At 41.4% G+C, this 221,035-nt stretch overlaps 6 protein-coding genes and 2 long non-coding RNA genes across 11 annotated transcripts; 4 read left to right on the top strand and 4 right to left on the bottom strand.

The window, feature by feature from the left end:
* Positions 1 to 10,965: 10,965 nt before the first annotated feature.
* DENND6A (DENN domain containing 6A) lies at positions 10,966 to 34,503 on the top strand. Of its 2 annotated transcripts, none has more exons than XM_080996805.1 (20): positions 10,966 to 11,338; positions 15,271 to 15,309; positions 15,386 to 15,428; positions 19,275 to 19,387; positions 20,502 to 20,582; positions 21,711 to 21,816; positions 22,143 to 22,222; positions 23,034 to 23,096; positions 24,589 to 24,644; positions 25,462 to 25,584; positions 27,412 to 27,507; positions 28,462 to 28,556; positions 29,095 to 29,160; positions 29,256 to 29,320; positions 29,454 to 29,543; positions 29,776 to 29,829; positions 29,911 to 30,020; positions 31,105 to 31,207; positions 31,838 to 31,912; positions 33,553 to 34,503. In XM_080996805.1, the coding sequence occupies exons 1-20, from the start codon at positions 11,144 to 11,146 to the stop codon at positions 33,676 to 33,678; spliced, it is 1,779 nt and encodes a 592-aa protein (XP_080852931.1). In that variant the 5' UTR covers positions 10,966 to 11,143; the 3' UTR covers positions 33,679 to 34,503. The 2 variants fall into 2 exon arrangements, with proteins under 2 accessions (XP_080852931.1, XP_080852932.1); XM_080996806.1 differs by lacking the exon at positions 10,966 to 11,338 and adding an exon at positions 14,570 to 14,691.
* A 3,051-nt stretch (positions 34,504 to 37,554) lies between these two features.
* Positions 37,555 to 40,851, bottom strand: LOC308472197. The gene is made up of 3 exons (XR_013983327.1): positions 40,745 to 40,851; positions 39,642 to 39,744; positions 37,555 to 39,361 (listed from the first exon to the last, which is right to left on the bottom strand). It is a non-coding gene; the product is annotated as an uncharacterized lncRNA (long non-coding RNA).
* Positions 40,852 to 41,026: 175 nt separating this feature from the next.
* On the top strand, positions 41,027 to 53,437 carry ARF4 (ARF GTPase 4). Its single transcript, XM_080996818.1, has 6 exons — positions 41,027 to 41,530; positions 47,721 to 47,801; positions 49,013 to 49,122; positions 50,531 to 50,602; positions 51,019 to 51,144; positions 52,181 to 53,437. The coding sequence occupies exons 1-6, from the start codon at positions 41,464 to 41,466 to the stop codon at positions 52,265 to 52,267; spliced, it is 543 nt and encodes a 180-aa protein (XP_080852944.1). The 5' UTR covers positions 41,027 to 41,463; the 3' UTR covers positions 52,268 to 53,437.
* Positions 53,438 to 58,083: 4,646 nt separating this feature from the next.
* On the bottom strand, positions 58,084 to 63,663 carry PDE12 (phosphodiesterase 12). Its single transcript, XM_080987529.1, has 3 exons — positions 62,196 to 63,663; positions 60,419 to 60,497; positions 58,084 to 59,249 (listed from the first exon to the last, which is right to left on the bottom strand). Exons 1-3 carry the CDS (start codon positions 63,486 to 63,488, stop codon positions 58,807 to 58,809), a joined length of 1,815 nt encoding a protein of 604 aa, XP_080843655.1. The 5' UTR covers positions 63,489 to 63,663; the 3' UTR covers positions 58,084 to 58,806.
* A 2,917-nt stretch (positions 63,664 to 66,580) lies between these two features.
* Positions 66,581 to 168,589, top strand: DNAH12 (dynein axonemal heavy chain 12). Of its 2 annotated transcripts, XM_080996629.1 has the most exons (74): positions 66,581 to 67,010; positions 72,131 to 72,306; positions 74,985 to 75,075; positions 77,141 to 77,167; positions 77,598 to 77,787; positions 79,955 to 80,030; positions 81,887 to 82,045; positions 82,969 to 83,164; positions 84,100 to 84,288; positions 85,990 to 86,146; positions 86,244 to 86,335; positions 88,069 to 88,247; positions 89,544 to 89,679; positions 90,687 to 90,812; positions 91,037 to 91,171; positions 92,426 to 92,619; positions 92,871 to 93,114; positions 93,534 to 93,719; positions 94,277 to 94,477; positions 95,263 to 95,457; positions 96,211 to 96,332; positions 96,453 to 96,735; positions 97,923 to 98,042; positions 98,954 to 99,110; positions 99,814 to 99,986; positions 100,766 to 100,918; positions 102,617 to 102,856; positions 103,748 to 103,993; positions 105,754 to 105,873; positions 107,606 to 107,715; positions 109,441 to 109,624; positions 110,042 to 110,182; positions 111,673 to 111,756; positions 111,847 to 112,035; positions 113,004 to 113,123; positions 114,173 to 114,361; positions 116,202 to 116,353; positions 117,541 to 117,679; positions 118,232 to 118,398; positions 118,763 to 119,018; positions 120,082 to 120,381; positions 122,363 to 122,541; positions 123,564 to 123,756; positions 124,470 to 124,631; positions 125,107 to 125,301; positions 126,154 to 126,287; positions 127,302 to 127,464; positions 129,359 to 129,439; positions 129,912 to 130,088; positions 137,128 to 137,259; positions 137,522 to 137,611; positions 138,300 to 138,440; positions 143,224 to 143,465; positions 143,768 to 143,915; positions 145,758 to 145,903; positions 147,709 to 147,923; positions 149,446 to 149,638; positions 149,765 to 149,957; positions 151,560 to 151,732; positions 151,977 to 152,117; positions 153,204 to 153,362; positions 154,113 to 154,257; positions 154,557 to 154,707; positions 154,973 to 155,226; positions 156,187 to 156,327; positions 158,083 to 158,220; positions 159,221 to 159,454; positions 160,063 to 160,251; positions 161,794 to 161,897; positions 162,131 to 162,335; positions 162,539 to 162,676; positions 164,165 to 164,256; positions 165,390 to 165,457; positions 167,050 to 168,589. In XM_080996629.1, exons 1-74 carry the CDS (start codon positions 66,597 to 66,599, stop codon positions 167,238 to 167,240), a joined length of 12,315 nt encoding a protein of 4,104 aa, XP_080852755.1. In that variant the 5' UTR covers positions 66,581 to 66,596; the 3' UTR covers positions 167,241 to 168,589. The 2 variants fall into 2 exon arrangements, with proteins under 2 accessions (XP_080852755.1, XP_080852756.1); XM_080996630.1 differs by lacking the exon at positions 125,107 to 125,301.
* Positions 168,441 to 189,540, top strand: ASB14 (ankyrin repeat and SOCS box containing 14). 2 transcript variants are annotated; one of them, XM_080996807.1, is made up of 11 exons: positions 168,441 to 168,514; positions 169,592 to 169,821; positions 171,838 to 171,893; positions 172,524 to 172,655; positions 172,747 to 172,905; positions 173,821 to 174,066; positions 175,116 to 175,287; positions 177,493 to 178,036; positions 178,468 to 178,621; positions 180,410 to 180,593; positions 182,574 to 189,540. In XM_080996807.1, the coding sequence occupies exons 2-10, from the start codon at positions 169,700 to 169,702 to the stop codon at positions 180,586 to 180,588; spliced, it is 1,764 nt and encodes a 587-aa protein (XP_080852933.1). In that variant the 5' UTR covers positions 168,441 to 168,514; positions 169,592 to 169,699; the 3' UTR covers positions 180,589 to 180,593; positions 182,574 to 189,540. The 2 variants fall into 2 exon arrangements, with proteins under 2 accessions (XP_080852933.1, XP_080852934.1); XM_080996808.1 differs by lacking the exons at positions 168,441 to 168,514; positions 169,592 to 169,821 and adding an exon at positions 170,316 to 170,366.
* Positions 189,541 to 189,601: 61 nt separating this feature from the next.
* APPL1 (adaptor protein, phosphotyrosine interacting with PH domain and leucine zipper 1) lies at positions 189,602 to 218,840 on the bottom strand. Its single transcript, XM_080996778.1, has 22 exons — positions 218,700 to 218,840; positions 212,085 to 212,183; positions 211,140 to 211,199; positions 210,397 to 210,468; positions 208,511 to 208,598; positions 208,037 to 208,078; positions 207,402 to 207,460; positions 205,430 to 205,576; positions 204,750 to 204,832; positions 204,489 to 204,647; positions 203,140 to 203,328; positions 202,243 to 202,285; positions 201,562 to 201,618; positions 199,916 to 200,007; positions 198,476 to 198,658; positions 195,625 to 195,674; positions 194,626 to 194,800; positions 194,488 to 194,524; positions 193,999 to 194,145; positions 193,806 to 193,856; positions 191,778 to 191,867; positions 189,602 to 190,420 (listed from the first exon to the last, which is right to left on the bottom strand). The coding sequence occupies exons 1-22, from the start codon at positions 218,751 to 218,753 to the stop codon at positions 190,271 to 190,273; spliced, it is 2,127 nt and encodes a 708-aa protein (XP_080852904.1). The 5' UTR covers positions 218,754 to 218,840; the 3' UTR covers positions 189,602 to 190,270.
* LOC308472218 lies at positions 192,632 to 193,799 on the bottom strand. The gene is made up of 2 exons (XR_013983361.1): positions 193,472 to 193,799; positions 192,632 to 193,185 (listed from the first exon to the last, which is right to left on the bottom strand). It is a non-coding gene; the product is annotated as an uncharacterized lncRNA (long non-coding RNA).
* Positions 218,841 to 221,035: the final 2,195 nt, after the last annotated feature.

Genomic DNA, 221,035 nt, shown 5'->3' with positions numbered 1-221,035 from the left:
GCCCCTTAGAGACCGAAGAAGAAAGTGCTGCAATTTAAATTTTGCAGATTTTACTTTTTGTGGGGGTGGGGGAGGGAATGCAGATAAGAGATCGCATTCAATATGATCGTGGTCGGGTAGGGTCGAAACAGGGTTGTTGTTTTTCCCCGGGGGTGGGAGGTCGAAATGAACGCGTTAGTGCCCGAAGGAGCAAGGGAAACTGACAGGCGACCTCCATAGGACTTAAGGAGATATCCTTGCTTCATATCATCGCGGCTCCACAAGTTATGTAGAGCAGGTGCTACGATTCCGGTAAATCTAGTGCAGCAGGAGCCGAAGGCTGCAATCTGGCACTCACCTGGGAGCAAATCCCATCAGTGGTGCAGCTAGCTAATTTTAGACTCGGGACTTAATGGACTCTCTTCTCCTCCTCCTCCCCCCCCCCACCTGTTTTAGATGGTAATGTTATTTACTACAAACTTACTACAAATTCTGGAAACCAGCCCTGCCACATTTGGGGTCCCTCCTGCTGAATGGGGAACTTAACGTCTGGGACAGAGGCCTGGATTGGCAGCACTACTGAGGCCTATTGAACTCAATGTTATTCTTGTTTTCTCAGTGGACATGTACAGGATTTACTCAGAAACCGCATTTGCATGGACTCCAATCTAAGCGTGCACAGGCTTGTTGTTTGTACACTTGTACACATCAACAATCAAATTAGAAAGGACAGAGGCAAACTGTTACACTGAAGAAACCCAAACCCAAAGATGGAAGCTATTGACAGTGGCACTTTCAAAAATTATACTGTGAGGTTTATTTGGAACTAAGTGCAACTGAAATGCATACATAAACCCACTGGTGGCAAATACCTGCTCCCAGGTTACCTGTGAGGGAATGTGGCTGAAAAGAGTTCCTTCCCCACGCCACCTTGAGGAAGTTGGACACTTGAGGGTGCTTGAGGAAGTTTATGAAAGCTTACAGTATTTCCCTGTAGCTATATAGAGTTTCCAAATCTTGTAAGATTTGCTAGAGTCAATCAGAAGCTGCATTGGAACATAAACAGGGAGCTGCTATCCCAGGCTATCTTCCAGGAGAGAATGAGAGCACAAGGTTGCTTGGACAGGAAACACTCAGGGTTGTAGTTTTAAGGGACAGAAGTGACAAATCCCTCTTTGTGTAACACATTCTGTCGAAAACCACAAGTCCCGGAGAGCCTTAGTTCTTGCTTACATTTCCAGTGCACAGACAGGAGAAGCCATCAGAGTGTAATAGCAGCAGGAGGAAACAAGCACCATAATAATCAGGGACATGAGATCCCAAGGACAGTGGGAGGCAGTACTGCTGATAGGATTTAAGATGTATTTTCGGCCCTTTGCTATAAGCTCCCAGGACAGGTTACAACAATGTAACATACAATTATAAAAACAAATGAAACAGTTATAATTATAAAACAAGTAAAACCATTCCAACTAGAACAGGCCAGTATAAATTCCACAAAAGAGGTGGGTCCCACAAAACAAAATATCTTAACTGTCAAAGGCCAGGGGTAAGATGTGAGTAACAGTGCAGTCCTGTACATGTTACATAACAGTGCAATCTTGTACATGTCTAGTCAGAATTGTGCCCAGTGGAGAAACTACTTCTGGGTAGGTGGGGTAAGATTGCAGTCTGAATGAATTAGGCCTCTGATCTTCAGCATGCACAGAAGAACTGACAATAGAATCATAGAATTGTAGAATTGGAAGGGACCCTAGTTGTCATCTAGTCCAACCCCCTCCAATGCAGGAACAATGCCTAAATCAATGCAATAATGTATAATTAAGGAACAAAACAGCCTAACATAGATAGTTCTGTGGAACATTTTACTTCCCCAATTCCAATATATAATATGGAATAGTAAATCTCCCTAACAAAGAAAAAGGGCACTTACTTCTGCTTCCTTGGATTCATTTTTGTTTGAAAAACCTCATAGGGCATATTATAGCACAACACTTTTTTATTGTCTAGGATAGGAGTAAGAACTGGACCTGGCTAGGGGCAGGGTGTGTGTAGCAAATTTGACAGGTAGGTGGGACTGGCCACCTGTCAGCTACCTGACAACACGATGGTGATGTGGGGTGACCCGTTGTCAGTGTTCTGAAATCAAAGGGCAATGTCACAGCACTTTGCAAGCACCCACAAGCAGCTGATTGGTGGCACTTCAGAGCACCACTTTCAGCAGCCGCATCTGACGCCATATTTGACATTATTCATTTGGGATATTTTGTGTTCCAGGTCCCTTGCTCAGAGGTAAGCACAATTATGCTCATGGGCTTTATAACCTGGAAGTATATTGAACACCATAATTTTATCCATGCCTACTCAGTAAACACCACAGATATCAGTGGGACTTACTCCCAAGTAAATGCCATACTTCCATTAACTGACCTCAGTTTGGCAATTAGGCTTAGGAAAAAGCTCCAAGTCTTGTAAATGGGAGGGTTTTTTTTTTGTAAAATTAATCATTATGCTGCTGCCAGGCAGATCCTCCCCACAGGCCACTAGTTCCTCACCCATGCCATAGACAGTACACCATCAAATACTTCATTTAGGATCACTCCCCTTTTCCTATTCCAGTATCCTGTCCATGCTCTAGATTTCAAGGTTGATGCAAATACCCATGGCTCTAATGTGACAAATTCCATGCAAACTACCATTAAGGGAAGTGCTTTCTATTCCATTTACTATTGTATGTACATTGTTTCTATTTTCAAGTACTCATATAATTGCTAACGTTTGTTATTAATCTCAGGCACTTGCTTGAGATGTCATGATGGCACATTTTGTACTGTGTGTTTTTGTATTCTGAATTCCTTTCTGTCTTGGTTAAAGATGCTATCGTGTGTAAACATGGGTGTGTTTCTATGTGTGGGGAACAGAGAGGCCAGTTCTGCAAATTCTTACATGCTAATTGCCTGACTCTTACTGCATGTACAGTTCTCCTAATTTAATGGATCATATAATGAAGTTAAGCTACTCAAAATCTTTCTGCAGGTGTGTAGCTGTAGCAGTATGGCTTAATTATTTAAGCTGCAGCCTTTTTAGTAATATTTTTAAGCAACATTAAATATTAAGAATAAAATAATTACATATTGTAAACAATTAACTCAGTAAGGGAGTTCAGAATAATTTGGATGTGATCCAGTGAAGTAAACTAGAAAAGGGCTTAAATGAACTTATTCAGTTTGCGGAAACTGCCATTTAGAAATGGTTGGTTTTTGACAGATGTTGCCTCTTTTGCATCCTTACTGGTTGTTTGCCATGGTACACACCAGCTCAGGTAGAGTTGCCACCATAGACAAAGGAAAGGCTGCCACACATCTCTGTAATTCTATGATAGTCATCATAAGTAAGAGCCTAATTTCTCTTGTTTTGTTATATTTACCATATATAGATGTACAATTTCATCTGCGCTATACATTTAAAGCAGGGGTCGGCAAGGTTTACCAACCATGGGTCGGATCACTCCCACAGAGATCGTCCGTGGGCCGGACTGGCACAGCACGATGCCAGAAATGGCTTCTGCGCATGTCTGCAGCGCCGGAAACTGATTCTCTGCATGCCCAGACGCCAAAAATCGCGCCTGCACAGAAGCGATTTTTGGCATCTGGAAATGTGCAGACATGATTTCCAGTATCTGCGCGTACGCAGACGTGATTTCTGGTGCCACTTGGTGAGTCTCTGTGCTGCACTGATTTAGTGTAGCACACAGGGGACTTGCCGAGTGGGAGGCTCAGTTCAGGGGTGGCTCATGGGCTGGTAAAACTGTCTTCGTGGGCCGCATCCGGCCCATGGGCCGCACGTTGCCGACCCCTGATTTAAAGCAATATAACAGAATGGCATTCTGCAAAGAATCCTGGGAAATGTACTTTGTTAAGAGCGACAAGTATCAGAGTTTCCTGGGAAGAGGGGGTTGATTATTAAACCACTTTGGGAATTGTAGCTCTGTAAAGGGCATAACAACTAGCAACTCTCAGCACCTTTGACAAACTACAACTCCCATTGTCCTTTAGGAAAAGCTGATAGTTTAAAGAAATATGATACTGCCAGATGGGGCCTAGGAAATCTTGAAGATGGAAAGGTTGAAGAAGCTTCAGGAAAAGGAAATGTGATATTCAGGTTGGGTTTTGTTTTCTTCTTCCTGGAAGGAATCTGGGGGGAAAACACATTTGTAGGAGCCATAAGACAGAAACAGCCTGAAGGCTTCTAGCAAAGGAAGAAATGAACGAGAGGATGAGGACGAAGGGAAAAGATAGGTCAAGGTTAATGGAGCAGGCTGCAGGACTGCAGATGGAGTGGAGAGAATCTACTTCAGGAGCAGGAAGGAGGTATGTGTAAGAGACTGGGTATGCAATGTGAGGAAAGCAAAGAACAGACTGGAAGGGTTAATAGAAATTCAATGCAGTTCTTGATTCCTTTTTAAAAAACATTACAAAATATTTGGCTGAGGCAAAAGTAAGGGCTAAGGAGTGAGGATCCTAAATGATGAAAGGTTCACAAATAAAATTAATATTACGTATTTAACCCCACTAGTGATCCATTTTTTATCAATCATATCGTTTTTTATTACTGTATTTTGTGTGTGCAATTTTGTAACAGAAAAATAAAAAATAGATCTTTGAAAAAAAGGAATATAACTATCATCTGGTATATCTAAGCATGCTTGGAATTATCTAGCTAAAAATAATATTAATTGCAAGGAAATATGTTTATGGTCAAGGGGTCATGTGTGTTTTAAAAAAAGGAATAATAATCTGTTATTTTCAGTGTTCAGATTCTAAAGTTAAGGCAATATTTCAAAAGACTATACACAAAAAATTGGTAGCTGACATATCATGATACTTGACCTGCAAAATGACTTGAGGCAAATCAAGGGTCCAGAAAGTAATGTAGAATTTAGATAATAATTTATGGAAAGTTACGCAATACAGACAACCAGTTCTGACTACACTAATCTACTTAGACTTTGCTGCTGCCTGGCAGGTTGCCAATGATTATCAGCATTTTTTTGCCAGGAAAGCTTCCCATCATCCTTTCATAAAAACAAACTAGCTCAAATGCATCAGTTAAAATGCTTTAGGGAGAAGACAAAGCTGTTTGGTTTACAAAATGTCAGCAAATGTCCTCTTGTGCTGGCATATAGAAGGAAAGGGCAGTTCAAAATGTTTTGGTAAAGTACACGTCCAAAGTTTGCAATAAAAATGCAAGACACTAAGTAGATCGTGGTTCTACTTCAGAATAAAAAAAATTAAGACATTTTGTAGGCTGCGGTTCTATAATTAAATTTAGTTGTCAGCTCTGTGTGAGAGTAGAACTGTGAAAGCTTGAAGGGGGTTGTCGTTATTTTACTGAAGCTTGAAATGGAGATTGGGGGATTTAAAAGCATGTTTGCTTTTTCAGAATGAGTGAACATTTCAAAACAGTGTTTTAAAATTAATAGCTTCCATAGGGATGTGAAACCTGAGGCCTAAGACCCAAATGACGCCCTCCAGGCTTATCTCTATTTGCTTCCCTGTGACTCTCCCCAGGCCCACACCTCTCCCTGTACCTGATCTGCACCTTCCTCAAAGGCTTGTAAGATGTCATTGAACTGTGATAATACCTCCTGCTTGGCTGAATGGACATGTGCATGTGTAGAAACCCCCAAATTTTGTGTGGCTGAAATGCAGCCTCACAATCAAAAGTCAGCATCACAGCCATTGCTTCACCCAGTTTTTGCCTCTGGTCCCATGCATTACCAGGATGAACCCAGGCCTTCTTGTGCCCACAGCCAAACAAAATAGTCTGTGCATGGACAGCAGGGAGCCCTCTGCAGCAATTAAGCTTTCCTAGAAAGAAAGGAGAGAGATTTTTGAAAGACAGGATTTTAACTAAGGGCCAAATGACACACTGCATACAAATGTGTGATCGCAACACCCAATATCTACCTTGTTTGAGGAAAAGGAGATTTAGAAGAGGGAGACCCAGGGTCAAACCATATTTGGCCCCTTAAGTAATAGTAATAGTAGTGATTTGTGATTTTGATGACTACATCTAGCTACAACCCGATCCCTCCCACCTGCAAGTATAATCACTCAAGAGAATATTGTAGTTTGGGAGCAGTCATAGGTCAGTGGTAAAAATGCATGTTTGTATGCGTACATTCCCAGGTTGAGTCTCTAGCACAGGCTTCCTCAAACTCGGCCCTGCAGATGTTTTTTGAGACTACAATTCCCATCATCCCTGACCACTGGTCCTGCTAGTTAGGGATCATGGGAGTTGTAGGCCAAAAACATCTGGAGAGCAGAGTTTGAGGAAGCCTGCTCTAGCATATCCATATTGTAGGATCCCATGTAGCAGGGCTGAGAAAATTCCCACCATTAGCCATGCTACATCTGAAGAACCACAGGTTCCTCCCCACCACCATTTTACAATCACTGAGTGAGGCTTTCTAGATAGATTATATCTGGAACAAAGGAAACAGGTCCTTTTTGTTGGTTACCCTGCACCTATGGAATTCCCTCTCCCAGGAAATACACATAGGCCCCAATAGGTAAAAAGGTAGCATGACTAAACCGCTTTGGCGCAACGGAACACTCTGACGGAAACCAGAGCGCACAAAGCTCACCCCATTGCGGTGATTCGAACCATCAACCTTCTGATCGGCAAGCCCAAGAGGCTCAGTGGATTAGATCACAGCACCACCTGCTGTAACCCCGTTATTTGGACATGAACATGGAAGTTATTTTGGTCTGCTTTTTATTAATTGCTATGATAAATTAACTGCTGCTTCTCAATTTTCAGCAGGTATATTGCGGTTTTAAATGGGTGGGTAATATTTTATTTAGCCAGATGCAGCTTGTCACGCTGGCCACGTGACCCGGAAGTGTCTTCGGACAGCGCTGGCCCCTGGCCTCTTAAGCGAGATGGGCCCGCAACCCCAGAGTCGGACACGACTGGCCCGTACGGGCAGGGGTACCTTTACCTTTACTTTTTAATATTTTATTTACATGCTGCCCATTATCTGAAGAGCTGAGGGCGGTTCACAATATATTTTATGATGTTGATGATATGGTGGCAGTGCTCTTATGATATGATATATTGAATATGATATGAGAGTGCAATTGTCCTATGATGGAGTGGAATATACACAAAAAATGGATTCAGGGCAGCTAAATTAATTTATGGCAACTATGACAGTTGCAGCTCAAACCCGTGTATGCTTATTCAGAATCCAGTGCACAAAGGATTGGAGGCTTTTGTTTGTGATGGTATATTTTTATAAACATAACTGAATTGCCTTCAGCTGCATTATAAATATATAAACTGAAAACAACCATTGTAGGGGTGCTTGTTTCTTGAGCTCTTTAGCGTGACGTGTTTGTTTCTTCTGTTTCTGAATGATAACCCTGAAGTCTACAAAGTGGCAGGGATCCAAATAGATATGTTAGGCTGGGGAACTCAAGGGTTTGGACGTGCCCAATCATTTGTTTTGTTTTGAACAGCAGACCCCAATGCCATATCACAAACTGCTTTAAAATTCAAAAGAGATTTGCCATAAGCAAGAGGGATCTTGTTTGAGAAACACAATTACAAAGCCTTTATGAGCATGCAGAATAAATTAAATGATTACTTCCATACAGGGTTACCTTTTCTAGACCCAAATAATAAAACTTTCCTTTCTGTAAGCAAATAAATAAAATAGTGAAGCTATTAAAATAAAATTTTCAGCTATTTTCCTAGTTGGAAAAGCCAAATATATATACATTGCAATTTACCCAGAAGCAAGTCCTACTGAATTCAGTAACACTTATTCTCAGGTATCTTAGGGTTCAGTTCAAACTATAACACTGACTATATTTGTAATTCTTGTTTGAATAAAATTAACACAGGAATGAATACAGAGCCCTGCTGGACCAGACTAAAGGCCTATCTAATTCAGCATCCAGATGCCTATGGGAAGCTCACAGGTACAGTGGTACCTCAGGTTAAGAACTTAATTCGTTCCGGAGGTCCATTCTTAAGCTGAAGCTGTTCTTAACCTGAGGTACCACTTTAGCTAATGGGGCCTCCTGCTGCTGCTGTGCCGCCACCGCACAATTTCTGTTCTCCTCCTGAAGCAAAGTTCTTAACCCGAGGTACTATTTCTGGGTTAGCAGAGTCTGTAACCTGAAGCGTCTGTAACCCGAGGTACCACTGTATGGCATAAGAGCAATAGCTTCCTGCTGTTGTTCCCCAGTGACAGGATATTCTGATACACCCTGCCTCTGATTCTGAAGGTAATTTATAGCTATCAGAATTAGTCACTGCTACTTATCCCCCATGAATTTGTCTTTTCAAGGCATTCAGTTAGTGGCCATCACAACAACAAGTGAATAATATGTACCTTTTGCAACTGCCAATTTTTGTAATCAGGTTTATACACCCAAATAAAAAACACTGTATGAGAAGCCTGGCTCCGGCTGCAACACTAAATGCTCTTACTTCGAGCAAGCTTCATTGGAGTTGTGAGTAAACATGCTTTGGATCACAGTCTCTGACACAACCTTAGCACATTCTGTAGGAGTTAAAGGTTCTCATAGTCGAGAGTAGCCCCCTATAGGCAGCTTTAATTTCACACTGTTCCATCGCTTATAGAATGTACATTTGATTAAAATGCATTTTCTATTTGCAGTAGAAACATCTACAAGGGACACATTCCAGATAAAATATGTTATTAGCATCATTTGTGAAAGCTTCCCTAGAATATAAGTCTAGATTGAAGAGAGAGAAAACATAGATGTGTGCTTCAAGGCACTAATCTAACTAGTTTTAATCTAGCTAATAATTAGAATGCAATTAATGGTTACTTAATGCTAAAGGTTGACAGTACCTTTATCCCTTTATCTAATAATCAATAAATTATTAGAGCTCTTCCTCAGAGCTAACTATCAGAGCAACTATTCAATGTTTAATTCAATCATCTGCTTGTTGAAAAATTGATACAGCTAATCTTTGAAGCTCCAGATGAAAGTTCTGTAATGTGATTGTAAAACTTACATTAGTTAGTGTAGAATTAAAAAAATCACTTTACAGAATATGCATGGGGGGGGGGCACCCTCTTTTTGGTGTCTTGTGAAACTGCCCTAACACCTTTACATTGGTGATAAGCAAAATGCCACCCCCCTCATCTGGCTCTCAGAGCAGGTCTATATAATCATGTATGTGCTTGGCTAGCCAATCATTTATATTAGTTAATGACCCAATTTTGCACTGAGGAAAGCCGGAAAGCCAGAAGTATTGGCTCTGTCTTAGGGAAACTGTGCAGCTATGTGGTACGACATCGGGTTTGCATGCAGAAGCTCCCAGGTTCAATCCCTAGTATTATTTTTTATTATTACTATTATTTATTAAGTTTTTATTTCACCCCTCACCCAAAGATCTCAGGGTGGTTTACAATATAAAAATACATACCATAATAACAAATAAAAACAATACCCCTCTATAGTTTAAAAGGCCATAGATTATTTAATTAGCCAAAGGCATGGGATAAGAGGAATGTTTCTGCCTGGTCCCTAAAGATGTGTAATGATGGTGCTAGGCGAGCCTCCCTGGGGAGAGCATTCCAAAGTGGGGAGCCACCACAGAAAAGGCTCGTTCTCATGTTGCCTCCCTCTGGACCTCTCATGGAAGAGGCACACAAAGAAGGTCCTCATATGATGATTGCAGTTTCCAGGTCAGTTCATACAGGGAGAGGCGATCTGAGGCATCTCCAAGTTGGTTTGGGAGAGACCTCAGTCTGAAACCCTGGACAGCTCTACATCACAAAATTCAGAGAAGTGCAGATTTTGAAGGATGGCTATGTTTTGGTTCTCATATTCCTTTGAGAAGTGCAAATTAGGTAGTATCTCGCTAAAATGCAAACAAAGTTAAATTTCTTCCCCCATCCCAAATCCTGGTGCCTGCTATTTGTGTCAGGAGAAAAGCTCCCATTGGTGCCAGATCAGATACAATTTCAGTGATACCCTAGGCTTGGGTGCAGATCTGTGACAGGGATCTTATGGAGTGTAGAAAAAAAAAGTTCATAGCAGTTGCATAGATGCATCCCAAATCAAAGAGAAGTATAGCAGCGGGAAGGATGGAATTTACCCATCCCCACATGAGTATTAAAAATTGCACCTTCAAATTGGGGAGGGAAATATATAGGTGTCAATATATATTCAGGATCAATTCCTGCAGATAAAGATGTAACGTATTTTATAAACCACCCAGAAAGCTTAAAGGGTAATAAAAAGCTTTGTTTGCTGTTATTTTGAAAGTTCCTTTGTAAGTTGCTTTGGAAAACCCTTTGAGAACAGAAGAGCAAGGTAGCAAATACTGTACCCTAAATAAACAAATGTGGGTTGCACATGAATTATGCAGTTAGAATTCTGCTTAATGTTCCTGGTTGCAAATATAGAAGAGAACTGTAGTTATTCTGGCTTCATTAAGGCAAAAATCAAAATCGTTTGTGTGTGTGTGTGTTTGTCTATAATACCAGAATGGGGAAGAGAAGCCTGCCTCAGTGCATGGGACTGGATCAGATGTCATGACCTTAAAGTGCTTCCCAGCCTTACGCCAACAAAGTTGCCGTTTTAAAGGGCCTTGAGCTAAATATAACCGGAGAAGCGCCTGGAACGCTCTATGGCTGGGTATTCAGGGTGGGGAAAAGGCAGATTTGAAAGTATGCGTAGGAAAACTCCTTCCCCTGAGGGTCTGTACCACCAACCCAGTGAACATAGCATATTCTTTGGGAGGGTTGTTTTTTTTAAAAAAAAAATCCTTGAAGAAGCTTCCTACACCCCCTCCAAAGACGGACTAAATACTCTCCCTCCTCCGTGCGGCCGCCAAAGGGCTATTCTCCTCCCCTCTACTTGTCTCCACCCCTATGATGCTCGTTTGGACTCTTCCACCTCCCTCTTCTCGGTCTGCTGTGGACGTTCCCATAGCGGAGCGGGAGGGGGGGAGGTTAGGGGCGGCCGCGGCCCCAGAGACCCGCGTCACGTGGCCCTCCCTCGGGGTTTCTGGCAGAACCGGCTGCACGGCGGCTTAGGGCGAAAGTGAGGGGTAATCCGGCTGCTGCTCGGGTGCCGGCGGCCGTTTCGGTGCGGCGCCGCCAATCGCCATGTCCCTGCGGAAGCCGGGCGATGGCGGCGGCGGAAGCGCGAGGCGGGCGGGCTCCCCGGAGGAGGCTCGGGAGCTCCCGGAATGCGCGCCGGGCGGGCGCCTGATGCGGCTGCTGCCTTGGGACCGCTTCTCGGCCTGGCTGCACTGCGTGTGCGTGGTGGGCTTCGACCTGGAGCTCGGGCAGGCGGTGGAGGTGAGCGGGGAAGGGACGGGGAAGCCCGCCCGTCCTCCCACCAGGAGAGATGCGGCGGGTTCTGCTGCAGGTGGGGAGGAGGGCAGGCAAAGGCGGGGCTGGCTCGTTTCCTTTGCCCGGGGGCTGACACGGGTCGTGGGAACGCCGCTCCCCAAGGATGGAGTGGAGACCCTCCCGGCATCTCCCCGGGGCGCTGCGGGTCGGTCGCCAGCTCTTGTGTTTTGCGCCAGGCTGTCTTTGTTGATACAGCGGCTCTTAATCGCTTTTTTGGAGCATTATTCAGGATAATAGTACTGCTGCTTCCCGAGAAGAGGGTGTCTCTATTTTTTCCCCCGTTTGCTGGTCTTGCTCCGCGTAATAACAGCAAAAGCAGACGCGTGTAACGTGTTTTGAAATGTGCGGAGTTTGGGCGGCTCTCCTTTTATCAGCTGCTGTTACTCTCAAGAGCCTCTATTTTCCTTATGCAAGAGGCTCCGTTGTTTGGAAAGTGGGAAAGGAGGCTGCTTCATTAACGAAAGTGATAGCAAAAGAAATAAAATAAAAAACAGCGCTCTTGTTACAAGTTCCTTCAAGATTGGCTTGTTTGAGAAAAGTAGCTACTGTATTCCGCCCAGATTCCTTTCCCAAGTACCTTTTTAGTCCAAGATTTGTTTTTCATGTATCAAATGTAATATGTGACTGGAGGCAAAATACAAGGTTAATTGTGATAGTTGGGTCTTATAATTTTCCTCATCAGTTCTCCAGAAAACTCAGTCGTAAAAATTAGATAACTCTAAACCACCCTAACAGCTCTGTGAGGCAAGTTAAGCTTGGGAGACATGGGGTGGACTTCAGCATGTGCAAGCATTGCATCTTTCTGGATGGAATGATCCCGGTGCCTTTTTTCTCATGACCCAGTCAATTTTGGGGCACACAGGAGGAAGAGAAAAGGGAGGCTGTGTTGTGCAAGTGAAAGTCCTTGGGCTTCCACTGATGGGGTGCATTAGGAGAAGGCAGCCGAGAGTGATAAGCCCAAGGCTATACTTCACTGCTGAGGATCATTACACTGTGAGCTTCATTGTAAAGGGCCACTACAGTACAGTTGTCACAGCATCATGTTATATTAGTGTTCGTTCAGTGAGCCTGGAAAGTGTAAAAGCCATATCTTAACTCAAGTGAGGGACAAGTCTGTTCTGCAATAGTTTTGTTGGAGTTCGGTTCATATCCAGTGCACATAAGACACTGTCATCTATCTACATGCACCCTGATCTTCAGTTTTCATTGGCCTTCACCAGTTTGGATTAACTAAGGGGGTGATTATTTAACTGTTTATAATCCACACTTTCATAAAATATATCAAGGTAGCTTACAATAAAAAAAATAGAATCATAGAATTGTAGAGTTGGAAGGGACCCTGAGGATCATCTAGTCCAACTCCCTGCAATGCAGGAATATGCAGCTGCCCCATACAGGAAGGAAGCCTGCAACCTTGGTGGTATCAGCGCAGTGCTGTAGCCAGCTGTGCTATCCAGCTACAATAAAGGCAGTCTACAAATATCCATAAAACATAATGAAACGTATCAATAAAACATCAGTAGATACTGGCTGATTAAAAATAAAAAAAATCATATTCTGAAGGCTTGTCTAAAGAGTACAGTTGATAGAAGACTTCTGAAAGAAGGTAGGGACGGATCCTGCCACATCTTTAGAGGTAAGGAGTGTCACAGGGCACATAAAAGACTTAGTTCCTATGTGTGATTTGTGTTTTCTGAACTCCAATCATGTTAAGATATACATAATAGATTACAGCTGGTCCCAAACTTTTTACTCTGGGGGGGGAGTATCCTGTAAAATAATGGATTCTATAACTCTGATGTATTTGGAATAGATTAAGTATGATAATCCAGTTTAACAAAATTGTGCGTGTCTTATGATCATAGACCACAGTCCCGAGTTCCAAATCTATTCATGTAGCAGCCCCGCCCCCCCGCCCGCCCGCTGCAAAAGAACCAATTAACTTAGGGTATTTTCATTTGTTTATTTTTTACCTCTTGCTAGCAGCGGCTGAAAGAGAAAGAACCTCCAGTTGTTTGTCTCCTCTTGAGAAAATTAGCGTGCAATGGTCATTAGAGTGTTAAATTTGAATCTAGAAAACCCAAGATGTGTATTCCTGCCCAGCTATGGAGCTCAATATTTAACCTTGAAACAAGTCTATAATAACAGCAAGAAACGACAAAAAGAGTAGCTTTGTAGGTGGTGGACTAGATTGGGTCCCTTCCAACTCTACAATTCTATAATTCTAGTAGTATTGTATTTTTAAGAAATCATAAATAACTAAAACGTGATAACTGCATATATGTCTCTCTGGCTCCTTGAAGGAATAGGTGATTCAAATGAACTAAATTAATGCGTTTCACACGTCAGAAATGTAAACCTGTGGCTGTATTCAAAAGTAAGTTTTAGATTCTTCAACCATTTTAAAAATGCACTGTGGCACTTTCCATTTAAATACTGATATCCTTTTAGATCCCTCTGTAGAATTGAAAGCTGACAAATTCCAAAGCAAACACACTTTTAGCCTTAGCTAGCCTATATACATCCGGCACATTATCTTGAACTCCTTAAAATGATAATGTATGGTAAGCAGAGTTGAGGAAGTGGATGACCTCCCCCAACCACTGTGGGCAATTTTGACAGGTGGGTGCAGCCACTAACCTGTCCGTTACCTGACATCAGGTGAAGCTTTTTTCTTTGCCTGTGCTGTTTGAAATCAAACCATGTGGGCAAAAGGAACAAATTTTGCACATATTCCTGATCAGCTGATGGTCAGTTCCTGCAAACTCTGCTTCCTTTGCCATTGCACTTTAAAACCACATTTCATGGGCAAAGGCACAATGGTTTGTAGGCACAGAGAGTCAGCTGATCAGGAATGGCTGCAAACCCTGCAATCATTAGGTCTAGGGCAGGTGAGTGTCTAGCTAGGCTCATGGACTGGAAGTTCCCTAGAACTAATGTTAACTAATGAACATCCAAAAGACAAAATGCTTGCAAGCCATTATTCTGATCGGTAAACTGAAATCTTGTAATGCAATATGGTCTTTTTGGTTCCGTTTAGAGTGACTGTCTTTGAAACTATGGAGGTTTGGAATGTACACAATCTCTTTGATGTTAATCCCTTCCTCCATTTCTAGGTTGGTCTAACTGTGATAGCTGAATCAGGCAAAAGGTTAATGGTAACCTCCAAAAAATTATTTATAACTATTATTTTAAATCGGTTTACAAGGCATTTGTAGGATAGCACTAACCATCGTTGCCTTCTTTCGAGATCATGGAGAGCTATGGCTTGAGCAACTTGCAAATTAAGGAGGGAAATGGTAAGCGAGAGGGGAGTCTTTGGCACATTCCTGATCCCTAATCTGCAGTTGAGCTATAGCATGTATTATCAGTTGAAAGTATGCTATAATATAAGAAAGATATAAATGGATATAAGTGTAACAGGTTCAGCTCATCTGCACAGAGCTATAAATAGCTGGAAGGAGTTCTTTGTGTTCCAGGTAATACCATGTACCTTGGAAGGTAAGGCATTGTGATTTATTAACAGGCCAAAAATGTTTGCAGGGAAATGCATGGAGTTTGTTCCTGATGTTCCCTGGATATCGTTGCTGCCTTTATGTAATGGATTGGATTTTGAACTTTCCAAATGCTGTTTGCAGTGTAAAGTGAAGGGACTGGTCAAGAAAAAAAAATCTATTGGATGTATGCAAACCCTTGCAAAGCTGCTGTGAATAAACCTTGAAATCTCTAGATGGGGGCTACTGTCTATAAGTGCATACCCCACCATTTATGAGAATATGTGGTCACAGGTATGCTAGTGCATATAACTTTGCACAATTCGTAATGCTGGTAGATTGCACCATCTTTTTGTCGACCAATGCAAGTTTTATCATTTGCAGGTAATACATCCTCAACATGCAAAACTTACAGATAAAGAGGTGAGTAGATTTTTAAAATACATTTACGATGGCGCTTTTCTCCTGCCAAAATGTAACTTCTATTTTTCTCCCCTAGAAAACCAATATTTGCTATTTGTCTTTCCCAGATTCCAATTCAGGTAATTATTTATTAGATATTCATGCTGTACGCATATGAAAAATGAAATGCTTCTGTTAACTGTACTGTTAATACCATTGTCATTCTAATTAATGTTCAATTTTATTAAGTGCATGTGATAGGAAAAAACTAAACACTTATTGTTTGTCCTACATGGAGAATTCAAATCAAGGCTGGCATAGCTGAGGGGTCTGCGTATCTGGCCCTTCAGGGTATCTGCAGGGCTTTGGGTCCTTTGGATTCAAAGTTGCTGTGGCACTACCCCATTTCAGGACTTTCCACTAGCTGCCACCAGCAGCTGAAGAGCCAGCGGTAGCTCTCTCAATGACAGGGTAAAGCAGCCATCAACATCCTGGGGTGGGGTGGAAGGTTACGATTGCACTGTAGAACTCCGTACTGCTGTTGGCGGGGGGGGGGGCGGGACTCCAAAATTAAGCACTTTGAAGTCCCATTGATTTTAAACACTTGCTTAAATGTCTGAATGAAATCAATGGGACTTCCAAGTGCTTAACTTTGACTGGATTACGTCCAGTATGTAGAAGGATTTGCAAGTGTTAAAGTGCTTTTGAGATATGAATTAATTAACGCAGTCTCATGTATAGGTATCAAATACATGTTCAGCTCTGATCTTTCTTTTTGTTTAAAAAAAGTAACAAAGTAAATTCAAGCAAAATAAAACATTTCAAACTGGACGCCCCATGGATAGGATTTGAAAAAATAGCACTCAGTAGTGAACAGCATTTTTTCCCTTTATCACTTTGCAATAGTCTGTGATATTTTCAGTGTGGTTGGTTTTGGGCAATTCCAGACTCCCATTGCATAACTAGGTGCTTATATACAAGTACATTACAGAAAGCCAGCAACTTACGCACATTTCACTTGTGCACATTCAGCTTTATGGCAATTTAAAAAATGAGAAAAACTGGAAAGGGGGCAAGATTCTGGGAATAATGACTTTGACAATCCCACCTGCCATTGCACTCAGTGTGTTTTGACTATACATGATTTTGGCTTTAGGCGCAATCTCCAGAACATAAGCCCTGCGTAAGTTGGGGACTACTGTACATGCTTTTCATGTTGGAACATCAAAAAGAAATAAATTCTTTTAAATTATGAGGTGGTTAAGTTTGGCTGTTTTATTTATTTGTTTTAAAATGTTCAGCACCTATATTATACTTGCTTTTTCTTTATGAAAACAGGTATCACCAACCTTAGTCATAATCTCATTGTTGTTCAGAATCAGCACTGTTGATTCAGTTCTCACATTTCTTTTTATGTTTTTGGTTACATAATATACGTATGTCTGGAGGTTCCCTGGGTGTGGTGGTAGGACATGGCAGAGCACGTTGATGGCAAAAGAGTATGGATCTGGAATTCCTAGGTATGAGCAGAAATGGGCCGTGAATCTGGCAGAAACATAGTCCGGCCTGTGCATCAGCCTGCCTCCCCATGCTGTGCTGCCTAATGGACAACCATTCCAACCAATGTGTGCTTTCTATTTTAGAGAGCAATCTGGTATACTACTAGCTACATTTATGCTATTATTTCTTTCTAAGCAAATGGGCTAGAGGCCTATTTTGTCGTCATTTTTTTCTAAGCTGGTTTTTTCTTTTCTTTTTATAAAGGAAAGGGTTGAGAGACACTGGCCTGCATAGGTCCTTCCATGATTTTGGCCCTGGCCAAACCAATAATTAACTTTTATAATTTTGTATTTTATTTCACCTTGTGTAATCCTGCACTCCATCACATGGAAAGTTTTCCTCTTTATAGTCTCTATGCACTGAAGTTGCTTTTTGCCTTAGAATTGGATAATCAGTTCCCTGTGATGTAGTAGCCAATTTGTATGATACTGCATTAACAATGTTCTGGGGAATCTTGATCAAATTACATGTAACTCTCCTATTCAATTTATTGTTGAATAGTTCTTTCAAGACATATTATTAGCTACAGCTTTTTATACCAGTATTGCAACAAAAATCAGTTAGTTACAACTTGTGTTTCCCTTTAAAGCTGATTTCCCACCCCAAGAATCAAGGTCTCTATGATTGCTCTTTAGCAAAACAATAACCTGTTTTGGATCAGCATTTTACTGAAGGAAGAGCCTGGTTTGCTGCTGCTATAATTTCTTAATATTGAGCTAATGTTACAGTTAAATATTAACTGGAGAACCTTAGAGATGGAAATTTGAGTATGAATATGGAATTTTGGGAATCAATTTGTAGTGTAAATAATTGTAACCTTAAATGATGAGCTTTTACCCTTATGTGTACATTTTTGTTGTCCTGTAGCTTTTTTCTGAATATATAAAAAAAAAATCAAATGTATTTTTTAAAAAATGCCTATACACATGCCCCAAAGATTGCCCAGCCCATTGGATAAATAGTTCAAAGTCCAGCTCTTGTACTAAGATAGTGTATATATATCCTTGCAGTTCTTAATCAATATCTTGTTTAGCTTAGCATTATCACTATATAAACCAGCAAGAACTTAATACTCTTTGTACTGCTTCTGAAGTGTAGAGCATGGAAAACAGAACGGTCATTATACTGAGCCACTGGCAATAAGAGATGGGAGAAACAATCATGTTTTTTTGTAGAAGTTTAAACAGTTTATCTACTTCTGTTTTATTTGTAATTACTCCATTATGGCATATCTGGTATAGCTCCAGCTCTGGCATATGAGATACAAATTTGTTAGTATTTCCTAAACCTTGTTCGGGTAAAATTTTCCCGTGCCACTGGATCCACAGTTTTAAATTGCATGGATTTAAATATGGTGCTTCCTAGTTGCTGCAGAGAGTGCAAGTTTAGTTGCTTTAACACAGGGGTCAGCAAACTTTTTTGCGAGGGGGCCGGTTCATTGTCCCCCAGTCCTTTTGGTGGGGCGGGCTGAGTGCGCAGGGTGGAGGGGGCTTCTCTCTCTCCCCCTCTCTCCCCCAGCCCTCCCCTCCCCCTGCCTACCTTCTCCGCCGTTCTGCCTGCCGTTGGGAGCCAGCGCCAGCGCCTCTCCTTTCTGTGCCAGCTTTCCCCAGGTGGGCGGCGAGGCTTCCTATTAAAGCCCAGCCCCCTTCCTCCACAGGGCAGGGAGAAGCCAGCAAGAGGGAGGGAGGAGGCGCCGGTGCTGTGTGCGTGAGGGAAGGAGGGGGGAAATCATGAAAAAAATGGCAATCACGCCGATCCAAGTGGCAACTCCAGAACCGTCCGCAGTCCGGATCCAGAGGGCAATTGGGCCTGATCCGGTCCGCGGACCTTAGTTTGCCCACCCCTGCTTTAACAGGTAATAATACCGTGGCAGCTCTCGACGATCTCCCTTTAAGCACAGAATGTAAGCCGGGCAATGGGACAGGAAGCCACACCACATTAATACTGCCTGTGGAAACTTTGCAGAACTAAGACAGGAGCTTTATCATGACTCGTTTTCAACTATTCAAACCATTACCCCGTTTTCCTGTGGTTTGGACAGCAATGGTAGGAACTCCAGTACTGTTCAACCTCTAATGCATATTAGTGTAGACAGGCAGGAATAGACCCACTCTTGGTGTATACTAAGCATGTGTATTGTGTGTGCACTCTCTCTTTCTGCCAAGAGAGGCAAGTTAGAATTTGCAAAAACCATAGTATGCTGCTATATTAGTCTAATGGAGAAGCACAGCATCCTGCTTCGGCTGTCCCAGTATGGGTGCTCTCTCTGTCTTTCAAAAGAAAACAGCACAGCTACACCAGACCTTTGTCTTTCTCCTACTGATGCACTCTAGCTGCTGTTAGACACAAAATGACGGGACATTTCAGTAAATGTATTTATTGATTGTATTTACTTTGTGTGCCCCCCCCATTTCCTTTTGGCTTAGGTTGCCTTGGAGACACACAATTTTGTTTTAGATTTCGACAGTCTTCTAGCAGAAAGCTTTCATGGCATTGTCTACTGGACCAGTTTGACAGAGACCTGCCCATTTACTTGAAGGTGGGGAAAGTAGCTTATCTTCACTTGGCCAAACATTATACTGTAGTGCTTTTCTGTAACTGGCAAGCAAGTATTGCATTGATACTTCATAATGAAATTGTGAGGTCCATTCTGAAACTTGTTCTTCAAGAGGCACCGCTCAGCAAATAGCTGGTGGTGTACTGAGTCATGTAACTTCTAATGATCAACATATTATTTCTGGTGGCATGGAAATATTAACTATTATAGCATATTTAATCTTCCGCAAATACTTCCATCCTTTGGAAATTTGTTTTCAGTGTTCCTATGTACAGTGTTTTCAAATGTTCTGTTTTGGGGAAACCCTTACTTTGTCAGTTTGTCTGCCAAATAATTCCTGATTATTGCAGAGGAGTATCTATGGTGAACATTCAGTTGTGTATCAGTTGACCATAAAGCAGCAATGGGGAACCTGTGATCCTCCAGACATTGCTGGACTCCAACTCCCGTTATCTCTGAGTATTGATTATGCTGGCTGGGACTGAAGGGCCACAGGTTTCCTATACATGCCCTAGAATACATTCAGCACACCCCTATGGTTGCAAAATGCAGAGAGTTCCAGGAACACCAAGTTGTAAACCATTACTGTTTACTATTGGTATCCTATTCAAGCCTTTAAGAGAATTTAAATCTCATTAGTTTGAATGATTAGTATATTTATTTGAAAGTTTATTTTATTTTAAATATAGTTAGAATCACAGCCCAAGTTAGATGGAGGCATTTTTTATTTCATAGCAGGCTTGCTTTTATTTGCCTCCTTTCTGTGTTCAGATTCCTAGTTATAAAAATATAGCTAAACTATGCAAAGATTTTTTCAACAATCTTGGAAAACATTTGCTTCTAAGTTATAACAATGGATTTTCTTACCTTTCATATTCAGATGAGTTGAAGACTTAAGTATTTTTACAGTGCCATATATAGCATTAAGCAAAATGAAATATGAAAACTGATTCTCTTATGAGAAGGAGGCTTATTCTCATTTTATTTTTGTACATAATTGACTCATCCCTAAAGTTGAAATATTGCTCAGAAAGTATAAAGTATTATGGAATGTATTTGTTTTTTAAAAACAGTAAAGGTTTTGGTTTCTTTACAGAAGGATCCTGCATATTATTATGGTTATGTATATTTCAGACAAGTACAAGACAAAACGTTAAAAAGAGGCTACTTCCAGAAGGTAATCTAGTTTTGGAAAGAAATAAGTTCTGTTGAAATCATATAATGTGTTTAAGAATGAGAGGTGAATGCCCTTAGTCTTGGCTGTTAATTTTCAGACTAAAACCAGCATGCATAAATGCAAAGTAATATATCCAATGTACAGTCTTGGAGATAAGTAAGTAAAGGAATCATTGGATTACAAATTGTGTAGTTGATTCGCTGGATTTACTGTTGACAATCTGGTTTATTTCCATATTTGCTTTTTGGCCCGTCCACCCCCAATGCAGTGAACAACATATTTAATCTCTCCCTTTTTTAGATCTAGTTATGCACAAGTTTCCAAATGCATGTTAGTAGAAAAACCTTGAACCCCCAGGGGGAAACACGGGGCATGGGGATATTGCAACTTGACATGGGGGACAGTGGCATTGCAAGGGGGGGCCGTGCGCCCTGGGTGCCATGTCTAGGGGGGTGACAAGAAGACACCCCGCGGGCAGAGGATCCTGCCACTGTCCGTGTGGTTTTCGAGTGGCACCAGCGGCAAACCGCTACATACAACGCATGTGCGGTGTTGCACGCATGTGCTGTATGTAGCGACGCCGCACATGCGTTGTACGTAGTGGTTTGCCGCTGGCGCCACCCCGAGCACCGTATGGACAGTGGTGGGATCCCTCCGCCACTGCTGCAGCTGCAAGCATAGGATCCCGCTACCATCCATACGGCGCTGGCAGCAAACTGCTACATACGTCGTACGTAGCCACACCATGCATGCGTCGTACATAGTGGCACAACGCATGTGCAGCCAGCGGTTTGCCCCACCCCGGGTGTTGGTTAGCCTTTGTTTGCCCCTGATGGGGGATTGGTAAACAGGGAGAGATTAGCACCCATCCCTGCTGATGCTTTGCTCAAAATCACAGTCTTCCCAGTTTGCCCCATGGACTTTCTCCGCATTTAAGACATTGTCACATAATAGGTGCATCATGTAGGTTAGGAACAATGTTACTGCTTGTAGCAGAATAAAAAATAACAGCTAATTATAGGCATTATAAGTATTTAGTGAGGAACTGATGCTTAATTTATAACTCTAAATACCAGTACTGGCTTGAGGAAAGATTAATTTCAGATTATTTTCTTTCTCCTGTACTAGTCCTTGGTTCTGATCAGCAAGCTGCCTTATAGCCACATTTTTCACACTGTGCTTGGAAAAATTGCACCTGAATATTTTGAAAAAAACGAACCTTTCTTGGAAGCAGGTTGGTAATATTGTTGCAAATTACAGTTAACTGCACATTTGTGCCGTTCTGGGGACCTTTTAAAGTTGCAGTGCACTATGAATATATGACATTCAGATGGGGGGGGGGATGCAGCCGAGAAGATCAGTAGGTTGGAAGGTGTTTATTCATGTGTGGGTTGCCACTTTGCCCGCTGAGAAGCCATATGGCATAACAGAAGCTGTAGCCTTGGTCAGGGTGGGTTGTTGGTAGGTCTCATAAACCACAAATCTTAAGAGATATTTGTTAAGGGAGGGTTTGTTGTTGTTTTTACATGCAAATCCTATTGCTTTATTATTATTTTTCAGCTTGTAGCGATATTGATCGATGGCCACCACCAGTCCCAGGAAAAACCTTACATTTGCCTATTATGGGCATTGTAATGAAGGTAATGCTGAGCCTCTTCCCTTCTTGTTTGCTGTATGAATTCATGCTGTGGCTTTGTAACAATGCAATGAACATATTTCAAAACCGTAGTCCCTGTATGTTTGATTTTATGCTTGTGAGGTTCACATAATGGGTAGGAGCAGAGGGTGTATTTGAATAGAAGGGATATGTATGAAAATTCTGGTATTCTAGAACTTGAATTTCCCCCATCATATTTAGACTTGTCAGCATGTGTTTCTTTATTCTCCTGAAGCTGGATTATTTCAGTTGGAGTAATTTAAACATGTAATTTACACTGACCTATTGAAATCCATATTACTGAAGAGTATTTATTTAGATCAGGCCTGTAGCTGCACTCATGAAATGGACATTGTGTTAGTATTTACTTAATTTACTTCTGTGTTTTTTAAAATTAACATCTCTGTTATTGCTCTTAAGTAATTAATAGTGGCTTCAGTATGTCTCCCTGTTTGCATAATTCTTTGCATAATTTCTTTGAAGACTTCAGATGTTCACAGGGCTAGTACCCATAGGTTGGGATGTTGAGATTGACACAATGGTTTTTAGGGAAGAATATTTTAGTTTGTTTGTTACAATGCTACACATTTTTGTGTTTTTATATTGTAAACCACCCTGTGATCCTTGGATGAAGGGTCATATCAAAATTGAATAAAAAACATTAATAATAAATATTTGTACCAATATAATTCTAGCTAAGTATTGCTTTCAGAAGTGGCTGATGCCTCTTAGCATATTAGGTTATTTGTATTATTCTTAATAATAAATGAAGCATATAATATCTGTTTCCTAAGGTGCGGATTCCTACCTGCCACGACAATCCTGGAACAACCCAAGTATTACAGTCCACACAGCAGGTAGTGAATGGTTCACCTGCCACTTAAATACTCCATCAAAACAAGGGGCTGACTTTCAAATGTTATTTCCAGACCTTAAGTATAAGGAAATGTGTGTTCTGTAAATGAGGACTAGCTGTAGAGTTGGAAGTACAAAACTGTAGCGTAGGAATTGGAAAGTGGAAATCTGCACAAACATTTTTTGCAAACATAAATTAGATTCCATAAGATTTTCTGTCTGTTAAAACTGAAGCATAGTACAGCTTGCCTCCAAGCCCTGTGTCTTAATTTAATCCTTAATACTTTAAGAAGTTATTTGAAGCCCCTTTAAAACATAAAACTCATATATTAACATATCATCCCTCCAGCACAGGCTTGGTCTGTAGACCTTGGTCTGTGGCCAGTGGCTAATTGAGGCCCTCTAAGCCTCCCTATCTGGCTCTTATGACTCTTCCCATACTCCTCCCTGGCCCTGTTGATTCCCCCCCCCCCCCTTGCTCAAAAGTTTCATTGACCTCTGAGAAGGCCTTTGGCATGCCTGGATGGGAGATACGAGAGATGTGTGCAGGAAGTAGCCTACTTTAGGAAAGTAAGGTGTGCTTTTCTACCATAGCTGTAATGATGTAGAATGAGGGGTGAGTAGTTGAGGTAACCATGTTTGCTGACAATACCAAATTGTTCAGGGTAGTTAAACCAAAAAGGGATTGTGGAGAGTTCTAGAAGGATCTCTCCAAACTGTGTGGGTAGGCCATAAAATGGCAAATAAAATACAGTGTAAGCAAGTATAAAGTAATGTACACTGGATTTTAAAAATGTTAATTGCACCTATATATGTTAATGGAACATATGGAACACCAGTTCATGAAACTGGTGGCGAATGACCAATAACGAAACCTTGGGGTTATAAGTAGATAGCCCATTGAAAATGTTGGCCCAGTGAGCAGCAGTTGTGAAACCCCGTTCAGGGTATCAATTGAAATATTCACTGAGAAAAAAGTAACTCTGAGAATGTTAGTCACTGTAGGCAACAGGCAGAGAAGTCCAACCCCCCTTTACTTCAGATTGGGAGGATGGAATGAGCGGAGGTATCTTTCTGCCCAGCTCTCCTGGCTAAGCCTCCTGCTAGCCACTGAACATTTAGGTGGGAAGTACCAGTGGGAGCCAGCCAAAGCCCCCAAATGGAGTGGGTCTGGGCCAAGCTACCTGCTATCGTGCTCCAGGCTGGCACAATGTTCTTACTGCCTGCCCCATGCCTTCCTCCCAAGCTGCCATGAATGGTAGACTGTGGATGTAGCAGGGTCCCTGATGCTCCATAAAGCCCTGCTGGCTGGGAGCGGGTGGGTAGGTGAGGAAAGCTTAAGACAGCAGCCATACGAGAGCAGGGCCAATCAAGACTTTTGCGATATACTTAGTAAGAGAGTTCATCATCATTTTAAAAGTAGCACAGTACACCCGGCCTTTTATTGCATGATCTGCTGCTAATTTGACCAAAAGCTTTTTGTTTTGCTTTTAGACAGACACACAGGTCTCCATTGCGTTGCCTACTGTCCATGAAGTTGATCTCTTCAGGTAAAAACTGAAAGGCATACTGGCTTAATCTTTCTGAAGTCCTGAAGCTGTTGTACCCCATCAAAGAGAGTTTCAAACACTGTGGGTTTTAATCACTGCCTAGCAAATGGATATTGAGCATAAGCAAGGCATTGTTGGTAATCTAGAGCATACAAAAGGAGGGATTGTTTATAAACGTTGTGGCAATTAATTTAACTATTATTAATATGCCTACAAATATGTATACACTTACCTGGGAATAAGTCTCATTTAATCCGGTGGGGCTTATTTCTGAGGAGACATGTTATGTTGGTGTTCTCAGTCTCTCTGTTGAGTGCATTGAGAACACAGATTTTCATTACTCCTTTAATATAAGCTCTGCCATTTCTCAGGGATACAGTTTGCAAGAGTGTAAAGGGAGAAAGTACTCATATTCTTCTTGCCGCTGGGCCACGCTCCTGCAGCCCTGTCCAAATATCTTAGCACCTTTATGCTCTCTTTATAGCAGGTGCAACACAGTGTAATAATTATGTATTTGGCCACCACATAACCTGGCCAAAGCTGGACAGCTGTAGTTGTATGGCCTCTGGCTGTAGATCTATCCACACTTCATATTTGCGGCTTTCCTGTCTCTCACTTTTTACACCCTTCAATAAGCCTCAACGGCCAGGCATATCTAAGACTCTCAAGATGGTTGTGAGCCAAGGTCACATTTTCAGTTGCATGTTTCTCCCCGCCTCTCTTTTTTGCTTTTCTTTTTCTTTGCTCCCGCTCTCTCTGCTATAACTAGAGAGAAAATGAAGAAGAAGAAAAGACTATTCTTGTAAATCTGTTTCAGATGTTTCTTGCCAGTGTTCTTTCACATCCAGATGCTATGGGAGCTCGTGTTGTTAGGGGAACCGCTTGTTGTCATGGCACCATCACCATCGGAGTCTTCAGAAACCGTTTTGGCACTTGTAAGGTAAACATATGGAGGAGTCGAAAAAGCTGCATGACTGTGATCTCACCATGAGTCACAGAATGTGAAGGCTCTAGCAGAATCCTAGGAATGGCTTGGTTTTCATTAAAAATGACAACACCCCTGCGAAACTGAAGAAAAGTTTTGAAAAGCATGCAAAACCGTAATACTTTGGGGGGGGGTTATTGCTGATAGTCTGAGAAGAGTCTTCGCAGAGCTTCCAGCCTCACCCTCTGCCTTTTTAGTGACCCAGAATGGTTCTTGTTTTCCAAGGCACTTAAAAGAAAACCACAAATTGTGCAAACCCCAAACCTTCAGGAAACACCTGCTACCCTACTTGCACAAGCTGATGTAATTTGCATTATCTTTTAAGCATGGAATGTGGATTAAATAATAATTACAGTGATTTTTTCTGAGAAGTTAATATTATCAAATGCTACAAAATAATGAGTGATATCCAACATTGTGTGATTGGAAGTGCTGGACTTTCCTCCATGTGTGCCCCCAAAGTGGTGTAGTGGTTAAGAGCGGTAGTCTCATAATCTGGGGAACAGGGTTCACGTCTCCGCTCCTCCACATGCAGCTGCTGGGTGACCTTGGGCTAGTCACACTTCTCTGAAGTCTCTCAGCCCCACTCACCTCACAGAGTGTTTGTTGTGGGGGAGGAAGGGAAAGGAGAATGTTAGCCGCTTTGAGACTCCTGAAGGGGAGTGAAAGGCGGGATATCAAATCCAAACTCTTCTTCTTGAGCATTCCCCAACCCTCCAGACCAGATTTATGGGGCATTGGAGGTGTCTACATGAGGAAGGAAGTACTGTTGTGCAAGCAGAAATGTGTTCTCCCTGTGGATAGACACAATTGGATGTCAGAAGGACATGGGTTGTGTTTCACCACCAGTATTGGATGGAACTGACCCCATGTACCGGGGCTTAAGCCTCTCTGAAACCAATAGGACAGATTACCATAACTTCAAGTGGTGGAGACTTGGAGTTAATCCCCTAAAAATTTTGTTGATGTCTTTTTAATTTTAAACAAATACCTTTATTTTAAAGTACAGTGGTACCTCTGGTTACGAACTTAATTCGTTCGGGAGGTCCGTTCTTAACCCGAAACCGTTCTTAACCTGAGGTGTGCTTTCGCTAATGGGGTCTCCCTCTGGTGCACGATTTCTGCTCACATCCTGGGGCAAAGTTTGCAACCAGGAGCAGCTACTTCCGGGTTAGCGGAGTTCATAACCTGAAGCGTGTGTAACCAGAAGCATGAGTAACCAGAGGTACCACTGTACTTCACTTTAAAATAAGTGAAGTGTATAAAATAAGCGAAGTGTTCGAAGCAGCTTACAAACACTTCGGAAATAGAATCAAATTAATAGCAAGTGGGACTCAGGACAAAATGTTTTAGTGTGGAGAGTTCCTGTTCAGGGTTTCAGCGAACCAGCTGTGCTTTTTTCTTTGACACTCCATTCATCCCTTCCCCCAGCACTCATTTAGTCTGCTGATACTTCTAACTAGTATGCTATTTTGGCCACATAAGGATCTACATTTGGAAAATATGTTCTCTATTAGGATAAGGGTAACAGTTCAGTAGCATGTATTTTGAAAGACAGTAGTAAAATAGCAACAATGTAGCAAAATTTATCTGTAAGAACCCAAGAGAGTTTCTTTTTTTTCATCTAATGGACAATGTCAACACCAAGCTGACATCCCTGGGTAGGGGATGTTCCAAAATCATGGAAAAGACCCTGTCTCCAGCTGATAATTTATAGAGTAAATTTATAATAATCTTTCTCTTTCCACTCACACACTTTTCTTCTGTGTGTCTGTTTCACAGCTGTATCTCACCTCTGAAGTACTATAGTGATTTTAGGCCTTATTTTACAATACATGACAGTGAATTCAAAGAATATACCACTCGTACTCAGACCCCGTAAGTAAAATGGATTATACAGTTTTGATATTTAGACTCATCATTTAATCATAACTATTGACTTTAAAGGATCCGTGTAGACTAGGGACCTTAGCCTAGGAAGCTTTAACAAAAGCCCTGCCCTTCGGTTTTCTAACAGTGCAGGCCACAGTCAACTGTTTTAATGGAGTCTCGTGTTGAGAGATGGAAAATAGAAAGCAGCTGATGTTTTGATATATTCCAGTATATATAGTTTCAACTTGTACTAATACAAATTCTGATTACAGGACTGTCAAGACATCCTCCTAGTCAGAATAAACATTTCTTAAATCTAGTAAGATCCTATATGGTAATAATAGGAAAAATAACACCTAAGAGTGAGAATTGCAAAGGACTCTAGAAATAAATTCTGGGAAAACAGGTTGCCCCTTAACACAATATTGTCAAGAAAGTAATGCCATCCCATAAAAAAAGATTCAAGTATGTTTTGTCTTTCTTTTTTAAAAGAAGCATTGTAATTTTACATTATGTCATATTTTCTTGTAGAACATTGTGGACCTGAAGGGTTTTTTTCCCCTTTAGCAGCTTTGTTGATTACTGTTAATAATTGTCAAATGATTGTATGTATTTTAAATAAATAAATTTGCAGTTAGGGACCTGCTTTGAAAAGAATATCCTATATGGTATATCAGAATTCCTATGTATGGGTGACATTCAACTAGGTTTACGCAGAGTAGACCTATTGAAATTAATGAAAATTAATTAATTAGTCCTTCCTCTTCCCCCTTGCACCAATGAAAGGAGCTTTTCTCTTCATGGAAAGGCTACTGTAGATCCAAGCCTTAGTTTTCAGTTCATCACGAGGCTAATATTGGTGTTTTCTACAACAGACTATCCAGACTGCTTCTCTGGAATGTGGTTACTTTAAATCTATGCAGAGGTTATTGATCTTATTGATAATCTTCCATATTTCAGGCCTTCTGTCATATTAGGAGTGACGAATCCATTTTTTGCTAAAACTCTGCAACACTGGCCACACATCATCCGAATAGGAGATATTAAACTGTCAGGTAATTTTTTTAATTGACTGAAGATTTCTTCTGCAGTATACAGAGTATTACAAGTTACTGTCTTTCCTCCTTTAGCTTAGTTAAATGTGAACAAAATATGAAATAATAGGGGCATTATTGTTAAGAAGTAGAGAGGTGGTTTCGATTTAATGAAAATCTACAGGCTGGTTTTGCCTCTTCAGTTGACTCAAGTCACTTTATAGATTAGACTTTGCAAAAACTGAACTGGAATAGGTATAAGTAGTGATAGGAAAAAAATATGCAAAGTACTATCTTTCATAACGTATTTCCAACTTTTTTGAAATGTGATGAAGTGTACATTTAAACCAACAAAACTCTGCATGAAGCTGAATAAATATGTTTTCATCTATGAAAATATTTTGTAAGCTTGGCTGTTTACAAAATTGTATTAAACTTATGTTTTACATGGTTACACCAAAAGATGTGCAACAACCTCTTGGATGAACATGCCCAGGGCTCTTCAGATCTTAGTATCTGAGTGATTATACTCACAGTGTCTCTTCCTTCATTTTGGCAGGTGAAGTACCAAAGCAGGTGAAAGTGAAAAAGCTAAAGAACTTAAAGACTTTGGATTCTAAGCCTGGTAATGTTTCATCACTATAACCTACTATTTGCAGAATATTGTTATGGGCCAAAACCAGAGGACAATCCCATGGTGGTTGTTTTTCCCCCCCATAGGTGTTTATACATCTTATAAGTCATACTTGAACAGAGATGAAGAAATCATCAAGCAGTTACAAAAGGTAATTTTAGACTTGTAGTTGAAGTATATGAATGCACTCATAGTATCAAGTCTGTTAAATATTAGATACCCTTATCAACAGTGTATTGCTATAGCTTGAGGTTCTCCTCGTTTACTGTGATTGCCTTTTTTAGGGAGTACAGCAGAAGCGTCCCGGAGAAGCTCAAAGCATAATCCTTCGTCGTTATTTTTTGGAACTGACCCAGAGCTTCATTATTCCTCTAGTAAGCTGCTATGTCTATGACACTTCTATACTGAACAATGAACATAACCAAGGCTTTGTAATCTAAACCTTTAAGAAGCTAAAATAAAGTTAATAATCTGAAGAGTAGTCACAGTGGGTTCTGAGGCCAGCTTTTGAACAGCCATCAGAAAATGCTTAAGAAATGTAATAATATGGATTTGCCAAACGCAGAGATTCAACATCATTATTTTTGCATCTATTTGTTGTTCTAGGAACGATACGTAGCAAGCCTGATGCCTCTGCAAAAGAGCATATCACCTTGGAAGGTGAAAATTCATTGATAACCTAAATATTCATTTTGTGAATAGCTGCCGGCTTCTGTGCTTATAGCTGTGTTTCTCTCACAGAGCCCGCCACAGTTGAAGCCATTCAACCAAGAGGAATTTATGAAAACTCTTGAGAAAGCAGGGCCTCAGCTCACCTCTAGATTAAAAGGAGACTGGATAGGACTCTACAGGTAATTCTGTTTTATACCTTGACTATTGCTAAGATTACAGCCTGAGAGACATCCAAATTTCGTGTTAAAAATATTTTGGAAGCAGCAAAACAACAACAACAAACAACCCTTGCCTCTAATGCTAATTGAACTACTTTGTAAAATAATGTTATGGTTGTTGCCCCTTTTCTCTTACAGGAATTTATAAATATGTTTAACTTGTTGTTCACATTAGTAGAGTCTTATATATCAGTGGATTTTCATGACTAATTGATCAACGGTTGGCTACCAGGCTAAGTTCAAAGTGTTAGTACTGATGTACAAAGCCTTATGTATTGTTTGTTTTTAAATTGCTTGTTTTGTGGGAAGCAGTTTATAAATGAAATAATAAAGAAACCTTTTTGAGCTGAAGCAAGAAGAATAGTATACAGTATTCCAAGTGTGGTCGCATTATAGATTTGTATAATGGCATTATGATAGTGATAGATGCATGGATTATGATAGTGATAGATAGCATGGATTTAATCTTTTTTTCCCAACTGCTGGGTCAACCCCAAGGTGTTGTTGCTGGTAAATCACCACCATTTCAGAACCCCTGAGCATATACAGTATGTGAAAAAATTTGTTGTAGTGCTGTGCATAATTTTACACTTGTTTACATTGTGTTACATTTGTTATTTTACCACCCAATTCACTCAGTTTGGAGAGGTCCTTTTGGGGACTCCACTTTCTACATTATTATTATTTATTGAGTTTATATACCACCCTATACCCGGAGGTCTCAGGGCGGTTCACAGAAAACATAACAACATATAAATCAGAATAAAAACAACAACCCAATAACACTCCCCCATTCAGAGAACTGTCCATTTAAACCTACTCTCTGCTGCCCACTTCTCCAAACCTGATCCATAAGTGAACCGCTCCTCTTATTCCATAACTGTTAACCTCACTCAGGAGTCTTTAGCGAGATACCTTGTCGAAAGCTTTTGAAAGTACGTTATGTCAACCTCTAGCCATATGCTTGGCAGAGCAATCTTGTAACTTTGATTTCGGAGTGTCACCTTGTTCCACTAGTAGAACTAATTTCCCCTTTGTCTTAAAGGCATTTTTTGAAATCGTACAACTTTGACGGCTGGTTCAGGACTCGGCGGAAAGAAATGACACAGAAGCTGGAGGCATTGCACTTAGAAGCGCTATGTAATGAGGTCAGGAAAAACTGCTTTGCTTTAAGCTTTTTCTTCCTTGTCTTCTCTGTAGAAATAAAAAGCATAATTTGTCCTTGAAAACCCAATTTAAATGGTATGGCCAGTGAGGGCATTTCCACACTTTTCATTTGCCCTGTGCCTAGAAAGCATGGGCCCCAAGCAGTTTTCCCCTTGCCCTACTCCTTTCCCAGGAAAAACCTACTATTTAGCTCTAAATTATGAGCAAACAGCAAGCTGGAGAAAACCCAAATACCTGTTTGCTCCGATGGAGCACTAAGGAGCAGCTTCCCCTGGGGGAAAGTAGTGGAACAAGAGGAAGTGTGGATAAGCCCTGATTAGAGTAGCATTTGTTAATGGCTGGGATCCAAAGGGCTATGCATATTCTCCCTTATGTACATTGGGTCTTTTCAGCTGCTGTCTTCTAACTTGAGTTCTTTGTGCCCTCTGAAATTCTTTCCAAAGTCAAGGGACCCTTGGGAGATCAGCACTGCCTTAGGTACAGGGGCTACCACTCAATAAAGTGGGCATTTAAGACATTTCCTAAAGCTCCAATGATAAAAGCCCCCCCCCCCATGCTTTCATTGTAAAGAAATTAACTGAATCTGATTTTTGAACATATTCTTCTGATAGGATTTGCTTTTCTGGAGTCAGAAGCATACTGAAGTGGAAACAGTGGATTTAGTTTTGAAATTAAAGGATAAAGTGGTAGGTAGACAAATTGGTGGGTAAATGTATTCAACGTACTATTCGTCCATTATCAGTACTTTGTGTTATGTTTCATTCTTACTAGTCTAGTCAAGTATCATCTACTCCATCAGAGCTTGAATTCACTAATGAGAGGTTTCCATCTCCCCCAAAGTCTCATTGCTTAGCTTTTACTTGTCGTACTGGACCTGTCCCTAAGACCTGCTGGAATGCTCAATCGCCTCATTTTTTGAGTACTATTATTAGGGGGAAGAGTAGTGATTTTAAATAAGCTCCATTATTTGGTTTCTCTAGGAGAAAGGACAAAGCTACGGAGCATGATTATCAAGCCTCTCTAAAGGCCCAACATAATTCTTCATCTTTAATCACAAGGATACTCAGGAGACCTCTAGAGCAGATTCTCAGTCCTATGGGAAGAGCTAGTCTTACTTGACTTCTGTCTTAACTGGGCAATGGAAATAGCTTATAATTAAGATACTACAACCCCCTCTGTCAGAAAACATTTAACGTGAATGTTCTTCCTCTTCTTCTCAGAAGAAAACCTGCACAGCAGCCAAAGTGATTCTAGGGAAATCCAGCACACAGCTATCGTTTACTGTGCATGCTTTCCACTCCTGACCAGAAAAGGGTGGGAGGTAGCAGGTTGAGCACCGATAAGCTTTCTCTGCTGAGTTTCTTGGCTAGACTGGAAGGATGTGGGTTGCAATAGTCCATATCCTAGGTTCATTCTCTCTCTTATTTAACACTGTTACTCCCTTTTTATTGCTGGCTTTGTCATGTGTCTACTTAAGGCTCCCCCCCCCCCTTTTAAGGCGGCTTCCTTGCATGTTCTCCATGGGCACACTTGTTGCTTTCCAGCAGATCTAGGTAGCCATTCCTTTGGTAGCTTGCATTATAAAGGTACATCATTACTATACTTCCAACATTTCCCTACCTGCAGCTTTACTTGAGATTGAAGAAAGTTGCTTGCAGAATATGCTTTCTTGATAGTAAATCCCTCTGGTGGTCGCATGTAGTTACTGAAGAGAACTGCATTTACAAACATTCTTAGAGAATACTTGGTAGCTGTGTTTTCCATTAAATTTTATTTAAATCCGCCATCACTTCTGTTCAGTGTGAGAGACCACTTCAACCAAAGGTTGATTTTAAATAAGAACATAGGAAATTTCCTTATGTCAAGTCGGACCATTGGTCTGTCTAGCTCATTGGTCTGTCTAGCGCACTGACCAGCTGTGGTTCTGCAGCATTTCAGAGGAATCCTTCCCTAGCCCTACCTGGACATGCCAGGGATTGAACCTGTGACCTTCTATATGCAAATTCTCCTTTAAAAACTGGAAGAATAATGAAAGCTTATCTGTAAACAAAAAGCCAAATCAACAGATGGCAGCCAAGGGTATGCCCCAAGAGAAGGTTCCAGCTACAGTGAGCTCAGTTTGTATGAATCCTGAATGTACTGAGGCCCTTTTAGTCTCAATTACACATGAGCCACTTCATGTCTCTTTTTGGATGCTTGCACTAATATTTTGCCAATGTGTGTATTTTCCTGATTCTTCTGTCATGCTTGTTTTCATAAATGCTGACTTCTTATGGATTCTTTTAAGATGACCATGGGTTTTTAATTGCAATTTCTGTGGTTATAGGCTGATGGAGAAAACTTACCTGTGAAACCAGGCACTGTGGAAAAGTTACAGATGCACATTGATTCCATTATTCTTGCACTGCCAGAAGATTTACAGGGTATACTCATCAAAACGGGCTCAACGTGACGAACTGGACTTTTATGCAGCCATATGTACCACATCGCACATTTGAAAGGTGTAAAGGCACTTGCAAAGAACAGTGGACATGCAAAGTATATGGTACTGGAAACAGACCGTGTTAATACTTAAAACATTTTAAGCAGCCCCTTAGGTTCAACTTGAATATGGAAGGAACTGATTTTTTATTTTTATTTTTTGCATACGTTTAAAATTAAGTGCTCTTACTGAACATCTGCATGCATCTTAAACTTCCACAATGCAGTGCAGACACTACAGAGCTTCTTAAAAGGCTGGTGATCTGCCCAATTGTATTAAACTCAGGGGAAGCAATATTCCTGTTGGTTTCAATGACTATCACACTTAACGGAATAACTAGTAGCTGTCCAGTGAGAACTTGGGACAGCTTGATATTTTACTTCCTCTTAAGATCTCAAATGCTAGTCTACTAAATATTATAATTCAGTTCAGTTATTACAGAGCTGATGGCCAAACCTGAATTCATTTATTCAATTTATATCCTGCCTTTCCTACAATGAGCTGTATATGATTCCCCACCCTTTTACCCTCACAGCAACCTTTTGAAGTAGACTGGGCTGAAAGATAGTGACTGCTTGAGGGTCAGTAAGAGTCATTGCTGAGTGAACATTTGACCCCAGGTTTTTCCAGTCCTAGTCCATTACTAACCACTAGTACACCACCCTGGCTCTCACACTGGTTTAACAATTGGGATCATCCCTGTAGTCTTGGACTCTCCTCCATTTTCCTTCTGTTAGGTCCCTGTATATTCTCCCCACATTCCTAATTCAGTGGCGTAGCGTGGGGGGTGCAGGGGGGGCCGGCCGCACCGGGCGCAACATCTGGGGGGGGCGCGCTCGCACTCGCAGCTCTCTGCCCCTACCTGGCTCGCTCACTCTCTCTCACTGCAGTGCTGGCTGTGCGAATCCGATCCAAGCCGCTGGGTCGCTGCCCACTGTGGAGGGGGTGGGTGCCAGGCGTGCGGTGCGGAGAGAGAGGGACTATCTGGGGGAGGGACAGTGCAGCGGCCGCCCAGCGCAGCGCTGAGCGCGGGAGAGAACCATACCAGACCAGACCAGGCAGCAGCAAGAAGAAGCTGGCAGCGGCGGCAGGTTAGGGGTTAGGGGGCACAAATTACTTGCCTTGCCCCGGGTTAGGGGGCGCAAATTACTTGCCTTGCCCTGGGTGCTGACAACCCACGCTACACCGCTGTCCTAATTACAATAATTGGAGCCTGCTCTAGTATTTCAACTGGGAAAACTCGGGTTACTGCTTATCATAGTTTGCAGGGTGTATTGATTTTAAATCAAGGCAGTACAAATCCCAGTTTAAATCAGCAAGAAAAAAAGGCTGGTTTAAATCATTCTCATGGATAAATCTTATTATTTCCTAAATAATGGTGCAAATCTCACCACTGGGGCCCTACTAATTAATAACTAAATTAGTATTTATACTGTTTCATTCTTGTAACCAGGCCTTTTGCCTCACTACATATATTTTGTGTGCTTTCCTTCTTCAACCTTTTAAAATATTTGCATGTAGATTCTTTCTTGCACTTGGCACCCATGACAGTTTGTGAGGTTAAGTTTGGGAGTATAGGAAACTGAACACTGGACAATTGTCTTCTCTTCTCTCCAGCGTTGCTCCTTTCTGCTTCGCTATGCTTTTGCCAAGCCCTAGCCTCACAGAATCAAACAAAAGTAGCAATCAAAACTGAAATGCCCATGACTGATACAACAGAAGTAACTTGGCAAAGTGTAGGTGGAATGTAAATATTAATATCTGATAAATTATCCAATTAGTTCTTCATACATAGAAAAGCCTCCTTTAATTCAATGGATCTGGTACTGTATATGAATATATTCAGTTTACAGTGTAACTTTTAGAGCCAACATGCTTATATTGAGGTTATTTAATATTAACCTAGTTGGTATTTTAGACTTCATATTTACATTTTTAAAACTGAATTTCACATTTGAAAAAACAGGTGGGGAATTGAGCTTTTTAAACAACAAAACTGAAACTAAACATTGCTTTTTTAATCCACTTCGATTGTGTCCCCACCCAGGACTGAAACCCGATTCATTCTTAGTTTTGAGGCAGTGTGATTAGAGGTAACCATAGTCTATGCAGTTCAGATATTACAGCAGCTCAAGCTTATTTTAAACTATGGAAAGGAACATGGAAGCCCAGGGAAGAGGAGCACACAGACTTGTGATTTTCCTCCCTCTCACATCAGCTCTGAGACATCTGAATCAAATGACTTGAGATTACAGTGTGTAATAGTGAATTTACTACCTATCAGGTCACAGATCTGTTTCTAGAATATAAAACTAGTGGTGCCCCCCTTAAAAAAAGAAAACATAATTAAAATTAAGTGGGTGCTTCTTGTCTAAAGTCTTAAGCTTCCTAACATAAGTCTAAATTTTAAATTGTGGCACAAAGATTAAAATGGCAAAGGTTGATTAACAGAAACTTTGCATAATGGCCATTCCAGAAAATACACATTGAATGTGTTGCGGAGTTTGTTGCACATAGACCAGGCTGCTGAACTAAATGCCTCTTATTTCCTCATGCCCACGCACGAATGGGGAGATGAGAGTGCCTTGAGGACAGCCGCAGCCTTCTTTGTATGGTGGTGGTTAGAGAGAGCTACCTCACCTCCCCGGCCCCACGTTAGGGCTTTATCTTTTCCAGCACCATTATGCACACATGGGGCTGATCATGTGCAAAAACCGCTTTGTGTCTGTGTATTGCCCTTGGTGGGTTGGGGTGATGATCGTTTACACCAAAGTATGTCAGTTAAATAGCAACAGGAATACTAACTTGCATCAAATCAATGTCCGTCCCAATTTTGTTAAGTGCATTAGGTGCTTTGCTATCATGTCATAATACTTAATTTTAACTGCCTTCAAAGAATGTGGTTATGTAAGAAGAGGCTGATTTTAATCTCCTGTTTCTCTAGGGAAGCCTTTTGTGATTCCCTGCTATAACAATAACCTTCAAGTATTCTGTCCACAGGTAAAAGCAACAGACAAGTGTGGACAAGTATGCTAAGTTCAACCTCCATGAGCTGGAGAACAAACTTCTGAAGCTGGGAGCCCTTCTGGGTTTGTGGATGCTTCCTGTGTGATTTTAAATTAGGGGTTCAAAAATCTTGAGACCTTTCACAAGTACAGGAGGCTCCCAGCTTCTGGGACATTTCTCTCCACTCCACTTACTTTTACAGAGAAATAGAATATCTGAAGAGGGTTAATGTATATACTATAAATATACGCATAATGAGCCATTTCTCATTGTAATAAATTATTCTTGCTAGATGCATAACTTTTTTTTGAACACAGGAACATAGGAGTTTGATAACTCTTATGAAATAGGACTTGGAGGAACCTTCCAAGAATGTTATACCAATTCTAACATGTACCAGTATATTGTGGTATGTTACCATTAGGAGCAGAAATGCAACAGCTGGGTCAAGATTTAATGATGATCAATACTCCACCACATTTTATTCATTTATTTCAGGCCCGTTGTAGGAAAAAGACTGCCTTTCTATGACATTTTGTACCATTGTTTAGAGTCTTTAATTTTAGCTATACACTACCCTCTGTATTTTTAAGGAGATGTATTTTTAATATTCACTTACATGAATTCCAAATCAGAAGTTGAGAATAACATGTATAAAAGAGGACTTCGACAATTATGCCACTATTGCATTAATATTTAACTCACTGTTTTGCACAACTAAGTAGCATTTTTAAAATATGGCCATTAAATCTTCATTAACTGAAGCATTGCATAGTATATTGGAACTAGCTACATTAGCTTATTTTCTAAATGTATTTTTTTAAGGCAAATAAATTTCACTTTTACAGAAACTTTGTCCGTGTTTATTCAGTAAACCACATGAAATAAAAACATGTATCCAGTGGAATTCTTACTATGAAGAACTTCATTCTTGCTTATAATTCTGCGGCTGAAATCCTATGCATAACTGTGTGGGACTTTTGACACTAGACTTGGGGAAGCAAGCATTGGGTCAAAGTGCATGCTACTTATCAGCAGCAACTGCCTCGAGTCTTGTGCTGCTTCCCCAACTTTGCCTGTCCCTTCTTGCTTCTTTGTGGACCATACCAGAGACAGACGGTATCCACTTGGTGGTGCTCCATTGGCAGATGGAGGCTGCAATACTTCTGAATACCAGTTGCTGGAAATCACTGGGCAAGGGATGCGGGAGCGCTCCTGTGCGCAAGTACTGTTTGCAGGTTTCCTACAAGCATATTGTTGGCTGCTGTGAAGACAGGACTACCTGGGACATTGGACTGATCCAGAAGGCTACTGTTATGTTCTCCCTTCCGTTTCCACTTGTGACAGTGTCAGGAGCTGGCTAAGTCAGCAATAAAATAATAAAGCACCTGATGGCGGTGAAGTTAACTCTTTATTCAAAGAAACAAAGCAACTCAGTCCTAGTGGTCACAGCAACCCTTCCCTGTAGGTCTAGACCCAATGAAGCAGTTGCAAGGACTGAAGATCCCCACCTTCCCAAAGCTTTCTAAGGCTCCTTCCCAGGTTCGTTCCCCAGCAGCCGACAGTTCCATCACCTTGTCTCTCATGGCTCTGCCCTCTTCATTCACTGCAAGTTCTAGGAGAGCAGGGGAGAGCTGAGCTGGTCACAGCAGGAAGGGGAGACTCCCTGGATTCTTCAGCAGCCTGCCTCACTTGTGTCCTGGCCCCACTCCTTGGCTCTCTGCCACAGCCTCTTCCTGCTCACTAAACCCTATTACCTCTTCAGCTTCTGGCACCTCTCTTAGTCTGCTCCCTCTTCTCTGACCATTCACCGTCATCCCACCACCAATCCACTGGCTCCGGGTCTTCTTCCCTGAGGGTTTCCTTGAGGGCTCTCCAGTTGGTGCCTCCCGCCACTCCTCTGCATCTAGCCAGTCCATGGCAGAAAGATGCCTTCCATCAGTAGAACAACACCAATTGAATCGTTACAGTGAAACATGAGCCCTTAGGCCAAGAGATAATAGTGCCAAATTATGAGACAGCAGGGCTAAATTTATCAGCAAGGGCAAGAAGGCCATTACTGCTAATTTAAGGGTGCATCTAGACCAACACATATTGCATTTTATTTGAGCTTTAACCTTTGAAGTCCAGGTACTAATAGTTGACACATTTTACTATCTTTAGGATAGATCCAATGCCGTCCTAATGGGCACAATGGAATTCCTCTTTCTCCTCTGCCTTGTGCCCTTCGATGCACCCAGTGAGTCCCCTAACCCTCTGGAGCAGATTTTGGGGCCATACAGAGGGGAGCCCTGTTTTCACAAAAGCAAGATGCCACGATAACAATCCATTATGATTATTTTAATTAAGTGCCTATTACTAAAAAGGAAAAAAATTCTTGAAATGACCTACAGGGATCCCTGGAACCAATAAATGTGCTGTGCAGTGAAAAAAAAAAGAGGAAAATCTTCATAATGCACATATTTTTTGACTGTGAACTAGCTTTAGCTAAAGAACCTTTAGTAAATGAGCACATGAGTGAAAACGAAAATATAGCAAAAGAACAAAAGAAGCTCTTTTAATTGAGAACAATGGCCATGGTGAGACAGTTGGAATTCTGTTCAGCTCATTTTCAAGAAGGCCTGTACCTCATTAAGAAGGTTCCAACCTTTTGTACAAAAAAAGAAAGGGAAAAGATGTAGACAGTGTGGAAAACGCTTGGTCTGGGTGCCCTGAAAAAGCATGTGACTTGATCAGCAGAGTTCTCGGCACATCAGTGACAAATAGCTCTAGTACAAGGTTGGTAAAGGGTGACATAAACAATACTTATTTTACAATAATAAACAGTTGGTCCTTTCTAAAGTCTTTATGAAACTTAAACTGTATCAAAATTAAGTTATTAAGAAAAGCGTTATAAAAAGTTGAAGGGAGCTTTTATGTGGACATACCAGACACTGAAGAGCAATACCTGGAGAGGAATGATAAGTGTGTTTCTGTGCTGTGGTAGCAGCATTCTTGCCTTGAACTCTGCCTCCACCTGTCAACTGCCAGCTGCAAGAATAATAATCAAACAGAACTACCATGAATCTATTTTTGCTGAGGCATCCCAGCTGACCTTTTCCCTTGCTGTAATATCATACCCTATACCAAAACAGTGATCCAAAGCGAACAATTTAAGGACACCTCAGTCTTGCAACACAAGTGACAAGACCTCATCATGTACAGTACTTCATTCTAGTGATTCTGTTACAAACCAGATTAGGATTGAGCAGAAGCTATTTCTCTTTTTGTAGATGGAGTTGAGAATTTATTAATATACTCGTATCAGATATTAAATTCCAAATAACCTGTAATCCAGCACAACTACTGATGGGCAATATTTCATAGCAAACATTTATTAACATTTGAGAAGTCTTGTTGCCCTTCCCACTTTGCTTTCATTACAAGCATCATTTATAGACAAATAAATCTGGGGACCATCTACCTGGAGTTGTTTTCATTATGTAGGAATATGTCTCCTTTAAAATTCCAAGGAAATAATTAAACAGGATCCTGAGTTGAAAGGTGAACAGGCACCACTCTCTCAAATGCAGGCAATCTAAAATCATTATGGTCTTCTTCTTCGTGAGAAATAACATGATTAACTACAGAAATATATAAGGAGAAAAAAAGGATGTGTCTGTGTCATTAATCCTTCCAGATGAGCAAGAATTACTTTTGAGGGAAGCAGAGATTTGGGGATCCAGGATTTGATTCAATGTGACATTACCAGTTCCTTCTAGTATAATCTGGACAAGTCTCACAAGCGGCTGGTGCAGTGGTAAATCTGCTGTACCACTTCCAGCGACAAGTACAGTCTCATAAGACTCCTCCCTGCACCTAGAAATAGAGCATGTCAGGGAGAAGCAGAAGCGCCTAACATTTAGCTTTTAATATACACGATTTCCACCCCCAAACTCTGAAGTGATATAGTCCAGGACTAGGTTTGCCACCACTGCATTTGCTGCTTTGTGGGAATGAGGTCTATGGCTGCCGGTGGCTCCACAACTGCCTTTGCTCTCTAACCATCCACACGAAGGGGCTAGGCCTCAAGCTCAGCACGAGGTGACAATGACTCCCAGCACTCCCTGCTGCAGAAACAGCAGACGGGAAGCCGATAGAAGAAGAAAAAGGAGGGGGGAGACTACTACACTTCCCAGCACTCCCTGCGCCTTTCTCTCTCTCTCTCACACACACAAACTCTCTTTCCAGAGGGGCAAGCAGCCGAGCCTCTTGAGGACTACGTTTCCCATCGTGCCTCGCGAGCCGAAAACCAGACCCGCCAAGGCTGCGGCGGCGAGAAGCGGCCTGGGAGCCGTAGTCTTCCTGCGTGTCGTGAGGCCTGCTCGAGGTTCGTGTGGGTGGTGCCGCGGTGAGGATGTGGCGGGCGTGACGCGATTTTGTCCGCGTTGGAGCCGGGGCGGCCGTGACGTGGCAAAGAGAGAGAGAAAAGAGAGAGCTAAGAGAGAGCCAGGCTCCCCCGACACAGATCAGCCCCGGTGCGCGGACGCCGCGGTCGCCCTTCGCCCGCTCCTGAGGCTCAGCTGGTTTCGTCGTCTCTGCGGGAGCGAGAGAGGAAGGAGGAGGAGGAGGAGGAGGAAGAGAAGCAGCGAGAAAGAGGGACCGGGGCCTCTTGCTTTCGCCTTCCCCGCCGCCGCCGCCGCCTTTGCACTCGGCCCGCTCCGCTCTTGCGCCGCCGCCGCCGCTACCTCCGCCCAGCCGGGAGCCGCCATGGGCCTCACCATCTCCTCCCTCTTCTCGCGCCTCTTCGGCAAGAAGCAGATGCGCATCCTCATGGGTGAGACGGGCGGGCAAAGAGAGAGAGGCGCTTCAACAACCCCCCCCCTCAATTCCACACCCGCTCCGCCCGGGGTAGCGAGCCGGGCCTGAGGCGACCCCACCCCGGGCAGAGGAGCCGGCGGCCGGTTGCTTCCCTCGCTCCCCGTTCGCCTAGCGAGGGGGGGGGAGTGTTGGAGTCTTCGCGGGGGCTGGGATGGGAAGGCACAGCAGTGGGGCGGGCGGGCGCCAGGCAGGCAGCATTGTTCGGGCCAGGCCTTGTGCTGTCGGGAGACAAGGAGAGAGGGAGGGGGGAGAAAGAAGGAGAGAGAGGAAGGGAGGGTCTCCATGGCCTCCCCCCCCCCCCGCCCTCCTTGCAGGACGTTCTTAAGGAATCCACCTTGGGAGACATTTTTAGAACGAGCGGAATTTATCTTCGCCCGGGGCCTTCTGCTCTTTTCAGGATGTGGGTTCGTTTTCCGTCCCGATGGGCTTCCTGTGTTTCAAAATAAGTCCGGTGCCGTCAGTCTGATCCCTCGCTAACCCTCGGCGCACACAGAGAGCCTTCGCGTTTGTTGTTGTGATCGTAGGAATTGTTCTTTTAATACATACATACCGTACATACATACATACATAATACACGCACCATTTTTCTTCCAATGCAGGAATGTAAAGCGAAATGCGGTAATAATTATACTGCAAATAAAAATGGAAGAGTCAGTTACACTGACGGCTGTCTCCTAGTTTTTTGGGTTTTTTTGTTACAGACAATTGCATTAGCATAACTTTTTTTTCCCCTTCCTCTCATCCTATCCCACAACACTTTTGGGATGGTGAAGAATCAGTGTGCAGATATCCACATTGCTTCATGCCATTAGTATTTTGGATAGGGAGGGTTCTTAGTATTTGTTAGTTTTTATTAAAATGAGATGCACATTTTGTATTTGCTTTTTTATGTATGGAGTTAAGGGGCATGCCCTGCCTTGTTGGTTCATTCAGTTTAAGATTACACAAATCAATACTGTACTGAGCTGGGTGGTTCACAGAAAGATGCTTATAACTCTTTGCCTGTATCCTGTTGATAGCCTGGTATGTTAACTTAGGATTTTGCCCTAATTATATACAGTGGCTGTTGTGAAAGGTCATTGGTTTTGAATTTGGAATTGCTCTGTTGTCTCAAGGATGCATAGCTGCAATTTTAAAATGGTAAATGTCACCCATATGTGCTTTGTCTTGTCTTGTCATCCTTGGGCAGAGCAGCCCAAGCCTAAGATCCACCATGCTGGAGGGCTTTTGGATGGTGTGGAGATAGCCCTCTGTCCAACCCTGTGCAAGGGAGCTCTCCTATATGCTTGCCCAAAGCTGGTGTTTTTTCCCTTGCCTTGGCCAGCATGAGCATCACACTGTGAATGCATTACTGGCTGTACAACTCCATAAAGCTCCATTGCTGCCAGCCAGGGTTAATATTGCACCCTAACCATTCCCCATCAAATTAATGAGTGCTAGTGTTGTTTTATCCTGGATCCCTGAGTGTCCAGGGTCTAGACACAGCTTTTTAAATACCAGCTCTTAATTGTCTCAAATGGTTGCTGTTAAGCACAACACAAGGGGTCTTTCCTGGCAGATCACTTTGCAGCCAATTGAACTATGTTAGTGAGAGAACTGAGACTTAAAATGGATTATTGTTATAATGCATGTGGGAATATCCTATGATTATGATGCTAAACATGCTGACATACCTCCCCTTAAAAATTTCATTTCAAATTCCAGAATGATAGTATGTAGTCACAAACTGTTTTGAGTGTTGAAGTTCTGTTTGGACTTCTGTTACTGTAATCTGAATTTTAAAAGGCCAGTGTCTGTTCTAGAATTATCTCTTGTGTTTGTGTCTGAGATGATAATTCAGACATTGGGCGTAACACTAAACAATGGCTTAATGCTACTCAAACAGGCCTACTTGGACTTGAGCACTCCCTCCTCCTGTTTCTTTGGACACATGCCAGAGAAAGAGATTGAAAGAATCCATTTCCAGATTTAAAATAAATTTTGTTTGTCATTACATCTGACAATCACAAACCATGGGTAGCATAAACTATAGTTTATTGGAACAAGTCAAAACCAGCTGTGGTCTTGTTGCAATAAACCATCATTTAAACTAACTACACTTCACGGTTTGGATTACTTCAAAGAAGGAAATGGAAGCTTCCAATCTCCTCCTGGCATGTGTTGGAGGGGGAGGGGTGAAGTAGGCTTGTATGTGTGTCACTGTAGGTGAAGCACTCTTCTTAGCAATTGCTGATGAGACAGTACCATGTGTGTTTAAGTTTTCATTTTGGCTGGACTACACATAGATGTGGACTCAAAACCAGGTCATTTATCTCTTCTGCCAGTATTAAAAATACTAAGTTGTATTCTGTGTCTCTAGTAGTGCTAAGACTTTTGGAGCCTTATCAACTACTTCAAAACACTTAGCATTCTCATGTTGCTTCCCACAAAGCAGCTGATGTTTGGTTTCTCCCTAGCAATTACTGATATTGTTAGAGATGGTACATTAGATATTTATATTGCTAATCGGAATGGTGATGCTTTGATTATAGTAGACATTCAGCTTTATAGAAAAGTAAAATGGATCTTTCGTGTGTTTTTCAAAAATATGCCCAACCCATGCAAATACCTTACACACCAAAGATTTTCCTGTTACAGCTTCACCTGGACTGTCCTCAATTTTCCCTTCAGTCAAAACCAGTTGCCTTCAGCACTTCTCAATGTACACTAAGCAACTTCATTTTTAGCCATCTTTCTTTGCTCAGGCATTAATCAACACAAAGCAATGCCTTCTAGTCTCCCTTATCTGTGCACTTTGAAGGTCAAAAAAAGATGGAATCCTAGCCCTGAAGACCTCCCAGAGCTCTGAGTATAGGGTGGTATGTAAATTCAATAAATAATAATAATTATAGTCCCCCCCCCCTCCTTTCTCACAGGGAACGTTTTAGGAGATAGGTACCACATGAAGTGGTAATGAACCTTGCTTACATCTAATACTAACTTATCTGATGGTAACTTTGTTACATAGCTTTAGATTACTGTAGCTTGTATATTATATATCCAGCTTTACCACTGTTGGTGTTAAGAGCAGTTTGAGCATCTAGATCTTAGGCTCCCATTAAGGCATCCTAAATTGTTGTTGCCTTCAAACTCAGATGATGTACAGCTGGAGAAGGGGGGAGGCATTTTTTGTTGATTCTTCCCTGCACCATTTCCCACATCATTCCAAAATTTCATCCATTGCAGAGCAAAAGGTCCCCACCTCCCCAGCAGGAGACTCCTAGAGTGAAGTACCTCTCACGGGAGTTCTGAATCCCAGCCACAGGATTTACAGGTCACATGAAGATTAGATGGCATGTATTCATGCACTTGACTTTTTCTTTATAAAAACCTCTTCTGTAAATATTTCTTGGCTTAACTAACAAAACAATTTTATAACTTAAAAAACCCAATTTATTCACATAAGACTGGTCATTAACCAGTGCGTTAGAAGCTGCAGATCTTAGATTTGTACATTTTATATACTGTCAATATGTAAGAACATGCTGAATTTATTTTTCACTCAGCAGAGCTTGAAAAAATAGACAGCACATTAAACTTTCCAGCCTGTACGGAAAGTTCTTTAGATAACATCAAAAGAAAGCATTCTCATTTACCAAATGCCAGAAGACAATATAATAAGCACTATTCCAAGATCCTAAATATACTGTAGGAAGGAAGACACTGCACAGGCTTCTCACATGCAAGTGAAGCACCTGTATGTAAAAGGATCTCAGTTGGACATAACAAAGCCCCCTTTTCATTCTTACGGCTTCCTCAAGTTCTCATTCCTTGACCAAGTAGAGGGGGCTAGAAGGAAGCCTCCCATTCCCTGTAATAGCCTGAGGTGGTGATGGGGAATCATTTCAACTATGTTCTGCAGTGGCATAGTTCATGCAGGTGCAAAGAAGCGCTATGCCCATCATGTATTCTCTTTAAATTGAAAAATTATCAGCCTGATTTGTTAGCTTGGATCCTGAGAACTGTGACTGGAAGTGTGGTTCCTTGTCCCTTCTTATTCCTTGTAACCCCACTAATCTCTAATAGCTTCTCTAGTTGGTTGTGCATGTTTGAGCAACAATCCCTGTGCCCCATAAAATGCTGTTCAGGAGGTTCTCCCCACTTTCAGATAAGCTGTTTTGTGGCTGCAGAGGGCTGTTGTGGTATGTGACAAAGGAGCAGTTTTCCTCCACTCAGTTCTCAGGGTAGCAACCTCATTGTATACTGTCATTGCTCAACACTGCTTGGTGTGAAATAATGGATAATAGGGGAGATGCAAAAATAGAAAAGCCAGTTTTTAATATGCAGTATAGGATAATTCTGATAGCTTAGTCAAGAAACGGAAGATACCTTGGACAGTGCCATAGTCCTTGGGCTCTACCCTAGCAACTATTTGCTGAAGGTTTTTTAAAAAAATTAAAGATGCAGTAATTTGTTTTTATTTAGTGTTTTAGCATTCAGTCCCAGATTGCACTGTGCTAAGAATGCAGTGAAAATAATTTATAGCACAACTTAATTTTTCTTCTAGCTCAGACCCCGCATTTTAATATTTCCTTAATTAACAATTAAATAGTCCCTAATGATTTACTATTCTGCCCACAAAATACATTCGGTGTACTCAAGTCAAGTACAAGTCAGTGCTGCAGGCAATCTCAGACTACATCTTGTCTTGCACTAGTAAAAGACCTATTCCACTACTATTTGAAGACTTATAAACTTGTTTTATTGAAAAAAATGTACTAAAGCGTTTGTACTTGATCAGCTAACAGTAAAGTGGGGAAAAGAAACTAAAACATTTTAGTTACTCCATGTAGAGCTGGGTCCATAACCATATAGGGTAGAAACCATAGGATTTTGAGCTTATATAATTTACAGTTGCAATTTATAGTAAACCAAGGTTTCTTGCACTATGTTATACAAGGATAATTTTCCTTGTTTTCTTAAGTTTTAAGCAGTAAAAAATGAGCTTTGGAAACCGTTTTGGATGCGTGATCTAGCTACCAGGTGCACTTTCATTATTGTTTACTCATGTTCGAAATATTCTGAAGGTTCATGGAGAAGAAGGGAATTGCTCTAATGGGTGGGACCTGCCACAAAATACTGCAGTGTATCCTCCACTCCTAGCAATAGTGATTCTGTTCATGCCATTACTTTTACAAATTCTGGGGTTCCCCTGACCTCTTGTTTCTCAGTTTCCCTATTTTGACTACAGCACTGTCGCTACTCCTTCCCTCAATTCACTGTCAGATGGAGTAATATAGAGGTCTCAGGATTCCCCCACCCTACATCCCACTCAATTATTAAAGAATAAATTCTTTTATGCTCTGATTGCTTTGTGTTAACCTCTGCCATTTACAGTGGTACCTCGGAAGTCAAACAGAATCCTTTCCAGAAGTCTGTTTGACTTCCAAAATGTTCGGGAACCAAAATGTGGCTTCCGATTGGCTGCAGGAAGCTCCTGCAGCCAATCGGAAGCCGTGTCAGACGTTCGGGTTCCAAAGAACATTCGCAAACCGGAACACTCACTTCCGGGTTTGCGGCGTTCGGGAGCCAAAACATTCGCCTTTCAAGGCGTTTGGGATCCAAGGTACGACTGTACTATGGTTTGTTAAAAGCCAACACTGAGTTTGTTAGCCGTACTCCGAGGAAGCTACTGGGAACTTCATGTTATGTTCATACATAATACCAAGGATGTTGGTCTCATTTTTAAAAGCAGTAAAATAGTCACAGAAAGCCAAAAACTGCAATTTTCAGTTGATGTTACAGGCTGTCTGTCTCTGAATCTATTTCAGAGAGCCGCACTTCTCAAAATTTTGGTTATCAGCTGTTATGAGTGAGGTCTAGTTTGGATGTAAGGCAAATAAGTGGCTTACTTGACAAACTAGGGAGGGAATTGCAGAGTACAATGAAAGAATGGAACATGTGTTATATCTAGTTTGGTTTACATGGTGTAAAATTATGTCTGAACTAACCCAGAATGGAAATTCTATTTTAAAAAACATCTTTAAAAGTAATAACTAACTATTTGATTTTAAAACGTACCACAGTCTTTGTTTTTCATTGTCAAAACAGATTTTATGAAATGGGGTGCTCATTTTATTAAACTAATAAACATTTGTTTTCTCTAGTTGGTTTGGATGCTGCTGGAAAAACGACCATTCTGTATAAGCTGAAGTTAGGAGAGATTGTCACTACAATTCCCACAATTGGTAAGCAAGATCAGATACATATTGTCAGTATTAACAACCGTTTTTGTTTAAAACTTTGAAACAAAAAAAAATATATTCTATGTTTTCAGGAATTGATATAGAGCAACTTGCCAGAGGTAGATAGAGGTAGAACTCCTGAAGTTTGTTCCCACACTATGTTTATGGTACATATTACTGGATTTCACAATTCCTGAAAGATTGTGAATTTTCCTTGAAATGGGGGATTCTTTCTTTGGGTAGCAAAGCCAACGAAGAGAGCATCCTAGAACCAATGTAACACTTGGGGATGAAGATGTTTGTGATTGCTACATAGATTTTAGCAACATCTTCCATTTGCTTCCATTGTTAGAAACTCAGATAATAGGCACCAAATGGCTCCTTAAACCAGGGTTACTTACAGTTGCCAAAACAGAATGCCTACTTGCCATTTTTGGGCCAGGTAGCTTGAAAGTCGTATTTTTCAATATGACTTTTCCTGAAATTCATTCTGATTGTGCAGAGAAAAAAATAACAGAATTCTACAGGATGTGCTGCTGGTGTGTGAAAACAGTCAAGATCTAGGGATCTCCAGGCATGCACCTCCAGATGGTGGAGACTTCAGGTGTCATCCTGACGTCTTCACTTGGTCGCAAGCGGCTGATAGCCATGTGCAAAAATGCTCCTGGTGAATTTGGAACACTGCTTGCTTCTAAGCCCAGCTTTTCTTCTGCCAGGTCTTAATATATTTCTTTGTAATACAGTGGTACCTCCGGTTGCAGATGGGATCCGTTCCGGAGCTCCGGTCAGATCCTGAAGTTTCCACAACCAGAGGGACCGCTTCTGCGCATGCACGCGCAATGAAAAACTTCCGGGTTTGCCACTTTTGCAACCCGAAGTTTATGTTACCCGAGGGTAACGTAAGCCGAGGTGCTACTGTATAGACAAATTAAAGAAACCAGAATTGTTCTGAAAACTAACATGTAATAGTCTTCTGAAAATGTTTGGCAAATACCTGCTCTACCTAGAGCTTGAAGCATGAATATGTAAAATTGTAATTGCAGATCTTGGTGACTTTACATTTATTAAATTTATTTCATAGTCCTTTAGGAAGTTAAGACACCCCATGTTCTCCTGGTCATCGGGCTCACATCTGCCTAGCTTGAGTAGTGCTAGAAAATTGGTTGCTTGCTGGTCCTTATTGTCATAATTGTGTGTGTTTTTTTTCCATTTAGGTTTTAATGTGGAAACAGTAGAATATAAAAACATCTGTTTCACTGTTTGGGATGTTGGTGGTCAAGATAAAATCAGGCCACTCTGGAGGCATTATTTTCAGAACACACAGGTAATTCCTCTGACATATGCTTTGCCAAATCCATTTTCACTCTCTCTTTTGTAGACTGGTGTAAAGTTATACTGCCTAGTAAAAAGATTTGTACTAATACCCCCCACCCCCAGTATAATCCCAATAGCAGCATAGGCCAACACTAACTTTCAGTGCTACTTTAAAACACTGGAATTTTCAAATCGGCATTGTGATAATTTTCCTGAGACCATTAAAGCTACTGTGGACTTAACTAGTACTAAGGCACACAGAATCCAAGCTGTCCAAGGTTTTAATAGGCAATAATTTGCATTCAGTTAGGCCTAAAAGGACAATATGGTTCCATGTGCTCTTTGTCACCCTTCCTCAAACTAATAAGTAGGCTGTGCTTCCTCTCTTGCTCCCTGCAGCCCTCCATATACATTCAGATTTTGCTTCAGAGGGTTGGGTGACCCTCAAACATATTTTGGGGGCACATGGGCTCTGAGTGGGCAGAGGGAGGGAGACATCTGTTTGTGCAGTCTTGCATTCCACCTTTTAATGGCCTTGTGCACATAGCAGGATGTATGCTCAAGTTGGTTCTTCAGAGGCCAAGCAAATAATGATCTGAGTTCAAGAGTCAATTATGTCCTTGCCACAGACAGATCACTAACTGCATCAATGAAAATAGTATACCTCTGGAGACTAATGGCCCTTATCATGTGGGTGGGTGTAGTTTATTGATGGTTCTCTCTCTTACCTGTTGGGCTTGCAGAGTGAACAGCTGCCTCTCTCTGACCAGGCAGTTCAAATACTTTTTGCTGCAATTTTACGAAAAATTACCAGCAGTGAAACAGCAATGAGGTCTGTGGATCACAGCTGGTGGAAAACATGAGCCAAGCCTGACTATTCACTGATTGGAGCATATTTTGAAAACCTATACTTGTGGTAGGGAAGAAATTTCATTCACCATCATCATTGCATCTGAACAACGTGACTTGGCGTAACTGTTCCATGCATTGCAACAACTATTATAGCCAAACCATCCTAGTGATGTAGAAGCACTCTTGGCAGCCTGCTGTGACAACTTTGTGAATTGCAAATAAAAATGTTTGTATTCATGTTGACTTGGATGACACTGTCGCAATAATTCCTCTGGTGAAGAGAGTATTGCTTTCTGCTAGAAGTTGTAATATGTTACTGTTGCTTTAAAAATAAACAATGAGACTAAACTGTTAGTGTCCCTGGCCCTTCTGAGGTGTTAGCCCATTGTGATAGAATAGTTCACATGGATCTTTGGTCTCTGATACCTTCTGATTTCTTGCATATATTCCCATTTGTCACAGGAGTAAAGATTCATTAAATATCTCTATAATGGTGACTTCAGATTTTATTTGAATGGTATTTCAGATGTCAAACAAGCTTGATAAGAAATACACTTTCTTTTCAGGGTCTCATTTTTGTGGTAGATAGCAACGACAGAGAGAGAATCCAGGAAGCAGCAGAAGAACTCCAGAAAATGGTAACTGCCGCTAACTCAATCTGAACTCCTTCTGTGTCTGACTCCGATGGTTTAGTCCTCCATATCTAATAAAATTGAGAGGTTAATTTACAAAAACATCAGATATTTTAGCGTGGGATGTTAGGATGCACTGTTCTGTGTTTAGAAGCAATAATATGAGAGGTGGTGGTTCTCAGAACTTCCGTATGTGGTTTCAGTGAAATCCTTCTTGCAACTATCACCCTACCTTGACATAGCGTTTCTTGTCTGAGTTACTTACATGCACTGATGGTAACTAAATCAACTAGCTACTGAAAACTACTGGGAGAAATGTGAAGGACAAAAATATTGCCAGCCCCGAAGCCTCCCTAACTTGTACTTTTGGTGGTAACAACTATCAATAGGGGAAATAACTAGCATGGTGTTTCCTCCTCCAGCTTCAGGAAGACGAGTTGAGAGATGCAGTGCTGCTTCTCTTTGCAAACAAACAAGACTTGCCAAATGCCATGGCAATAAGTGAAATGACAGATAAACTAGGCCTTCAGTCCCTGCGCAACAGAACTGTAAGTACCGTAAAGCAAAAATAGTTTGCCATGTGGCTTTCTCCCTATCTTGATATATTCTGTGGGTTGGAACGTATGAATAGCAAGTGCTTTTCTTTCCCATTCTATGTAGGTAGAAATGCCTAACAAAGGCTATCCTTGGATCCAAACTGTTGAGTTCCTCTGCTAGGTTTTAAATCACTGAAGGTTGTTCTTGGAGCTAGTACTGTTCTGCTAAAAGGGACACGGGTGGCGCTGTGGGTTAAACCACAGAGCCTAGGACTTGCCGATCAGAAGGTCGGCGGTTCGAATCCCCACGACGGGGTGAGCTCCCGTTGCTCGGTCCCTGCTCCTGCCAACCTAGCAGTTCAAAAGCACGTCAAAGTGCAGGTAGATGAATAGGTACCGCTCTGGCGTTTCCATGCGCTGCTCTGGTTTGCCGGAAGCGGCTTAGTCATGCTGGCCACATGACCTGGAAGCTGTACACTGGCACCCTCGGCCAATAAAGCGAGATGAGCGCCGCAACCCCAGAGTCGGCCACAACTGGACCTAATGGTCAGGGGCCCCTTTACCTTTACTGTTCTGTTATCATGCATTTGCGCAGAGAAAATGACTACTATTTATCTTTTCTGATAGTCATAGTTAGTCATAGTTCCATACAATAAAGGCGTGTGTGTGTTTACTAGCGATGGCATCTGTCTTACCCCTTTACATTTTTGGGTGGTGGAATGTCCTGCTTGTATGTTCCTGTCTTCAGCAGCTCTATGGACTGGCTACTTTCCCTTTATGCTGAGTGATGGCTCTTTAAGACCTTTCATTTGATGTTTCAGCTAGAGATTTCATAATGCCTGTGTTGCCCTTCTAGTTTTTCACTTTACTTGGTCTTCCTGCCATGTTCTAATCTATGCCTTGGCCAAGTGAGCTTCTTTGTGTTCTGATGTTTGAATTTGCCTTGCATGATGTGGGGGTGGGCATGAGAATATTGTCTTGGAGAGCTGTAACGTGCTCAAAAATGGACTGTATGATATTAAATATTTCACTTTCTCATTCTCAACAGTGGTATGTTCAAGCTACCTGTGCTACACAAGGAACTGGTCTGTATGAGGGACTTGACTGGCTGTCAAATGAGCTATCAAAGCGCTAACTGGATGACTTTCGCACCAGGGACATGTTTGATATAAGTGGTCTAGGCTTGTTACATCAAAATTAGTTTGCATCTTGGTTATTATACAGTACAGTATCTGGAACTGGTTTGGGCAGGATATTACAGCATTTTGACCTATTTTGTTGCCAATTATTCTTCACCCAAGCTATATGTTGCCAGGGTAACAATATGCTTGGGTTAAAAAGAAAACTCCTTAATTTGGAAAAAGTGTATCTTCTGATTTTTACTTCTATTGTTAGCCTAAATGCCTGAATATAGTTGTGACTTTTGAAATCTGTTTGAATGCTTCTTGAGCCCCAATTAAATTAAGTACATTTTAAAAAGATTTCCCCCTTTTCTTCTTTAAGTTACTGATATCTTACTTCATTCCTTAAGACAGTCTGCTGACTTAATCTAGCATTCCATTTATATTTATTTCTCTCTCTTATAAAAACACTTCCTATTATTGTTCGTCAGAAAAATGCTCTAAAACACTATTCAAATATTCTGCACTGAGGAACATTTAATTAACCCCTTGGGTTCTGTCAGCCCACTTTTGCCTTTGTGTGAATTGAATCTGATTGGTAGAACATTTTTGTGCCAGTTGCAACAAGCTCTTTGAGGTTTTCAATATTCAGCAGATTGTCTTCCTTTATATTGTATCTTTTTTTCTGTTGTTGCATGTTGCTTTTTGATATCAGCCTGTTTTGCCCAGTGTATAATAGTTCTGCTAAAGTTTACTGTTTATTGGTGAACATATCTTCATGAAGACAGATTTTGGAAAATTCTTCAGACTCAATGGATTAATTTCTTCGTAACCTACTAAGAATTATTCTTAATAAAAATGAAACAGATGTATAGCTTTGTGTATGCTCCTTGAATCTTAAGTTTGTGGAACTGATAATATGAATGTGTGACAGATTATTCTTTTTCAATAAACGGAGTTTTTTCTGTACTTTGAACACAAACACAGATCTGAATAGCCTTTGAATTGTTTTCAATTTGGCAAAAAATTAAGATGGGCAGTTAAACTTGTGTACAGTGTAGTTGGTTAATCATCAAGACTAAAATCCTGTAAAAGTGTTTTTTGAAGCTGTAAATCTAAATTAAAATGTCCAGATATGAGAGTACTAACAGTTGAAAATTGTAATAAAGTACAAACTGCCCAAATAGTGTGTCAGTTTCATACTTAATTGGAGAGGACTGCATTGTGCTTGCTAGCAACCCTTTTCCTGTAGTTCACTTGCTTAGAAAATCTAACATCGTCTGTATTTTACTCTCATATCCCTCTTTCCTAAGCTGAGTTTTCAGTGTTCCTCTCCCCCCCCCCCCCCCATTTTACTCCAGCCAAATTCGGAACTGGCACATTGAGAGGAAATACAGTAAACCAGAAATACAGTGGTATTTTGGTTTTCAAACGGCTTAGTTGTCAGAACAAATCGGCTCCCAAATGCGACAAACCCGGAAGTAAGTGTTCTGGTTTGTGAACATTTTTTGGAAACTGAATGTCTGACACGGCTTTCACTTAAGTGCAGGAAGCTCCTGCAGCGAATCAGAAGCCACTCCTTGGTTTTCGAAAGGTTTCAGGAGTCGAACGGACTCCCGGAATGGATTAACTTCAAGAACCAAGGTACCACTGTATTAGATTCCAATGCTGTATCATTATCTGCAGTAAGGAACTCCCTGAATTCTTATTGTAATTTAAGTTGGTATTTAGCAGGCATGTCCAACTCCCAAGAGACTGTGATCTACTCCCAGTATAAAAAAAACTGGCAGTGATCTACCCATTGTCATTGGAGGGAGGAGGAGCATGCGTGGGTGGATTGCCCAGAGTTGAGCTTTTTGGGGGGAGGATTGCCCAGAGTTGTTTAGCTTTTCCCCCATAACTTTTTGTACATGATAAGGATCCCAGTCTTCCAGGATCAGCTAGGGATCTACCGGTAGATCACGATGTACTGGTTGGACATCCCTGGTATATAGAGTTACAATAAGGGATTTTAAGTCCTCACCAGGCTGAGGGCACTTCATGCAGTATTTATGGGATAACTCATTATATAGGACAGGCACGGTTGCTTTTGAAATGTCTTGGATGTTCATATTTAATCTTTGTGGTCTAAACCACTGAGCCTAAGGCTTGCTGATTGGAAGGTTGGCGGTTCGAATCCCTGCGACAGGGTGAGCTCCCGTTGCTCGGTCCCTGCTCCTGCCAACCTAGCAGTTTGAAAGCACATCAAAGTGCAAGTAGATAAATATGTACCACTCCAGCGGGAAGGTAAATGCTGTTTCCGTGCACTGCTCTGGTTTGCCAGAACCGGCTTAGTCATGCTGGCCACATGACCCAGAAGCTGTACGCTGGTTCCCTCGGCCAATAAAGCGAGATGAGCGCCGCAACCCCAGTGTCGTCCATGACTAGACCTAACTGTCAGGGGTCCCTTTACCTTTATAAAGTGAAAATTAGTGTGCTTTGCAAGCGAAACTCTCAGAGCAACTTCATGCTTCTACACTCTAAGGTGTGCAACATTGACTGCTCTACACGTAGGACGGAAGTCTAAAGCAGCAGTAAGTGTGAAGGGAACCATTTATTTTTAACACATCTGAATCATGCACTTTCTCCAAACAATTAATTGAAGCATGTGTTGAATTGCCACCTTGCAGAAACCCTGTGAGGTAGCACATGCGTGAACAGAAATCTGAACCTGACATTTTGTGAAATACACAGCTTCTGCAGTTGTGTCTGGAATCTTGACACTCTGTTCTTTTTGTATCTCTGATAATTACAATCCGCCCTGTTGCTTCGGTCATAGGGCCAATTAATATTTACTTTGTGTTAGGTGCAGGGAACTTGCTCTCTAGACGTTGGATTACAGTTGCCATCCTTCTAGTTACAGGTAGGTAGCTATGTTCGTCTGCCATAGTCAGAAAGAAAAATAAAAAAATCCTTCCAGTAGCACCTTAGAGACCAACTAAGTTTGTTATTGGTATGAGCTTTTGTGTGCATGCACACCTCTTCAGATACACTGAAACAGAAGTCACCAGACCCTTACATATAGTGAGAGGGTGGGGAGGGGTATTACTCAGAAGGGTGGTGCGAATGGGTGATTGGCTGATAGGTGTGGTAAACCTGTTGACTGCAATTGGTCTTACAGGAAAAAGCAAAGGGTGAGATGGCTAAAAATAGCTTTATCATGTATAATGAGATAAGAATCCAATGTCTCTATTCAGACCATGTCTCTCCACGGTTTTAAGTTTGGTAAGTTGCAATTCAGCAACTTCTCTTTCCAGTCTATTTCTGAAATTCTTTGGTAATAAGAAAGCTACTTTGAGATCTCCTGGGAGATTGAAGTGTTCTCCTACTGGTTTCTCTGTCTTGTGATTCCTGATACCAGATTTATGTCCATTTATCCTTTGGCGTAGGGTTTGACCATCCTTGACAGGAGTTGGAGGCTAAAAGCTCGAGGTCTCCCCATACCTGTTCAATATAGTGTCTATATAGTATACCACTATATAGATCCACTATCACATCACCAGACATACCAGAATCCCCCACTCTTTTCTCCCACCGCCGCCACCACATTCTTTATAAAAGAATATAAAATGTGGCATTGTTACACAACACTCGGGTCAGTAATAGGCCAAATCAGGAATTCACAAGAGTTGGAGAAGATTGACAGTAAAGGTTAAAGGTTATATGCTGCTGGGCTTAGTAATTCTTCCATCCTATGTTAGAGGTTTGCAGTGTTTGGAAAATTCATGTTCTGAAGAGCAGCTTGAAACAAGTTGATTTACTACAGCCGTGCTAGAGGAGAAGCATAAATAAAACTGATCTACTGAAGTACGTGGTAGTGTAGGAAAGTATGTAGGAAATGTAGTGTAGGAAAGAATACAGCTGAAAGGTCAATGGCAAAGTAAGGTTTTGAAGCTTGTTGAATGTGGCAGAAGTAACACCAATTGGAGGGTGAATATTTCATGATGAAATTCACTAGACTCAGTGGCTGGATTAATAATACAAGAGTATGCCTATAATTTAGGTTATACCTATAATCATAGCATAGATTTGATAGATCTTAAGTATTGCCAGTTTATTTTTTACATATGAGGGGGTAACATAAAACGCATCAAATATGGGTTACCTTGTTCAAAGCTTGAAAACTATCCAGGATTCTCATTCTTAAAGGTTCTGGAATATAATGCTGCACCCAGGAATTTTGACTCTAAGATGGCAGACCCTCTCTGTTCCACCTCTTATATTTTTATATTTATATCACCTTTCATGGTATATAGTATAGCAGACAGTTTGTCATAGACTGAAATTTCTGTTATATGAAAATGGAAAATACAAAGTAAAGGTAGAAATAGGTAAGCAGCTGTTTGCTTCTATTTGCAAGAAGTATAAACAAGTATCCTTCCAGGTTTCTTCTGGTTGATCTAGCAAATCTTAATCCAGGAGCAGCTAATCTTTTTCCCTCCAGATGTTGGCAAACTAACTCTTATTGACCATGCTGGCTGGGGCTGATTAAATGCAATATCTGGATGGCCACAGGTTAGCTCCCCTCCTTGGACAAAAACATTTAGAGTGGTATTTCTGGCACTTATTCTTATTTAACACTCCTACCAATAGTATGCTGAAACCACAGACATTTAACTGCAGACACTTAAAATCAACCTGCAACAAGCGTAAAAGTGCTTTGGGGATTGATTGGCAATAACAAGCAAGGTCAAGGAGCAAAGACATGGACTGTTAAAAAATAATAAGGCACAGTTAAAGAGGGATTTAAAGAGGGAACAGAGTGGGTAACCTACACCTGATTAACAACAGACAGAGGTTAGGGAAACACTTGGATAAGTATGGATAAGTAAGGTGGTGAAGTCCATTCAGGCATTTTCCTGAACATGCAAGGCCCAACACAGATGGTTTAAGGGCCACACACACAAGCCCTGTCTCCAATATCACTGAGCTCTTTAAAGCATCACAGATACAGCACAAAGGAGGGCTTCTAAGCACTTGTAAGCATACAATGACCCAGTCTGCATGCAGCACTAAGGCAAACCATGCCAAAGCATGAATGTGTGCGGCTATTTGCAGGCTAAACCAGGGCTGCTTCACCTTTCCCATGGTCCTCCTACTGCACGTTACCAACAGGTGAGCCCTGGTTTGGCTTAGTGCAAGCCTAGGTAAGCCAAGAACAAACCTTGGTTACATCCTTTGTCTGGCATTAAAGCCCAGGTTCAGACAGACCATGGTTTAGCTCCAAGTAGTATGATAGCAGAACTGGGGGAAGATCAAATCAGTAGTGTTCTCTCTCTTCATCACTGTTATTAGCAGATAAATCTGTTATTTTTTCACATGTTCATGCAAGATTGTACACATTGGGGCTGCCCACATTTTGTCTTCAACAGTTCTTGGAGAGGCCACTATGCTCATACAGCTGAGCAAAGCAACAGACTCATTTAACAAGGTACAAACGTATCAGAACAGTATATATATGAAGGTTTATACAGTCCACTCCCTCTTTAAGGGCATTTGTGTTCCCATACTCATTTACCTGTTGCTTAAACTTGTGCTCTAGTCAACTTGTGACTACACTACTGCAACTTTCTCTTGTAGACTTTTCCTCCCATGTCACTTTTCCCAAATATATATCTAAATATATAATACGTATACAGATTTATCCTCTCACCCCAAAGCGGCCCTGTATCATACATAACATGACATTTTGAAGTGAATCGTTTCTATGCTGTGAAGCATGCATAACTGGAAATTCAGAACTTCATTGCATAGAGACACAGCCAACTAGAAAAATAAATCAATTGCAATATTAAGAGCAAATGAGACAAACTGTATTTTTCAAGTTCTGTTTACACTTCAGTACATTATCAAAAGACTTCAGAATCACTGTAGATTACCTTTTACATACTCGGGGGGGGGGGAATCAACACTTTCACATATACTCATGATTTTTATTTATTTATGCACAATTATTTTGGTTTACATGGACAGCCCCCCCCCCCAACAATGCCTGAGAGCAGGTAATTGTGTCAGATCATTTTTGGAATGCTAACTTTTGATATGGACATTTGTGTTGGGTCAACATAAGTGTATTCAATTTTGGCAGCTTGTCAAGGAATATCTTTTCAAAAGGCAACAGCAATATATTGACAGGGCATACTACTTGCTGAGAATACCAAAACCCTTCTAGTTGTTCCAATTCTTATATAAATTCAGTTTAAACAAAATACCCTTAATCAAAAACCATATGCAAAGGAAACAAGATAATTTAACTTTAAAAGAAGCATTAAACATTGGTTGCTTTCCTTATTAGTGTAAAAAAGGGGGAGTATTTGCCATAAGAACATTCTGGTTATGACAAGTTACAGAGAGATGAAAATCTGGTTTAACATTCCTAATAGGCATATAAACACTTTTTATCCAATTATCTTTTGTAAAAGCTGGTAGCCAAGCCAGGATTCAAGTTGAATTCTCCTAAGTAGCCCAAATTTCTTGCTTAAGAGAAAGGAACGGATACCAACTTTTTTTTAGTCTACTTCCACTTTAAGTCACATATTAGTGCTATATGATCTGAAGGGTGTGAAACGCTTGGTAAGGCCTGATGAGTGGTTACTTCTTCATGACTTGGCAGTGGAATTACTTGTTCAACCTCTAAAGCATTTGCATCAATGAAAATGTAGTCCAAACATCCATGAAAGCCTCCAACGTAATTAGTATAAGCTGGTTCTCCACAAGCACTTTTCAGTCTGAATGGATGGGCTAAAGACATTGTGCACCGCTGCTCTTCTCCATTTGAGCCCCAATCCTCATGCTCTTCAGCAATGCTGCCACAACTGATGAAACTATATGCTCCACTGGATGGTGTGCTATTAAAATCCCCACAGAATATGACAGGAGTAGAAGGATATATGTCATGTGTTACATGCCTAATATGAGACAATGCTATTGCAGCTTGGATTAGACGGATGTTCCCACCTAAGGACAAAATAAAAATAAGGACCTATTTTTAACATTCAGGCTTAAAGTCATTTCAACCAATAAGACTTAAAATTCAGCTTAAGTCGTTCAACATCCACCCCAAACCGTCCAAGGAATTTTTATCACCACTTACAAGTACAAGCCATTTCAAAAAAGCCAAGTCCTAGTTTAGCTGAGAAATCTTAAGCACTAACACACACACACACACACACACACACACACCCCCAAAAATAGTATTTAACCCCATCCATGCTTAACAACAGCTCTTCTGCCTCACATAGTTACAAATCACAAGGGTGTGTCAGGAGTTACTTTGGTTCTTGAACTTAATCTGTTCTGGGAGTCCGTTCAACTCCTGAAACCGTTCAGAAACCAAGGCGCAGCTTCCATTTGGCTGCAAGAGCTTCCCGTACTCAGTCAGAAGCCACATGGGACGTTCGGCTTCCGAAAAACGTTTGCAAACCGGAACACTTACTTCCGGGTTTGTGGCGTTCGGGAGCAGATTTGTTTGACAACTAAGCCATTTGGGAACCAAGGTACCACTGTATTTCTTTTCCTTTGGAATTACACACATTTGTCCAGCTATTAGGCTAGGAAGCATTTTCCTTATTGAGACTACTCAGGATGTCAGTTCAGTCAACAGCTCTCATGGAAGGATTCACACACTGCATATATATTACTACTTGATAACCCCAAGACTTGCTTTATGTGGAGCTGCCCGTGCATCTGAGCTGGAAATTGCAACTAATGCAGCAGCTGTTCACAGGAGAGTGTTGCACTGGTTGCCAGTTTGCTACTGGGCTAGAGTCAAGGTTCTTGAGCTAGTTCACAAAGCCCTAAATAACTTGGGCTCTTAGAACTGTGACCACTGAGATCCTCTGATTGGATCCTTCTGGTGGTTCCCCACATCAGGAATCATTCCTGCCTACTTTTATACATCTCCAGAAAAATATGATATTCAGACAGGTCTTTGAAACATGGATTCTACCCCACCCCCCAGCTTTTACTGATGGCATTGTAATTTTGTTTGTTGTTTAACACATGCTGTATTTTTTATGAAAATGTGGACTAGAAATACTGAAATACATAAATATACTGAATTTATAACCCACCCCAGGGCCCAAAATATACCCTAGAACGGTTCATAGTATTGTTAACAGAATTACCTTTTGGGTGCCAGTATAGGTGGGTGTTGGCAACACAAATCTTTCTGGAAGAATCGTTTGTTGACTGAAGAACAGAAACCTACAAGGAACATGGAAATTACGGTAAGCCAGAAAGTACTGTAAGCTGGCAACGTGCATCTATATTGTGTGCATTCAGCTTTACACATGTGGCGATAGATGGATGCATAGATAGATAGCAGGTGGAAAGGGGGCAGGCTTCCAGGAAAAATGACTTGGGCAACTTCATCCACCATTGAACCCAATGGATTTTTACTACAGTATACATGATTTTCGCTTTGGGTGTGAACCCTGGCACATAACTCCTGCATAGGTTGCAGGCTTACTGTATTTTAAAACTGACTTCTTATAACAATTCTGTGCTAGTAAAGCTACCGGCCTAAAATAATAGATGTGATGTGCGGGTCTCTCATTCACCCCACCCCCACTGTCAACCAGCTGGACTGAACTAAGCTTACTCTGTTCCCCTTTCTTTATATCCTGGCATCCATTTCCAAGCCATGTTCTGTTACAAGTAGTGTTTGAATGCGCCATTGTTCTAGGCGCATTTTGCGACTGGGAATTTCATTAGCAGCAGCAGTTTCTGAGCTCTGGGCGCAGTACCACAACTAAGATTCCAGATTAAAACAGCAGAGTGGAAGGAAAGGAGGACCTTTTTCTGCCTCCCCACTTCTGGCTACTCTTTGAAGACTGGAGAAGAGACCCTCTTAAGAATATTAGGGGAGTGGGCAGAGGAAGGCCTAGACCATGTGAAAAATCAACGTAATATTTTAGCCGCAGTTCATTCATTTTCAGCACTGTATTCTTGTTATAAAAAAGTGCACCCAGACATTCTGTTGTTGCACCCATAACCTAGGTTTAAGGTACCATTTAATTCCTAGTTTTCATATTTCAGTTTCTAACACTGCTTACAAGTATTAAGTGGAACTCCATTTGGAATTGCTAGCTGTAACTCCTTCATTTGACATCAAAGTTGTAGAGCAGGAATAGGGAACCCTCTGGCCCTTGACCCTGAGGTTGCTGAACTACAACTCCCAACATTCCTGACCGTTTGGCTCTGCTGGCTGAGTGGATGGAGTTGGAGTCCAACAGCATGTGGAGGGCTACAGGTTCCCTACTTCTGCTCTAGAGGAAAAGAGGCACTTACAGACAACAATGCAATGTCTGCTTGGGGATTTAGGATACATGACTGATGGTCTATTTCTAATGGGGTGTTTTTTTTAAAAAAAAAGTTCTGCTCAAACCTAGCTATAGACCAGGGGTGGGGAACTTTCTATTCCCTTATGGGCAACCATATGGAGGCTGAATGCCTGAGATGGGCTGGGCAAGAAGTAAAAGAAAGTAGCCAGAGCAATGGATGTGACTCTTACTATTATGCATTTTTGACACACACAAGAATCAAAGGTTTCCATATCCCCTCCCCCAACATAGAAATCTCCATTCAAGGCAAGCAAGAGGCATTGCTACAATTCAGACACATTCCAGCAAGACAAAAGGACCTGAAGAGGGCCTGGAACAGGACCACTGAGGTGTGTGGCCTGGGAAGAGTATTGAGGGGAGAGCAGTTGGCCCCAAAGCAGTGGGATGTAAAGGGAAGCAGCCTGGTGAACCTTTAAGGGAGAGACAGCTTTGAAAAAGGCGTACCTATTCAATTTCTGCATGAAAAGCACAGGAAGCCTGCCTTTCTCTGGATCTGGTCCCCTTACTTAGTTTAGAGCAAACTTCCAGTTCCCTATCCCCCTCTCCCTTAAACTTCTACCTGCAACACAGAGGACCGCTGGTGCACTTTTTCCTGCACCTCCGGATAGGGGGCCAGCTTGTCTCGCAGTTCTTTGTGCAGGGGATCCTCGAGGAGCGCCTGGTTCAAGGCGATGTCGTGCTGGCTGAGGAGGCTGAACTTGTCCCTTCGGTAGAAAGTGGCCAGGCCCTCGTGCTGCTTCTCTTTGATCTTGAAGAGGCCCTCCAGGCCGAAGGCGTCCAGCGCGGGGCCCAGGCTGTCGGCGAAGACGGACTTGTCCACCTCCTGCAGGCAGATGATGTCGGCGCTGTAGCCGGCCAGCTCCTTCTTCAGCAGGTTCTGCCGGTAGTCGAGCTCCAGCGAGTAGGGCGCGCAGTACGGGTACAGCACGGTCCGCGAGAGCTCCGTCTGCGCGTAGACGTCGGCCAGGACGTTGTAGGTGACGGTGCGGATGAGGCCCGGCCCGGTCACTTTCTTGGTGTAGAGGTGGCGCGCGTCGAAAGTGCAGGCGCCCGGCCCGGCCTCCACGGGGCCGCTGCTCTCCACCTCGCGGGGCAGCCCGTAGCGCCGCTGCCCGTTGCCCGGCGTGCAGACCAGCTTGAGGCGCAGCCCGATGTGCGCGTTGCTGGGCGTGAAGACCCGCTCCGCGCCGCCCGGAGCTTCCACCCAGCCGCCCGGAGCTTCCCCTCCGGCAGCAGCGGCAGCCGCTGTCCCCACGGCCGGCTCGGCCTTCTGCTCCTGGTACCAGCGGAAGAGGCAGTCGCGGGGCGAGCCGAACTCGGCGCGCAGCTTGGGGCAGACGGGGAAGCCGGCCAGCAGCGAGCGCGGCAGCTGCAGCTCCGTCAGCGCCGGCGGGTTGCGCTCCACGCGGTAGCGGGCCTCTCCGATCTGCAGCACGGCGCCGTCCTGCCAGGCCTCGGCGTTGGGCACGTCCTCGGCCACGGCCTCGCCGTCCTGGGAGAAGAGGCAGACGGCGGGCGGCGGCGGCGGCGGCACGGCAGCCTCGGCCTCGGCCCGCGCCTTCTTGCTCTTCTTGGCCGCCTTGGCGTGGCCTTTGCCGGCGTTGTTGGCGATGCGCGCCAGCGCCCGGCCCAGCGGCTCCGCCTGGTCGCGCTGCATGTGCCGGGCGCTGCCGTCGCCCAGCACGAAGGACACGCTCAGCTTAGGCTCGGCCGGCACGCAGCGCACCACGGCCCGCTCCATGGCGGGCAGCGCGCCGCTGGCGGAGCCCGAACCGCTCGGCCGCGGCTGCGGCGGCCGCCGCCTCCTCAAGCCGGGAAGGGCTCTCAGCGTGCCGCGGAGCAGGCGCCACATGAACTCGCAGCCGCCACGCGAGCACCATTCGCGCCGCTCTGCCCTGCGCCTCCCGGCCTCGCTCTCCGGCTCTCCTCCGTTGCCAGGCAGGACTCAGCCACTTTGGCTGCCCCGCCCCGCAAGGGACGATGGGAAAAGCCGGGGCGAGAGGCGAGGAGGGCCGGAGCAGGAAACGCGAGGCCTGCTGGGAAATTGTGTCCACGCCTCCCTTAAAAGGGGGCGGGGCCGGGAGCGTGGAGGGAGATGAACCCGGAAGTTGGAAACCTGTGAATCTATCAATAAATCTTAATGCGGGGGTTGGAGTAGAACAAGCTGGAAGTGCCTGGTCGTTATGTCCCAGATCGCATCTTACGTATTTCGCAATTATATTGAAGAAGGCTGGACTTGCAACAGAACGCTGCAGCCGTTTTTTATCAGCCGACGCTCCATGCTAGCTGAGCATGCCCTTTTTTGCGGGGGGGGTGTGTCCTCCCATTTAAGGGATTTTTGTCTCATTTTTGTTATGTTACATTTCTTGGGGCTCCTGCCTCCAGCCCTGCTAAGACTTACCGCTTTGTGTGTGGTGGTAGTTCTCTATTAGTACAGTATATGCAGGTCGGATGTACAGTCAAATGTAGCCGTGTGCAGCGTTCAGGCTTCTCTCAAGCCTGCTGACACTACCCTTTTGTCCGTGGGTTGTGTCATTTTGGCTACCTAAGGAATGAGACAACCTGAACATCTGAACCAGAGCGAATGGGGGAACATTTCAACTTCCCAGAACATGGTTAAGGGGCCTTAGAATGGCTATCCTGCGGGGGGGGGGGGTTCCATTACATTACTGTACAGCTTTACATTGCAATACATAAAGAGTTTCAGTGGGTTAAATTGAGAAATAGTTCTTGCGTGACTTAGAAATGCCTGGATGTTATCAACTGTTTTGTGAATTAGAATACAGGAGTAGAATTGGTTCTGGTCCATGGGGTCATGAAGAGTCGAACACGACTAAACAACTAAACAACAACAATAGAATTGTAGATTTGGAAGGGACCACCAGGGTCATCCAGTCCAACCCCTTGCAATGCAGGAATCTCTTGCCCAACGTGGGGCTCGAACCACAACCCTAAGAGTCCCATGCTCTACCAACTGTTAATTATGTAATTAGCAGTGTCTGTACTTTTCTGAACTTTATTTCCTCTCACCCCCAGCAGTGTAGCAAGGTGCCCAGGGCTTGCATGTGACCCTTGAGTGCCTGCACTGCCCACAGGTGTGGGGCGCCCTTCCTGGGTGTTTTCCTGGCACTGTGCCCTGCGCTGCTTTTTCCAGCAGCGCTTGGGCTGCTGGAGGGTGGCCATGGCTGAGTGGGAGGCGACAGATGGGGCCCACAGTTGGGCCACCCTCTGGAAGCTGCTGCCCAGTGCGGACCACCATTAACTACAATACTGCTCACCTCACTGTTTATTTATTTTGATTTATTTAACCAGATATAATACATTGCTCAATCAAAAAACCCAAAAGTTTTATATAAAATGTTAATTTAAAAATACTGATAAAATCAGTGGACTTTAAGAACAAGCAGATATAATAAAATTATCAAAATATAGATAAAATCAACCATTTTCTTGGTAGACTTACCTAAACAAATGTGATTTTAGCAGATATGAACAACAATAGAATGAAGTGGCCCCCGTAGTAAGAATCGGCATACGATTTCCCTCCTCACAACCATTCATGACTCAAGATAGTAATTCATACGGATAGAAGTAGACTAGTCCATGAAAGATTATGCCCTCACCAATGTGTTTGTCTTTATGGTGCCATAATACTCTTCTTTTTGCCTCAGGTTAACATGACTACCATTCTGGCCTCCTCTGTTGGATTGGACCAAAGGCCTATATAGCTCAGCCTTAAGGTACCACAGTCTCCCACCAGATCCCTACTGGAAGCCAACAAGCACTGAAATAAAATAATAGACAAAAGGAGAAGGGGCCCCACTAATCTGTTTTAGAATGCTGTTGAAAAGGCCTTCTCTTTCATTCCCACCCACTACATCTCTGTTGACAGGGGAACAAGAAGGGTATCAGAAACTGAGCAAAGGTCATGAGCAGTTTCATGAGAGATTGGGGAAGGTAGTTCTTGATATGCACTGATTCAACACCAGCTTGAGACAGTGCCTTGGGTTTAGCTTGAAAACAAACTGGAAATGAATTAAACTGATTCACAAACAGCACAATATGATATTTCCTGCTAAGCCCAGAAAAAAAACTCCAGCCACACCGTTCTGAAGTGGTTAAAGCTGTGGACTGTCTTCAAGGACAGCACCATCTAAAGTGCATTACAGTAATCCAGCTTGGAAGCGATTGAGGTAGCAATCCTATTTATACACCTGGCTCCTACATTTGAGGAGACATGTATGATTCTACTGCAAAGTTTGGATGCAGGCCTATCAGTTCATTCGAACAGTTTGCAGCGAACCTCCACAGTTCTGCATGTCAGAAATGTTGTGTGGCACTGGGCCATATGATAGAAGCAGTGTTTTTTTATTAAATCCTATGACAAACAGCATTCTGTAACCTGTATATAAAGTACTTGTACAAAATATGAAAAAGCATGATCCAGGGCAGAAAACATTGTGTGTGTGCCATCCAAGGTGATCGTGAAAGTCGCTGTAGTTCAGCGGCAAAGCACACACCTTGCACGCATAAAGTCCTGGGTTCAGACCCTGGCATCTGCCAGTAGGGTTTGGGAAAGGCTGAAGCTCTACGTGGCCACTGCCCACAGTATAAGGCACCTTGCTATGTTCCTATGAAGACTTGGCTTCCCTCTGATTTGAACCAGCATCTCTGATAGCACGTGAAGCTATACCAAGTCTACCTCTGAGCAGGTGTAGGGTGCATTTCCTATACACTATGAAGTAAATGCAGGCACTCGGGCGGTTGAAGGATTGGTTTTGGGGCCAAAGCAGCATGGCTGAGCCTAGCCACCGCTTTTATCGGGCATAGGCAAACTTGGCCCGCCGGGTTTTTATTTTTTTTTTAAGACTACAATTCCCATCATCCTTGACCACTGGTCCTGTTAGCTAGGGATGATGGGAGTTGTAGTCCCAAAAAATCTAAAGGGCCGAGTTTGCCTATGCCTGTCTTTTATCATAATTGCGATTGTGATTATAAAGGGAGCGTCAACAGCTCGCTTCAGCAAACCACGTCGTCTTCCAGCGCCCCTTTCTCCGGCAGCTCCGCTCCGCCTCCGGCTCCCTCTGTCGGGAGCCTTCCCTTGCTGCGCCCTGCGGGCTCCATTAGTCAGAGCCGGATTCCAGCGCCCGCTCGCGAAGGAGCCTGGGGGAAATGGCCGGCCTCCTGTCGCCATAGCAACCCAGGCGTTGTTGACAACGCGCTGCTGCTGCCGCCGGCGACGAACCGCGAAGCGTGTGTGGAGCTCGGCGTCGCCGCAGCTCAAGCCCGTTCCTGTCTCCCCCAAAAAGGGCAGCAGACCCTCCGCCGCCCGCCAAACTTTCGCCCTTCTTGCGGGGCTCCAGCGCTGAGAAAGGTAAGCAGCCGGGAGGCGAGCAGGGCCGGAAGTCAGACCGGCAGTTCTTTATGGGCCAGGAGGCGGGGAGCGTTGGCACCACCAGCAAGTTGTTTTGTCTTGTTTTGTTTTGTTTTGTTTTACATTTGCGTAGTGCCCTTCATCTGTCCATCTCAGGGCAACTCACATAAAAAGCATAAAAAGACAAGATAAAAATTCAAAATACATAATAAAAACAAGAACAGAACGAAACAAGAACCTCCTCTTATAAAACACCCTCCTGGGTTTCATAAAACGAGATGAGCTGCTTAAAAGCAACATTCATTTACCTCCAGGACTTGAAAAGTGACTGGACTTACATTGGTCTATCTGGCAAGCTTAGCGCTGCTTAAAGTGACTTGTTCTCCAGGATTGCAGATGGGAGCCTTTCCAAACCCTACATAAATATACTAGCGGTTGACCTTCAGTGAGCTACAAGATACTACCCAATCTTATGCATGGTTTCTGCTTGGAAGTAAGTTCCACTAAACCTGCAATCCTGTGCATGCTTACTTCAGAGTAAGCCACATTGAATACAGATGAATTTACTTGCAAATAAATACATATAAAATTGGGCTTGTAAACAAGCCATTGGGAAAGGACAGTTCTATCCACATCAAGCTCAGCTCCCTCATATTACATTAGTTGGCACAAGATTTCAGTCCTAAATGCACAGTGCCATTTTATGCATGCTTACCTGGGAGTAAGCACTGTTGAACAGAAAATCACACTGCCATCTAGCAGAACTATTCTGAAAAGTGAAGGGCTCTTGTCATTAGCCCCAGTCAATGGCAGACTGAATCGCTTGCACACAAGTATGCAAGGCACTTTGAGGATAAAATTGCTTACCTCTGTGCTGAGATGGACTCTAGAGTAAATATAACAAGTCCAGGGAAGGTGTACATTTTGCTGGCTGGTCCAGTTTTATAGGCTCAGTTTCAGCTTTTGGATCCTGAGCATGTGGACAAAACACAGAGTGGTATGGAGTAACATGTTCTCTCTGGACCCTTTTCCTATGTGACTTGTGTGAACAAGCCAAAAGAGGTTGCCTGAATGGGTCTGATGTGTGATGAATGCATTGCTGAAGGAGGCAGTGGTGCAACCACTGCTTTAAAAACCCAGATTAGACCTGGAGGTTTGCAACAACAACTGCCTGGTTGCAAGTATCCCCTTCTTAGGAAAAGTGGTCAAGCGGGTGGTGGCAGTGCATCTCCAGGCAGAAGCGTAGCTGGGGGGGCAGGGGGTGGAGGGCACTGAGCCCCACACTGTGGGGGTAGCACTGATTGTGGGGCCTGCAGCGCACCTGAGCCACGCAACTCTCCTGGGAGTGACGTGGTGGCTTGGGCACCTGCAGGCTCTGCTCTGCTCGAAATGGCAGTGTGGGGCTTGCGTTCGCCTGCCGCCTGCCCCTCAGCCACCCTACAGCTGAGGGGGAGGGGAAGGACAGACTCCTTGGAAGCTCCATGTAGTGCATCCTGTCCCAGCTTGCCCCACCCTGTGGGCGGCTTGCCCCACCCCAGGAATCAGGACATGCACCACCCTGGGCACTCGAGCGGCTGGCTACGCCGCTGTCTCCAGGTACTCCAGGAAACAGTTTATGTAGCTCAATTCCATTCTGCGTTCAGGCCTGGTTTGGGAGAAGAATCAGCCTTGGTTGCTCTGATGGATGATCTTTATTGGGAAAGAAATGTTCCTGTTGGTTCCCCTCGATCTCTCAGCTGGAATTGATTGATTGGTTTGACGTGACCCCCGCTAATTGATTTGCGATCCCCAATTAGCTCTTTATGGCCGCCCGGCACGCTTCCACTCAGCGCCTCTGCTCCGAGCTCTCAGTCACGCCTCAGCAGAGTTAACACAGCGTCGAAACTGTCACGTAGCTTCACTTAGCTTCAGACAAACACACACAGAGTCCAGGTTTGTCCATTTCAGTTTCTTTATTCCGACATTCCCCAGGGAATCCCTGGGCTCACCGCAGCCATGACAAACTGCGACTTTCCTCCCTCAAAGACCAGAGAGGAACAGACAAACTCCTCCCAAACTCCTCCCAGCTTCTAAAGCTGACGTCAGAATGTTGAGGCATCATGGGAACTTCTTAACCTGTTAAGTTCCAAACCCCATACCCCCTCTTGCCGAAAATTCTGACAAGACCTTTTTTAGTTCAACACCTTCCCCTTTGCCTTATGCCACTTCCCGGCATCTTTCCCAGGCACCTGTTGAACCCCTTCAACACTCCCAGAATCACACTGTGCGACACTTTTCCACGCACTTGTGACCTGATACCCTACTGACCCATTTGGGCCAGCAGTTGTGTCTTCTCCGTCAGATCCTTCCCCCTCTGACTTGACACCCTGTTTGTGAGCTTTCTCCATTACGCTAACCGGAGATGAAGCCTCACACCTGGACACTCCTTTCACAACCTTTGGAGACGCCCAGACCTGCCCTGAACCCTGATCTTGGACCTGGTCCCCATCACCGGGTTCTGAACCCTGATCCTGGACCTGGTCCCTATCACCGGGATCAGCCTCTGGCTCCCTTTCCTCCTCAGAATCAGACAGACATTCTGAGAGAAAATCAGGACCATCCCTGAGTCTTGAACACCCATCCTGTTCCCAGAACTCAGCCTGCTTACTGACCAGCAGCTTGGTTTGATCACCCTCTGGGTATGCAAACTTCCACCCATTGGTTGCAGGATCATATCCGCAGAAGATCATTTCCTGAACCTTTGGACCACCTGCCTCAAAGAGCTCAAAGGGCTCTTTGGCTACCCTCCCAAACCCGGGAAAACCATGTACCTGTGCACCCTTGCATGCCCTGCACCCTAGGGACCTCCCACATTTCCGGAGTTTGTACCCTTTTGTGCACCTGTGCAGCTTTTGCACATGACTGGGAACCTTAGCACACTGCGCCTGTGCTTTTCCAGCATTCCCACCACCCTCCAGAGGTGACTCCAGAACAAAGAGATTGTTCTGCCCCCTTTTCACGTTGGCCACTTGTTTCCCCCCTCTGAAAATGGAACAGGTGTCATTTTCAAAGCAAATTTTGTATCCCTGCTTCATTAGAGCTGATACAGATAACAAACAACAATTCAGTCCCGGCACAACGTAGACCTCTAGCTCCTCCTGTAAAGGAGAAAAAGACATGTTAGCCACAGCAGAAACCGACTTTCTCATTCCGTCTGCTAACATCACAGTTGTTCCTGTTGAAACAGCCCTGCAGTTCCGCATTTCGCCAGCAGGCTTGCTTAGGTGATGACCAATAGTAGTATCCAAAACCCAGCGTGTCACCGTGTCCTGGCTGGAGTTGTTCTTCACAGTTGCCATAGAAGCAGTGATAAGAAAACAACCCTCCCCAGCGTCTGAACCACGTCTTTCCCTTGCGTTCCCACGCTGGCCTCCTCTCCGAGACTGATTCCCATGGGAACTCAGCTGGTTGACCTTGGGACCTTCCTGCCCAGCTGTCTCCGCTCTCCATGGGCAGCACGTAGCAAGCGTCGCGTCAAATTGCACACATAGCAACGACGAACTCCAGTGGAAAAACACTGCCCGGGGCTCCTCCCAGCTAGCCTCCTTCTCCTTCTTCCGGAAAAGCACTCCTTGCCAGCTCCGCCCCCTCTGAACCGCCATTTCATTCCAGCAGGTACAGTGGAAAACTTTTTAAAGTGGCCTTTGGAATCCTTCGCCCCCCCGACCTGCTCACCAGCACTCCTTGAGGCTAAAACATCAGGAACAGGGGCACCAGCCATCTCTAGGCTTTTCTCAATACTTTCTCCAGGGCTCTGGCCTCCTGCTGAAGCTTCACAGCAAACGCAGCACATCCCCAGACAGCCCTTGCTCAACTTCTTAGAGTGAGCCTTTGAAACGCAATGTCCTCCAAGACCTGGCTGCCTGCCATTGTCTTCCGTTCTCCCAAGGGGCCCAAGCTTACTTACAATCAGTTTCAGCTTCTCCGGCTCTCCCTTCTCCGTGGAGAAACGATTTTCCAGCTGCTCTCTTAGCTCCGCAGCTACTCCTTTGCCTCCTAGCAACAGGCAAAAATCTCACCACCTCCTGCCGCAACTTCAAACGCATTCCGGCACTTCCGTTGCTCTGAACCGCAACTTCAAAGCGTTCCTGTGACAGTTTTACGATCGGTGATTATGGGCCCATAACCTGTGGAATTGATTGATTGGTTTGACGTGACCCCCGCTAATTGATTTGCGATCCCCAATTAGCTCTTTATGGCCGCCCGGCACGCTTCCACTCAGCGCCTCTGCTCCGAGCTCTCAGTCACGCCTCAGCAGAGTTAACACAGCGTCGAAACTGTCACGTAGCTTCACTTAGCTTCAGACAAACACACACAGAGTCCAGGTTTGTCCATTTCAGTTTCTTTATTCCGACATTCCCCAGGGAATCCCTGGGCTCACCGCAGCCATGACAAACTGCGACTTTCCTCCCTCAAAGACCAGAGAGGAACAGACAAACTCCTCCCAAACTCCTCCCAGCTTCTAAAGCTGACGTCAGAATGTTGAGGCATCATGGGAACTTCTTAACCTGTTAAGTTCCAAACCCCATACTTTTGATACCATCAGCCATGGTATCTGTGAGTAGGGAGCTGTGACACAAGAGTGCTGTACTCTGCTACAGGGTCACTGACACAAAGTGACATTCGGTGATACCTACTTGACCCCTTAGGGTCTTTTGGTCTGTGGAGTACCATGGGGTTCTATTTTGTCTCCAATGCTGTTTAACATTTCTATGAAGCCATTGGGAGTGGTCATTAGAGATTTCTGAGATGTCATCAGTATGTAGATGATACTCAGCCCTGTATCTCTGTACCCATTGAATCAGGTAAGTCTGTGCAGCTGTTGGACCAGTGCTTGGATGCAGGGTGTGGAGTGGGTGCTGGATAAATTAAAATGGAATCCAGAAAAGATAGGGTCCTGTGGGTAGGTAGTTCCAAGGTCCAGGAGTTGGGGATGTTGGCAGTTCTGGATCCAGTTGCATTCCAGAGGTGCAGAGGAACAGGTACATAAACTGCAGGTGCTCTTAGAGCCATCATCAGAATTGGATGCTCAAATGCAAGTGCAGTTTAATCATATGAACATTATTTCCTTGTTATTTTAGATGTCAGCTCCAGGAAAATCTTCACGCTCCCCTGATGATGACGACGACGATGCGTGGAATGTTCAGCTGCCACCTATAGCTTTGCCCTCCACATCCCAGGGTTTGACAGAAAAACAAAAAAAACTAATGCGATACCGAAGAGTCAAGGAACAGCAGAAGATGCTTAATCAGATCATGTAATATTCCTGTCTCTTTTTCTTATGTATTATATGTGGTATTGTCAGTCTAAGACATAAGCAGACTCACCTCCAGTGACAAGCAGTCCCTCCCCCAGCATCAGATTATACAGCGTGAGCATCTGCAGAGAGATGGCCTTAGCGCATAGAGTTGTAAGTGTGAAGGCCCCTTTCATGCAAAAGTTTGTGCTGTATACATGGACATCGAGGGGAGGAGTTACTTAGTGCAGGGGGGTGCTACTGCTTGTGACCCTGTTCCCCTCTTGTGTGTGGGTATAGTACACATGGGTCTAGTACCTGAACAGAGCTATTATGAAAAGACAAGAGTTCTCACATCACTCACTGTATCTTTTATCAAGTGGCAAGTTCTATGCGATGAGGATGGCTCCCATCCGTGCCTTGAACTTCTCTGCTGCTAGGAGGATGCTAACATTTCAACCAGACACTGGTGCTCTGCTTCTAACTGCTGCTAGCCATGCAGACATTGGCAGTTGAAAATGTGTATATCCACATTGTGAAAAGCTTTACTTGCTGATTTTTGTACATCATGACTCAATTTAATATTTCTATCCCGCTTTTCCAACAACAAATGTGCTCAAAGCAGTTCACAATAATCACAAACACATTTAAAAAAGACATTGTGGTAACTATACTATCAAACACAATAACATATAAATAAAGCAAGCAACTTTATTTAATGATAAAAGCAAAAGAACAGACCAGGACAATTTTTATTTCCTGATCAGTTGGCAGTGTTACCAACCAGCCAGTTATGCTGCTTGGAGCAGCTTCACATTGTTACCAGTACAACAGTCATCAACCCACACTTCATACTGCTAGTATGATATCTTCAAATCATTTGTGCCTAGATCACCTTCATATTGGACTACTGTAATTCACTCTGCATGCTGTGCCAAGCCATTATTGCCATATCTGATGGGGTCAGCAAACTTTTTCAGCAGGGGGCCGGTCCACTGTCCCTCAGACCTTGGGGGTCGGACTGTATTTTTTTGGGGGTGTGTGTGAATGAACGAGTACCTATGCCCCACAAATAACCTAGAGATGCATTTTAAATAAAAGGACACATTCTACTCATGTAAAAACACGCTGATTCCCAGACTATCCGCAGGCCAGATTTAGAAGGCAGTTGGGCCAGATCCGGCCCCTGGGCCTTAGTTTGCCTACCCATGGATTAGATGATCCGCCTTGCCCTGAAAAAAACCCTCCCCCTGATTCCGTATAAGATTAGGACTTGTGAAAATTTGTTGTCTGTTGAACATCAAGAGTGATCTTTGTTCTTTACAATTTAAAGATTCTAATTTAAAACTTTCTAGTGTAGGTTATTTAGAGAATAGACTCTTTGTTTAGTTTTATTCTTTGCTAACTTCCCCCTTGTTCCTTATTTCTCCATCCTTAACCTCAGTAAAGCTTCTTAATCTGATATTTTGAAATCAGTAACTGGGGAGTTACTTGGTAGCTGTCTCTTCCAAGATTGAAAATTCACCAGCAGCTCTTGGAGTTTTGTTTTGTTTTTTTGCTCAGGAGGCAGAGTAGATTGAGAGGTGATGGCAGATGTGTAAGCTGGAGTGTTACAGCTTGGTATTGCCTTCAAGCCAGTTGAGCATATTTGTAGCACCATCCCCATGCATGCATTCCCCATGCATTTGGTTCAACATCTGAGTGCCTTCTTCATGTGCTACCAATAACTGAAGTGCAGTTGCTATACAATAGAAGCATGGCATTTTTAGTAGTGGTGTCAGATTTATGGAGTGTCCTTCAGGAATGCACACCTCCCCCAAACCTCAGGGAAAATAAGTATCATTTTACTACTTTGTAGTTTGATATTTCTTATTCTGGTGATTTGTTTGTTTGTTATTTAGTAAGTAAGTAAGTAAGTAAGTAAGTATACCACCCTTCATCCAAGGATCACAGGGCAGTTTACAGTATAAAAACCTCAAAAATACAGAATATACTAACAATACCCCCCCTCCCAGTTTAAAAGGCCATAGGTTGTTTAATTAGCCACAGCCCACTGCAGATATAATAGGTTATATCTTTTTAAAATAACATTAATAAAAATATAGTAATCAACCTGTTTAAAGTAGTGGCCTACTACACTATGGGACACAAAATTTAGCCAATCACCATTGTGTAAATTCAGATTCTACTCCAGTAAATAAAGATTTTCCTGGTCCTGGGGAAGATGGATACATGTGTGTTACAAGTCCGGTGAGTATACTTCCGTAGCAGGCTCACTACCAAAATGATGTACATCAATACACATACATTTTGTTACAGTCAAATGTATGTTTCAAACATTTCAATTTAGGGTAGTAAACAGACACCAGAGGTACTCCAGGGAATTTAGAATACTGGGCTATTGCCTTCTGTTGTCTGATTGTTGTATGAATCATTAACTTTATTGGATTAGGATCTTAGCTGAAAGTAAGTTCTACAAAGATACACTGAGAAAATATGGACAACATAATGAATTACTATCTAACCTGGCCCACCTTTACATAATTTTGTTTGATTATTGCTGAGTGCCTATATGCTGATGGAATAATTGTGGAAGGAGACAGACAAAAGACTAAGGGACCATTTCTTTTGCTGTATCTTGTATTTCTGTTCGAATCATTGTTTACAGTTTTCAGATTTAACTGAAAATTTTACTTCAGAGTTAAAGAGGCCCAAAGAGAGTATGAAGACGCCACAGATGAATTTCTTAGAAGAGAAGCCCCGTCTCCTATTCCACAATTGCCTTTAACTGTACGTTTCTCATTTATTGAATAATTACTTTGGGTTCTGTTGTTGTTGTTAGATTATTGCAACACAATATGTGTGGTGGGCAGGCATAGTGCATTAATGACTTACTGTCCTCTTGAACTCAACCCAGCCTCACCCCTTCCTTTGTCTTGGAAAATCCCTATTGCAGGCCTGCATTAAGAACCTTGCCAAGGAGTTGGTTCTAAAAGCTGTTTTTCCTCATAATAACCAGCCAGATTTTCTGGTTTATCATGATTTACTATGAGTTAGTAGCATGCTAATGCATGTTACCTGGTTGTTCCCATGCACCTGCATGGAACCTGAATTCTGTAGTAAAGTTTCATCAAACACATAACCCACAAAGATTTTTGGTATATTTAAGACCTACGCTCATGTTGCATCTTTGGGAGGAGGACAGAGTTACACGCAAAGCACACATTGCCTCAGCCACTGTTCAGAGTAATTAGATTATGTTCATGGGCATAGCTGGGGGCAGATGCCCCCCTTAAATCAAGTAAATAAATAAAAATATTTAACTAAAAGTAGAAACTGTAGAAAGATTTTGACAGACTTTTCTGAGCACTTGCGATCAAAAGGAAGTAATTTGAAATAATTGTTGTTGAGACATTTCATTCCGAATCAGCTAGACGGAGCCAGACAGAGGATGATGACAGGTGGGTGTCCTGCCCCCCCCCAAATCCTGGCTACCGCCCCCCCAACAACAAAAATCCTAGCTACGTCCATGGTTAAGTTCAAAATTCCTGTCACCTCCAGAAAAGCAGAAGATTGTACTTAAGCCAAAGATCTAGAGACTCAAGCAAAAATATCATGGATTCATACTTGCAAAAACAGTGCCATTTGCTAATCCCCTCACTGCTAATGTTGTGTTTTGATAAAAGGATTGTGCATCTATACTCAGTACTAGTTGTCTCTGTGTGTACTGCGCTTTTTGGTAGGTATTCCTGGCCTCTGAGTATTGTGTTTGTGTCCGTTGTGCAAGTGGACTAGTGTCCAGTTTATGGAATTGCATTTGATTGATAGAGATGGTTTTGATCCTAAATGTTTCCCTTCGCTTTCTCATAATAACGTGTAACAAAGTTACTACAGGTTAGATTTATAGTAATTTCAGGACCCTAACTGGCTCCCTCTTTTAGGATAGATCTCAGCAAATCTGCTTCCCTTGCCCTTTCCATTTTTCTCACCCTAGTAAATTTATTTGGATCCCTGGGTACGATTCAATTAAGTTGTGTTCATGGAATGAGGTCCACTCACACAACAGGGCTCCCCCACACTCTGCTCCCTGTATGCCCTCTGAACCCCCTAAATCTACTTTGGATGCTTTGGGCAACCCACCAAACAGATTTTAAGGGAGGCATGGGGAGGAAAAGGGGTGAAGTCTCGTTGCATGATCAGACCTCATTTCATGCATGCATGTTGAATTCTGCCCCATCTCGTTGCAGAACTGTACTAGTTGAATGAGCTACACTATTGTAAACTTAAGATAGTGTGAAACAGGGAGCTTAGAGGCAAGGAAGTGTTTAATAGGAAAGTAGTTGGCTCACTTTCCTGCCTTGAGTGAGAGATCAGCGTTCTTTATTGTTTCCTGTCTTAGTAGGAAGTTGTGTCTTGAACTGGTACAAAAGTTTATATAAAGCAAAATCCTAGAAAAACCCATGCATATACTTTGGTCATTATGAATATTTTAATTATCAAAAGTGTTCATGAGCATATGTGTTTCAAGAATAACATTTAGCTTTTAAAAACTCATGCATAGCCATCAATAGGTTGCATTGGAGGCAAATGGTGTTTCAGTCAGCACCAGAGAAGCTTACAGTTGCTGATGATTCTCAGCCCCTATTGACATCAGCAGCCCTTACGTGTATTGCATCTACCAACCAGCCAGGAAGTGCTCAGTAGCCTGGCGCTGAATGAAATGACCTCTCCCAGCAGTTATCAGTAAAAACATGCTTACCCTCACTGGGTGCCACTGCAAACAAATGATTTCTTGTTCTATTTTGTGATTATTTCTTGATTTATATAACATATTTTTGTTGCATTTCCCCCACAGATGAACAGTGAGCAGAAACAAATAAGAGTAAGTGTTGTTTTTTTAACTTGTTGCAAGATTCTGATAGATTCTTTCTAAAGAGTGTGTACATAAGGAATTAGAAATTATGTAAATATGTCCAATATCTAGTTGCTGATCTCTATATGGAGAAGTAACCTATGCCTGGTTTGCAGGTCACAGTAAGCCAAACTATGGTTTACTGGGACCATGTGAACAAGTGAGCTGCTTTTCCCCTCCCTAGTATTCTTTACTCATGCACTGTGTGCTGAGCTAAACCAATATAATTTATGCTGTTTTGTATTCTAGGTGTTAGATTATATAGTCAAGCAGCGTTTACTTTTTTACTTTTTTGCTAATACATTTTTTGCATTTAACTGTTCATGATCATTTCATTGTCATTGTCATTGTCATTGTCATTGTCATTGTCATTGTCATTGTCATTGTCATGTCATTTCAGAACAACTATCTCTTTTTGAAGAATTGTGTTGAAAGTAATCCAGTAGTGCCTATTCAGCAAGAGTGGTTAGAGTCCATGCTCACTTTGGTACCTGATAATCTAATGGAAGGCAAGGGCAGAATGAAATTGGTGGAGGAGCTCTTAGCTGAGATAACAAATGATTATGAAATGAGCATGAAGAGATACATGGGTGAGTTCCACTAGCAATATTGTCTCATGTCTATACAAGTTATATTCCACCTTATGTTTATGTTGATACTGCAAAACATCCCTTAGCAAGTTATTTTCCCCATATATACCTACAAAAGCTTTTGTAGAACATAAAGCATATTTTATAGCTGGTATTTTATTTTAGAGGAGCAGTAATGTAAATCAAACAATAATAGCTTTCAGCTACATAAAATCTTGACAAAAGAGGTACCAAAAACTACATTAATTTTTGTCTTTGTGACGTTTTCTGCATTCTAATTTTCTTCAAAGCATGCTTTTATTTTTGTTCTTCGTAATTGTTGGTATTCGCATAGCACATCACATACATCACCTCAGTACAGTAGCACCTCTGCTAATGTTACCGTCGGGTAACATAAACTTTGGATTTTGAAAGCGGCAAACCTGGAAGTGTTTCCCCGCTTGTACATGTTCAGAAGCACTCTACCACACCGCGCACATGCGCAGAAGCGGTCCCTCTGATTGCAGAAACCTCGGGATCCGACCGGAGCCCCGGAACGGATCCTGTCCTCAACCGGAGGTACCACTGTAGTGCTGTCAACAACTGTAGTAATTTATTTATTTTTTTACTTTTATATCCTGCCTTTCCTTCAATGACCCCAAGGCAGTGCACATAGTTCTCATTCCCATCTTACAATGATCCTGAGAAGTATTTTAGTCTGAGAGATAGTGAGTCCATGGCCACCCAGGGAAGTTCATAGTCCAGCATTCTAAATAACTTGCATCTTAAGCAAGTGTTTGGTTCTGGGGATCCACATGTAAATGCATGCTTACCTGGCTTTGAGAAGGAGGTATGAGGGTTCTGGCAGTGTTCTAGAGCCATGTCCCCACTCAATTCACCAACCCTGGTAAGCAGGGCGCCAGGCTTTGGGGAGAAGCCATGAGAACTCTAGGACACTGCCAGAGCCCTCACGCTTCCTGCCCAAAGCCTGGTGCCTGCCTTACCCAGCTTTAGCAAGGAAGAATTAGTGCTCTGACAGCATCCCACAGCATTCACTTACCCCTTCCCAAAGCCGGGTAAGCCTTTGATCGCAGCTCTGCATGAGTGGGTTTGGGAATAAATAAATGGAGAGTAGGTTTCTTCCACTCTTCATTTATTTATTCCCCACCCCTCCTACCTGCGCAGAGCTGTGATCACGTAAGATAGCTCAGTTGGTAGAGCATGAGACTCTTCATCTCAGGATCATGGGTTTGAGCCCCACATTGGGCAAAAGATTCCTGTATTGGAGGGGGTTGGACTAGATGACCCTCATGGTCCCTTCCAACTGTACGATTCTATGATTTAGTGATTCTAAGGTGCGAGTTACCTGTACTACACCACTGCCATTATTATCATCCCTATATTGTAGGTGGGGGCTGAGGCTAAGAGATGGTGGTTTACCTGCTTGTGGGTTTTCCAGGGGTATTTGGATGACCCCTGTTGGGAACAGGATACAAGTGAGTTCATAGTTAAGGCAAGACTTGAGCTTGGGATTTTATAGTCTCCATACTGCTGTCGGACTAGTGTTCGACCGAGTGACTCCTCCGGTCTATTCCTCTGACGATGATTAACAACCTGAGCCTTTGCTAAGGCTCCAAGCACGTTCCCCCATTACGCAGAGTATCCAGCACAGGGAAGGATGAGATAGTATGAGCTACATGGCTAAAGAGTTTTATTTCTCGCTACGCAGACAAAAAAGAAACATCATCTCTCTGTGAGAGCAGAGAGCAACTGAACAACAAAGGAACAGGAAACCAGTAACATCACATCCGTCTCCTGTCTTCCGTGAGACTTCCAACAGTCTGGAATGTCTCTGGAATGCAAAACAGAGTCTTGTGATTCCAAGAGCACTGCACAGTGGCAACACACAGAAACCAACATCTGCACCCATACTTGACACATGTCAATATGTTTGTTTTTTTAAAAAAACCAAATCTCTGTTTACTTAACAAATGTGCTAATATAAAATGTATAAGCTGTTTTCCCGTAGTACCTGAGGGAACACATTAAAAAATGTAACAGTCCTGTTGATTTGGTTAGTAGGAAATAAAAAAAATAAGGTACCATTCTTTAAAGTAATGTTTCCTAATTTATAATATTGCTACTCCCTTCAGTTGTATAAATGTTACAATTTATACATATGTTACAGTGCGAAGTGTTCTTGTCAAACCAAACGTAAAATTGCTTGAATATGAGAAAGAGGAACCTTTGCCGGTTGAACCTGTGTGAGTATATTAAATTAATGAATGCTTTAGGGTCTAATCAACCCACCATTTGAATGTATACCCAGTACAAGGCACCCTACTAACATCTGTAGTTTGCTGGTGGCTAATATTGAGATGGTAATTCACTATGAGCTGGTTTAGACATAATACTAAGTCATAGTTTTGTGTTGGAGACATGGGCCTACTCTTACTTCCCCTGCTTTAGTGCAAATATAAGGAAGAGATTGGAAGCACCCCCCCTGTTTTTTGCTAACCAAGTTTGTCATTATGTCCAAACTGGGAATTGCAATTAGTTTTAACTATGATTGATCTGAGCGATCTATGATTGTAAACCATGGTTTCAGCCATATTTAAAATTAACTACAGTTTGTCCCAGTTCAGACATAATGACAAATTATGGTCATTTGAAAACAAAGAGCAGATTTTTCAAATATAATTTCATATACGTTCCACATCATTATTCCATTTGAGTGAGCATATGCAGTTGGAGCAGCAAAAAGATCACTGGAATATGAGGCTAGGGGTTGAAAATATAATCTCTTGAAAATTGAGTTTCCATGTCCTTGTATGGAGATGGTATTAAAATGCATTAAGACCATGAACATGAAATTAGTTACAGCGGGCGGTGTGGGCGGGTTCTGAGGATGTGACCCTGGGCAACAAAGAGAGGAAGGGATACACTGGCTGCAGCTTTAATCACAACTTTTGTGATTAAATTTGTGGATGCCATGTGCAAGAACTAAAGTATGCCTTAGGCCTATAACATCACCAAAGAGAGCATACTTTTTCATGTGTCTGCTGAAGTGAATGCAACATGTGCAAGAACATGATGTTGCAATACTCCCACTCTTTTAAATGGGTCCTATGCAGGAAAAGCTAAGGAAAAGTTGCCTCTGCTAGGACCTGGCAGATATTAAAATGAGCAATGCTGTGGCTTGGAGTTGAGTACTCCATTGTGATGGATAACCACAAACTGAAACCTCTTTTTTTTAAACTGGATACGTTTTATTTTGAAACACAGCACTGTCTTTAAATGATCTGAAACATTTAATGTGCTGCAATAGTCCCCCCCCCCCATCCCCTTTATTTATAGCATTTGAATTAAATGATTGAGATTATTGGAATTTCAGCTTTTGAAACCACAGAGAGGCAGTATGCTTCTTAATACCAGTTGCTGGAAACCACGGGGGGGGGGAGAGAATGGCTGCTCACCCTTCCCAGGTGGGTGGTGGTTGCGGACCTTCGCCCCCATCCACCACAGCCAGCGGCAGAAGCCCATGTGCTTGCCAGCCATTAAGTACTGAGCTGGATTCCCTGCCAGAAAGTCAAAACTAAATGGGCCAATTAGAGGCCCTGCTGGAGGGGCAGTGCCTTGCCACCTGGCCAGCCATTCATTGGCTGTGTGCCATGCCCACGCAGGCAGCAATGCACAAAAAGCCGGCTGTGGCTGCTCTCCGCAGCACAGTTGGCCAGAGAGAATACTGTTGCACTGAGATCTTGCTTGTGGGCATCTCATAAGCATCTGTTGCTGGGCCAGAAAGGCCACTGGCCTAATCAAGCAGCCTCTCCTTCTGTTCTTATGCTAGAAGTGTGCACTCTGTCCTCTTAGCTAGAAACTTTCTGAATATTGAAGGATCTTAAGCAGTTGGTGAAATGGTGCAGCTTAGATTCTGGCTCCTTGGGTGAGGAATATGATGAACCCCTTGCCTGAAAAGTGAGTTCATGTACAAGCCATCTTCATACATTGGTGATTTTAAAGGCAAAAATTATGTATGATCCGCTTCTATTTCCGATTAAGCTTTGTTACATGGGCTTCTGTTTAAAAGCTTAATTTTATTCATTTCCTCCTCTCTCAGAGGATTAGACTTTTCCAGACCCTGGCATAAAAGCTTTCTACAAGCAAGAAAACAGATATTTGCAAATCTACATATTCTGCACCCAACTCTAAGAATTTTACTGGATATTGGTTACAAAACCTTTTCAAAGTTACTTGTAGTAGATGTGTCAAATTTCAGGTAAAGATGTTGTTGCATTAATATTCTAAATATGGTGTGTACGTGTAATTCTAATTAGATTCACATAGCATTAAACTGTGGAAGACAGGAGTGCCTGGCGTGCTCTGGTTCATGGGGTCACGAAGAGTCGGACACGACTAAACGACTAAACAACAACAAAGCATTAAATTGCAGCTTATTTTATGTAAAAATTATATTTCATGTGTCATACTAAGACCACAATTCCTATTGAATTTCATTAGATTTACTCCCTAGTAAGTGAGTTTAAGGCTGTAGTCTAATATCTTTACATGCTAGTCATGTAAGGCAGCCAAAGTGAAATGTTGCTGCACTTATGATATCGCATAACTATTATTTTCCTATATATTAATGGCAAACTCATTCTCTCTCTGGATCCTTATATAGTCAAAGGGGCACCCCTCATGCAAAAGAGTGAGGTATTGGCAGTCTTGGGGGAAACTCCAAGGTTTTCAGAAGTACAAAAATATTTAGGGGGAAAAACCTAAGTGGGAGGGAAACCAAAAACAGCCCTATGAGTACTGACCACGCTCAGCAGGCACAAAATGCTGACCGTTGAGAGACTAACAGAAAACTGAAAGGAAATGGGGAATGGAATGGAGTGTCCTGGAAGTGGGTATTACCAGTTGACTGGAACCCTGAATAGGAGCATGTCATACTGCAATGTTTTGTTGAAGGTCCTATTTGTGTTATCTTTGGTTTGGAGGCTTGGTTTTTTGTTTTTGTTTTTTGCAACTGATGTGATTAAGAGTCTTGATATATAAGATATGGGCTCAGTATTTAATTCTTTAACATGACGTTTTCATTGTGTATACTGATCACATTTTTTCCTGATAAGCAACATAATTAGATGTGTTTCAATGCAGTTTCCCTTTCCATACCAGTCTTCTCTTCTTAATATATAGGTCGAGGGGCCCAATTGAGTATGAATCTCTTCAGAATGATGTGTCTATAAACTGCTTAAAAACTGAAGAAAAGTTATTAAACACATGGTACCCGAGGGTTATCAATCTGTTCACTAGAAAAGAAGCCCTGGAGGGTGTAAAGCCCGATAAAGTTGATAGTTTCTATAATTGTGTGTCTACACTTATGTCTAATCAGGTAACACTAATTTTTCATGTCAATAACAAATGTGTGTCCTATCCAGAGCTTCTGTTGTCCCACTGTGCATCTTCAGAAGTCCTGAGTTCCCAGATAATTTTAACAGACAAAGAACCCTCTGCCTTTGTTGAAATGCATGCAAACCCTCTTGTGGAAGAAGTAGAGCTTTGTGTGTGAATCAGAAATTCTGCACCTGCTTTACTCTACTTCTATAGTATGTACTACTTTTGCAGCAAGAAAGTGGGAGAAGGGAACAGTAGGGTTGCTATATTTCAAGAACTAAAAGTCCAGACACAAAAGTTGTTGAGCGTTTTTGGGGAAGTCAACAATGAATTTGTATTGGATATAAGTTTGTTAAAACTTTTGAAAACTAAGAAAAATTAATTGGCAAAAAGAAAAAGAAAAAAGAAATTCTGTACCTGCAAAAGTTCATTGCTTCAGGGTGCGGGTGTATGTATGTGTGTGTGTGTGTGTGTGTATATATTCTGCATGAAACAAATTAGCATTTTAGTTAATTTGAGCTCTGAGTGTTTCAGCAGATTAGCAGGTTATAAATGGTTTAAATTAATAAATGCAATTCTCTACCAGTGAGGGCCCCAAAGCAGACATAATATTTAGGCTGCACACCTGCCAGAGAAGTGGCAGCAGAGAATCCCCTCCTGTTAGCACCTGCAGGGGTGGTACAGATGGTTCCTGTGGTTTGTTGCTCTAAATTTTCATGCTTTACTTGAAATTTCAGAATTTGCATTTTCATATACTTTGGAATTCTTAATGCTGAACTAGAATTTAGGCCTGGTGTATCAGAATAATTATTTAGATGTCTCTAAAATACTTGTTTGCATGAACTTGCTATGATTGGGAGTGGGGGTTAGGTTTATGTGGTTATTTATTGGCCACGTGCAATGAAATTTACCTGTGATTTATGTATTTTTTAGCTAAAGGAATTATTGAAAAGAACGGTTGAGGCTTATGTGAAACTATTTGATCTTGAAGACCAAAGACGTCTGCCTTTGTTTAAGATGGAGCTAACTTTTGATGATGAGAAAATGGACTTCTATCCATCCTTTCAAGATCTGGAAGATGCTATTTTGTTTATAGTTCTTTTGATTTCACAGACTCTGCAGGTTGTTTAATCTGTTGTTACTTTATCTCATAAATTCTTTAATAATTTAAGTAACTTACACCTCAGGCCTCATATTCTATATATTTCAATTGAACACAGGTAATTATAAATGTTACATGCCAGCTCCACTGTGGAATGTATTCATTAGTCATCTGTAGCAAAAAGCAAGGGTTTTCCCAGAAGGGAGTTTGTTGTGAAATCCCTGCTGCGGATGCTTGGACATTAATTTTTTTTGCATTGTCCCCACAACATCATTGTCATCAAATGCCGGCCCATACTTTTTATTCATTTTAGCAGATTGAGCTCTTCTGCAAAAAATCAAATTAATAAAAATTATTATACAGTGGTACCTCGGTTTTCTAACGTAATGTGTTCTGGAAGACCGTTTGAGTTCTGAAATGTTCGAAAACCAAAGCGCAGACAGTCACAAAAACAAATTGGTTGCAAGAGAGCTCCTGAGATTAGCAGAAGCCATGTGGCATGTTTGACTTCTGAGGCGTGTTCGAAAACTGGAGTATTTCTGGGTTTACGGCCTTCGAAAACCGAAATGTTCGTCGACGGAGGCGTTCGAAAACCGAGGTACCACTGTACATCCACAGTCACTGTGGGGTGTGGAGCCTCATTAACACATTTTTGGGGTTGGTGACATTCTGATGGGTGTCCTGTGTCAGCGCTCCCAACTTCTGTTTGCTGCTTATCTCAGCATGACCAAGACATTTTGTTTCTGGCAGACCATATGTGCTGAAAGCACACCCATATTTCAGCAACCTGATTTGAAGAAGCTATTCTCTCTGGAGAAAACTGTAAACACATTGTGCTTAAAAAAAATGGCGGTCATGTACATGACCTCATTATTAGTATTGCATTATGGCTGTGGTTTATTCGGAGGGTGGGAGAATGTGTGATTGTGCTGGTAGTGGTAAGGGTGTTCCTAATTCTTTGGGGCGTTGTCATCCATCTCACTCCAAACTACAGACTGATATACCTATCACTCTGGTTCAAGACCTCAGTATTAAAATTTAAAAAACAAACAAATGGAAATTGATATTCTCCCCTTCTCCCAGAATACAGGCTTCCATTTTGCCTAAAGAAAGATAATCTATTCTTGTGCTGTTGTGCATTTTTTAAAGGGGAAAATGTGCCTATACACAGATGCAGAAATACCTGCACAAATGTCAGAATGGAAAAGGGTAGTGGAGGGTGCGGTAGGAGCAGTTGAGGGTACGGACAAAATAACAGAGCCCAGACACATTCTGTGAAGCTGCACCCATTGGGCATGAAATGTCTGATTAGCAGCAAATATCCAAACGGAATGTGTGGAATGTTAATCAAGCACACATAACAGAACCTGAACAGCCCATTTGTACTATAAAGCTTCCATTTGAAAGTATCCAAAGTGTGATGGCAGAATCTGTAGATGAAGCAAAAGAGCTGAACAGTCAAATCCGAAACAAATTGCAAAGAGGCTTAGAGAACAATTTGATTTAAAAAAGCAATGTGCAGCATGTTTACTCGCAAGTAATTCTAAGTGCATATTAAATTAATGTTGATCACTGTAAGGTGATATAAAACTTTTCTAAAAGTTGAGTTATTCTTTTGGATGTGTTTTAAGGAATCATTGACAAGTTTATTTATTATTGCTTGTAATCATTATGAAATTGTAATTTAAAGGCCATAAAGAACTCTTGCGTGTTTTGAACAGAATGTCCAGGCAGTACATTCCTGGCTAGCCGGTGGGACCACAGTTGCAACTATTGATACGGAACTTCCTGAGCATGTTATATCATGGGCAAACGCTGTACTGAGGGAAGCAATTAATGAAAACCTGAAAGGGCCAAAAGCACAGTTGGAGTATTATTGTAAGTCATTGTAAGTGGAGCTTTGCAATATAGTGGTCTCAAAATAACCTTGCAAAATAATAGTTAACAAACTTTTATTGTGATGGTTGCTTTGCAGTAGACAAATATGGCTGGCTAGTAGATGGGACTGCAGATGATCGAATAAGAGAATTTGTAACTGAGGAGCATAGTTTTGATGAATATACAGAGGTAATTTTCCTATATAATTACAGGTAAATTCAGCTTGCAAAGCTGTAGTTAGGTATGTTTTGTCTCTGGATTTAGCAGTCTTATGCCCACTGCACCCCCTTTTAGACAGCCACATGTGTGTGACTTCAGTTGTGAAGCACATAAGTAACATTTCTCTTCTCCCCCCCACTCTTTCCCATGCTTCACAACCGTTTATATTTTTTGATATGTTAGATCAACCCCCCCATGTTTTCCAGCCCTGATTTTAAAAAACCTATTCTTTTTCTTTCTCATTTAAATCATGACATCATCATGCCTGTAGGAATAAAATGGTGTTTGATTCTGCTGCCCTAGGGCTGAACACATTTACATAGGAAGAAGTATAATTTTGTTGCAACAATATTTTTTTTTTAAAGGAAAAATAATTAAATAAACCCCCATAATCATGTACATGTCTGTCCACTGCTTCCTGCCTGTAGTAATAATAATAATAACAACAACAATAACAGTAACAATAACAATAATAATAATAATTTATTATTTATACCCCGCCCATCTGGCTCGGTTTCCCCAGCCACTCTGGGTGGCTTCCAACAGAATATTAAAATACAATAGTCCATCAAACATTAAAAGCTTCCCTAAACAGGGCTGCCTTCAGATGTCTTCTAAAAGTCTGGTAGTTGTTTTTCTCTTTGACATCTGGTGGGAGGGCGTTCCACAGGGCGGGTGCCACTACCAAGAAGGCCCTCTGCTTGGTTCCCTGTAACTTGGCTTTCAGCGAGGGAACCACCAGAAGGCCCTCGGCACTGGACCTCAGTGTCCGGGTAGAACGATGGGGGTGGAGACGCTCCTTCAGATATACTGGACCGAGGCCGTTTAGGGCTTTAAAGGTCAGCACCAACACTTTGAATTGTGCTCGGAAACGTAGTTTTAAAAGAGAAGAAAGAAGGCTGAGGTGACCAGCACCAACCCCGCTTCCATGAACTCTGACATAATCATACTGGCCCGGGTGCTGATGCCAGGCCTGTTTGTTTGTGCCTCCCATAGTCTGACCCCCTCTTGGTGGTTATTAAGGAGCAGACTGGACTTTAGCCCCAAGCTCCCAGCAGCACAGCTGGCAGCTTGTGTTCTGCAAGAATAGATAAAATGTATTGGCTGCTATTGAAACGCCCCTCATCTCCTGCTCTCCAAGTCTAATTCAGTTATACTGTATTAAAAGGCAGCGGAAGTTCTGAAGTTCCACATTCTGTCCTATCTGTAGCAAGAGAGATGAGACGTTTTGGCAGCAGAGCACTGCGTGTATGTGAGTGGACAAAGGGGAGACAATAGGAGGCCAGAAAGAAGACTGCAGCAATCCTTACAACCACATCATTTTATTAAGGGCAATCCTCCAGGGATTGCTTGGTTGGCTAGAGCAACGGATGTGACTCTTACTTTTGTATGGTGCACTGCATTCCAGTCATAGAGAAGCCTACACACACAAATCCCTCCAGGCAAGCACGAATCATTATCACAATTCAATGATCCATGCCAGCCAGGCAAATTACTAAAGGAGGGTGTGGAGTAGGGCCAGTAAGAAATGTTGCCTTGGCAGAGTCCTGAGAGCTGGATAGAGAAGTCTCAAGGGTCACATTTGGCCTCCATGCCTGAGGTTTCCCACCCCTGGTACACTGTATAGGATTGTGGTCCTATTCAAGAATGTACATGTTTTAAAGACTGCAGTTTAAATTAACAAATGTAATGTTCTTTTGAAGTTTATAGATGACTTTTTCAGTCTTGCAAAGGAAATAATGAGCTTGCCAATGATTGCTCATTTCCCTATGGTGCGATTAGACTGTGAAGATTTGAAGCAAGGTTTGAGCGACAAGGCAAAGAGCTTTGCAAATAAATTATTGTACGTAATAGCAGAAAATCACAAATCAGAAAATAAAATGTAAGTAAATCTTGCTATTAATCATCTTTCACTTAAAATAGCTTTTGCCATATACATAACATTGTTAATTCCACCCCACCCCGCTTTGTGTATTATTCTCTAGAATAATGCTTGTAATTCACTATTGCTGCACACTGCGATCCTGGCCTTAAGCTCTGCTGTATGATGTCTACATAGTACAGTGGTGACTGTTGCCCTTTGGGGCTGGTGGGTCAGAAGGCAGGCTGGTCAACAGTAGTTGGAGCCAGAACCAATGACAGGTAGAACCAATGAGTAAATCACACGGAGTAGGTTCAGTTAACTCTTGATTAGAAAAGCACTCTGTACAGGAGTGCTAGGCCTAATGAGCACAGCGACTCTCTTCAGTAGGTCTTGCAGATACTAAAGGTCCCTGCCTTCCTACAGCTGCCCAGGTCTCCTCCTCTCCAGGGTTTCTCCCAAGCCATCTGAGACTATACCAGTGTGCCTGCCTTTGGTCCTCCTGCTTCATGCCTCTTAGTGTTTCTTATTTAACTGCGGCTCTCTTTATTTTCACATTACTAGCATTCTTGGTTTTGTATTTAGCATATGTTTAACTGTCTTATGTCATATTAAATGCTGATGATTATAATACTGCTAAGCATTTAGACGGTAATTTTACAGATAGTAATTTGTGCTTTCATATATTGTGAGCCACCTTGGAAGGCTTATTCCAGGAAGATGGCATTGCAAGTGCTGAAAATAAGTAAATCTGTAAATAAATAAAATTCTGTAAGCGAAACAGAAACAACTAAGTTTTAAATGGTGCAAAAGACTATGCAAATAGCTGGGGAAAGTTTGTGAAGGGAGGCAGGTCTACTTTGACCTAAGGCGGGTAGCCCTGTGCCTTGGAAGATGGTGGAGAAATGTGCCATCCAATGTGTCAGTGAGACTGACTATCGAAGGCCATTGAAATGCAAGTTGGGACTGAGACAAATAATTCTGTCAAAGCTGCCTTCCATAATGGTAGGTGGATGAACTGCTTAGAATGGTGATACATTGCTTCCAAATGAGTTATTTTATGGATTCTGTATTCTGTCTTGAAGTTTGAACACTAGGTGGCAGTCATAGCCATGTGTGTTTCCCCCCCATCTTCAAAGCTGCATTTCCAGATACACTTACCTGGGAGTATGCTCTGTTGAATTCAGTAGAGCTTCTTTAAATGCAATTACTCCCCCCCCCCATTAGATAAGTTAAATAATAATGTTTATGGTTCAATGAAAAAACAAATTATTTCTCTTAAACTGGCATATATCAACATAATATATATTTTTTTAGGATATGCAAGGAATTTGAGACCATCAAAGTACGTGCATTAAAACCTCCCGAGACAACAGAAGAAATGATGGAAAGCATAGTATATATAGACAAGGCTAAAACTGTAGGAATCCACAGTTTATATGAAAGGATCAAGGTAAGGTATCATATACTTTTAGGGTTGGGTTGTTGTTTTTTAAAACTAAATGCACAATGATAGGTGGGATGTTGATTTAAAGCCATTTAACTTCAACTGGCTTTTCATTTTGTGCGGTTCCTTCTGCCTTTTGTCACTATGCGTACGGTAAGCACCAGCATAGTAGAACCCAAGAAGCTTTACTCACCAAGTAAACCTGCTCAGGCTGCACAGCTGCAACCCTATCCAACCTGAGGGATGGGTACATATAATCCTCAAGGAAATTACTGAACCATTGAACCATTTTGGTTTGGCTTCTTTCCCCAACCTGGCCACAACTCCTAGTGACTTTGGATGGCTGGGCAAAGGAAAAACAAATCTGCTGGACTTAACATTAGGGACACACACACACACACACACACACACACACAATTATGGGATAAGAGAGAAGGGAAAACAAACAATAGAAAGTTCTACATGCACTAAAAGGGGAGGGGCTCTTTCCTTAAGACATCTTGGGGTGGGGAGATAGAACACAAGTATGTACAGAAATCCCAACTATGCTGGGTTCTTGGGAAGGAAGGGGGGAAAGGAAGATTCCACCAGTCTTTGTCAACTGAACTCTGAAGCATCCCTTTCATTGTCTCAGTAAAGAGAGAACAACCCCCATCCATCCATCCAGGAGCAGGGTAAAGACTGCATTGCCTCACTGCATCCAGTTAGGAAGCTGCATTATCCCACTGGGTTCAGCTTGCCTTTTGAATCTCTCCCCTTTAAATATGTGGGCTCTTCTGGGGCAACAGCAGCAGCTGTTTGCCAAAGCAATGTATTTAGTTTCTGTTCTGGAGGGGAAGGTGGGCAGTGGGCCTAAGAGCAACTCAGACTGTCTGGTGGGCTATAAGCTACTTGGGGGCCTCCTAGCATGAGGCCTGCATGGAGGAAAGATAACTTTCAGACAGGCTGCAAGAAATAGTGGCTCCTGTTAATTTATAAATAGATATAAACTATTTAACTATTTACTTTTCTAGGAAAGTCAACGGCGAATGAACTACCTCCTAGATGTTTTTACCTTTGACCCAGAAGGCTTGTCATTGAATGCCACTGTCCTACTATGGCCTCAGAATATTAATCCCATCTTTGATGAAAATGATGAAGTAAATATATGCATTTTTATATCAGATACTACACTATGTGAAAAAGCAATGCTTAGACTGCAGGGTTGGAAATACTGGTACTCTTGAGAGCTGATTTTGAAGCCTTCTAACATTAGAGGACAACTGAAGTTGGTCTGATATCGTGTAGTGTAGTGACTCTAGATAATGTTCACAAATCTTGATCCTCATGGATGCCTGCCACTAACTACTTCTCTGTCTTATAGCTTATTGAAAGGTCTAAACGTAAAGGTGAAAGTGACTTATTGGCCAAACGTGAGAAACTGATACTGGAAATAGATAGGCAAACTCGTCGTATGCATGAGTTTACAGAATACCAGGATTTGGATCGCATGCAACAGGTCTGTGGCACATGGTGTAAAGGGGATTTTTTACTTTGCATAAGGAATACACATTCTTTGTGTGTAACGATGAAGCTTTATCTATGTGCTATAGTGCTAATTAAATTTAGCACTTTGCTATTGAACATCATAATGGAATTTCGTTGCTTGGATCGGGGGTCACCAAGCTTTTTAGGCCCAAACCAGGAAAACTGTTGTGGGCACTACACATACACCCTGCAGCCATGCACACATGACAACTGCATAAACAACATTCATCATAACCACACACTCACACTTTCCCCAACAGCAATTAGTCTTGAAAAGAAGTGTTATTGACTTTTTTCAAGCCTAATGTATGGGGAGGGATCTTCCAAGAGAGTGCATCTATGGAGGTAAGAGTCAGCCTCCCCGACCCTGAACTGCAGTCTCCATGAAGATCACTCCTCCGCACAACAATTAGGCTTGAAAATAGCCCTTTATTGGAGCCAATATAAGACTTTATCAAGCCTATTTGCAGCAGGGAAGGGGTGAGTTATTGAACCTTACCCAGCAAAAAATCCAACAAAATCCATCCATAAGAATCCAACAGTAGCTCATACAGAGGTTCACTAGTACACTTCCAAATTCCACATTGAAGCTCCATTGAATGGTAAAGGCAAATGTAAAGGGCCCCTGGACTGTTAAGTCCAGTCACATTTGACTATGGGATGCGGCGCTCATCTCCGCTCTCAGCGTCTTTACCAGAATGTTAACTGGCATGGGTGGAAGCATGAGGGCTAATATATTTTCTCCTTGCAGGCACTCACTAGTCATCTTCATGTATGATATTGAAGTAGCAGTCAGCTTTGCTCTATTTGCATCCTGCACCTTATAGAAAGGGCATTTGGTCCCATTCTACTATTCCATGGTACTCAGCAGCAGAAGCTGGTAGTCCACCATCAAACCACTCATCTCACAAGCCACAGCTGTCAGTCTCTCAACCTCTTGAAAAGATTATTGCATTAAACTAGGGGAATTCACTATTCACATTTATTTAGAAGTAAGTGCTATTGAGTTCAGTGGGGCTTACTCCCAAGTACATGCCTAACTGAAGGCTAGTGCAGTTGGATTTGTCTGTTGCACAACATTAAAACTCTCGCATCTGCTAGCACAAGAGACTTGCACTCACAGGTGAGAAGATTGGATACAGCCTGTTGTCTTGTAATGTTAAGGACTACTACATTATTAAGTGAATTGCCCAGTATTTCTCAAGAGAGATAAATCTGTTTCCAGTATGTGACGGACATGAGAACAATGCAGAAACGCCTTCAAGATGCTGACGAAACTGTTGCCTTCATTAACAAGGAAGAAAAGCTTTTTAATTGGGAGCAGACTGAATACCCAGAGTTGGAGACCTTAAAAGTTAACATTGAGCCCTACCAAAAACTTTTTGCTTTTATATTGAAATGGCAGCGGACTGAAAAAAGGTAATTATATATACAGAAAGTGACTGAAATTCTTCTTCACATTAAGTAATTCTGTTTGTCCAGAAGTGTGCATTCCTGGCTAACGTAACAAGGCTGTAATTCTTGGTGTCTTATGGTTTATATTTTACTTCATCATGTTATGTGATGGGTTTCTTTTTATGACCCATGATGCATTAAAAATGTTTTGATGCTTATGTTAAATTTGCAATTTCTATTCCAATGTAGGATTCATTTTATTTTTCTTTTGCTAGATGGATGGATGGTGCTTTTTTAGATCTCAATGGTGAAAGTATGGAAACGGAGGTAGATGAGTTTTTTCGAGAAATTTATAAGACAGTAAGGTTCTTTCAACAAAAGCTAAAGAAAGCTGAACTAGAGAGAAAAAAGTCGCTGCAGCGGAGAGCAGTAGTAGAAGAGAGGGTAGAGGAAGAAAAGAAGGACAGCCCAACTATTTCAATGTGTACTGCAGTAATGGAGCAAGTTAAAGATTTCAAGGTAACTGGAGATCTATAAAAATAAGATGGCCTTAACATGGAAAATGTTTTAGAGTCTGTTGTACAAATATTATTTGTGCACTTGGAAAAAATATGTGGCCTCTTCATGAAAGCTCACAATCCCCCACATCCATAACATTGAATAAGAAGATACATTAGAAGTTCTTTGAAGATCTAAGCTACGTCCAAGGGATAGCTCTGTCAATAGAATATAAGATTCTTAATCTGAGCGTTGTGGGTTTGAGCTCCACATCAGGCAAAAGATTCCTGCATTGCAGAGGGTTGGACTAAATGATCCTTGTGGCCTCTTTCAACTTTACAATTCTAGGATTAAAGATTTTAGATGAATAAAACATAATTTCCAAGTGATTTTAGTTACAACGGTGACAGTTGTTTTGCAATATTTTTTTTCTCAACCAGGAAAATATCCCTTTGGTGACTATCCTTTGTAACCCAGGCATAAGGGCTCGTCACTGGAAACAGATGTCAGAAATTGTTGGCTATGATTTAACTCCAGATTCTGGAACTACCCTAAGAAAGGTTTTAAAGCAGAACTTGACCCCTTTCCTAGAGAAATTTGAAACTATAAGTATGGGAGCAAGCAAGGTAAGAACAAGCATAAACTTTTCTGCCCCAGCACAGATGATTTATTATTTATTTAAAAGACTTCTATTCTGCTTCTTAGGACAGTTGCTTCAGAAAGTGATGTGCAGTCCATAAAACTGTCAAAATTGTTAATTTAACAATTGAGTTAATATAACTACCCAGCCTGGATAGCTCGGTTGGTTAGAGCGTGGTGCTGATAATGCCAAGGTTGCATGTTCAATCCCCATAAGGGACAACTGCATATTCCTGCATTGCAGAGGCTTGGACTAGAAGATCCTCAGAGTCCCTTCCTGCTCTACAATTTTATGGTTCTAATATAAGATTTCATATATCTTTAAAAACCCATTGCATTTGAACAATAAAACTATTGGACAGTAGCTTCATTATCTGATATCCCAATTTAAACACCAATTATAAGAAGGCCATTTAATGTCCATTCTAAAAAGATGTGTCTTCAAACAACGTTTGAAGGATATCAGATATGATGAAATTTCATACATAAGAATCTGTCTGAAATGAATAATAATAATAACACCATTTATTTCCCTATGATGTAGGAATTCTCATTAGAGAAAGCAATGCACACTATGATGGATACCTGGGATTCAATTTCCTTCCAAATAAGCTTATACCGTGAGACTGGTGTTAATATTCTGTGCGCAGTCGATGAAATTCAGACTATTCTGGATGACCAGATTATAAAAACCCAAACAATGAGGGGATCGCCATTCATAAAGCCTTTTGAAAAACAAATGAAGGTATTTGTAAACTTTTATTTATACAGCTTCTTTTTATTCACTTCCTTTGTAAAGTGTGTTTACATATACAGTACACTTTTGAGGTTCTTGAAGGAAGGTAACAATTTCTCTTGAGACTTTTAAAAAAACCTTAAATTCATAAATTTATTTTCAGATTTGTTTGTATCTCATCAGACCCCAAGAAGCTTACAATTCAATTATAAGAAGCAAAACATTGTGTCATTCATGTGTTTAAATCACTGCAACTAAAATATAACCCTACATCTAAACTTGTTGGTTAGTTCAGATGAAACTGAAACTCTGGTAAGCATTAACCATGGTTCATGTCTGTCCTGCTGTAAACATTAACCATGATTAAAGCTGGCTGGTGAAGTCTGGGGAAATTTTTTGTGCAAGCAGGAAGAGAATGGCTTTTTTCTCAGCCATGGTTAAGAGGTCAGAAGTAGTAGCTCAGATTGTCCCCAAAATTAAAGAATAAGGGACTTGCAAGTCGAATGTTTTGGCTCCCGTTCTAGAAGACGGTTTGAGTTGCAAAATGTTCGAAAACTAAAAACTCAATACAGAAGTTGTGTGGCATGTTCAGCTTCCGAGGTGCGTTCAAAAACCAAAGCATTTATTTCCGGGTTTACGGTGTTCGAAAACTGAAACAATCAACGGAGACGTTCGAAAACCAAGGTACCACTGTGTATATATATAAGTTGTTTTATTTTCATGCCTTTTATTTTTGTCTTTTGCTTTACATGCCATGGATGTCTTACGCAAATAACTATACTGTGTTTTTTAAGGAATGGGAAGATCGCTTGATTAGGATTCAAGAGACTATCGATGAGTGGTTGAAAGTACAGGCTCAGTGGCTTTACTTAGAACCAATATTTTCTTCAGAGGACATCATGCAACAGATGCCAGAGGAGGGACGTCAGTTCCAGACGGTGGATAGATACTGGAAAGACATTATGAAATACTGTGCCAAAGACCCCAAGGTGAAGTAGGAATGATGAGCCTGTAGTTAGCAGGTGAAACAAACCACAAGTTCTTAAACTATGCACAAGAACATTTCAGGTTCTTCGTCTTTCTTTTCGTAGCTATTGTGCCCACCACAAAGGTCGTATCTGCCAGAGAATACAAAATAGCAGTCAGAATTAAAATCAAGGCAGTCCTTGTTAGCACACAGAAGATCTTACACATACCCTCAAACAGAACTGTTTTCAGGGACAGCTTGCTGGAACTTAGTTCCGGCACCTCAGGAGGGGGCCATTGGGAGACATTCAGGATGAGTTCCTGCACCTCTTTTTCTAGAAAAATAGCGCTGCCCTCAAGGCTCTCTGTATCCCAACCATATTTATGAATTCAAAGAAAATGTAGACTGTAACTAAAAACTTCAGTATACTTGAAACTAAAAATTAGATTTTAAAAACTGACAAAAGTTGTGGATGAGAGTTACAAACAGGGGCAGAGATCAGGTGGGCAAATACAATCAGTACTCACTGTCTTCATTTCTCCCCAATCTGCAGTAAGCTGGGGGTCTTCCCCACCCAGTTCACATTCCCCACCCAGTGAAATGAATGGTGTGGGCTGCAGCAAAAAGGAAACAGCACTGCAGGCAATGGATGCAGGGCGGAACAGAAAACAATGTCTTTTTATGTGACCAATGGATTGATATTTTGTATGTATTACAATTTTATTCTCCACTGTAGTTGATGTGCTTATTAAATAAATACCCTGTTGTTTTTTAGGTTCTTGCTGCTACTTCATTGACAGGCTTATTGGAAAAGCTTCAGAATTGTAATGAACTTCTGGACAAAATAATGAGAGGACTGAATGCATATCTTGAGAAAAAGCGTCTCTTTTTCCCTCGGTATGCTGCTTGTTGATTGTCATTAAGCTAGAATAAATATTTATTATTCTCAATTAGTATTTGATTCCAAACAAATACATGCAGCCATAGAAACTTAATGCATTTGTACTTTCTTTGCAGCTTTTTCTTCTTGTCTAATGATGAAATGTTGGAGATCCTGTCAGAGACGAAAGACCCTCTCAGAGTCCAGCCTCACCTGAAAAAGTGTTTTGAGGGCATTTCTAAACTGGAATTTCTTTCCAATCTGGACATTAAGTCAATGTTCAGCACTGAAGGTGAACGGGTGGAGTTTATTTCAACAATCTCAACTTCTGAAGCTCGAGGTGCTGTGGAGAAGTGGCTAATACAAGTGGAAGATATCATGCTGAAAAGTATACATGATGTCATTACAAGATCAAGACTGGTATGTTTTCTGTTAAATATATAGAATCTGATCTTGCCAAAAATGCATGCATTTCGTTTATTTGATTTCAGGCTAGTTCTGTTCTGGTTTTAGAATCCTATTCTTTTTTCTTATTCTTGCTATTTAAGCAAGTAAAAACTGAAGTTACTAGAGGCAGAATTGCGCACACACACACACACACAAATCATGATGCAATAATGAAGTCAATGAGAGTTTTGTATCTGTGAGGACTTAGCTCTATATTGTTCCACTTACTCTCATCCAACATATAAAACTGGATTGTTAAAGCAACTAATACATTGAATTCTTTCTTAGTAAAATGTAAATGAGAACAAAAGGGGGGGGTTCTGATATACAGTCATACCTCATGTTGCGTCCACTTCAGGTTACGTGTTTTCGTGTTGCGTCCTGCGACAACCTGGAAGTACCAGAATGGGTTACTTTTGGGTTTCACTACTCACGCATGCGCAGAAGTGCTAAATTGTGTCGTGCGCAGATGTGGCGCTTCGGTTTGCGTCAGTCCCATGTTACGGACGTGCCTCCAGAACAGATCCTCTCCGTAACACGAGGTTCCACTGTATTACGTTTATTTAAAATGGGGGTGGGGAAGCTGCGGCCCTCTAGGTGTTGTTGGACTCATAACTCTCCCATCTGCCCAATTCAGTATGACCAATAGTCAGAAATGATGGGAGCTGTAGTTTGGCAACATCTGGGGAACTTTAATTTCTCCAGTGGACACTGCCCAGTCCTCTTCATGATACTGCTAGTGCCCCTGAGACACTCCCTTCAGATGATTTCAATGAACCCTTCCCTATCACTGATCTAAAAGACAACCTAGATACAAATATTTTACAATACTGGACACAGTTACCTGTTTTTAATCTGTGGAAATCTGTGATGCGAACACATTATAGAAGGAGGAGGGGGAGACTAATGAATGACTTTTTTGCACTGGTTCATATGGAAGATGTTGGCGAGAGACCCAGACATAAACACTATACTTTTTATAAGGAAGTGAGCACTGAGTGATTTCATAACAATTTGACTTCACCCGCAGAGACACACTGAGACTGATGGATGCCAGTAACAACAACTATGATTTTATAATAGGTTGTATAAATGATTCAGTGTAATAGTTTCAGTGGTTATTAGTGATCCTGTTGGGCAATGTCTTTTACTTTTCCTAGGCATATCCAGAAACAGAAAGAAAAAATTGGGTGAGAGAATGGCCTGGTCAAGTAGTTATTTGTGTCTCACAAATGTTCTGGACAAGTGAAGTACACGAAGCCATAGCTAGTGGCCCAGAGGTATGGTGACTGCACAAAGCTTTTTGTTTCCTTTTAATGTTTCCTGGCTTTATTTTGGTACTTTGTTCACACTGAACCATATTTGATTTAGATGTTTATGGAATTGTCACCAGCCTCTTTGAATTAATAATGCTTGATATAATTTCATGAAATAAATATTTCATGTTAATTTCCCTCCTTTTCCCTTGAAGTAAAACTGAACACAACAATTAAAAATGAATCCTAATACTCAGGCAGGTAAAATACAACTAAATATTTGGAGGGACAGATAAATGTCAGATACTGAATGTGCACAAATGAGCTCTTGAAATGTTTCACCCTATTTGTGGAGAAAATTTCAGGAGAAAAAAAGCCTGAGGATTTTTCACTGAAAATTGTCTTCTGAGAAATTTCAGCTTTAGTATATATGAGAAGCTGTTGTTCATTTTACCCTATGAACTCCCAATGACATGAATGCTTTTGTAATATTAAATATCAGCATCCCAATCCAGCAATTGTCTTTTTAGTACAGGAGCTTTAGACACACACACTCACCGGCTTCTTCTACTTCCAAGAGCTGCACCCATTTTGATGCAGAGACCATGTTCTTGCTCACAGAATAATATTTGCTGATTATTTGTTTATTTGCTTATTATATACTGCCCTTCATCAGAAGATCACAGGGTGGTTTACAACATAAAAACACAAAATACATAACATAATAGCAAAAGAACAGTAAATATGAATGGGAATGTGTTATGCAAGCCAGATCTACCTGACTGGGGCATCTATATTAAAAATTGGTATAGCAATCACTAACGAGCTTTTGAATAAATAAATCACAGGATAATAATATAGAGAGACCACTAAGCTTCCTCTTGGTAGTTGTTCGTGGCAGATAGAATTTATCAAAATCCATTTTCATTCTGCAGGGCTTAAAGAATTATTACGCTAACCTTCAGTTTCAGTTAAATGATATTGTGGAGCTGGTAAGAGGGAAGTTGTCTAAACAAACAAGGACTACACTCGGTGCTTTGGTTACTATTGATGTGCACGCTAGAGATGTCGTCATGGAAATGATTGAAAGTGGTATGTAACCTAGTAGCTTGTTCTTGTTTATCATAGAATAAATTAGAATATTAATACATTGCCTGATATTTCTCTGTTGTTCCAGGAAATCATTGCTTTTTAAATTAATCTTCTCAATGTTAAAATGTTGATTTTATTATTTTAAGACATACAGTGGTAACATACAGTGGTACCTCTGGTTACGAACTTAATTCGTTCCGAGGTCTGTTCTTACCCCGAAACTGTTCTTAACCTGAGGCGCACTTTCGCTAATGGGGTCTTCAGCTGCCGCTGCGCCGTCAGCGCACGACTTCCGCTCGCATCCCGGGGCAAAATTTGCTACTGGGAGCATCTACTTCCAGGTTAGCGGAGCTTGTTACCTGAAGTGTTTGTAAGTTTGTAAGTAAGACAAGGTTCCACTGTATGCCCATTGCTAAAAAAATGTTTAGGGGTACTCTCATTTTGACTCAAGAAAATCACTATTTTATAGTTCAAATCAAGGAAAATCAATACAGTAAACGGACAAAAGTACAAAGATTCACAACATGTTTAGGGGTATGCGTACCCCTGCATACCCCCAGAAAAAAAAGCACTGTTTAAGACGAAAGAAAAATTGGAGCTGACAGCTGCATCTTCAAAACATTTTGTTTCCCCTTCCTACTTCCTTTCCATGGTATGCTGAGGAGTAGAACCTAAGACATTTTCCATGGTTGTATTATTTCAGGTGTGTTGCATGAAACAGATTTTCAATGGCTTGCTCAGTTACGGTATTACTGGGAGTATGAGAATGTCCGGGTGCGCATCATCAATTGCAATGTAAAATATGCATATGAATACCTTGGCAACTCTCCTCGGCTTGTCATCACTCCTCTTACAGACAGATGTTACCGCACTCTGGTATGCTTTTTAATATTAAATTGCTAATAAGAATTCTTATAAATCTGAATTAGCTACAATGAGGCATATTCTCCACCTATGCTTATGACAGTAGCTTGTAGAGATTTTGTCTCGTTGAGGTTCTGAGAACTACTGTATTAACCGCTCTAACAATAAGGGAAGCACTCTTGACTCCATTAAATTCAATGGGACTAAAGCATTAATGTTCTCTTTACTGGAGACATAGTTTAAAATTTAAAACTGATTCTGATTAGTTGTAGATAAAATTGTGAGACAAGGCAAATATTTTGTTCTAGATTGCAGATCTCTTAGTAATGCAGCAAAAAATGTCTTTTTAAATTGATCAGTGAATCAAATAAAGTAACACCTGTGCTGTTGCAGGCTATTTCATTAGCACTATGAAAAAGTTGAAGAAAATATGATAAAGTTGACATTAGGAATGAAGAATGGAAATAGAAAAATGGATGGAGAAATAGAGACAATTGATGTGTATGTTTGCATTAGAATTTGTGTAGGTGTATTTTCCCAAGCGGAACAACAGAAACCTGGGATAAATAGATGAATAAATAATGGTTTAGGGTGAGAGAGAGCAAAAACGAAAGAAAAGAATAATTTGGTGGGAGGTGAAAGTATGCAAGGCAATGTGTAAGAAAATAAGAGGGAGGGTACATGTTTTCTACAATATTTCATCTCTGCCATATACAACTGGATATAGGTTTTTTTGTATCCAAAGATTGTGTGACTTCTGAAATATTTTCATTAACTGTTCTTATTCTTAGATTGGAGCATTTTATTTAAATCTTGGTGGTGCTCCGGAGGGCCCAGCTGGGACAGGTAAAACAGAGACCACCAAAGATTTGGCTAAAGCTCTTGCCGTGCAATGTGTTGTCTTCAACTGTTCTGATGGCCTTGATTACCTAGCCATGGGGAAGGTAAATTGAACCAATCTTTTATTGTCTGATTTCCAGTTTTTAAAGGTGGCACTGTTTTTCATTTTCAGTAGAGGCTCATCTTTAACAAAAACATTTATAAACAATAACACATACCTTGGTCACACAATCCAATTGTGCACAGAACTGTACAGTTAACTTCACAACTATCAGTTGAATCAAAGGCCGTTGCGAGGGGAAAAGGGGCCCACTCTGAATCAGGTGCAAAGCCCAGGAGACCCCAGAGGGCAGCCCCCACCATTTCATCCCTAGGGGTAAGAGGAGACCAGCAGTGCCTCCTGTTCACCAAGAGGCTGCTGTAATAATAATAATAATAATAATAATAATAATAATAATAATAATTTATTTATACCCCGCCCATCTGGCTGGGCTTCCCCAGCCACTCTGGGCGGCTTCCAACAAAATATTAAAATACCGCAATACAGAGGGCTGTGTGTTCCTTGGAGGCCACAGTCTGCTACCCCTGTGGATCCTGCTGCCTGACGTGGTCACCTCATCTTGCCTCATGGGTTGGCCAGCCCAGGAAGGCCTTCTCTATTCCTGGAAGTTACAAATATCAACAACTACTAAGTACATTGTCAAGGAGGGCATCCATCCTGGTACTTAAGCTGCAGTCCTATGCAAACTTAACTTGGGAGTCTGAGTAAACTTGCAGAGGATCTGTCTCTTTAAGTACAGTCGTACCTCGGCCCCCAAACACCTTGGGAGTCGAACGTTCCGGCTCCTGAATGATTGAAAACCAGAAGTGAGTGTTTCAGTTTTCAAATGTTCTTTTGGAAGCCAAACTTCCAGCAGGGCTTCTGTGGCTTCCAATTGGCTGTAGGAGCTTCCTGCAACCAATCAGAAGTTGCATTTTAGAAGTTGAACATTTCCGGAACGGATTCTGTTCGACTTTCAAGGTACAACTGTACTTCATCAATACATTGTGCTTTTAAACTTTGAGGAGTCAGGATAGTTTGACAAGACAGAGGTTGCTAATGTGTCCAAACCAAACAAGTTCTGCAGGTCTTTTAAAAATTGCAATTGAAGCAGTATCCAGGAACATAATTAATGCTGCTGCAATCAAAGAATACACATTTGATGTGATTCGCTTGGGCACTTGTTAAACAGATTCTAAGGCAAGTAATGTACTGCCAGCTTTGGAACTGATTTTAAAATGTTCTTGCAAAATTATTTTTAGTGTTTGAACAGCCCACAGCCACACATGAACTCATACAGCCCTTATAAGTTAAAGTACAGTTTCTCATAAGAGTGAAACCAGCTGCTTTTGATCTGATTTAATTGGTTTCACTACTTCATCAGCTCTTATGGGGCTGGTTTAAATAGCTGTAACTGGGAGTTAGGAAACATGAAGAGAACAGACTTCACTTCCATCACTGCCTCTCTGGTATTTATGTATTTATTAAGTTACCAGTGGTTGATCAGGAGGACTACTGCCATGATAGCTGTAAAGGGGAAATAATTCCTGCTTCTCCACAGAAACCATTTCCTGTACACAGTCTAAGCAAGCAACAATTATATAGAGGCACCCCAATTTTTTCATTTGCCTAATACAGCTAGATTTGATGAGGCTGTAAGAATAGTAGTAAACAAATGTTCCCAAGGCATCACAATACTCCTTTTTACATCTTCGAACTATTGCTTAGTTATATAATACCGGGCTTACCATTTTGTTTCTAGTTTTTCAAGGGGTTGGCCTCTTCAGGTGCTTGGGCCTGCTTTGATGAATTCAATCGCATTGAGTTGGAAGTCCTGTCTGTAGTGGCTCAGCAGATCCTTTGCATCCAGAGGGCTATACAGCTGAAGCTGGAGACGTTTAATTTCGAAGGGACTGAACTGAAGCTGAACCCCAACTGCTTTGTTGCGATTACTATGAATCCAGGTTATGCAGGGCGCTCTGAACTGCCAGACAATCTCAAGGTAAAATAGTGAAAGAAAAACCATATTAACTGAGAGTCATTTCAGATACTGCTTTTAAAAGCATGATTTCTCTAAAAATCGTTTTAAGATCTGTGCATACTTCTAAACTCCTTTCAGGAGTGAGACTACTGCTGGCTGAGCTGTCCCAAGGCAAGGTGAGTGGGGTTCGGGGTGGGGGGAGCCTTTAAAATAAGAGTTTGTCTTACACCACCCTTTTTCAAGTGTAACGTCTGCTGGATTGCTAGGTCATGTGACTGAGCTGAATCAGTTTTGAATAGGAGTAAACCTATCCCTACCCCATGTTCCTGCCAAGCTCCACCACTCCTCCAGAATGTCCCCTTCTCATGACTGAGCTGGCTGAGTCCCAGTTGGGCCAGGATGAAGAACTGAGATACTCTGGCATATCTCTGAGCTGGGATGAGGGATTTTAGTCAGTGTAGCCCCAGCTGAGCCACAGACCTGCCTATTCCAAACTCTGCTCATCTCAGCGGATTTTGAGTTTGGCTTGCTCCCTATGCATGGCATATAAGTGGTGGTCAAATAGTAGCTTTCTTGCTCTGGATATTCTTGGAAAAAACAGCTCAGTAGGTTTTTTTGTATGGTTCAGCTTGGATGGCAAGTCCTTTCTTCTTTAATAAGAGGGTGCTTAGCAGCTATGAGATAAAGTTTCCAGAACAACTGTATGAAAATTCATTAAACGTTTGTGGAGGTTTTTTTTTTGTTGAAGTGAAAGACAAATGTATAAATAAGCATACTAGTGCCACTGAAAAAATATAGCCTTGGAGGCGGGCAGAATTGCCACACTTTCTTTTCCCCCCAATTTGTTCATATATTTTATTTTTCAATTTTTCAATTTTTTAACAATCGTACTTTCCTTGATGTGCCTTTTAGGTCCTCTTCCGAACTGTTGCCATGATGGTTCCTAACTATGCTCTTATTGCTGAAATCTCTCTCTATTCATATGGGTTTCTGAATGCTAAACCTTTATCAGTGAAAATAGTAATGACCTACAGATTGTGCTCGGAACAGCTTTCATCTCAGTTCCATTATGACTATGGTATGCGTGCAGTCAAAGCAGTGCTGATAGCTGCTGGCAATCTAAAACTGAAATTCCCGTTTGAAAATGAAGATATACTGGTAAGTGGCACATTATTAACTTGACTTTAGAAATAGTCGTTAGTTCTCAAATGGACTTAGAGCATTTTAGTATCTTGCTGTTTTATCCCATTCCAGTAACATTGGTGTAATTTTTCCATGTATGAAATTTAGAAGATCAGCTAGCAGATGTCTTTGTAGTTCAGTGGTCTAAAGCAGTTCAGTTCAGTGATGTCAGTACACAATGGACTCCTATATGACCAGTGAGAGGTGCAAAATGAGGAGAGGGAGGAGCCTGAGGAGAGTCCCAGGGGCCACATTCAGCCCCTGGGTCTGATGTTCCCCACACAATTTAAATGAATATTTTTTTGTGATGAATTATAAATAAAGTCAAGAACAGTACAGACGTACCTTGGTTTTCGAACAGCCTAGTTCTCAAACGTTTTGGCTCCCAAAACTCGGAAGTGACTGTTCCAGTTTTTGAATATTTATAATTCATCACAAAATTGGTAGGGCTTCCGCAGCTTCCAATTGGCTGCAGGAGCTTCCTGCAGCCATTCAAAAGCCACACTTTGGTTTTTGAATGTTTTGGAAGTCAAACAGACTTCCGGAACGGATTCTGTTTGACTTCCAAGGTACGACTGTACTAGAAATACTACAAGGAGTCTTGTGTGTCCTTAAAGACTGACAGTTACATTGTGGCATATGTTTTCATATACCAGACCCTCAGAGTACCCCAAAATTATACATGTAAGAACTTTCCCCAGCAACTGTAATACCAGCAGCAAGTGGGGGAGAAAGGTACTCCTTGGAAAAGCACAAGTGTTTTATGTGGCTTTGAACAATGTTTGCTTTGTCACCTATAGTGTTCTCCCAGGCTGCTTAAGCTAGCTATGATCAACATAGAGATCAGCAAAATCCTCAGATGGATTGCAAGTGTTAGGCATGCTGAATCAGCATAACTAACACTTACAAAGCCCTTTCAGTCTAGAAGTCATAGAAGTGGTTTGCCATACCCATTAGAGGAATGAGTAATGTTTCCCTTTCCCAGGCCTGTATCAATATGGGGGAGCAAGTGGAGGCACATGCCCCAGGTGGCAGGTTAGGGGGCAGCAAAGCAGTGTCTTGTTGGGTAGACAACTCTTCTAATAAGTGGAACCTGGCCAGAATAAAAGGAGTCACTGAGCATGCACATGCCTCTTTCCTCCCTGATGACGATGTGCTGTGGCTGGCTACAGCCCACACATCTCTTCTAATGAGCAGAAGTTCCATTTATTAGAAGGGGGTGGCTATAGAAAGCCCCACCTCCTTGCTCACCCCAGGAAGAAGAAGGTGAGAAGCTGCTGCGACAGAGGGAGATGAAGGGAAAGAATGCTCTCCTTTGTTGTGCTGTCACTTCTGCCACCAGGAGAAGGAAGCCTGCATAGACCATGAAGGGGGGAACAAACATTTCACTTTGTGACTTTCCCATGCAGGCACTGCCACCAAGAGAAGGAATTGTGTGTAGGCATTCTTCTCTTGGTGGTGCCAGTGGCAGCAAGAGGCAGACATGAACATGCAAGAGAGGAGAGTAGCAGTAAAGACTTTTGCCTTCCTATAACTAGATATGTAGATCCAGCACTGCCCTATCCTCCCTCACCCCAACTAATTTCTCTTCCTTGGAGACAAGTTTTTATTCATGTTAGGATTCAGCTTGAAAGAAAAATACTCGTAGGAGACACAGTGGGTTGATGGAACTTTGTTTTTATTGCTGAGCAGATTAATATTTGTGATATAAACTAGAACATAATTTCTTTGTTCAGCTCCTTCGATCAATCAAAGATGTAAATGAACCTAAGTTTTTGTCACATGACATACCTCTGTTTATGGGCATTACAAGTGATTTATTCCCTGGTATTAAGCTTCCTGAAGCTGACTACAATGTGAGTATATTTTTAGTGCATTGTTCCCCAGTAATCCTTTCAGTATTTGACAGTTTTAGCTTATGCGGTTGTCTGTTTCTAACTGAATGATGTGCTGTGTCTATTTTTTAAGTGGATTGTTTTCAAAAAACTTCAGTTCACCCAGTCTTACATGAACCCAAAGTCTGCTTCAGAACTTGATGTGTTTGCTTATTTTATTTTCTCACATTTATATTCAGCTGCTCTTCAATCATGGAACCCAGTGTAGTGTAAATGTGGTTCCCAGATGGTCATCCATTCAGGAACTAATCAGAGTCAAACCTGCTCAGCTCTAGCAAGGTGGTAGCCTCAAGTACCTTCAGACACTACTTTAGGACCAATTCTCTGTTTGTAGAAGCCCCCCAGCATTTGTAATAGATAGCAAAAAGGCTTCATCCTTTTGCAATCTTTCAGTATCTACTTTAGGCTGCACCGCTACATACGTTGTTCTTTAGTCGTTTAGTCGTGTCCGACTCTTCGTGACCCGATGGACCAGAGCACGCCAGGCACTCCTGTCTTCCACTGCCTCCCAGAGTTTTGTCAAATTAATGTTGGTAGTTTCGAGAACACTGTCCAACCATCTCGTCCTCTGTCGTCCCCTTCTCCTTCTGCCCTCAATCTTTCCCAACATCAGGGTCTTTTCCAGGGAGTCTTCTCTTCTCATGAGGTGGCCAAAGTATTGGAGCCTCAGCTTCAGGATCTGTCCTTCCAGTGAGCACTCAGGGCTGATTTCCTTCAGGATGGATCGGTTTGATCTTTTTGCAGTCCATGGGACTCTCAAGAGTCTCCTCCAGCACCACAATTCAAAAGCATCAATTCTTCGACGATCAGCCTTCTTGATGGTCCAGCTCTCACTTCCATACATCACTACTGGGAAAACCATATCTTTAACGATAGGTATTTTTGTTAGCAAGGTCTCTACTTTTTAAGATGCTGTCTAGGTTTGTCATCGCTTTTCTCCCAAGAAGCAAGCATCTTTTAATTTCTACATACACTTACCTACAAATAATCCCCACTGAATTCAGTGGGGCTTATTTATGAGTAGATGTGCATGGGATTGCACTGCTAGTAATCATGACATCCATCTCATTCCTAGTTGGATTATCTTCCTAGTCTCTTAGTAACTTGTCACAAATGTCCCTCAAGATTTTCTTCAGCTTCCAGCTGCCACTGCCTCATGTCATTTAAAAAGAAGGTCACCAGTCTAATGGTGGCAGTCTCAATATACATACATGTGCCCTATACATGCCTATTTAGAAATAAGTCTCTTTACTGTATTTTCAATTGCGCTTACTCCAAGGTGTGTACAGAATTGCAGTTCCTATGATTTTGCTCAGTTTTAAGGTGCTCACAGAGCTCCTTTCATTCTAATTTCTGCATATCCTTCAAAGTCTTTGTTTCTTTACTTGGTAGCTATATAGTATCATTCCTTTTGTGGTTCTACGACAACATAGCAAAATTCTGTTCATTTCTGTAAATGCATAATTTCACCTGGTTTTGATGTTTGTTGAATTGAGATTACCATTCTCTAGCCTAGCTAAACTCAACTGAAACACTTAATGGACAATTTGAAGTATATGAGTTTCATTTCAAGAAAAAGAAGGAAAACTGAATGTTAATCTTTTTTCAAATGAAAAGCGTGTTTGTGTACATGTGCAAATGCATACCAGAAATGAGAAATAGCTAAGATTTACCTTTTAAAATTGTATTTCAGGATTTTCTGGAATGTGCAAATGAATGCTGTAAAGCACACAATGTTCAGCCTGTTAAAGTTTTTCTAGAAAAGATGATACAGACCTATGAAATGATGATAGTTAGACATGGGTAAGTATAATTATGATAAATAATATTCATAGGTATGGGGTTCAGAAAATGGCAGCCAACCTGATCAAAGGGATAGAACAACTCATGTCTGAGGAAATGTTGCAGCATTTGGGACTTTTTAGTTTAGAGAAAAGGCAAATAAGAGGTGACATGATAGGGAAGTTAAGAAAGTTATACATGGCATGAAGAAAGTATACTTCTGTCCTTCTTGGTTGACTGTGCAACCAAGTTCTTCATGGAGAGCTTGATTGTACAGCTGATCCCAGCAGGAAGTAGGGTTGAATTCACAGCTATGGGTGGTGAGTTGAACACTGCTGGTTTGGCTGCATGACTGAGTTCCCTTTAGGAAAATCAGTTACACCACTGAACCCTGAAGAAATCAGCTTAGTAGCCTTACCATTGGCTAAAGTCCTTTGCCCCGTGGTTCCCAAGCAGAGCTGGTCTGGTTAAGTTGACATGTTGTTGTTGTTTAGTCGTTTAGTCATGTCCGACTCTTCGTGACCCCATGGACCAGAACACGCCAGGCACTCCTGTCTTCCACTGCCTCCCACAGTTTGGTCAGACTCATGTTTGTAGCTTCGAGAACACTGTCCAACCATCTCGTCCTCTGTCGTCCCCTTCTCCTTGTGCCCTCTATCTTTCCCAGCATCAGGGTCTTTTCCAGGGAGTCTTCTCTTCTCATGAGGTGGCCAAAGTATTGGAGCCTCAGCTTCACGATCTGTCCTTCCAATGAGCACTCAGGGCTGATTTTCTTAAGAATGGATAGGTTTGATCTTCTTGCAGTCCATGGGACTCTCAAGAGTCTCCTACAGCACCATAATTCAAAAGCATCAATTCTCCAGCGATCAGCCTTCTTGATGGTCCAGCTCTCACTTCCATACATCACTACTGGGAAAACCATGGCTTTAACTATACGGACCTTTGTTGGTAAGGTGATGCTTCTGCTTTTTAAGATGCTGCCTAGGTTTGCCATCGCCTTTCTCCCAAGGAGCAGGCGTCTTTTAATTTCGTGACTGCTGTCACCATCTGCAGTGATCATGGAGCCCAAGAAAGTAAAATCTCTCACTGCCTCCATTTCTTCCCCTTCTATTTGCCAGGAGGTGATGGGACCAATGGCCATGATCTTTGTTTTTTTGATGTTGAGCTTCAGACCATAATTTGCGCTCTCCACTTTCACCCTCATTAAAAGGTTCTTTAATTCCTCCTCACTTTCTGCCATCAAGGTTGTGTCATCTGCATATCTGAGGTTGTTGATATTTCTTCCGGTGATCTTAATTCCGGCTAGGGATTCATCTAGCCCAGCCTTTCGCATGATGAATTCTGCATATAAGTTAAATAAGCAGGGAGACAATATACAGCCTTGCCGTACTCCTTTCCCAATTTTGAACCAATCAGTTGTTCCATTTCCAGTTCTAACTGTAGCTTCTTGTCCCACATAGAGATTTCTCAGGAGACAGATGAGGTGATCAAGCACTCCCATTTCTTTAAGAAATAGTTTCTCCCATTTCTTTAAGACATAGTTTCCCTTATAGCAGGGTAAAGAAAACTCACTGTATTTTTTGCCACCTCATTCCTTACCTTTCTATAGCTTTTACAAGGAGCTCAATGTTCTAGCTTTTGCAATAATAAACAATTAAATGTATGTTCATGTTTAGTCATGAGACTAAAAAGGAAAAAATAAATACCAAAAAGGAAAATACCAAATAACAACTTTTTATTTATCAGTTTTATGCTTGTAGGTGAGCCTTTTGCCGGAAAGACCAAAGTTTTGCATGTGTTGGCAGATACACTTTCCCTTATGAATGAACGTGGGTATGGGGATGAAGAAAAGGTAGTTCACAGAACTGTGAATCCAAAAGCTATTACTATGGGACAACTTTTTGGAAGATTTGATCCAGTATCTCATGAGGTAAGTTCATCACAAAATAAAGCGGAGGAGCAGGGAGAAATGAAAAGTACCTTACAGCAATGAACCATATAAGCCCTTGGGTGAGGTGTGAAGGGTTGGGGTTGGCAGTGAGAGGGTAGGTGGCATTGCCAACAGTGTGGGCAGAAGCACACAACCCTTAGCATGAATACATATTCATACAAAGGAAGGTAGTATTTATGCACATTCTCCGCCTAGCTCATATTAATGGTAACATATCTACGTTTTATTTCAAAGTGTGTCCAGAAAACAATTTAAGCCTAGCTTTTTCTTAGATGTTTATTTGCTTAAGTTTTGTCCATTCAGTAGAACAGATTACCATATTCAAATGATTTACACAATTAGGTTCTGTTGAATGCTTCCTTCAAATTTTAAAAAGTCTTTTGTCCCTTATTTTAGTGGACAGATGGCATAGTTGCCAACACTTTTCGAGAATTTGCTTTAACTGAGACACCTGATCGCAAATGGGTTGTTTTTGATGGTCCTATTGATACCCTTTGGATAGAGAGCATGAACACTGTGTTGGATGATAACAAAAAGGTAATGTCTAAGTAATCCAAATACATCAGGCAATTGTAAAATTGTTCAAGGAATTTAAAATGTATTGAGATAAAACAGGTTGAGAAGTTACTCATTGAGCCTTGGCCCCAAATAGCTAGCTCTTTGTGTAACTACAGCACAAATGACATCACAGATGCATATTGGGTTTGCTGGCTTTTAAAGAAGAAACACTTACAGGAAAGAGGAAACTGGAAAGAGTGCCAGTAGCAGAGCTGATATATAAGCAGTCAGGTCTTTTGTCAAATCATTCTAAAATTCATTCCATATCATACACATCTAATGTTATCATCATACTCATCATCATCATAATCTCTGGCACTCATGTTTGTATTTTTGAGAGGCACTTTGTTTTCTAACCTTGTAGTACCAGATTTAACAATAAGTGCAAGTAGGAGCCAGCTTAGGATGCGGGTGGCACTGTGGTCTAAACCACTGAGCCTGTTGGGCTTGCTGATCAGAAGGTTGGAGGTTCGAATCCCCACGACGGGGTGAGCTCCCGTTGCTCGGTCCCAGCTCCTGCCAACCTAGCAGTTCGAAAGCACGCCAAAAAGTGCAAGTAGATAAATAGGTACCGCTCCGGCGGAAGGTAAACGGCGTTTCCATGTGCTGCTCTGGTTTCAGTGTTCCATTGCACCAGAAGTGGCTTAGTCATGCTGGCCACATGAACGAGAAAAACTGTCTGCGGACAAATGGCGGCTCCCTCGGCCTGTAAAACGAGATGAGCACCACAACTCCAGAGTCATCTGCGACTGGACTTAACTGTCAGGGGTCCTTTATCTTTAGAAGCCAGCTTACTTGAGCCAGTCAGCACACACACTCTTGGAAACCAGTCAACTACTAGGTTTTCTTAATGGGGGGGGGGGGGCGCATCGTAAAACTAATATGCTTTAAAAACTTCTCTCCCAAAATTTCTCAGGACCCTGTGGCACTATAACTAAGTGCCAAGTTTTGTAAGTAGCAGAAAATATAGCTTAAGAAGAGCCATACAGAACCAATGGATGCATATATATCCAGTATTTGGTAAAATCTGCAGTCTTATATCCAAATCCAATTATGATTTCAGTATTTTAGGGCTTATTTTCTATCGCAAAGACTTAGTCACGCAACAGTTTCTGAGCTGCATTAAATCTGAACTTGGTACTTCCTCTTTCATTAAATAACTGTTTAGAGGAACTATAGTTTTAGATAGGATACTAAGCATATAAAAACAACAACAGCAATGCAGTGATAGTGGAGCAGAGCAATGGCCAAAAACTGGATATTAATAAATAAGCATTTTTCCAAATTTGATTATGGAAGATCCTGACATTTCAATAAATGAGATAAGTCACAATACCTGTACTTGCTCAAATTTTCCAATACCCTCCCTATTTCAAATTAAGGTTAAAGAAGCTGGATTGCTTCTGGAGCATAAAATTTACAGCAGTCTAAAACTGGGTGTGGGTTTTGTTTTTTGTTTTTGTTCTTAGCTTTGTTTGATGAGTGGAGAAATCATTCAAATGTCCCCTCAGATGAGCCTCATCTTTGAAGCTATGGATCTGTCTCAGGCTTCGGTATGTTAAAGGCAAGTTCAAATAATTCACAGGACTTGAAATTGGAGATAGAATGGAATTTTAAGAGAGATAAATATTATTATCCTGCAGCCTGCTACAGTCAGTCGTTGTGGAATGATTTATTTGGAGCCTTTACAGCTGGGCTGGTTGCCACTTGTAACATCTTGGTTGAGTACACTTCCTGAACCTCTGGACCAAAAGGAGTATCAAGAACTTTTTGAAGATCTCTTTAATTGGATAGTACCACCAGCATTAAGAATGCGTCAGAAAAAATGCAAAGTAGGTTGTTCTTAAAAAAACGGTTTAGTATGTCTATTGTTAAGTACATGGGTTGGGTCTACAGGGTTTTTTTGTTTGTTAAAGGTGTTAAGAGTTGATAGGAGACTGTAATGCTAACCCTCAGCTTCCAGAGTTCTCACTGTGACAGGCAGGGATTCTGCCAGCAAAGATACTCATGGAGGAATCTCAGTTCTCCCTCAGTGATTCCTTTCCACAACCTTTGTCTGGAATAAATCCCTATCCCCATTAAGACTCAGGCAGTGATGGAGTGATTGATAAGGCATCCCTTGAGACCAAATTGAATTTCCTCCTTTGGTTCTCTTAACTGTATTAAGTTAGTTTAAAGATCTTACCTTTTAGAAGGGTACTGGCTGGTACCTCTCTGAAGTGGATCCTGACTAATCCAAAAAGAAAATTGAAGTGTAGGTGGGTTCCCACGAGGCAAGACACAGCGATAACAGCAAGAACCTTTATTGAACTACATACTGTAACTGGGAAACAGGGGCAAAGCAACTGCTTATATACATTCCTGAAAAGCACTGAATACATAACAAAAATAGTAAACACAGTTTGCAGGCAAAGAAACAGAAAGTAGAAGCATGGAGTCTAGCTAAAGCCTAGACAGGAGAAAGAAAGAATCCACTGTTGATGGGATTGGCGCAGGGTAAATAAAGAAATATCCAGTCTTACCATAATGAAATCTATTGTAAAACATGTTAACTGAAGTGAAGGAATTAATGTTGAACCAAGACAACTTCAGTTGGTTTGCTGTAGTATTTTTAGTAAGTATTTTGTGATCTTTATCAAGTCTATACGGACTTATCAAGTCTATACACACACACAAATATTAATCAGTACACATTTTAAAAACAAAAGATTATTGACTGAAATGTTCTATAACTGATTAAGTTCATGAGGCATTCATATATATATATATATATATTTTAAAAAATCTTTTACTTTTATAGGAGCTGGTTCCCACCAGCAATAGCAATAATGTGGTTTCTCTCATTCGGCTTATTGAAATGTTGCTTAGTGACGCGGTGGAGAAGGAGCCTACCAGTCCACACATCCGCAAATGGATTATGGTTGGTCTGATGTTTTTATCTTTTCACTTCTTTGAGCAAACTATTTGAGTTATTTCACCCCACTTGAATTGAATCCATATTTAGTAGCGTAGCTGGGGGGGGGTGCACCCCTGATAGCACTTACCTTGGAGGTGGCACACTAGAGCCCAAGGTGACATGGAAGTCCAGGTGCCCCAGAGCCCGGCACACTCTCCCAAAAGCAGTGCAGCCCGGGGCTGGGCTTGCAGCGCTCTGGGTTGCTGTATCTCTCCCAGCCACCAGAGGGCAGCTGAGAAGGACACAACTGGCACCCACCCGCCACCTCCCCCTCAGCTGGCCTTCAGCTGAAGGGCGCCCTGCAAGAACATGGTGGCTCGGGCTCCAGCCCCACACTGCTTTTGCAAGCAGTGCTGGTGCACACACACTGCTTCCCCCTCAACCGCCCTCCAGGTGGAGGGTGCTGGGACACAGTTCTGGCAGTGCACTCTGCCCTACCAGCTTGCTCTGCCCCCATGGGCGGTGTGCACACCAGCCCCAGGCACTCCAGCGGCTTCCTATGCCACTGCCCATAATTGACATGAGTTATGTTTCTCTCACAAGATTCTCATGCTGGAGAAAGGAGTAGAGGTGTGTTTTGCTGATTCTGTCTCCTCTGCACACCCTGAAAAGCTGCTGAACCTGTGGACCTTCTGGAACAGCATGTGGTGTGGTGCTTGGGGCTGCAGTGGGAAGGTAGAATCTGCAAAATTGCCTTCAGTTAGCAGGTTGCCTTCATTGGCTCTCAGGGCGTTCCACAAAGTGACAAGAGCCCTTCTATTCACAGAAAGGCAAATCTAGATCCAGCCTGCAAGAGATTCTGAAATGGGTAAACAGACTTACAATTGCAGTCCCAATAGGTTTATTAAGTAAGTCCCACTAAGTTCAATATCCAGAAAACTGGCTGGAGGATTGCATCCTCAAAATATTCTTTTTGCTATAGATAAATAGTATAACTTTAAAGCCTTTCAGGTGATATTTGCCATGATTACATTGTCGTCCTCATCATTTCTTTCCCTTTTTAAAAATGGAAGGGTTGTTTTGCTTTTGCCACGGTCTGGTCCATTGGTGGAACCTGTGATGGTGACGGTCGGGTTCTGTTTGACACCTTTATGAGGGATATTATAGCAGGGAAGATGGACAAACATCCGATGCCTGCAGCTGTGGGGAAGTGGGAGCATCCGTTTGAAGAGAGAGGCTTGGTGTATGATTTCATGTTTGAGGTACGGAAAAATTTATATAATTATTAACCAGTATTTGAATTTCTTAAATATTTCATTAGGAATGAATAGCTGTTGAAAGCCATAGAATTTGAAAACATGAAGCTGCGTTATACACCTATATATGGTACATCCACAAAAGATTTGCCTTCAAATATAGGCATAGCCAGGATTTACTTTAGGGGGGGCAGGCTATGTTTGTGGGGGGAACAGAACTGATTTATCTGCAATGCAATTGGTCAGTTAAGTATTTTTATTCATTTATTTGATGGGGGGGCACTGCCCCCCCAGCTTTGCCTATGCCTTCAAATGGCTTTGCATTACCTGGGAACTGCATGACACATACAGTTGGAAATACTGTATGGTATCAGTACATTCCCACTGTTTGCATTAAAAGCAGTTAGAAGAGGGCTCATGGATTTGATACATGGGCCTCTTGATCTGCACTTTCCTTAACAATGAAATATGTATGTATGTTTATGTTTATATATAAACAGGACTGCATAATAGAAGCAAGGTTGCTGAATTATGTGCCTGAATAATTACTGCTGTGTTGTATATGTGTTAAATAAACCTAATAAATTGCTAAAATATTGCTTACATTTATTTTTAAATAGATATTTTGCAAAAAGGGCTAGAAGTACATTGCTGCTGCTGCCTTCTACAAGAAACCCAATGCGACAGGAGAGAAACAAAAGAAAAGTCTCTTCCTCCTCTTTCCCTTCCTCCTTGTTTTTGCAATATGCAATAATGAGGAATGGCTACAAATAGAGTGCGGAGACAATAGATGTACCTTTCCCTTTTTGTTTTGTAGCACAAAAAGCCTTAATAAAAACTTTTTTTAAAAAAACACAAGTCAGCTTGCAAGGCGGAGGCTTTATCTTCTTTCCTTCCTTTTCTCTGCAGAGATAAGAAAGGAAAGGTTTTTGGAAGTAGCACAAGCACTAGTTTGCTGCTTCTTGCAAAAAACTGAAGAGAACGAGACTTCTCATCCTTTTCTTCACAGAGAAAAAAGGGTATTTCCTCCTTCCAACTGGGTTTTTGCAAGGAAGCTGCAGTGAGGCCAAAGCTCAGTTTGAATAAGTGAAAACACATTTCTTTTCCTCTTTGGGGAAGGAGGAATTTATTATTTATTAATTCATTGCATTTGTATCCCACCCTTTTTCCTCCATAGAGCTCAAGGTGGTAGACAAAGTTCTGCTCCCCATTTTACCCTCACAGCAACCCTGCAAGGTAGGTTAGGCTGTGAGAGTAAGTGTCTGGCCCAAGCTCACCTAGGGAGTTTCATGTGGATTTGAACCCTAGTCTCTCCCAGCTGCTAGTCCAACACTCCAACTAATACACCACTGTGCTTTATGTCAAGTAAGGCTTTTTATATAAACACAGCTGTGCACACCATATGTAGAAGGAGCAAGAAAGAGAGTGAGCTTATTGAGCCCCAGTACTAAATATTATTACTTGTTAGGAAATTCAAAAATATATTGCAATTTACCCTAAATATGTAGCAAATTATTTTTTTTTTAAATTCATTTTTATTAAATTTTCCACTTTAACAATCCAATCAAATCACATTAAATATTCCAAATTATACATATACATATAAAATAATCTGAATATTCTGCCAAATTATAAATTTTTAATAGGACTTCCCATGCTTCAAGTTCGGAGGATACAATGTTATACGTCTATAATGCTGATAATTTTGAAACCATTGCTTTGAGATTCAATTAAATGTTTTAAAACAACTAAATGCTAAAAGCATCAAGTTCTAGTGAAACAATTTTGAATATATTTTAACCGTACCGTATCATTTGCAAAACTTTATTTCTGCGTTTCTTCTTAGATGAAAGGCAAGGGCCGTTGGATGCATTGGAATGAAGCCATTAAAAGTATCAATTATAATGATAAAAATCTTAAGGTTCAAGACATTATAGTCCCAACAATGGACACAGTGAGATATACCTATTTGATGGAATTGTGCATTAAATATGGAAAGTAAGAAAAATTGCTTCCTATAATAGTGAAAATGTTTTCATTGTTCATGAGATCATACTATTCTAATAATGTTATTAATACTCCAAGAAATACTCTAAGAAATAAAACCCCCAGAAAAACAATCCTCTTAGATTTGTGTCCAGCTGGGGTTTTTGTATGTTCCATAAGTTTCCATAATAATAAATTGGGTGGTTAATTCTGAGAATTGTCATCAAGAAGTAGGGTGCTAAGTTTCTTTGAATTGTTCCCAACTGCACTTTTTAGTATGTATATTCCAGCTCAAAGCCATGGCTCTTGCCCAAGATCTATGTGAAAAGTTTCCCATTTGCTGAAATAAATGGTATAGATGCACACAGCACGCAGTTGAAGCTAACTGATTGTTTCATATTTAACCCCGGTTTAATGTTGGGGCTTAAATGCACTGATCCATCTTATTCAAGCTGTGCAGACTACTTGGGATCCCTGCTGATACACACACACACACACACACACACACACCAGACAAATTGGGCCATTATAAGAATTAAGATGTGGAATAATTGGATGGCTCAAACTGGACTTTGAAAAACAGTAAAAAAAAGAAGTGCTAGATGAATATGTTTGTGAAGAGTTTCATGATTTGTTTGCCGCCACCAAAAAGGCCCTCTACCTGACCTCCAAAGTGGAAGTATCCAGGTTCATTTGAGGGAAAAGCAGCCCTTTGGATACCACTGTTTATGGCTTTAAAGGTAAACTATCACTTTGCATTGTGTCTCAAAAGTAAGTGACACTAGTTAAGAGTTTAGAAACATTAATCTACACTAGTCTGGTCTTAGAAATATTCTTTATAATTTTATAATTCTCAGTTATAAACTCTGAAATACTTATTGTTCATATAAAAAAACTTGAGTTGTGAATAAAATTACGGGGACCAACTCTGTAATATAATTCAGGAATTGTAGCTAAGAGTCTTTTGCCTAACATATACTTCTACATCCCATTTTATTTATAGTTGTTCTCTTACATTTCTGTGATTTTAGCTATATATTTATGCAAACAGAAAAATGTGATATGTTTATAAATCGCTGTAAAAATGCTACCATCAACAGTCTTTATTTGTTGAGAATTTCCAAGCATTATGTTTAATTTCCCAACAATATGTCTACACTAATGAGAAACTAATACAAGTATATGAATTTCTTTCCAAGACCGCTGCTTTTTGTGGGACCAACAGGTACTGGAAAATCTGTATATGTGAAGGACAAGCTAATGAACCATGTAGAAAAGAATCTCTACTTTCCATTCTTTGTTAATTTTTCTGCTCGAACCAGTGCCAACCAGACTCAGGTTGGTAAAAATAAACAGCAGACTGCTTTTGATGCAAATGGGCCCTCGGGCAGTTTACAACTGCATATTTCATTATATAATAAAATTGTAATGCTGTTGTCATGCTGCAATTTGTATGGCTGTCAGCATGCGGCCATGGCAACTCCTGTGTGACAACAGACCAGCAGGCAGACAAGTTAGCAAGCATGGTTGGGGAGTAGGTGGATGCAGTCAATATAAATTAATAGAATAAACTTACCTTTAGACACACCTGTATTTATTATAGAATACATGCTAGAATTTGATGGATTGGATTCAGAGAAAAGCATGGATAACAAGCTGGCAGAAGCTGATTTTCCTGCTCCCTTCTCTCTCCAATAGATCCCACAATATTCCCCTGAGGGCTGCTGAATGGGGTGGGAGGATGAACAAACTTCTGCGAGTGGGAGGCAGTAAAAAAGTCGGCTTTCACCAACCCCATTATGCACACTTCCCTCTGGAAACAACATTAACTGTTCTTTTGAATGAGCTGGTTTTAATCCTTAAGAAATATGTTATGCTTTTGAATTTTAGAACATTATTATGGCCAGGCTTGACAAGAGACGGAAAGGAATATTTGGCCCACCTATGGGAAAGAAGTGTATAATCTTTGTGGATGACATGAATATGCCTGCATTAGAACAGTATGGAGCACAGCCTCCTATTGAACTTCTGAGACAGTTTTTTGACCACGGCATCTGGTAACTATTCAGTCTAAATTATTTTTATGTACATAGTTAAAAGAAAAGTGTAATTTTTATCAGTTTGCTTTTATGTAATGCATTTGTAAACTAGATTTGTGAACATTGGCCAAAACTTAAAGTCCCAGACTACTGATATTCAGAGTGTCCATCTCTAATTTTCATCTTCATCTAAGGTTCTTTTGTTGTTCTTGCTGAAATTAGTCATAAAAGTAAAGGAGGTATCCTATGTTAATGTAATGTGTTCATATAATTATTGCTGCAGAATACAAACCCCATGATACTGTACATGAGAGATTTCCAAGTGCAGAAGTACTGTTCTATTTATAATTGTCTGATGATCATACTTCTATTTCTTTTGAAGGTATGACCTAAAAGATACAAATAAAATTGTATTAGTTGAAATACAGTTGATGGCTGCCATGGGTCCACCAGGTGGTGGAAGGAATCCAGTCACACCTCGTTTTCTGAGACACTTCAACATTTGCACGATTAATACCTTTAGTGATGAAACAATGGTCCGGATTTTCTCTACTGTTGTATCTTTCTACCTCAGAGCAAATGAATTTATCCCAGAATACTTCACAGTTGGAAACCAAATTGTCAGTGGCACTATGGAGGTACAATGCCAATATATACACTACATTTCTGGTTTACCTGCACAGGCAGAATATATAGGTGACTTCCAGGCGGGTCAGAGGGTCTCAAAGGCATATCAGTTCTGAAAGACACGTAGCTGGTGTTTTTTTAAAAGAAAGGCACATGAAAAGGCTTTTAAAATTAAGATTTCAGAGGGCAGTTCAGACATCTCTGTGTATGTCTGCACATGCACATTCAATTAAAACTCCTTTTCTTGACTCAAAGTGCTTTTTACTGTTACAGATTAATTAGACTAACTATGGACTAACCATTTAGGATGAAAGGTATAGCCATCTATCTGCCTATTCTGGCTAGTTTCCAAGGGGGAATAGTTTCTAATGCTACTTTCTCCTTTAGTTTGTTCTTCATGTTTCTGCTGCCAGTGGATGGATCGCAAGACAGTCTGACCTCTCTAGGAAGGGAATGCCAATGTCTGAGAGCAACCGCTGAGAATCCCTTCTCCTCCCCACCCCCCAAATCTGCCTGTGAGGGTGGAGGGAATGAGAGAATGGCCTACCCAGAATATCTCAGAACCTGGGCAGGTTCATATGGGAGAATGTAGTCCATCAGATAGCCTAGCATTAAGTCATTATGATGACTGCTTACCTTCTATAGTTCAATCTGCAATACTGATATTGTTCAATTTAATGCCATGTAGTATTATTCAGTTCTTCATATATTATACACAGCTATAGAGGCTCCAGTACTGATATTTCGGCTGTTTTCTGACTTCACTCTTATAGCACTTTAAGGATGTGTCGGCATAGAGGATATTCAGGAATCTGATGCTCTGTAGTTATTCAGCATCCAGTCTTCTGTGGTCCTTCCCTTTCATTGTAGCTCATTTATGGCCAGTGTGGACATTGTCTCAAGGGCAGAGCAACAACAATGCAGTTTTTCTTTTAGATTCTGCATTCACAGGGAAATATTCTACATGTACTAAACCAAGAGTGCAAGAAACATCTCTGTGCCCTAAGTATGAAAAGTATTTAAGTACAAAACTTAATTTAAATAGTTTTGTTAATTTTTCTTTCAATCTTCAAGGTATATAAGAAGGCCATGGACAACCTGTTACCAACACCCGCCAAATCCCATTATACATTCAATTTGCGTGACTTTGCACGAGTTATCCTAGGCTGCTTGCTCATCAAGAAGGATTCAGTTGTAAACAAGCATACAATGGTGCGTCTTTTTGTACATGAAGTATTTCGAGTATTTTATGACCGCCTTGTGGATGACACCGATAGAGCTTGGCTGTTCAAACTAATGAAGGATATTGTGAAAGAACATTTCAAAGAATCATTTGATGCAGTGTTTTCACATCTGAGACAAGGAAATGCACCAGTGAGTATTCATATTGTTCATTACAAGATGATCACTCTCTTTTTCTCTCCCATATTCATGTGTATTTCTGCCTGACTAGTTTTATTGGAACCAAAGCAAAACCATACCACCTTGTATCACTCCATGTGCAAAAAGCAATCTTGTCTGTTGGGGATTAGGAAAACATTGATATTATTTATGTACATATAGATACATAAAGTATCTCAATTGCTGTAAATAAGTCTAGCAATTCAAGATGCAACACTTGATAAGTAATGCTGAGTAACAGACAGACACACTACTGAGCTGACATGCATTTGTCACAGATATAGTCAAGACACTGTGCTGTTGTCATAGCAACTGGCTCGGCTGAGCTTGCACCTGTGATTAGTTCACCCATGAGGTGATTTATGCTATTGAAGGAAATTAACTCCTGCGCATGTCCAGTTATTTCAACAACACACACACACAACACACAACAATTATAAAATAATAGACATTTTGTTAGACACAAATAAATAAGTAGATAAATATATTTATTTGAGACCATATGTGTCCCGTATATTTATATTACGAAAACATCACAGCTGGGTTGCCTGTGCCCATGGGGCCAGATGCAAAATGTCAATGACTGAAACAGCAAATATATATAATTGTATAATGTTAACAAAACAAAACAAAAAAATGAAAAGAGGAATAACTTCTATTGTGAATGTATATATTTAAATTGTACATAGAATTGTCAGACAATTGTCTTACAATTTGATACAGTTACTGAGGACCCAAATGGGTTGGGTTATGACTCCCATCCTGTGACGAAGGCAGGAGAGCAATGAACTCTGGGAGGGAGGCTCAGTCCCCTTCAGTTTTTTCTCTCCTGTCTGACGGATCAGGTCCTTTTCTCCCGGCTCTCTCTGATCTTCTCTGTCAGCTAAGTGTTTTTACCTTTAACAGTACTTCATTTCTACTCCTTTTTGGTTCCCTCCTATATCCTTTCACTTTATAGTATTGTGTGCGTGTCCGTTTTCAAACTTTCCTCATTTCTTTTCTTATCTCCGCTCAGGAAAAACAACAACAAAGAAACAAACCTTTCCCTCTTAGGTCTTACTTTCACTTTCCTTCCCATTCCCTTGCTTCCTCTAATTGACTGCAGGCAAGGTTTTATTATTATTTTTATTTTGGATCCCTAATGTGCCAACGGTTTTTTCTCTCCAAAGTGACTGTTGGCCTCTGCAACTGTCCTCTGCCATCACTGGCTCCTTAGCAACAGTTGTCACCACATTCCGATTGGATTACAGTGGTACCTCAGGTTACATATGCTTCAGGTTACATATGCTTCAGGTTACAGACGCTTCAGGTTACAGACTCCGCTAACCCAGAAATATTACCTCAAGTTAAGAACTTTGCTTCAGGATGAGAACAGAAATCATGCTCCAGCGGCACGGCAGCAGCAGGAGGCCCCATTAGCTAAAGTGGTACCTCAGGTTAAGAACAGTTTCAGGTTAAGAACGGACCTCCGGAACGAATTAAGTACTTAACCCAAGGTACCACTGTACAATTTCTCTCTCTCTCGCTCTCTCCTGTGGATAGCATTCATGCACTCCAACTGAGGATTGGAAGTGTGTTTTAATCCACAAAAACTTATGCCACAATCAATGTTTTAGTTTCTATAAGGCACCACAAGATCCTATGTTAAAACGGGGCCTTTATTACCTTCTTAAAATAGGTTGTTAAGACATTTAGGCTTGCTTATTTGTTTATTGCATTTGTATCCTATCTTTTTCTCCAAGGCACCCACGGTGGCTTGCATAGTTCTTTCCCTACTCATTTAAGCTCCACAACAACCCTGTGAGGTAGGTTAGGCTGAGTGGCAGTGACTGGCCCCAGGTCACCCAATAAGCTTCATGGCTGAGTGGGGATTTGAACCCTGGCCTCCCAGGCCCAAGTCTGACACTCTAACTGCTATGCCATAGACTATATGCGATTTATTTTCTGCCAATAGGTAACTGAGGAAGATATGAGAAATCTGTTGTTTGGAGACTACATGAATCCAGATCTTGAAGGAGATGAAAGACTTTATTTTGAAATTCCAAGTGTACAAATGTTTAGTGATGTTGTGGATTTGTGTTTGGATGAATATAACCAAACTCATAAAACAAGAATGAACCTAGTAATTTTCAGGTGCATACTTTTATTTATTTATAATGATTTATGTGGTACTTTGTCAGGGTTTGTATGGATTATTTCTCTTTAGAACTGTGGTATCTGGGGCTGCTTCTGAGGGTGCTTCCAGACAGAATTTTACTTAAGATGATCCAGGCAGAACTTAATCAACTGACTTGCTGATTCTCACCAACTATTTGTACAACCTGCTGAAACATGTCAGCTGTTTCAAAAAGGCCACAGCTGGTGGTATAACACATGCATTGCTGTGAAAAGTCTTAGTAAATATCCTCTCAATTATCCACAGTGAAAGACTGTTTGCTTTAGATTTAAATGCACCTGAGGAGACACCTACTCCTACAACTTATAAAGTGCCAGCAAACTTTCATGATCTGACCAAAAGTCTAAATCCAGAGTAATTATTATTATTATTATTATTATTATTATTATTATTTATACTCCACCCATCTGGGTTTCCCCAGCCACTCTGGCAGCTTCCAACAGGGGATTAAAAATACATTAAAACATTAGTCATTAAAAACTTCACTAAACAGGGCTGCTTCAGATGTCTTCTAAACGTCAGATAGTAGAGAGAGAGTAGTGAAACTCCCTTCCATGCTCCCTAAGGTCATACAGTCTGAATCGGATAGCCCAGTGAAATATAATTAGTCAATGCCATATTTCAAATCCAGACAGAAAAGTCGTTGAACTGTTTTGAGCTTTTTTATTTTTTGCCCAAACTTTTAAGGAAATTTGCACTTCTGACATGGAAGTCAGATTTTCCCAGACATAAAGGTGATTTCCTCCCGGACAATAAAAAAATACTTAACTAACTGAGATTCTGCCCCCTCCCCCCAACATAAATCCTAGCTATGCCCATGAACTATATAGCAAAGTGTTAGTGCTGCCCACTTAAGCCAAGGTGAGGGATTATCCAAAGAGAGAGACAAATGAGAATACCCTCTGGGAGTCTGTATAACAAAAAGCACTGGATTTGTGATCTTTGTTTTTAATAACGATGTATATATTTTTTGTGATAGGTATGTGCTAGAACATTTGTCTCGCATATGCCGTGTGCTCAAGCAGTCAGGAGGTAATGCCTTACTTGTTGGAATGGGAGGAAGTGGGCGTCAGTCCATGACTCGTTTAGCTACATCTATGGCAAAAATGAATATATTCCAACCAGAGATCTCTAAGAGCTATGGAATGAATGAGTGGAGGGATGATCTGAAGGTAAAGGTTTATATATGTTGGCGTTAGGCTGGAATCAGTAAGCTTTATATTGCTCAATGCTATTTTATTTATTGGATGCAAACTGTAACTTTACAAGTTGGGAGCATAGGAAAACTCACAGGAAGATGCAGTCTCCCTTTCCACCCAAAGTGATTTTTAGCAGGAAGAATGAATTGGTTTTGGGAAAATAGCGGGGGGTGGACTCCAATCTGAGCAGTACAGTGTGAGGAGTGGAGTTTACATGCCAGTTTCCCATCCGAACCTGAGTGCTATTAAAAGGGGATTAAATGCAAGAGCAGCTTGCTCCAGCAACTCCTGTCCTGAACAGAACAGTAAAGGGAAGAATTAAACTTCTTAAAGCCAGGTAGTTAAAAAACCATTCATAACTATGAACTTTTGCTTGAAGGGAATAAACCTCCCCACAGCTCTTGCTCTTCCTCTGGCAAGTAGCTGGGATGTCCTTTCCCCTCAAAAGACAACTGATTCTTGCAGCAGAGAAGAGGACCAACCATCACCATCAGAAGATTTACCAATCAACTTCTCATTTCACTGTTCTGTTTTTTACACAAATTAAACATTTCTGTACATCTAGCGTAGGCATACGCAACACATTTCATTAGGATGTGCACCCAGGAATATTTTTTTTAATGCAAGCATTTATTGAATACATTTAAGTACATTTATTGTACTTAAATATTTGTTGTTGCTTTTAGAATCTTTTGAGGAGTGCTGGCGTGAAGGGCTTGAAGACTGTATTTCTGATCACAGACACACAAATTAAGGAAGAAGGATTTTTAGAAGATGTTGATAGTGTGCTTAACACTGGAGAAGTCCCCAACCTTTTTGCAGCTGATGAAAAGCAAGAAGTTATGGAGGTACTATGATGAGAAATGCATAATTTACTACTTCTCGTAAAGTATAATGTTACAATTAAACATTGCTTTTAAAAAATATGTAAACCGACTGTTTAGAATTCAGTTCAAACTATTAATTTCAATGGATATTTTTTAAGAAGGACTTGGCTGAGTAGAACCATCTGCTTTTCTCACACGAGTAGCTGATTATTTTTAATTGCTATGTGCTATTTCCCTTTTAAAGATTAAGCATTAAAGAGGAATATTTCTTATGCTCATAATGAGGTCATTACACCTGATTAGGAGCTCTTATAAACTAGTTTAACAGGCATGATTTTCTTGCATATTAACAAAGATTGCTGATATCTAACTCACAATTAGAAATATAATTTCTTTGTCTTATCCTGCATAGATTATACTACTTATTTTTTATTACTTTTCAGAATCACGTTTTAGAATTTTTGTAATTCTTTTTGGTACATTTATTATCCTTTAGGGTGTTCGTGCAGTAGCCCAGGCAGGCAGTAAGCATGAAGAGCTCAGTCCCTTGGCTTTATTTGCTTTCTTTGTGAACCGCTGCAAAGACAATTTGCATGTTGTGGTAGCCTTCAGCCCAATAGGAGATGCTTTTCGCAACCGACTGAGACAGTTCCCATCTCTCATCAACTGCTGTACTATTGACTGGTTCCAGGTACTTAAACTATGTACTGAGACTTCAATATAGCTTCCTCAATATAGTCTGGCCTATGGAAGCTTGCTTTCGCCTCTCTTACATGTTCTCTCACGTTGCAAGAATTACGTATGCCTCCTCCCATAGAGAGTAATCCAGCTTTGTAAGTACCATGTACATCTGTTACCAGGTCACAGTGAATTGGGGGGAACTTGTGCTATAAATGTAAGGCTGCTTTTGTAAAAGCAAAAAACTAAAAACTCCCTCGACAGCAAATTGTCTCAAAGCACACTGGTTTGTATTATAAAGTGTGCCATTCACAGGCAATCTGACATTCAACTCTGGGGATCTTTTGCTGTTGAGAGTTGGATGCACTCCAGAGTTTGGCACCCCAAGAGTTAACACAGACAACAGAGATAAATCAGAAGTAAATCTGATTATATCAAAAGGGAATTAGCATGTTTACGAAAAATCTTAAAATCAATAAACAGCATGCTTATAGTAGGCTAAGTTTAGAAGAGGTTAAAACCTATGTAAGAGTTGTTCTTAAAATATGCCTGGAAATACACAGGAAAAACTAGGATGCAGTCAGGAAAAGGCAGTGGGGGATGTTGGTTGAAGGGGTAAGGTGGTACTAGAAAAAGAAGATTTGTGTTGACTGCTGCAGCTTGTTTGTCAGGGGAATAAGAAATCCAGAAAGTGGAGTGCAGACATTGACTTGCAGGAAAACAATATGAACCATTCCTCCTTTCCCGAACTGCTAGCAGCAGATTTCATGAAGAACTGCTGCTGGGGACATACTCAAATATGCTGTGCTATGCTTAATAATGAAGAGAACATCACAAGTAGTGTTTCTATTCTTATGTTTTCCAGCCATGGCCTGAAGATGCTCTTGAGCGTGTGGCTATTAAATTTTTGGAAAGGCTTGAGCTCACAGACAATGAACGTCAGGAAGCTGTTCCCATCTGTAAACACTTCCATACTTCCGTGTTGTCCCTTTCTGAAAGGTGGTCTTTTTAAAATACATTCATAAAGCAAGCTGTTGTAAATAAAAGGGGGAGGAGGGAAATACTAGAAGGGTAGAGAAAAGTCTTTTTATGTTTCCGATCAATAATATTAAAATAATATTGCTAAACAAAATTAAAATTTAGTACAGAAATAAACAAAATATTTTAGAAGTCATGCTAGAACACCTTCTGTAAGCCAGCTTTAGATTATCTCATTTATATGAATTGAATTTACCCAGAGTAAATAGACTTGAGTAGCAAGAGCCTCATCCTCAACTCAGGATCAAATTAGAAGAAGCATGAAATGTGTCAATGGGATCTCTTGCATTATTTTTTTAAGCAAAGAGATGGAGAGATTCAGATAAAGATTATGATGCTGGAGTGTTGCCTCCCTCCTCCCCATATTCCTGATTTAGATCTCAGCCTCTCTTACACACACATGATATTTGTGTATTTTCCTCTGCATTGCAAATCTCAGCTTCATAGGGGGATAAATCAGGTAAATGGGCCAACATGTTTGCTTCTCTCATGCACCACCTCAGGTAGGAATAGAGAATAAATTAAAAAACAGCAACACAAGATTCTGTTCACAGATCATCCATGTCATATCTAGATTGACCCTTAGCTAAACTAATGGAATAGGTTTTGCTAGTGAGTCATTTTGTTATAGCTTTCCCAGATTGTCATTGTACAACAGTCTCACCATCCTTATTCAAAACTGAAAAAAATATTTACCCCACTAGTAATAAAGAGCAGGGGATAGGCTTACTCAAGGGAAGAGAAAGCCTTGCAGATTTAAGGGGGGGGGGAAGGAGGAAGAAACTTGGAAATTACGCAATCAGTAAGTAACACAACTGCATTTCTAGAAAAAAAATGATTGTCTGAAAAAGCATTTAGTATCATAACCTTGCAAAGTTTGACAAATATTCAGGTAATATCAGATGCTCAATGAAACAAATAGATCCTTCCTTTTTATTACCTGGTAGAGTGCAATACTTCTTTCTTATTCCACAGATTTTTGAACCAATTGGGACGGCATAATTACGTTACTCCTACCTCCTATCTTGAACTTATTGCTTCCTTCCAACAACTTTTAACTCAGAACCGAGATAATGTCATGAAAGCAAAGAAAAGATATACTAATGGCTTAGATAAACTAGCTTTCGCTGAATCTCAGGTATGTCCATTGTAACTAAGGTTGCTTACCCATGCCTGGTTTTCATGTAGTGTGAAGCTGTGATTTGTTCAAGTATTGGCATAAGCTCAACACATCATCACCCTAATTACTATGTCCTTGCAGCTTTTCAGCTGCTCTGGGCAACAGCCAAACCATGCCATATTATTTCTCTGATGCTGGTCAGAAACACTGGTACTATTCTCTGCAGTGTAGTCCAGAATCCCAACTATCCAGAAGGGTGGTGAGGAGATGTGGGTGGGGCACTGCAGCTTCCCAGGCTTCCCAAAACAGATTGTTGCTCATGCTTAACAAGAGCAAGAAGGAAGGGGTGAGGCTCAGGAAGTGTGGTGCAACCATAGTTGCACTAAAACAAACCACAACTTAGAGAAAACACAGCCGGTAGCCTGGTTTGTTTTGCCCTTTGTTTTCATTTATTTGTTTCTGTGTGCTCTGTGTTTCACTCCTAAAACCTGTTGATTGTGTTGAAATTAGTTTTATTCTATCTTTAGAGCATATTATATTCTGTACTCTCTTCGATAAATTTGGCAACCTTCTCTGTTGTCAAGCTGTTCTGGTCGGCTAGGAGTAAGAACAGTTTGGCTTCACAAGAGTGGCCCAGGATGGCAGATAGGAGCGGCGTGATGGGCTCGCCCCTGAGATCTTTATATAGGGAGCAAGACAAGAGAATGTGTGACACAGTCTCTACGTAGCCAGCTCCACAGGGGCAGAGCCGGTTTTCGAATGAAATTTTTGGATATCTACCTTCAAGAACAGCTGAGGGTAACATATTTAGTCTGGCCAGTGTAAAGGCCCGTCTGAGTTTTGGAATGGTTAAGGTAGACAAATAAGGTGCCCGAAAATCAAAGTGGGAGGGGGGCAGATAAGCGTACCAAGCACTAAATTTCTTAATATAGGCCAGATTATTCTGCTGCTCAATATCCTTCATGCGCTGGTCAATAATAGTTTTGCCTTGGGGAGACCCATTTTCAGGAGATGCTGTGCTTGGAGGCCACATATAAGTAGTTTTTGATGCACTACTTTGGACCCCCGACTTCTATGAGCATCTCGTGCTACTAGAGGTAGTAGTCCGGATGGGTTTAAATTTAAGCGAAGCCAATAGTTAAATGTTCTTAACCAGGTTCGGGTTTCGACGGAGAGGAGGCCAATCTCCAGCCATAGGGCCGCATTTGGTGCGCATGGTGGAACGGCTAGAATCTGTCTTAAGACATCTTATTATTATTATCATTATGTTTTACTACTATTATTTTATTACCTCTGCCAAGTTTTAAGTATTGAGATTATTAATTTATCTGCATCTGGTTATTATTATCTTTCTCCCTGTCCTGACCATCCCTCTGAGGTTATATTTAATATTTATAATCTTGCAATTTGGCTGGTCTATTTACTTAACCGACCTGGAACAATCTACCAGAGAAAAGGCCGCCGCCCATGGGACAGAGGGTCATTGATGAATGATAATCCAGTTTCTACCTAAGGTTTTAATAGGTCATAAGATTTTATGGTATCTATATTTGTAATGTATTCTTGTCGATGTTTGTCCTTCGATGCTATGGCCTGTCGGCTACGCAAATAAAGTCTATTGATTGATCTCTTCTTTTTTTGGTAACTGTTTGGATATTTAAATGTAAACAAGTCTAAAAATCTTTCAAATGAATGAATGAATGAATGAATCAATCAATCAATCAATCAATCATGTTGCCTTATAATACTTTGCTTATGGCACTATCCAATGTTTGTTCAGAAGTAAGGCCCATTGCGTTCAGTGGGACTTCCCCCTAAGTATTTCTTAATGACACATTTAAATGCTTCATTTATCTTTTCCCCCATTTGCCATACTTTAAAGCAACTCATGGAAAATTGCTCTTCATTTTAGGTTGGTGAAATGAAGCAAGAATTAGTTGATTTGCAGCCTAAGTTGGAGCAGGCTAAAGTGGACAATGCAAATATGATGAAGGTAACGTTTCTGCTCCTAAAGATGTGTCAATGCTGCAGTGCACACAGTGGTCTAAATGTTGCTGGTGTAGCTTAACTGGGCATCTAGCAAAGGGCAGCTGGGGAATGTCCAGTTTGCTTTATTTCAGGCCAGTTGCAATCCAGTATGCTATTTGTTAATTAACAGGCTAGGTCTAGATTTCTACACACACATGCACTTTTATTGAAATAACAGCTGCGGCCCTTTTTGTAATAATTTCACTCTACCACACTGCACCCCAGGGAGGGTGTAACTACAAAGTGTGCCTCTAGCTGTATAATATCAGCTGACTGGAAGCAGGGCTTAGAATTTTATGTAAAGTTCTCCTTTATAACATCAATTCATATTTTCTAAAATAATAGCTTTTCTGAATAAATTAACAAAGAAATCTGATGGAGCTCTACAGGACTATTCTACTACATGGAACATTTCATTTCATGTCTTCTTTCTTTAGATAATTGAGAAAGAATCTGCAGAAGTTGAAGCAAAAAGCAAAACTGTAAAAATAGATGAAGAGCTTGCTACAGAAAAAGCAACAGAAGCCACAGCACTGAAGAATGAATGTGAAAGTGATCTTGCAGAGGCCATTCCAGCCCTAGAGGCAGCATTGTCTGCACTTGATACACTGAAGGCAAGTTAAATACAGTAAATAGAATAAGAGCATGACCTGGAATAGCATTATTTTGATATGGATGTGAAGCCTTATTTACCTAGGGATCCATCAGCCACGCCATCCCCGGACCTTGGAGGGAACAAAAGTACCAGGAAAGCAAAATCTTCTTTGGAGAAAAAGTTTATTGAAATCTGTGCACAGAGACAATATCTGTACACAGAGACAACCAGTTGGATAGCTCCTGAAAATATACTGGCTGTAAAGCAAGACACTTCAGCAAACTTTCTTATACTCTCTGAGCACTCTTCCCCCCTCCCATACCTTCTCAAATTATTCCCTTACATGGCACATCTATATTGCTTGCTAAACACATTTTATTGCTTGCTAAACATTCCTGTCTTTCTATTTTGCTTGCTAAACACATTTTATTGCTTGCTAAACATTCCCTCCCCTCTCCTTCGTACACGTGTCTTTTCTCATCTTTGCATTAGTAAGCATAAGACAGGAAAAGGGGCCTCTTTAGCAGGCCTGGTTAAATCTGCACTTTTGACCCGCCAGCCAAATTTAGCAGGTCTGGTTAGTTATTGCTAACAGCAGCGGTTTCTTGCTAGCTGGCTAGGCAGGAAACGAACTTTTGACCTGTCAGCCAAATTTTGCAAGCAGTCACTGGCGGTGTGCTAACTGTCTGGCCAAAATTTGCAGAAGTAAGATTAGCACAGGATTAGCACAGGAATTTACTGCAGATAGTATTTGAGAGCAACCTTTCTTAGGTACAGAGTTCTAAGCACAGAAAATATTGAGAGAAACCTTTTCCCATCTCCCTTTACTCCCTCCTCTTCTTTTGAACAATCTATTACTTAGATTCGTTCTGGGGTAGGGGTCTATATTCTCTCATTACAGCAATCACGCGAGGTCCCATCATGCGAGACATGATCTTTCCCATCATATTCTGCAAGCATTGCATCAAGCAGGGAATACAAAAGCAAAAAAGCAATAGAAGCATTATTGGGCCTATCACCATACTAACCCTGTTGGGTGGATTGAACTCTCGTGCTGCCTCCCTACTGACCAGAGCATATGGAAGCTGAAATCCTGGGGTGGCAATTCTTACTGGCACTTGTTTAGCAATTTCAATGCACACCTGGTTAAGGCTCCCACCCCTGCAATACTTGCATTAAGATAGGTTCCGTCCCATCTAACGCCTGGATTAAGATTAGAACCTGGTCCATCAGATGAGGTTGGTATAGTAACCTCATCAAACCCCTGTTTCCAGTAGTCAATGAGCACGCCATCTCTTACCACCGGCAAGACGAACCAGTCGTAGCAGAGGCCAGCAGGCCAGTAAGGGCGGTATGGCTCGGTAGGGTCAGGGCTGTGGGGCATAGAGCAAATCAATACAGAATATAACAGAAAAAAAGGAAAAGAGAAAGTCCTTATGAAAGTATTAAATGTCCTGGTGGACTTCCTGGATCGGTCCCGGCACGGGTTTTCACGTTGGGGACGCTGCCCGCGGGCGTCCCTCCCATCCATTTCTTCAGCTGTGCGTTGAGATTTATCAGCTTCCGGTGTGATATCAGCAGAGCGGTCATCAGCGGAGGGTCTGGAGATGGTCAGCCGAAGGGGTTAATCAGGATTTAACTGCACAGTTCAATCTATAGTGGTCACTCTGGTGTGGTGGACCCAAGGGGTGATGCCGGCGAATTTCACGGCGGTGGGTGTGGAGAGCAGGACGGTATAAGGTTCCAGCACGGTTGTAGCTGCGTCCGTGCCCAATCGTTTACCCACACTTCATCACCTGGCTCGAACTGATGCAGCCAACACACAGGGGTTGCGAGCCTGGGTCCACCTGTCGAGACAAAAGAAAACTCGGAAGAATATCTGGACTTAATTATTCAATTGCATATCCTGACCAGCATGTGGGGACAACATTCTGACATATGGGACCGGTCTCCCAAGCACAATGTCAAAGGGTGACAGGTGGGTTCGCTTTGACGGGAGACTGCGGACCCTGAGTAATGCCAAGGGCAACATGGTCACCCAATTAGACCCGGTTTCCTGTGTCAGCTTGGACAGCTGATTCTTTAGAGTCCTGTTCATTCTCTCTACCTTTCCAGAACTCTGGGGTCTATAAGCAGTATGCAGCTTCCAGTTGATCTGGAGCGCTTTTGCCAGTCCCTGTAGGACTGCATGAACAAATGCTGGTCCATTGTCAGATCCTATGGACCTTGGCAATCCATAGCGAGGGATGATTTCCCTAAGCAGGCACCTGGTTACTTCAAATGCCTTTTCAGTCTTTGTTGGCCATGCTTCGGCCCATCCGGTGTAGGTGCACACTGCCACCAGCAGGTAGCGGTGTAGTCCACAACGGGGTAATTCAGTAAAGTCCACGACAAGATCTTCCATAGGTGCAGTTCCACTATGCTGAATCCCTGGGGGAGCCAGTGGTCCGGCTCTGGGATTATTCTTTTGACACAGCAGGCATTTCCTGGAAATCTGGGCTGCCAGTTGGTAGAGGTGGGCTATATAGAAGCATTTCTCCAGCTGCTTGGTTGTAGCATCTGGTCCTATGTGGGTTGAATCATGGTATCTCTGAGTAACCTGCCGAGAAAGGGACTCTGGAATCCATATCCTGTCATCAGGGGTAAGGTACCATCCTTCTTTGGACAATGTCAGCTCCTGAGCGTCTGCAGTGTCCCTTTCCTGCTTCGTATAAGCTGGCTTGTCAGTGGTGCTTAAAATTTCTTCTGGGACCAGTGCTCCAATAACCGAGGCGGGGGCCAGTTCTTGGGCTGCTTCCTTGGCTACTCTGTCTGCCAATCGGTTTCCTCTGGCCACTTCTCCTGGTCCAGTCTTGTGTCCATAACAATGGATAACTGCCACTGCCTCGGGCTCCCATACAGCATCCAGAAGGTTCAACAAGGCTTGTGGGTGGGCCACCTGGCTTCCTCTGGAGGTAAGCAAACCTCTTTCTTTCCATAAGGCTCCATGGGCATGTAAAGTCAGGAATGCATACTTAGAATCTGTATAAAAGTTTATCTTCTGTCCCTTTGCCAGGCTCAGGGCTCTGGTAAGCGCAGTTAGCTCTGCCAGCTGGGCCGATGTTCCAGGCGGGAGTGACTTTGCTTCGATCACCTGGTCTTCCAGGGCTACCACTGCATAACCTGCCTTCCAGTGTCCAGCCTCAATGAAGCTGCTTCCATCCATAAACCATGATGGCCACTGGGGGTCTGCTTCATCTTTAAGGTCAGGCCTGCTAGAATACACCTCATCCATTACTTCAATGCAATCATGCGTGGGCTCCTCACCTACTCCTACCGGTAATAGGGCAGCTGGGTTGAGGGTTGTGGTGACTTGGAATTTCTAACGCGGATGTAGTAGCATCTGACATTTCCTCATTTTAGCCTGGGAGAGGAAATAGGTGCCTTTCGGCAGATGGCACGCTGACTCTTTCCTAAGCGGCCTCGCCCTCCTCTTCTTCTTCTAACGGTGGACCTCCCGTCTTCAGGGCCATCAACTTCTTTGCCTGGTACTTCTCCTTTTTTCTTCTGGGCCTCTTCCTCTCTCTGATTATAAGTGGTTTGGGCTATTTTCTAACATCCATTTCAGGGTGTGGCCCATCTGGATTTTTCGGCAAATATCGGGCGCTGCTTGGGCTACAAAGGCAGTTTTTATGATAGGGGCATGGATATACTGGCGGTAGGCTTCCTTCAGCTTCTTTAAGTAGGCTCCAGGGGCCTCCTCTGTTCCTTGCACTATTTCTCTGGCCTTCACAAAGTTGGTGGGTTTTCTGGCTGCCCTCCTCATGCCATTTAAGACATTCTGGCGATAAGTGGTGAGGGTATTTTGCCCTTCAATGGTCTGATAATCCCAATTCAGTGTAGTTTCAGGATATCCTGTTGCAACAGCTTGATCTCCTGCCCCCTGCGCTCTCATGTGTGCTCGGGCTTCAGCATGAATTCGCCTATCCTCCTCTGTAGCTAGCAGGGCATCCATCAAATATTGCACATCATAAAAAGTGGGGTTGTATGTTTTAAAAAATTCCCTCAAACAGCTTAATGATTTTGGCAGGGTTTTCTTCAAATGAAGGGTTTTGGTTCTTCCAATTACAAACATCTGCACTAGAGAAGGGGACATGTTGAACTGTATAAGTTCTATTGGGCACCACCCCGTTAGGTCCCGTGGGGGCTGGAGGGTCATACACTCTATGGAGAGGCATCACTCTGGCCGCACCCTCCTCCTGTGTTTTATGTGCCCTATGGGGGGTCACTCTTTTCACTGCCTTCCCCACTCTTTCTGCCACTTTCTTCTCTGTTCCCCTACACATCCCGCTGTTTTTAACATATGGGGACTGACGTCCACTTCTCCTGCATAAGGTTCCACATACTTTCTCAAACGTTCTGCCTGTTCTTATTATCACCTATCAACTTAACTAATCTTTTTACAAATTCCTCATCCTCACCATCCTCTTCTCGTTCCTCCCTTTCTCCATCCTCGCCCAGGTCTACCAATGCATTGTCCACGGGATTGGGGCTGGGCCATCTGTTCCCTGTGGCGGGGGTGGTGCCAGGGCTGTTGCTGGGGCATGAGGTGGTGGGGCATCAAAACTTTTATCTTCTTCCCTCTCTGAATCCTGGAGGACTGGGGGGTTGTCCTCCTGTCTTCCTGACTGAGCAGATACGGCTGCCTGAGACTTTTCGGCAGCATGACTTCAGCCAGGAGGGGGGGGGTTCTGTTCCACATTGGTCTTCCATGTGGAAATGTAGGGGATTTGATCAGGGTGGACATTCAAAATGTTCTGATATAATGGATTAATGAGTTGCAAATCAAGGGTCCTGATGGACGGCCAATTTGTTATTTTGGGGTGGGCCAATCTAATTTACACAATGTCCTCATCCTCCCCTCTCATCAGCTTGAATCCCCAAAAGCATTTCAAAGGGGTACTTTTACTTTGGCCAGAACTTATTTCTTCCAGATACTTCACACACAACAGACCTACAATCGCTCGGCCAAGGGGACACTAAGCCCTGGCCCACACTTGACAATTCAGCCACTAGAGTATCTTGACATGCAACATACAACATACAAAACACACCAATATAATTTCAACATGTAACACACTAAACACACCAAAATAATTTCAGCATGCAATACACAAAACACACCAAAATAATACTGCGCAACCAATCCCCTTATTCCTGGTGGCTGGCACTCTACTGTGCAACCAATCCCCTTATTCCTGGTGGCTGGCACTCTACTGCACAACCAATCCCCTTATTCCTGGTGGCTGGCACTCTACTGCCCAACCAGGTGAGGCTGATCAGACCTCGCCCCCCTTTTCCTTGGGGGCCCACGCCCTTTCCCTTGGGCTTACCTTTTTCCGCTGCGGACCTGTCCCCTCGGCGCCGTCCTCTTTGTTTTTCTCCCTCAACAAGATGTCTCCACTGCAGGACAGTGTGGCTGGCTCCCCCCACGAAACAGGTGGGGTGCGCACGGGAGCCTGCAAACGCTGCTGAGCTGTTCACCTTGGTTGAGCCTGGCCCTCCGGTCCGTATTGGGGAGAGGGCTTATCCCGGACGAGCCCCCAAAGAAATGAAGCCTTATTTACCTAGGGATCCATCAGCCACGCCATCCCCGGACCTTGGAGGGAACAAAAGTACCAGGAAAGCAAAATCTTCTTTGGAGAAAAAGTTTATTGAAATCTGTGCACAGAGACAATATCTGTACACAGAGACAACCAGTTGGATAGCTCCTGAAAATATACTGGCTGTAAAGCAAGACACTTCAGCAAACTTTCTTATACTCTCTGAGCACTCTTCCCCCCTCCCATACCTTCTCAAATTATTCCCTTACATGGCACATCTATATTGCTTGCTAAACACATTTTATTGCTTGCTAAACATTCCTGTCTTTCTATTTTGCTTGCTAAACACATTTTATTGCTTGCTAAACATTCCCTCCCCTCTCCTTCGTACACGTGTCTTTTCTCATCTTTGCATTAGTAAGCATAAGACAGGAAAAGGGGCCTCTTTAGCAGGCCTGGTTAAATCTGCACTTTTGACCCGCCAGCCAAATTTAGCAGGTCTGGTTAGTTATTGCTAACAGCAGCGGTTTCTTGCTAGCTGGCTAGGCAGGAAACGAACTTTTGACCTGTCAGCCAAATTTTGCAAGCAGTCACTGGCGGTGTGCTAACTGTCTGGCCAAAATTTGCAGAAGTAAGATTAGCACAGGATTAGCACAGGAATTTACTGCAGATAGTATTTGAGAGCAACCTTTCTTAGGTACAGAGTTCTAAGCACAGAAAATATTGAGAGAAACCTTTTCCCATCTCCCTTTAGATGAATTGAAGGGGAGGTCCCAAAGCTTAGCAGTAGAGTACATACTTTGCATGTAGAAGGTCCCATTTTCATTCCCTGACATTTTCAGTTCAAGGATCAGGTAGCCTGTGATTGGAAAAACCTCTCCCTAAAGCCCTGGAGAGCCATTGCCAGTCAGAGTCAAACTGCAGGTTATGTTAATCACTAGGTTTGCCCTTGAATACAAGATTTTTTTCTCCCCCACATAATCAGCATGAAGATTCCATTCTTGTTCAGGACACTGGTGTGTGGGATAGGGGACTTTAACCCTTTGGTCCCTGCTGTCTGGATCAGATATTGCCATCCAGGCCTGTTGTTTGCATGATGGTGGTGGTGGTGATAGGGAAGTTCCTATCAGAGTGAATGGGGCTTTTCCCCATACAAGTCCAGGTGATTAATGTATCAGCAATTTGTAGAGTTAACTTCTTGTAAAGGGTTCAGCTTAGCTTTACTCTTTTGCCTTCTCATATTTTAATATATGAAGATAAAAATGAATTAATTGGACTGTGGATTTCTAAAGATTCTAGCTGCTATATGTTGACTTATAAATAAGTCACATAAATGTTATGTGTTGACTGATCATATTATTAGGTAAATCCTAGATATAGGTGAATAATTAAACAAGAAGACTGATTTTGTTTTAATATATCATGTTTTAAAGCATTATATACTGTAATAGAAGTCAACAATCTATTTCATTCTAGCCTTCAGATATTACAATTGTGAAATCAATGAAGAATCCACCATCTGGTGTTAAACTTGTTATGGCTGCCATCTGTGTCATGAAGGACATAAAACCTGAAAAAGTTGCAGATCCTTCAGGGATTGGAGGAAAGGTAAAAAGGCTGACAGTAGAACAACAAATATCTAATTACAAAATTCCTAGGATGTACAAGGGGAATATTTTTGATCTTCAAGCATGGAAGTTTTACTTCCTCATGCAGGAAGCTTCAGCTTCCATCATACTGCTCAAAATCTCATGAAAAATGTGAATTAGATTGTTAATTAATATCTGAATAGCTCTTTAGAATCTTTTGTATTTTCTTATTTTCTTTTGTGTTGAAATATTTTACATACTGCTTTAACTTTCTTTTAAAGATTTTAGACTACTGGGGACCTAGCAAAAAACTTTTGGGTGACATGAATTTTTTAAGAGATCTGAGAGAGTATGACAAGGATAACATTCCAGTAAGTTTCATATGTATGTTCTTATTTGCTAGAGAGTCAATGTGAAAGTGGTTTCCTTCCTTCCAGTTTTTTTAAATAAATTTTTAAATAAATTTTTCAGTTTATACATCTCAAAATAAACATTTTGCATAATACCATGTAACAATTGACTTCCCTCCTTCCCCTTTCATAGTTCATTTTACTTATCTATCATTACTGCATATTTTACTATAGCCAATCTAATTGTTTCTCCATTTTACATCCTTCAAATATTTACCATACTGTTGAATTTATCTAAATGCTACCAGCGTTTAATTGTACACAATTATTTTCTAAATATTCAGCAAAAACTTTCCACTCCTCTTTAAATAAAGATTCTTCTTGCTCTCTTATTATATAAGTTAAACCTGCTGCTTCCACAGATTCTATCATCTTAAGTTGCCAATCTTCCTTACTAGGGATCTCGCTCACTTTCCATCTTTGGGCTAGCAAAATTTGAGCCGCCGTGGTTGCATACATAAATAATGTGGTAAACAGTGGGTCTTCCTGGGGAAACAGCAGGGCAACTAAAAAAGCTCTTGGGAAACATGGGACAAGCAGAAGTGTGGCTGTGCATGTACTCCCTTGGTGCATGCATTAGCAGAAACTGAATTACTGGATCCTGAATATAAATTTATATTCAACTGTATGTAATGTATTTTTCATATAGGTATCTGTGATGCAGAAGATTCGTGCTGAATATCTAACTAATCCTGAGTTTGATCCCCCTAAAGTGGCTAAAGCATCCTCAGCAGCAGAAGGTTTATGTAAATGGATTATGGCAATGGAAGTTTATGACAGAGTAGCAAAGGTATGATTATTTACCTTATTTTTTCTCAACATTGAAAATTACTACATAATGCTAATTTATCCTCTAGGATACTCACATACACATCTGATATATACTTCATCTAAATATAGTGGTTACCAGCCATGGATAGACTTACCCTCAGTGATTTGTCTTATCCTTTTCAAGTCATAGTGTACTAACCCTAGAATGGGCTGAAAATGTCTAAAAGATTCTACTACTGAGCAGTGGCGGAGCGTAAAGAAACGCTGCCCAGGGCAGGATGCGCCCCTGGGAGGGGTGTGATGCAGAAGGAGCCCCCTGCGGCTCTCCTTGCAAAACAGTGCAGGGGGTACACTTGCATGCCACAGTCCAGGAGAGTGAGTGGCAGCATAGCCACCCACCCTCCTCTCTCCATTGGGTGCGAAGAAGCAACAGCTCTCTATGCTCCTCAGGACAGGCCCGGGGATGGAGTGTGGGAGTCATAAAGCCACGGCAAAGGCTTGTAATATTGCAGGGTGCCCCCTGACCTCGGCTGACCAGCACTCTGAGCTTTACAATGTATTGGAATGTATTGCCCTTCCTCTGGCCAGTGATGACCCTATATGGTGATGGGGGCAATAAAAGCCTTGACCGGATGAGGTAACGTGAGACATTGGCAAAGGGCCATGCGGCTGGAGAGAGATAAAGGATAATAAAAAAGCTGCAGGAGGAGAGGGAAGTTCGAAAGGAGCTGCTCATACCATCATGAAAATATTGCTGGCTCCCTGTGTCTTTATTTTATGCTAAACTGCGCCATTTGTAACGGCTGGCTCCGACAAGTGGTGCCCCGTGTGAGGCAGAATAAAAGAATACGTCTGAGGCTTTTAAAAGAAAACCGTGTGAGGCAACTTAAAGAAAACAGTCTGAGGCAGACTAAGAGGATTTTAAAAGAAAACCGTGTGAGGTTTTTCGATCCAAGCAACGGATATCATCGGCTCACCACGCCCAGCAAGGGTTGCATAGCGCTAAATCATCTTCGGATCCCTGGTGAGTTCGATCCCTTTTTTTTAATATTGATTTTAGAAAAATGGGCAGCTCTTTGTCTACTCCCCAACAGAAATTTTTAAAAGACTTAAAATTTCTCCTCTCCTCCAACAAATTGGAAGTTCCGGAGGGTGATTTAATACAGCTCATTCTGGCCATCGAAGAGCATTCCCCCTGGTTTCCTGCAGATGGGACTTGGGAATTGAAACATTGGGACAAGATCGGGGAACATTTTCATGGGCACCCCAGCATAGGTGTTCGGATTTTATATGCATGGTGCAAGGTTCGTTACGCCATGGGCTCTTTATCACCAAAAAATATCTCCATGGCTGCATTGCCAACACAACCTTCAGCTTCTTTAATTCAGCCTGCTGTGCTGCCATCTGTTCCAGCACTCGCCTTGCCAGCAGCTCCAGACCCCAAACCTCCGGACTACAGTTCCTCACCTGAGGACCCAATCCTGCAAAAATACCGTGGTCTGGCTGGCAATGATCCTGCTCTTTCAGCGGCAGAACCAGAACCAGAGCCTTTTCAACGTGCAGTCCTTGCCTGTTCCTTAATTCAGGATACTATGGCATTCCCTGTTATTGTGCCCCCTGCTGGTGCCCCGGCAGGCACTCAAGCCCAACACCAACCTTTTGACTTTAAGATTTTGAAAGAGCTGCAACAGTCAGTAAAGGCCAATGGACTCCAAGCCCCATATACGCAGGCGCTTTTAGAAGCCACATTAGCCCAGCTCTTGGTTCCAGAGGACATCAAGCTTTTGGCCCATACAGTGTTGCCCCCATCAGCTGGTGTTTTGTTTGCCCACGAATGGGAAACTGCCTGCCGTGCTTATGCTCCAGACTTGTTACAACAAGTCAGAGGAAATAATCCAAATGTTACCCTCGCAGACGTCACAGATGCCATGATGGGGCGTGGTCCCTTCGCTCAAGCTTCAGTGCAAGCCACACTGCTGCAAATCTTATTGAGGGACACTGCTCTTGCTGCTAAACAAGCAATGAGAAAAATCCCAGAACCCACCAGTATTCAGTCAAGGTGGGGTTCAATCAGGCAAGAGGCAAGAGAATCATATTCTTCCTTTATGGATAGGCTGCTTACAGCAGTGAGTCGCCAAATTGAAAATCCTGAAGCCAAACAAATAATTATCAAACAATTGGCCTTTGAAAATGCCAATGAGGATTGTAAACTTGCGTTACGACCGATAATACACAATCCTGCCACAGACACAGCAGCCATGCTTCGCATTTGTCAGTCTGTAGTTACAGCCACCCACAAGGCTCATCTGCTGGCAACAGTGCTAAATGAAAACCAGCCTGTAGCCACCGATACAACTTGTTTCCAGTGTGGCAAACCAGGATCACCACTACCCCCGTGTGGGTAGAACAGTGGCCTCTACCAAAAGAAAAATCCGCAGCAGCGGCACCAGCTGTCTCTGACCAGCTTATTTCTGAACAATTGACTTTCGGCCACATTGAACCATCTTCATCCCACTGGCTCCAGCAGACAGGGAACGGTTTGCTTTTACATTGCCAGCATATAACAATTCACAGCCCACCCAGCGATATCAGTGGGTTGTCCTGCCTCAAGGCATGCGGAACTCCCCTACACTTTGTCAACATTTTGTGGGTGAAGCATTGAAACCTTTCCGCATGCGCCACCTAGAGGTGCTGCACACAAGCTGCATCTGGCAGTGTTTGCCTTCCTAACCATTTGCCTTGCCATCCTTTGCTGCACCGTTATACAAGGAAGAGAAGCAGACGACCAGTCCAGTTGAAACCACCATATTTCACCTCATCGGCTGGCAAGCAGCTGTTGTCAGCTTCCTACTCTGGCTGGCAGTATCCACGGCTCAGCCACTTTCGAACTAGAAGAACAGCATTGTTGAATAAGACTTTTAGGGGAGAAAATTATCATAAGATATGGAGGGATAATATTTTTGTACAAGATATGATTATGTTTGCCAGTTTATTGCATGCTTCTAAATGTTGGGTGTGTATGCCAGTTATTTCGGCATAATGCTTCATGGTGTGCCTATCAATGGATCTTTTCAATTTACTAATATTATATCCCCTAAGCAAACTTTTTGGCCTCCAGTACAATTGACCCTCCATGAGCCTGCCCCCATTTATTTTCAAATTAAAGAGGGGAAAGAATCATGGGGCATATATCCAAACTGTCAATATACATTGAATTTCACTTTTAATAGCTCTTGTTCTCTTACAGGAACATACAGTGACCAATCTCAGTGCTATAGGAGTGACACCAGTGCATGGCTAATAAACTAGAAAGGAAGCCTACCATGCAGCTTGGAATCAGAATTCTTATATTCTTGGCTTCCGGATGGAAGTTGGCTTCGACATTTATTGATTTTAGTGATCATTATAGTAGTTATTTGTGTTATTTTGTGTTGCTGTATCCAATGTATTCCTTCCTTAATCTCTATATGTACTGCATGGTTCTCCAGTCCGCGGCCCGCTTCCGGTGTCAAAGAGTCGCCTATTGCGCTCGATATAACCGTATTGGTACTGATTAATAAAGTAAAGAAAGAGGGCATGTGGGAGTCATAAAGCCACGGCAAAGGCTTGTAATATTGCAGGGTGCCCCCTGACCTCGGCTGACCAGCACTCTGAGCTTTACAATGTATTGGAATGTATTGCCCTTCCTCTGGCCAGTGATGACCCTATATGGTGATGGGGGCAATAAAAGCCTTGACCGGATGAGGTAACGTGAGACATTGGCAAAGGGCCATGCGGCTGGAGAGAGACAAAGGATAATAAAAAAGCTGCAGGAGGAGAGGGAAGTTTGAAAGGAGCTGCTCATACCATCATGAAAATATTGCTGGCTCCCTGTGTCTTTATTTTATGCTAAACTGCGCCATTTGTAATGGCTGGCTCCGACAATGGAGGTGCTGCAGCTGGGCACCTCACATGCCTGTAGCCTCTCTTCCTCTCAGTCAGGGTTGATCTGGGGTGGAGCTGTCACAGCTGGTGGCTTCTCTCCACTATGGTAGAGCTTTGTGCAACACAGCTCAGCCAAGGAGAGAGGCGGCAGCTCTCTGCCACCAACTCTCCATTCCGCCCTGGGTCAGACGTGACCTGGGAGCAGAGCTGAAGCAGAGCTGCATCTGGGCATAAGGAAGCTTTCTGGGCAGCTCCCTCGCACCCTGGAGTCTGTTGTGGGGGTGCCTGGTCGTGCCCATTCCAGAAAATGCACCCAGGGCAAAGCCCCGCACCCCAACCCGCCCGCTACACCTCTGCCACTGAGGGTGAGTAGATCTCGGTCTTGCCAGTAGTGAATAGAAAGCTAGTTGGAAAGCCCATATATTCTCTGAGGGGAGGGATACAAAAGTGGCAAATAGACAAACAGAAGGAAACAACACACTGACCAGTTAGCTGCCAAAACCCCTTAAAATCCTGCATATGATTTTTTTGACCAGTATACATTTGCCATAATAGGCATCTGGCTGAAAAAGGCCCAAGGTGCAGCATGAAATTAAAAAGTAACATTGAATTTACTTGCAGTGTAACCAGAGTTTGCAGAAAATTTAAATGTAGAGGGGGGGGCGGACTTGTAAACTAGCTAAAAAAGAAAACTTAATTTTTCTTAGGGCACAAGTCTTAACCAAATGCCTGGTGCATGGAAGCAAGCAATGTACCCACTTACCTGAGAGTAAATCCCACCCAGATACACTGATTTCATGTACTTTTCTAGATTCATTTTATATTACTTTATCACCCGTAGTAAAATTTAGTAAAATTTTATTAAATGTATCTAATAGGTGGTTGCTCCTAAGAAAGCCCGTTTAGCAGAAGCACAACAGTCGTTGGCACAAACGATGGCATTACTTAATCAGAAAAGAGCTGAACTTCAAGCGGTTGAAGACCGTTTGGAAGCATTGCAACAAACCTTTGTTGAGAAAACTGAAGAAAAAGCTCGCCTAGAATTTCAGGTGGACTTGTGTGCTAAAAAGCTGGAAAGAGCAGAAAAGCTTATTGGAGGACTTGGTGGAGAAAAATCAAGGTCAGATGAAAATACATTCTAGCAAGAACTAGATTTAAGACACACATGTTGTATAAAATAAATTATATTTAGTAGAATACACAGAAACATTTTGAAATGAAAAAGTTAGCTTACATAAATAAAAAATGTCCCCAAACATTATCTGTATTTCAATTGTTTAAATAACATACAACATGATTTTTAAATAAGATACAAATGCCACTTTTAATTCTTATAACAGTTCCCATGTAACTGGAATAAATGCTGATGAAATAGGCCTTTTTTTTTTTTTTTACCTAATTTAATATTGTGTTTCCCCCTAGGTGGTCTAATGCAGCAAATGACCTTCAAAACACATATGATAATTTGACAGGAGATGTCTTGATATCAGCAGGAGTGATAGCTTATCTGGGTGCTTTCACTTCTGGATTTCGACAAGAGTGTGCAAAAGATTGGAGCAAGCTATGTAAAGTAAGATTGTGTGAAAGTAGTAGTTTTCATCCAGTGTGCCGTGGCACCCTGGGGTGCCTTGAATGATGGTCAGGATGCCGCAGACAACACTGGCCTCTGTCCCTTTTTCATTCCTTCCCTCCTCTGATGCCCTCTCGCATCTCTGCCTCCCAAAGGCTTGCATAGCTGTTTGTTGCAGCAGCCCTGGCTACAAGCTCCCCAGCTGAATGATGCCTCTGGGGCTGGCCAGGGGGTGCTTCCCAGCCCCCTGTGGGGCAGTAAGAGGACACACTTCTCTTTGGGGCAGGGGAAGCAGCTCAAAGACCAGGGGCATCATCTGCGGCTGCCCAGAGGACTCCCAAGGAGAGGGGAGAAGAGAGGAGGCTGAGGGAAGACTCCATAAGGGAAGGTGTTCAAAAAAGGGTGAGAGGCTGCCAGTTCTGCAGGCAAGGGGTGACACAACTGGGCTCCTAAGCTCCACAGGGGTGCCTCAGAAAGAGTGTAGTTGGTTGAGGCAGCCATGGACCCATAAAAGTTGAAAACCTCTGTGTTAAAGTATCTCCAGAACAAAGTCCTCTCCTAGTGCTGGCTCTTTCAGTAGATCCCATATCTATGTACAGGTCAGGGAACAGTGAAATGTATTTTGTTGATTATGGTGGGTAAGTTTCAAGTGTTTATGGGGATTTTTAAATTAATGGAATTAAATAATTTTTGATGGCTTTGATAGGAGTTCAGTGTAGCACTATGGCAATTGTTACATTAGTGCAAACATTTCAGCTTGCCAGATGAAATGAACTCTCCCTCTCTTTCTTCCATGTACTGTTTTGGGGGCTTTCCCAATACTCCTTGAGTCAATTTGGGGGCGGGGAGGTAGAGGCGATGGGGGGAAAGTCCTGTTGTGCTTGTAGAAGTCTATGAGCAGGCTTCTGCTAGCAGGACTTGTTAGTTGAATCTTGCCCTTTGAGTTGCATCCATTGCTAGTTCTTCTTTGAGTAGATCCATTAAAAAGAATGAGCATGACTAATTTAGGTCCATTTATTTCAGAGGGTCTACTGTAAGAAGGACTAACATTGAATACAACATAATGGGACGCATGGCCTGATCCTTTGTTTCTCACTTTGCTTGCTTGTTGATTTAGTGTTATCTGAAATGTTTGGATATACTTTTGCTAGGAATGTGATTGACAGATGGAAACAATATAAATAACTGGAGGAAAAGTCAGCAGCTTTCAAGAATGTATGGCCAAGTTGTATGCAAGGACCCCCACTTCCTGGGCCACTCATGTCAGTCCAGGGAAACACACTCGAGTAGGTTTCAGGCATTTTAATGTGGTTTTGTGGCTTTAGCCAAAAACAAAACAATCCCAACTCAAGAAATACCCTCTAAGAGCTTATTAGCCAGAACATATTCTTAAAAGTTGGGTTGCATTCAACTGATTCTCCATTCTTAGACGTCTCTTCAGTTCAGCAGGTGTTTCTGTGAATGGAATCTGGGAAGCCAATTTTTGCAGATTCTCTCTTCCGCATCCTCCTGTGCCCCCCCAGCTGCTCCAGTGTGGTTGGGGACCCTTTGAAACATGGTGGGAGGTGGTGCCAGGGAAGGCTGCAAGGGTTTTTGTGAAAATTGCCCTTTTCCTTACCATTCAGAGAAGCCACCACTAAGCCAAGAGCCTACTATGCATAATTGGTTATAACTCATTGTAGTGACTTGGAAAAATATTTTTGTGATTGCCTGCTGTGTCCTTTCCTCATTTTCTGTCACCTGCCCTCCTAGAAACTGAGGTTCAGTACAAGCCATTAACTGGTTTTATATAAGTTGTTCATAAATACTTGATATTAAGGAAAAAATTATTTGTCTTTACAGGAGAAAAATATACCTTGTTCTGAGAGCTTCTCCCTGAGTAAAACACTTGGTGATCCAATAAAAATTAGAGCCTGGAATATTGCAGGTCTTCCAACAGATCAGTTTTCTATAGACAATGGTGTGATTGTCAACAACTCTAGACGTTGGTAGGTAATGCAAACCTATTATTTTGCTAAACTAAACTAAAATGAGCTTACTGCAGTAATATTTATACTTTCCATAACGCTGATTCAGATTTCTAATATACTTTTTATGATGGCCAAAATTGTCCTCAAAATGATTTAAATATGTATTTGACTGCTTTTTGAGAATATAAAGTGTCAAGTACATAAAATAAAAATAATCATGACAGCCTGAATACATAGAACATAGGAAGCTGCTTTACACTGAGTCAGACGATTGGCCCATCTTGGTCAGTATTTTATACAGCAAGGAGCCTGTGGTCTTTGCTATTGGAAAGTGAATGTCCCATGTATGGATGAGCTGCCAGTCAATTTGGACCAAGGGAGAGAGCAGGAATAAGGAACTGCCGGTAATGATGGAGGGTCCTTGGGCATTTGCAGCAAAATTGATGGGTGTGTGTGTGTTGCAAAATATTGTTATAGGTAGGTAGCCATGTTGGTCTGCCGTAGTCGAAACAAAATAAAAGAATTCCTTCCAGTAGCACCTTAGAGACCAACTAAGTTTGTTACTGGCATGAGCTTTCGTGTGCATGCACACTTCTTCAGATACACTGAAACAGAAGTCACCAGTCCCTTATATATAGTGAGAGGGTGGGGAGAGGTATTTCTCAGAAGGGTGGTGGGAAAGGGTGATTGGCTGATAGGTGTGGTAAACCTGTTGACGACTGTTAAAGACTGCAATTGGTCTTACAGGAAAAAGCAATGGGTGAGATGGCTAAAAATAGCTTTATCATGTATAATGAGATAAGAATCCAATGTCTCTATTCAGACCAGGTCTCTCCATGGTTTTAAGTTTGGCAATAAGTTGCAATTCAGCAACTTCTCTTTCCAGTCTGTTTCTGAAATTCTTTTGTAATAAGACAGCTACTTTGAGATCTTGTATAGAAAGTCCTGGGAGACTGAAGTGTTCTCCTACTAGTTTCTCTGTCTTGTGATTCCTGACGTCAGATTTATTGTGTTGATGACATGAAACAAAATATGGGGGAAATATATGACATCAAACTTCATGGGGTATCTGAAGAGAGAGGTTGACTTTGATCACATTCTCCTCAGCAATGATATATGTCATAGAGGGTAAAAGCATTTGGTTTGCATTTCACGCAGTTTGCCTATGAATCAAAAAGGCAGAAAGGTGCATATAGCGGCAAAGCAAGTTAAATTTTGATGCAGTAGGGGAAAGCCTGAAAAACTGCAGTTATTATTTTAGCTAGTAATTTAAAACAATTGTAGGCTTTGAAGGGAAAAAGAGTTACTGACTCAAATGCCAAATCAATTTCTGAGACTGAGAAAAAAATATATTATAAAGGTGTACCCCAGTAGTCATAAACTAGTAAATCATTCAGATTATGAATCCAGAGATTCCAGTTATATAACCATACTGTGGATTCTATTGTAAAGTTCGCTTTGAGATCCTGTTCGAAAGCATACCACCACAAGTAGATAAATAGGTACCAATGCGGCAGGAAAGTAAATGGTGTTTCCGTGTGCTCTGGCATTCATTACAAAGTCCCATGCGTCAGAAGAAGTTTAGTCATGCGGGCCACATGACCCAGAAAAGCTGTCTGCAGACAAATGCTGGCTCCCTCGGCCTGAAAGCGGAGATGAGTGCCGCACCCCATAGTCAAATTCAACTGGACTTAACGGTCCAGAGGTCCTTTACCTTACCTTACTATTCTAATGTGTTTTTAAAAAGTAAATTGCTGTAGGCAGTAATTGATTATTAAGCATTCGTTCTTTTTTTAAAAAAATGAAAATCTGATATGTTGCAGGCCGTTAATGATTGATCCCCAGGGTCAAGCAAATAAATGGATAAAAAATTCTGAAAAAGAGAACAGGCTGAGTGTAATAAAATTCACAGACACAGACTACATGAGAATTCTAGAAAACTGCATTCAGTTTGGAACTCCACTTCTGCTTGAAAATGTTGGAGAAGAAATTGATCCTTCACTGGAGCCTCTGCTTCTTAAATCAACTTTTAAACAAGGTACAACAAATCATTATGATCTCCAAACTATATTGGAGTATTTATTGGATATTTCTTGTACACTTTATTGCATTGTGTAATACTTTTCTTTTTATTCCTTAAATACTGCTGCATAGCAACAGATGAAGGTAATACATGAAAGCATGTTTGAGTTTAGATCTTTATTTTATGAAATAGTCTGCATGCAGTGTCTTGTATAGTAATAGATTGAAATAGAAAAACCTTAATACTATTTTCTTTAAGATCGAGTTACCATACTGCATATACAGTAATCAGAAACGTTTTGTGCTGCTTTGATCACTCTCTTCTGTTAAGCAACAATTACAAAGTGAAGAGAGTTAGAAGGACCTTTTTTAAAGAAGGACCAAACTTAATTTCCTTAAACAGTTGTATAAAGGATAATATTTTGGCAGGTGCAGATATTCTTGTCATACACTCTGCTAGTTTTAAATAAAAATAAGAAGCCTCACTCTTTCGCCAGTGACTCAGCTTAGTCACAAAATTTGGGTTCTCCTGAATGCATACAAAGTAATTTATACCAGTTTTAAAACGTTTAAGAGGGAAACATTTGCTTAATGCCGCCAAAATACACACTAATAGCAGTAAGGAGGTAGTTTGCTTCCTCTTCCCTGGTGTTGTACCAATGAAGGCTCCAGTCTGGCCATGTGAGAAGTGAAAATATATACATCTTTCTGTTTAATTCTGGTGCTACAGAAGAGCACATAGAGAAAAGCAGGTTTGTTGTTGCAGTACCAAGGACAACGCCTGATGAGCTACTTGCTCCAACAAAGGTTGGAAGCACACTGAGTCCTTTTGAGGCTCTTCCTCCAGTCTCTCTCTCCAAGACTCTGTCTCCTCATGGAGAACTGTTCTTTTAAAGTGCCAACCCTCTCATCTGAAGATAGGCATTTCTGCATTCCAGGGCCTCCCACCTGGCATGCTCCCTGTCCTGTTGGGCAGGAGAGGCATTGTGGAAGGCATTCAGTTCCTCAGACCCAAGGGAAGGTGTCTATGAGGGTTTCTGGCTGTGGTTCTAGAGACCATAGTGCTATAAGAGTTGGTTCAGTGGTCTTCTGCCTGCCAGTCTCAGGTTCAGTATGACCTGTTTACCAGCATTAGGTAGAGCAAGGAACCTGGTCTGGCTCCTTAACAGCACTGTAGCCTCCAGCTCAGTGTTCTGGTCACTGCTGACAATTTCTCTTGAAGCAGGAAAGTAGGCAGATTTTAGACACCTAGGTCCCAAGGTTCCCATTAACAGTTCAAGTCACCCAGCCATAGGAACATGACTTGAATTCATGTTGAGACTTGGAGAAATCAAATGGATTCTCTTTAGTTTTAGCTCCCTTGAATTAAAATAAACATCAGACTTTTCTGAAAGCAATGCAGAATGCTGCCTAGCTCCTCTGCATTTCTCCACTGCACACTTTGGATGTTATTCTGCAATTAGGAAAGCTTGATTGCAGAATATATGTTGTTTGTGAATAGGAAAAACAACTAAATATGTTTGTCTTTTCAACTCCAGGGGGCATGGATTGCATTCGGCTTGGTGAAACAATTATTGAATATTCCTTTGATTTCAAATTTTATATTACCACCAAATTAAGAAATCCACATTATTTGCCTGAACTAGCTACCAAGGTTTCTTTACTCAACTTCATGATTACCCCAGAAGGACTTGAAGATCAGCTTCTAGGCATTGTTGTAGCAAAGGAAAGGTAAATGTTCATATTCTCCACAGGGCGTTTTTGAAGGGTGGCAGGTGATGGGCTTCAATGTGGAGTGTGGCTCCTCCCTGTGCAACCAGCATAGTATGTAATATTTGATATATACCCTTTTTTTAGACCAGAATTAGAGGAGGAACGGAATGCTCTTATTCTCCAGTCAGCCAGCAATAAAAAACAACTAAAAGATATAGAAAATAAGATTTTAGAAACATTGCAGTCTTCTGAAGGGAATATTTTAGAAGATGAAAGTGCTATTACGATTTTGGACTCTGCCAAACTAATGTCTAATGAAATTACAAAGAAACAGCAGGTAAGCAACTTCAGGGTTCGTAAGTGATTGTTGTATTAAATGAATGGTGCACTGTTTGTGAAGTTATCCAAGCTCAGGCTTGGTGCTGAACCTCAGGAACCTGTAAAACCAAGAACATAGAAAGCTGCCTTATCCCAAATCAGACCAAAGGGACAACCTCTCTGCATACAAAGCAGCTGCTCTAATACAGAGCGTTTCCCTGTCTCAAAAGTAGCTTTAATAGGTTGCTGATGACCAGAATGTGACCCATCCCTAGTGTGGTCTGCAGTTACTGTATTGTTAACATAAATTTCTTTACCTTTAGTTTACATGGGTAGAGCTGGTAGGGACGTAGGCAGGTTTGTATAAATTTCCTTTTTAGATAAGTGCAACGACTGATACTGCTTGGTGAATCCAAAAAAACTGAGGGGAATGCGCCTGCCTCCCAGAGTTCTTTGATCTCCTGCCTCCGTCAGGAGCCCCAAGCCTCTTCAACGTAGATCAAAATCTGAGTGGGAGAAGAATACCTGGCAAGCCCCCCTCATGCATCTCTGTGCCCTTCCTCATCCCTAAGCGTTATCACTGCCCCCAGCACTCCCAAATCACACTCCTTCCTTCCATTAAGGTTAGTGGTGGCTGCACAAACATAGGAACAGGAGATACTAAAAAAAGGGAACCTTTTCACTTTGCTTCTGTTGTTCTATTGCCCTGGCTAACAGCATGATCGAGTGCAGAGAATTACTGGAACTGTTACTCAGAACTTGTAGGAGTCATTTTGAAAACTACAGTTCCCATATTCTGCTTACCCTGTAACACTATTAACAAGGGCAGTGGAGGAGTGTGAAGGAGGCAGCCTCACCTGTTGTCACTTCTGCTCTCATGCTGCCAATGTAAATAATGCAAAGCAGGGGTGGGAGACCTCAGTCTTGGGGTCAAAATAGCACGCAGAAACACATTATACTAGGCAAACTTGCTTTGCAAAAGTGTTTATACTAGAAAAAATTCACACAAAAATGCTGATAAAATTTTCATGATCTTTTAAAAATTGAGAGCTGGTGTAGAAATGTGGAGAACTGAACTTAAGATTGGCAAAGTGAGAAACACAGAGAAACTGAAATTGACAGGTTTGCCCATCCATAGGTGCTTGTGTGTGTGTTTGAAAACCTCTGCCTTTGTCATAGCTGGAGTGACTGTAAAAAGATAAGAGTCACATCCATTGCTCAACACATGTTTGCATCTCATCCCACCCTCCATGTTATGTGTCCCCTGAAAGTTTGCCCACAATGGAATATAGCCCTCAGGGTGAAAACATTTTCCTTCCCCTGGTGTAAAGGATCTGGTTCCTCTGATTCCTGATTCCAGGTGTCCTTCATTCACATCAGTATCCTTTGCATGGATACATGGTACGCTATCCCACAGTTGGAGTCGAATCATAGGACTTGCTGCACAAGCCATGACATTATACTGACATTGCATGGACCATTGCTGTATGAAAATATAATGAGAAAAAGGTTTAGGGCCAGCCTTCTACACTGTTTATTGAAAACAAGAAGAAGTGCCATATCATGCGCTACATTTGGACATCATTTTATTAGTTTCTACTAATAAATATATTCTCTTTAGATTGCAGAAAAAACTGAAATTAAAATAGCACAGTCTCGAGAAGGCTACAGACCTATTGCAAAGCATTCATCTGTACTGTTCTTTAGTATCGCTGATCTGGCTAATATTGATCCTATGTACCAGTATTCTCTCAGTTGGTTTGTAAATCTTTACATCAACTCTATTCATGACAGGTGAGCAGTTACTAACTTTAGTTCTTTGATTTCTGTTGTGTTTTGAAATACTGAAGCCAGTTTTTAAGCACATGTATCATATTATTCCAGGTATAAGACGCCCCCGATGTATAAGACAATCTCTATGTTTTTGGACTGCAAACATTTTTTGGGGGTTGGGGGGGGATGCAGAAAGTTTATTTATTTCTTTAGATCAACATTTTAAATTGAATATACATATATGTCCTTTCTTTTCTATTTTTAGCAACAAGTCTAAAATATTGGAAAAAAGGCTGCGATATCTGAATGACCATTTCACATACAACTTGTATTGCAATGTTTGCCGTTCCCTGTTTGAGAAGGATAAGCTGCTGTTTTCATTTTTATTGTGCTGTAATCTTCTAATGTAAGAGGCTCTTTTTCCTGGAATCTTTTGATTAACTAGTAATACATTGATTTCTTTAGGCAGGAGCATATTAAAAACAAGAAAAGCAGCAGTTATCTTCCAAGTACCAGTGTTTTTGCTCTGGGAAATTATTGCAGCCAGGGAGCCTGAGGAACCTGCTTGCACCACAACTAATGAAGTAGGGGGTGTAATTGGACTGTGCAGATTAGCCACTCTAGCTATTTTGTCAGATTGTCTCATTTCTCAATTCTTTGCCTCTTTTCTGTCCACACGTTTCCTTTCATTTTTCCATAGACACTTCTGCTTCAGTCTTGGAGGGTGCTTGACTGTTGAATTGGACAGGGGTGTTCCAACTTGTAATTCCACCACTGGATACTATTGGTGAAATTGCACAAGTGCTTCCCCCAGTCCCTGTACAACCCAACTATGCTACACAAGAGCATTAGTAAGTGTAGGTAAAAAGTAAAGGTAAAGGGACCCCTGACCATTAGGTCCAGTCATGACCGACTCTGAGGTTGCAGCTCTCATCTCGCTTTATTGGCCGAGGGAGCTGGCGTACAGCTTCTGGGTCATTTGGCCAGCATGACTAAGCCACTTCTGGCGAACCAGAGCAGCGCACAGAAACACCGTTTACCTTCCCGCCGGATCGGAACCTATTTATCTACTTGCACTTTGATGTGCTTTCGAACTGCTAGGTTGGCAGGAGCAGGGACCGAGCAACAGGAACTCACCCTGTTGCGGGGATTCGAACTGCCGACCTTCTGATTGGCAAGCCCTAGGCTCTGTGGTTTAACCCACAGCGCCATCCCGTGTGTAGGTAGGAGTGAATAAAAGCAGATGGAGGCATGCTTTCCAGAGAACCACTGGCTGTCAGAAAATGTGTAGTAAGTTTGTTACAAGTAGGACATGAGCTCTGACCCAATTGCCCAGAACAGCATGTCATTTTAACTGCAGGAGCAAAAGTTTATAAATCAATACATGGACATTATTCTGTGATTTTTTTAAAAAGAAAAGATTATGTCACATAATTGCATTTCAAACTAGAATAATGATGTAGGCTTAAAACAACATTGTTTTTTAAAATAGGGCTAAAAAAGAAATAGAGCACCAAGAATTTATGTTCTTATTAACTGGAGGAGTTGGCCTCAAGAGCAAATACAAGAATCCAGATCCATCTTGGATACAAGATAAAAGCTGGGATGAACTCTGCCGTGCAAGTGATATGACTGCTTTTAAAGGACTACGGTAAAACAGAAAATCTGCTGTAACATTACTAGTTTTGTTTCCTTGGGGTACAAGCCCTCTCCAATAAATGTAGGGAGGTGAATGAGTGGTAGGTTGTGGTTTTCCTATAGTCAAGGTCAGTACAAGGTGACCTTAGAGCCCCACTCCAGCAAATACCAAGTAGTGGACTTCTGCACCCTGCCCTGGGCCCCACCCCATATACCGTATTTTTCCGTGTATAAGACTAGGATTTTTTCCTAAAAAATAATGTCCAGAATTTGGGGGCATCTTATACACGGATAGATCTCCCCCCATTTTCTTAAACCGGAGTCCCCCAAAATAGAGGGCGTCTTATACATGGGGGCATCTTATAGACGGAAAAATACAGTACATACTGTTAGTGCAGTAGTGATATTGCCATTGCAATCCCCCTGCCCTATAGACCATCTAAATTCAATGAAGCAAGACATGACAACTGGTACATGGCAACAGCTTCATTGGCTACAGCTGTAAGAGGTTTGGCATAGGTAGAACCACCCACTTCTGGCCTACCTGCTGCCCAACAAGCATGATGATAGGACTTCTGGCACCACTGCAGCAATCTGTGCTGGGTGCCTGAGGACCTAGAGCAATTTTGAAGCTACCATGGGGTCCCACGCTCCTTGTGGGTCACCCACAAGCACCATGAGCTCTAGAAAAGGTTGACATCTGGAAGAGCTCTTACTAGTAGAAAGCTGAAGTCTAAGCATTTCTAGTTTACACTTTCTGTAGGAGTCATATAGCTGAAGAACTCAAAGAATGGCGTAAAATCTATGACAGTAAAGAACCCCAAAATGTTCCCTTACCAAAACCATGGAATACAAACCTGAATGAAATAAAGAAGATGATTGTTCTTCGATGCCTGAGACCTGACAAGGTAAAAAACATGAATGTAATTTCAAAAATGAAATAAAACATAAATGCATTATTGGTTTCTTTAAGGCTATTTCAAATATTCAGATCAATTTAATATTAGTTTCTTTAGGAAGATTGCTCTTAAGCTATGAGCTGAGTCTACCTATGTGTGTATTACAGTCATTGACTACAAGATTTAGATTTCTATTTCTTCGAAGTCCCTAAATAGTTACCATTTAGTGGTCCTAGATGAAACAAGCTAGATTTTATGTTTTTTTGCAACAAAATCCTATTTTATGCTGAAGATTTCTTTTAAAACAGATTTCACCTGCTATAACCACCTTTGTGACTGACAAACTTGGAAAGAAATTTGTTGAGCCACCACCATTTGACCTAACAAAAAGCTACTTAGATTCAAATTCTACAATCCCACTCATCTTTGTTCTGTCTCCTGGAGCAGATCCTATGGCCAGTAAGTTAAACGCTGTGGTGCATTTTTCTTTTGAATCAGTCTTCCAGTTAAGGCTCTTATTCATCATGTGTCTCTGAAAGATTAATTTGAAACTCTGTATATTTTAAAATCAATAAAAATTACTTAATATTTTTTACACAAATCTGATTGTTAGTCATTTGCATTTATAAGTGTAAATGAAATGATACAAATAGCTTCAGTTTTGCATCTTGTACTCCGCCTTTTCCAATTAACACAGAATAAAATATAACACCTTTCATGACAGGTCTTCTGAAATTTGCAAATGACAAAAATATGATTGGAAACAAGTTTCAGTCCATATCTCTGGGACAGGGACAAGGACCAATAGCGGCAAAAATGATTAGATCAGGAATGGAGGAAGGGACTTGGGTTTGCTTACAAAACTGCCACCTTGCTGTCTCCTGGATGCCAATGCTAGAGAAAATCTGTGAAGAGTTCAGTGCTGAAACTTGCAATGGCACTTTCAGACTCTGGCTGACTAGTTATCCATCACCCAAGGTACTTTTATTTCCCAAGGATCCATTAATGAGAGATGTAACAATCTATAAAATCATGTTATAGGTTTTCCATGAGTGCCAAACTGTCCCATGGGTCTTCATTTCCACCTGGCGTCCAAGGCAGGAAATGCATGAGAGTTGAGGAATTTGCAGCTGCTTTCTTTCCTCACTTAGTCCATCTCCTGCCTTCATCTGCTTTGTCCTGTGACCTCTTTGTCCTGTGACCTTGGCTCCTCTTGTTTGATGATTTGTGTGTGTCTTGTCAACTGCGTACTTATAAAACAATTTCATATTCTGTACTAAATAAGAGGTGCGTAATCTTTAAATGATCATGCCTTTTGCCAAGTTTTTCAGCTCTTCCTTTTTTAAAGAGAAGGATTCTCTAGCACCACCATCTGAGTCAATGTGTCTACTTTGAGTAGGACTAGCATTGAATACCACCCTTTTTATACACAGGGTTAATATATTCATGTTGCTTTTGTTAAATTCTCTTATCAAGGTCTGTTGTTTTGTAACAGTCAGAGGTTGAAAGGAGAAGCTTAGGAAGTCCTTTTAAAGCCCCACCCTTTCCCAACCCCACCCTTTCCCATTTGGGGCATGACTTCTCCATGATAGCTCCTGGGCCAAACTGGGAGGCCCCATAGACCAGGTTTAGTCTGGGGGGGGGGCAGAGTTTCCCTGTCCCCTGGTGCACTTTAAGGTTCTCAATTGTTTGTTTGCAGCTGCAGCTTTACCTGCCACACACATCTGATACTGTCTGTATGCAGCCTTGTGGACATCTGGCAGTCCTATTTTGTCCCTTGATCTGAAGACCCCTTGTGCCTGAGATATCAAGACACAAAAAGAATAGGAATATTAATTATATGACAATATATTACATTCTTGTTTTGAACCACTTTCTATACCAAATAATTGAACAGAAATCATAATGCGTTGCTGTTGCCATACTTGTTTTTCCTAGTTCCCAGTAACCATTTTACAGAATGGTGTTAAGATGACAAACGAGCCTCCTACAGGCCTTCGGTTAAACCTGCTTCAGTCCTACGTCTCCGATCCTCTTTCTGATCCTGCCTTTTTTGCTGGGTGCCCTGGAAAGGAGCAGGTAAATTTTCTCTCGGAAGTTGTTAACATGTTATGTATCCACAAAGCTTCTTGGCTGTTTTGCTTGCTCAAGATTGTTGTCTTCAGTATGACCTTTAACTTTAAGATTTAAAGTACAGCAGGGTTGCATCTTTCATGGGAGTTACATTTGAGGGGATTGTGCATAAAGCTGAAACCCTGTACTGTACTGTACAGTTGTACCTCGGAAGTCAAACGCCTTGCAAGTTAAATGTTTTGGCTCCCGAATGCCACAAACCCAGAAGTGAGTGTTCCGGTTTGCGAATGTTCTTTGGAACCCAAACGTCCAACACGGCTGCCGCGGCTTCCAATTGGCTGCAGGAGCTTCCTGCAGCCAATCCGAAGCCGCACCTTGGTTTCCGAATGTTTTGGAAGTCGAATAGACTTCCGGAACAGATTCCGTTTGACTTCCGAGGTATGACTGTATACTCAAAATAATGCTGGAACTTCCCCCATGCAACCATCCCTACCTTTCTGAAGCCAGCACATTGAGTAGGCCTTGCTTAGGGGGCTCTGAGAGGCCCCTGCATGATCTCGTGGGAGCCTCCCAAAACCCACAAGAGACCTTCCCAGATTCCAATAAGCAAGTCTGAAAGCTGTTTCAAGGCCTGGGAAAGAGCATTTAAGGCTTGCGTGCATTTATTTTGTGCAATATCAGTTGGCCAGTTGCCAGGCACGTGAAGCTGTGATCACTCAAGTGAAATGTGTGCAAGTTGCAAGTCAACTGTACAGTATAGACCTATATTTTGCATGGATGTATGGTGCCTGTATTCGCCATAGTTTGTTTTACAATAGCTTCTGTCCACGTATTTTCTATCATCTACCTGTTAGCATATATTCTCCCTCTGCCAGACAAATAATTTGTAGGCTTTCTATTCAGCTGTCTTCTACTAAAAAAATGAGGAGGAGGAGGCCTATCTCATCCTTCTTTCAAATAGATCAGGGCAGCAATAATACCACCACCCCATTTTATTATTGCTGAATATAGTGCAAAATACTAATCACAGTAGAGAAAAATAAATTTTATTTTTGAGTATCTGTGAAGGAATAGAACTTTCAGCCATGCTGCATTGTGTATTACAATGGTTGATTTCTCCTTTAAAAGCTCTCCTGCAATAGGAGAGTCAAATGTTGAAAGTTAAAAGTTAAAGGGGATGTTCTGCCCAGGAAATTATGCTCAGGGGAGGGTCAAAGGAACTCTAGGAACTTGGAAATGGAGGAGACATAGGCAATTGAAGTTCTGGAGGTTAAAGGATGTTTAGTGGATGCAGCCAGAGAAAAATAAAGATATCTACTTAGGTATGGACTTACTGACTGTAATGGGACTCCTGAGATGTATCAGTATTATTCAGGATAATGAGAGATATCATTTAGTATATTAGGGTTGCTGTATTTCAAAAGGTGAAAATCCAACACAAAAGTTGTTGAGCTATCTAAAAAAAAGGGGGGGGGAGGAAGTTTTTGAGCTATTTTTAAGGGAAATTGCCGACACTGCTGACATGGGTTGCCATACATCTAGATTTCCCCAGACATTTCAGCAATTTCTGCTGAGACACTGTTCCCGACAGCAGAATTCTGGCTGTGTCTGGGAAATTTTGGATGCATGGCAACCCTAGAGTATATATATTTATCCTAATATATCTAGTAATATACATGTATGTAGATTGTATATAGATTGATATACTTTCTTCAGCTTTGGTTACATTGTCCTATTTCCATTTGTTTTTATTTCCTAAAGAGATGGGAGAAACTACTCTTTGGAGTTTGTTTCTTTCATGCTCTTGTTCAGGAGAGGAAGAAATTTGGGCCTCTTGGATGGAATATTCCATATGGTTTTAATGAATCAGACTTGCGTATCAGTGTAAGACAGCTTCAGGTAAAGATATTTATTCCTTCTGCAGCTCATCTAGGGCCTTGGTAAAGAATCATAAATAGATTTCACTTGTGCATTAGGGTCCCAATGTTGGTACAAGTATTCATCCTTCCTTTTGCATGAGTACCAAGACTTGTTGTCAACAGCAATTTGGTGATGTCTGGGAAGTTCTGTGTAACACAGCTCCACTGTGTAAAGGAATTTGGGGTGGTTTGTGCAAAAAAGGGGGAGTGTGGGTGGCAGTTGTTCTTTATGAAAGATCCTGAGGGATCTCAAAAAACAATACCAGAGTCAGTGTTAGCTAGAACAGTGTTCAAGATTTGCTTGTTTGTTTGTTTGTTTGTTAAAAAACACAGGTCTGTAAGTACACTTGCCAAATAATAGGATGTTGCTTAATCTGTAGCTGCAGACTATAGTTTCTGTATGCTGAAACAAGCCTTTAGCAGTTGGCTAATCAGCAGTTAGATATGCTATGTTAAAGTTATTCAAATACTAGATTCTGATCAAAGAGTTCATATATGAATTATGCACCTTTTCATCATACAAACCATCCATAAATTAGAGCAAATAAGAATGTAAGGTATTATGTCATGTATAGCCTGGATGCTTATAACAGTAATTTCAGAAGCTCCCTATGCCACTTCATTCGTACATTCAGCAATGGTTATTTAAATAAAATAACTGAATTGTTTTGAAAATCTAAATTCAATGTGGTTCACAAAATTTATATATTATATGTAGGGTTTCATCCAATGCTAGACCTACTTAAAAATTGAAATTAATGAACAGGTTTAACTTGGGTCCACTCACTTCAGTGGATCTGCTCTGAGCAGAACTAGCATTGGATATAGCCAGTAATATTGATAAAATGTGATATGCATAGAATGCTTTCAGTTGAATAAATTCATCAATATTGCCCAAACTTTGTTTATCTGTTGTACTATGAGCAAGCCATATCATAGTGCAAAGTTGTTTAAACCCACTATTTTATTTCCAATTTCAGTTATTTATAAATGAATATGAACATGTTCCATTTGAAGCAATATCTTACCTTACGGGTGAATGCAACTACGGAGGGCGAGTGACAGATGATTGGGACAGACGTCTACTGCTAACTATGCTTGCTGACTTTTACAACCCAGAAATAGTTGAAAATCCTCAGTATTTATTTTCTCCTAGTGGCAGTTACTATGCCCCACCGCGGGGTACCTATGATGACTACATTGAATTTATTAAGGTACTGCCTTGTTTCTCTCTACTTGGGACATATACCAACTTTACTTAAAATAGGGGAAGGGAATGAGACTTGTGGGACAGATCTTTATCTCCCAAACCCCTGCGGGCCAAATTTAAGGTCACACTGATGTTAGGTGAGGTGACACTTTGAAGCCTCAACGATTGCCTTATCCTTGCGACTTCAAAGTGCTGTGCAGGTCTCTGTGCAAGGGGCTTGCAAGGAGTCTGGTGTGGCCTTTTGAAGTCCTAATGCTCAGCTGATTTTTGGAACTTCAGAATCCGGGTCAATCAGCTAATCATTGGAGGTTCAGAAGCCAAGTGTGTGTAGTCTTTGAAACTCTGCAAGGGGCTTCTGAATCCCTGTTAGCTGATGGGCAGTACTAAGAAACCCCTTTTGGCCCAGTTCAGCTGACATTTAACTACCCACAACTGATATATGACATCAGGTGATTGTCAGGTGACTGTGGATTGGTCACAATGACAGTGAGCCAAATGGGGAGGTCTGGCAGGCCTAACTAAGCCCCCAGTCTTGATGTTCCCTGTCCTTGACTTAAAGGGTCTCTTTCTGAAATCCTTAGTCTATAATGAACTTCATGTGGTTTGTTCTAGAATCTCCCTTTCAGTCAGCAGCCAGAGGTGTTTGGATTGCATGATAATGTAGATATCTCAAAGGATCTCCAGCAAACAAAAATCCTCTTTGAATCTCTGATCCTGACACAAGGAGGAAGCCATCAAGGAGGGTCTTCAGGTGGTGGTGACACTGCTTTGTATGAAATTGCAGATGACATCCTGAGCAAGGTATTTAGTCTTTCCTAGAGAAATTTCATGCTCTGCAAGCACAGACCCTTCCTTACACAATGAGTTTTCTTTGCAGAAGGGGGAGACTTTGTGATATATTTTGTATTGGTACCAATGCTGAAATTGATCGTGCATTTTAGGAGTACTGAAGCAAGCACATAGTATGAGATTCATAGCAAGATCAGTTTCATCCTTCAAATCTATCACTTCAGAAAAGTGCTACTTTTCTGTTTCAGTCACCATCAGGTTTCAGCCCCACACTGGAACCTGGTTAGAATTCCTGAAACAACCACATGTTCATTGTCTTCATATTGCCCCATCAACAGTGAGTCTTAAAAAGAGTAAAACGACAGCATTAGTCACAGCAATATTAATCTGTGCCTCACTGGCTCATTCGCCTGTGTTGCTTGTTTGTGTATTTGCACTATATATGTCAAAAAGTCAGTTCTAAATGTCACAAGAACCATTTACATATGAGTGGGTATATCACCTTGCCATTTCAGACAGCAACAGTTTACCCACAAACAAGTGGCAAGCCTAAAGAGGGTACTTCCTTTGCAGTGTCTGTCCAAACATTGTAAGGGACATTGTATGAAAGTTACCGTATTTTTCGTCCCATAGGACGCTCCGTCCCATAGGACGCACCTAGTTTTTTGGGGGGGAAATAAAGGAAAAAAATTTCCCCTTTATTTCCCCCCCAAAACCAGGTCGGGGAACAGCGGTATGGCGGCGCTGCGCCTCCCAGCTGTCCCCCGAGCTTGTGGGGCTGGCCGATGTCTGCCCAGCGCGCGGGGCACTCTGCTTCAGGGCGGCCCGCGCGCTGGGCGGCAGGCTGCTATCCGCAGCCTAGGGAGCCCTGCGGGAATTCCCGCGGGCTCCCCAGGCTTGCTGATAGCTTCCTGAAGCCTGGAGAGCGAGAGGGGTCGGTGTGCACTGACCCCTCTTGCTCTCCAAGCTTCAGCGAAAGCCTGTATTCGCCCCATAGGACGCACACACATTTCCCCTTCATTTTTGGAGGGGAAAAAGTGCGTCCTATAGGGCGAAAAATACGGTAATTTATTTCACAAAGAAATAGATTTCCTTAGGACAAAACAAAAGAGGAGCCCTCCTCAAAGACATGGGTTGGGGTTCAGATGCAAACTGCACTACCTATTACTACTGTGGCCTAGGAGATTACCTGGGGAAAACAACTGGTATAGACATAGCCAGCTTTATCGGGTCTGAGCCAGTTAGATATTCCTGTTAATACTTTTTTCATTGCAAAATTCGAACTAGTGAAGATTAATTTGGTAATGATTTATTGAGTTGTGCTGTGGTTCCTAAAAACCACCTTCAATTCCCATCTGAATTATATGACAGCACAGAATTATCTAGAAAGCACACAAAGAGGTAATGGTGATGTTGTTGTCAATAAGAATTTGACTATCATTCATTCAGCATGAGCTTTCATGTCAATTTATTATGTTATCACAGAATTAATAAATGAAAACCTATTTACCTATTTACATTTGTCAAAATGGAAACATATGTCAACATTTCTAGCTTCCAAGTGATTATGATATTGAAGCTGCACTTCTCAAGTATCCTGTGAGATATGAAGAAAGTATGAACACTGTGCTAGTACAAGAAATGGAGCGCTTTAACAAGTAAGGGGAATTATTTTCTATACTTATATTTTACGGCATTATTTTTTTAAATATATTAAACTCCCATGGATTTCATTAATCCATGTAATCTTAAACTAGAAACAGTTGATTTTGTAGTACAGCCATCATAACATTGTAGTATCATTTTTGAAATTAGTGGATACAACATTTGCAGGCCATTTATAACTGGTAATTTTAGTGATATATCTGTGTTTGTGTTTCTGCATATTTAGTTTAATACGAACCATACGTACAACTTTGGTGAACTTGAAGAAAGCCATTAAGGGACTGGTTGTGATGGATTCTGAACTGGAAGCCCTTTGTGGCAGTCTCCTCGTTGGAAAAGTTGCTGAGAACTGGGCTAAGCGTTCATACCCAAGTCTGAAACCACTGGGAAGTTATATCCTTGATTTCCTAGAAAGGCTGAAATTCTTACAGGTAAAGCAAGAAGTATTGTGTTACTAAATACTGTAAATTTCTAATAAATGAATTAGTTTAATAAGAAATAATCATAACATTTGGAATGTATTTTGGGAATCTTGTCAGTAAAGGAGTTTTTTACCAGCATAATTTACTTACATAAGTTTGTAAAATATGATACATCTATAGCCAGTATGTTAATCTCCTGTTCTTCTTCTAAGGAATGGTATGAATCTGGAAAGCCCTGTGTCTTTTGGCTGTCAGGGTTCTTCTTCACACAAGCATTTTTAACTGGAGCGATGCAGAACTATGCGCGAAAATACACTGTTCCTATTGATCTACTTGGATATGAATTTCAGGTACAACAAGCTGCTTAAGCCACATTTTTCAGATTGGATACAGCTTGCTACTAATCTTTGGTGTTCATATGCTGTAAAGGGTTAATTACCTGTTCCTCTTTTGTTGTGTGAAGTCAAGCATTTGTTCAGTAATATAGCTGACACAGATCCAAAGAAATATAGTAATATAGCTGACACAGATCCAAAGAAAACTAATTTCACATGCCCAAGGGGACCTTGGCTTATATTTCTCAAGCAGTTGCCAGGCCAAGTGGTCTACAAAGTTAAGGGGACTTTCAGAAGCAATTGTGCTTACTTCCATACTAGAGCCCTTTAATGCTGTTATAGGAGGTTGCTTTTCCATAATTAGCTGGAAGTGGAATTAAAACAAAGCACTTAATATAGTGCTGTTTTATCCAGCAGTGCCCTTTTCCGTAACCAAGATCCTTCCACAAGGGTTACTCACAAGTAAGTTGTTGTTGTTGTTGTTGTTTAGTCGTTTAGGGGACACTGAGGAGCTGTGAGGGTATGAGTGTGTGTGAAGGAGTTGGGAGGGAATGGAAGGTCCAAAAAAATATTAAAAACATTAAAAGCAAGAATACATCTCTAAAGCCAGAAAACGTGGGGAAACAACATCAAGTTGCTAAGATTGCCATCAACCTTCACGTTTCAAAAGTACAGGTGAACCAATATGCCTTCAGTCTTCTTCTAAACACCATCAGGCATACCTCCCCAAGGAGAGAGTTCTACAAACAAGGGGCTATCACAGGGCTCACAGCAGTCAGACACTGGAGGCTTACTTCCTGTGCTGTCAGTGTTCTGGTTCTTCAGCAAGCACAGCAGATGAAGTTTTGTGAGTCAAGGGTACCTTCTAAGTTGCAGTACCAGATGGTTTGAATGTTGTTAGCTAACTCCATAGGCTAGTCCAGACCGCCCCAAATCTTTGCCTCAGAGAACGAGCAGCTCATTGCTGGGAGTAGCTGCTGAACAGTATTGAAAAGCCCTTGCTCTGTCATGCCACATCTGGTTTTCTCCTCTGCCTACTCCAAAACCAGCCCATCAGCCCATCTTAGCCCATGTTATGACCCTGTGGCCCTTCAGAGACTTGCCTGCCTGTTCCTGAATCAGATCCTCTCTGTGCCCTGGTGCACACTTTTGTCTCTGAATGCAGTCAATGCCTGTATAGCAAAATTTGTTTTAAAATGTAGAGTAGAAGAGGTATAAATTGCAAGACTGTTTGGGGCAAGTAAGATGCCACTCTTTCAGCCATTGTCAACAAGAAGCAGGAGATGGGTAGGGCCTGCAAATAGAAAATTTTAAATTAAAGGCATAGGAGCACTGAAAAGCCCCTCTAATGCTTTGGCTGTCTGTGTTGGAAAGTTTGGTGCCATAATAGTGTTTCCAGCACCACCATCGACACCACAAACCATCTGAAAAAACACAACAGGATAAAAAAAATGGAACTGCAACTTTATTTATTCTTTGAAAATGTATTTCTGTTTTGTTTAGGTTATTCCTAAGGACACTTCGAAAGTTGCTCCAGAAGATGGTGTTTATATTCATGGATTGTTTTTAGATGGAGCACGCTGGGACAGAAAGAAGTTAGTAATTCAGTAAATGTGCAGTTAATTGGCATGTGTTAAAGTGCTTTCCCACATCCTTCATGCATGCTAATATTTAATTTCTTTTAATATCTTGACATATTTTTAATATTGAAATAATATTTTAAGACTACAGTACTTTCCTCTATCAAATTAGATTGAAAAACAATATGAATGTATTTGTTCTAGCCATCAAAGCACTTTTTATAAATATAGTCATGTATTATTTGCTATATTGATTTGAAGACAAACTTCTGCTTGAAATATTTGAAAACATTCTCAACAGCAGTAGTATTCCTACAGCATGTTACAATATCAAATCATGATTTTAAATTATTTTTAAACCGGCAGAGGGTGTCCTTTTTCAGCCTGAGCACCAGATGGCAGAACTGTCCTATCCTCTATGGGCCACTTTACAGTGGTGGATGGGGCCACTCACTTGTCTATTGAGTGATGTCAATATTATGATTTTTTATTATTAGATTTATATCCCATCATTCCTCCAATGAGCTTAAGGCGGCATACATATCCCCCTCTTTCCCTGTGAAGTAGGCTAGGCTGAAAGACAATGACTGGCCCAAGGTTACCCAGTATGGATCATTGGTACATAGGGATATGAACCCTGGTGTCCCAGGTTGTAATCTAGCATTTTAACTGCTACACAAGAACTTGCTGTCGGTGATGATCAGCTCACTGGCAGTGACAGCAAGCTCTCCTTTGTCCATCTGCAGATGCAGCCAAGCATCTAGCAAAACTGTCTCCAGAAGAAAAAAGTCTGTTTGTAGGTTAGGGCCAGCCCAAGACATTTTGACAGCTGAAGTAAATCACAAAATGGGACCACTACCCTTCCATTTGCAAAGAAGGGGTGAGTGAAGATCTAAATCAGGAACAAGCTCATTAGCTTCGTTAGCTCATTAGAGCACCCAGAAAACTATTTTGGAGCAGTTGTTTTTTGAAGTTCAGGTTTATGGCATCTTTTAACTTCAATCTTCCTTTCTTCACAACACTTTTTTCTTTTTCTGCCCCCTTATTTCTATTACACTTTCTTTTTCAGATCTTCTTTAGTATCTATGCCAGTATTATGTGTGTTGTGTACAATTGTTTTTCACTGTTCTTTTTTTTTCTTTCATCAGAGGACTTCTAGCTGAACAATTTCCTAAAATACTCTTCGACGCAATGCCAATTATATGGATAAAGCCAAGTAAGTAAACTGGATATTTGGCAAATAATGAACTGGAAATGTCCCATCCTACTGTATAGTAGATCTCTTTCATCTTCAGTGACTCTTAGATTGCTTTGTTTGCACTTTCTGACTATATATTTTATTTTTTCTGTTTTCCTAAATATCTGGAAATCTTCTTTGGAGAAGAGATTTACTCTTTTCCTTCCTATGTATTCTTTTGCTGACTTAATTTGAAATGCATGTTTTAAATCTGAATCCTGGACATAGTTTGGAAACTGCAACATAAATATTTTTCTTTTGGTAGTGACTGGTAAACAAAGAAGAGTAGCATTTTGTTTCATGTTTGTCCATGTAGTGTCCTATTTGTCAGGATAACATAAGCATGACAAATGAATTATAATTATTATTTAACATATTTGTGCATTACCCCTGAAATAGAAGATATATGTGTGTGTGTGTGTGTGTGTGTGTGTGTGTGTTATCAAAGGGCCATTATTTCAGGGCTAAATCTGTAAAGAGTCTGATTGGATTGCAAGTGGGTGAACTTAATGATGACTTAATGGGTAAACAGAATTGTAATTGGGTCTGTGGCTCCTAAGTCAAATCTATGGGCTCACTTTCAGACTGTCCTTAAATAGATAGTATGTGATTATTATCCAGCACTGCATTCTTTTACTTCAGTATCTCTGTTAAACTTTAATACCTTTTGACAATTCAGAAGTTAATAGTATTTGGAAATCAATGTATTTCTGCATATACATTAAGGTCAATTACTCAGCTCCTTACACATGTAGGAGCTTGGATGTCATTCAGTATCAGAGCTGAAAAGCCAAGCAGCAATGTCATCTGTAGTACCTGTTGCAGGACTACATGACACCTGCCTTCCCCACTCGGGTGCCTTCCAGATGTTCTGGACTATTTTTGACTATGGGTGGAGGGCTGGCTTTTCTAATGCTCTCTGATGTTAAGCTCAAGCAGACTCCGGGTGCTGTTGGATCCAGTCCTTACTTTGGCTGTGCTGGTGTCACGCAGAGTTCCTGTCCCTGGTTTAAGATGGTGCCCAGTTCCTGGATGAGGGTTAAATTTAATTTCCTAGATATGTTTAGGTCTTGTTTGATTTTATTCACTAATTCCTGCCAAACCACATCAACAGCTTACAGAGCTGAAAGAATGGGTATATTTTTGAATAAACAAATAGACGTAAAAGAAAAACCAGCAAACCATACTCCCTGAACTAATTTGTCAAGGAGAAGTCTAAGCTAGAATCTCCCCCTTGACTTGCAGATCTGGTAGGTGTAGGATTTTTAAATATACCCTTGGGGCAGCCCTTATGACTTTGATAGCCCCGTCTGCAGCCTGAATTCATACAGTCCAGCAACAGATGCATCATGTTGGGTGGCTGTTCTTTTCTGCCTCTTGATCAAACTGATTCTGCTGTGTTACAGGGTAGCCTACAAATTGTTGCTTGCATAAGTTTGAACAGTAATTTTTTCTTAGGCTCTACTGAATAAAAAAACATATTTATTTAGCACTGAAATTATTTATGCAATACGGTATTCTCAATATTTTTTAACAGAGCATAATAAAATTTGTTTTTTTTCTCCTTACAGCAAAAAAATCAGCCATAAAAAAATCAAATGCTTACATGTGTCCACTCTACAAGACAAGTGAGCGTAAAGGAACCCTTTCGACCACTGGGCATTCTACTAACTTTGTCATTGCATTAATGCTATTAACTGATCAACCAGTCCAGCACTGGATTAAGCGAGGGGTTGCTCTGCTTTGCCAGCTGGATGACTAATGTTGAAAAACTCAGAATCAAAACAGGACAAGACGGGGGGGATTTCTTCCCCTAAGTGAAGAACTTTGTTACTGATGTAGTTTGATCATTTGAACTTCTAAATTGATTGCAGTATTTTGAATTTAAAAATTAAACGTGATTGTTATTCCTTTGTAAAGTTACTGATGTATTCTCCTGTTCTTTTGTAACAATATTGTCAGTTGCTAGGATAAAATAGTAGCTTACTTAATGTATCAACAAGGCATTTTGAGGCTGTTGAAGGATCACTTTCCTGTTGCTTACAGATGTTGGTTTTCCCCTCTCAACTCTTAATGTCCATTCAACTTGCCCAGAGCAGTAGTGTGGATTCAAAAGAAGTGGTGCAAGGCATCACATGAAAAGCAGAAAAAAAGGTGCACAGGGTGCTATTCAGAATAACAGCACTAGCAATTGCCTAGCATCCTGGAAGAAGAGAGTCTATATAACCAGTGCCAGTTACCCACTAGTGAGCACCTTCTGTGGTGCAGCATCTGCTGCCCACAGCCAGTCACTCAAAGCTCAAGGAGAAACCGTGGGGAGAGTCTCTCTCCCACCCAGATGGTGGAGAAAGAATGGTAAACTAAAAAGTTGCAATGTGACATTGTACTGGCCAGGATTAGTTATGCCCACTCTGGCACAGCGAACGCAAAGATATGTAAATAAATTAGAATATGTAAATAAATTAGAAATTTGTCCTAAGCGTTTGTCTAACTAAAGTTCAGCACATTTACATACTATTGATTTCAATGATAATTGAGAACCAGTTGGTTTATCTTGCACTAAAATCAATGGGACTTTAAAAATCCTCAAATTTGGGTGCATCACGTCCCCAGGTTTATGAAAAGTGTAGACAATGATATGTTGTCTGATATTTATCAGTTTTTAATGTACTGTGTTTTTGAAGCTGTTTTAATTACATTCCCATACATTTAAGATATTTCTGAGTGTGTACTATTGAGAAATGTATTTCCTTTAGCAATTCTTGAATTGTGATGAAAAATGTCTAGCCTTCTGATCTTTTTTTTCACATGTCAGGTTCATGTCTCTGAATTCTGCTAAGCTTCGTGTAATCCTCATGGGGAAACTTGTGGGCATGCATAACAGAGTGTCTTATGGTCAGGTATTTATAGTAAGTTATTAATGGATATGGGCTATGCAAGAAGCAAAGGATCATTTTTCAATACATAAAACGTCATACTTCGTTTTAACATTTGCTTAGAGTGTGAGGTCTTCTCTGTTTCAAATGTGGAAAAAAGGTGAGGAGGATTTGTTCTTTTTCTTAAATCTTTTTAATGAAATTCTAAAAGCAACAATAAAAACTTTAAAGAGTATATATGTACTTCTGGCATTTTTAAAATCCTATTGCAACTGTAGTACCAAAAACCTGCATGCTTTGCTTTAAGCCAAAATTATTGATGGTAAAATGTTTGGTAGCTTAGTAGATAAATATTTTCTGTTTCAAACTGCCTCTAGCCACATGCTTACTTTCAAAATGTTTGTAATACTTTTTCAGATATCTATTTGGTATCCATGAATAGTAGAAACCAGAACCATCTTACCATAGGGAGTGTTGCCTGAACAGTAATAGAGAATAACATTTCACCATATTTGCAATATGCATGGCAAATATTAGTGCTTTCATAAAGTAACCAGATCTGTATAACAGATGTAAATACTTGTCTGTCAATAAGGAAAAGCTCTGAAGCTATATGTTATTATACTTTATTTATGAAGTTAAATTCTGAGCAGTTTTACTCCAGAATTATTTGGGGGGGGGGTGTTAATGGGCGCAATCCACTTTGTGTCCTACATGCCTTCCAGAGTACTTGAAGAAATTGCAAAGATGTCCACAACATCTAATGTTATGAGAGAGGAAGAAAAAGTTTTCTCTATCCACTTTCTCCATGCTATGCATAATTTTGTAAGCTGCTATCATGTCACCTCTTCTCTAAACTATAAAGTCCCAAACTGTGCAACCTTTCCTCGTAGGGGAGTTGCTCCAGGCTCCTGATCATTTTGATTGCCATTTTCTGAACATTTTCCAACTCTACAATGACCTTTTTGAGGTGGGGCAAGAACACAACAGCTGTATGTTCCCCAATAGTTAAACAAGTATTGAGCAAAGCAATAGTAAAGGTCAAGAATAGATTTCTCAGCATCGTATCTGATGTGATCCCTTTTTTCCTACCATGGGAAAAATCTGACAGTGGGCAGGAAATCAAGTTGTTGCTTTTTAAAAAAGAGATCAATTGAGACTTTTAAGTTAAGACATCTCTGCTTTTGTTTCAGCTCTATTTGTTTCTAATTCTATATATTTATTTCCACATATATAGCTACTAATTTTTCTGGAAGTGCAGAAGAAATAAAAGAATTAGAAATCATCTTTGAAGCATAGAACAGCTATTTGATCCTACTTGTTTTCCAAGATATGTGGTTTTAGCATGTACAATACTACAGATATATATGACGATGTTGATGATGACATTCCAACTCAGTATGTCATTCAGCAAAGTTTGCAGGACATTCAGAAGAGTGAGAAAGAGGCTACAGCAAGAAATGACAGGTATGTATGTCCTTCTAGATATTGTTGAAACTTTTGAATGTGCGGCTTCAAAACATAGCACTGGATGCCAGCACTGGTGTAGCCAAGGGGAGGCAGGGGGAAGATGCTCCCCCTAAATCCATCAAAATCAATACAAATCTGAGGTTCTGCCCCCCTAACAAAAATCTTGACTACACCCATGCTGGAGGCTATAAACTCTTTCAATAGTGTTGTTATGGTGACATTCAATGATTTTGCATAATGTTATGTACATGGGTTTTTCTCCATTTTGTGTATTTGTTTGAGTGTGAGTGGTTATCATGATATATGTTATGGCTAGTGAATAACATAGTCATTTTAGTAATGATTCATCCGAAGTGAAGCATTGTACATTCATTAGCCACACTTTTACAGTTCCTTTCCTCAGAAGATTCAGAAGTCTTGTTCACCTGTTGCACTGGAAAAAGAGGCAAGCTGTCTCCATACAGCATCGTTATCATCAAAATCAGTTAATTAAGTTTCTCCTGACTTTCCTCTCAAAGTTGCCTAGGGTGGCAAACAACAAGGTAGTAAAACAAAACATTTTTAAAAGTATTTTAAACATTTAGAAACAATCACATACAGACCCTCATAGCTTCAGCTGCAAGATGTCTAAGGCTATGGGATGACACCAGAGAAGGAGAAAGAGAATTTTAAGGCTGGCAGTTGCATTAATGATGAATCCTATATTCTCCCAAAGTATGTCCACTACTGAATGCTGCCATCAAAGGTGCCATTGTGTGTCTTTGAAATGGCAGCCTTTCCCACACTGTTTCAAACCTCCTGTCAGAATTCTGGTGACACAGACAGCAAAGGGCTTTTAAATCCCATTTATTTCAGTGGGAGAATTAAGCCCTCCGGATGATCTATGCTGCTGCAGCTCTTTGAGACAGGGGTCAGCAAACTTTTTCAGCAGGGGACTGGTCCACTGTCCCTCAGACCTTGTGGGGGGCCGGACTGTATTTGGGGGGGGGGATGATGCAAGAGCACCACGAGCCCCGGTGGCTGCTTACCTGTGTCTTGTGAGCGGTAGGGGCTGGCAGCAGCAGCAGAGGGACAATGAGCAGTGTGCGAAAGGGCTCCGGAGAGGGGTTGCTTAAAATGGCGGCTGCTCGAGTGCTGCTGCTGCTGCTGCTGCTGCTGCTGCTGCTGTCACCAACAAAGCCCAGCCCCCTTCCTCCTCTAGGCAGGGCGGGGAGAAGCCAGGAGGAGGGAGGGAGGAGGTGCCGCTGGCACCGGCATGTGAGGGAGAGGAAAAGAACGCACACGTGTGCTGGTGATCCACGCAGCGATTCCCAGACCGTCCGCGGGCCGGATCCAGAAGGAAATTGGGCCTGATCCAGCCCACGGGCCTTAGTTTGCCTACCCATGCTTTAAGATATCTGAATGGGAGACCTACAGGGAACCATGAGTGAAATTAAATGTCACACTATTATGAATGTTCTGTCTGCACAAACATTGCCACTTGCCAGATTGAACAATCTTCTCTCTTCCCCAGATTGGCAAAGGCTGCTTGAGTCTTAACATACTTTGGCGGAGTTGCCTGCAGCGTTCAGTAGCTCTTGGAAAGCACTGCCCATAGGCCATTGTTGAGCTTTAGGGGATCAAATAATTACACTTTAATTTTTCTTTTAACTTGCAAGCAGATATACTTCTATGTGGCTAAATAAGCCCCCTAAATGTGCAGATATCATTACCTTATTTTTAGTGCTCTTGTTTTATTTCTAAACTGATAACTGACCATCCAAGCACGGTATTAGGGGGGATGATTCAACAAAAAACACCAGAAGAAACTGAGCCAGATCCAAACGCCTTGAGGGTAAAAAACAAACATATTAAATGTCTATTTGGAGTGATAACAAGTGAGCATTGTCTCTTGTTTCTTTTCATGTTTGGGGGAGAAATATCCTGAAGGAGCAATGCTAGGAAGCTGTGCAACAAGAGGGAGAAATTAATAGTTTTGGCTGATTTTAATTATTATTTTTGGTTGTCTTTCAGCTTTAATTTTGCTACAAGTACAGATAACAGGAAGATCATCACTGCCATTCGGACAGTTAAGTATCTGCTTTGACTTCTTTGGGGAATTAAGTGGGATTCCAACACAAGGAGGAGTACTTTATTTCCTTTATCTTGCACAGACTTTTAAAGAACTGGATTCATTAACTGATAATGAACCATCAAGTGATGTACATGGATGTGTGCAGTGCTTTTTTTCTAAAAAAAAATATGTTTAGGGGTACTCTCATTTTGACTCAAGAAAACCACCATTTTATAGTTCAAATCAGGAAAAATAAATACAGTAAATACAATGAAACTGACCATTCACCACACTAGATTCCAACTCCTGCTTCACACATTAAACACTCGCCACCGTGACAGGAAATGAGGCCACCATCGGGGGTAGCAACGGAACTGATGATTCACCATGCTATTCAATGGAACTGACGATTCACCGTGCTAAAGAAGAAACTTTTTTTTTAATAGTTTCTTCTCCCGTTAGATACACAAAATGTTTAGGGGTCTGCGTACCCCTGCATCCCCCCAGAAAAAAAAGCACTTGATGTGTGAAACTTCCCCCTTCACCATTTTAATTAGAGTTCATTAGGGTTAACAATGCTCATATATATCTTTGGACATAAAAAGCATGAAGGGTGCATTATTGTGACCTCTTTCACCCTTAACAGGTGAAGAAGAGGCTTTGCTTAAGTTAATGAGGTGTGGCTCTGCTTTTCGGGAAGCAGACCAGCAAGGGTGCCTTCCTTTACATGAAGCTGCAGCACAACCCAACAAGAATATTCTAGAAATAACTCTGAAAGGTAGAAGGATCTTCCCCCAGCTTTGTTCTCAAGTCAGCTTTGTATGCTCACTTGGTGCCAAAGCCATGTGTCTCTCCTGATTATCTTTCAGCTTCACACCCCGTGGTGTGGCAACTGACAAACCTGAAAGGGGAAACGCCTCTGTTTGTAGCAGTGGACAAATGTCTTGAGAAAAACGTCAAATTTCTCCTCATCAATGGTTTTAATCCTGATGTGAAGAATGAAGAAGGAGATTCTGCTTTAATTATTGGTAAATCAAATTGCAGAGTTTCATGTAGTGATTTTTTTGGATGCTTTTTGTGTTTTTAAAATAATGTGAGTGTATCAAACCTTTTTCTCATTTTGAGAAAGACTCGGGGGACAATTGTCTATTTCAGTACTGGTCAAATGGCAGACCTGAATTTGACTCATTCCGCTGCCTTGTCTTACCTTTTCCCCTCTCTGAGCCGTGCTGGGACTAGGGGAGGAGTCCAAGCTATAGACAGCAGTGGCAGGGTTGAGGTTTGTGACTGAGGGACAGCACTCAGATCACCTTGCCCTTTCTTATTTCCCCTTTTGTTTGCAGGGCATCTAGGTGTGCTGCAAAGCTCTGTGCCATGGAGACCCAGCCATACACCATTTTAAGTTGCCCAGAGGCCCTCTGTACCTTTATGAAAGGGTGTGCTTTGGATAGGAAGCTGCCATTGGCCCACACAGTATTGTCAACACTCACCTGGGTTTCAGGAAGGAATCTTTCCCAGCCCCACCGGGAGGTCCCTGGAATTGAACCTGAGACCTTTTACAAATAAAGCATGTGCTTCTCCCCATACCTTGATCAGCTAAGATCAAGCAATGCTTTCTGCTCCCCTCTTTGGTTGCACCCCATTCAAAGGGAGGCCCACCATGAACCGGAAGGAGTTCGGGAGGAGTTTCTTCAATCTCTGAAAAACCCAGCACAAGACTGTCAATATTAGTTGCATTTTGCTAAATTTGGGACTGAACACAAAGTCTGATTCTAAGTTTAGCCCCTTGCAGTGCTACATGACCTTTATTGCTGTGTATAAATAGCATGAGGGAGCCAAGCAATGGTTTCTCCTGTCTTGGTTTCACAAGAGAGGGAAGCTTTTGGATTTGATGTCTTTTTCATTAACCGTGTAAAATGCTGCTCTTTCTTAACATTTTACAGCAATTAAACACAATTCGTACGAAATTGTCTCCTTGCTGATACAATTTGGTGCCGATGTCAATCTCCAGTGTATCAACAAGAGGACAGCTTTACATGAGGCGGCCAGGCTAGGCTTCAAAAACATGGTGGAGCTTTTGCTTTGGTCTAAAGCAGATCCGGATCCACGGAGTGCATATGGACTCACCCCTCTCGCACTGGCAGCGCAGAATGGGCATACAGAAATTCTGGAAATTCTATTGCGTAAAGGTGAGGACTTTCATGCAATTACTTGGAAGTTCAGTGGTGCACCTAAGGCTAGTTTTTCTGGTAATTGCCAGAGCAGTCCTGTGATAGAATGCTGTTCTAACTAAGGGAACACAGGTATAGAATTTAAAATACTCTGTACGGAGTGGATGGCAGAGATTTTTGACCAGGCATATACAGTACATATATGTTTTTTCTCTCGGTCTTTGAATGCTCATTCACAGCAGCCAACCCATAATGATCTGTTGATAGCAAATCTTAAGGAGCCAATGCTGATGGAGAGGTGTATACACTGGGAGTTTTGCAAAACTTTGCTGGGTGAGCAAAGTAAGAAAGACCTTTGCTAAAAAGTGCTCATTCAGCATTCTCAGTTGGTATATCTGGCAAGCATCTCCAACACACATTTATGTTTTGTGTTCACGGATACCAATTCAGCTACTACAAAAAAGGAGCCAAGAGACATAAAACATAAGGTAGATATTACATTACAGTGAGCATTGAAACATTGGAATGAAACTCAGTGTATATATTCAGGACATGATTAAAAGTTCAAAGGTCACTGTGGCTCCTGAGTGTGGGAATTTTGTAGACGGCCCATTCTGGGTGTGGTTGCATTTGCATTGAAGGAAGAGGTTTCTAGTTTGGGGATACTAGTGGCAAGTTGATTCTTTAGCTCCATCATACCTTCAGAACATGGATGTAAGGCATAAAGGACAAAGAAAGGATGGATAAGGTTTTAGAGGCATCAGGAAGCAGAATGGGAACTGAGACTGTAGTAGCAATTTGATGTTATGTGTGTGGATGTGAAGAAAGAGACCTGCTAGTTTGTGAATGTGTTGCGCCACTTTTGCCTACAAGAGCCCTTTATTCAGGACTGGTCCTGTTGCAGTGTAATACTGATCCCATATCTCAAAGTTGTTGCAAAAAACCCCAACTTATTCCAGCACAACTCTTTCTGAAAGAACTAGAATTCACATTATAGCAGTCTGGGGTGCTATAATGAGGGTGCTAAGTACTATTGCACTAAATCTCTGTTGCTCTTCCTCCCTTAGGTGCCAATGTTCTTTCCCAGGCATCTGATTGTGCATCCATATTATTTGAAGCTGCTGGAGGAGGAAATCCCGATTGTGTCTCTCTTCTTCTAGAGTATGGAGCTGATGCTAATGTACCAAAGCATTCAGGTCACCTGCCCATTCACAGAGCTGCTTATAGAGGACACCTCTTGTGAGTTATGAAAGCCAACAGGTTATACAATTGGGATGGAGGTGGGTGGGTGGGGTTAGTGGAGTTAGTCATATTCCCGGGGCATGTCAACACTGCCTTGCAGGTCGGCTCCCTCCCAAAATCTGCCTTGTGACATAACTGTTTGCGGGAGATGAGCAGGGCAATAATTTATCATATACTCATCTGCAAGTTTGATGTAAACAACCTGATCCAAACCTGAAATGATGGTGATAATAATGATGAAAATTATTATTATTATTATTATTATTATTATTATTATTATTATTTATTATTATTATTATTTGTACCCTGCCCATCTGGCTGGGTTTCCCCAGCCACTCTGGGCGGCTTCCACAGAAACCAAAAAATACACTAAAATATCACACATTAAAAACTTCCCTGAACAGGGCTGCCTTAAGATGTCTTCTGAATGTCAGGTAGTTGTTTATCGCTTTGACATCTGATGGGAGGGCGTTCCACAGGGCGGGTGCCACTACCGAGGCCCTCTGCCTGGTTCCCTGTAGCTTTGCTTCTCGCAATGAGGGAACAGCCAGAAGGCCCTCGGCGCTGGACCTCAGCGTCTGGGCAGAATGATGGGGGTGGAGACGCTCCTTCAGGTATACTGGGCTGAGGCCGTTTAATGCTTTAAAGGTCAACACCAGCACTTTGAATTGTGCTCGGAAACGTACTGGGAGCCAATGTAGGTCTTTCAAGACCGGTGTTATGTGGTCTCGGCGGCCGCCCCCAGTCACCAGTCTAGCTGCCGCATTCTGGATTAGTTGTAGTTTCCGGGTCACCTTCAAAGGTAGCCCCACGTAGAGTGCATTGCAGTAGTCCAAGCGGGAGATAACTAGAGCATGCACCACTCTGGCGAGACAGTCCGCGGGCAGGTAGGGTCTCAGCCTGCGTACCAGGTGGAGTTGGTAGACAGCTGCCCTGGATACAGAATTAACCTGTGCCTCCATGGACAGCTGTGAGTCCAAAATGACTCCCAGTATTTATACCCCACCCATCTGGCTGGGTTTCCCCAGCCACTCTTGGCAGCTTACAGCATATATAATGATATGTCAAACATTAAAAACTGCCTGATACAGGGCTGCCTTCAGATGTCTTCTAAAAGTTATGTAGTTCTGAAGGGAGAACGTTCCAAAGGGAGAGTGCCACTACCGAGAAGGCCATCTGCCTGGTTCCCTGTAACTTCTCTTCTTGCAGTGAGGGAACCAGCAGAGGGCCCTTGAAGCTGGACCTCTGTGTCCGGGCTGAGCAATGGGGGTGGAGACTGTCCTTTAGGTATACTGGGCCAAAGCCGTTTAGGGCTTTAAAGGTCAGCACCAACACTTTGATTTGGGCTTGAAAACGTACTGGGAGCCAGTGAAGATACTTTAGGACCAGTGTTCAATGGTCCCAGCAGCCACTCCCAGTCACCAGTCTAGCTGCCACATTCTGGATTAGTTGTAGTTTCCAGGTCACCTTCAAAGGTAGCCCTACGTAGATCGCATTGCAGTAGTCCAAGTGGAAGATAACCAGAGCATGCACTGCTCTGGTGAGATAGTCCGTGGGCAGGTAGTGTCTCTGTGCAGTCCTCCATGCAGGTTCTGCACTTGCGCAGAACCCTTGTACAGAAGCTTCTAGGGCTAACTCAGTAAATGTTTTGGGTGCAAAGGTCTACCAATTCAACTGAAATGCATTCCTGAGCAGACAAGATCAGCAACATCCCACTCATTTCTTTTCTTTCCAGCAATACCACAGCAACATTTGGACCTTTCTCCTTTCCTTGTGTTGTTGTTGTTTAGTTGTTTAGTCGTGTCCAACTCTTTGTGACCCCATGGACCAGAGCACACCAGCTTTCCTTGTAGCTACAAACTAAAGCTTCCTTCCTTCCTTCCTTCCTTCCTTCCTTCCTCTCTCTCTCTCTCTCTTTTTCTCGCTCATATGTTTCCTCAATTTGCAGTTTTATTTTTGATATATTTATGCATTTTCTTTTTCCTCTTGGGATCTTTGTCTGCCCATGTGCCTATGGCACTACGTTACATCTTTTGAAAAGTGCTGAAGTCGTAGGGACAAACTCCCAACACATGCAGCTACAACCTCTCCTCTTTTGCCTGAGTGAGGAGCAACAAATGACCTGTTGTCCTCATTGTCAAAAATTCATCAAGCTAGAGCTTTCTCGAAGAATATTTTGATTTGATTTGTTTTGCTCCCTAGAGTTGTACAGATCTTGGTTCCAGTGACGGACAGTGCTGCCATCAAGGAGAGTGGAATCAGTCCAGTTCACTCTGCAGCCGCAGGCGGACATCCTCAGTGCCTTGAGTTCCTTCTCAAATCTGGATTTGATGCCAATTTTATGTTGCATCAGAGAATTCGCAAAGGCTATGACGATGAGAGGAGGTCAGCCTTGTATTTTGCTGTCTCTAATGGGGATATTGACTCTGTTCAGTTGCTCCTGGATGCTGGAGCCCTACCAAACCAAGACCCAGTTAACTGTCTCCAGCTGGCCTTGAGAATGGGCAACTACGAGCTCATTGGTATCCTGCTTCGCCATGGGGCCAATGTAAACTATTTCTGTAGGGTTAATACAACACATTTCCCATCAGCTCTGCAGTACACGTTGAAAGATGAAGTAATGTTAAGGATGTTGCTGAATTATGGGTACAATGTTCACCGCTGCTTCGATTGTCCTCATGGAGCCAGTGTGCATTCCCAGTACATATTTGAAGGGTGGACCTCAACTGTTATCAAAGACACAATGGTGAGTGCTTCTGATGGGAGGGAGGACTGCTTACATTTGCACCATCTTCTGATTTGCCCCTACAACACCCATCAGGCTATTTCCCCCCAGCTGGGCTCCAGAACTGTGAGTCTGCATATGACTGGATATTGTCACAGTGGAAGAAATAAGCACTCTGTGTATTAGCATTTCAAGGCAAATAAGGAGCCTGATAAATGGGACTGCAAAATCAAATGCTACCCTTAAGATGGCACTCCTTAGAGTAAATGGCTAGTACTTGGTTATCCTGTGTGCAAATGGTGTTATTTTTTTTCTGAACTGAATTTGCTGTATGGCTGGTTTGCTTTGCTGCAGTTTTGGCCAGGGCTTTACTGGGTTGAGTCCTCTGGGGGACTTTAATAATGCAAAATGCTGAATGAACTGGTCTCAAATGCTCTTATTTTTTCTCTTAGTTCTGTGAGGTGATAACAGTAGCGTGGTTAAAGCACCTGTCCGGGAAAGTGGTGCGCGTGATGCTAGATTATGTTGATCATGTCAAGATCTGCTCTAAGCTTCAAGTTGTACTTCAAGAACAGAAACTCTGGCCGGAAATCCATGAAATTTTGAGTAAGTGTCAAATACATTTTAGCATCTTGAGAAATGTGATATTCAAATATGAGGAACAGAGCATGTTGCCCTCAAATTACCAGTTGCATCACATTTGAGGGTGCAAACTTGTCCTTGCAAGGGCCTCCCTGAATCCCTAGATCAGACCTATTCTTCCAACATTCAAGGCATAGGAGCTCCAACACTGGAGCCTCCCTTTCTGCAGCAACCTTGGTCCAACCAATGTCAGTGCTCTGAAGTCAGCAGCCTCCAAAGGGATGTGGCAGGCAGTGGTTGGAGCCAATGGGAGGAAATGTAATGGCAAGGTTGGGTAGGGATGTAGCAGTGCAACGTTTGTATTTCATTCACCACCACCCTTAGAAGCTTAAAATATCATTAAAACAATTGCTGGATATGGGTACAAAGATCCACCAGGTTTGGTTTTGATAAATGTGACTCAAAGCCACAATACTCAATGTAATTGTTGTGGGTCATACTGACATCACCCATGTCTCTATGAAGTCACCTAGACTGCCTATAATAAACCCTTCACTGTATTGTAAGGAGAGAGACATGTACACTTGTGTTATCCAGACTTCTGGATAGAAGATGACTTGTCGGCATGGTGCACATGTCAAGGTAAGCTGGGAGCAAACCTTGGCTACAGATCGTGCTTAAGGAGGAAAGCGTTTAACCACAATCTTGCATTCATTCACGTTAATCCAAACCTTTGCTTAGCTGCTGAACCACACTAAGCTAAAAGGACTAGGGAGGATCAAAAGTGTTGTGATCTCTTTCTCAGCAGCCACCAAGTTCATGTTAAGCCATGGTTTGGCTTAGCATTATGTGCAAATGTCGACATTGTGGACCAACAACCTCTCCAACTGACTGAGCAGAGCAGAAAAATCCTAAGGGTGCATCATTTCTAAGCCCCTTTGTGTCTGCCAGGACAAAAAGAGTGGATGTGGGATGATTTTCTGTTTTCTATCTTGCCTATTTGGCTTTAAAGGGGGGCGGGGATCCTTCCACTGAGAAGGAAAATAACTTTGCAAGTTCCCAGGTTGGCACACTTTTTTGGCCTATCTAGGGGGATGGTGGGGGAACAAGGCACGCTGCCAATGGATCACTAATGCACTGCATAAGTGATACAGTAAGGTGTGTATTCAAATGCTGAGTACATGATTTATATCCTACTCAGCACACTGTGTACTTGCAAGAGTCAATCCACAATGGGATGGCTGAGCTGACACCTGCTTTTCTGCTTTGATTGATCAAGGCCCTGGACCAGTTGCCACAGCTCACAATTTGCAAAGGTTTCAATAGGACAGAGGCTACACATGACCAAAAAAAAGTTTGATGTAATAAAAGTATTAGCCTTTTTTATATCACACTTTGCAGTGTTCAAAGTGTTTCCAATTACTTCTCCATTCAGCCTGAGAGCTTTTTCCTATCCATGCAGAACAATCTGTTTACTCAAGTGTAATTCGCACTGTGTTCAATGGCCCTTACTCCTTGGTAAGTAGGCATAGGTTTGCAGCTTGAGAGTATTACAGTTCTTCCTATCTTGAGAGCCATTTATCTCATCAGATGTTGTTCACAACTCTGGGAAGCAAATAAGTCATATTTTTAAAAAATATTTTAAAAATATTAAATATTTTTTTAAAAATAGGAAAGACAGTGATTTATGCAAGGTCATGCTTATAGATATCATTGGCTGTCCTGTGATTTAATCCTGGGTACCCACTCCCACCAGATCAAGAAGTTTCAAAAGCAGGCCTAATGATGAATGCATGTTTTCTCCTCCTCCAGCAAACACCCGTTCTCTGCAACATCTTTGTCGTCTGAAGATCCGCAAGTGCTTAGGACGCTTGCGTCTACGCTGCCCTGTCTTCCTTACATTTCTGCGATTACCAAACCGTTTGAAAGACTACATTCTCTATAAGGAATATGATCTCTATGGACAAGGAAACCTCAAAGGAATTTACTAATGCAGGTATATATAGAGTTGTATTGGGAGGGGGTCCTATACGTAATTCTGTGCATGTTTAAGTTGTAGCTATTGGAGTCCTTCTGTTTGTGAAAGAGTTGATTTAGCCCAAGTATGTGGCAGCACAGAGACCACAAAGAACAAAGCTTAAGTAATGCAAAGTACTGCAGTTTCTTCCCCTTTTACATCTCTGGATGTCAAACATCCCAAGGTATAGAGACTGATCCGCTCATTCTTTGCAAATTACATATAAAGCAGATGGATTAATAAAACCCCAGTCACATCAGGAGGGACATGGTTTCAGTTTCTCCAATCTAACCACACTAAAATAAATTTTTTAAAAAATTATATATAAGCTCTTACAAACAATAAGAGCATGTTTCTTGTTCTATTGGAAATAAATAAAGACATTATTCCAGCTGTTAACTTTTTTTATTAAGTACAATAAATGATCTCTGACTATATTAAATATATGAATAAGATTCCTGAATGACTGACAGACTTAAAATACATTTGACAAAATTTCAGGATCTTTTTAATTTTTTTGGATAACATGATGATGGTGATGACCTTTGAGGGAGCAATTGCAAACAAAATATATTTTACATAATCATTACAGAAAACCATCTTCTAAAATTGACTGGACTTTGCCAAGGTCCTTCCCAGATAGGTTTATTAGTATCTAGATTTCAGTCTGCAGTTGACAATACCAACTTGACAATCACTGGATATTATTAACAAGTATTCAGGCAAACTGTATTAGAGTCTTAAAACATTGCAAAAAAATCACAATCACTAGAACAGGACCAAACCATTACATTACTGTAAGAATTTGACCATCCACTACATTATAAAAGTCACCCATAATAATTATACAAGCTGCTTTGCTTGCATATAAACCTCACTATAGATCATTGTTCCTTCAGTTGTGTGCTGGTTTATTCTTTCTACCCGCTTACAGCACATGATCTTAGTCTACTGGTTGCAAATTCAATTTTGCAGAGCAAGGAGTACTCACATAAGGATCTTTAAAAAAGAGATGTCCAGGAATAGTAATTAAAAAATTAATCTTCACCAAACTTGGGTGTTAGTGCTTTTTTTTTTTTTTTTTTTGGCAGAGAACACAAGTGAGAATGCTGATCTGATTATTTTTTTTAACCTCAGATTCACATGCAAACAATTAAAAGGAATGCATTTCAATTACAGCATGTTAGGGAAGAGAAGGACATGCAAAAATATTTTTCATTTTGCTATATTTCTGGGTAACACAGAAAAGCACATCTTAGGAAGCTCACTTCTCACAAACATTTAATAATCTTCCTTTCTTCAATTTTTGGCCTTGAAACATTGATCATTCTAGTTTACAAAACTGAAGTATAAAAGATATAATAAAGCAATTGTGCTCACTGTGGAGTTTAGCTGTTCTGCTCCTTGACAGCACAATCCTATGCATTTTTACTCAAAATTAAGTCCCACTTGAAATGTGGTAGCTTACTCAAAGACCTAATCTGACAATGGAGGGTGGAACTGTTTCACTCTTTATTTCAAAAATAAAAGGGAAAGTTTGCTTCATGACATTACCGTACACACTAGAATCTTCCAATATGAACATGTTCTGGGTAGGAAACCTCATTTTTAACATACAATTTGAAGTGTGGCACTGGTGAGTTATGCATCATGACCATACTGACAAAATTGCCAGTTTTTTAGATACAGCGATCATGTCTAATAGTAAAACTAATGCAGGAAATAGAATGAACTTGCACAGTGATCAGATTTTTTTTCATGCCAGCTAGCATCCAAAGGCAAGAAATGCATAAAAATTCAAGCAACTAGATTTCTGTGCTCTTTCTCCTGGCCAGTCCAGTTCCTGCCAATTGTGTCTAGCCAATTGTGCTCTTAGTCTCCATTTGTTTCTCAAAAATTGTAAAAATAAAATACAATGGTCAGTAATGTGTTGTTTTTTTGCCCGCTATCCATCTCTAGAAGCAGAACCAGTGGATATGCTCCCAGTTCCATGGCTGAAGGATCTTATGCATGCTTCCCTTCTCCCCAAATATTCCTCACTGCTTGCACTCTGGAAGCTCCAGGAAGAAAAGGCACAACCGATTCTTGGCCTGGACATGTGTGATTCTCAGGAGTGCTTCATTTATTGGTGTCACACCCTTGGGCCTTGCCACCTCAGCCAGATCTACTGTTACAGGACCCAGTATTACAAGAAGAACCAGGGCGGTTGAGACAGCATGGTGCTTGAGCAGCAATGTTTAAGTCTAATTGACTTCTCAATGTGGAACCCATTGTGGAACTTTCAGAAAATTATTTTGGCCTTACAGCATCCTTCTGTTGAGTCACTGAAGTCTATGCCTCTCCTGCTCCTGTCCTTCCAGGTAGTGTTCTTAGTTGCAATCACACTGGATTCAGAGCTAAGTGCTCTTTCTTTAGCAAGATATCTGTGCTTTTTCATAAGGACAGTGTGATATAGAGTTGTTCCTTCTTTTGTGCCAAAGGTTAACATTAGCTTCCATGGCAAACACTGTCAACTTTTTGCCCTGATCTTGTCCATTCCCTTGGAGTGAAAAAGGCGATAATGTACCCTTTTAATGCCCTCCTCACATCAACAGAATGATAGACTTTAGACAAACAAAGCCTCTTTTGTGTCTTTTCATCCTACAACCTTTAGTTAAAAGGTGCCATCAGCTATCATAGCATGTTGGCTTATAACAGCATTTATTTCACCCTATGAAGCATTAAAGTTACCTGTAGCAAGAAACATTATGGTTCATTTAAGTAAATTTAAGACAACCACAGCAGCCTTCCCTACAAATGAATCTATTTTGAGACCTAAGTGATGGGTTGATCTTTACCAAATGCAATCACAAAGCATTATAAAATTGTTACTTATGTCTTAGGAGGCATGTGATATGTCTTGAAGACCTAGACAGCATGCTTTCCCCACCTTAATATCGCCTGCTTTTGTGAATCCCACTTGCTGGACTATCATTCAAAAACGTGGCACTGTTGATCTCGCCTGAAACATGCTTCCTTGATGATAGTCCATCAAGGCCTCAGATTATATGTTGGGGTAAGGGCAGCTTTCAGTCAGTATTATCTTCAAATGAATTTTCTTTTAATGTATTGTTATCTGTAACTTGTAATTTGTTTTACAATTTCTACTTTTTAACATGTTCTTCAAATTTTATGTTTATTTCTGTTTGATATATAACTGTGATGGGGAAGTCGGTATGGTAGCAATGCAGATTGTGTTACAGTGGTACCTCAGTTCTCAAATGCCTTTGAAGTCAAACATTTTGGAATTCAAATGCCAAAAACCCAGAAGTAAATGCCTCGGTTTTCGAACGTACCTTGGAACTTGAACAGGAAACGTTGCTTCCGTTTTGAGTTTTCCATATTGAGGCTTGCGTTTTGAGGCTTCCGCTTTCAGTTTTCGAATGTTTTGGAACTCGAATTATGTTAGAAAACCAAGGTACCACTGTATTTCTATTTTCATGTATCTTTGTGTCCTGGTCATGTCGTGAAAGATGCTGCCTAGGACAGAGTGAGCAGAGTAACCTACTTTCTTGAATTTGATGCATTTTCTGCCCTTCTCACTTGAGGGATGATTACCCAAGAGAAAAACCTTTCAGGTTAGACCAGTGGCCCCTTTTCTAGCAAGTTGTGGGACCTGTACACACTACATAAACCAGATACTTGCAAATTCATGGCTAGATGTCTAGACTTTGACAATGGAATTCCACTATTACGCAGGTATAAACGTACTCTCCCTTAATGATTCGAACATACAGATTATATATGGGAACAATTGACAGGTTTCAGTTCCACAAAGAGCATTAAGCCCTTTGAGATCAATATTTAACAGGAAGATAAAAAATAACTGGTTATATAAATGAGAAAATTTGGTATTATACACATTATAATACAGTGATTTAACATACATGTATACACACACATATACATATCCAAATTGCAGGTGACAATTGCTAGAGGTTAGCTTGAAACATGAGAACAAAGCAACTCATCTGTCAGATGAAGTGAACTGGCTATATCGAATTTTATATTCTCTGGGAGCACTGTTAAATATGGCTTTAAGGGCTCAAAAAAGTGGTATAATTGAATATAGATTTGCCAACTGAGCTGCCCAAAAATATGAAGACTTAATTAAAATTAGTCTACCTTACAATGAAGACAACTACGAACTATTTTGGTGGCATTCCCTCAATCTTATTCTAAGGGAGACAGAAGATGGCACTACTGCTCAATGGGTTCCTGCGGTCCATTCGGTTTACTGGAGTGATATCCCTCTCCTTCAGATAGCTTAGAACAGAAACACCCCCAATGTGTATGAAAAAGCGTCTTAACACGCATTACAATGAAGTGTTATAAAGGCCAAAATGAATTTCCCCTCCCCAGCTCTCTGGAGAAGGGTGGAAAAGGTCTGGCGTATTCTGAAAGGTCCTGAATATTGGCTGCTGCATTTTCTTGTGCTACAGAAGAACGAAATTCTCCTTTGGGTTTACTTTTCCCCAAAGTTAGGTGTTCTTAGTAACTGAAAACCTGCTGGGGTTGAAAGAAGCGATGCATAGATTTTGTAACGCTTGGGAAGAACATTGGTTTCTTCTCTCACCTTGTTTCTAAAAAGTTACTAAATATATTTTGTTGATTTCTTTTAAGAAGTGATTTAGATAAAAGGCAGACCACATGAGAAAGTGGTGAATCAACAGATTGAAATTGATTTCTTTATGTTATCTACTCACAATTTGAGTTGGTTGCCGATGCCATGAATGGGTTGGGTATTATCTCGTCATGTGACAGAGGCAGGAGAGCATTTAGCGAGGGCTCCTTCCCACTCAGCGGCGAGTGCCTCAGGAGCAGCCAAGCACCAGCCAGGGAGCTGGGGGCGGGCCTCGAGGGAAGGGCCAAGGAGGAAGCAAGCTGCTCCGTGGTGATGGAAACAAGCCCGGCTGGGAGGCAGGCGGAGGCAGCAGCACTAAAAAGCCGAAGTTTCACTTGCACATCAAGACACTGACAGATGATGTGGATTACAAAGCAATTGACATTTGCTGACTGTGTTGGCGATCAACTGCCTTTAGGATGGGAAACTGTTTATGATCAACAGATTGGTGTTTATTACATGGACCATATCAATCTGAACCAGACCAGGAGGAGGAGGAATGAAGCAAAACAGAAATCAGGCCTAAGAACTGAGATCACTGTCAAGAGAATGGCCAAGATCTCCTCAGGTGAGGGTGAAACGGGGAGGGAGGGAAAGTAAACAGCCCCTGAAAACATCACCACACTCTGGAAGATCTTGTTGACAAAACCCCTGCACGGAACTGTATCTGCATGAAGACTGATGCCTGCCATTGTCTACCTGGGACATCTCCTCTCCAAACCCCACCTGCGGGCGAGAGAAGGATCTCTGGTGGTGAGATGGGTGTCCTTAGTTTCTTGCCTCCAGTTATGTGCATTTCTGACTGGTATCTTTGCCTTGATTATGTGCATTGTATCGACAGCCAGTGTGAACTGGAGAGTGTGGCGTGTAGAAAACGTCAAGGAAATCGGCTCTGGAAATGTCTTGACAACCCTGCAAGGAGCTCAGGGAGCATCTGCAAGCGATGATGTTGGCCCTTCAATCCCATGGTTTCCTGATAAACAAGGAGAAGAGCTGCCTTCAGCCATCACAGCAGCTTATCCATCTGGAAGCCAAGCTGGACACAGTCAAAGGTTTGGTGGCTCTGTCTCCAGAGTGCAGCAACAAGATCAGAGCAGCAGCATCTCTGCTGAAATCTACCAAGGAAATTGATATCAAGCATCTGTCGATAATCCTGAGCCTCTGTATATCAGCTTCTCAGATCACGCCCATCGCCTACAATGGTTTCTGCTTCCTCATCAATGTGCTCAAGTTACCTCCACTGGTCAGGCTGCCAATGAGATGGTGGGCGGCAGAATCCAATATACAGAACGGAATTCCCATTCATGATCCGGAGAATTGTGATCATCACAGATGCCAGTTTTCAGGGTTGGGGAGCTCATTATCAAGGTCACTTTGCACAGAAGTGCTGGTCACCACAAAATCAGAAGCACTCGATAAATTGGTTGGAGCCAAGAGCTACCAGGTTGGTGATGTTTCATTTTGCACATCAACCATGTGCTGCTGCACACAGACAATTCCTCCACAAAATCACACATTTGCAGGCAGGGTGGGACAAGATCGATTTCTCTGCAAAAAGAATCACTGCTCCTCTTCAACTGGGGGAGGGGGAGAGGAACACCCTTAGTCTTGCAGGGGACAGCACTTTACAGGCAGATTGGCTGAGTCGCTCCCTTCTCGATCCGGGGGAGTGGATGCTCAACAGGCAAGTCTTCCACCTGATTCAGGAGTATCTAGGTCCATGTCAAGTGGATCTGTTTGCAATAAAGTTTCGTGTTATTTTTCCAGGTTCAAAGACAGTCAAGCGGAAGCATGGGATGCCTTGATGGTACCTTGACCAAAATGTCTCCTATATACCTTTTCCCTGCAGTCAATTTTGCAACGTGTTCTCCAAAAGATCATGATAGAAAGAGATCATCCTGGTGGCCCCTTTCTGGCCCTGCAGGCCTTGGAAGTTGGAGCTCCAAGAGCTAGCCATCTCAACACCTTGCCATCTTCTGGTGTTGTCCTACCTACTGCAGCAAGGACCCTTGTTCCATCCAAATCCATAGTGGCTATGTTTGACTGCATGACATTTGAACGCAGCTGTCTGAAACATCAAGGGTTGGATACAGCTGTCATCTTCACCATTTTGGCCTCATGCAGACCTTCCACTGTGTGGATATATCAAGCAACCTGGACCAATTTATCAACTTGGTGTTTCTACAGTGAAGCTGTGTCCACATAAGAGTTTCAGTTCTGGACATTTCCGGAACTGAAGCTCTATGTGAACTATGTTACACTTTCAATGCATGGGCTACAAAATGGTTTGAAACCAAATGCTTTAAAAAGGCAAGTTTCCGCAATACCTTCAGTTTTGTGCGCTACAGGTTGTGCCCCCATTTCACAGATTTGCAAAACTCATTAGTTAAACGCTTTTTGAGGGGGGCATTTCTGCAAAATCCATTAGTAGCACACTGTTTTCCTTCTTGGAGTTTGCATATGGTGCTGGCAGCACTGCAGAAACCACCGTTTGAAACTTTGTGCAAGATATCTGTAAAGCATCTATCCTTTAAGGTTCTCTTCCCTGTGGCCATTATGTCTGCATGTTGAGTGTCTGAGTTGTCTGTATTATTGGTAGCTAAACATCTGTGCATCTTTCACAAAGACAAAAGGGTTCTAACAGATCCTTTTTACGGAAGGTCCTTTCCCACTTTAATGTCCAGCAAGAATTGGTGCTACCTATCTTTTGTCCAGATCCAAAACATCTGAGAGAGAAAGCGTGGCACAACTTTGATGTTTGCCTTACACTGAAGGTGTATATTGAAAGGACATTAGAATCACTGACTCCTTGTTCATATCCTTTCAACTATGGGTATAAAGGTTGCTCCTTCCACCCTTGCAAGGCGGAGCAGGGCTTGCATACCTCTAGTGTACGAGTCACTCAAGTTGCCTCTGCCGTTGCACATATTGGCTCATTCCACTAGATCATGGGTAGGCAAACTTAGGCCTGGGGGCCGGATGCAGCCCAATCGCCTTCTAAATCTGGCCTGCAGTCAGGGTGTTTTTACATGAGTAGATGTGTCCTTTTATTTAAGATGCATCTCTGGGTTATTTGTGGGGCCTGCCTGGTGTTTGTTCTTTTTTTTTCTTCTTTTCCAAAATATAGTCCGGCCCCCGCACAAGGTCTGAGGGACAGTGGACCGGCCCCCTGCTGAAAAAGTTTGCTGACCCCTGCACTAGATCAGCAGCAACTTCAGCTGCGTTTATAGTTAATGCTCCTTTATTAAAGATCTGTAAAGCAGCTACTTGGTCCTCACCAAGTATATTCACCAGGCATTACAAAATGGACCTGTCTGACGCTATCTTTGGGCACGCAGTCCAACAGGTGCCTTAGTCACTGTAACTGCAGTTGGGACCCGCCCTAATTGGGAAAGCTGTGATACGTTCATCCCATTCATGGCATCAGCAATTGAATCAAACAGAACAATTGGTCTTATCTGAAGAGTAGATTTGATAGGCTACTGATGACATGAATGGGACCTCTCCCTGGTATAGACTGTAGTGATACTGATAATTTGGTTAGTTGCTGCATTGTTTTCAACGTATGTTTATTTAAAGTTTACATATTGAGCCAGGAGAGAGGCAGGCATGTGTAGAGAATTTTCATTCCTACTGTAAGTTCAATGCCTGTTGGAATTTGGCGAATCCCATAAAACTGAGGAATGACCACACCTGCCTCCCAGGGTTCTTTGCCTTCCTGCCTCCATCACATGATAAGGTAATATTCAAGTCATCAGCAACCTGTCAAGTCTGCTCTTCAGGTAAGACCAATTGTTCTTTTTGCATAAACTAAAGGATCTGACTATTGTAAAAACAGATGCACTGTTTTGTATTAATAGTGTTACTTTACTGGAGAAAAAGGCCAATGCATGTTTGATATAACTAAACTTGTCATGCACTTGCAATTAAAAATGATCAAGAAGAAGAGGGTCAGCATAATTTTCCTCAGTGATTCAGCAGGTTTACTGTAAATGCACTTATGCTGTATGTGGAACTGTTTCAGTAAAGGTAAAGGTACCCCTGACCATTAGGTCCAGTCGTGGCCGACTCTGGGGTTGTGGCGCTCATTTCGCTTTATTGGCCGAGGGAGCAGGCGTACAGCTTCTGGGTCATGTGGCCAGCTAAAGTCTTGCTAAATGGTATTTAGAGAAATTGTGCAAATATGGGCATGGATCACAGAATCAGTTTTATCTGAAATAATAGTTGGCAATGTCTCCATACAAATTGTTCTTCTCATCTATTTGTATTTGTTACAAAACATATTCGTACATTACGAAAACACATACTGCAATTGCAGCCTAACTTCTAATATGTGCTTTAATGTCTCTGACACCCTCCACGCCAAAGTGCTCTGAAGTATAATGCAGAATAGCCAAGGGCAGTACCACCAAGTACATTCTCAAGTAAAAATAGCATTGCAGCATTACCAGTTTTCCTGAACTTTTCTCTGCTGGCAATTCATTTTCAGACATGTTTAAACTACAAGCAAGCACTCTGTTTCTGTTCTCAGTAATCTTTGGGAATCAAAATGAACTTTGAAAAAATAAGGACTAACAAATTTATTATAGCAGAGCCCTTCGCAGACTACACTCCATAATATTAAATTTGTTAAGTCTTTAAAAGAGTCAAAGGACTCTGTTTTTGCCACAACACACTAAATGGTTATCCAATGCAGGTTGAAAGTGAAGACAAAAGCTTTTGTCTATTTGCTTACCTTATACCAATTTTTTCCTCATGAAATTATCTGCACAGCAAGGCAAGTGAAGAAGAAAAAAAGAGCCATGTATACTTCTGCTAAGTTTCACCCTGGTACCTTATGATATGGAAGAAAGTCCATATTCACATTAAGCTGGCTGTTTAAGAAAAATCAAAGCACAATGGAGTTTCATCTAATAAAGCAAACCCACCACCTTTGTTTCTCCGACTTTCCATGTCAGACAACAGGTCCGAAGACTTGCGCACCAGAGTCACTTCATGCTTCAGATTCTCGTTTCTTCTTTCCTTCTTCTCCCAAATCACTGTCTTCCGACTGACTACTGCTAAGGACTACAAACTGTCCCTCCCCAGAGCTCTGGTTGGATCTACTAGAAGCAGCTATTAGCCGGCTTTGCTCTTCCAAATCCTGAAAGAAAGCATTCAGTTTTAAATGGGACTTTCCATTGTAATTGCATTTATACAGATTTATGCTGTTGAAACACTTGGAATACCAGTGTAGATTTTGATCACCACATCCCCCAAAAGGTATTACAGAGCTGGAAAAGCTGCAGAAAGGGTAGCCTACAAAGGAAGTTTACAACAATGTAAGATTTTTGTTTTAGAAAAAAGGTGAACAAGGGAAGTAAGGGAAGATACAATACGGTTTTATAAAATTATGCAAAGTGATTATATTAGAATCAAGAATTGCTATCCAATGAAGCTGGAAAGATTCAGGAAGCACTTCTTTACACAATGCACAGCTAAAACTATGGAATTTGCTACCACATGATATGCAGTAGCCACCAACTTGGATTATTTTAAAAGGAGATTGGTCAAATTTATGGAATATAAGGCTGCTAGTGGAATATAGTGGCTGCTAGTCATGATGGCTGCATACTACCTCCAGGATCAGTGACACCATGGCCCAGATTCAAGGGATCTTAAGCGTTAGCAGAAGCCACTGCCAGGGCTCCCTCAAGAGCTTTCCCTGCCTCCTTTCACTGTGCCTCCCTCAAATCCACTCCGGAGTGTCAGGAGAACTACTAGGAAACTTTATAGGGGGAGGAGAGTGCGGAATGTTCTGTCTGGCAAGCCAAAATCAGAAGGGTGTGACAAATTTCTCACCATGTCTCTGAATACCAGCTGCAGGGAAACAATGAAGAGGGCCATTGCCATCATGTCTAGTTTGTGGGCTTCCCAGAGGTATCTGGCCAGACACTGTGGGATAGGATAGGCCTTTGGTCTAGGGCTATTCTTAATGTTCTTATATATAATAGGCATATGAACAGTGCAATGATTTTCAACCATAAAAGACTAGCAGGAATTTTACTATGGCCACCAAACCACAAGTTATAAAACTGGACAATTCTTGGAAGACTCCAGGGCATGAAGACAACCAGCCTCCCCCACTGCTTGCCTATTCTCCAGTAACTAGTTTTCAATGCTTCTCAATGCAGATATTCTACAGGCCTCAATGAATTCACCCAGTTCCCTTTTAAAGCCATCCAAGTCTGTGGTTATCAGCATATTTTCTGACAGTGAACACTAAACCTTCATTATGTGTTATGTGAAGTAGTACTGCCATTAACTTCATTAGGTGAATACAAACTCCAGTGTGAACAGGGAGAAAAATCTATCCACTTTCTTAGCACTTTCATCTCCTCTGAAAGCCCAGGCTCTTGCAAATTCTAAAGCTAAATTTGCATTGTAATTTAGACATTAGAACAAATCTGTTTTCTTGCATACAAGTTCTTTTCCAGGTAAAATTTTGGCAAACAACATACCTTTTCTATTTGTTTCTGTTTACTGAGTTCTTTTTGTTGTTTCTCTTTCACTCTATCCATTTCTTTCTGCTTTTCTGATGTTCTGCGATCCTGGAAAATTAAAAAAGGCACAGAACCTTAATAATTGTTAAAGTAATTTACTACATCATAAATACTTGATGAAAAATTGCATTAGTATGTTATATAGTATGTTCCATGGAAAGTTTCACTTCAGAGAATTGATGTATGTAGCAAATATTTTTAATAAATATCTGCTGCTGCTCTTCAAAATAGAGGAACTGCCTGCATGATTCTTCTACACCATCAGATTACAGCAGAAAGGCAATAAACTACCAGACCAAATAATTTCTAGACTGAACACTGTTGGCAACACTAACAAATACTAGTTTGAAAAGGAATTTCCTGTCTACTTTGCAATGCTGCAAGTTTTTTGTTGCTTTTTTAAACTAAAACTCAGCATGATTTCATAGTGACCACATGCCATGAATTAATAATACTTTAGTGGCAGATAGTCATGAAGCATGTTCTCAAAAGAAGGGCAATGGGTAGGGATTTATAAAGCCCAAAAACCTGGAAAAGTGGTTTCAGGCAGCATGTCTAGTCCTTAATTTGAGACAATGGCCTTTCAAGGCTTAAGGAACTCTGTTCCTGTAAATCAGAGATGTCCAACAGGTCAATCATGATCGACTGTGGAGGTTTTGGTAGATCGCGGTCAATGGCTGGGTCCCTTTTCTTAGCATTGGTAAAATAGAATTTGGCTCCGGCCCCTCACCCCGCCCTCCATTGTTGCACGATCTGCAGAAGGGAAGACGGAGTTTACTCAGTGAGGCAGGCTGTTCTCTCCCCCCCCCCCCCCCAAGATCTGCTGGTGAGTGGCTGTTCCTCTTTTTCTCCCAAAACCCATAAAAATGAGGCTTTCTTCCTCCCTAAAGCTCAACAACCTTGCCTTGTACCCCTAAAAATCGTGGCTTTCCCACTCTCTAAAAAAAAAGTCAACAACTTTGACCTGAAACCCCCCAAAATGGGGGTAGATCACTGCCAGTTTTTAATTCTGTAAGTAGATTGCAGTCTCTTGGGAGCTGGCCACCCCTGCTGTAAATACATTCCTGTTCTCTAGCTCAAGGTGATTAAATGAGGAGTCCCAAAGGACACTTCTAATTTTGCTTTGAAGTTAATACGGTTTTTCTTCTCCAACTCCTTATAGCTAGCAACTCATGCCAAATGCAATGCAGATCTGAATTGCTTTACTAAAGTGTTTGCTTACAGGTATCTCTGTAAAAGTCAGTATATGTATGTTCAAAAAAAGTTAAAATTGGAATTAAAAAAGAAATCATAGAATAATTTGCAGCTTGCATCAGAAAAGTTTCTGATGGCCTAAGGAGTGATCTACTTCAGCATCTTTATTTTACTTGTCGGACACGACTAAACGACTAAACAACGAAGAAGAAGAAGAAGAAGAAGAAGAAGAAGAGTTTGGATTTGATATCCCGCCTTTCACTCCCTTTAAGGAGTCTCAAAGCGGCTAACATTCTCCTTTCCCTTCCTCCCCCACAACAAACACTCTATGAGGTGAGTGGGGCTGAGAGACTTCAAAGAAATGTGACTAGCCCAAGGTCACCCAGCAGCTGCATGTGGAGGAGAGGAGACGCGAACCCGGTTCACCAGATTACGAGACTACCACTCTTAACCACTACACCACACTGGCTAAACAAAACTAAAAAACTTTCAAACTGCCAAGCTTGCTTAATATATTTCCAATTGGCATCCATTCACTGTTAATAAAGAACTTATAAAACAGAAATGTTTTTCCAGGGAAAAAAAGCACTGGAAGAAATGCAAGCCCATAGCACTGGTCATAGTACATTTAAGAAGAAACTGGTTAACAGAACATGCTAGAAATGGTTAATAGGCAAAATATATTGTGTTATTGAAGATGCCTAAACTGATTGCCTTCAAGTTCCTTTCAGCTCATTAATTCTGCGGTGCCAACAGAATGCATACATATTTTACATCAAATGAAAGTCTTACCAATTCAGCATGAAATGCAATCTGTTTTGCAAGACCCACAGAGTCACAAATCTAAATGGGAGGGGAAAAAGGAACACACAGTCAGTAAACATGATCAACTGTGACCATCTTTAAATATATAATTAAATCACATTGCTGCAAGTATAGAATAGTTCAGCATATTGGAGAACTTTAGCTGGAGCATGATAAATACCTTTTCCCCTTCATTATTTGATTCGAATATATAGCAGACTGAAGTTGGTCTACTGTCTGCTCTCCCTGCTGAAGTCCGAAGCACAAATCCAAAAAGCCGTTTGTTTTCCTGGTGTGTGGCATACAGAACTACATTTGGCAACGGAAACTGTTAAGAAAAAAATGAGAGAACTTTAAAGCTCATTGAATACCAGATAAACATATTTAATGTTAGTTGCTGGGCCAGATGGGAGTTGTAGTTCAGCAACATCTGGAGGCTGCTGTTATAACTTAAAAGTGTTACAAGTTAAAAATGCTGGTGTAAATGTGACACTACTGAATGGATGTTATATGATAAATATGTGGAACCTGAACTTGTTAAGTTGTGGTAAAAGTACACATAGTAAATGGAAGGTAAGCTTGGGTGCAACTTATAATTGACAGAAAACAGAGAGTGTACTGATGTATCATGAAGCATGTTTCTATAACTGCTTTGATTTTAGCAACTCACCCTGAGTCTTGTAACTTGCGTCTGAGGGTCAATTAACCTAAAAGTGTTAATTTAAGAAACTATAAGTTATGGTACAAAGAAAAAGAGAACTGTAATTAAACACTGACAAATGTGCTGGTTTGGAATGAGAATACTTACTTTAAACAATCACATGTGACCAACAAATGTGATTCTGTCATTCTGAAAATGTTGTGTATAGCTCGAGCTGCTAGTATTTGGCGCATAGTTTCATAAACAACATCAGGACTTTCATCCGACTTCACCTCCATGGATCCAAGGAATCTTACAATAAATAACTGATGTAGGATAGAATCTGGAGCAAGCACATATTAAACAAAATGATATGAACAACGTCTGGGCTTTCTAGAAAACCGGTGGCCTCGGCCTAACAGAATAACAATACACTGCCCCAATTTCCATACATTTAATTCAATTTCAATTACTTTAAAAGGATATAGCAAATTTAAGCGTTCCCCAATCTAAGGACAAGAAAAGGCGCTGTCAAATGAAAGCTGTGCTTCCTTGCCTTTGGAGATGAAGACAGGAGTATGCAAATCTGAACTTAATATATTGTTTATCTCTGTAGATCATGGAATAAGTACAAGATTGACATAGGTTAAACACGACATGAGATTCTCCATCTTGAACCTTGCTTGACCTTGGGTACAAGCCTGATGCTGGCCTCATCTCAGGAAATACTTCATACCTTGCAAATCAAGCTGCTAGCAAAGTCTATCCAAACTCCTGAATGGATGCCTTCAAGCTAATGGTACAGGAGGCAGACAAAGAGATGGTTCAGTTAATCGCTCACCATCAAAAGTCTTTCACCCTTTTGTCAAGCAAACAGGATGGCCAGTTTTCAGTTATTTTCTCCTCAGGATGAACAAGGTGTGAAATGGACAGGAACACTGGGAGAAAGACAGGAATTTCTAGTCTCAAAGCCTACCCCACTTCCCTGCTAGGAGGCATTAGCTATGAAAATTATTAAAACTCCAACTAGGAACTGTTTAATTCTGTTCAGGCTCAACTGCAAAAGTGTTTGCCAACACTTTTCATCAACACGTTTAGAAGAAGGAGGAGGGGGTTACAGAGATTATAATTAAATACATCTTCAATTTAAGTACAGTTTTGCTCTACCTTCTGTTTCTGATTTGGTTCCTCCAGATTCTCCAAATGGATTTGTTCGTCTGTTAATAATAATAATAAAGTGATTCTTGCACACTGAATCCCAATAATCTAATTCTGTATTATAACAAAGCAACGATCAAGATTTTAAGATCATGTGATGATACATGCAGCAATGGGTTTCACAACACAAAATTTTTGAAGATCTATTCTACTGAAGAACTGCTGCACTTCAGTAAAAATCAAGTGAAAAGATCAGTAGCTCGGAGTACCAGCCCAATGTTTTAGCTAGAAGATCAAAAGCAACCCATGAGAAACTTTTATGTACCTCAATTCTAGTCTGATAAGTTAGCTAATTTTCTTTCACTTGAAAAATACAATGCAAGATTGCAAGTTGCAAACAGAGCAAAAGGCCATCTTCTCCAGTCAAGAATGCATACCATCCCATTTATTTGTTATACTATTCGGTTATAAACAACTACCATTTAAAATACAGCTTTCTGAAAGCATTAATTGGATTTAGTGTTAAAAGAAACATGGGCTACACATGACTATCAGCAGACTTATCATTAGTTGTAGAATTATACTTGTGAAAATTCTCTAGGCTTCTAGTGTGTATCACAGGCATATGAAAAACTTTAACAAAACTTAAAAATTGGGTCTTATTTTGTTAATAATACTTTTGAATATAGTGGGTGGTACTGAACTAAGTTTTACTCAGATTAAATTTACTGAAATTAATAGGCCCAATTTAGTCATATTCATTAATTTCAGTGGGTCTATTCTAAGTAAAACTTAGCTGAATACCACCCAATTGTATAATACATTCAGAGCTTATGTTTTCACAATAGTAGGAAAAAAGAGAAAAAGAGCAACTTTCGCTATGTTAATTTTAAACAGAAGCCCCTTAAACAAATAAGCAGCAAATTATTGGTTATCTCAGTTAAATTGTGATGCCAATTTATTTATAGCAGTTTCTCAGGAAACTTTTAAAACTGCTGTCTTTTCATGGATAGGAACTCCTAGACTGAATTTTCTGACTGGAGTTTCCAAGTGCCATTCAGAATTACAACCAGAATGCATCTGCTCAACACAACTAAATGTATCGGAATACTGACCTTCAGCTTTGGGGTCAGAACTAATTGAAGTCTGAGACATTTTCAGCATAGTTTAAGAAATTCAGTCAGTTTAGCAATGATCACTCAGTTCTGGACTTTTCACGGAAATAGCTTGTGTCTCCATCAGAGCAAAGCTCAAGAAACTGAGCTTTATTACTGTCATTGCACCTTGGTAGTGGTGTTCAAATGAGTTCTTGGGAACTTTGTATCATTTTATTTCAAATATTAAATATGAACTCACACTTCTTCTGCCAACAGTTCTCTTTGAGTCAATTCTCTACCTGTTTTGAACTTTTCTTAGTGGTAACTGAAATTCACTCATTCCTTTACACAAAAATCCCATACATCAATCCAAGTCATAACTGTCTCAGTCAGCACCTGGCTGTCCCATTATCTATCACGAGGGTGCCTAAGGCACCACATAAAGTAGAAAGCAGTGGTTCTCCTCATGCTGTAATTTCTGTACAGAGTAGAAGAGTCCTAGCACATTTGCAGAGCCATAAGACAAAGACATGCAGTATATTGAGTCAGATACTGCCTGTTCCTGTTTTAGCTTTAAAGCTTCTCTATCACTTTCCTCATTCTCCATTAAGACTAGTCTTCATGTTGCAAAACTGCATTTATTGGAGCCTTGTAGATTTACTGTAGGTACTGACTGCTGCTTCATTTTTCATATATGTAAAAGCATAAGTTACTTAACTGATAAAAAGCAAATCTTAAAATATTCATATTTAAAATAAAATTATTGGGGATAGGTAAGAAAAATGTATCTTTAAAAACTGTCAAAATTTATCTTCCTAGGAGATGTGACCCTAGAAGCCTAGATAATTTTCACTAACCTTTTTAAGCTTAGAATGACAGTCATCAGTCTGCCATCACCACCTGGAGGCAGGGCTACCACATTTCTCTTGAGTTTCCAAGAGGAAATGCCCAAAGTGCTGGGGCAAGCAAGCAGTAGGAAAGGAAAACATGATTTTTTGGGTGTGTTTTTTTAAAAAAAACCAAACAGCTTAAAGTTTGCTCAGAAGGATGAAAGAAGTCTGCTGCAAGAATTAAGACATTGCACATAGAGGTTCAAGCACACACTTTTCAATTTGTGCATTATTTTGATTTTGCAGCTCTTCTCTTACATGGGGGGGCCCTTGCAGATCTGGCAATCCTAGCCCTTAAAGGACTGAGCCAGAGGCTGCGGAACCAGACACTTTCAGAAGCCAGCCCCCTGCCCTTACCTGCATGCATTCCTCACAGAGTTCTAAACAGGTAATGGCCATGTCAGCATACACCTTAATAGTGGCTGCATGCTATTCTGGTTTCACTCTTAACCAAAGATTTGATATTTGCTTCAAGCCCTTAAACTTAAAACTTAATTAAAAGCAAGCCCTATTCAGGACTAAACAAAGTTAAAGCTGATGAAAGTAGTTGATGGTAGACTGAAAGCATACAGCCATGGTGGGAGACAGCAAGCTGTCCCACAGCATGCTCCTCATCCCATTAAAGTAGCACTGAACACGTCTCCCTTATTGTCTGCAATTTGGTTTCCCCATTTTAAATTGCTGTAATATGTATTTTATCTTCTGTAAATCACTTTTGAGTGGCACATAAATTATCAAATACTGTAAAGAATTGTGAGCATTAGTCTGCATAGGCTCAGATACATCAGTGGAAGGCATTATATATTTTAAATCAGCAGCATGTGCTTCAGTTGTGTTTTGGCACTTGTACATCTTTTGTTGCTCTTATCTTACCTGCCTGCCTGCCCTGAGGATTTTGCTTGGCCAGGTTGATCTTCGCTTACTGGAGAAATAATGTCAAATTGTATAGGAGTGTCAGGTGCAACAAGAGAGTCCAAGGAAAGAGCTGATAGAGATGCTGAATCAGATCCCAAAGACCCAGTGCTGCTAGTACGAGTCGTGGGAGGACGAGCCTGTCTAAAAAAAACAAGTAAGAACAGAAGGAATTGTCTCAAGCTATACAATATTTTATGTTTCAGTGGATTCTGAGGAAATCCCTAGTCATCATCATTGTCATCATCAATAATCACTTACTTCCTTCCCACTTACCAATCTGAAACTACCTGCCAGTCATCCCACTTCAAGTCAGTATAATGGTTTTAAATAAACCACCTGAAACTCAGGATCACGGAAACACCCTAAATCAGGATTGCCAATGCAGTGCCCTCCAGATGCTGGACTATAATTCCCTTCATCTCTGCCCATAGGCCATGCTGGCTAAGACTGATCTAAGGCTGATGGGAACTGGGTGTTCAACAATGTCTGAAGACAGCTCAAAGCCTATCTAACAGTTACCCTCACCATCAATTCAGAAACTTTAACAGAATGGTCATGAAGAATAATAAGCAAGGGCCTAAATAAGATAATGTGATAATTCCTCAGATCATGTCCAGGTCAAACAGGCTATTAAAGTGACATACCTACAGCATCCATTCCATCAAGCTGTAAGAGAAGTATAAAGACAGGACTGCAGCTCCCTTCCATTAGCTCTGCTTAAAGACAAGGAACTTTATACTTCTCTCCAAATGTTCCCATTCCTATTGTTCTCTGCAATATCTCTGTAACTTAAGAATTAGTGCCCAAGCTTGCTTTTTAAAGAAATTAAATATTAACTGCAGCTGGAACTCAATATTATGAGAGTTATCCCACATACCATTCTCCCAAATAGTACCTACTAATACATCAGAAACACATAATAGGGCAATTGGAAGCATCAAACCCTATGAGCAAAGAAGCAATAGTGAAATGACTAAATTGTTAGATACAGCTTGCATGGAAAATTACTTGACACTCTGTCTTAGCCTAACTTCCAGACTTGCTAAAAGAGAAATACAAAGCAGAAGGGGAAGAACATCCCAAACAGGACAGTTTTAGAAAGAGCCAACAAACTTCACAAATCCAAATTGATACTCAGACAAATCAAAGAATTTAGATTATCAGCAAGCTCTCCCTAAACCAATGGGAGCCACTTCTGCAATAGGAGACCATCAATGAAATGTTTTTACAAAGCTAACTTTGAGAGGAAATGCATGGCAATTCATTGCAAGCTTTAAGTAACCTTCAGTGATATTTTAAAACAACCCCAAATAACCATCCAAACTTCACTGGCTCCTGGAGAAATAACCAGGTTTGACTGAACATAATCTTTAAACAGTGTGCTGTTTTACAACTTACACAGCTGGTCTCATGCTCTCATGTCTCTGCTGGAAGGAAGGAGAGGGGGTAACAGCTTCTAAAGCCGACTGATTTACACGTGCAGCAATTTCCTATGTTTGCAGGGAGGGCGACAAAAAAAGGAGTTTCCTTTCAGTTAAATTTGAATATACACTTCTCACTGACAGTCATATAGAAGCTGTGTGCCAACTGTATTTTACCCTCTCAAAAATTATTTTTATAAATAATTATGTTTAAATCTTTACCCTGCTCCATTGTAAGCATTTGGGCAAATGCAGTAGACACATAAGGGTGCAAATGGCATATTTCTAGAATAAAGAGCCTTACTGTACAAGAAAAGAATTCACATCTCAGAGCTGCTTTGCATATTTCTTTCCCAAATACAGAGTGATCTTTATAGTGAAAATGCAATTTATAAACATCTAAATGATAGCAGAGGTGTATTTATCACATACTGATGATGAAGCTGATAGATACAGGCACCCCCCTCCCTACTTATACAGGTGTTATGTTCCAAGCTACTGTGTGAATAAGCGAAAATTGCATTAAGTGGGGAGCACCCTCTAAATGCCTTCTCTGCCACTTTTTCTCCAGTCCACACCAACAATACTGTTTCCAACACTGAGACTGGCTGGAACCTGGAGGATGAGCAAAAAAGTGGCTGCTGCTGCTGCTGCACTACTGCACACATCTGCTGTTAGTTGGGGAGGCTGAGCAGCTTAAACAAAGCCCCCACTGTGCCTCCAGTCTCTTTGGGGCTTCCTCACTGGCATCCTCTTTGGGCTCCAGGGAGAGTCTCCTTGCAAGGCACAAAGACTCTCCAGCTCTCTCCCACCATTTCCAGGTTTGAATTAAATTATTTATTTATTTGCCAGCGCTGCATGGTCACACACGAGTCAACTATGTGTAAGTGGTGGTGGGGAGACTGTATAGCGTTTCGTTTCTTCCAATCTTATTAATTTATTGGCTTGGAAAAGTATAAAATATTTAAAATGGAGCAAGTAAAATCTTGAATAATTGAGGCTGTCTCATTATCAGTACTCTAACAAATTCCATTCATTCTCTCCAGTTCAAAGCATTACATTTGACTTCATTATGGCTGAGAAGGAGAAACTCCATGAAACTTTCCCCTCTCCATCCAATTACTGCACAATACAATTTGTATCATTTTCTAAAGACACAAGTGCAAAATTATAGGTAAATTTTAGTAACTCATTTTTGCCATGCAAGCCTTTGGTATGTCAAGGATTCGTTTACTTATAGCTTCAGACTTTATTCCAAGTCATGGTGAAGAAGCGACTAGGCTTGCACAATGAATGAACTGACAAATTGAAGTTACAGCTATACTTGTGTCTCTGAGGCAGCTACAACACTGAAACAGAAAAGCTGAACAAATGGAAAACAAAAACAAGCAAGTAGCTCTAAATCATAGTATGCTTAGGAAAGCAGTGTAAGTTGCTTTAAATCGTAAATGTAGGTTTAAACCTGAAGTTTCATACTCCATACGACAACTAATTTATAAAACACTCCTCTTAATTTCTCAGCACAGACTAGATTAGGAAATTTCATTAAAACACAAATTTAACTTTTCATTTATGTTTATAAATAAAATTTACTCTGACATTAGAAGAAATAAATCACATTACCTCTGGGTTTTCGCTTAGATAGATCTGTTTGGAGATGTTGTTTATTGTACATATCCACTGAAAAAGAAAGCCAATAGGTGCAACTAAGTTTAAAATAGTGCAAAATCTTCTTCCACATTTTCCACTCCATTTTCTCCATGTAATTTGTTTCCTCTACATGTTCATATTTAACTTCTGAAGCAGCTAATTTTTCAGGGAGATTAAAAATGTGATTCATCTGATCACATGGGGGCAACAGTGGAAAGTCGCAGGAAACCAACAGTATAGAGATTCCAGATAATGCTGTTTTTAAAATAAAAATTATTGAGCAAGCTGTTCATACCTGGTCAAAAGTACAAAGAATTCCTTACAATGACCTACTGACAATACTCATTTCAGTTGTTCATAATGGTACACAGAATAAGTCTAATAATAAGGTGAAGAATTAATCTCATTGTGCAAGCTTTTCTTGAATTACTTGGAATTTGGTTGGTTCTGGAAGTGAGAATTCCAGTTATGACTCTCTGGGTACTTTTGATGATGCAATCTTTTTATCTGCTTTAATAAGGTGCGCTGAATTGGTTTTACTGTGGTGGTGTTTCACAGTGTACAGTCAACTTTGTCAGATGCTCATCTTTTAAGTCTTTGAAGCGCCACAAGACAATCTGTAATTTTAGCATTCATTCTTGTGCAGCAGCTTACCTCTTCATAATCTTTTCTGCTCTCTGCCTGAAGAATTGAAGACCTGGCAGAAAAGTAAGTAAAAATGAACAGATTTAAATGTATTTCTCAAGGGAAATTATAATATAATATAATATAATATAATATAAGGAATTTTGATACTATTTAGGCAGTGTATTTCTTTACTAAATATAGGATTGACACTTTGCTGCTTTCTAAACTATAGATAAAACACTCCAGATAAAATACACTCCAGGTGTATTTTTCACATTTGGAAAGTTTATCTATGTGCCATGGGGCTTACCAAGTCCCAGGGGTGAAGAGCACATATCCAGCTGCGTCCATGAGCTAAGCAACTGAGACAGCCACTCACTGATACAAGAGTGGTAAAAGTCAGCAATCTTGAGGTGTCTGTTATAACAAGAATTTGGCCCTGCCTGGGGTTGTGCAATACTGTCCTCTCAGTAAAAGAACAGAGGTGGCAGGCAGGCAAGCAGCAGATAATGAAGAGTTCAGTAGAAAATAATCTAGGGCTAGATAAACCAAAATAATTTTAACTAAGAATCTAAAATGGTAATATACCCAATATAAACATTTGTTTTAATGAGCCTACCCCAAGTAAAGCTTGAATACAGCACATCCTCTCATTTTTTTGGACTACAAAATTTACTTAAAATTTCAGCACACAGAATGATATCAAGTCCTGATCAACTGATCTGATTTAATATCAACAATTTGGATTTTACTAGAAGTTTTACATGCCTGCCATTTTCTCCAATCTGATGGACAAAAAATGAAGCCTCCCTCCCTTCTACCCACACATTCTCTCTTTAATAATTCCCCCCCCCCAACTCAAAGTGCTTTCAATTTTCTCTCTAACAGCTACATTAGTTAAAACAAAAGAAACAAAATACAAACTTTTTGCCATCAAACGAGGTTATCTGAAAGCAGTATCTTCGGTCTTCACAATCCACAGCCATTACTGAACAGTTGTCTATATCCATAACAAGTCCTCCAGCTACATCACCTCTTGCCTGACTCATTAGGTTTCCACCCTGAGTGAAGTAAAATTGTCTGTCCCAGCTGGAAGACACCAGCCCCGTTTTACTGAAAATTGAGAAAAGAGGTTAACTTAATATTTTACTAGCTGGAGGCGAGCATAGGCAGGCATCTCCACACAGAAGAGCTTTCACAAATCCAAGGCCTGGTGTAAAGTTCATATCATTACTTCCCAATCTAACAAGAGTGTGCATGGCAGCTATTTTATCAGTCAAGTGCCTTTTATCAGCTCTGGTTGATAAGACAGTTTTGGTCATTCCTGGACTGATATAGCTGTGCCACTGTGGTTCTGGCACTGGTAGCCTCAATGCTGGATTATTACAATGCAATACACTCTATGTAGGGGTTCCCTTGGGCTTAGTCTGGAAGCTGCAGCTGATACAGTAAGCAGCAGGTAGGTTGTTGATTCACGGTTTTGCTTTTAGCATTTAAAGTTCTCAACTTGGGACCAGGTCCCAAGGAGATTGGCTGACCCCATATTTCCCTGCCCAGCAACTGTACTACTTTAATGGGGCACTGATGCGTGTGCCACATGCTTCAGAGATGCACTTAGTAAGTACTAGAAACCAGGCTTCTAGTGTTGCAGCTCCAGCCCTCTGCAATAAGCTACCTGAAATTAGATAAGCACCTAGCATCTCGGTATTTAGGGTACTATTAAAATATTTTGTTCAAGAATGCTTTCCCTGAAGTGTGGCCCAGTCATGTTATGGACTATTAATGAATTAATTATAATAAATGATTTTATTGGTGTTCAGTTTTCCAATTCTGTAATCTTTTGTATCTTATCTTATTGTACACTGCTTTAATACCTTTTGGCTGTGAAGCTGCTTATAAAACTGCAAATAAAGAATATAAAAAGTCTCTACCACATTAAGACAAAAGCACACGCATTGCATTTCAACTTTGTAATCCAAGCATTTACTGGCATTCTAGCATAGTTCTTTAAAAATACTTTGATTTCAAAAGTTCTTTTTGCAAATTCTTCTATTAAATTTTCTACATCACTTGCCATGAAATGTAAGTATGTCATTTCAAAATAGTTTATTCAACACAGTGTTAGGGGAAAGATTAGAAACTTAAACCATTTCAAATATTTGGAAGACATACGAAATACTCCTATTTTTAAATGCACATAGCAATAATTCAGGTCCTACAAACTAGCTTAGGCTGCTGCAATTCATACAAAGACAGAGGAAATTGATTCTTACTTTCTTGCATTAAGATAACCAGCTTTCCGAGTAAGGTGCCGCTGGACAGGAAATTTTGTAGGATCAGGATCTGGCAGGTACAATGGGTCACTGGCTGCCTCCAAGTCTCCTATAGTCTGCTGCATAGTCTCTACGTCATGGTCCATTTCCCTACGAACACTAAACAAATTGGGCAAATGCTTTAGTTTAACTGTAATAAGTATTTTTTTTAAAAGAAAAAGATGTTAAACCATTCATTTTAAAAGAAAAAAGTTAACTTACTCCTGAACACTTGTCCCAATATTTGTTAAAAATTCTTCCAGTTGTTCAGAAAGATTTTCTGAGCCCATCTTAAAGAAGCTTATCTTTTAGAAAGGAGAATCAAATCATTTAACAATTAATATTTAGGTGTGTATAATGGAAATTAAGATTCTATTTTTAAAGAAACAAAAATATAGCTACAGACGCAGAGCAGGATAATCAGTCACACTATATGATTAAGTAAAGAGAAAACTGAGAAAAACACAACCCCTATAAGAGACTGTATTCACAATTTCTCCTAACTAAAAGAATAATCCCCACTAATTACAAGGAGGAAGAACTATACAGACTGTACAGTTTTCTAACTTCTGCTTATATATGCCTTTATCTCCTCAAAAAGCTTAGACAGATTCAGTCTCCACAATTTATCTGCATGTTGGGAGTCTCCCCACACCTCACCCGTCACACTCAAGGACTTGTTCTGTCGATACTAAATGCAAATGGGAGCACAAGGCAGTCCTATTTCCTCATGTACTGAATTTTCATGCAACCGGCATATTTATTTTTGAGGTTTTAATATTTTTAAATTGTTTTAAGCATCAAAAACACTCCTATAACACTAGCACGCCTAGACGTAAATCCCAAGTACACTTATTATTTAACCAAAATAATTTTATGTACACATCTCATTTCACATTCACCTGAGCTTGCATGTATCCTAACAAGGGTTCCAACATAGCAATTTTCTTCTTATACTGCAGAGTATTTAATGCACAGAAATAATGCATCATGGTCTGATGTTGCTTCTTCCGGGAAGTATATACATCTTCTGTAACCTCATACTTGACCTGAGGAGAAACAGAATTTCTGACTCAAGGCAGTGTATTGTGCCAATGAAATAATTGTTTTACAATGACATTTATTAAGTAACAACTCTTTTTTATTTTATTATTAACATGTTATGTTCACAAACACTGTCCTATATAACTAAAGTTACACAAACTATAAAACAATTAAAATAATAAATTAAGATCATCAGAGCAATAAAGCCAATCCCAAAGCAAGCTTAACCAAATCCTTCCAAAACCTTGGAGAACAAGAACGTTCTAAGTAGCCCATCAAGGATGTGGCCACCTGTGCCTCAAGGGAGAACTAGTCCCAGTCAGGAACAACCACCAAGAAGGCCCAGTGTAACCTCCACATACAGCAAGCAACACTCGCCAATGAGACAAGAAGGGCTCCTTCAGCCAATCTCAGAGCCCAGGCTGACTGATATGGGTAAAGATGTTGCATCAAGTACATAGGAGCCAAGTTGTGCAGAGCTTTGTATGTTAACATCAGCACCTTAAACTAGGCCTGGCAGCGTATAGTGTTAGATAGGCTGCACTATAGAACATATGCACCAGCTCTCTTCTGATCTACTTCAACATCAAAAGCTCAGTAGAAAACCAAGGCACAATTTAGGCTCTGGAGTGTGAGGTGTTTAAGAGCAATTCTGCCAACTGCCTCTCCTCTCCACCTCACCATTCCACAGCAAGACCAGGGCCTCAGCAGGAGCATCAGACATGTTAAACAGAAAATCCCCCAGCGAATTCAGGAACTCATGAGATTTCATAAGCCTCTAGGGGTAGATCATACTAATCAGTCCCCTCATACCTATGGAGGGGAATTGGGTGTCAAGTAAAACTATACTAGGAAACAGACCATCCATGAGAAAGTATTAAGGACAACCACCCCAATCACAGAACCAGATAGGTCCACTGTGTGGCAAAGCCCAGATCAACGATCGCCAGCAATTGGGCCACTGTATGAATATAATAATACCCTGCCCATTTGGCTGGGCTTCCTCAGCCACTCTGGGCGGCTTCCAACAAAATACTAAAATACAGTAACCCATCAAACATTAAAAGCTTCCCTGAACAGGATGCTGGACTAGATGGACCACTGGCCTAATCCAGCAGGCTGCTCTTATGACATAGCCCCATGGTTGTCATGGAGGCCATGAATTCCTAAGAAGACAACCTCAGTGTGGATGCTGAAGTCCTCAGTACAACTGTCTGTGGATTCTCCAACACCACCTTTGAGACCACCTCAGCCAGCTTTGACAGGAAACTATTGGATAGTAGGGTGGGTGGTATACTTAGAGGATGCCTTTTTTGTCTCTTTCGTCCAGCACTAAATTCCAACCCTCAAATTTAGCACTCAAGCACACTAGCTTCCTGTAAAAGAGATGACATTTTGATATATGCAACACCCCCTTCCTCTACCTTTCAATCTATGCTGGTGCTGCTCCAAATTACCCAGGAGAGGGTAATTTGGAGTTGGTCCACCCAACCAGATCTCTACCACAGCAAATCAGCCTCCTTATTCATGACCAGGTTGTAGTTAACAGGCATTAAGCTCTGGAGATTTAAAATATAAACACCTCATGTTTTTAAAAAAGAACTAATGCCTTCTCCCCATTCTGCTGTATTGAAATACGTATTGTCAAAGAAAAATTCCACATGACACATTTACAATGGAACAATATATATTTTCTATGCAAGACTGTCTGAACTGCTGGAGGTGTGTAACAGTTAATATAATTAAGCATGTGCATCATTTAAGAATTACCAGATTTTGTAGCCATTCTATAACATGAAATCTAAGTGCTGTATTGAAAATTTCTCAAACCTTCTCATTTTCTCTCTTTTTTGACAGTCGACTATATCTGGTGATGGCAGTATCATGATCTGCAAAATGAAGTTTACACTGCATTTGAGTAGCAGCTACAAAACAATTTAAGTTTAAGGGACCCTCAGGGTCCCTTCCAACTCTACAATTCTATAACACTGTAAGTGCTTAACTTAAGGATAAAATAAGCTTCTCTTCATAGAAGCTATGGTTCACTACCCACAACAGAATTGTTTAAATTATGAAATGCCATAGTATTTTAATACACAATAGCTACTAAGATTTCCCCCATGCGTTTAGTTATTCTGGAAGTATTTTAATAGTTTTTGAGATATTATTATGGTAAGAGTTTGCTAGCAAATTGAATGCCAAGGGCTTACCAACCTGTAAAGAGTTTCCTCCCATCCACTGTGTTTAAAATAACTATGTCTTCAAACTTTCAAATTAAAGGATACCTACTTCAGCCAACAAATTAGCAAAAAAAACCACTGAAGCTAGAAATGGAGACTATGTTAATGCTTCACTTCTCTCAAAGCTCTGCACAACATCTGTAAAGCCTCACTATTTTCAAGAGTTCAGCCATACGTCATAACATTAAAGAAGTGCCAGAGAATTAACATTTAAGGTATACTTACCATTGCTTGAGATCTGAAAAACTTCTTTCAAAGTCAGAATCTCTGAAATGAATGCATTTTATTTAAGGAAGCACATAATATCAAAGCAGTTTTGCTAACTGTACTATAAAATATAGAAAAAGACTTGATTTAGGGTTTTATAATTGGACAACTGAACATTCAGTACAGAAAACCAATTTTGCAACTCTATTTCTGAAAAAAGATCCAAGTAAATGTGCATAAGGGTTCAGCCTTATATTTCTAAATGTCTAATAGGCATTGACTACTGCCTATTTTCTTTTTTCAATTAGCCTACTTTTCCACTCAAAAGTGACTCTGAAGACCAAAAAACTGCAATGAATAGTAATTTTCAAAGTATCTAAAATATAATACTGGAGTTCTGTTTACTGAAACCAGAGTATGTTATAAATTCAAATTATGTGAACTGAAGCATGATCAACTTCTCTACATCATTTGTGACAGTAACTACCGTACCTTTTAGATCTCTTTCCTTGAACTGGGTAATGGGAAACATCATGGCATCAGCTAATTGAGTTGATAGTACTGCATGACAAGAACTGAGCTAAGGAGAGGGAAAAACCACAAAGGTACACAATTTTATCTGCAGATAGAGATTTCTCCTGTTTCACAAATACGTCAACTAATGCAAACATCAAGTTTCAACTAAAGGTAACTTACAAGTCTTCATTAAAAACAGACAAAGGGGGCACAATCCAGCCAAAATTAAGCACTTCGACATTCTAGTAATGCCAATTAAAGTTACGTACAGCCACCCCAGTTTGCACACCCTTATCTGGAAGCAAGTGAACTCTCTGAACAGATATGCACAGGGTGGTCCTTACAACTCATTTCCTTCATAAAGTCTGTCCTAGTCTTTCGACCTTCAACAGGTTTTAGTTTATTTATTTGTTTCCTAAAATTTGGTTGTAAATTGATTGTAAAAACGTCAAAGTGTTTATTCATGGTATTTGTGTAAGTTAGGTAGCAGGGTCATTTGGACAGGGACTGCCTTATGAATTTTGTACAGATCAAGGATCTAATTTTTTCCCCCTCCTCAACCCCACCAATCTCTCACACCTGGCCAATGTCCCTTCCCCAACACCTGACCAAACTCCCCACCTCCTCCACTCACCCCACACCAAATCCCAGCCTGCTTCTTTCACATCTTGCTCAAACAGCTCTTCCCTCACAGGTTGTTATGTGTTTAATGGAGATAGGGTGCATGAAAGAGTGATTTGCTGAAGCACTCTATGAAGCATCCTCACATTCCTGGAGCAGCACTTAAAGAACGGTGAGACATGCTTCAAATAGTGGTTTGGAAAATTTATCCCTGAAGTGCTCCCTCCCCCCCAACACATTAAGCATCTCTTCTTCCTCAGCAGCTGACCTAGGCTGGCTCTCCACCCCCCGCCCACACTTGCTCATTTGTTTGCCTGCTGCTCTCTTGTTGCACTGAAGTTGGCATGGCCGCCTGTGAGTGGCCATGCAAACTATATCATCACACCTACAAAACTATAGTATAGGGAGATATAAAGCACAAGGAGGCTTGCCGATCCGAAGGTCGGCGGTTCGAACCCCCGCGACGGGGTGAGCTCCCGTTGCTCGGTCCCTGCTCCTGTCAACCTAGCAGTTTGAAAGCACGTCAAAGTGCAAGTAGATAAATAGGTACTGCTCTGGCGGGAAGGTAAACGGCGTTTCCGTGCGCTGCTCTGGTTCGCCAGAAGCGGCTTAGTCATGCTAGCCACAAGACCCGGAAGCTGTATGCTGGCTCCCTCTGCCAGTAAAGCAAGATGAGCGCCACAACCCCAGAGTCATCCGCAACTGGACCTAATGGTCAGTGGTCCCTTTACCTTTACCTCATTGACAATTACATTCTGGAGATTAAAGTAACATTTAACATAGGCTAAAAGCTTTCTCTAACAGTCACCTGTCTCTTCAACAGTTAAACACCAATTTCTTCAGCCATGAAATGCTGTCACCAAAAGAACATAACTATTAAACTTGACTTCTTTCAATTTATCAGGAACTACGCCTTTTAGTACAATGGGGTACCAATCCTAAACAAGGCCCTCTGGTACAATTATAGCACTAACCATGAATAACAAGTAGGACGTTACTCTTAAATGAACTTAAAGAAATGCAGAAAACACACATGCTCTGTTGCTTTAGAAGCACAACAGGCCCTTCCTAATTTAAGGCATTCTACTGAGACTCTTCATTGAAAGAATCAGAAAAGGGGAAGAGTCACCAGTTTTACATAAAAGGCTCAGTATTAATTGGACTATTGCAAACCATCACTATGATTTGTAAATACACAAATGTGAGTCTAAAAAAGAACAGCAGCACACATACAAACTTACCTCATCTATCACTTTTGCAAATTGCTGCAAAGTAGAATTCATAACTTCATCATCACCTCCCAAGGGAAAGCGCTACCAAAACAAAAACTTATATTTTACTCAGAAGTTAACCTCCGTTTACTTTTCTTATAAAGATTTAGAACAACACTCCAAAGCTTTAGTAAAATATGCTGGTATCTAATAGCACTGATATGCTCAAAGAATGGAAATTCCTGGATGATTATAGGCCAAGAAAAAATGTATTTATGGAACTTTTTTGAATGAACATACCTGACAAAAAGACAAGTTAGCTGATGTTAGTAGAATGCCTATGTTGTTCTAAAACTGAAATGTTAAATCTGCTTATTCGTGGTGGTTTTAACTTGGATGCTGTTTCTTTACTAGTCAGGTTCTGTGTTTTTAACAGTAAGCATGACAAGAAGAAATTAAGCAAATGGAGCTTTCCCTGCCTGGCACAGAAATAAAGAAACAGGAAACACTTCACCTCCTTAATTCCCACATGACTGGCTACTTTTAAAACTGAGGTAGTGAATGTGTGTTGCTGAACTACAGTTCTGATTTTCACTGGCCAGACTGGCTGGGGCTGATGGAAGGTGGGAGTCCAACAACAACCAAGGAACACCAATTCCCCACCCTGCATTAAATGAACATAAGCTGACCCAGTATAAGAGGTTAGCAATCTTCAGATTGTAACATAAAATTGTAGAGTTCTAAGAACATAACCCAAATATGTTCATTCATACCTGTTTCTCATATTCCTTTAGAAGCTTTGAAGTCAAATGTGTTGCTGCACTTAATTCATTCTGGTTAAGAAAAAAAAAGACAATAAATATTTCCTACTTTGCACTGATAATGAAAATATACTGTAGATTTCATAAAAACACCACACAACTGCAAAGAGCCACTCTGGGTGCAACATTATGAATTATTTAACCATGGTAAGGTGGTGCTTAGCTATTAAGTAAAAAAAAAAAGATCTTTTTTGTCATATCATAAATGTCACACTTTTGAACCAGAAGCTGCAGATACCAGGCATTTCTAAGTTAAACCAACAATACATGATCACACTTAGATTGCTGTTAAGTCAATGTAAAAGGGACCATCATTCAAAACAAAAGGCAGTATCATTCTCTCTAACAGCAAGATTAGTCCCCTGCCAATCAGTTTGGAAGAAAACCCAACAAATGAGAAGGAAGCTTTCTGCATCCCTGGGGGAACGACAAGGTATGTAGAAGTATACATATATTAAAAACTACACCCACAAAGGAGGCAGTTAAATAGTAATAATTAGGTGTGCATGCATGAGCTCATATGTGCTGTGGTGGTGGGGAGAGAGGGAAGAGGGAGAGTGGAGTTCAGGAAGGCAGTTATCATAGCTTTGGGAGCAGCCTCAGAACTCTGAAAGGAGCAGCTGGATAGTGCTCCAGAGCAGGTGAACAAGTTAACCAGGAGGAGAACAGCAGCTGAAAAAATAAGCAAATAAAAACCAAGGAAAAGACACATATTCACATGGAATGTCGGTACAAGGCAGTTAGTAGTTGCAGTGTGAAGTAATGGACAGAAAGGGAAAGAATAGAAAGAAAAAAAGAACCAAAGACACATATATAATATAGAAAACATAAAACACACTATTTTGGAGAGCTAACTCAAGAGTAGCTAACATATGCATTCTGCAATAATCACCCTACCTGTGCATCATAAATTCGGTGCATGGCTTGATACAGCTGGCTAATGTATCTGGAAATGGCTGCAGCATCTTCTTCAAATACACCCAGCAAGGAACGTGTCTAAAAATAACAATGTACATTCATAACATTAAAATTATAGTGTAGTAGCTAGATTTTAGTTTCCAGGGACTCAAAACATATTGGAATAAAATGTATTGCTACTAGGCATTTGACATGCGTCTAGCAGTCATGAAGCAGAAAGCACCTCCTAAGACACTACCACACTTCTTCAGATACACTTCTTCAAATACAGATACACTATCTGAAGAAGTGTGCATGAACACGAAAGCTTATACCAAGAACAAATTTCATTGGTCTCTAAGGTGCTACTAAGGGACGCGGGTGGCGCTGTGGGTAAAACCTCAGCACCTAGGACTTGCCGATCGTAAGGTTGGCGGTTCGAATCCCCGCGGCGGGGTGAGCTCCCGTCGTTCGGTCCCAGCTCCTGCCCGCCTAGCAGTTCGAAAGCACCCCTAAGTGCAAGTAGATAAATAGGTACCGCTTTATAGCAGGAAGGTATAAACGGCGTTTCCGTGTGCTGCGCCGGTGCTGGCTCGCCAGCTGCAGCTTCGTCACACTGGCCACGTGACCCGGAAGTGTCTTCGGACAGCGCTGGCTCCCGGCCTCTTAAGTGAGATGAGCACACAACGCTAGAGTCGGACACGACTGGCCCGTACGGGCAGGGGTACCTTTACCTTTACCTTTAAGGTGCTACTGGACAAACTTTTTATAAATATTTTGACTGTGTCAGACCAACACGGCTACCTACCTGAATCTAGAATTATGGATAATAGGTTCATCGATGGCTACATGCTGTAATAACAAGAACTTGAACTCGTGTCTTTGAAGACAGCTTATGCTTCCAGTTAGGGGAACCTGATGACAAACAATGGACACAGCCATTTCCAGCATGTCCTCCTTGTGAGCTTTCCATCCACCTAGCTGCTAATGAAGACCAAGTACAAACGCCTCAGGTTACAAACGCTTCAGGTTACAAACTCCGCTAACCTGTAAGAGTTACCTCGAGTTGAGAACTTTGCCCCAGGATGAGAACGGAAATCGTGTGCTGGCGGTGCAGCGGCAGCAAGAGGCCCCATTAGCGAAAGCACGCCTCTAAGAACAGTTTCAGGTTAAGAATGGACCTCCAGAACGAATTACGTTCGTAACTAGAGGTACCACTGTACTGGAATATATAGCTTCTGGTCTATGTAATACACACATACACACACAAACAAACACAGAGGGGGAGAGAGGGAAAGACTAACTTTACAGCTTCTGGTTCAATTTAAGATGTCCCATAAATCTCAAGTTTCAAAGAGCATAAACTTCTGTATTTACTTCTTTTGGGGGGGGGGGAATAAAACCATTTATTCTATATCCTATATACTATTAACAAACTCATAGGTCACATCCACATTTTACATTTAAAACACATAGCTTCTTCCCCCAAACAACTGTGGGAACTAATTTGTTGAGGGTGCGGGGAATTGTAGCTGTTAGGGTAAACTACAGTTCCCAAGATTCATTGGGGGAAGGCATGTGCCTCAAGTACATGAATGTGATCATAGTCAAGCGCTGACCCTTAAATAGCCAAAACAGCTATTTAACCTTTATGTTTGCAGAAGTACAAAAAAACTTTAAACCCTATGGTGCAGCGCTATTAACAACCGTGCATACTCAGTGACCACAGATCATTGCGCAGCTGTTTGAAAAAGGGAGGGATGGAGCAGGAATAGGGAAGCTACAGTCCTCTATGTTGTTGGACTCATCAGCTCAAGCCAACATGAACAATGATCAGGGACATGTTTTATTTATTTATTTATTTACGGCTATTAGCCCATAAAAGATCAGGGACATGGATGTAGCCACGATTTATTTTGGTGGGCAGGCTTCATATTAGTGGGGGCAGAACCTTAGTTAGTTAAGTATTTGTATTGATTTACTTGCTGGGGGGGGCAGATGACCCGCTGCTCCCCCTTGGCTATGTCCATGGTCAGGAATGATAGCTGTAGTCCAGCAACATCTAGAGGGCCACACTGGCCTGCTATTTTCTTATGCCTATCATAGATCATTATGGATTCCAAAGAAGGCATGAAATCTATTTCAAATGCCAACACCTATAATGTATGCCCTACTTTTTGTATTGCTGACGATGAGCTATTTAGAAGTGTAGACATTAAAACTGGAGCCACCACCCGAGCTCTATTTACTTTGGGATTTAAATTGGAATGACAAACACTACCTAGGTGTGCTTGTAAACTACTAATCAGCTTACCATGGACACTTGCCTAACATCAAACTTGCTGTTCTTTTGGTGCCAGAAAGGACACTACATTTTTAGCTCATCTTTTATTATTCAGCTATATGAATTTTTACTTGATTGGGCAAACACCATTTTAAATATGTTTTTATTTGTGGAACTGTTTAAATACTGCACCTCTGGAGTAGTAGAACAGCCTTTATGCTGCTATTTGAGTAGTAGAAGAAGAAGAAGAAGAAGAAGAAGAAGAAGAAGAGGAGGAGGAGTTTGGATTTGATATCCCGCCTTTCACTCCCTTTAAGGAGTCTCAAAGCAGCTAACATTCTCCTTTCCCTTCCTCCCCCACAACAAACACTCTGTGAGGTGAGTGGGGCTGAGAGACTTCAAAGAAGTGTGACTGGCCCAAGGTCACCCAGCAGCTGCATGTGGAGGAGCGGAGACGCGAACCCGGTTCCCCAGATTGCGAGACTACCGCTCTTAACCACTACACCACACTGGCTCTCAGTACAGTGGTTTTTGTCCTAACATGGTAACAATACTATACCTGAAGGAGCGTCTCCACCCCCATTGTTCTGCCCAGACACTGAGGTCCAGCGCCAAGGGCCTTCTGGCGGTTCCCTCACTGGGAGAAGCAAAGTTACAGGGAACCAGGCAGAGGGCCTTCTCGGTAGTGGCGCCTGCCCTGTGGAACGCCCTCCCAGCAGATGTCAAAGAGAGAAAAAACTACCACCAGACTTTTAGGAGACATCTGAAGGCAGCCCTGCTTAGGGAAGCTTTTACTATCTGAAGGACTATTGTATTTTGTAATCTTTGTTGGAAGCCAACCATAGTGGCTAGGGAAACCCAGCCAGATGGGCGGGGTATAAATTTATTTATTTATATTATTATTATTACTGTAGTACTGTCATGTTAAATGATCTCTCCATCCTTATCTTATGCATGTTCATCAAGAAATGAGCTCAGTGGAAAATAATTTTGACAGATATTGGGATTATAGCCTTATCTATTCATTTTATAATTTATGTGCAATCACATGCCTTCAAAAGTTGAGTCAAAATGAATTTTTAATAGAATGTATATTTTCTTCTCCAAAAGGAAGTAAACCTATTAAAATAGTAGCTTCTGATAAAATATAATGTGTGTAAAAACTTATTAATGTTCTAGACTGGTGTAGCATTGTGGATAAGAGTCAGGAACGCTATGAGTCAAATTTTGCTTAGGCAGTGAATTTAAGTAAGCCACAGTTTGTTCAGTGTGCGTTGCCTCCAATCTTCCAATTTGTCATCATGACAAAATCAGAGTTGATCCAGTTCTGCAATTCAACAGAGCTTCCATTGCTGGTTAAATGAGACAGTGTGAAGTTAAAGTGTACGTGTAACAGACTTCAGTTATCTTATATAGGGGTGTGTACTAATGGATATGCTCTCAAAGGCCCCTTTGGACTCTGGAAGAGAAATTATTTTTCTGAAGAAAGAGTCCTTATGCTATGCAAAGCAAGGGAATGAAACTTGCAGATACAAGAATTTGCAGATACAAGAATTTAGAATAAGAAAATGAGGTTGTGATAAATGACCCTGTATGGGTACAAATTCCTGTGATGCCAACAGTACAATCCTATGCTTACACTTTATCAGTTGAATGCTCAAGCTTGAGAACTTTGCTGAATGTTTTTGTCTGCTTGCATGACGGATCTTTGAGTTATGCCAAAGCTTACCACTTTCAGGGAAACCTGTTTATGCTAGTTTGATGAGGAACTTCTGTAAAGGAATTCTTGTACATTGCAGAGGGTATTGAAGCATCAGTAGCATGCACAGTTGATTCAAGAGTAACGCTGTCCAGGTCTATATCACCACACTGAGAATACATTCTAGATTCCTAGAATATGTCAAACTGTAGCTGAGAGTTGTAAAGCAGCATTCCTCAAACTGGTTCAAGGACCGACAGTGGCCTGCAGCCCACTTTCTGGTCCTGCCTCAATGCTACAACCCACCCCCTGATTGTACAGTAGACTTTTGGTTGGCTAGATGCTAGCAGCAGCAGCTCCCTCATTCAGAGGAGGAAGGACCCCTAAATTTGCTTTGGGGCTTCCTCCAACCCTCCAGACCAGTTTGGAGAAGTTCATTGCACTCAATGAAGTCATTCCACAAGCACAATGATTTTTGGATGTTAGTAATTGTCAGCAGATGGTGCTAATTTCTGCATCTATCCAACCCCCGCAGCACAATTTTGTGATTGGTGGACCTCAGTAATTTTTAGTTCTCAAATGGGCCCCAGGGGGTAGCTTTATAAGGAGACTGCTAGTAATGAGCGCACTTGCCCACATTGCTGATTTTCTGAATGAAGCATCCTTAAATTTTTGAGGAACCCCAGAACACAGTTTGAAAACAACTTCATTAAGATATAGGAAATTATGCATCGTACCCCTAAAATCTGTTGTGCTTCAAGGTCTGATTGTTGTTTGTTAATCAAGCTAGCAGCAACTTGAATGCCTCTGGTCTCTAGAGAATCCTTTTTTGAAACATTTTATACTTTAATTCTTGCCCATTTACATCTTTAGGGGAAAATCACCATCCATCTTATTGATGCATGATGAACTAAAGCAGGGTAGCAAACACTGTGCCCTCCAGATATTGTTGGGTTAGAACTCCCATCATCACCAGCAAGCGATGGTGGGAGACATAGTGCAACAATATCTGGAGTGCATTATGTTGACTAACCCTTAACTAAATAACCCATCTTTTTAAATTTCTATAATTCTGGAAGGGATTTTAAGATAAGGTAGATGAGGTAGAAGTATCTTCTAGATTTAATGAATATCTAGACAAGGTCTAGATCAATTCCATATTTTATATGTAGTCCATCTCTTACTTAGTATAAAAACTCAATCTAACAAAGTTGCATCTATCGTACAACATTTGCACATTAATGTTATTGCTGTGGCCAAGACCATAAACAGGAGACTGCAAAGCACTACTCTGAAAGCTTGTTTAGATGAGATCACAGGAAGTGTAAAACATCTCTTACACAGCAACATATGAGATAATGAAGCCAATTATTCAAAAGAAACAGAAGATGCTAATCACCACCATCTCTTTCCAATCTAGTCACATACCGACTCAGCGGTTGAAACAAGGTTTTCAAAGCATTACTGTATATTGTTACATATCTTTGCTTTTTTGAGACTCAACAGGCAAGCATCTGTCAAATTTTCTTGAGACAGTATGTGGTTCACAAGAATTTTGTTGTATTTCAGTTTTTAAAAATGAATGTTTAATTGTGTATAGGAGTGGACTGCAAGGTAACTGTATCTGAAGACAATCACACTTACAAGAAAACAAAATTCAAAGTAAATGTGCATAAGGCAATGGTACATTATTAAACATAATCTTTGAACAGGTGTCCCTACAAGGCAATTGAGGTAACACTACATGTAAGGCAACAGTTTTAAAGTCACTGATAAACAAATCCACCAAACGTAGGAGTAAGGGTGTAGTGAGGAAACTGAGGCAGCAATTTCAATAATTGCACAGCAATTTAAGGCAGGAACAGATTTCACTGGGCTCTACTGCCCTTACTAGACTGTCTCCCTTGACTCTGTGGGACCTGAGAAAAAGACCTTCAGTGGGGTGGGGGAATACAATACTGTATAAAAATCACGATAACGCTTAAAGAGCTCTTATGTCCCACCCTGTACATACCCTCCAGATTTTATACTCGACAGAAGCAACATCCCCATTTAACCCCCAACAGCCCAAACATAGGGAAAGGAGACAGTGCTTCCTTTACACTAGCCAAGGACTTTAAAAAAAAAAAAAAGAGTGGGGAAGGCCTTTTGGGTTTGATTATTTTTGTGCCTAAGACAGTCGCGTGATTATGCTTCCTGGGACTCCATTTAAGCGCCCCGTGGCGACTTGGAAAAGGGCAGGGGCCGTCCCCAAACAAGTCTAAACGCTGAGCCCACGCAGAAGACCATTTCCCCACAGATTTAGCGGAAGCACTTCTGCATGCGAGGTGCAGCAAACCCTCCGTGTCACTTGGAGAAGATGCTACAGAGGGCGAAGCGGAAAGACCAGACCGCGGCGGGACAGTTTTTGCACAGGCTCCTTGTAGCTATGGAGTCGCTCGTGAGGCGGCGGTCGGCGACGGCGCGGGGGGGAGATAAGAGAGGAAGGAAGGCGGGAGGGAGCGAAGTGTTACTATTCCGGGATGGAGGCAGCGAGGGATGGGGCTCCGCAGCCCACCACCAGCCCGCCCGCCCGCCTCGCGGCGCCGAGGGCCCTCAGCTCGCTGTCTCTCCCGCCGCTTCCCCTCCTCACCTGGGGGCTGTCCTCCAGCGTCTCCTCGATGGGCAGCTTGTCTATCCCAGGCATGTCGGCGGACGGATCTCCACAGGCCGGACCGGCCCAGCTGCCCCCTCACGCCGCACCCAGCTGACGGGTCGCCACCCTCGCGCTCTCGCCCGGCCGCTCGCCCGCCGCCTGGCACCTCCCCTTTCCCTCCTCCCCGAGCAGCCACAACAGGGAAGCTCAGGAAATCCCGCCCCGGCACTTCCACGCAGCGGGCCGCGGCTACGAAGGCCGCCGCTGCTCCCGCCGCCTCCTCCCTCAGACGCGGCCGACCGCGCGCCGCCTGCTTCCCATTGGCTGAGAAGGCGGCCACTCCGAACCGAAGAAGCAGCAGCAGGAGGAGGCGCGCGGCCTCTTATTTATTAATCCGGATCCCCAGGCTCGCTCTTCTCTTGGCCTCTCCTGCGGGGGTTGTTGCGCCGGGGCTGGCGGCCTTTCCTGCACTGCCTCCCCCACCCCGTGTGGCCCTCAGAGGGTTTGCGGCTGGTCGCCCTCTGCGCGAGGCTCACCTGGGAGCAAGTCCTCACCGGTTACAGCGGGGCTTCTCCATGAAGCGAGGGCAAAGGATGGCACAGGCACGCCATGTTGCGTGTCATCCCAGCCGCCGCTTCCGATGCCCTTTTCCGCCTCCCAGCCCCGACTCTTAAAATTACTGCTTTGCGGCCTAGCACACCTCTCTGTTGCTAAGTGGATCTTTTAAACACGGTTTTATTTGTGTGTGGATTTTTTGGCTTTTTTTGCTTTACAATATAATTTTATTCTTTGGATACGAAAGGAGAATGGGTCGAAATATATTAAGAGGCATGCAGAGCCTGGGATCTGCAAATTCCAGATGGATTTGAAAATGATGTCCATAGTATTAATAACTGCCAGCTGGTTAACTCATTAGGAGGAGGGAGTATGCTCTGCTTATCCAACATTATGCTTACCTAGCCAACAGCAAAGTGTCTGAGGCCAATCAAAAAGAATTGATCATATATTAGTACTGTTTTTAAAATAAAGTTCTACTGAGCACTTTAAGAATACTGTTGTGAGTTTGCCAGGGTCAGTCTGGATGACACCCATGGGTCCCTTCAAACCTGTGATCCAGTGTATGTGGGGGTGGAATCTCTGTGAGGAAACCAGTTAAACCTGTTCCTTTGGTAAGGTAATGGCAGGCAGTATAATAGTGCTGTTTACATTAGCCATGCTGCCATATAGACAAGTGGGGTTAACTCTGCCCCTACTTGGAATCAAGATCACCTTGAAAGGTAGAAGAATGGTAGCCAGGTTTTGTGGGTAAGTTTTGGCTGATACTGGATGCTGAAGAGACAGGTATGTCATGCTCTGTGCTGGACCCAAGCACTGTGGCTTGGAGGTTCCCTGGAACAATGGAGAATTGATATGTTTGTGTGTTAATGCTGTGAGCTGATCTTATGCTTAAATTGTATATATGTGTAAATGCAACCACATATCCTAAAGACACCAAAATCTCTATTGACCTTCATTCCAAGAAAATAGAACCCTAGGTAAGCACAGAAATCCCAGCAGTCTCATTGCTCAGAGACTGGGATACATGCAGCAGTACATTAATACAGTATATATAAACCCAAGTCATTATGATAAGAATTACTCCGTTATCAAATATTTACCATGTGTAATACAAACTGACTTAGAAAAAGTAAGACCTTTAATGAAATGATTAACTAGCAGTGTAATCTAATGTCTACTCAGAAATAAGCACTACAGTATTGAATTCAGTGGTTCTTACTCCCAGGTAAGTGTATAGAACTGCAGCCTAGGCCATTATGGTTTTTTTCCTGGTTTGACCTTTTCCCCTCTCTTTTTATGTATACTGAGATGGCACTGGCTGGGCTGCCAGATACATCAAAATAGTACATCAAAATAGTCCAATGTTTCTTTTTAAAAAATTTAGGAAATAAATAAAGCATAAATCAAAATTCCAATGTACTGAAGTTACATTACCACCAGAAAGCATAATAAGGCTGCATTTGCACTTACTCTCAAGGTGCAACCATGTTTTTTAACCCATTCCAGAGTAAAATACTTTTCTGCGGTAGTGACTGCATCTTTAGGAAGATAAGGGACACTGTCATTAGTTACCCATACTACATCTGCCATTCACTCTTTACATTTTAATAATAATAATGATAATGATAATAATAAATTTTATTTGTATCCCGCCCTCCCTAGCCGAAGCCAGGCTCAGAGCGGCTAACATCATACAAATAACACAGTATACATAAAAAGAGGCATCAATTAATTAAAATACATCTTCAAATTAATTCAGACAAATTAAAATCTGG

The sequence above is a fragment of the Podarcis pityusensis genome (assembly GCF_964106645.2).
Source record: "Podarcis pityusensis genome assembly, chromosome: 2".
NCBI classification, from domain to species: Eukaryota; Metazoa; Chordata; class Lepidosauria; order Squamata; family Lacertidae; genus Podarcis; species Podarcis pityusensis.
The sequence above is the reverse complement of the archived record's forward strand: the minus strand, read 5'-3'. Positions and strand labels throughout refer to the sequence as shown.

Coding starts and splice junctions, on each gene's coding strand:
- DENND6A (XM_080996805.1), top strand. CDS start 11,144: ATGTCCCTGCGGAAGCCGGGCGATGGCGGCGGCGGAAGCGCGAGGCGG. Junction 29,544..29,775: donor AGAGCTTCATTATTCCTCTA/GTAAGCTGCTAT, acceptor TTGTTGTTCTAG/GAACGATACGTAGCAAGCCT. Junction 29,830..29,910: donor AGAGCATATCACCTTGGAAG/GTGAAAATTCAT, acceptor TTTCTCTCACAG/AGCCCGCCACAGTTGAAGCC.
- DNAH12 (XM_080996629.1), top strand. CDS start 66,597: ATGCCTGTCTTTTATCATAATTGCGATTGTGATTATAAAGGGAGCGTC. Junction 125,302..126,153: donor GTACTATTGACTGGTTCCAG/GTACTTAAACTA, acceptor TATGTTTTCCAG/CCATGGCCTGAAGATGCTCT. Junction 154,258..154,556: donor GATGCCTGAGACCTGACAAG/GTAAAAAACATG, acceptor CTTTTAAAACAG/ATTTCACCTGCTATAACCAC.
- APPL1 (XM_080996778.1), bottom strand. CDS start 218,753: ATGCCTGGGATAGACAAGCTGCCCATCGAGGAGACGCTGGAGGACAGC. Junction 208,599..210,396: donor TTGCAAAAGTGATAGATGAG/GTAAGTTTGTAT, acceptor CCCTCTCCTTAG/CTCAGTTCTTGTCATGCAGT. Junction 202,286..203,139: donor ACCTCGTTTGATGGCAAAAA/GTTTGTATTTTG, acceptor CTTTTCTGCCAG/GTCTTCAATTCTTCAGGCAG.
- PDE12 (XM_080987529.1), bottom strand. CDS start 63,488: ATGTGGCGCCTGCTCCGCGGCACGCTGAGAGCCCTTCCCGGCTTGAGG. Junction 60,498..62,195: donor AGCGGTCCTCTGTGTTGCAG/GTAGAAGTTTAA, acceptor TGTTCCTTGTAG/GTTTCTGTTCTTCAGTCAAC. Junction 59,250..60,418: donor CCTATACTGGCACCCAAAAG/GTAATTCTGTTA, acceptor TTTTGTCCTTAG/GTGGGAACATCCGTCTAATC.
- ARF4 (XM_080996818.1), top strand. CDS start 41,464: ATGGGCCTCACCATCTCCTCCCTCTTCTCGCGCCTCTTCGGCAAGAAG. Junction 41,531..47,720: donor GCAGATGCGCATCCTCATGG/GTGAGACGGGCG, acceptor TGTTTTCTCTAG/TTGGTTTGGATGCTGCTGGA. Junction 47,802..49,012: donor CACTACAATTCCCACAATTG/GTAAGCAAGATC, acceptor TTTTCCATTTAG/GTTTTAATGTGGAAACAGTA.
- ASB14 (XM_080996807.1), top strand. CDS start 169,700: ATGTACAATACTACAGATATATATGACGATGTTGATGATGACATTCCA. Junction 172,906..173,820: donor AGATTCTGCTTTAATTATTG/GTAAATCAAATT, acceptor AACATTTTACAG/CAATTAAACACAATTCGTAC. Junction 175,288..177,492: donor GCTTATAGAGGACACCTCTT/GTGAGTTATGAA, acceptor TTTGCTCCCTAG/AGTTGTACAGATCTTGGTTC.